Source organism: Cinclus cinclus, chromosome 15, assembly GCF_963662255.1.
Source record: "Cinclus cinclus chromosome 15, bCinCin1.1, whole genome shotgun sequence".
NCBI lineage: Eukaryota > Metazoa > Chordata > Aves > Passeriformes > Cinclidae > Cinclus > Cinclus cinclus.
The window spans coordinates 138,037-388,415 of NC_085060.1; the positions used below are offsets into that span (position 1 = coordinate 138,037).

General features: G+C 53.3%; 11 protein-coding genes and 1 pseudogene across 22 annotated transcripts; 4 read left to right on the forward strand and 8 right to left on the reverse strand.

Moving 5' to 3' along the window:
• Window positions 1–93,347: 93,347 nt before the first annotated feature.
• Window positions 93,348–96,978, forward strand: LOC134050216 (COMM domain-containing protein 4-like; annotated as a pseudogene).
• Window positions 96,979–98,383: 1,405 nt separating this feature from the next.
• Window positions 98,384–102,506, reverse strand: LOC134049925 (small ribosomal subunit protein eS4). The gene is made up of 7 exons (XM_062502687.1): window positions 102,374–102,506; window positions 102,081–102,158; window positions 101,427–101,607; window positions 100,905–101,002; window positions 99,707–99,878; window positions 99,128–99,285; window positions 98,384–98,545 (listed from the first exon to the last, which is right to left on the reverse strand). The coding sequence occupies exons 1-7, from the start codon at window positions 102,374–102,376 to the stop codon at window positions 98,444–98,446; spliced, it is 792 nt and encodes a 263-aa protein (XP_062358671.1). The 5' UTR covers window positions 102,377–102,506; the 3' UTR covers window positions 98,384–98,443.
• Window positions 102,507–104,900: 2,394 nt separating this feature from the next.
• On the reverse strand, window positions 104,901–124,440 carry HDAC8 (histone deacetylase 8). Of its 3 annotated transcripts, none has more exons than XM_062502683.1 (12): window positions 120,933–121,066; window positions 120,482–120,534; window positions 119,039–119,169; window positions 117,371–117,512; window positions 114,398–114,510; window positions 113,334–113,411; window positions 112,835–112,943; window positions 111,114–111,286; window positions 109,391–109,485; window positions 107,125–107,230; window positions 106,002–106,079; window positions 104,901–105,484 (listed from the first exon to the last, which is right to left on the reverse strand). In XM_062502683.1, the coding sequence occupies exons 1-11, from the start codon at window positions 121,014–121,016 to the stop codon at window positions 106,057–106,059; spliced, it is 1,107 nt and encodes a 368-aa protein (XP_062358667.1). In that variant the 5' UTR covers window positions 121,017–121,066; the 3' UTR covers window positions 104,901–105,484; window positions 106,002–106,056. The 3 variants fall into 3 exon arrangements, with proteins under 3 accessions (XP_062358667.1, XP_062358670.1, XP_062358669.1); XM_062502686.1 differs by having other exon boundaries at window positions 104,902–105,484; window positions 120,976–121,047; XM_062502685.1 differs by lacking the exon at window positions 120,933–121,066 and adding an exon at window positions 124,387–124,440 and having other exon boundaries at window positions 104,903–105,484.
• PHKA1 (phosphorylase kinase regulatory subunit alpha 1) lies at window positions 124,327–141,722 on the reverse strand. 2 transcript variants are annotated; one of them, XM_062502681.1, is made up of 33 exons: window positions 141,598–141,722; window positions 141,341–141,499; window positions 140,806–140,853; window positions 140,099–140,267; window positions 139,648–139,730; window positions 139,392–139,472; window positions 138,874–138,972; window positions 138,613–138,759; window positions 138,235–138,288; window positions 137,472–137,594; window positions 137,257–137,352; window positions 136,379–136,486; window positions 136,106–136,184; window positions 135,527–135,661; window positions 134,371–134,480; window positions 133,578–133,722; window positions 132,549–132,627; window positions 132,058–132,137; window positions 130,093–130,269; window positions 129,608–129,702; window positions 129,306–129,445; window positions 129,021–129,177; window positions 128,762–128,841; window positions 128,484–128,562; window positions 128,268–128,397; window positions 127,792–127,893; window positions 127,283–127,398; window positions 126,953–126,991; window positions 126,095–126,139; window positions 125,681–125,851; window positions 125,096–125,149; window positions 124,773–124,973; window positions 124,327–124,514 (listed from the first exon to the last, which is right to left on the reverse strand). In XM_062502681.1, exons 1-33 carry the CDS (start codon window positions 141,673–141,675, stop codon window positions 124,341–124,343), a joined length of 3,633 nt encoding a protein of 1,210 aa, XP_062358665.1. In that variant the 5' UTR covers window positions 141,676–141,722; the 3' UTR covers window positions 124,327–124,340. The 2 variants fall into 2 exon arrangements, with proteins under 2 accessions (XP_062358665.1, XP_062358666.1); XM_062502682.1 differs by lacking the exons at window positions 126,095–126,139; window positions 126,953–126,991; window positions 130,093–130,269 and having other exon boundaries at window positions 129,306–129,426; window positions 129,583–129,702; window positions 131,962–132,137.
• Window positions 141,723–146,691: 4,969 nt separating this feature from the next.
• On the reverse strand, window positions 146,692–148,269 carry BMP15 (bone morphogenetic protein 15). Its single transcript, XM_062503182.1, has 2 exons — window positions 147,957–148,269; window positions 146,692–147,467 (listed from the first exon to the last, which is right to left on the reverse strand). The coding sequence occupies exons 1-2, from the start codon at window positions 148,267–148,269 to the stop codon at window positions 146,692–146,694; spliced, it is 1,089 nt and encodes a 362-aa protein (XP_062359166.1).
• A 2,866-nt stretch (window positions 148,270–151,135) lies between these two features.
• SHROOM4 (shroom family member 4) lies at window positions 151,136–162,758 on the forward strand. Its single transcript, XM_062503048.1, has 11 exons — window positions 151,136–151,261; window positions 154,627–154,778; window positions 155,077–155,259; window positions 155,895–156,026; window positions 156,545–158,492; window positions 158,699–158,760; window positions 159,160–159,759; window positions 160,000–160,422; window positions 160,503–160,686; window positions 161,242–161,514; window positions 161,596–162,758. The coding sequence occupies exons 1-11, from the start codon at window positions 151,136–151,138 to the stop codon at window positions 161,863–161,865; spliced, it is 4,353 nt and encodes a 1,450-aa protein (XP_062359032.1). The 3' UTR covers window positions 161,866–162,758.
• A 5,069-nt stretch (window positions 162,759–167,827) lies between these two features.
• LOC134050167 (diacylglycerol kinase delta-like) lies at window positions 167,828–187,307 on the forward strand. The gene is made up of 29 exons (XM_062503051.1): window positions 167,828–168,022; window positions 176,799–176,909; window positions 177,024–177,104; window positions 177,332–177,436; window positions 177,635–177,767; window positions 177,955–178,061; window positions 178,478–178,603; window positions 178,749–178,851; window positions 180,206–180,368; window positions 180,464–180,572; window positions 180,740–180,879; window positions 181,014–181,095; window positions 181,566–181,657; window positions 181,910–182,009; window positions 182,230–182,461; window positions 182,688–182,786; window positions 182,898–182,997; window positions 183,414–183,521; window positions 183,949–184,045; window positions 184,123–184,230; window positions 184,377–184,490; window positions 184,620–184,754; window positions 184,838–185,004; window positions 185,125–185,242; window positions 185,329–185,415; window positions 185,507–185,623; window positions 185,710–185,821; window positions 186,294–186,463; window positions 186,872–187,307. Exons 1-29 carry the CDS (start codon window positions 167,828–167,830, stop codon window positions 186,944–186,946), a joined length of 3,486 nt encoding a protein of 1,161 aa, XP_062359035.1. The 3' UTR covers window positions 186,947–187,307.
• A 137-nt stretch (window positions 187,308–187,444) lies between these two features.
• CCNB3 (cyclin B3) lies at window positions 187,445–191,999 on the reverse strand. 3 transcript variants are annotated; one of them, XM_062503064.1, is made up of 12 exons: window positions 191,942–191,999; window positions 191,225–191,343; window positions 191,063–191,146; window positions 190,789–190,907; window positions 190,215–190,317; window positions 189,796–189,894; window positions 189,527–189,619; window positions 189,160–189,297; window positions 188,569–188,724; window positions 188,129–188,278; window positions 187,842–187,975; window positions 187,445–187,702 (listed from the first exon to the last, which is right to left on the reverse strand). In XM_062503064.1, exons 1-12 carry the CDS (start codon window positions 191,943–191,945, stop codon window positions 187,630–187,632), a joined length of 1,272 nt encoding a protein of 423 aa, XP_062359048.1. In that variant the 5' UTR covers window positions 191,946–191,999; the 3' UTR covers window positions 187,445–187,629. The 3 variants fall into 3 exon arrangements, with proteins under 3 accessions (XP_062359048.1, XP_062359046.1, XP_062359045.1); XM_062503062.1 differs by having other exon boundaries at window positions 187,842–187,972; window positions 189,796–189,897; XM_062503061.1 differs by having other exon boundaries at window positions 189,796–189,897.
• A 2,913-nt stretch (window positions 192,000–194,912) lies between these two features.
• Window positions 194,913–205,104, reverse strand: LOC134050174 (protein eva-1 homolog C-like). 3 transcript variants are annotated; one of them, XM_062503065.1, is made up of 8 exons: window positions 204,049–205,104; window positions 200,954–201,153; window positions 198,074–198,197; window positions 197,734–197,886; window positions 197,425–197,568; window positions 197,196–197,267; window positions 196,764–196,853; window positions 194,913–196,067 (listed from the first exon to the last, which is right to left on the reverse strand). In XM_062503065.1, exons 1-8 carry the CDS (start codon window positions 204,128–204,130, stop codon window positions 195,682–195,684), a joined length of 1,251 nt encoding a protein of 416 aa, XP_062359049.1. In that variant the 5' UTR covers window positions 204,131–205,104; the 3' UTR covers window positions 194,913–195,681. The 3 variants fall into 3 exon arrangements, with proteins under 3 accessions (XP_062359049.1, XP_062359050.1, XP_062359051.1); XM_062503066.1 differs by lacking the exon at window positions 196,764–196,853; XM_062503067.1 differs by lacking the exons at window positions 196,764–196,853; window positions 204,049–205,104 and adding an exon at window positions 202,307–202,490.
• Window positions 205,105–205,949: 845 nt separating this feature from the next.
• CLIC2 (chloride intracellular channel 2) lies at window positions 205,950–214,991 on the forward strand. Its single transcript, XM_062503068.1, has 6 exons — window positions 205,950–206,565; window positions 211,015–211,124; window positions 211,536–211,661; window positions 212,638–212,744; window positions 213,132–213,313; window positions 213,457–214,991. Exons 1-6 carry the CDS (start codon window positions 206,500–206,502, stop codon window positions 213,616–213,618), a joined length of 753 nt encoding a protein of 250 aa, XP_062359052.1. The 5' UTR covers window positions 205,950–206,499; the 3' UTR covers window positions 213,619–214,991.
• LOC134050170 (interleukin-22 receptor subunit alpha-2-like) lies at window positions 207,390–225,187 on the reverse strand. 4 transcript variants are annotated; one of them, XM_062503058.1, is made up of 8 exons: window positions 222,764–225,187; window positions 222,264–222,384; window positions 221,342–221,514; window positions 220,203–220,381; window positions 219,616–219,769; window positions 219,200–219,327; window positions 218,663–218,875; window positions 207,390–207,636 (listed from the first exon to the last, which is right to left on the reverse strand). In XM_062503058.1, the coding sequence occupies exons 1-8, from the start codon at window positions 222,831–222,833 to the stop codon at window positions 207,499–207,501; spliced, it is 1,176 nt and encodes a 391-aa protein (XP_062359042.1). In that variant the 5' UTR covers window positions 222,834–225,187; the 3' UTR covers window positions 207,390–207,498. The 4 variants fall into 4 exon arrangements, with proteins under 4 accessions (XP_062359042.1, XP_062359041.1, XP_062359040.1 ...); XM_062503057.1 differs by lacking the exon at window positions 207,390–207,636 and having other exon boundaries at window positions 217,661–218,875; window positions 222,764–222,930; window positions 224,455–225,187; XM_062503056.1 differs by lacking the exon at window positions 207,390–207,636 and having other exon boundaries at window positions 217,661–218,875; window positions 222,764–222,930; window positions 224,434–225,187.
• A 126-nt stretch (window positions 225,188–225,313) lies between these two features.
• Window positions 225,314–232,552, reverse strand: FAAH2 (fatty acid amide hydrolase 2). Of its 2 annotated transcripts, XM_062503059.1 has the most exons (11): window positions 232,335–232,552; window positions 232,136–232,218; window positions 231,701–231,834; window positions 231,218–231,427; window positions 230,699–230,818; window positions 230,080–230,215; window positions 229,187–229,304; window positions 228,722–228,841; window positions 227,731–227,842; window positions 226,907–227,101; window positions 225,314–226,245 (listed from the first exon to the last, which is right to left on the reverse strand). In XM_062503059.1, the coding sequence occupies exons 1-11, from the start codon at window positions 232,530–232,532 to the stop codon at window positions 226,070–226,072; spliced, it is 1,602 nt and encodes a 533-aa protein (XP_062359043.1). In that variant the 5' UTR covers window positions 232,533–232,552; the 3' UTR covers window positions 225,314–226,069. The 2 variants fall into 2 exon arrangements, with proteins under 2 accessions (XP_062359043.1, XP_062359044.1); XM_062503060.1 differs by lacking the exon at window positions 228,722–228,841.
• Window positions 232,553–250,379: the final 17,827 nt, after the last annotated feature.

Below are 250,379 nucleotides of genomic sequence, written 5' to 3' on the forward strand. Positions count from 1 at the left end.
CTGGCACCTCATTTGTATTTAACCTCCCCAGAAGTGACTTCATATCATGAGCAATGTGCAGTCCTGGCTTCTCCCCGCCCAGGATTTGGACAGGGGACCTGGGCACAGCACCCACTTGTGAGTCAGTGGAACACATCCCAGGTGACACTTCAAGGGTTCTCCTTCTGGCACTGCATGTTTGCAGATCTGGGCTGGCACGTTCAACTCCCCTCATGGCCACATGCAAGAACAACTGACCACATTTGGCAGAGAATTCCCAAGAAAACTCACGTGCCATCAGTGAGCAGAAAATCCTTTGGGGTTTAGTTCCATCTCTCACCTGTTCCCAGTGGAGGGAAGATGGGCTTTAGTCACACATCACAGCCGCAGTGATGGAGCGGGGCTTTTTTATTCTAAAATGTAATGAAAGGTAATAAAAATAAACCAGGTCTGATAGAAATGCCTTTTAAAGCCACTAAAGCTTTTTAAAGCCAAGGAGACCATCACCATGCCTGAGCTCAGTCTCCTATTCCTACTGGTTTTGGTATCAGCAAATCCATCAGGCTCTTTTCAGAACTAGTGCTTCATATCAACTAAACCTCTGGCTCCTCTTTATTTACACTTACAGCCCCTTGCAGGAAGCTCTGCAGCCTTTTTTCCCCATCCTGCATTGGAGAGAGGAGGGATATTAGTGACACATGCATGCACAAACAATCCTTCTGGCTCTTCAAAAAGTTCAAAACGCCTGTAATAAAATTGATATCAAGTAATATTGAGTCTCAGGCTGTTCAAGAAAAGGGAAAGTGGAGCTTTCATGTCCCACTGAGTGATGCTGAATAAAATCTTCCCCGTGAGCTTGCACACAGTAATAACATTTTTTGGACCAAACCAAAGTAAGAATTTTTTGACCAAACAACTTAGGTCTGTGTGAGCACACTTTTTCCTTTTATGCTGATGGGAACAGAGATCCTTTCTCTCATCTGAGTGCTGCTGAATAAAACGTACACCTAGGAAGAAAGCAGGTGGGGAGAGATGAAAGAGTCAACTTGCTCCGAAGTACATCTAGCAGCACATAGGACAGAAGCACACACTACTGAAACATTGTATCCAGAACCACAGGAACAGCGGGCTCGGAATTCTCAGCAGCTGCTCCCTTTGGCTACTTCAAGGGCTCTCCCAGCCAGGGAACCCAGCCGGGGCACCCGGCTGGAAGTGGCACCTTTGCAACAAAATGCCATGGAAGCTTGCTCCAAACCAGCGCTGCAGCTGCTGCCACACGCAGAGGACACCGGGCTGCTGCCAGCTGCAAGGGTGGGGAGCTGGAATTGTGCCTGGGAATTCTCCCGTGCCCGCTCTCCCACCCCGCCCCGTCCTTCCGCCCCTCTCACCTCTCCGGCAGAGAGAGCAGCTGCCTCCTCCTGCGGGCTGCTCCCGGCTGCGGGCAGGGCGATGGCTCCGGGAGCTGGGCGACCGTTCTTCCTTCGTCGATGCGTTCCCCGGGCGGGAGCGGACCCGGGGGGCGCGGAGACGGGGCGCGGCGGGACGGGAGTCGCTCTCCGCGACGGCGGCCGTGGAAGGACCCCGGCAGAGAGAGGGGCGGAGCCGCCGCTGCCTGTGGGCGCCCGCCGGGCTCCCGCGCGTCCGCGGCGCCGCTGAGCCCACAGCCCGTGTGGGCACGATGGGAAACGCCGCGCAAAATCGCGCCGGGGGGGGGGATCGGCGTCGGCGTCGCGGGCAGGCAATGCAGTAGACACCCCGTGAGGGGTCCTCTTTTTCCCCGCCCCTTTTTTGCCGCCCTATGTAGAAGGTCGGGCGAGTGACGGTTGAGTCGCCATCTTGGGAAGGTCGAGACGCAATTTCCGCCCTCCCCTGCAGCCATCTTTGGTACTGGCAGAAGCCATTTCCGGTGCCTCCGCCATCTTTGTTTCGGGAGGTGAAAAAGAAGGCCCCCTACATTGGCGACTATTGAACTCGCCTGCCTGAATCCGGCCCCGAAACCGATCCCGCGTTCTCGGCGCGATTTTCCGTCGCCTTTTACGCGGCGCGGACGGGCGCGGACTGGTCAGCGGTGCTGGAAATGGCTCGTGGGACAGGCGGCGGGAGAGCGCGCGATCGGCGTCGGGGGTCGGATTCAGGCAGGCGACTTCAATAGACACCATTATCTGGGGCTTTACAGTTACCACAGCAACGGTGGCAACGCCACCGGAAGTGGCTTCTGCCAGGACCAAAGATGGCGCCAGGTAGGGCGGAAATTGCAGCGTGCCACTCCCAAGATGGCGACCTGGCCATCACTCACCCGACCTTCTACATAGGACGGCAAAGAAAAGGGCGGGAAAAGAAGGACACACCCCCCCCCCCCCCCCCCACACACACACACCCCCCAGCGTATCTCTGCCGGGGCCCTATTGCGTCCGCCGTCCCGAGCGTCGCATCAGTTCCAGTGGAACGGCATCGTCACGTTGGGCCACCCGCCATCTTGAGAAGGTCACACGCCCCCACCGTCACGTTGGGCCACCCGCCATCTTGAGAAGGTCACACGCCCCCACCGCCCTCCCGCAGCAGCGCCGAGGAGGAGCCCGTCGCCGCTTCGGGGCACGGCTGCAGTACCGCGCTGTGTCCACAAGGCGGCAGCACCGCCCGGGCTCCGGCTCCGGGCACGGCTGCAGTACCGATCTCTTCCCACAAGGCGGCAGCACTGCGGCCGAGCTCAGCCCGGGGCTGCGGCTCTTTGGGGACACGGGGCACACAGACAGAGAGACAGACAGACACACACAGACAGAGAGACAGACAGACACACACAGACAGAGAGACAGACACACACACTGAGAGACAGACACACACACAGACACACACACACACACACACACACACACACACACACACACACACACAGAGACAAGGGGCCAAAAAACATCGAGGTCCCTCCCTTTAAAAAATCCTACTATAAACGAATGCCCCCCAAAAAACCCCGACCCAAACTAAAAAATCCCTGCCATGAACAAATTAAAAAAACCCCAAACCCATTAGATATATATATATATATATATGTGTATATATATATATATAGATATGTTTGTTAATAATTAATTTATATTCATAATCAATACCTATTTTTGGATATTGAATTTAATGTGTATTGGCATCAATTACAACATGGGTACAATATTATTTTTATTAAGAAATCTTTATATTACTAACATTTATATTTTATGTGTGTGTGTATATATGTATACACACACACACACACACACACACACGCACACGCACACACATTTATATATTCTATATCTTCACATTTTTATATCCTTTATGGAAAAGCCCGGCCTCTAACAAAACAGAAAATTAAAACCCCTTTATTTTAAAACTATATTTCAATTCATTTTTCTATTTATATTTGGCATACTTACGTGGAATTCATATATCCATATAGTCTACACATTATAAACCACTCAGTATACAATTTTATTTATATTAAATACTGCATCTACACTTCTATTTTTTTTCTATTTCATATTTAGATGTATACTTACACATATTCAAATTGGCATATTTCTATTTATAAATTGATGTCTGGATACATTTATATAGATTTACAAATAAATGTCATTATAAGATTAATTAGATGAAAATTACAATCTATCCATAGATTGATACTGTATCTTCATATTAGAATCTACTAGCAGTACAAATCTCTTTAGAAATCAATTTAAGAAATAGAAACATATAGAGGGTCTATTTGCATATTTATATTTTGGTTGATATTCTTTACAAAGAAACCCACCTCTAAGCAAATGAAACCATTGAAACATGGATTTTAAACTATGTTTTAATACTTTTATATTTCTGTTCTCCTATTTACAACTTGCGTTTACACATTATATATTTTCATTTTTTATATTATATACTGCATATTGGATAGAAATGTGTTAGTTACCCATCTCTGCAATTTATAGTCACACAAATATATTTATATTTTTTAATTGTTCTATACTTATATTTCTATTTCATATTTATATGTACACTTACACACATTGATATTTCCATAGTTACAAATCTATATGTCACTATATGATTAGTTCTAACAATATATTTTTAAAGAAATGTATTAATATTGGAATAGTCATTCTATTAGATTAAAATGGTAATGTAATCTATCAACATAATACATTGGTGTGTTATATCAATATTAAAGTTAGCATTTATTACTATTATTAATCCATTTATAGCTGTAATGAATACATAATTTCATGTATAAATAGATTATTATCTATTTCCATACTTATAGTTTTGTTCCTCTTATTTCTAAAAAACCCCCATCTCTAACCAAATAATACCAACGAAACATTGATTTTCACTCCATTTAAATACTTTTACATTTCTGTTCTCATATTTACAACTTACATTTCAACATGAGATGATATTTTCATTATCTATGTTATGTACTACAAAGGTACATTTTTTTGTTGTATTATTACAATATCTTTTCTATTTTATTTTTTTCTATTTATTTTTCTATCCTTTATGTTTCGTATTTCTATTAGCTATGTAAAACCCCAACTGCAGCCAAATACAAACCAATCCAACACTCCCTCTGAACCACACTCGGGTCCTTCCCCTGCTCCCCTTTCCCACGTCTTCTACGGCCACCCCTCCCTGGGAATGTCCTGGCACCCGTGGGTCCCTCTGGGGGAGGGCACCCAGCACGGCCCCCCCCCCCCCCCCCCCCCATTCCCCACTCCCCTGCTCCTGCGCCGCAGCGTGGCTCCCTCTGCCGGGGACCTCGGGCTGCCCCGAAACACATCGGAGCCCCCCGAGTCTCCACCCCGTCCCCCCCTCAGCCTTCTTTCCTCACCCCCAAAATGAAGGCACAGAACCGCTCCAGCTGCCCTGGACGGCAGCACGACCCTTGATGGGAACCCTTCCCACGGGTCCATGCCCCCAAAAAGGGACCCTGCTGGCACAAGGAAAGGGCGGGGGGGGGGCGGCAGCCCCCAGGAGGGCTCAAGTTCCTCCCCAGCCCCGCAGACACAGAGGACACGAGGCAGAGAGTGGCAGCAGAGAGGACACAGGAAAGAAAATGAAGATCGGGGTGCAGGATGAAATGGAGGGAAAAAAAATAGAAAATAAAACCACAAAAAAGGGATGCTAGATGGGCAGCACGAGAGAGGGATTAAAAAAGAACAGGAGCAGCGAAGGGGACACAAGGATCCCGGGGGAAACAATGGCACGGGGAGCACCACAGAGCCACAGGGAACAGAACGGGAACACGAGTGAGGCACGGAGAAGGACAGACAAAAAGACGGAGTCCCAAACACACAGCAAGGACGCAGGGACACAGAGACAAAAAGGGAAACCAGGACCGGGAGACAGGAATCGACCACGCCACGTGCTCGGGAGGGTAAAGACGGGCACGGAGCGGCACGGGGACAGAAAAGGCACGGCCAGCAGGACAGAGGCTCACCAAGAGAGCGTGCAGTCAGGGAGCAGCACTGGGCAGCAGTCCGACTGGGCAGGGCTCCTCTAGGACAAAAATATTTACAGTTAAAAGCCATTCCCTCCCTGGCACCTCATTTGTATTTAACCTCCCCAGAAGTGACTTCATATCACGAGCAATGTGCAGTCCTGGCTTCTCCCCGCCCAGGATTTGGACAGGGGACCTGGGCACAGCACCCACTTGTGAGTCAGTGGAACACATCCCAGGTGACACTTCAAGGGTTCTCCTTCTGGCACTGCATGTTTGCAGATCTGGGCTGGCACGTTCAACTCCCCTCATGGCCACATGCAAGAACAACTGACCACATTTGGCAGAGAATTCCCAAGAAAACTCACGTGCCATCAGTGAGCAGAAAATCCTTTGGGGTTTAGTTCCATCTCTCACCTGTTCCCAGTGGAGGGAAGATGGGCTTTAGTCACACATCACAGCCGCAGTGATGGAGCGGGGCTTTTTTATTCTAAAATGTAATGAAAGGTAATAAAAATAAACCAGGTCTGATAGAAATGCCTTTTAAAGCCATTAAAGCTTTTTAAAGCCAAGGAGACCATCACCATGCCTGAGCTCAGTCTCCTATTCCTACTGGTTTTGGTATCAGCAAATCCATCAGGCTCTTTTCAGAACTAGTGCTTCATATCAACTAAACCTCTGGCTCCTCTTTATTTACACTTACAGCCCCTTGCAGGAAGCTCTGCAGCCTTTTTTCCCCATCCTGCATTGGAGAGAGGAGGGATATTAGTGACACATGCATGCACAAACAATCCTTCTGGCTCTTCAAAAAGTTCAAAACGCCTGTAATAAAATTGATATCAAGTAATATTGAGTCTCAGGCTGTTCAAGAAAAGGGAAAGTGGAGCTTTCATGTCCCACTGAGTGATGCTGAATAAAATCTTCCCCGTGAGCTTGCACACAGTAATAACATTTTTTGGACCAAACCAAAGTAAGAATTTTTTGACCAAACAACTTAGGTCTGTGTGAGCACACTTTTTCCTTTTATGCTGATGGGAACAGAGATCCTTTCTCTCATCTGAGTGCTGCTGAATAAAACGTACACCTAGGAAGAAAGCAGGTGGGGAGAGATGAAAGAGTCAACTTGCTCCGAAGTACATCTAGCAGCACATAGGACAGAAGCACACACTACTGAAACATTGTATCCAGAACCACAGGAACAGCGGGCTCGGAATTCTCAGCAGCTGCTCCCTTTGGCTACTTCAAGGGCTCTCCCAGCCAGGGAACCCAGCCGGGGCACCCGGCTGGAAGGGGCACCTTTGCAACAAAATGCCATGGAAGCTTGCTCCAAACCAGCGCTGCAGCTGCTGGCACACGCAGAGGACACCGGGCTGCTGCCAGCTGCAAGGGTGGGGAGCTGGAATTGTGCCTGGGAATTCTCCCGTGCCCGCTCTCCCACCCCGCCCCGTCCTTCCGCCCCTCTCACCTCTCCGGCAGAGAGAGCAGCTGCCTCCTCCTGCGGGCTGCTCCCGGCTGCGGGCAGGGCGATGGCTCCGGGAGCTGGGCGACCGTTCTTCCTTCGTCGATGCGTTCCCCGGGCGGGAGCGGACCCGGGGGGCGCGGAGACGGGGCGCGGCGGGACGGGAGTCGCTCTCCGCGACGGCGGCCGTGGAAGGACCCCGGCAGAGAGAGGGGCGGAGCCGCCGCTGCCTGTGGGCGCCCGCCGGGCTCCCGCGCGTCCGCGGCGCCGCTGAGCCCACAGCCCGTGTGGGCACGATGGGAAACGCCGCGCAAAATCGCGCCGGGGGGGGGGATCGGCGTCGGCGTCGCGGGCAGGCAATGCAGTAGACACCCCGTGAGGGGTCCTCTTTTTCCCCGCCCCTTTTTTGCCGCCCTATGTAGAAGGTCGGGCGAGTGACGGTTGAGTCGCCATCTTGGGAAGGTCGAGACGCAATTTCCGCCCTCCCCTGCCGCCATCTTTGGTACTGGCAGAAGCCATTTCCGGTGCCTCCGCCATCTTTGTTTCGGGAGGTGAAAAAGAAGGCCCCCTACATTGGCGACTATTGAACTCGCCTGCCTGAATCCGGCCCCGAAACCGATCCCGCGTTCTCGGCGCGATTTTAAGTCGCCTTTTACGCGGCGCGGACGGGCGCGGACTGGTCAGCGGTGCTGGAAATGGCTCGTGGGACAGGCGGCGGGAGAGCGCGCGATCGGCGTCGGGGGTCGGATTCAGGCAGGCGACTTCAATAGACACCATTATCTGGGGCTTTACAGTTACCACAGCAACGGTGGCAACGCCACCGGAAGTGGCTTCTGCCAGGACCAAAGATGGCGCCAGGTAGGGCGGAAATTGCAGCGTGCCACTCCCAAGATGGCGACCTGGCCATCACTCACCCGACCTTCTACATAGGACGGCAAAGAAAAGGGCGGGAAAAGAAGGACACACCCCCCCCCCACACACACACACACACACCCCCCCCAGCGTATCTCTGCCGGGGCCCTATTGCGTCCGCCGTCCCGAGCGTCGCATCAGTTCCAGTGGAACGGCATCGTCACGTTGGGCCACCCGCCATCTTGAGAAGGTCACACGCCCCCACCGCCCTCCCGCAGCAGCGCCGAGGAGGAGCCCGTCGCCGCTTCGGGGCACGGCTGCAGTACCGCGCTGTGTCCACAAGGCGGCAGCACCGCCCGGGCTCCGGCTCCGGGCACGGCTGCAGTACCGATCTCTTCCCACAAGGCGGCAGCACTGCGGCCGAGCTCAGCCCGGGGCTGCGGCTCTTTGGGGACACGGGGCACACAGACAGAGAGACAGACAGACACACACAGACAGAGAGACAGACAGACACACACAGACAGAGAGACAGACACACACACTGAGAGACAGACACACACACAGACACACACACACACACACACACACACACACACACACACACACACACACAGAGACAAGGGGCCAAAAAACATCGAGGTCCCTCCCTTTAAAAAATCCTACTATAAACGAATGCCCCCCAAAAAACCCCGACCCAAACTAAAAAATCCCTGCCATGAACAAATTAAAAAAACCCCAAACCCATTAGATATATATATATATATATATGTGTATATATATATATATAGATATGTTTGTTAATAATTAATTTATATTCATAATCAATACCTATTTTTGGATATTGAATTTAATGTGTATTGGCATCAATTACAACATGGGTACAATATTATTTTTATTAAGAAATCTTTATATTACTAACATTTATATTTTATGTGTGTGTGTATATATGTATACACACACACACACACACACACACACGCACACGCACACACATTTATATATTCTATATCTTCACATTTTTATATCCTTTATGGAAAAGCCCGGCCTCTAACAAAACAGAAAATTAAAACCCCTTTATTTTAAAACTATATTTCAATTCATTTTTCTATTTATATTTGGCATACTTACGTGGAATTCATATATCCATATAGTCTACACATTATAAACCACTCAGTATACAATTTTATTTATATTAAATACTGCATCTACACTTCTATTTTTTTTCTATTTCATATTTAGATGTATACTTACACATATTCAAATTGGCATATTTCTATTTATAAATTGATGTCTGGATACATTTATATAGATTTACAAATAAATGTCATTATAAGATTAATTAGATGAAAATTACAATCTATCCATAGATTGATACTGTATCTTCATATTAGAATCTACTAGCAGTACAAATCTCTTTAGAAATCAATTTAAGAAATAGAAACATATAGAGGGTCTATTTGCATATTTATATTTTGGTTGATATTCTTTACAAAGAAACCCACCTCTAAGCAAATGAAACCATTGAAACATGGATTTTAAACTATGTTTTAATACTTTTATATTTCTGTTCTCCTATTTACAACTTGCGTTTACACATTATATATTTTCATTCTTTATATTATATACTGCATATTGGATAGAAATGTGTTACCCATCTCTGCAATTTATAGTCACACAAATATATTTATATTTTTTAATTGTTCTATACTTATATTTCTATTTCATATTTATATGTACACTTACACACATTGATATTTCCATAGTTACAAATCTATATGTCACTATATGATTAGTTCTAACAATATATTTTTAAAGAAATGTATTAATATTGGAATAGTCATTCTATTAGATTAAAATGGTAATGTAATCTATCAACATAATACATTGGTGTGTTATATCAATATTAAAGTTAGCATTTATTACTATTATTAATCCATTTATAGCTGTAATGAATACATAATTTCATGTATAAATAGATTATTATCTATTTCCATACTTATAGTTTTGTTCCTCTTATTTCTAAAAAACCCCCATCTCTAACCAAATAATACCAACGAAACATTGATTTTCACTCCATTTAAATACTTTTACATTTCTGTTCTCATATTTACAACTTACATTTCAACATGAGATGATATTTTCATTATCTATGTTATGTACTACAAAGGTACATTTTTTTGTTGTATTATTACAATATCTTTTCTATTTTATTTTTTTCTATTTATTTTTCTATCCTTTATGTTTCGTATTTCTATTAGCTATGTAAAACCCCAACTGCAGCCAAATACAAACCAATCCAACACTCCCTCTGAACCACACTCGGGTCCTTCCCCTGCTCCCCTTTCCCACGTGTTCTACGGCCACCCCTCCGTGGGAATGTCCTGGCACCCGTGGGTCCCTCTGGGGGAGGGCACCCAGCACGGCCCCCCCCCCCCCCCCCCCCATTCCCCACTCCCCTGCTCCTGCGCCGCAGCGTGGCTCCCTCTGCCGGGGACCTCGGGCTGCCCCGAAACACATCGGAGCCCCCCGAGTCTCCACCCCGTCCCCCCCTCAGCCTTCTTTCCTCACCCCCAAAATGAAGGCACAGAACCGCTCCAGCTGCCCTGGACGGCAGCACGACCCTTGATGGGAACCCTTCCCACGGGTCCATGCCCCCTAAAAGGGACCCTGCTGGCACAAGGAAAGGGCGGGGGGGGGGCGGCAGACCCCAGGAGGGCTCAAGTTCCTCCCCAGCCCCGCAGACACAGAGGACACGAGGCAGAGAGTGGCAGCAGAGAGGACACAGGAAAGAAAATGAAGATCGGGGTGCAGGATGAAATGGAGGGAAAAAAAATAGAAAATAAAACCACAAAAAAGGGATGCTAGATGGGCAGCACGAGAGAGGGATTAAAAAAGAACAGGAGCAGCGAAGGGGACACAAGGATCCCGGGGGAAACAATGGCACGGGGAGCACCACAGAGCCACAGGGAACAGAACGGGAACACGAGTGAGGCACGGAGAAGGACAGACAAAAAGACGGAGTCCCAAACACACAGCAAGGACGCAGGGACACAGAGACAAAAAGGGAAACCAGGACCGGGAGACAGGAATCGACCACGCCACGTGCTCGGGAGGGTAAAGACGGGCACGGAGCGGCACGGGGACAGAAAAGGCACGGCCAGCAGGACAGAGGCTCACCAAGAGAGCGTGCAGTCAGGGAGCAGCACTGGGCAGCAGTCCGACTGGGCAGGGCTCCTCTAGGACAAAAATATTTACAGTTAAAAGCCATTCCCTCCCTGGCACCTCATTTGTATTTAACCTCCCCAGAAGTGACTTCATATCACGAGCAATGTGCAGTCCTGGCTTCTCCCCGCCCAGGATTTGGACAGGGGACCTGGGCACAGCACCCACTTGTGAGTCAGTGGAACACATCCCAGGTGACACTTCAAGGGTTCTCCTTCTGGCACTGCATGTTTGCAGATCTGGGCTGGCACGTTCAACTCCCCTCATGGCCACATGCAAGAACGACTGACCACATTTGGCAGAGAATTCCCAAGAAAACTCACGTGCCATCAGTGAGCAGAAAATCCTTTGGGGTTTAGTTCCATCTCTCACCTGTTCCCAGTGGAGGGAAGATGGGCTTTAGTCACACATCACAGCCGCAGTGATGGAGCGGGGCTTTTTTATTCTAAAATGTAATGAAAGGTAATAAAAATAAACCAGGTCTGATAGAAATGCCTTTTAAAGCCATTAAAGCTTTTTAAAGCCAAGGAGACCATCACCATGCCTGAGCTCAGTCTCCTATTCCTACTGGTTTTGGTATCAGCAAATCCATCAGGCTCTTTTCAGAACTAGTGCTTCATATCAACTAAACCTCTGGCTCCTCTTTATTTACACTTACAGCCCCTTGCAGGAAGCTCTGCAGCCTTTTTTCCCCATCCTGCATTGGAGAGAGGAGGGATATTAGTGACACATGCATGCACAAACAATCCTTCTGGCTCTTCAAAAAGTTCAAAACGCCTGTAATAAAATTGATATCAAGTAATATTGAGTCTCAGGCTGTTCAAGAAAAGGGAAAGTGGAGCTTTCATGTCCCACTGAGTGATGCTGAATAAAATCTTCCCCGTGAGCTTGCACACAGTAATAACATTTTTTGGACCAAACCAAAGTAAGAATTTTTTGACCAAACAACTTAGGTCTGTGTGAGCACACTTTTTCCTTTTATGCTGATGGGAACAGAGATCCTTTCTCTCATCTGAGTGCTGCTGAATAAAACGTACACCTAGGAAGAAAGCAGGTGGGGAGAGATGAAAGAGTCAACTTGCTCCGAAGTACATCTAGCAGCACATAGGACAGAAGCACACACTACTGAAACATTGTATCCAGAACCACAGGAACAGCGGGCTCGGAATTCTCAGCAGCTGCTCCCTTTGGCTACTTCAAGGGCTCTCCCAGCCAGGGAACCCAGCCGGGGCACCCGGCTGGAAGGGGCACCTTTGCAACAAAATGCCATGGAAGCTTGCTCCAAACCAGCGCTGCAGCTGCTGGCACACGCAGAGGACACCGGGCTGCTGCCAGCTGCAAGGGTGGGGAGCTGGAATTGTGCCTGGGAATTCTCCCGTGCCCGCTCTCCCACCCCGCCCCGTCCTTCCGCCCCTCTCACCTCTCCGGCAGAGAGAGCAGCTGCCTCCTCCTGCGGGCTGCTCCCGGCTGCGGGCAGGGCGATGGCTCCGGGAGCTGGGCGACCGTTCTTCCTTCGTCGATGCGTTCCCCGGGCGGGAGCGGACCCGGGGGGCGCGGAGACGGGGCGCGGCGGGACGGGAGTCGCTCTCCGCGACGGCGGCCGTGGAAGGACCCCGGCAGAGAGAGGGGCGGAGCCGCCGCTGCCTGTGGGCGCCCGCCGGGCTCCCGCGCGTCCGCGGCGCCGCTGAGCCCACAGCCCGTGTGGGCACGATGGGAAACGCCGCGCAAAATCGCGCCGGGGGGGGGGATCGGCGTCGGCGTCGCGGGCAGGCAATGCAGTAGACACCCCGTGAGGGGTCCTCTTTTTCCCCGCCCCTTTTTTGCCGCCCTATGTAGAAGGTCGGGCGAGTGACGGTTGAGTCGCCATCTTGGGAAGGTCGAGACGCAATTTCCGCCCTCCCCTGCCGCCATCTTTGGTACTGGCAGAAGCCATTTCCGGTGCCTCCGCCATCTTTGTTTCGGGAGGTGAAAAAGAAGGCCCCCTACATTGGCGACTATTGAACTCGCCTGCCTGAATCCGGCCCCGAAACCGATCCCGCGTTCTCGGCGCGATTTTAAGTCGCCTTTTACGCGGCGCGGACGGGCGCGGACTGGTCAGCGGTGCTGGAAATGGCTCGTGGGACAGGCGGCGGGAGAGCGCGCGATCGGCGTCGGGGGTCGGATTCAGGCAGGCGACTTCAATAGACACCATTATCTGGGGCTTTACAGTTACCACAGCAACGGTGGCAACGCCACCGGAAGTGGCTTCTGCCAGGACCAAAGATGGCGCCAGGTAGGGCGGAAATTGCAGCGTGCCACTCCCAAGATGGCGACCTGGCCATCACTCACCCGACCTTCTACATAGGACGGCAAAGAAAAGGGCGGGAAAAGAAGGACACACCCCCCCCCCCCCCCCCACACACACACACACCCCCCAGCGTATCTCTGCCGGGGCCCTATTGCGTCCGCCGTCCCGAGCGTCGCATCAGTTCCAGTGGAACGGCATCGTCACGTTGGGCCACCCGCCATCTTGAGAAGGTCACACGCCCCCACCGCCCTCCCGCAGCAGCGCCGAGGAGGAGCCCGTCGCCGCTTCGGGGCACGGCTGCAGTACCGCGCTGTGTCCACAAGGCGGCAGCACCTCCCGGGCTCCGGCTCCGGGCACGGCTGCAGTACCGATCTCTTCCCACAAGGCGGCAGCACTGCGGCCGAGCTCAGCCCGGGGCTGCGGCTCTTTGGGGACACGGGGCACACAGACAGAGAGACAGACAGACACACACAGACAGAGAGACAGACAGACACACACAGACAGAGAGACAGACACACACACTGAGAGACAGACACACACACAGACACACACACACACACACACACACACACACACACACACACACACAGAGACAAGGGGCCAAAAAACATCGAGGTCCCTCCCTTTAAAAAATCCTACTATAAACGAATGCCCCCCAAAAAACCCCGACCCAAACTAAAAAATCCCTGCCATGAACAAATTAAAAAAACCCCAAACCCATTAGATATATATATATATATATATGTGTATATATATATATATAGATATGTTTGTTAATAATTAATTTATATTCATAATCAATACCTATTTTTGGATATTGAATTTAATGTGTATTGGCATCAATTACAACATGGGTACAATATTATTTTTATTAAGAAATCTTTATATTACTAACATTTATATTTTATGTGTGTGTGTATATATGTATACACACACACACACACACACACGCACACACATTTATATATTCTATATCTTCACATTTTTATATCCTTTATGGAAAAGCCCGGCCTCTAACAAAACAGAAAATTAAAACCCCTTTATTTTAAAACTATATTTCAATTCATTTTTCTATTTATATTTGGCATACTTACGTGGAATTCATATATCCATATAGTCTACACATTATAAACCACTCAGTATACAATTTTACTTATATTAAATACTGCATCTACACTTCTATTTTTTTTCTATTTCATATTTAGATGTATACTTACACATATTCAAATTGGCATATTTCTATTTATAAATTGATGTCTGGATACATTTATATAGATTTACAAATAAATGTCATTATAAGATTAATTAGATGAAAATTACAATCTATCCATAGATTGATACTGTATCTTCATATTAGAATCTACTAGCAGTACAAATCTCTTTAGAAATCAATTTAAGAAATAGAAACATATAGAGGGTCTATTTGCATATTTATATTTTGGTTGATATTCTTTACAAAGAAACCCACCTCTAAGCAAATGAAACCATTGAAACATGGATTTTAAACTATGTTTTAATACTTTTATATTTCTGTTCTCCTATTTACAACTTGCGTTTACACATTATATATTTTCATTCTTTATATTATATACTGCATATTGGATAGAAATGTGTTACCCATCTCTGCAATTTATAGTCACACAAATATATTTATATTTTTTAATTGTTCTATACTTATATTTCTATTTCATATTTATATGTACACTTACACACATTGATATTTCCATAGTTACAAATCTATATGTCACTATATGATTAGTTCTAACAATATATTTTTAAAGAAATGTATTAATATTGGAATAGTCATTCTATTAGATTAAAATGGTAATGTAATCTATCAACATAATACATTGGTGTGTTATATCAATATTAAAGTTAGCATTTATTACTATTATTAATCCATTTATAGCTGTAATGAATACATAATTTCATGTATAAATAGATTATTATCTATTTCCATACTTATAGTTTTGTTCCTCTTATTTCTAAAAAACCCCCATCTCTAACCAAATAATACCAACGAAACATTGATTTTCACTCCATTTAAATACTTTTACATTTCTGTTCTCATATTTACAACTTACATTTCAACATGAGATGATATTTTCATTATCTATGTTATGTACTACAAAGGTACATTTTTTTGTTGTATTATTACAATATCTTTTCTATTTTATTTTTTTCTATTTATTTTTCTATCCTTTATGTTTCGTATTTCTATTAGCTATGTAAAACCCCAACTGCAGCCAAATACAAACCAATCCAACACTCCCTCTGAACCACACTCGGGTCCTTCCCCTGCTCCCCTTTCCCACGTGTTCTACGGCCACCCCTCCGTGGGAATGTCCTGGCACCCGTGGGTCCCTCTGGGGGAGGGCACCCAGCACGGCCCCCCCCCCCCCCCCCCCCCATTCCCCACTCCCCTGCTCCTGCGCCGCAGCGTGGCTCCCTCTGCCGGGGACCTCGGGCTGCCCCGAAACACATCGGAGCCCCCCGAGTCTCCACCCCGTCCCCCCCTCAGCCTTCTTTCCTCACCCCCAAAATGAAGGCACAGAACCGCTCCAGCTGCCCTGGACGGCAGCACGACCCTTGATGGGAACCCTTCCCACGGGTCCATGCCCCCTAAAAGGGACCCTGCTGGCACAAGGAAAGGGCGGGGGGGGGGGCGGCAGCCCCCAGGAGGGCTCAAGTTCCTCCCCAGCCCCGCAGACACAGAGGACACGAGGCAGAGAGTGGCAGCAGAGAGGACACAGGAAAGAAAATGAAGATCGGGGTGCAGGATGAAATGGAGGGAAAAAAAATAGAAAATAAAACCACAAAAAAGGGATGCTAGATGGGCAGCACGAGAGAGGGATTAAAAAAGAACAGGAGCAGCGAAGGGGACACAAGGATCCCGGGGGAAACAATGGCACGGGGAGCACCACAGAGCCACAGGGAACAGAACGGGAACACGAGTGAGGCACGGAGAAGGACAGACAAAAAGACGGAGTCCCAAACACACAGCAAGGACGCAGGGACACAGAGACAAAAAGGGAAACCAGGACCGGGAGACAGGAATCGACCACGCCACGTGCTCGGGAGGGTAAAGACGGGCACGGAGCGGCACGGGGACAGAAAAGGCACGGCCAGCAGGACAGAGGCTCACCAAGAGAGCGTGCAGTCAGGGAGCAGCACTGGGCAGCAGTCCGACTGGGCAGGGCTCCTCTAGGACAAAAATATTTACAGTTAAAAGCCATTCCCTCCCTGGCACCTCATTTGTATTTAACCTCCCCAGAAGTGACTTCATATCACGAGCAATGTGCAGTCCTGGCTTCTCCCCGCCCAGGATTTGGACAGGGGACCTGGGCACAGCACCCACTTGTGAGTCAGTGGAACACATCCCAGGTGACACTTCAAGGGTTCTCCTTCTGGCACTGCATGTTTGCAGATCTGGGCTGGCACGTTCAACTCCCCTCATGGCCACATGCAAGAACAACTGACCACATTTGGCAGAGAATTCCCAAGAAAACTCACGTGCCATCAGTGAGCAGAAAATCCTTTGGGGTTTAGTTCCATCTCTCACCTGTTCCCAGTGGAGGGAAGATGGGCTTTAGTCACACATCACAGCCGCAGTGATGGAGCGGGGCTTTTTTATTCTAAAATGTAATGAAAGGTAATAAAAATAAACCAGGTCTGATAGAAATGCCTTTTAAAGCCATTAAAGCTTTTTAAAGCCAAGGAGACCATCACCATGCCTGAGCTCAGTCTCCTATTCCTACTGGTTTTGGTATCAGCAAATCCATCAGGCTCTTTTCAGAACTAGTGCTTCATATCAACTAAACCTCTGGCTCCTCTTTATTTACACTTACAGCCCCTTGCAGGAAGCTCTGCAGCCTTTTTTCCCCATCCTGCATTGGAGAGAGGAGGGATATTAGTGACACATGCATGCACAAACAATCCTTCTGGCTCTTCAAAAAGTTCAAAACGCCTGTAATAAAATTGATATCAAGTAATATTGAGTCTCAGGCTGTTCAAGAAAAGGGAAAGTGGAGCTTTCATGTCCCACTGAGTGATGCTGAATAAAATCTTCCCCGTGAGCTTGCACACAGTAATAACATTTTTTGGACCAAACCAAAGTAAGAATTTTTTGACCAAACAACTTAGGTCTGTGTGAGCACACTTTTTCCTTTTATGCTGATGGGAACAGAGATCCTTTCTCTCATCTGAGTGCTGCTGAATAAAACGTACACCTAGGAAGAAAGCAGGTGGGGAGAGATGAAAGAGTCAACTTGCTCCGAAGTACATCTAGCAGCACATAGGACAGAAGCACACACTACTGAAACATTGTATCCAGAACCACAGGAACAGCGGGCTCGGAATTCTCAGCAGCTGCTCCCTTTGGCTACTTCAAGGGCTCTCCCAGCCAGGGAACCCAGCCGGGGCACCCGGCTGGAAGGGGCACCTTTGCAACAAAATGCCATGGAAGCTTGCTCCAAACCAGCGCTGCAGCTGCTGGCACACGCAGAGGACACCGGGCTGCTGCCAGCTGCAAGGGTGGGGAGCTGGAATTGTGCCTGGGAATTCTCCCGTGCCCGCTCTCCCACCCCGCCCCGTCCTTCCGCCCCTCTCACCTCTCCGGCAGAGAGAGCAGCTGCCTCCTCCTGCGGGCTGCTCCCGGCTGCGGGCAGGGCGATGGCTCCGGGAGCTGGGCGACCGTTCTTCCTTCGTCGATGCGTTCCCCGGGCGGGAGCGGACCCGGGGGGCGCGGAGACGGGGCGCGGCGGGACGGGAGTCGCTCTCCGCGACGGCGGCCGTGGAAGGACCCCGGCAGAGAGAGGGGCGGAGCCGCCGCTGCCTGTGGGCGCCCGCCGGGCTCCCGCGCGTCCGCGGCGCCGCTGAGCCCACAGCCCGTGTGGGCACGATGGGAAACGCCGCGCAAAATCGCGCCGGGGGGGGGGATCGGCGTCGGCGTCGCGGGCAGGCAATGCAGTAGACACCCCGTGAGGGGTCCTCTTTTTCCCCGCCCCTTTTTTGCCGCCCTATGTAGAAGGTCGGGCGAGTGACGGTTGAGTCGCCATCTTGGGAAGGTCGAGACGCAATTTCCGCCCTCCCCTGCCGCCATCTTTGGTACTGGCAGAAGCCATTTCCGGTGCCTCCGCCATCTTTGTTTCGGGAGGTGAAAAAGAAGGCCCCCTACATTGGCGACTATTGAACTCGCCTGCCTGAATCCGGCCCCGAAACCGATCCCGCGTTCTCGGCGCGATTTTAAGTCGCCTTTTACGCGGCGCGGACGGGCGCGGACTGGTCAGCGGTGCTGGAAATGGCTCGTGGGACAGGCGGCGGGAGAGCGCGCGATCGGCGTCGGGGGTCGGATTCAGGCAGGCGACTTCAATAGACACCATTATCTGGGGCTTTACAGTTACCACAGCAACGGTGGCAACGCCACCGGAAGTGGCTTCTGCCAGGACCAAAGATGGCGCCAGGTAGGGCGGAAATTGCAGCGTGCCACTCCCAAGATGGCGACCTGGCCATCACTCACCCGACCTTCTACATAGGACGGCAAAGAAAAGGGCGGGAAAAGAAGGACACACCCCCCCCCCACACACACACACACACACCCCCCCCAGCGTATCTCTGCCGGGGCCCTATTGCGTCCGCCGTCCCGAGCGTCGCATCAGTTCCAGTGGAACGGCATCGTCACGTTGGGCCACCCGCCATCTTGAGAAGGTCACACGCCCCCACCGCCCTCCCGCAGCAGCGCCGAGGAGGAGCCCGTCGCCGCTTCGGGGCACGGCTGCAGTACCGCGCTGTGTCCACAAGGCGGCAGCACCGCCCGGGCTCCGGCTCCGGGCACGGCTGCAGTACCGATCTCTTCCCACAAGGCGGCAGCACTGCGGCCGAGCTCAGCCCGGGGCTGCGGCTCTTTGGGGACACGGGGCACACAGACAGAGAGACAGACAGACACACACAGACAGAGAGACAGACAGACACACACAGACAGAGAGACAGACACACACACTGAGAGACAGACACACACACAGACACACACACACACACACACACACACACACACACACACACACACAGAGACAAGGGGCCAAAAAACATCGAGGTCCCTCCCTTTAAAAAATCCTACTATAAACGAATGCCCCCCAAAAAACCCCGACCCAAACTAAAAAATCCCTGCCATGAACAAATTAAAAAAACCCCAAACCCATTAGATATATATATATATATATATGTGTATATATATATATATAGATATGTTTGTTAATAATTAATTTATATTCATAATCAATACCTATTTTTGGATATTGAATTTAATGTGTATTGGCATCAATTACAACATGGGTACAATATTATTTTTATTAAGAAATCTTTATATTACTAACATTTATATTTTATGTGTGTGTGTATATATGTATACACACACACACACACACACACACACACGCACACACATTTATATATTCTATATCTTCACATTTTTATATCCTTTATGGAAAAGCCCGGCCTCTAACAAAACAGAAAATTAAAACCCCTTTATTTTAAAACTATATTTCAATTCATTTTTCTATTTATATTTGGCATACTTACGTGGAATTCATATATCCATATAGTCTACACATTATAAACCACTCAGTATACAATTTTATTTATATTAAATACTGCATCTACACTTCTATTTTTTTTCTATTTCATATTTAGATGTATACTTACACATATTCAAATTGGCATATTTCTATTTATAAATTGATGTCTGGATACATTTATTTAGATTTACAAATAAATGTCATTATAAGATTAATTAGATGAAAATTACAATCTATCCATAGATTGATACTGTATCTTCATATTAGAATCTACTAGCAGTACAAATCTCTTTAGAAATCAATTTAAGAAATAGAAACATATAGAGGGTCTATTTGCATATTTATATTTTGGTTGATATTCTTTACAAAGAAACCCACCTCTAAGCAAATGAAACCATTGAAACATGGATTTTAAACTATGTTTTAATACTTTTATATTTCTGTTCTCCTATTTACAACTTGCGTTTACACATTATATATTTTCATTCTTTATATTATATACTGCATATTGGATAGAAATGTGTTACCCATCTCTGCAATTTATAGTCACACAAATATATTTATATTTTTTAATTGTTCTATACTTATATTTCTATTTCATATTTATATGTACACTTACACACATTGATATTTCCATAGTTACAAATCTATATGTCACTATATGATTAGTTCTAACAATATATTTTTAAAGAAATGTATTAATATTGGAATAGTCATTCTATTAGATTAAAATGGTAATGTAATCTATCAACATAATACATTGGTGTGTTATATCAATATTAAAGTTAGCATTTATTACTATTATTAATCCATTTATAGCTGTAATGAATACATAATTTCATGTATAAATAGATTATTATCTATTTCCATACTTATAGTTTTGTTCCTCTTATTTCTAAAAAACCCCCATCTCTAACCAAATAATACCAACGAAACATTGATTTTCACTCCATTTAAATACTTTTACATTTCTGTTCTCATATTTACAACTTACATTTCAACATGAGATGATATTTTCATTATCTATGTTATGTACTACAAAGGTACATTTTTTTGTTGTATTATTACAATATCTTTTCTATTTTATTTTTTTCTATTTATTTTTCTATCCTTTATGTTTCGTATTTCTATTAGCTATGTAAAACCCCAACTGCAGCCAAATACAAACCAATCCAACACTCCCTCTGAACCACACTCGGGTCCTTCCCCTGCTCCCCTTTCCCACGTGTTCTACGGCCACCCCTCCGTGGGAATGTCCTGGCACCCGTGGGTCCCTCTGGGGGAGGGCACCCAGCACGGCCCCCCCCCCCCCCCCCCCCATTCCCCACTCCCCTGCTCCTGCGCCGCAGCGTGGCTCCCTCTGCCGGGGACCTCGGGCTGCCCCGAAACACATCGGAGCCCCCCGAGTCTCCACCCCGTCCCCCCCTCAGCCTTCTTTCCTCACCCCCAAAATGAAGGCACAGAACCGCTCCAGCTGCCCTGGACGGCAGCACGACCCTTGATGGGAACCCTTCCCACGGGTCCATGCCCCCTAAAAGGGACCCTGCTGGCACAAGGAAAGGGCGGGGGGGGGGCGGCAGACCCCAGGAGGGCTCAAGTTCCTCCCCAGCCCCGCAGACACAGAGGACACGAGGCAGAGAGTGGCAGCAGAGAGGACACAGGAAAGAAAATGAAGATCGGGGTGCAGGATGAAATGGAGGGAAAAAAAATAGAAAATAAAACCACAAAAAAGGGATGCTAGATGGGCAGCACGAGAGAGGGATTAAAAAAGAACAGGAGCAGCGAAGGGGACACAAGGATCCCGGGGGAAACAATGGCACGGGGAGCACCACAGAGCCACAGGGAACAGAACGGGAACACGAGTGAGGCACGGAGAAGGACAGACAAAAAGACGGAGTCCCAAACACACAGCAAGGACGCAGGGACACAGAGACAAAAAGGGAAACCAGGACCGGGAGACAGGAATCGACCACGCCACGTGCTCGGGAGGGTAAAGACGGGCACGGAGCGGCACGGGGACAGAAAAGGCACGGCCAGCAGGACAGAGGCTCACCAAGAGAGCGTGCAGTCAGGGAGCAGCACTGGGCAGCAGTCCGACTGGGCAGGGCTCCTCTAGGACAAAAATATTTACAGTTAAAAGCCATTCCCTCCCTGGCACCTCATTTGTATTTAACCTCCCCAGAAGTGACTTCATATCACGAGCAATGTGCAGTCCTGGCTTCTCCCCGCCCAGGATTTGGACAGGGGACCTGGGCACAGCACCCACTTGTGAGTCAGTGGAACACATCCCAGGTGACACTTCAAGGGTTCTCCTTCTGGCACTGCATGTTTGCAGATCTGGGCTGGCACGTTCAACTCCCCTCATGGCCACATGCAAGAACGACTGACCACATTTGGCAGAGAATTCCCAAGAAAACTCACGTGCCATCAGTGAGCAGAAAATCCTTTGGGGTTTAGTTCCATCTCTCACCTGTTCCCAGTGGAGGGAAGATGGGCTTTAGTCACACATCACAGCCGCAGTGATGGAGCGGGGCTTTTTTATTCTAAAATGTAATGAAAGGTAATAAAAATAAACCAGGTCTGATAGAAATGCCTTTTAAAGCCATTAAAGCTTTTTAAAGCCAAGGAGACCATCACCATGCCTGAGCTCAGTCTCCTATTCCTACTGGTTTTGGTATCAGCAAATCCATCAGGCTCTTTTCAGAACTAGTGCTTCATATCAACTAAACCTCTGGCTCCTCTTTATTTACACTTACAGCCCCTTGCAGGAAGCTCTGCAGCCTTTTTTCCCCATCCTGCATTGGAGAGAGGAGGGATATTAGTGACACATGCATGCACAAACAATCCTTCTGGCTCTTCAAAAAGTTCAAAACGCCTGTAATAAAATTGATATCAAGTAATATTGAGTCTCAGGCTGTTCAAGAAAAGGGAAAGTGGAGCTTTCATGTCCCACTGAGTGATGCTGAATAAAATCTTCCCCGTGAGCTTGCACACAGTAATAACATTTTTTGGACCAAACCAAAGTAAGAATTTTTTGACCAAACAACTTAGGTCTGTGTGAGCACACTTTTTCCTTTTATGCTGATGGGAACAGAGATCCTTTCTCTCATCTGAGTGCTGCTGAATAAAACGTACACCTAGGAAGAAAGCAGGTGGGGAGAGATGAAAGAGTCAACTTGCTCCGAAGTACATCTAGCAGCACATAGGACAGAAGCACACACTACTGAAACATTGTATCCAGAACCACAGGAACAGCGGGCTCGGAATTCTCAGCAGCTGCTCCCTTTGGCTACTTCAAGGGCTCTCCCAGCCAGGGAACCCAGCCGGGGCACCCGGCTGGAAGGGGCACCTTTGCAACAAAATGCCATGGAAGCTTGCTCCAAACCAGCGCTGCAGCTGCTGCCACACGCAGAGGACACCGGGCTGCTGCCAGCTGCAAGGGTGGGGAGCTGGAATTGTGCCTGGGAATTCTCCCGTGCCCGCTCTCCCACCCCGCCCCGTCCTTCCGCCCCTCTCACCTCTCCGGCAGAGAGAGCAGCTGCCTCCTCCTGCGGGCTGCTCCCGGCTGCGGGCAGGGCGATGGCTCCGGGAGCTGGGCGACCGTTCTTCCTTCGTCGATGCGTTCCCCGGGCGGGAGCGGACCCGGGGGGCGCGGAGACGGGGCGCGGCGGGACGGGAGTCGCTCTCCGCGACGGCGGCCGTGGAAGGACCCCGGCAGAGAGAGGGGCGGAGCCGCCGCTGCCTGTGGGCGCCCGCCGGGCTCCCGCGCGTCCGCGGCGCCGCTGAGCCCACAGCCCGTGTGGGCACGATGGGAAACGCCGCGCAAAATCGCGCCGGGGGGGGGGATCGGCGTCGGCGTCGCGGGCAGGCAATGCAGTAGACACCCCGTGAGGGGTCCTCTTTTTCCCCGCCCCTTTTTTGCCGCCCTATGTAGAAGGTCGGGCGAGTGACGGTTGAGTCGCCATCTTGGGAAGGTCGAGACGCAATTTCCGCCCTCCCCTGCCGCCATCTTTGGTACTGGCAGAAGCCATTTCCGGTGCCTCCGCCATCTTTGTTTCGGGAGGTGAAAAAGAAGGCCCCCTACATTGGCGACTATTGAACTCGCCTGCCTGAATCCGGCCCCGAAACCGATCCCGCGTTCTCGGCGCGATTTTAAGTCGCCTTTTACGCGGCGCGGACGGGCGCGGACTGGTCAGCGGTGCTGGAAATGGCTCGTGGGACAGGCGGCGGGAGAGCGCGCGATCGGCGTCGGGGGTCGGATTCAGGCAGGCGACTTCAATAGACACCATTATCTGGGGCTTTACAGTTACCACAGCAACGGTGGCAACGCCACCGGAAGTGGCTTCTGCCAGGACCAAAGATGGCGCCAGGTAGGGCGGAAATTGCAGCGTGCCACTCCCAAGATGGCGACCTGGCCATCACTCACCCGACCTTCTACATAGGACGGCAAAGAAAAGGGCGGGAAAAGAAGGACACACCCCCCCCCCACACACACACACACACACCCCCCCCAGCGTATCTCTGCCGGGGCCCTATTGCGTCCGCCGTCCCGAGCGTCGCATCAGTTCCAGTGGAACGGCATCGTCACGTTGGGCCACCCGCCATCTTGAGAAGGTCACACGCCCCCACCGCCCTCCCGCAGCAGCGCCGAGGAGGAGCCCGTCGCCGCTTCGGGGCACGGCTGCAGTACCGCGCTGTGTCCACAAGGCGGCAGCACCGCCCGGGCTCCGGCTCCGGGCACGGCTGCAGTACCGATCTCTTCCCACAAGGCGGCAGCACTGCGGCCGAGCTCAGCCCGGGGCTGCGGCTCTTTGGGGACACGGGGCACACAGACAGAGAGACAGACAGACACACACAGACAGAGAGACAGACAGACACACACAGACAGAGAGACAGACACACACACTGAGAGACAGACACACACACAGACACACACACACACACACACACACACACACACACACACACACACAGAGACAAGGGGCCAAAAAACATCGAGGTCCCTCCCTTTAAAAAATCCTACTATAAACGAATGCCCCCCAAAAAACCCCGACCCAAACTAAAAAATCCCTGCCATGAACAAATTAAAAAAACCCCAAACCCATTAGATATATATATATATATATATGTGTATATATATATATATAGATATGTTTGTTAATAATTAATTTATATTCATAATCAATACCTATTTTTGGATATTGAATTTAATGTGTATTGGCATCAATTACAACATGGGTACAATATTATTTTTATTAAGAAATCTTTATATTACTAACATTTATATTTTATGTGTGTGTGTATATATGTATACACACACACACACACACACACACACACGCACACACATTTATATATTCTATATCTTCACATTTTTATATCCTTTATGGAAAAGCCCGGCCTCTAACAAAACAGAAAATTAAAACCCCTTTATTTTAAAACTATATTTCAATTCATTTTTCTATTTATATTTGGCATACTTACGTGGAATTCATATATCCATATAGTCTACACATTATAAACCACTCAGTATACAATTTTATTTATATTAAATACTGCATCTACACTTCTATTTTTTTTCTATTTCATATTTAGATGTATACTTACACATATTCAAATTGGCATATTTCTATTTATAAATTGATGTCTGGATACATTTATTTAGATTTACAAATAAATGTCATTATAAGATTAATTAGATGAAAATTACAATCTATCCATAGATTGATACTGTATCTTCATATTAGAATCTACTAGCAGTACAAATCTCTTTAGAAATCAATTTAAGAAATAGAAACATATAGAGGGTCTATTTGCATATTTATATTTTGGTTGATATTCTTTACAAAGAAACCCACCTCTAAGCAAATGAAACCATTGAAACATGGATTTTAAACTATGTTTTAATACTTTTATATTTCTGTTCTCCTATTTACAACTTGCGTTTACACATTATATATTTTCATTCTTTATATTATATACTGCATATTGGATAGAAATGTGTTACCCATCTCTGCAATTTATAGTCACACAAATATATTTATATTTTTTAATTGTTCTATACTTATATTTCTATTTCATATTTATATGTACACTTACACACATTGATATTTCCATAGTTACAAATCTATATGTCACTATATGATTAGTTCTAACAATATATTTTTAAAGAAATGTATTAATATTGGAATAGTCATTCTATTAGATTAAAATGGTAATGTAATCTATCAACATAATACATTGGTGTGTTATATCAATATTAAAGTTAGCATTTATTACTATTATTAATCCATTTATAGCTGTAATGAATACATAATTTCATGTATAAATAGATTATTATCTATTTCCATACTTATAGTTTTGTTCCTCTTATTTCTAAAAAACCCCCATCTCTAACCAAATAATACCAACGAAACATTGATTTTCACTCCATTTAAATACTTTTACATTTCTGTTCTCATATTTACAACTTACATTTCAACATGAGATGATATTTTCATTATCTATGTTATGTACTACAAAGGTACATTTTTTTGTTGTATTATTACAATATCTTTTCTATTTTATTTTTTTCTATTTATTTTTCTATCCTTTATGTTTCGTATTTCTATTAGCTATGTAAAACCCCAACTGCAGCCAAATACAAACCAATCCAACACTCCCTCTGAACCACACTCGGGTCCTTCCCCTGCTCCCCTTTCCCACGTGTTCTACGGCCACCCCTCCGTGGGAATGTCCTGGCACCCGTGGGTCCCTCTGGGGGAGGGCACCCAGCACGGCCCCCCCCCCCCCCCCCCCATTCCCCACTCCCCTGCTCCTGCGCCGCAGCGTGGCTCCCTCTGCCGGGGACCTCGGGCTGCCCCGAAACACATCGGAGCCCCCCGAGTCTCCACCCCGTCCCCCCCTCAGCCTTCTTTCCTCACCCCCAAAATGAAGGCACAGAACCGCTCCAGCTGCCCTGGACGGCAGCACGACCCTTGATGGGAACCCTTCCCACGGGTCCATGCCCCCTAAAAGGGACCCTGCTGGCACAAGGAAAGGGCGGGGGGGGGGCGGCAGACCCCAGGAGGGCTCAAGTTCCTCCCCAGCCCCGCAGACACAGAGGACACGAGGCAGAGAGTGGCAGCAGAGAGGACACAGGAAAGAAAATGAAGATCGGGGTGCAGGATGAAATGGAGGGAAAAAAAATAGAAAATAAAACCACAAAAAAGGGATGCTAGATGGGCAGCACGAGAGAGGGATTAAAAAAGAACAGGAGCAGCGAAGGGGACACAAGGATCCCGGGGGAAACAATGGCACGGGGAGCACCACAGAGCCACAGGGAACAGAACGGGAACACGAGTGAGGCACGGAGAAGGACAGACAAAAAGACGGAGTCCCAAACACACAGCAAGGACGCAGGGACACAGAGACAAAAAGGGAAACCAGGACCGGGAGACAGGAATCGACCACGCCACGTGCTCGGGAGGGTAAAGACGGGCACGGAGCGGCACGGGGACAGAAAAGGCACGGCCAGCAGGACAGAGGCTCACCAAGAGAGCGTGCAGTCAGGGAGCAGCACTGGGCAGCAGTCCGACTGGGCAGGGCTCCTCTAGGACAAAAATATTTACAGTTAAAAGCCATTCCCTCCCTGGCACCTCATTTGTATTTAACCTCCCCAGAAGTGACTTCATATCACGAGCAATGTGCAGTCCTGGCTTCTCCCCGCCCAGGATTTGGACAGGGGACCTGGGCACAGCACCCACTTGTGAGTCAGTGGAACACATCCCAGGTGACACTTCAAGGGTTCTCCTTCTGGCACTGCATGTTTGCAGATCTGGGCTGGCACGTTCAACTCCCCTCATGGCCACATGCAAGAACGACTGACCACATTTGGCAGAGAATTCCCAAGAAAACTCACGTGCCATCAGTGAGCAGAAAATCCTTTGGGGTTTAGTTCCATCTCTCACCTGTTCCCAGTGGAGGGAAGATGGGCTTTAGTCACACATCACAGCCGCAGTGATGGAGCGGGGCTTTTTTATTCTAAAATGTAATGAAAGGTAATAAAAATAAACCAGGTCTGATAGAAATGCCTTTTAAAGCCATTAAAGCTTTTTAAAGCCAAGGAGACCATCACCATGCCTGAGCTCAGTCTCCTATTCCTACTGGTTTTGGTATCAGCAAATCCATCAGGCTCTTTTCAGAACTAGTGCTTCATATCAACTAAACCTCTGGCTCCTCTTTATTTACACTTACAGCCCCTTGCAGGAAGCTCTGCAGCCTTTTTTCCCCATCCTGCATTGGAGAGAGGAGGGATATTAGTGACACATGCATGCACAAACAATCCTTCTGGCTCTTCAAAAAGTTCAAAACGCCTGTAATAAAATTGATATCAAGTAATATTGAGTCTCAGGCTGTTCAAGAAAAGGGAAAGTGGAGCTTTCATGTCCCACTGAGTGATGCTGAATAAAATCTTCCCCGTGAGCTTGCACACAGTAATAACATTTTTTGGACCAAACCAAAGTAAGAATTTTTTGACCAAACAACTTAGGTCTGTGTGAGCACACTTTTTCCTTTTATGCTGATGGGAACAGAGATCCTTTCTCTCATCTGAGTGCTGCTGAATAAAACGTACACCTAGGAAGAAAGCAGGTGGGGAGAGATGAAAGAGTCAACTTGCTCCGAAGTACATCTAGCAGCACATAGGACAGAAGCACACACTACTGAAACATTGTATCCAGAACCACAGGAACAGCGGGCTCGGAATTCTCAGCAGCTGCTCCCTTTGGCTACTTCAAGGGCTCTCCCAGCCAGGGAACCCAGCCGGGGCACCCGGCTGGAAGGGGCACCTTTGCAACAAAATGCCATGGAAGCTTGCTCCAAACCAGCGCTGCAGCTGCTGCCACACGCAGAGGACACCGGGCTGCTGCCAGCTGCAAGGGTGGGGAGCTGGAATTGTGCCTGGGAATTCTCCCGTGCCCGCTCTCCCACCCCGCCCCGTCCTTCCGCCCCTCTCACCTCTCCGGCAGAGAGAGCAGCTGCCTCCTCCTGCGGGCTGCTCCCGGCTGCGGGCAGGGCGATGGCTCCGGGAGCTGGGCGACCGTTCTTCCTTCGTCGATGCGTTCCCCGGGCGGGAGCGGACCCGGGGGGCGCGGAGACGGGGCGCGGCGGGACGGGAGTCGCTCTCCGCGACGGCGGCCGTGGAAGGACCCCGGCAGAGAGAGGGGCGGAGCCGCCGCTGCCTGTGGGCGCCCGCCGGGCTCCCGCGCGTCCGCGGCGCCGCTGAGCCCACAGCCCGTGTGGGCACGATGGGAAACGCCGCGCAAAATCGCGCCGGGGGGGGGGATCGGCGTCGGCGTCGCGGGCAGGCAATGCAGTAGACACCCCGTGAGGGGTCCTCTTTTTCCCCGCCCCTTTTTTGCCGCCCTATGTAGAAGGTCGGGCGAGTGACGGTTGAGTCGCCATCTTGGGAAGGTCGAGACGCAATTTCCGCCCTCCCCTGCCGCCATCTTTGGTACTGGCAGAAGCCATTTCCGGTGCCTCCGCCATCTTTGTTTCGGGAGGTGAAAAAGAAGGCCCCCTACATTGGCGACTATTGAACTCGCCTGCCTGAATCCGGCCCCGAAACCGATCCCGCGTTCTCGGCGCGATTTTAAGTCGCCTTTTACGCGGCGCGGACGGGCGCGGACTGGTCAGCGGTGCTGGAAATGGCTCGTGGGACAGGCGGCGGGAGAGCGCGCGATCGGCGTCGGGGGTCGGATTCAGGCAGGCGACTTCAATAGACACCATTATCTGGGGCTTTACAGTTACCACAGCAACGGTGGCAACGCCACCGGAAGTGGCTTCTGCCAGGACCAAAGATGGCGCCAGGTAGGGCGGAAATTGCAGCGTGCCACTCCCAAGATGGCGACCTGGCCATCACTCACCCGACCTTCTACATAGGACGGCAAAGAAAAGGGCGGGAAAAGAAGGACACACCCCCCCCCCCCCCCCCACACACACACACACCCCCCAGCGTATCTCTGCCGGGGCCCTATTGCGTCCGCCGTCCCGAGCGTCGCATCAGTTCCAGTGGAACGGCATCGTCACGTTGGGCCACCCGCCATCTTGAGAAGGTCACACGCCCCCACCGCCCTCCCGCAGCAGCGCCGAGGAGGAGCCCGTCGCCGCTTCGGGGCACGGCTGCAGTACCGCGCTGTGTCCACAAGGCGGCAGCACCTCCCGGGCTCCGGCTCCGGGCACGGCTGCAGTACCGATCTCTTCCCACAAGGCGGCAGCACTGCGGCCGAGCTCAGCCCGGGGCTGCGGCTCTTTGGGGACACGGGGCACACAGACAGAGAGACAGACAGACACACACAGACAGAGAGACAGACAGACACACACAGACAGAGAGACAGACACACACACTGAGAGACAGACACACACACAGACACACACACACACACACACACACACACACACACACACACACACAGAGACAAGGGGCCAAAAAACATCGAGGTCCCTCCCTTTAAAAAATCCTACTATAAACGAATGCCCCCCAAAAAACCCCGACCCAAACTAAAAAATCCCTGCCATGAACAAATTAAAAAAACCCCAAACCCATTAGATATATATATATATATATATGTGTATATATATATATATAGATATGTTTGTTAATAATTAATTTATATTCATAATCAATACCTATTTTTGGATATTGAATTTAATGTGTATTGGCATCAATTACAACATGGGTACAATATTATTTTTATTAAGAAATCTTTATATTACTAACATTTATATTTTATGTGTGTGTGTATATATGTATACACACACACACACACACACACGCACACACATTTATATATTCTATATCTTCACATTTTTATATCCTTTATGGAAAAGCCCGGCCTCTAACAAAACAGAAAATTAAAACCCCTTTATTTTAAAACTATATTTCAATTCATTTTTCTATTTATATTTGGCATACTTACGTGGAATTCATATATCCATATAGTCTACACATTATAAACCACTCAGTATACAATTTTACTTATATTAAATACTGCATCTACACTTCTATTTTTTTTCTATTTCATATTTAGATGTATACTTACACATATTCAAATTGGCATATTTCTATTTATAAATTGATGTCTGGATACATTTATATAGATTTACAAATAAATGTCATTATAAGATTAATTAGATGAAAATTACAATCTATCCATAGATTGATACTGTATCTTCATATTAGAATCTACTAGCAGTACAAATCTCTTTAGAAATCAATTTAAGAAATAGAAACATATAGAGGGTCTATTTGCATATTTATATTTTGGTTGATATTCTTTACAAAGAAACCCACCTCTAAGCAAATGAAACCATTGAAACATGGATTTTAAACTATGTTTTAATACTTTTATATTTCTGTTCTCCTATTTACAACTTGCGTTTACACATTATATATTTTCATTCTTTATATTATATACTGCATATTGGATAGAAATGTGTTACCCATCTCTGCAATTTATAGTCACACAAATATATTTATATTTTTTAATTGTTCTATACTTATATTTCTATTTCATATTTATATGTACACTTACACACATTGATATTTCCATAGTTACAAATCTATATGTCACTATATGATTAGTTCTAACAATATATTTTTAAAGAAATGTATTAATATTGGAATAGTCATTCTATTAGATTAAAATGGTAATGTAATCTATCAACATAATACATTGGTGTGTTATATCAATATTAAAGTTAGCATTTATTACTATTATTAATCCATTTATAGCTGTAATGAATACATAATTTCATGTATAAATAGATTATTATCTATTTCCATACTTATAGTTTTGTTCCTCTTATTTCTAAAAAACCCCCATCTCTAACCAAATAATACCAACGAAACATTGATTTTCACTCCATTTAAATACTTTTACATTTCTGTTCTCATATTTACAACTTACATTTCAACATGAGATGATATTTTCATTATCTATGTTATGTACTACAAAGGTACATTTTTTTGTTGTATTATTACAATATCTTTTCTATTTTATTTTTTTCTATTTATTTTTCTATCCTTTATGTTTCGTATTTCTATTAGCTATGTAAAACCCCAACTGCAGCCAAATACAAACCAATCCAACACTCCCTCTGAACCACACTCGGGTCCTTCCCCTGCTCCCCTTTCCCACGTGTTCTACGGCCACCCCTCCGTGGGAATGTCCTGGCACCCGTGGGTCCCTCTGGGGGAGGGCACCCAGCACGGCCCCCCCCCCCCCCCCCCCCCATTCCCCACTCCCCTGCTCCTGCGCCGCAGCGTGGCTCCCTCTGCCGGGGACCTCGGGCTGCCCCGAAACACATCGGAGCCCCCCGAGTCTCCACCCCGTCCCCCCCTCAGCCTTCTTTCCTCACCCCCAAAATGAAGGCACAGAACCGCTCCAGCTGCCCTGGACGGCAGCACGACCCTTGATGGGAACCCTTCCCACGGGTCCATGCCCCCTAAAAGGGACCCTGCTGGCACAAGGAAAGGGCGGGGGGGGGGGCGGCAGCCCCCAGGAGGGCTCAAGTTCCTCCCCAGCCCCGCAGACACAGAGGACACGAGGCAGAGAGTGGCAGCAGAGAGGACACAGGAAAGAAAATGAAGATCGGGGTGCAGGATGAAATGGAGGGAAAAAAAATAGAAAATAAAACCACAAAAAAGGGATGCTAGATGGGCAGCACGAGAGAGGGATTAAAAAAGAACAGGAGCAGCGAAGGGGACACAAGGATCCCGGGGGAAACAATGGCACGGGGAGCACCACAGAGCCACAGGGAACAGAACGGGAACACGAGTGAGGCACGGAGAAGGACAGACAAAAAGACGGAGTCCCAAACACACAGCAAGGACGCAGGGACACAGAGACAAAAAGGGAAACCAGGACCGGGAGACAGGAATCGACCACGCCACGTGCTCGGGAGGGTAAAGACGGGCACGGAGCGGCACGGGGACAGAAAAGGCACGGCCAGCAGGACAGAGGCTCACCAAGAGAGCGTGCAGTCAGGGAGCAGCACTGGGCAGCAGTCCGACTGGGCAGGGCTCCTCTAGGACAAAAATATTTACAGTTAAAAGCCATTCCCTCCCTGGCACCTCATTTGTATTTAACCTCCCCAGAAGTGACTTCATATCACGAGCAATGTGCAGTCCTGGCTTCTCCCCGCCCAGGATTTGGACAGGGGACCTGGGCACAGCACCCACTTGTGAGTCAGTGGAACACATCCCAGGTGACACTTCAAGGGTTCTCCTTCTGGCACTGCATGTTTGCAGATCTGGGCTGGCACGTTCAACTCCCCTCATGGCCACATGCAAGAACAACTGACCACATTTGGCAGAGAATTCCCAAGAAAACTCACGTGCCATCAGTGAGCAGAAAATCCTTTGGGGTTTAGTTCCATCTCTCACCTGTTCCCAGTGGAGGGAAGATGGGCTTTAGTCACACATCACAGCCGCAGTGATGGAGCGGGGCTTTTTTATTCTAAAATGTAATGAAAGGTAATAAAAATAAACCAGGTCTGATAGAAATGCCTTTTAAAGCCATTAAAGCTTTTTAAAGCCAAGGAGACCATCACCATGCCTGAGCTCAGTCTCCTATTCCTACTGGTTTTGGTATCAGCAAATCCATCAGGCTCTTTTCAGAACTAGTGCTTCATATCAACTAAACCTCTGGCTCCTCTTTATTTACACTTACAGCCCCTTGCAGGAAGCTCTGCAGCCTTTTTTCCCCATCCTGCATTGGAGAGAGGAGGGATATTAGTGACACATGCATGCACAAACAATCCTTCTGGCTCTTCAAAAAGTTCAAAACGCCTGTAATAAAATTGATATCAAGTAATATTGAGTCTCAGGCTGTTCAAGAAAAGGGAAAGTGGAGCTTTCATGTCCCACTGAGTGATGCTGAATAAAATCTTCCCCGTGAGCTTGCACACAGTAATAACATTTTTTGGACCAAACCAAAGTAAGAATTTTTTGACCAAACAACTTAGGTCTGTGTGAGCACACTTTTTCCTTTTATGCTGATGGGAACAGAGATCCTTTCTCTCATCTGAGTGCTGCTGAATAAAACGTACACCTAGGAAGAAAGCAGGTGGGGAGAGATGAAAGAGTCAACTTGCTCCGAAGTACATCTAGCAGCACATAGGACAGAAGCACACACTACTGAAACATTGTATCCAGAACCACAGGAACAGCGGGCTCGGAATTCTCAGCAGCTGCTCCCTTTGGCTACTTCAAGGGCTCTCCCAGCCAGGGAACCCAGCCGGGGCACCCGGCTGGAAGGGGCACCTTTGCAACAAAATGCCATGGAAGCTTGCTCCAAACCAGCGCTGCAGCTGCTGCCACACGCAGAGGACACCGGGCTGCTGCCAGCTGCAAGGGTGGGGAGCTGGAATTGTGCCTGGGAATTCTCCCGTGCCCGCTCTCCCACCCCGCCCCGTCCTTCCGCCCCTCTCACCTCTCCGGCAGAGAGAGCAGCTGCCTCCTCCTGCGGGCTGCTCCCGGCTGCGGGCAGGGCGATGGCTCCGGGAGCTGGGCGACCGTTCTTCCTTCGTCGATGCGTTCCCCGGGCGGGAGCGGACCCGGGGGGCGCGGAGACGGGGCGCGGCGGGACGGGAGTCGCTCTCCGCGACGGCGGCCGTGGAAGGACCCCGGCAGAGAGAGGGGCGGAGCCGCCGCTGCCTGTGGGCGCCCGCCGGGCTCCCGCGCGTCCGCGGCGCCGCTGAGCCCACAGCCCGTGTGGGCACGATGGGAAACGCCGCGCAAAATCGCGCCGGGGGGGGGGATCGGCGTCGGCGTCGCGGGCAGGCAATGCAGTAGACACCCCGTGAGGGGTCCTCTTTTTCCCCGCCCCTTTTTTGCCGCCCTATGTAGAAGGTCGGGCGAGTGACGGTTGAGTCGCCATCTTGGGAAGGTCGAGACGCAATTTCCGCCCTCCCCTGCAGCCATCTTTGGTACTGGCAGAAGCCATTTCCGGTGCCTCCGCCATCTTTGTTTCGGGAGGTGAAAAAGAAGGCCCCCTACATTGGCGACTATTGAACTCGCCTGCCTGAATCCGGCCCCGAAACCGATCCCGCGTTCTCGGCGCGATTTTCCGTCGCCTTTTACGCGGCGCGGACGGGCGCGGACTGGTCAGCGGTGCTGGAAATGGCTCGTGGGACAGGCGGCGGGAGAGCGCGCGATCGGCGTCGGGGGTCGGATTCAGGCAGGCGACTTCAATAGACACCATTATCTGGGGCTTTACAGTTACCACAGCAACGGTGGCAACGCCACCGGAAGTGGCTTCTGCCAGGACCAAAGATGGCGCCAGGTAGGGCGGAAATTGCAGCGTGCCACTCCCAAGATGGCGACCTGGCCATCACTCACCCGACCTTCTACATAGGACGGCAAAGAAAAGGGCGGGAAAAGAAGGACACACCCCCCCCCCCACTCACACACACACACCCCCCAGCGTATCTCTGCCGGGGCCCTATTGCGTCCGCCGTCCCGAGCGTCGCATCAGTTCCAGTGGAACGGCATCGTCACGTTGGGCCACCCGCCATCTTGAGAAGGTCACACGCCCCCACCGTCACGTTGGGCCACCCGCCATCTTGAGAAGGTCACACGCCCCCACCGCCCTCCCGCAGCAGCGCCGAGGAGGAGCCCGTCGCCGCTTCGGGGCACGGCTGCAGTACCGCGCTGTGTCCACAAGGCGGCAGCACCTCCCGGGCTCCGGCTCCGGGCACGGCTGCAGTACCGATCTCTTCCCACAAGGCGGCAGCACTGCGGCCGAGCTCAGCCCGGGGCTGCGGCTCTTTGGGGACACGGGGCACACAGACAGAGAGACAGACAGACACACACAGACAGAGAGACAGACAGACACACACAGACAGAGAGACAGACACACACACTGAGAGACAGACACACACACAGACACACAGACACACACACACACACACACACACACACACACACACACACACACACAGAGACAAGGGGCCAAAAAACATCGAGGTCCCTCCCTTTAAAAAATCCTACTATAAACGAATGCCCCCCAAAAAACCCCGACCCAAACTAAAAAATCCCTGCCATGAACAAATTAAAAAAACCCCAAACCCATTAGATATATATATATATATATATGTGTATATATATATATAGATATGTTTGTTAATAATTAATTTATATTCATAATCAATACCTATTTTTGGATATTGAATTTAATGTGTATTGGCATCAATTACAACATGGGTACAATATTATTTTTATTAAGAAATCTTTATATTACTAACATTTATATTTTATGTGTGTGTGTATATATGTATACACACACACACACACACACACACACACGCACACACATTTATATATTCTATATCTTCACATTTTTATATCCTTTATGGAAAAGCCCGGCCTCTAACAAAACAGAAAATTAAAACCCCTTTATTTTAAAACTATATTTCAATTCATTTTTCTATTTATATTTGGCATACTTACGTGGAATTCATATATCCATATAGTCTACACATTATAAACCACTCAGTATACAATTTTATTTATATTAAATACTGCATCTACACTTCTATTTTTTTTCTATTTCATATTTAGATGTATACTTACACATATTCAAATTGGCATATTTCTATTTATAAATTGATGTCTGGATACATTTATATAGATTTACAAATAAATGTCATTATAAGATTAATTAGATGAAAATTACAATCTATCCATAGATTGATACTGTATCTTCATATTAGAATCTACTAGCAGTACAAATCTCTTTAGAAATCAATTTAAGAAATAGAAACATATAGAGGGTCTATTTGCATATTTATATTTTGGTTGATATTCTTTACAAAGAAACCCACCTCTAAGCAAATGAAACCATTGAAACATGGATTTTAAACTATGTTTTAATACTTTTATATTTCTGTTCTCCTATTTACAACTTGCGTTTACACATTATATATTTTCATTCTTTATATTATATACTGCATATTGGATAGAAATGTGTTACCCATCTCTGCAATTTATAGTCACACAAATATATTTATATTTTTTAATTGTTCTATACTTATATTTCTATTTCATATTTATATGTACACTTACACACATTGATATTTCCATAGTTACAAATCTATATGTCACTATATGATTAGTTCTAACAATATATTTTTAAAGAAATGTATTAATATTGGAATAGTCATTCTATTAGATTAAAATGGTAATGTAATCTATCAACATAATACATTGGTGTGTTATATCAATATTAAAGTTAGCATTTATTACTATTATTAATCCATTTATAGCTGTAATGAATACATAATTTCATGTATAAATAGATTATTATCTATTTCCATACTTATAGTTTTGTTCCTCTTATTTCTAAAAAACCCCCATCTCTAACCAAATAATACCAACGAAACATTGATTTTCACTCCATTTAAATACTTTTACATTTCTGTTCTCATATTTACAACTTACATTTCAACATGAGATGATATTTTCATTATCTATGTTATGTACTACAAAGGTACATTTTTTTGTTGTATTATTACAATATCTTTTCTATTTTATTTTTTTCTATTTATTTTTCTATCCTTTATGTTTCGTATTTCTATTAGCTATGTAAAACCCCAACTGCAGCCAAATACAAACCAATCCAACACTCCCTCTGAACCACACTCGGGTCCTTCCCCTGCTCCCCTTTCCCACGTCTTCTACGGCCACCCCTCCGTGGGAATGTCCTGGCACCCGTGGGTCCCTCTGGGGGAGGGCACCCAGCACGGCCCCCCCCCCCCCCCCCCCCATTCCCCACTCCCCTGCTCCTGCGCCGCAGCGTGGCTCCCTCTGCCGGGGACCTCGGGCTGCCCCGAAACACATCGGAGCCCCCCGAGTCTCCACCCCGTCCCCCCCTCAGCCTTCTTTCCTCACCCCCAAAATGAAGGCACAGAACCGCTCCAGCTGCCCTGGACGGCAGCACGACCCTTGATGGGAACCCTTCCCACGGGTCCATGCCCCCTAAAAGGGACCCTGCTGGCACAAGGAAAGGGCGGGGGGGGGGGCGGCAGACCCCAGGAGGGCTCAAGTTCCTCCCCAGCCCCGCAGACACAGAGGACACGAGGCAGAGAGTGGCAGCAGAGAGGACACAGGAAAGAAAATGAAGATCGGGGTGCAGGATGAAATGGAGGGAAAAAAAATAGAAAATAAAACCACAAAAAAGGGATGCTAGATGGGCAGCACGAGAGAGGGATTAAAAAAGAACAGGAGCAGCGAAGGGGACACAAGGATCCCGGGGGAAACAATGGCACGGGGAGCACCACAGAGCCACAGGGAACAGAACGGGAACACGAGTGAGGCACGGAGAAGGACAGACAAAAAGACGGAGTCCCAAACACACAGCAAGGACGCAGGGACACAGAGACAAAAAGGGAAACCAGGACCGGGAGACAGGAATCGACCACGCCACGTGCTCGGGAGGGTAAAGACGGGCACGGAGCGGCACGGGGACAGAAAAGGCACGGCCAGCAGGACAGAGGCTCACCAAGAGAGCGTGCAGTCAGGGAGCAGCACTGGGCAGCAGTCCGACTGGGCAGGGCTCCTCTAGGACAAAAATATTTACAGTTAAAAGCCATTCCCTCCCTGGCACCTCATTTGTATTTAACCTCCCCAGAAGTGACTTCATATCACGAGCAATGTGCAGTCCTGGCTTCTCCCCGCCCAGGATTTGGACAGGGGACCTGGGCACAGCACCCACTTGTGAGTCAGTGGAACACATCCCAGGTGACACTTCAAGGGTTCTCCTTCTGGCACTGCATGTTTGCAGATCTGGGCTGGCACGTTCAACTCCCCTCATGGCCACATGCAAGAACGACTGACCACATTTGGCAGAGAATTCCCAAGAAAACTCACGTGCCATCAGTGAGCAGAAAATCCTTTGGGGTTTAGTTCCATCTCTCACCTGTTCCCAGTGGAGGGAAGATGGGCTTTAGTCACACATCACAGCCGCAGTGATGGAGCGGGGCTTTTTTATTCTAAAATGTAATGAAAGGTAATAAAAATAAACCAGGTCTGATAGAAATGCCTTTTAAAGCCATTAAAGCTTTTTAAAGCCAAGGAGACCATCACCATGCCTGAGCTCAGTCTCCTATTCCTACTGGTTTTGGTATCAGCAAATCCATCAGGCTCTTTTCAGAACTAGTGCTTCATATCAACTAAACCTCTGGCTCCTCTTTATTTACACTTACAGCCCCTTGCAGGAAGCTCTGCAGCCTTTTTTCCCCATCCTGCATTGGAGAGAGGAGGGATATTAGTGACACATGCATGCACAAACAATCCTTCTGGCTCTTCAAAAAGTTCAAAACGCCTGTAATAAAATTGATATCAAGTAATATTGAGTCTCAGGCTGTTCAAGAAAAGGGAAAGTGGAGCTTTCATGTCCCACTGAGTGATGCTGAATAAAATCTTCCCCGTGAGCTTGCACACAGTAATAACATTTTTTGGACCAAACCAAAGTAAGAATTTTTTGACCAAACAACTTAGGTCTGTGTGAGCACACTTTTTCCTTTTATGCTGATGGGAACAGAGATCCTTTCTCTCATCTGAGTGCTGCTGAATAAAACGTACACCTAGGAAGAAAGCAGGTGGGGAGAGATGAAAGAGTCAACTTGCTCCGAAGTACATCTAGCAGCACATAGGACAGAAGCACACACTACTGAAACATTGTATCCAGAACCACAGGAACAGCGGGCTCGGAATTCTCAGCAGCTGCTCCCTTTGGCTACTTCAAGGGCTCTCCCAGCCAGGGAACCCAGCCGGGGCACCCGGCTGGAAGGGGCACCTTTGCAACAAAATGCCATGGAAGCTTGCTCCAAACCAGCGCTGCAGCTGCTGCCACACGCAGAGGACACCGGGCTGCTGCCAGCTGCAAGGGTGGGGAGCTGGAATTGTGCCTGGGAATTCTCCCGTGCCCGCTCTCCCACCCCGCCCCGTCCTTCCGCCCCTCTCACCTCTCCGGCAGAGAGAGCAGCTGCCTCCTCCTGCGGGCTGCTCCCGGCTGCGGGCAGGGCGATGGCTCCGGGAGCTGGGCGACCGTTCTTCCTTCGTCGATGCGTTCCCCGGGCGGGAGCGGACCCGGGGGGCGCGGAGACGGGGCGCGGCGGGACGGGAGTCGCTCTCCGCGACGGCGGCCGTGGAAGGACCCCGGCAGAGAGAGGGGCGGAGCCGCCGCTGCCTGTGGGCGCCCGCCGGGCTCCCGCGCGTCCGCGGCGCCGCTGAGCCCACAGCCCGTGTGGGCACGATGGGAAACGCCGCGCAAAATCGCGCCGGGGGGGGGGATCGGCGTCGGCGTCGCGGGCAGGCAATGCAGTAGACACCCCGTGAGGGGTCCTCTTTTTCCCCGCCCCTTTTTTGCCGCCCTATGTAGAAGGTCGGGCGAGTGACGGTTGAGTCGCCATCTTGGGAAGGTCGAGACGCAATTTCCGCCCTCCCCTGCCGCCATCTTTGGTACTGGCAGAAGCCATTTCCGGTGCCTCCGCCATCTTTGTTTCGGGAGGTGAAAAAGAAGGCCCCCTACATTGGCGACTATTGAACTCGCCTGCCTGAATCCGGCCCCGAAACCGATCCCGCGTTCTCGGCGCGATTTTCCGTCGCCTTTTACGCGGCGCGGACGGGCGCGGACTGGTCAGCGGTGCTGGAAATGGCTCGTGGGACAGGCGGCGGGAGAGCGCGCGATCGGCGTCGGGGGTCGGATTCAGGCAGGCGACTTCAATAGACACCATTATCTGGGGCTTTACAGTTACCACAGCAACGGTGGCAACGCCACCGGAAGTGGCTTCTGCCAGGACCAAAGATGGCGCCAGGTAGGGCGGAAATTGCAGCGTGCCACTCCCAAGATGGCGACCTGGCCATCACTCACCCGACCTTCTACATAGGACGGCAAAGAAAAGGGCGGGAAAAGAAGGACACACCCCCCCCCCCCCCCACACACACACACACCCCCCAGCGTATCTCTGCCGGGGCCCTATTGCGTCCGCCGTCCCGAGCGTCGCATCAGTTCCAGTGGAACGGCATCGTCACGTTGGGCCACCCGCCATCTTGAGAAGGTCACACGCCCCCACCGCCCTCCCGCAGCAGCGCCGAGGAGGAGCCCGTCGCCGCTTCGGGGCACGGCTGCAGTACCGCGCTGTGTCCACAAGGCGGCAGCACCTCCCGGGCTCCGGCTCCGGGCACGGCTGCAGTACCGATCTCTTCCCACAAGGCGGCAGCACTGCGGCCGAGCTCAGCCCGGGGCTGCGGCTCTTTGGGGACACGGGGCACACAGACAGAGAGACAGACAGACACACACAGACAGAGAGACAGACAGACACACACAGACAGAGAGACAGACACACACACTGAGAGACAGACACACACACAGACACACACACACACACACACACACACACACACACACACACACACACACACACACACAGAGACAAGGGGCCAAAAAACATCGAGGTCCCTCCCTTTAAAAAATCCTACTATAAACGAATGCCCCCCAAAAAACCCCGACCCAAACTAAAAAATCCCTGCCATGAACAAATTAAAAAAACCCCAAACCCATTAGATATATATATATATATATATGTGTATATATATATATATAGATATGTTTGTTAATAATTAATTTATATTCATAATCAATACCTATTTTTGGATATTGAATTTAATGTGTATTGGCATCAATTACAACATGGGTACAATATTATTTTTATTAAGAAATCTTTATATTACTAACATTTATATTTTATGTGTGTGTGTATATATGTATACACACACACACACACACACACACACACGCACACACATTTATATATTCTATATCTTCACATTTTTATATCCTTTATGGAAAAGCCCGGCCTCTAACAAAACAGAAAATTAAAACCCCTTTATTTTAAAACTATATTTCAATTCATTTTTCTATTTATATTTGGCATACTTACGTGGAATTCATATATCCATATAGTCTACACATTATAAACCACTCAGTATACAATTTTATTTATATTAAATACTGCATCTACACTTCTATTTTTTTTCTATTTCATATTTAGATGTATACTTACACATATTCAAATTGGCATATTTCTATTTATAAATTGATGTCTGGATACATTTATATAGATTTACAAATAAATGTCATTATAAGATTAATTAGATGAAAATTACAATCTATCCATAGATTGATACTGTATCTTCATATTAGAATCTACTAGCAGTACAAATCTCTTTAGAAATCAATTTAAGAAATAGAAACATATAGAGGGTCTATTTGCATATTTATATTTTGGTTGATATTCTTTACAAAGAAACCCACCTCTAAGCAAATGAAACCATTGAAACATGGATTTTAAACTATGTTTTAATACTTTTATATTTCTGTTCTCCTATTTACAACTTGCGTTTACACATTATATATTTTCATTCTTTATATTATATACTGCATATTGGATAGAAATGTGTTACCCATCTCTGCAATTTATAGTCACACAAATATATTTATATTTTTTAATTGTTCTATACTTATATTTCTATTTCATATTTATATGTACACTTACACACATTGATATTTCCATAGTTACAAATCTATATGTCACTATATGATTAGTTCTAACAATATATTTTTAAAGAAATGTATTAATATTGGAATAGTCATTCTATTAGATTAAAATGGTAATGTAATCTATCAACATAATACATTGGTGTGTTATATCAATATTAAAGTTAGCATTTATTACTATTATTAATCCATTTATAGCTGTAATGAATACATAATTTCATGTATAAATAGATTATTATCTATTTCCATACTTATAGTTTTGTTCCTCTTATTTCTAAAAAACCCCCATCTCTAACCAAATAATACCAACGAAACATTGATTTTCACTCCATTTAAATACTTTTACATTTCTGTTCTCATATTTACAACTTACATTTCAACATGAGATGATATTTTCATTATCTATGTTATGTACTACAAAGGTACATTTTTTTGTTGTATTATTACAATATCTTTTCTATTTTATTTTTTTCTATTTATTTTTCTATCCTTTATGTTTCGTATTTCTATTAGCTATGTAAAACCCCAACTGCAGCCAAATACAAACCAATCCAACACTCCCTCTGAACCACACTCGGGTCCTTCCCCTGCTCCCCTTTCCCACGTCTTCTACGGCCACCCCTCCGTGGGAATGTCCTGGCACCCGTGGGTCCCTCTGGGGGAGGGCACCCAGCACGGCCCCCCCCCCCCCCCCCCCCATTCCCCACTCCCCTGCTCCTGCGCCGCAGCGTGGCTCCCTCTGCCGGGGACCTCGGGCTGCCCCGAAACACATCGGAGCCCCCCGAGTCTCCACCCCGTCCCCCCCTCAGCCTTCTTTCCTCACCCCCAAAATGAAGGCACAGAACCGCTCCAGCTGCCCTGGACGGCAGCACGACCCTTGATGGGAACCCTTCCCACGGGTCCATGCCCCCTAAAAGGGACCCTGCTGGCACAAGGAAAGGGCGGGGGGGGGGGCGGCAGACCCCAGGAGGGCTCAAGTTCCTCCCCAGCCCCGCAGACACAGAGGACACGAGGCAGAGAGTGGCAGCAGAGAGGACACAGGAAAGAAAATGAAGATCGGGGTGCAGGATGAAATGGAGGGAAAAAAAATAGAAAATAAAACCACAAAAAAGGGATGCTAGATGGGCAGCACGAGAGAGGGATTAAAAAAGAACAGGAGCAGCGAAGGGGACACAAGGATCCCGGGGGAAACAATGGCACGGGGAGCACCACAGAGCCACAGGGAACAGAACGGGAACACGAGTGAGGCACGGAGAAGGACAGACAAAAAGACGGAGTCCCAAACACACAGCAAGGACGCAGGGACACAGAGACAAAAAGGGAAACCAGGACCGGGAGACAGGAATCGACCACGCCACGTGCTCGGGAGGGTAAAGACGGGCACGGAGCGGCACGGGGACAGAAAAGGCACGGCCAGCAGGACAGAGGCTCACCAAGAGAGCGTGCAGTCAGGGAGCAGCACTGGGCAGCAGTCCGACTGGGCAGGGCTCCTCTAGGACAAAAATATTTACAGTTAAAAGCCATTCCCTCCCTGGCACCTCATTTGTATTTAACCTCCCCAGAAGTGACTTCATATCACGAGCAATGTGCAGTCCTGGCTTCTCCCCGCCCAGGATTTGGACAGGGGACCTGGGCACAGCACCCACTTGTGAGTCAGTGGAACACATCCCAGGTGACACTTCAAGGGTTCTCCTTCTGGCACTGCATGTTTGCAGATCTGGGCTGGCACGTTCAACTCCCCTCATGGCCACATGCAAGAACGACTGACCACATTTGGCAGAGAATTCCCAAGAAAACTCACGTGCCATCAGTGAGCAGAAAATCCTTTGGGGTTTAGTTCCATCTCTCACCTGTTCCCAGTGGAGGGAAGATGGGCTTTAGTCACACATCACAGCCGCAGTGATGGAGCGGGGCTTTTTTATTCTAAAATGTAATGAAAGGTAATAAAAATAAACCAGGTCTGATAGAAATGCCTTTTAAAGCCATTAAAGCTTTTTAAAGCCAAGGAGACCATCACCATGCCTGAGCTCAGTCTCCTATTCCTACTGGTTTTGGTATCAGCAAATCCATCAGGCTCTTTTCAGAACTAGTGCTTCATATCAACTAAACCTCTGGCTCCTCTTTATTTACACTTACAGCCCCTTGCAGGAAGCTCTGCAGCCTTTTTTCCCCATCCTGCATTGGAGAGAGGAGGGATATTAGTGACACATGCATGCACAAACAATCCTTCTGGCTCTTCAAAAAGTTCAAAACGCCTGTAATAAAATTGATATCAAGTAATATTGAGTCTCAGGCTGTTCAAGAAAAGGGAAAGTGGAGCTTTCATGTCCCACTGAGTGATGCTGAATAAAATCTTCCCCGTGAGCTTGCACACAGTAATAACATTTTTTGGACCAAACCAAAGTAAGAATTTTTTGACCAAACAACTTAGGTCTGTGTGAGCACACTTTTTCCTTTTATGCTGATGGGAACAGAGATCCTTTCTCTCATCTGAGTGCTGCTGAATAAAACGTACACCTAGGAAGAAAGCAGGTGGGGAGAGATGAAAGAGTCAACTTGCTCCGAAGTACATCTAGCAGCACATAGGACAGAAGCACACACTACTGAAACATTGTATCCAGAACCACAGGAACAGCGGGCTCGGAATTCTCAGCAGCTGCTCCCTTTGGCTACTTCAAGGGCTCTCCCAGCCAGGGAACCCAGCCGGGGCACCCGGCTGGAAGTGGCACCTTTGCAACAAAATGCCATGGAAGCTTGCTCCAAACCAGCGCTGCAGCTGCTGCCACACGCAGAGGACACCGGGCTGCTGCCAGCTGCAAGGGTGGGGAGCTGGAATTGTGCCTGGGAATTCTCCCGTGCCCGCTCTCCCACCCCGCCCCGTCCTTCCGCCCCTCTCACCTCTCCGGCAGAGAGAGCAGCTGCCTCCTCCTGCGGGCTGCTCCCGGCTGCGGGCAGGGCGATGGCTCCGGGAGCTGGGCGACCGTTCTTCCTTCGTCGATGCGTTCCCCGGGCGGGAGCGGACCCGGGGGGCGCGGAGACGGGGCGCGGCGGGACGGGAGTCGCTCTCCGCGACGGCGGCCGTGGAAGGACCCCGGCAGAGAGAGGGGCGGAGCCGCCGCTGCCTGTGGGCGCCCGCCGGGCTCCCGCGCGTCCGCGGCGCCGCTGAGCCCACAGCCCGTGTGGGCACGATGGGAAACGCCGCGCAAAATCGCGCCGGGGGGGGGGATCGGCGTCGGCGTCGCGGGCAGGCAATGCAGTAGACACCCCGTGAGGGGTCCTCTTTTTCCCCGCCCCTTTTTTGCCGCCCTATGTAGAAGGTCGGGCGAGTGACGGTTGAGTCGCCATCTTGGGAAGGTCGAGACGCAATTTCCGCCCTCCCCTGCCGCCATCTTTGGTACTGGCAGAAGCCATTTCCGGTGCCTCCGCCATCTTTGTTTCGGGAGGTGAAAAAGAAGGCCCCCTACATTGGCGACTATTGAACTCGCCTGCCTGAATCCGGCCCCGAAACCGATCCCGCGTTCTCGGCGCGATTTTCCGTCGCCTTTTACGCGGCGCGGACGGGCGCGGACTGGTCAGCGGTGCTGGAAATGGCTCGTGGGACAGGCGGCGGGAGAGCGCGCGATCGGCGTCGGGGGTCGGATTCAGGCAGGCGACTTCAATAGACACCATTATCTGGGGCTTTACAGTTACCACAGCAACGGTGGCAACGCCACCGGAAGTGGCTTCTGCCAGGACCAAAGATGGCGCCAGGTAGGGCGGAAATTGCAGCGTGCCACTCCCAAGATGGCGACCTGGCCATCACTCACCCGACCTTCTACATAGGACGGCAAAGAAAAGGGCGGGAAAAGAAGGACACACCCCCCCCCCCCCACACACACACACACACCCCCCAGCGTATCTCTGCCGGGGCCCTATTGCGTCCGCCGTCCCGAGCGTCGCATCAGTTCCAGTGGAACGGCATCGTCACGTTGGGCCACCCGCCATCTTGAGAAGGTCACACGCCCCCACCGCCCTCCCGCAGCAGCGCCGAGGAGGAGCCCGTCGCCGCTTCGGGGCACGGCTGCAGTACCGCGCTGTGTCCACAAGGCGGCAGCACCTCCCGGGCTCCGGCTCCGGGCACGGCTGCAGTACCGATCTCTTCCCACAAGGCGGCAGCACTGCGGCCGAGCTCAGCCCGGGGCTGCGGCTCTTTGGGGACACGGGGCACACAGACAGAGAGACAGACAGACACACACAGACAGAGAGACAGACAGACACACACAGACAGAGAGACAGACACACACACTGAGAGACAGACACACACACAGACACACACACACACACACACACACACACACACACACACAGAGACAAGGGGCCAAAAAACATCGAGGTCCCTCCCTTTAAAAAATCCTACTATAAACGAATGCCCCCCAAAAAACCCCGACCCAAACTAAAAAATCCCTGCCATGAACAAATTAAAAAAACCCCAAACCCATTAGATATATATATATATATATATGTGTATATATATATATAGATATGTTTGTTAATAATTAATTTATATTCATAATCAATACCTATTTTTGGATATTGAATTTAATGTGTATTGGCATCAATTACAACATGGGTACAATATTATTTTTATTAAGAAATCTTTATATTACTAACATTTATATTTTATGTGTGTGTGTATATATGTATACACACACACACACACACACACACACACGCACACACATTTATATATTCTATATCTTCACATTTTTATATCCTTTATGGAAAAGCCCGGCCTCTAACAAAACAGAAAATTAAAACCCCTTTATTTTAAAACTATATTTCAATTCATTTTTCTATTTATATTTGGCATACTTACGTGGAATTCATATATCCATATAGTCTACACATTATAAACCACTCAGTATACAATTTTATTTATATTAAATACTGCATCTACACTTCTATTTTTTTTCTATTTCATATTTAGATGTATACTTACACATATTCAAATTGGCATATTTCTATTTATAAATTGATGTCTGGATACATTTATATAGATTTACAAATAAATGTCATTATAAGATTAATTAGATGAAAATTACAATCTATCCATAGATTGATACTGTATCTTCATATTAGAATCTACTAGCAGTACAAATCTCTTTAGAAATCAATTTAAGAAATAGAAACATATAGAGGGTCTATTTGCATATTTATATTTTGGTTGATATTCTTTACAAAGAAACCCACCTCTAAGCAAATGAAACCATTGAAACATGGATTTTAAACTATGTTTTAATACTTTTATATTTCTGTTCTCCTATTTACAACTTGCGTTTACACATTATATATTTTCATTCTTTATATTATATACTGCATATTGGATAGAAATGTGTTACCCATCTCTGCAATTTATAGTCACACAAATATATTTATATTTTTTAATTGTTCTATACTTATATTTCTATTTCATATTTATATGTACACTTACACACATTGATATTTCCATAGTTACAAATCTATATGTCACTATATGATTAGTTCTAACAATATATTTTTAAAGAAATGTATTAATATTGGAATAGTCATTCTATTAGATTAAAATGGTAATGTAATCTATCAACATAATACATTGGTGTGTTATATCAATATTAAAGTTAGCATTTATTACTATTATTAATCCATTTATAGCTGTAATGAATACATAATTTCATGTATAAATAGATTATTATCTATTTCCATACTTATAGTTTTGTTCCTCTTATTTCTAAAAAACCCCCATCTCTAACCAAATAATACCAACGAAACATTGATTTTCACTCCATTTAAATACTTTTACATTTCTGTTCTCATATTTACAACTTACATTTCAACATGAGATGATATTTTCATTATCTATGTTATGTACTACAAAGGTACATTTTTTTGTTGTATTATTACAATATCTTTTCTATTTTATTTTTTTCTATTTATTTTTCTATCCTTTATGTTTCGTATTTCTATTAGCTATGTAAAACCCCAACTGCAGCCAAATACAAACCAATCCAACACTCCCTCTGAACCACACTCGGGTCCTTCCCCTGCTCCCCTTTCCCACGTCTTCTACGGCCACCCCTCCGTGGGAATGTCCTGGCACCCGTGGGTCCCTCTGGGGGAGGGCACCCAGCACGGCCCCCCCCCCCCCCCCCCCCATTCCCCACTCCCCTGCTCCTGCGCCGCAGCGTGGCTCCCTCTGCCGGGGACCTCGGGCTGCCCCGAAACACATCGGAGCCCCCCGAGTCTCCACCCCGTCCCCCCCTCAGCCTTCTTTCCTCACCCCCAAAATGAAGGCACAGAACCGCTCCAGCTGCCCTGGACGGCAGCACGACCCTTGATGGGAACCCTTCCCACGGGTCCATGCCCCCTAAAAGGGACCCTGCTGGCACAAGGAAAGGGCGGGGGGGGGGCGGCAGACCCCAGGAGGGCTCAAGTTCCTCCCCAGCCCCGCAGACACAGAGGACACGAGGCAGAGAGTGGCAGCAGAGAGGACACAGGAAAGAAAATGAAGATCGGGGTGCAGGATGAAATGGAGGGAAAAAAAATAGAAAATAAAACCACAAAAAAGGGATGCTAGATGGGCAGCACGAGAGAGGGATTAAAAAAGAACAGGAGCAGCGAAGGGGACACAAGGATCCCGGGGGAAACAATGGCACGGGGAGCACCACAGAGCCACAGGGAACAGAACGGGAACACGAGTGAGGCACGGAGAAGGACAGACAAAAAGACGGAGTCCCAAACACACAGCAAGGACGCAGGGACACAGAGACAAAAAGGGAAACCAGGACCGGGAGACAGGAATCGACCACGCCACGTGCTCGGGAGGGTAAAGACGGGCACGGAGCGGCACGGGGACAGAAAAGGCACGGCCAGCAGGACAGAGGCTCACCAAGAGAGCGTGCAGTCAGGGAGCAGCACTGGGCAGCAGTCCGACTGGGCAGGGCTCCTCTAGGACAAAAATATTTACAGTTAAAAGCCATTCCCTCCCTGGCACCTCATTTGTATTTAACCTCCCCAGAAGTGACTTCATATCACGAGCAATGTGCAGTCCTGGCTTCTCCCCGCCCAGGATTTGGACAGGGGACCTGGGCACAGCACCCACTTGTGAGTCAGTGGAACACATCCCAGGTGACACTTCAAGGGTTCTCCTTCTGGCACTGCATGTTTGCAGATCTGGGCTGGCACGTTCAACTCCCCTCATGGCCACATGCAAGAACGACTGACCACATTTGGCAGAGAATTCCCAAGAAAACTCACGTGCCATCAGTGAGCAGAAAATCCTTTGGGGTTTAGTTCCATCTCTCACCTGTTCCCAGTGGAGGGAAGATGGGCTTTAGTCACACATCACAGCCGCAGTGATGGAGCGGGGCTTTTTTATTCTAAAATGTAATGAAAGGTAATAAAAATAAACCAGGTCTGATAGAAATGCCTTTTAAAGCCATTAAAGCTTTTTAAAGCCAAGGAGACCATCACCATGCCTGAGCTCAGTCTCCTATTCCTACTGGTTTTGGTATCAGCAAATCCATCAGGCTCTTTTCAGAACTAGTGCTTCATATCAACTAAACCTCTGGCTCCTCTTTATTTACACTTACAGCCCCTTGCAGGAAGCTCTGCAGCCTTTTTTCCCCATCCTGCATTGGAGAGAGGAGGGATATTAGTGACACATGCATGCACAAACAATCCTTCTGGCTCTTCAAAAAGTTCAAAACGCCTGTAATAAAATTGATATCAAGTAATATTGAGTCTCAGGCTGTTCAAGAAAAGGGAAAGTGGAGCTTTCATGTCCCACTGAGTGATGCTGAATAAAATCTTCCCCGTGAGCTTGCACACAGTAATAACATTTTTTGGACCAAACCAAAGTAAGAATTTTTTGACCAAACAACTTAGGTCTGTGTGAGCACACTTTTTCCTTTTATGCTGATGGGAACAGAGATCCTTTCTCTCATCTGAGTGCTGCTGAATAAAACGTACACCTAGGAAGAAAGCAGGTGGGGAGAGATGAAAGAGTCAACTTGCTCCGAAGTACATCTAGCAGCACATAGGACAGAAGCACACACTACTGAAACATTGTATCCAGAACCACAGGAACAGCGGGCTCGGAATTCTCAGCAGCTGCTCCCTTTGGCTACTTCAAGGGCTCTCCCAGCCAGGGAACCCAGCCGGGGCACCCGGCTGGAAGGGGCACCTTTGCAACAAAATGCCATGGAAGCTTGCTCCAAACCAGCGCTGCAGCTGCTGGCACACGCAGAGGACACCGGGCTGCTGCCAGCTGCAAGGGTGGGGAGCTGGAATTGTGCCTGGGAATTCTCCCGTGCCCGCTCTCCCACCCCGCCCCGTCCTTCCGCCCCTCTCACCTCTCCGGCAGAGAGAGCAGCTGCCTCCTCCTGCGGGCTGCTCCCGGCTGCGGGCAGGGCGATGGCTCCGGGAGCTGGGCGACCGTTCTTCCTTCGTCGATGCGTTCCCCGGGCGGGAGCGGACCCGGGGGGCGCGGAGACGGGGCGCGGCGGGACGGGAGTCGCTCTCCGCGACGGCGGCCGTGGAAGGACCCCGGCAGAGAGAGGGGCGGAGCCGCCGCTGCCTGTGGGCGCCCGCCGGGCTCCCGCGCGTCCGCGGCGCCGCTGAGCCCACAGCCCGTGTGGGCACGATGGGAAACGCCGCGCAAAATCGCGCCGGGGGGGGGGATCGGCGTCGGCGTCGCGGGCAGGCAATGCAGTAGACACCCCGTGAGGGGTCCTCTTTTTCCCCGCCCCTTTTTTGCCGCCCTATGTAGAAGGTCGGGCGAGTGACGGTTGAGTCGCCATCTTGGGAAGGTCGAGACGCAATTTCCGCCCTCCCCTGCCGCCATCTTTGGTACTGGCAGAAGCCATTTCCGGTGCCTCCGCCATCTTTGTTTCGGGAGGTGAAAAAGAAGGCCCCCTACATTGGCGACTATTGAACTCGCCTGCCTGAATCCGGCCCCGAAACCGATCCCGCGTTCTCGGCGCGATTTTCCGTCGCCTTTTACGCGGCGCGGACGGGCGCGGACTGGTCAGCGGTGCTGGAAATGGCTCGTGGGACAGGCGGCGGGAGAGCGCGCGATCGGCGTCGGGGGTCGGATTCAGGCAGGCGACTTCAATAGACACCATTATCTGGGGCTTTACAGTTACCACAGCAACGGTGGCAACGCCACCGGAAGTGGCTTCTGCCAGGACCAAAGATGGCGCCAGGTAGGGCGGAAATTGCAGCGTGCCACTCCCAAGATGGCGACCTGGCCATCACTCACCCGACCTTCTACATAGGACGGCAAAGAAAAGGGCGGGAAAAGAAGGACACACCCCCCCCCCCCCACACACACACACACCCCCCAGCGTATCTCTGCCGGGGCCCTATTGCGTCCGCCGTCCCGAGCGTCGCATCAGTTCCAGTGGAACGGCATCGTCACGTTGGGCCACCCGCCATCTTGAGAAGGTCACACGCCCCCACCGCCCTCCCGCAGCAGCGCCGAGGAGGAGCCCGTCGCCGCTTCGGGGCACGGCTGCAGTACCGCGCTGTGTCCACAAGGCGGCAGCACCTCCCGGGCTCCGGCTCCGGGCACGGCTGCAGTACCGATCTCTTCCCACAAGGCGGCAGCACTGCGGCCGAGCTCAGCCCGGGGCTGCGGCTCTTTGGGGACACGGGGCACACAGACAGAGAGACAGACAGACACACACAGACAGAGAGACAGACAGACACACACAGACAGAGAGACAGACACACACACTGAGAGACAGACACACACACAGACACACACACACACACACACACACACACACACACACACAGAGACAAGGGGCCAAAAAACATCGAGGTCCCTCCCTTTAAAAAATCCTACTATAAACGAATGCCCCCCAAAAAACCCCGACCCAAACTAAAAAATCCCTGCCATGAACAAATTAAAAAAACCCCAAACCCATTAGATATATATATATATATATATATGTGTATATATATATATAGATATGTTTGTTAATAATTAATTTATATTCATAATCAATACCTATTTTTGGATATTGAATTTAATGTGTATTGGCATCAATTACAACATGGGTACAATATTATTTTTATTAAGAAATCTTTATATTACTAACATTTATATTTTATGTGTGTGTGTATATATGTATACACACACACACACACACACACACACACGCACACACATTTATATATTCTATATCTTCACATTTTTATATCCTTTATGGAAAAGCCCGGCCTCTAACAAAACAGAAAATTAAAACCCCTTTATTTTAAAACTATATTTCAATTCATTTTTCTATTTATATTTGGCATACTTACGTGGAATTCATATATCCATATAGTCTACACATTATAAACCACTCAGTATACAATTTTACTTATATTAAATACTGCATCTACACTTCTATTTTTTTTCTATTTCATATTTAGATGTATACTTACACATATTCAAATTGGCATATTTCTATTTATAAATTGATATCTGGATACATTTATTTAGATTTACAAATAAATGTCATTATAAGATTAATTAGATGAAAATTACAATCTATCCATAGATTGATACTGTATCTTCATATTAGAATCTACTAGCAGTACAAATCTCTTTAGAAATCAATTTAAGAAATAGAAACATATAGAGGGTCTATTTGCATATTTATATTTTGGTTGATATTCTTTACAAAGAAACCCACCTCTAAGCAAATGAAACCATTGAAACATGGATTTTAAACTATGTTTTAATACTTTTATATTTCTGTTCTCCTATTTACAACTTGCGTTTACACATTATATATTTTCATTTTTTATATTATATACTGCATATTGGATAGAAATGTGTTACCCATCTCTGCAATTTATAGTCACACAAATATATTTATATTTTTTAATTGTTCTATACTTATATTTCTATTTCATATTTATATGTACACTTACACACATTGATATTTCCATAGTTACAAATCTATATGTCACTATATGATTAGTTCTAACAATATATTTTTAAAGAAATGTATTAATATTGGAATAGTCATTCTATTAGATTAAAATGGTAATGTAATCTATCAACATAATACATTGGTGTGTTATATCAATATTAAAGTTAGCATTTATTACTATTATTAATCCATTTATAGCTGTAATGAATACATAATTTCATGTATAAATAGATTATTATCTATTTCCATACTTATAGTTTTGTTCCTCTTATTTCTAAAAAACCCCCATCTCTAACCAAATAATACCAACGAAACATTGATTTTCACTCCATTTAAATACTTTTACATTTCTGTTCTCATATTTACAACTTACATTTCAACATGAGATGATATTTTCATTATCTATGTTATGTACTACAAAGGTACATTTTTTTGTTGTATTATTACAATATCTTTTCTATTTTATTTTTTTCTATTTATTTTTCTATCCTTTATGTTTCGTATTTCTATTAGCTATGTAAAACCCCAACTGCAGCCAAATACAAACCAATCCAACACTCCCTCTGAACCACACTCGGGTCCTTCCCCTGCTCCCCTTTCCCACGTCTTCTACGGCCACCCCTCCCTGGGAATGTCCTGGCACCCGTGGGTCCCTCTGGGGGAGGGCACCCAGCACGGCCCCCCCCCCCCCCCCCCCATTCCCCACTCCCCTGCTCCTGCGCCGCAGCGTGGCTCCCTCTGCCGGGGACCTCGGGCTGCCCCGAAACACATCGGAGCCCCCCGAGTCTCCACCCCGTCCCCCCCTCAGCCTTCTTTCCTCACCCCCAAAATGAAGGCACAGAACCGCTCCAGCTGCCCTGGACGGCAGCACGACCCTTGATGGGAACCCTTCCCACGGGTCCATGCCCCCAAAAAGGGACCCTGCTGGCACAAGGAAAGGGCGGGGGGGGGGCGGCAGCCCCCAGGAGGGCTCAAGTTCCTCCCCAGCCCCGCAGACACAGAGGACACGAGGCAGAGAGTGGCAGCAGAGAGGACACAGGAAAGAAAATGAAGATCGGGGTGCAGGATGAAATGGAGGGAAAAAAAATAGAAAATAAAACCACAAAAAAGGGATGCTAGATGGGCAGCACGAGAGAGGGATTAAAAAAGAACAGGAGCAGCGAAGGGGACACAAGGATCCCGGGGGAAACAATGGCACGGGGAGCACCACAGAGCCACAGGGAACAGAACGGGAACACGAGTGAGGCACGGAGAAGGACAGACAAAAAGACGGAGTCCCAAACACACAGCAAGGACGCAGGGACACAGAGACAAAAAGGGAAACCAGGACCGGGAGACAGGAATCGACCACGCCACGTGCTCGGGAGGGTAAAGACGGGCACGGAGCGGCACGGGGACAGAAAAGGCACGGCCAGCAGGACAGAGGCTCACCAAGAGAGCGTGCAGTCAGGGAGCAGCACTGGGCAGCAGTCCGACTGGGCAGGGCTCCTCTAGGACAAAAATATTTACAGTTAGAAGCCATTCCCTCCCTGGCACCTCATTTGTATTTAACCTCCCCAGAAGTGACTTCATATCATGAGCAATGTGCAGTCCTGGCTTCTCCCCGCCCAGGATTTGGACAGGGGACCTGGGCACAGCACCCACTTGTGAGTCAGTGGAACACATCCCAGGTGACACTTCAAGGGTTCTCCTTCTGGCACTGCATGTTTGCAGATCTGGGCTGGCACGTTCAACTCCCCTCATGGCCACATGCAAGAACAACTGACCACATTTGGCAGAGAATTCCCAAGAAAACTCACGTGCCATCAGTGAGCAGAAAATCCTTTGGGGTTTAGTTCCATCTCTCACCTGTTCCCAGTGGAGGGAAGATGGGCTTTAGTCACACATCACAGCCGCAGTGATGGAGCGGGGCTTTTTTATTCTAAAATGTAATGAAAGGTAATAAAAATAAACCAGGTCTGATAGAAATGCCTTTTAAAGCCACTAAAGCTTTTTAAAGCCAAGGAGACCATCACCATGCCTGAGCTCAGTCTCCTATTCCTACTGGTTTTGGTATCAGCAAATCCATCAGGCTCTTTTCAGAACTAGTGCTTCATATCAACTAAACCTCTGGCTCCTCTTTATTTACACTTACAGCCCCTTGCAGGAAGCTCTGCAGCCTTTTTTCCCCATCCTGCATTGGAGAGAGGAGGGATATTAGTGACACATGCATGCACAAACAATCCTTCTGGCTCTTCAAAAAGTTCAAAACGCCTGTAATAAAATTGATATCAAGTAATATTGAGTCTCAGGCTGTTCAAGAAAAGGGAAAGTGGAGCTTTCATGTCCCACTGAGTGATGCTGAATAAAATCTTCCCCGTGAGCTTGCACACAGTAATAACATTTTTTGGACCAAACCAAAGTAAGAATTTTTTGACCAAACAACTTAGGTCTGTGTGAGCACACTTTTTCCTTTTATGCTGATGGGAACAGAGATCCTTTCTCTCATCTGAGTGCTGCTGAATAAAACGTACACCTAGGAAGAAAGCAGGTGGGGAGAGATGAAAGAGTCAACTTGCTCCGAAGTACATCTAGCAGCACATAGGACAGAAGCACACACTACTGAAACATTGTATCCAGAACCACAGGAACAGCGGGCTCGGAATTCTCAGCAGCTGCTCCCTTTGGCTACTTCAAGGGCTCTCCCAGCCAGGGAACCCAGCCGGGGCACCCGGCTGGAAGTGGCACCTTTGCAACAAAATGCCATGGAAGCTTGCTCCAAACCAGCGCTGCAGCTGCTGCCACACGCAGAGGACACCGGGCTGCTGCCAGCTGCAAGGGTGGGGAGCTGGAATTGTGCCTGGGAATTCTCCCGTGCCCGCTCTCCCACCCCGCCCCGTCCTTCCGCCCCTCTCACCTCTCCGGCAGAGAGAGCAGCTGCCTCCTCCTGCGGGCTGCTCCCGGCTGCGGGCAGGGCGATGGCTCCGGGAGCTGGGCGACCGTTCTTCCTTCGTCGATGCGTTCCCCGGGCGGGAGCGGACCCGGGGGGCGCGGAGACGGGGCGCGGCGGGACGGGAGTCGCTCTCCGCGACGGCGGCCGTGGAAGGACCCCGGCAGAGAGAGGGGCGGAGCCGCCGCTGCCTGTGGGCGCCCGCCGGGCTCCCGCGCGTCCGCGGCGCCGCTGAGCCCACAGCCCGTGTGGGCACGATGGGAAACGCCGCGCAAAATCGCGCCGGGGGGGGGGATCGGCGTCGGCGTCGCGGGCAGGCAATGCAGTAGACACCCCGTGAGGGGTCCTCTTTTTCCCCGCCCCTTTTTTGCCGCCCTATGTAGAAGGTCGGGCGAGTGACGGTTGAGTCGCCATCTTGGGAAGGTCGAGACGCAATTTCCGCCCTCCCCTGCCGCCATCTTTGGTACTGGCAGAAGCCATTTCCGGTGCCTCCGCCATCTTTGTTTCGGGAGGTGAAAAAGAAGGCCCCCTACATTGGCGACTATTGAACTCGCCTGCCTGAATCCGGCCCGAAACCGATCCCGCGTTCTCGGCGCGATTTTCCGTCGCCTTTTACGCGGCGCGGACGGGCGCGGACTGGTCAGCGGTGCTGGAAATGGCTCGTGGGACAGGCGGCGGGAGAGCGCGCGATCGGCGTCGGGGGTCGGATTCCAGGCAGGCGACTTCAATAGACACCATTATCTGGGGCTTTACAGTTACCACAGCAACGGTGGCAACGCCACCGGAAGTGGCTTCTGCCAGGACCAAAGATGGCGCCAGGTAGGGCGGAAATTGCAGCGTGCCACTCCCAAGATGGCGACCTGGCCATCACTCACCCGACCTTCTACATAGGACGGCAAAGAAAAGGGCGGGAAAAGAAGGACACACCCCCCCCCCCCCCCCCCCACACACACACACCCCCCAGCGTATCTCTGCCGGGGCCCTATTGCGTCCGCCGTCCCGAGCGTCGCATCAGTTCCAGTGGAACGGCATCGTCACGTTGGGCCACCCGCCATCTTGAGAAGGTCACACGCCCCCACCGTCACGTTGGGCCACCCGCCATCTTGAGAAGGTCACACGCCCCCACCGCCCTCCCGCAGCAGCGCCGAGGAGGAGCCCGTCGCCGCTTCGGGGCACGGCTGCAGTACCGCGCTGTGTCCACAAGGCGGCAGCACCGCCCGGGCTCCGGCTCCGGGCACGGCTGCAGTACCGATCTCTTCCCACAAGGCGGCAGCACTGCGGCCGAGCTCAGCCCGGGGCTGCGGCTCTTTGGGGACACGGGGCACACAGACAGAGAGACAGACAGACACACACAGACAGAGAGACAGACAGACACACACAGACAGAGAGACAGACACACACACTGAGAGACAGACACACACACAGACACACACACACACACACACACACACACACACACACACACACACACAGAGACAAGGGGCCAAAAAACATCGAGGTCCCTCCCTTTAAAAAATCCTACTATAAACGAATGCCCCCCAAAAAACCCCGACCCAAACTAAAAAATCCCTGCCATGAACAAATTAAAAAAACCCCAAACCCATTAGATATATATATATATATATATGTGTATATATATATATATAGATATGTTTGTTAATAATTAATTTATATTCATAATCAATACCTATTTTTGGATATTGAATTTAATGTGTATTGGCATCAATTACAACATGGGTACAATATTATTTTTATTAAGAAATCTTTATATTACTAACATTTATATTTTATGTGTGTGTGTATATATGTATACACACACACACACACACACACACACGCACACGCACACACATTTATATATTCTATATCTTCACATTTTTATATCCTTTATGGAAAAGCCCGGCCTCTAACAAAACAGAAAATTAAAACCCCTTTATTTTAAAACTATATTTCAATTCATTTTTCTATTTATATTTGGCATACTTACGTGGAATTCATATATCCATATAGTCTACACATTATAAACCACTCAGTATACAATTTTATTTATATTAAATACTGCATCTACACTTCTATTTTTTTTCTATTTCATATTTAGATGTATACTTACACATATTCAAATTGGCATATTTCTATTTATAAATTGATGTCTGGATACATTTATATAGATTTACAAATAAATGTCATTATAAGATTAATTAGATGAAAATTACAATCTATCCATAGATTGATACTGTATCTTCATATTAGAATCTACTAGCAGTACAAATCTCTTTAGAAATCAATTTAAGAAATAGAAACATATAGAGGGTCTATTTGCATATTTATATTTTGGTTGATATTCTTTACAAAGAAACCCACCTCTAAGCAAATGAAACCATTGAAACATGGATTTTAAACTATGTTTTAATACTTTTATATTTCTGTTCTCCTATTTACAACTTGCGTTTACACATTATATATTTTCATTTTTTATATTATATACTGCATATTGGATAGAAATGTGTTACCCATCTCTGCAATTTATAGTCACACAAATATATTTATATTTTTTAATTGTTCTATACTTATATTTCTATTTCATATTTATATGTACACTTACACACATTGATATTTCCATAGTTACAAATCTATATGTCACTATATGATTAGTTCTAACAATATATTTTTAAAGAAATGTATTAATATTGGAATAGTCATTCTATTAGATTAAAATGGTAATGTAATCTATCAACATAATACATTGGTGTGTTATATCAATATTAAAGTTAGCATTTATTACTATTATTAATCCATTTATAGCTGTAATGAATACATAATTTCATGTATAAATAGATTATTATCTATTTCCATACTTATAGTTTTGTTCCTCTTATTTCTAAAAAACCCCCATCTCTAACCAAATAATACCAACGAAACATTGATTTTCACTCCATTTAAATACTTTTACATTTCTGTTCTCATATTTACAACTTACATTTCAACATGAGATGATATTTTCATTATCTATGTTATGTACTACAAAGGTACATTTTTTTGTTGTATTATTACAATATCTTTTCTATTTTATTTTTTTCTATTTATTTTTCTATCCTTTATGTTTCGTATTTCTATTAGCTATGTAAAACCCCAACTGCAGCCAAATACAAACCAATCCAACACTCCCTCTGAACCACACTCGGGTCCTTCCCCTGCTCCCCTTTCCCACGTCTTCTACGGCCACCCCTCCCTGGGAATGTCCTGGCACCCGTGGGTCCCTCTGGGGGAGGGCACCCAGCACGGCCCCCCCCCCCCCCCCCCCCATTCCCCACTCCCCTGCTCCTGCGCCGCAGCGTGGCTCCCTCTGCCGGGGACCTCGGGCTGCCCCGAAACACATCGGAGCCCCCCGAGTCTCCACCCCGTCCCCCCCTCAGCCTTCTTTCCTCACCCCCAAAATGAAGGCACAGAACCGCTCCAGCTGCCCTGGACGGCAGCACGACCCTTGATGGGAACCCTTCCCACGGGTCCATGCCCCCAAAAAGGGACCCTGCTGGCACAAGGAAAGGGCGGGGGGGGGGCGGCAGCCCCCAGGAGGGCTCAAGTTCCTCCCCAGCCCCGCAGACACAGAGGACACGAGGCAGAGAGTGGCAGCAGAGAGGACACAGGAAAGAAAATGAAGATCGGGGTGCAGGATGAAATGGAGGGAAAAAAAATAGAAAATAAAACCACAAAAAAGGGATGCTAGATGGGCAGCACGAGAGAGGGATTAAAAAAGAACAGGAGCAGCGAAGGGGACACAAGGATCCCGGGGGAAACAATGGCACGGGGAGCACCACAGAGCCACAGGGAACAGAACGGGAACACGAGTGAGGCACGGAGAAGGACAGACAAAAAGACGGAGTCCCAAACACACAGCAAGGACGCAGGGACACAGAGACAAAAAGGGAAACCAGGACCGGGAGACAGGAATCGACCACGCCACGTGCTCGGGAGGGTAAAGACGGGCACGGAGCGGCACGGGGACAGAAAAGGCACGGCCAGCAGGACAGAGGCTCACCAAGAGAGCGTGCAGTCAGGGAGCAGCACTGGGCAGCAGTCCGACTGGGCAGGGCTCCTCTAGGACAAAAATATTTACAGTTAGAAGCCATTCCCTCCCTGGCACCTCATTTGTATTTAACCTCCCCAGAAGTGACTTCATATCACGAGCAATGTGCAGTCCTGGCTTCTCCCCGCCCAGGATTTGGACAGGGGACCTGGGCACAGCACCCACTTGTGAGTCAGTGGAACACATCCCAGGTGACACTTCAAGGGTTCTCCTTCTGGCACTGCATGTTTGCAGATCTGGGCTGGCACGTTCAACTCCCCTCATGGCCACATGCAAGAACAACTGACCACATTTGGCAGAGAATTCCCAAGAAAACTCACGTGCCATCAGTGAGCAGAAAATCCTTTGGGGTTTAGTTCCATCTCTCACCTGTTCCCAGTGGAGGGAAGATGGGCTTTAGTCACACATCACAGCCGCAGTGATGGAGCGGGGCTTTTTTATTCTAAAATGTAATGAAAGGTAATAAAAATAAACCAGGTCTGATAGAAATGCCTTTTAAAGCCATTAAAGCTTTTTAAAGCCAAGGAGACCATCACCATGCCTGAGCTCAGTCTCCTATTCCTACTGGTTTTGGTATCAGCAAATCCATCAGGCTCTTTTCAGAACTAGTGCTTCATATCAACTAAACCTCTGGCTCCTCTTTATTTACACTTACAGCCCCTTGCAGGAAGCTCTGCAGCCTTTTTTCCCCATCCTGCATTGGAGAGAGGAGGGATATTAGTGACACATGCATGCACAAACAATCCTTCTGGCTCTTCAAAAAGTTCAAAACGCCTGTAATAAAATTGATATCAAGTAATATTGAGTCTCAGGCTGTTCAAGAAAAGGGAAAGTGGAGCTTTCATGTCCCACTGAGTGATGCTGAATAAAATCTTCCCCGTGAGCTTGCACACAGTAATAACATTTTTTGGACCAAACCAAAGTAAGAATTTTTTGACCAAACAACTTAGGTCTGTGTGAGCACACTTTTTCCTTTTATGCTGATGGGAACAGAGATCCTTTCTCTCATCTGAGTGCTGCTGAATAAAACGTACACCTAGGAAGAAAGCAGGTGGGGAGAGATGAAAGAGTCAACTTGCTCCGAAGTACATCTAGCAGCACATAGGACAGAAGCACACACTACTGAAACATTGTATCCAGAACCACAGGAACAGCGGGCTCGGAATTCTCAGCAGCTGCTCCCTTTGGCTACTTCAAGGGCTCTCCCAGCCAGGGAACCCAGCCGGGGCACCCGGCTGGAAGTGGCACCTTTGCAACAAAATGCCATGGAAGCTTGCTCCAAACCAGCGCTGCAGCTGCTGCCACACGCAGAGGACACCGGGCTGCTGCCAGCTGCAAGGGTGGGGAGCTGGAATTGTGCCTGGGAATTCTCCCGTGCCCGCTCTCCCACCCCGCCCCGTCCTTCCGCCCCTCTCACCTCTCCGGCAGAGAGAGCAGCTGCCTCCTCCTGCGGGCTGCTCCCGGCTGCGGGCAGGGCGATGGCTCCGGGAGCTGGGCGACCGTTCTTCCTTCGTCGATGCGTTCCCCGGGCGGGAGCGGACCCGGGGGGCGCGGAGACGGGGCGCGGCGGGACGGGAGTCGCTCTCCGCGACGGCGGCCGTGGAAGGACCCCGGCAGAGAGAGGGGCGGAGCCGCCGCTGCCTGTGGGCGCCCGCCGGGCTCCCGCGCGTCCGCGGCGCCGCTGAGCCCACAGCCCGTGTGGGCACGATGGGAAACGCCGCGCAAAATCGCGCCGGGGGGGGGGATCGGCGTCGGCGTCGCGGGCAGGCAATGCAGTAGACACCCCGTGAGGGGTCCTCTTTTTCCCCGCCCCTTTTTTGCCGCCCTATGTAGAAGGTCGGGCGAGTGACGGTTGAGTCGCCATCTTGGGAAGGTCGAGACGCAATTTCCGCCCTCCCCTGCAGCCATCTTTGGTACTGGCAGAAGCCATTTCCGGTGCCTCCGCCATCTTTGTTTCGGGAGGTGAAAAAGAAGGCCCCCTACATTGGCGACTATTGAACTCGCCTGCCTGAATCCGGCCCCGAAACCGATCCCGCGTTCTCGGCGCGATTTTCCGTCGCCTTTTACGCGGCGCGGACGGGCGCGGACTGGTCAGCGGTGCTGGAAATGGCTCGTGGGACAGGCGGCGGGAGAGCGCGCGATCGGCGTCGGGGGTCGGATTCAGGCAGGCGACTTCAATAGACACCATTATCTGGGGCTTTACAGTTACCACAGCAACGGTGGCAACGCCACCGGAAGTGGCTTCTGCCAGGACCAAAGATGGCGCCAGGTAGGGCGGAAATTGCAGCGTGCCACTCCCAAGATGGCGACCTGGCCATCACTCACCCGACCTTCTACATAGGACGGCAAAGAAAAGGGCGGGAAAAGAAGGACACACCCCCCCCCCCCCCCCCCCACACACACACACACCCCCCAGCGTATCTCTGCCGGGGCCCTATTGCGTCCGCCGTCCCGAGCGTCGCATCAGTTCCAGTGGAACGGCATCGTCACGTTGGGCCACCCGCCATCTTGAGAAGGTCACACGCCCCCACCGTCACGTTGGGCCACCCGCCATCTTGAGAAGGTCACACGCCCCCACCGCCCTCCCGCAGCAGCGCCGAGGAGGAGCCCGTCGCCGCTTCGGGGCACGGCTGCAGTACCGCGCTGTGTCCACAAGGCGGCAGCACCGCCCGGGCTCCGGCTCCGGGCACGGCTGCAGTACCGATCTCTTCCCACAAGGCGGCAGCACTGCGGCCGAGCTCAGCCCGGGGCTGCGGCTCTTTGGGGACACGGGGCACACAGACAGAGAGACAGACAGACACACACAGACAGAGAGACAGACAGACACACACAGACAGAGAGACAGACACACACACTGAGAGACAGACACACACACAGACACACACACACACACACACACACACACACACACACACACACACACACACAGAGACAAGGGGCCAAAAAACATCGAGGTCCCTCCCTTTAAAAAATCCTACTATAAACGAATGCCCCCCAAAAAACCCCGACCCAAACTAAAAAATCCCTGCCATGAACAAATTAAAAAAACCCCAAACCCATTAGATATATATATATATATATATGTGTATATATATATATATAGATATGTTTGTTAATAATTAATTTATATTCATAATCAATACCTATTTTTGGATATTGAATTTAATGTGTATTGGCATCAATTACAACATGGGTACAATATTATTTTTATTAAGAAATCTTTATATTACTAACATTTATATTTTATGTGTGTGTGTATATATGTATACACACACACACACACACACACACACACGCACACGCACACACATTTATATATTCTATATCTTCACATTTTTATATCCTTTATGGAAAAGCCCGGCCTCTAACAAAACAGAAAATTAAAACCCCTTTATTTTAAAACTATATTTCAATTCATTTTTCTATTTATATTTGGCATACTTACGTGGAATTCATATATCCATATAGTCTACACATTATAAACCACTCAGTATACAATTTTATTTATATTAAATACTGCATCTACACTTCTATTTTTTTTCTATTTCATATTTAGATGTATACTTACACATATTCAAATTGGCATATTTCTATTTATAAATTGATGTCTGGATACATTTATATAGATTTACAAATAAATGTCATTATAAGATTAATTAGATGAAAATTACAATCTATCCATAGATTGATACTGTATCTTCATATTAGAATCTACTAGCAGTACAAATCTCTTTAGAAATCAATTTAAGAAATAGAAACATATAGAGGGTCTATTTGCATATTTATATTTTGGTTGATATTCTTTACAAAGAAACCCACCTCTAAGCAAATGAAACCATTGAAACATGGATTTTAAACTATGTTTTAATACTTTTATATTTCTGTTCTCCTATTTACAACTTGCGTTTACATTATATATTTTCATTTTTTATATTATATACTGCATATTGGATAGAAATGTGTTACCCATCTCTGCAATTTATAGTCACACAAATATATTTATATTTTTTAATTGTTCTATACTTATATTTCTATTTCATATTTATATGTACACTTACACACATTGATATTTCCATAGTTACAAATCTATATGTCACTATATGATTAGTTCTAACAATATATTTTTAAAGAAATGTATTAATATTGGAATAGTCATTCTATTAGATTAAAATGGTAATGTAATCTATCAACATAATACATTGGTGTGTTATATCAATATTAAAGTTAGCATTTATTACTATTATTAATCCATTTATAGCTGTAATGAATACATAATTTCATGTATAAATAGATTATTATCTATTTCCATACTTATAGTTTTGTTCCTCTTATTTCTAAAAAACCCCCATCTCTAACCAAATAATACCAACGAAACATTGATTTTCACTCCATTTAAATACTTTTACATTTCTGTTCTCATATTTACAACTTACATTTCAACATGAGATGATATTTTCATTATCTATGTTATGTACTACAAAGGTACATTTTTTTGTTGTATTATTACAATATCTTTTCTATTTTATTTTTTTCTATTTATTTTTCTATCCTTTATGTTTCGTATTTCTATTAGCTATGTAAAACCCCAACTGCAGCCAAATACAAACCAATCCAACACTCCCTCTGAACCACACTCGGGTCCTTCCCCTGCTCCCCTTTCCCACGTCTTCTACGGCCACCCCTCCCTGGGAATGTCCTGGCACCCGTGGGTCCCTCTGGGGGAGGGCACCCAGCACGGCCCCCCCCCCCCCCCCCCCCCATTCCCCACTCCCCTGCTCCTGCGCCGCAGCGTGGCTCCCTCTGCCGGGGACCTCGGGCTGCCCCGAAACACATCGGAGCCCCCCGAGTCTCCACCCCGTCCCCCCCTCAGCCTTCTTTCCTCACCCCCAAAATGAAGGCACAGAACCGCTCCAGCTGCCCTGGACGGCAGCACGACCCTTGATGGGAACCCTTCCCACGGGTCCATGCCCCCAAAAAGGGACCCTGCTGGCACAAGGAAAGGGCGGGGGGGGGGCGGCAGCCCCCAGGAGGGCTCAAGTTCCTCCCCAGCCCCGCAGACACAGAGGACACGAGGCAGAGAGTGGCAGCAGAGAGGACACAGGAAAGAAAATGAAGATCGGGGTGCAGGATGAAATGGAGGGAAAAAAAATAGAAAATAAAACCACAAAAAAGGGATGCTAGATGGGCAGCACGAGAGAGGGATTAAAAAAGAACAGGAGCAGCGAAGGGGACACAAGGATCCCGGGGGAAACAATGGCACGGGGAGCACCACAGAGCCACAGGGAACAGAACGGGAACACGAGTGAGGCACGGAGAAGGACAGACAAAAAGACGGAGTCCCAAACACACAGCAAGGACGCAGGGACACAGAGACAAAAAGGGAAACCAGGACCGGGAGACAGGAATCGACCACGCCACGTGCTCGGGAGGGTAAAGACGGGCACGGAGCGGCACGGGGACAGAAAAGGCACGGCCAGCAGGACAGAGGCTCACCAAGAGAGCGTGCAGTCAGGGAGCAGCACTGGGCAGCAGTCCGACTGGGCAGGGCTCCTCTAGGACAAAAATATTTACAGTTAAAAGCCATTCCCTCCCTGGCACCTCATTTGTATTTAACCTCCCCAGAAGTGACTTCATATCACGAGCAATGTGCAGTCCTGGCTTCTCCCCGCCCAGGATTTGGACAGGGGACCTGGGCACAGCACCCACTTGTGAGTCAGTGGAACACATCCCAGGTGACACTTCAAGGGTTCTCCTTCTGGCACTGCATGTTTGCAGATCTGGGCTGGCACGTTCAACTCCCCTCATGGCCACATGCAAGAACAACTGACCACATTTGGCAGAGAATTCCCAAGAAAACTCACGTGCCATCAGTGAGCAGAAAATCCTTTGGGGTTTAGTTCCATCTCTCACCTGTTCCCAGTGGAGGGAAGATGGGCTTTAGTCACACATCACAGCCGCAGTGATGGAGCGGGGCTTTTTTATTCTAAAATGTAATGAAAGGTAATAAAAATAAACCAGGTCTGATAGAAATGCCTTTTAAAGCCATTAAAGCTTTTTAAAGCCAAGGAGACCATCACCATGCCTGAGCTCAGTCTCCTATTCCTACTGGTTTTGGTATCAGCAAATCCATCAGGCTCTTTTCAGAACTAGTGCTTCATATCAACTAAACCTCTGGCTCCTCTTTATTTACACTTACAGCCCCTTGCAGGAAGCTCTGCAGCCTTTTTTCCCCATCCTGCATTGGAGAGAGGAGGGATATTAGTGACACATGCATGCACAAACAATCCTTCTGGCTCTTCAAAAAGTTCAAAACGCCTGTAATAAAATTGATATCAAGTAATATTGAGTCTCAGGCTGTTCAAGAAAAGGGAAAGTGGAGCTTTCATGTCCCACTGAGTGATGCTGAATAAAATCTTCCCCGTGAGCTTGCACACAGTAATAACATTTTTTGGACCAAACCAAAGTAAGAATTTTTTGACCAAACAACTTAGGTCTGTGTGAGCACACTTTTTCCTTTTATGCTGATGGGAACAGAGATCCTTTCTCTCATCTGAGTGCTGCTGAATAAAACGTACACCTAGGAAGAAAGCAGGTGGGGAGAGATGAAAGAGTCAACTTGCTCCGAAGTACATCTAGCAGCACATAGGACAGAAGCACACACTACTGAAACATTGTATCCAGAACCACAGGAACAGCGGGCTCGGAATTCTCAGCAGCTGCTCCCTTTGGCTACTTCAAGGGCTCTCCCAGCCAGGGAACCCAGCCGGGGCACCCGGCTGGAAGGGGCACCTTTGCAACAAAATGCCATGGAAGCTTGCTCCAAACCAGCGCTGCAGCTGCTGGCACACGCAGAGGACACCGGGCTGCTGCCAGCTGCAAGGGTGGGGAGCTGGAATTGTGCCTGGGAATTCTCCCGTGCCCGCTCTCCCACCCCGCCCCGTCCTTCCGCCCCTCTCACCTCTCCGGCAGAGAGAGCAGCTGCCTCCTCCTGCGGGCTGCTCCCGGCTGCGGGCAGGGCGATGGCTCCGGGAGCTGGGCGACCGTTCTTCCTTCGTCGATGCGTTCCCCGGGCGGGAGCGGACCCGGGGGGCGCGGAGACGGGGCGCGGCGGGACGGGAGTCGCTCTCCGCGACGGCGGCCGTGGAAGGACCCCGGCAGAGAGAGGGGCGGAGCCGCCGCTGCCTGTGGGCGCCCGCCGGGCTCCCGCGCGTCCGCGGCGCCGCTGAGCCCACAGCCCGTGTGGGCACGATGGGAAACGCCGCGCAAAATCGCGCCGGGGGGGGGGATCGGCGTCGGCGTCGCGGGCAGGCAATGCAGTAGACACCCCGTGAGGGGTCCTCTTTTTCCCCGCCCCTTTTTTGCCGCCCTATGTAGAAGGTCGGGCGAGTGACGGTTGAGTCGCCATCTTGGGAAGGTCGAGACGCAATTTCCGCCCTCCCCTGCCGCCATCTTTGGTACTGGCAGAAGCCATTTCCGGTGCCTCCGCCATCTTTGTTTCGGGAGGTGAAAAAGAAGGCCCCCTACATTGGCGACTATTGAACTCGCCTGCCTGAATCCGGCCCCGAAACCGATCCCGCGTTCTCGGCGCGATTTTAAGTCGCCTTTTACGCGGCGCGGACGGGCGCGGACTGGTCAGCGGTGCTGGAAATGGCTCGTGGGACAGGCGGCGGGAGAGCGCGCGATCGGCGTCGGGGGTCGGATTCAGGCAGGCGACTTCAATAGACACCATTATCTGGGGCTTTACAGTTACCACAGCAACGGTGGCAACGCCACCGGAAGTGGCTTCTGCCAGGACCAAAGATGGCGCCAGGTAGGGCGGAAATTGCAGCGTGCCACTCCCAAGATGGCGACCTGGCCATCACTCACCCGACCTTCTACATAGGACGGCAAAGAAAAGGGCGGGAAAAGAAGGACACACCCCCCCCCCACACACACACACACACACCCCCCCCAGCGTATCTCTGCCGGGGCCCTATTGCGTCCGCCGTCCCGAGCGTCGCATCAGTTCCAGTGGAACGGCATCGTCACGTTGGGCCACCCGCCATCTTGAGAAGGTCACACGCCCCCACCGCCCTCCCGCAGCAGCGCCGAGGAGGAGCCCGTCGCCGCTTCGGGGCACGGCTGCAGTACCGCGCTGTGTCCACAAGGCGGCAGCACCGCCCGGGCTCCGGCTCCGGGCACGGCTGCAGTACCGATCTCTTCCCACAAGGCGGCAGCACTGCGGCCGAGCTCAGCCCGGGGCTGCGGCTCTTTGGGGACACGGGGCACACAGACAGAGAGACAGACAGACACACACAGACAGAGAGACAGACAGACACACACAGACAGAGAGACAGACACACACACTGAGAGACAGACACACACACAGACACACACACACACACACACACACACACACACACACACACACACACACAGAGACAAGGGGCCAAAAAACATCGAGGTCCCTCCCTTTAAAAAATCCTACTATAAACGAATGCCCCCCAAAAAACCCCGACCCAAACTAAAAAATCCCTGCCATGAACAAATTAAAAAAACCCCAAACCCATTAGATATATATATATATATATATGTGTATATATATATATATAGATATGTTTGTTAATAATTAATTTATATTCATAATCAATACCTATTTTTGGATATTGAATTTAATGTGTATTGGCATCAATTACAACATGGGTACAATATTATTTTTATTAAGAAATCTTTATATTACTAACATTTATATTTTATGTGTGTGTGTATATATGTATACACACACACACACACACACACACACGCACACGCACACACATTTATATATTCTATATCTTCACATTTTTATATCCTTTATGGAAAAGCCCGGCCTCTAACAAAACAGAAAATTAAAACCCCTTTATTTTAAAACTATATTTCAATTCATTTTTCTATTTATATTTGGCATACTTACGTGGAATTCATATATCCATATAGTCTACACATTATAAACCACTCAGTATACAATTTTATTTATATTAAATACTGCATCTACACTTCTATTTTTTTTCTATTTCATATTTAGATGTATACTTACACATATTCAAATTGGCATATTTCTATTTATAAATTGATGTCTGGATACATTTATATAGATTTACAAATAAATGTCATTATAAGATTAATTAGATGAAAATTACAATCTATCCATAGATTGATACTGTATCTTCATATTAGAATCTACTAGCAGTACAAATCTCTTTAGAAATCAATTTAAGAAATAGAAACATATAGAGGGTCTATTTGCATATTTATATTTTGGTTGATATTCTTTACAAAGAAACCCACCTCTAAGCAAATGAAACCATTGAAACATGGATTTTAAACTATGTTTTAATACTTTTATATTTCTGTTCTCCTATTTACAACTTGCGTTTACACATTATATATTTTCATTCTTTATATTATATACTGCATATTGGATAGAAATGTGTTACCCATCTCTGCAATTTATAGTCACACAAATATATTTATATTTTTTAATTGTTCTATACTTATATTTCTATTTCATATTTATATGTACACTTACACACATTGATATTTCCATAGTTACAAATCTATATGTCACTATATGATTAGTTCTAACAATATATTTTTAAAGAAATGTATTAATATTGGAATAGTCATTCTATTAGATTAAAATGGTAATGTAATCTATCAACATAATACATTGGTGTGTTATATCAATATTAAAGTTAGCATTTATTACTATTATTAATCCATTTATAGCTGTAATGAATACATAATTTCATGTATAAATAGATTATTATCTATTTCCATACTTATAGTTTTGTTCCTCTTATTTCTAAAAAACCCCCATCTCTAACCAAATAATACCAACGAAACATTGATTTTCACTCCATTTAAATACTTTTACATTTCTGTTCTCATATTTACAACTTACATTTCAACATGAGATGATATTTTCATTATCTATGTTATGTACTACAAAGGTACATTTTTTTGTTGTATTATTACAATATCTTTTCTATTTTATTTTTTTCTATTTATTTTTCTATCCTTTATGTTTCGTATTTCTATTAGCTATGTAAAACCCCAACTGCAGCCAAATACAAACCAATCCAACACTCCCTCTGAACCACACTCGGGTCCTTCCCCTGCTCCCCTTTCCCACGTGTTCTACGGCCACCCCTCCGTGGGAATGTCCTGGCACCCGTGGGTCCCTCTGGGGGAGGGCACCCAGCACGGCCCCCCCCCCCCCCCCCCCCATTCCCCACTCCCCTGCTCCTGCGCCGCAGCGTGGCTCCCTCTGCCGGGGACCTCGGGCTGCCCCGAAACACATCGGAGCCCCCCGAGTCTCCACCCCGTCCCCCCCTCAGCCTTCTTTCCTCACCCCCAAAATGAAGGCACAGAACCGCTCCAGCTGCCCTGGACGGCAGCACGACCCTTGATGGGAACCCTTCCCACGGGTCCATGCCCCCTAAAAGGGACCCTGCTGGCACAAGGAAAGGGCGGGGGGGGGGCGGCAGACCCCAGGAGGGCTCAAGTTCCTCCCCAGCCCCGCAGACACAGAGGACACGAGGCAGAGAGTGGCAGCAGAGAGGACACAGGAAAGAAAATGAAGATCGGGGTGCAGGATGAAATGGAGGGAAAAAAAATAGAAAATAAAACCACAAAAAAGGGATGCTAGATGGGCAGCACGAGAGAGGGATTAAAAAAGAACAGGAGCAGCGAAGGGGACACAAGGATCCCGGGGGAAACAATGGCACGGGGAGCACCACAGAGCCACAGGGAACAGAACGGGAACACGAGTGAGGCACGGAGAAGGACAGACAAAAAGACGGAGTCCCAAACACACAGCAAGGACGCAGGGACACAGAGACAAAAAGGGAAACCAGGACCGGGAGACAGGAATCGACCACGCCACGTGCTCGGGAGGGTAAAGACGGGCACGGAGCGGCACGGGGACAGAAAAGGCACGGCCAGCAGGACAGAGGCTCACCAAGAGAGCGTGCAGTCAGGGAGCAGCACTGGGCAGCAGTCCGACTGGGCAGGGCTCCTCTAGGACAAAAATATTTACAGTTAAAAGCCATTCCCTCCCTGGCACCTCATTTGTATTTAACCTCCCCAGAAGTGACTTCATATCACGAGCAATGTGCAGTCCTGGCTTCTCCCCGCCCAGGATTTGGACAGGGGACCTGGGCACAGCACCCACTTGTGAGTCAGTGGAACACATCCCAGGTGACACTTCAAGGGTTCTCCTTCTGGCACTGCATGTTTGCAGATCTGGGCTGGCACGTTCAACTCCCCTCATGGCCACATGCAAGAACGACTGACCACATTTGGCAGAGAATTCCCAAGAAAACTCACGTGCCATCAGTGAGCAGAAAATCCTTTGGGGTTTAGTTCCATCTCTCACCTGTTCCCAGTGGAGGGAAGATGGGCTTTAGTCACACATCACAGCCGCAGTGATGGAGCGGGGCTTTTTTATTCTAAAATGTAATGAAAGGTAATAAAAATAAACCAGGTCTGATAGAAATGCCTTTTAAAGCCATTAAAGCTTTTTAAAGCCAAGGAGACCATCACCATGCCTGAGCTCAGTCTCCTATTCCTACTGGTTTTGGTATCAGCAAATCCATCAGGCTCTTTTCAGAACTAGTGCTTCATATCAACTAAACCTCTGGCTCCTCTTTATTTACACTTACAGCCCCTTGCAGGAAGCTCTGCAGCCTTTTTTCCCCATCCTGCATTGGAGAGAGGAGGGATATTAGTGACACATGCATGCACAAACAATCCTTCTGGCTCTTCAAAAAGTTCAAAACGCCTGTAATAAAATTGATATCAAGTAATATTGAGTCTCAGGCTGTTCAAGAAAAGGGAAAGTGGAGCTTTCATGTCCCACTGAGTGATGCTGAATAAAATCTTCCCCGTGAGCTTGCACACAGTAATAACATTTTTTGGACCAAACCAAAGTAAGAATTTTTTGACCAAACAACTTAGGTCTGTGTGAGCACACTTTTTCCTTTTATGCTGATGGGAACAGAGATCCTTTCTCTCATCTGAGTGCTGCTGAATAAAACGTACACCTAGGAAGAAAGCAGGTGGGGAGAGATGAAAGAGTCAACTTGCTCCGAAGTACATCTAGCAGCACATAGGACAGAAGCACACACTACTGAAACATTGTATCCAGAACCACAGGAACAGCGGGCTCGGAATTCTCAGCAGCTGCTCCCTTTGGCTACTTCAAGGGCTCTCCCAGCCAGGGAACCCAGCCGGGGCACCCGGCTGGAAGGGGCACCTTTGCAACAAAATGCCATGGAAGCTTGCTCCAAACCAGCGCTGCAGCTGCTGGCACACGCAGAGGACACCGGGCTGCTGCCAGCTGCAAGGGTGGGGAGCTGGAATTGTGCCTGGGAATTCTCCCGTGCCCGCTCTCCCACCCCGCCCCGTCCTTCCGCCCCTCTCACCTCTCCGGCAGAGAGAGCAGCTGCCTCCTCCTGCGGGCTGCTCCCGGCTGCGGGCAGGGCGATGGCTCCGGGAGCTGGGCGACCGTTCTTCCTTCGTCGATGCGTTCCCCGGGCGGGAGCGGACCCGGGGGGCGCGGAGACGGGGCGCGGCGGGACGGGAGTCGCTCTCCGCGACGGCGGCCGTGGAAGGACCCCGGCAGAGAGAGGGGCGGAGCCGCCGCTGCCTGTGGGCGCCCGCCGGGCTCCCGCGCGTCCGCGGCGCCGCTGAGCCCACAGCCCGTGTGGGCACGATGGGAAACGCCGCGCAAAATCGCGCCGGGGGGGGGGATCGGCGTCGGCGTCGCGGGCAGGCAATGCAGTAGACACCCCGTGAGGGGTCCTCTTTTTCCCCGCCCCTTTTTTGCCGCCCTATGTAGAAGGTCGGGCGAGTGACGGTTGAGTCGCCATCTTGGGAAGGTCGAGACGCAATTTCCGCCCTCCCCTGCCGCCATCTTTGGTACTGGCAGAAGCCATTTCCGGTGCCTCCGCCATCTTTGTTTCGGGAGGTGAAAAAGAAGGCCCCCTACATTGGCGACTATTGAACTCGCCTGCCTGAATCCGGCCCCGAAACCGATCCCGCGTTCTCGGCGCGATTTTAAGTCGCCTTTTACGCGGCGCGGACGGGCGCGGACTGGTCAGCGGTGCTGGAAATGGCTCGTGGGACAGGCGGCGGGAGAGCGCGCGATCGGCGTCGGGGGTCGGATTCAGGCAGGCGACTTCAATAGACACCATTATCTGGGGCTTTACAGTTACCACAGCAACGGTGGCAACGCCACCGGAAGTGGCTTCTGCCAGGACCAAAGATGGCGCCAGGTAGGGCGGAAATTGCAGCGTGCCACTCCCAAGATGGCGACCTGGCCATCACTCACCCGACCTTCTACATAGGACGGCAAAGAAAAGGGCGGGAAAAGAAGGACACACCCCCCCCCCCCCCCCCACACACACACACACCCCCCAGCGTATCTCTGCCGGGGCCCTATTGCGTCCGCCGTCCCGAGCGTCGCATCAGTTCCAGTGGAACGGCATCGTCACGTTGGGCCACCCGCCATCTTGAGAAGGTCACACGCCCCCACCGCCCTCCCGCAGCAGCGCCGAGGAGGAGCCCGTCGCCGCTTCGGGGCACGGCTGCAGTACCGCGCTGTGTCCACAAGGCGGCAGCACCTCCCGGGCTCCGGCTCCGGGCACGGCTGCAGTACCGATCTCTTCCCACAAGGCGGCAGCACTGCGGCCGAGCTCAGCCCGGGGCTGCGGCTCTTTGGGGACACGGGGCACACAGACAGAGAGACAGACAGACACACACAGACAGAGAGACAGACAGACACACACAGACAGAGAGACAGACACACACACTGAGAGACAGACACACACACAGACACACACACACACACACACACACACACACACACACACACACACAGAGACAAGGGGCCAAAAAACATCGAGGTCCCTCCCTTTAAAAAATCCTACTATAAACGAATGCCCCCCAAAAAACCCCGACCCAAACTAAAAAATCCCTGCCATGAACAAATTAAAAAAACCCCAAACCCATTAGATATATATATATATATATATGTGTATATATATATATATAGATATGTTTGTTAATAATTAATTTATATTCATAATCAATACCTATTTTTGGATATTGAATTTAATGTGTATTGGCATCAATTACAACATGGGTACAATATTATTTTTATTAAGAAATCTTTATATTACTAACATTTATATTTTATGTGTGTGTGTATATATGTATACACACACACACACACACACACGCACACACATTTATATATTCTATATCTTCACATTTTTATATCCTTTATGGAAAAGCCCGGCCTCTAACAAAACAGAAAATTAAAACCCCTTTATTTTAAAACTATATTTCAATTCATTTTTCTATTTATATTTGGCATACTTACGTGGAATTCATATATCCATATAGTCTACACATTATAAACCACTCAGTATACAATTTTACTTATATTAAATACTGCATCTACACTTCTATTTTTTTTCTATTTCATATTTAGATGTATACTTACACATATTCAAATTGGCATATTTCTATTTATAAATTGATGTCTGGATACATTTATATAGATTTACAAATAAATGTCATTATAAGATTAATTAGATGAAAATTACAATCTATCCATAGATTGATACTGTATCTTCATATTAGAATCTACTAGCAGTACAAATCTCTTTAGAAATCAATTTAAGAAATAGAAACATATAGAGGGTCTATTTGCATATTTATATTTTGGTTGATATTCTTTACAAAGAAACCCACCTCTAAGCAAATGAAACCATTGAAACATGGATTTTAAACTATGTTTTAATACTTTTATATTTCTGTTCTCCTATTTACAACTTGCGTTTACACATTATATATTTTCATTCTTTATATTATATACTGCATATTGGATAGAAATGTGTTACCCATCTCTGCAATTTATAGTCACACAAATATATTTATATTTTTTAATTGTTCTATACTTATATTTCTATTTCATATTTATATGTACACTTACACACATTGATATTTCCATAGTTACAAATCTATATGTCACTATATGATTAGTTCTAACAATATATTTTTAAAGAAATGTATTAATATTGGAATAGTCATTCTATTAGATTAAAATGGTAATGTAATCTATCAACATAATACATTGGTGTGTTATATCAATATTAAAGTTAGCATTTATTACTATTATTAATCCATTTATAGCTGTAATGAATACATAATTTCATGTATAAATAGATTATTATCTATTTCCATACTTATAGTTTTGTTCCTCTTATTTCTAAAAAACCCCCATCTCTAACCAAATAATACCAACGAAACATTGATTTTCACTCCATTTAAATACTTTTACATTTCTGTTCTCATATTTACAACTTACATTTCAACATGAGATGATATTTTCATTATCTATGTTATGTACTACAAAGGTACATTTTTTTGTTGTATTATTACAATATCTTTTCTATTTTATTTTTTTCTATTTATTTTTCTATCCTTTATGTTTCGTATTTCTATTAGCTATGTAAAACCCCAACTGCAGCCAAATACAAACCAATCCAACACTCCCTCTGAACCACACTCGGGTCCTTCCCCTGCTCCCCTTTCCCACGTGTTCTACGGCCACCCCTCCGTGGGAATGTCCTGGCACCCGTGGGTCCCTCTGGGGGAGGGCACCCAGCACGGCCCCCCCCCCCCCCCCCCCCCATTCCCCACTCCCCTGCTCCTGCGCCGCAGCGTGGCTCCCTCTGCCGGGGACCTCGGGCTGCCCCGAAACACATCGGAGCCCCCCGAGTCTCCACCCCGTCCCCCCCTCAGCCTTCTTTCCTCACCCCCAAAATGAAGGCACAGAACCGCTCCAGCTGCCCTGGACGGCAGCACGACCCTTGATGGGAACCCTTCCCACGGGTCCATGCCCCCTAAAAGGGACCCTGCTGGCACAAGGAAAGGGCGGGGGGGGGGGCGGCAGCCCCCAGGAGGGCTCAAGTTCCTCCCCAGCCCCGCAGACACAGAGGACACGAGGCAGAGAGTGGCAGCAGAGAGGACACAGGAAAGAAAATGAAGATCGGGGTGCAGGATGAAATGGAGGGAAAAAAAATAGAAAATAAAACCACAAAAAAGGGATGCTAGATGGGCAGCACGAGAGAGGGATTAAAAAAGAACAGGAGCAGCGAAGGGGACACAAGGATCCCGGGGGAAACAATGGCACGGGGAGCACCACAGAGCCACAGGGAACAGAACGGGAACACGAGTGAGGCACGGAGAAGGACAGACAAAAAGACGGAGTCCCAAACACACAGCAAGGACGCAGGGACACAGAGACAAAAAGGGAAACCAGGACCGGGAGACAGGAATCGACCACGCCACGTGCTCGGGAGGGTAAAGACGGGCACGGAGCGGCACGGGGACAGAAAAGGCACGGCCAGCAGGACAGAGGCTCACCAAGAGAGCGTGCAGTCAGGGAGCAGCACTGGGCAGCAGTCCGACTGGGCAGGGCTCCTCTAGGACAAAAATATTTACAGTTAAAAGCCATTCCCTCCCTGGCACCTCATTTGTATTTAACCTCCCCAGAAGTGACTTCATATCACGAGCAATGTGCAGTCCTGGCTTCTCCCCGCCCAGGATTTGGACAGGGGACCTGGGCACAGCACCCACTTGTGAGTCAGTGGAACACATCCCAGGTGACACTTCAAGGGTTCTCCTTCTGGCACTGCATGTTTGCAGATCTGGGCTGGCACGTTCAACTCCCCTCATGGCCACATGCAAGAACAACTGACCACATTTGGCAGAGAATTCCCAAGAAAACTCACGTGCCATCAGTGAGCAGAAAATCCTTTGGGGTTTAGTTCCATCTCTCACCTGTTCCCAGTGGAGGGAAGATGGGCTTTAGTCACACATCACAGCCGCAGTGATGGAGCGGGGCTTTTTTATTCTAAAATGTAATGAAAGGTAATAAAAATAAACCAGGTCTGATAGAAATGCCTTTTAAAGCCATTAAAGCTTTTTAAAGCCAAGGAGACCATCACCATGCCTGAGCTCAGTCTCCTATTCCTACTGGTTTTGGTATCAGCAAATCCATCAGGCTCTTTTCAGAACTAGTGCTTCATATCAACTAAACCTCTGGCTCCTCTTTATTTACACTTACAGCCCCTTGCAGGAAGCTCTGCAGCCTTTTTTCCCCATCCTGCATTGGAGAGAGGAGGGATATTAGTGACACATGCATGCACAAACAATCCTTCTGGCTCTTCAAAAAGTTCAAAACGCCTGTAATAAAATTGATATCAAGTAATATTGAGTCTCAGGCTGTTCAAGAAAAGGGAAAGTGGAGCTTTCATGTCCCACTGAGTGATGCTGAATAAAATCTTCCCCGTGAGCTTGCACACAGTAATAACATTTTTTGGACCAAACCAAAGTAAGAATTTTTTGACCAAACAACTTAGGTCTGTGTGAGCACACTTTTTCCTTTTATGCTGATGGGAACAGAGATCCTTTCTCTCATCTGAGTGCTGCTGAATAAAACGTACACCTAGGAAGAAAGCAGGTGGGGAGAGATGAAAGAGTCAACTTGCTCCGAAGTACATCTAGCAGCACATAGGACAGAAGCACACACTACTGAAACATTGTATCCAGAACCACAGGAACAGCGGGCTCGGAATTCTCAGCAGCTGCTCCCTTTGGCTACTTCAAGGGCTCTCCCAGCCAGGGAACCCAGCCGGGGCACCCGGCTGGAAGGGGCACCTTTGCAACAAAATGCCATGGAAGCTTGCTCCAAACCAGCGCTGCAGCTGCTGGCACACGCAGAGGACACCGGGCTGCTGCCAGCTGCAAGGGTGGGGAGCTGGAATTGTGCCTGGGAATTCTCCCGTGCCCGCTCTCCCACCCCGCCCCGTCCTTCCGCCCCTCTCACCTCTCCGGCAGAGAGAGCAGCTGCCTCCTCCTGCGGGCTGCTCCCGGCTGCGGGCAGGGCGATGGCTCCGGGAGCTGGGCGACCGTTCTTCCTTCGTCGATGCGTTCCCCGGGCGGGAGCGGACCCGGGGGGCGCGGAGACGGGGCGCGGCGGGACGGGAGTCGCTCTCCGCGACGGCGGCCGTGGAAGGACCCCGGCAGAGAGAGGGGCGGAGCCGCCGCTGCCTGTGGGCGCCCGCCGGGCTCCCGCGCGTCCGCGGCGCCGCTGAGCCCACAGCCCGTGTGGGCACGATGGGAAACGCCGCGCAAAATCGCGCCGGGGGGGGGGATCGGCGTCGGCGTCGCGGGCAGGCAATGCAGTAGACACCCCGTGAGGGGTCCTCTTTTTCCCCGCCCCTTTTTTGCCGCCCTATGTAGAAGGTCGGGCGAGTGACGGTTGAGTCGCCATCTTGGGAAGGTCGAGACGCAATTTCCGCCCTCCCCTGCCGCCATCTTTGGTACTGGCAGAAGCCATTTCCGGTGCCTCCGCCATCTTTGTTTCGGGAGGTGAAAAAGAAGGCCCCCTACATTGGCGACTATTGAACTCGCCTGCCTGAATCCGGCCCCGAAACCGATCCCGCGTTCTCGGCGCGATTTTAAGTCGCCTTTTACGCGGCGCGGACGGGCGCGGACTGGTCAGCGGTGCTGGAAATGGCTCGTGGGACAGGCGGCGGGAGAGCGCGCGATCGGCGTCGGGGGTCGGATTCAGGCAGGCGACTTCAATAGACACCATTATCTGGGGCTTTACAGTTACCACAGCAACGGTGGCAACGCCACCGGAAGTGGCTTCTGCCAGGACCAAAGATGGCGCCAGGTAGGGCGGAAATTGCAGCGTGCCACTCCCAAGATGGCGACCTGGCCATCACTCACCCGACCTTCTACATAGGACGGCAAAGAAAAGGGCGGGAAAAGAAGGACACACCCCCCCCCCACACACACACACACACACCCCCCCCAGCGTATCTCTGCCGGGGCCCTATTGCGTCCGCCGTCCCGAGCGTCGCATCAGTTCCAGTGGAACGGCATCGTCACGTTGGGCCACCCGCCATCTTGAGAAGGTCACACGCCCCCACCGCCCTCCCGCAGCAGCGCCGAGGAGGAGCCCGTCGCCGCTTCGGGGCACGGCTGCAGTACCGCGCTGTGTCCACAAGGCGGCAGCACCGCCCGGGCTCCGGCTCCGGGCACGGCTGCAGTACCGATCTCTTCCCACAAGGCGGCAGCACTGCGGCCGAGCTCAGCCCGGGGCTGCGGCTCTTTGGGGACACGGGGCACACAGACAGAGAGACAGACAGACACACACAGACAGAGAGACAGACAGACACACACAGACAGAGAGACAGACACACACACTGAGAGACAGACACACACACAGACACACACACACACACACACACACACACACACACACACACACACAGAGACAAGGGGCCAAAAAACATCGAGGTCCCTCCCTTTAAAAAATCCTACTATAAACGAATGCCCCCCAAAAAACCCCGACCCAAACTAAAAAATCCCTGCCATGAACAAATTAAAAAAACCCCAAACCCATTAGATATATATATATATATATATGTGTATATATATATATATAGATATGTTTGTTAATAATTAATTTATATTCATAATCAATACCTATTTTTGGATATTGAATTTAATGTGTATTGGCATCAATTACAACATGGGTACAATATTATTTTTATTAAGAAATCTTTATATTACTAACATTTATATTTTATGTGTGTGTGTATATATGTATACACACACACACACACACACACACACACGCACACACATTTATATATTCTATATCTTCACATTTTTATATCCTTTATGGAAAAGCCCGGCCTCTAACAAAACAGAAAATTAAAACCCCTTTATTTTAAAACTATATTTCAATTCATTTTTCTATTTATATTTGGCATACTTACGTGGAATTCATATATCCATATAGTCTACACATTATAAACCACTCAGTATACAATTTTATTTATATTAAATACTGCATCTACACTTCTATTTTTTTTCTATTTCATATTTAGATGTATACTTACACATATTCAAATTGGCATATTTCTATTTATAAATTGATGTCTGGATACATTTATTTAGATTTACAAATAAATGTCATTATAAGATTAATTAGATGAAAATTACAATCTATCCATAGATTGATACTGTATCTTCATATTAGAATCTACTAGCAGTACAAATCTCTTTAGAAATCAATTTAAGAAATAGAAACATATAGAGGGTCTATTTGCATATTTATATTTTGGTTGATATTCTTTACAAAGAAACCCACCTCTAAGCAAATGAAACCATTGAAACATGGATTTTAAACTATGTTTTAATACTTTTATATTTCTGTTCTCCTATTTACAACTTGCGTTTACACATTATATATTTTCATTCTTTATATTATATACTGCATATTGGATAGAAATGTGTTACCCATCTCTGCAATTTATAGTCACACAAATATATTTATATTTTTTAATTGTTCTATACTTATATTTCTATTTCATATTTATATGTACACTTACACACATTGATATTTCCATAGTTACAAATCTATATGTCACTATATGATTAGTTCTAACAATATATTTTTAAAGAAATGTATTAATATTGGAATAGTCATTCTATTAGATTAAAATGGTAATGTAATCTATCAACATAATACATTGGTGTGTTATATCAATATTAAAGTTAGCATTTATTACTATTATTAATCCATTTATAGCTGTAATGAATACATAATTTCATGTATAAATAGATTATTATCTATTTCCATACTTATAGTTTTGTTCCTCTTATTTCTAAAAAACCCCCATCTCTAACCAAATAATACCAACGAAACATTGATTTTCACTCCATTTAAATACTTTTACATTTCTGTTCTCATATTTACAACTTACATTTCAACATGAGATGATATTTTCATTATCTATGTTATGTACTACAAAGGTACATTTTTTTGTTGTATTATTACAATATCTTTTCTATTTTATTTTTTTCTATTTATTTTTCTATCCTTTATGTTTCGTATTTCTATTAGCTATGTAAAACCCCAACTGCAGCCAAATACAAACCAATCCAACACTCCCTCTGAACCACACTCGGGTCCTTCCCCTGCTCCCCTTTCCCACGTGTTCTACGGCCACCCCTCCGTGGGAATGTCCTGGCACCCGTGGGTCCCTCTGGGGGAGGGCACCCAGCACGGCCCCCCCCCCCCCCCCCCCCATTCCCCACTCCCCTGCTCCTGCGCCGCAGCGTGGCTCCCTCTGCCGGGGACCTCGGGCTGCCCCGAAACACATCGGAGCCCCCCGAGTCTCCACCCCGTCCCCCCCTCAGCCTTCTTTCCTCACCCCCAAAATGAAGGCACAGAACCGCTCCAGCTGCCCTGGACGGCAGCACGACCCTTGATGGGAACCCTTCCCACGGGTCCAATGCCCCCAAAAAGGGACCCTGCTGGCACAAGGAAAGGGCGGGGGGGGGGGGGCGGCAGCCCCCAGGAGGGCTCAAGTTCCTCCCCAGCCCCGCAGACACAGAGGACACGAGGCAGAGAGTGGCAGCAGAGAGGACACAGGAAAGAAAATGAAGATCGGGGTGCAGGATGAAATGGAGGGAAAAAAAATAGAAAATAAAACCACAAAAAAGGGATGCTAGATGGGCAGCACGAGAGAGGGATTAAAAAAGAACAGGAGCAGCGAAGGGGACACAAGGATCCCGGGGGAAACAATGGCACGGGGAGCACCACAGAGCCACAGGGAACAGAACGGGAACACGAGTGAGGCACGGAGAAGGACAGACAAAAAGACGGAGTCCCAAACACACAGCAAGGACGCAGGGACACAGAGACAAAAAGGGAAACCAGGACCGGGAGACAGGAATCGACCACGCCACGTGCTCGGGAGGGTAAAGACGGGCACGGAGCGGCACGGGGACAGAAAAGGCACGGCCAGCAGGACAGAGGCTCACCAAGAGAGCGTGCAGTCAGGGAGCAGCACTGGGCAGCAGTCCGACTGGGCAGGGCTCCTCTAGGACAAAAATATTTACAGTTAAAAGCCATTCCCTCCCTGGCACCTCATTTGTATTTAACCTCCCCAGAAGTGACTTCATATCACGAGCAATGTGCAGTCCTGGCTTCTCCCCGCCCAGGATTTGGACAGGGGACCTGGGCACAGCACCCACTTGTGAGTCAGTGGAACACATCCCAGGTGACACTTCAAGGGTTCTCCTTCTGGCACTGCATGTTTGCAGATCTGGGCTGGCACGTTCAACTCCCCTCATGGCCACATGCAAGAACAACTGACCACATTTGGCAGAGAATTCCCAAGAAAACTCACGTGCCATCAGTGAGCAGAAAATCCTTTGGGGTTTAGTTCCATCTCTCACCTGTTCCCAGTGGAGGGAAGATGGGCTTTAGTCACACATCACAGCCGCAGTGATGGAGCGGGGCTTTTTTATTCTAAAATGTAATGAAAGGTAATAAAAATAAACCAGGTCTGATAGAAATGCCTTTTAAAGCCACTAAAGCTTTTTAAAGCCAAGGAGACCATCACCATGCCTGAGCTCAGTCTCCTATTCCTACTGGTTTTGGTATCAGCAAATCCATCAGGCTCTTTTCAGAACTAGTGCTTCATATCAACTAAACCTCTGGCTCCTCTTTATTTACACTTACAGCCCCTTGCAGGAAGCTCTGCAGCCTTTTTTCCCCATCCTGCATTGGAGAGAGGAGGGATATTAGTGACACATGCATGCACAAACAATCCTTCTGGCTCTTCAAAAAGTTCAAAACGCCTGTAATAAAATTGATATCAAGTAATATTGAGTCTCAGGCTGTTCAAGAAAAGGGAAAGTGGAGCTTTCATGTCCCACTGAGTGATGCTGAATAAAATCTTCCCCGTGAGCTTGCACACAGTAATAACATTTTTTGGACCAAACCAAAGTAAGAATTTTTTGTCCAAACAACTTAGGTCTGTGTGAGCACACTTTTTCCTTTTATGCTGATGGGAACAGAGATCCTTTCTCTCATCTGAGTGCTGCTGAATAAAACGTACACCTAGGAAGAAAGCAGGTGGGGAGAGATGAAAGAGTCAACTTGCTCCGAAGTACATCTAGCAGCACATAGGACAGAAGCACACACTACTGAAACATTGTATCCAGAACCACAGGAACAGCGGGCTCGGAATTCTCAGCAGCTGCTCCCTTTGGCTACTTCAAGGGCTCTCCCAGCCAGGGAACCCAGCCGGGGCACCCGGCTGGAAGGGGCACCTTTGCAACAAAATGCCATGGAAGCTTGCTCCAAACCAGCGCTGCAGCTGCTGCCACACGCAGAGGACACCGGGTTGCTGCCAGCTGCAAGGGTGGGGAGCTGGAATTGTGCCTGGGAATTCTCCCGTGCCCGCTCTCCCACCCCGCCCCGTCCTTCCGCCCCTCTCACCTCTCCGGCAGAGAGAGCAGCTGCCTCCTCCTGCGGGCTGCTCCCGGCTGCGGGTAGGGCGATGGCTCCGGGAGCTGGGCGACCGTTCTTCCTTCGTCGATGCGTTCCCCGGGCGGGAGCGGACCCGGGGGGCGCGGAGACGGGGCGCGGCGGGACGGGAGTCGCTCTCCGCGACGGCGGCCGTGGAAGGACCCCGGCAGAGAGAGGGGCGGACCCGCCGCTGCCTGTGGGCGCCCGCCGGGCTCCCGCGCGTCCGCGGCGCCGCTGAGCCCACAGCCCGTGTGGGCACGATGGGAAACGCCGCGCAAAATCGCGCCGGGGGGGGTGATCGGCGTCGGCGTCGCGGGCAGGCAATGCAGTAGACACCCCGTGAGGGGTCCTCTTTTTCCCCGCCCCTTTTTTGCCGCCCTATGTAGAAGGTCGGGCGAGTGACGGTTGAGTCGCCATCTTGGGAAGGTCGAGACGCAATTTCCGCCCTCCCCTGCCGCCATCTTTGATACTGGCAGAAGCCATTTCCGGTGCCTCCGCCATCTTTGTTTCGGGAGGCAAAAAAGAAGGCCCCCTACATTGGCGACTATTGAACTCGCCTGCCTGAATCCGGCCCCGAAACCGATCCCGCGTTCTCGGCGCGATTTTCCGTCGCCTTTTACGCGGCGCGGACGGGCGCGGACTGGTCAGCGGTGCTGGAAATGGCTCGTGGGACAGGCGGCGGGAGAGCGCGCGATCGGCGTCGGGGGTCGGATTCAGGCAGGCGACTTCAATAGACACCATTATCTGGGGCTTTACAGTTACCACAGCAACGGTGGCAACGCCACCGGAAGTGGCTTCTGCCAGGATCAAATATGGCGCCAGGAAGGGCGGAAATTGCAGCGTGCCACTCCCAAGATGGCGACCTGGCCATCACTCACCCGACCTTCTACATAGGACGGCAAAGAAAAGGGCGGGAAAAGAAGGACACACACACCCCCCACACACACACACCCCCCCCAGCGTATCTCTGCCGGGGCCCTATTGCGTCCGCCGTCCCGAGCGTCGCATCAGTTCCAGTGGAACGGCATCGTCACCTTGGCCATCCGCCATCTTGAGAAGGTCACACGCCCCCACCGCCCTCCCGCAGCAGCGCCGAGGAGGAGCCCGTCGCCGCTTCGGGGCACGGCTGCAGTACCGCGCTGTGTCCACAAGGCGGCAGCACTGCCCGGGCTCCGGCTCCGGGCACGGCTGCAGTACCGATCTCTTCCCACAAGGCGGCAGCACTGCGGCCGAGCTCAGCCCGGGGCTGCGGCTCTTTGAGGTCACGGGGGACACACACAGAGAGACAGACAGACAGAGAGACACACAGACAGAGAGACAGACACACACAGACAGAGAGACAGACACACACACACACACACACACACACACACACACACACACACACACACACAGACAAGGGGCCAAAAAACATCGAGGTCCCTCCCTTTAAAAAATCCTACTAAACGAATGCCCCCAAAAAAACCCCGACCCAAACTAAAAAATCCCTGCCATGAACAAATTAAAAAAAACCCCAAACCCATTAGATATATATATATATATATATATGTGTATATATATATATATAGATATGTTTGTTAATAATTAATTTATATTCATAATCAATACCTATTTTTGGATATTGAATTTAATGTATATTGGCATCAATTACAACATGGGTACCATATTATTTTTATTAAGAAACCTTTATATTACTAACATTTGTATTTTATGTGTGTGTATATATATGTATATACACACACATACACACATTTATATATTCTATATCTTCACATTTTTATATCCTTTATGGAAAAGCCCGGCCTCTAACAAAACAGAAAATTAAAACCCCTTTATTTTAAAACTATATTTCAATTCATTTTTCTATTTATATTTGGCATACTTACGTGGAATTCATATATCCATACAGTCTACACATTATAAACCAGACACAGAGGACACGAGGCAGAAAGGGAGAGTGGCAGCAGAGACGACACGGGAAGAAAATGAAGATCGGGGTGCAGGATGAAATAAAAAAAAAAAAACAAACAAACAAACAAACAAAAAAAACAAAACCAGAAAACAAAAACACGGCCAGCGGGACAGAGGCTCACCAAGAGAGGGTACAGTCAGGGAGCAGCACTGGGCAGCAGTCAGACTGGGCAGGGCTCCTTTTGGGCAAATATATTTACACGTAGGAGCCATTCCCTCCCTGGCACCTCATTTGTATTTAACCCCCACCCCGACCCCCCCAGAAAAACCTGAATTCCTATCACAAGGAATGTGCAGTCCTGGCTTCTCCCCGCCCAGGATTTGGACAGGGGACCTGGGCACAGCACACACACCTGTGAGTCAGGTGAATAAATCCCGGTTTACATTTCAAGGCTTCTCCTTCTGGCACTGCATGTTTGCAGATCTGGACGGGCATGTTCAACTCCCCTCATGGCCACATTCAAAAACAATTCACCAGATTTGGCAGAGAATTCCCAAGAAAACTCACGTGCCATCAGTGAGCAGAAAATCCTTTGGGGTTTAGTTCCATCTCTCACCTGTTCCCAGTGGAGGGAAGATGGGCTTTTGTCACACATCACAGCAGCAGTGATGGAGCGGGGCTTTTTTTCTTTTAATTAAATGAAGGGGTAACACATTCAAACCAGGTCTGATGGAAATACCTTTAACAATTGGCCTGGCACGCCAACATAAACATAAGGAATCATCAACCCCCAAAGAAAGCAGAGGCAGAAGTATCCAGCTCCAGGCCAGCAGGCACCTGTAACTTTGAACACCACAACACCACGCTCACTGGAAACAAACTGGGGCTTCAGTAACCTCCCCCTCACTGCAGTTCACTCTCGGCTCTGCTCCCCACCAAGATTCACACGAGTGAACGACATGGAGTTATTCCCTTTTGAGCTTTCTTAGACACCTGTTAACCCACAGACTGGTACGGCACGCAAGGTCTGATGGAAAAACAATCCTGCTTTTACACAGAACAGTCACTAGGACTGTAAGTCGCTGAACACTTTTTCCTTTGACGCTGATGTGAAGAGAGTTCCTCTCTCTCTCTCTCTCTCTCTCTCTCTCTCTCATCCGAGTCCTGCTGAATAAAAAGTACACTTAGGAAGAATGCAGGTGGGGAGAGATGAAAGATTAAACACTTTTTTCCAAGTACCTCTGCGTCAACTAAGACCAGTTACAGACATCACACCTACATGCTGCATGCTGCAGACAAACGATTGATTTTCCAAGGTGTACTTTGAAACCTACTGTATCCTGCTTTGGAATCTCTACCAAAACTCAGAGTAGCTGTTCTGGATCCGGGAATTTTGAGGTAACTGCAAAAAAAAAAAAAAAAAAAAAAAGCAGACACAAGAGAAATGAAACTATTTTCCCTCTGGGAATGACATTTCTTTTATACTTTTTGTTCCACTTCAGTCCTTGAAAGGCAGCTTCTGGGCGAATATCATGCAGAGGCCCAGTGTAGGAATCGGACTGACTGACATGCCAAGCCAGACCAGTGTTTTGGGTGAGGAGTTGGCCCATGGCCCCAGACCTTGGAGGGCATTTGTTTAAGTTTAGAATAGCTCCTAAGAAGGTTGTCAAAGGTTTTAAAAATTCTTTATGGCAAAGCTTTAAGGTAAAGCTTTATAATCCTCATTTCCCATTGGTTGCCTCTATTCTCAGTTATGTCATCCCTCGTCTCCTCCCAGCTCTGGAAAGTTCTTGTATCCTTGTACCCCCCCCCCCCACTGGTTTATGTTCACTGCACTGTTCCACCCATCCTACCTTATCGGCCCCTGCCCTGTATTACTCCTCCCTTACACCACTTTTCCCTTTACCCACTGGATTCTCACCCTGGGCCCACCTCTCATCATCCCTTACAAATACCCTGGATTTTCCCTCAGCCTTGTCTTCGACCCTGAACTCTTCCAGTGTATGCTCTCGCTGCAGGGGACTGTCAGGCCTGAATGGCTGGGAGTTCGTCCTCTTCTCCCTGGGCAAGCAGAAACTGGCATTCATTACACCACAGAAATGCTTTCTGAAACCTTTCCCCTCCCCTGCCCTTGGCTGCTACATCTTCTCTCTCTGCCTCGGAACTGACAGCTGTATCCCTGATGTCATTTCCCCTGCCTGACTTCTGCGCAGCTCCAAGCTGGGACAAACTGGGATAACTTAGGGGGGACAGAGGGGAGACTTTTATTTAGCAGGATTTTTCTCCCACTTCTAATTACAGCCAAAACCTTCTCCAATCCCCCACTGAGAAGAGCACAAACTCACAGCCATTCCGGGCTGAGGGAAATGTGACACAGTATCAATAAATAAGTAACCTTTCCTGGGAGCAGCCATCACCCCAGTCCTCCAGCCTCGGCGAGCTGCTGCAGTCAATGGACCCAACTTCCAAGGCTTAACCTACATTTCTGTCAGCTCTCGTTCGAAAGCTCCCGGACAGTAAATCACACGACAGAATTTTAAAATGGCACCAAGAATAACAGAGCCCAGGCCAAACCCAACCACCCCCATCGCTGCTCCACCCCGCTCTTGGCAGAAACAGTCGTATCCTTTAGAAATCCTCTCCTTTCCCTGCTACTCAGTCCTTCGCTGCCCATCCCCACAGAGGATTTACTCCACCTTTGGCTCCCCACAGCACCTCTCTCCCCAGCACAAATCCCACTTGGCACAGACACAGACGGAGCAGACCTAAGGCAATGGATCCAGCAGCAGCTGCGATTCCGAGCTCCCCGTTCCCCGCACAGCTCATCCATCCAAGCACTCCTGGCAATCTCACCTCAGCCCGGACTCTCTGTTCCTCAGAGGCAAACACGGCCTGATGGGGCACGGCTCTGGCACCCCATTTCCTCCGGCTCCTGCCGACCTGGAAAGCCACAGGGAAACGCAGTTTCCCGGAACCTCACGTCCCTGGATACCAGCAGAGCCGCAGTTTCACCCAGATCCCAGATTCCATAGACACTTCATCCCAGCGGGGAGGAAAAGGGGAACCCTGCGCGGTCAGGACCGGGAGCCCTCCAGTGCAGAGCCCTGGTGCTGAAGGCACCTTGGCTCTGGCTCCTCAAACACCACAGCTTTTGGCAAAGATGGGAGGAGTGGAACCGTTTCTCCGGTCCTGGAAGAGAAGAAGAGGAAAAGAAAATGAAGTCCCCCTGCAGAAGTCAAAGGATCCCAGCTTTCACACTTCTGCTCCGGACTGCTCGCTGTGGGGCTGCATCCCAGACAGGCGACGGCTGCAGTACCGCGCTGTGCCCACAAGGCGGCAGCACTGCCGCCGAGCTCAGCCCGGGGCTGCGGCGCTTTGGGGACGGACAGACAGACAGACAGACAGACAGACAAGGGATTGGGGGGGGGGGGGGGATGAAACAACGAGATCCATCCCTTCAGGAAATCCCCCTAAATGAATGCACCAAAATAAACCCCAGCCGAAACTAAAGAATGCCTTCCTCTAATGAAATGAAAACAAACAAAACCCTTTAGATATATATATATTGAGATATATATATACATGTATCTATTTGCTATTATTTCTTTTATATATCTATTCATAGTCTACACATATCTTTATATATTCAATTTAATTTATATTCTAATATGGTGCAAAATATAGACAAGACTTTGTTTTTACTTTTTATATCTTTCTACTACTACTATTTATTTTATGTATATCTATATCTTGATATTTAACATATTTGTATGCTTTTATTTTTAATATCATTCATTAAAAAGCTGTGCTTCTAACCATATGGAAACCAACAAACCACTTTGTTTTATACTATATTCAAATATATTTTTCTACTTGCATTTTTCATATTTATATCTGTAATTTGTACATTTATATTACGTATATATTATACTATAAGAATAGATTCAATATTAATTGTATTAAATACTACATAAATACTACATAAATACTTTTCTGATTCTATATAGATTTATACTTACATATATTTATAGATGCATTTCTAATTTCATGTCTGTATTTTATTGTACATTTGTAGATTTATCTATGGCTTATACCATTTGTCCTTATTTTATTTGGATATTTATCTGTTGCTTATATTATTTCTTCAACACCCTGCCCCTAACCAATTAAAAACCAATAAAACATTTATTTTAAACCATAGTTAAATCTTTTTATATTTCTAGTTTCATCTTTTACAACTTATATTTAGACATTATGTATTTTGATAATATTTGCTTTATTTATATTATATACTCTGTATTTTATAGAGATGTGTAACTTCTGTGTTTATATTTTATATTTATACAAATGCTTTTAAAATTTATTTTTCTATTGCATTCCGTATATTTTAGACTTATATAACCTATATAAAACCCCTGGCTCTAACCAAATAAAAACCAATCAAATACTTCTTTTCAACGAGATTTAGGTGTTTTTTTTATATTGCTATTTTTCATGTATTCTACGGCCACCCCTCCCTGGGAATGTCCTGGCACCCGTGGGTCCCTCTGGGGGAGGGCACCCAGCACGGCCCCCCCCCCCCCCCCCATTCCCCACTCCCCTGCTCCTGCGCCGCAGCGTGGCTCCCTCTGCCGGGGACCTCGGGCTGCCCCGAAACACATCGGAGCCCCCCGAGTCTCCACCCCGTCCCCCCCTCAGCCTTCTTTCCTCACCCCGAAAATGAAGGCACAGAACCGCTCCAGCTGCCCTGGACGGCAGCACGGCCCTTGATGGGAACCCTTCCCACGGGTCCATGCCCCCAAAAAGGGACCCTGCTGGCACAAGGAAAGGGCGGGGGGGGGGGGGGGGGGCAGCCCCCAGGAGGGCTGAAGTTCCTCCCCAGCCCCGCAGACACAGAGGACACGAGGCAGAGAGTGGCAGCAGAGAGGACACAGGAAAGAAAATGAAGATCGAGGTGCAGGATGAAAGGGAGAAAAAAAAAATAAAAAACAAAACCACAAAAAAGGGATGCTAGATGGGCAGCACGAGAGAGAGGGATTAAAAAAGAACAGGGGCAGCAAAGGGGACACAAGGATCCCGGGGGAAACAATGGCACGGGGAGCACCACAGAGCCACAGGGAACAGAACGGGAACACGAGTGAGGCACGGAGAAGGACAGACAAAAAGACGGAGTCCCAAACACACAGCAAGGACGCAGGGACACAGAGACAAAAAGGGAAACCAGGACCGGGAGACAGGAATCGACCACGCCACGTGCTCGGGAGGGTAAAGACGGGCACGGAGCGGCACGGGGACAGAAAAGGTACGGCCAGCAGGACAGAGGCTCACCAAGAGAGCGTGCAGTCAGGGAGCAGCACTGGGCAGCAGTCCGACTGGGCAGGGCTCCTCTAGGACAAAAATATTTACAGTTAAAAGCCATTCCCTCCCTGGCACCTCATTTGTATTTAACCTCCCCAAAACTGAATTCATATCACGAGCAATGTGCAGTCCTGGCTTCTGCCCGCCCAGGATTTGGACAGGGGACCTGGGCACAGCACCCACTTGTGAGTCAGTGGAACACATCCCAGGTGACACTTCAAGGGTTCTCCTTCTGGCACTGCATGTTTGCAGATCTGGGCTGGCACACTCGACTCCCCTCATGGCTGCATTCAAGAACAACTGACCACATTTGGCAGAGAATTCCCAAGAAAACTCACGTGCCATCAGTGAGCAGAAAATCCTTTGGGGTTTAGTTCCATCTCTCACCTGTTCCCAGTGGAGGGAAGATGGGCTTTTGTCACACATCACAGCAGCAGTGATGGAGCGGGGCTTTTTTATTCTAAAATTTAATGAGAGGTAATAAAAATAAACCAGGTCTGATAGAAATGCCTTTTAAAGCCATTAAAGCTTTTTAAAGCCAAGGAGACCATCACCATGCCCGAGTTCAGTCTCCTATTCCTACTGGTTTTGGTATCAGCAAATCCATCAGGCTCTTTTCAGAAACAGTGATTCATATCAACTAAACCTCTGGCTCCTCTTTATTTGCACTTACAGCCCCTTGCAGGAAGCTCTGCAGCCTTTTTCCCCCATCCTGCATTGGAGGGAGGAGGGATATTAGTGACACATGCATGCACAAACAATCCTTCTGGCTCTTCAAAAAGTTCAAAACGCCTGTAATAAAATTGATATCAAGTAATATTGAGTCTCAGGCTGTTCAAGAAAAGGGAAAGTGGAGCTTTCATGTCCCACTGAGTGATGCTGAATAAAATCCTCCCCGTGAGCTTGCACACAGCAATAACATTTTTTGGACCAAACCAAAGTAAGAATTTTTTGACCAAACAACTTAGGTCTCTGTGAGCACACTTTCTCCTTTTATGCTGATGGGAACAGAGCTCCTCTCTCTCATCTGAGTGCTGCTGAATAAAACGTACGCTTAGGAAGAATGCAGGTGGGGAGGGATGAAAGGGTCAACTTGTTCCAAAGTACATCTAGCAGCACATAGGACAGAAGCACACACTACTGAAACACTGTATCCAGAACCACAGGAACAGCGGGATCGGAATTCTCAGCAGCTGCTCTCCTTGGCTACGTCAGGGACTATCCCAGCCCCAGTGACTTCAACCTCAGCCATTTCGGAGTCCCCTTTTTCCCCGCCCCAGTGACTTCAGCCTCAGCCCTTTCAGTGTCCCTTTTTCCCAGCCCCAGTGATATCTGCCTCAGCCATTTCAGTGTCCCTTTTTCCCAGCCCCAGTGATTTCAGCTCTTTGTCAACCCACAAGCTTTATTGCACTGCCAGCTCTTCTGTTCCAGCTCCAGCCACAGCTTGCCACATCTCTGCCAGCAGAATCTTCTGCAGCTTCCAAGGGCACCCTCCCCGTCTTGGCTCCAGCTCTAGAGCACCTTAGCTCCCGCCCTAGGGCCCCCAAGCCCACCCCACCATCCGTATCCCAACCCCAGAATGATTTCACCTCCAGTGCTACAGACCCATCCCAGGTCCAGAACTACTATGCCAGCCCCACGGTGCTTTCTGCTTCCATCGCACAGTCCCTTACTGAGCTGCACACTTTTTATGCCATTCCCACTGACAATCCCTGGCCCACTTAGCATTTCCCAGACATACACACACACACACACACACACACACACACACACGCTGGCTTCCCGCTCCAGCCCTACGGTGGCCCTCGCACCTCATGGCAATATGCCGGCACGGCGGAGAGTTCAGGCAGAAGCAGTCCTAAAAGGCCCCTTTCAGCCCTACATGGCCCATCCCATACTCACACACAGTAGCCAGCCCCACCCTCAGTAGTCCAGGCCTCCAGTGAATTCTGCAAAAGAATCCCACATTCTCAATGTCCGACACGCACTCTCTCCCCTGCTTGCTCCTCCAATTCCAAGCCCCAGTGATTTCAGCCTCAGCCATTTCGGAGTCCCCTTTTTCCCAGCCGCAGTGATTTCAGCTCTTTGTCAACCCACAAGCTTTATTGCACTGCCAGCTCTTCTGTTCCAGCTCCAGCCACGGCTTGCCGCATCTCTGCCAGCAGAATCTTCTGCAGCTTTCAAGGGCACCCTCCCCATCTTGGCCCTAGGGCCCCCAAGCCCACCCCACCATCCATACCCCAACCCCAGAATGAATTCACCACCAGCCCTGCAGCCCCCACCCCAGGTCCAGAACTACTATGCCAGCCCCACGGTGCTTTCTGCTTCCGTCGCACAGGCCCTTACTGAGCTGCACACTTTTTATGCCATTCCCACTGACAATCCCTGGCCCACTTAGCATTTCCCAGACACCCACACACACACTGGCTTCCAGCTCCAGCCCTACGGTGGCCCTTGCACCCCATGGCAACATGCCAGCACGGAGGAGACTTCAGGCGCAAGCAGTCCTAAAAGGCCCCTTTCAGCCCTACACGGCCCGTGCCATGCCCAGACGCAGTAGCCAGCCCCACCCTCAGTAGGCCAGGCCCCCAGTGAATTCAGCACCCCAATCCTGCAGTCTCAATGTCTGACCCGCACAGTCTCCCCTGCTTGCTCCTCCAATTCCAAGCCCCAGTGATTCCTGCCTCAGCCATTGACATCTTGGCTCCATATTCCCTATTCCAGCCCCAAAGACTCTTGTCCTCAAATCCTACCGTATTTCTGTCTCCTCCAGTTCTGCTTGCTCAGCTCCTGCTCCTCAGCTTCTCACTGCCAGCAGCTAAAAGCCGCTGCTGCTTCTCACTGCAGCCCGGGGCTGTTAATAAGGCCACAAATCAATTACTTTGATCACTTCAGCATCTCTTGGAGTTGTCCCACTCCTCCTAGAAGGTATCCCAACTCTGGGGACACTTGAGGCCTGATGCCCAACATGTACCTCCCCTCCCCCCCGCCTTGACCTCCCAACCCTCTCCCAAAGGCCCCCTCACTCACTTCCCCCAGGCAGCCCATGTTTCAGCCTGAGCTCTACAACCCTTATTGAGTCAACATTAGATATATAGTAAAAACAACTTACTAGAAATTTGCAATAAAAGAGCAGAATAATGAAGTAGTTTAATAAAGGAAGCTGTGATTACTGCAAATTAAAGCAAAATAAAATTTAAAAAATGGGGAAAAAAACAGCTTTATTCCCAGCATTTCACAGTTCTCTAAATGCAGAAAACCACAAAACAGGTGCTCCCCGGCCGCCACTACCACCAGCAGCTATTCGCCCTTAGACGCTCCAGGTCCCCCAGCGGCCGCCAGAGCCGCGCAGGGCGCGACGTAAAGAACTGGGCACCGCCGCCCCCCCCCCCCCCCCCCCCGCAGACGCTAGAGCCGCGTCCGTGCTCACCGGCGCTCCCCGGACCGAAATCTGCGCGGGTTCCGTCCCGGAGCTGCGGCGCTCCTCAGGTCGTGCACCTGCAGCTCCCGCCGCCGCCGCCGCCACCGCACTAACGCCCGCGTCCCCACCGCACGCTATTCATAGGCGATAGCCGGCCAGCCCAGCTAATCACAACCTGAGGCAGCGCCGGCCCCGCCAATCCCAACCCGCCCCTGCCCGCCGCGCTCTGTTCCGCGACCTCCCGCAGTCCCCTCACGGCCCGCTCCCGCGATTCCGCCCGCTGCCCGCCGTCTCCCCGTTTCCTTGGCAGAACTCCCCCCGCCCTTTCCAAGCCTCAGCATCACCTGACGAGGCTCCGCCGGCTCCCAAAGCAGCGGCGGCGGGAGCAGAGCCCCAGGCGAACGATCGCCCAGGGCCACGCCCGGATTGATAGGGCGGTTGTGATTGGACAGGTCAGAGAAAGGCGGGCCGGGATTGGCGGGGCTCGGAAGCTGCGCGGCTGCAGCTCATGCTGCTCCAAGGGTCCGCGGTCGCGCTGGGTCCCGCTCCCGAGACTCCCCTCCCCTTCTCCGACCTCTCGTGCCCAGGTCCCGGCTAAAAGGGATGCCCGGGAGTGGTTGCGGGTGGCAAAGGCGGGCTCTGCGTTCGCATCCCGGACCAGGGAGCGGCGCTGACTTCGTGGGGAGAGGGTCGGCGGCAGGGAGGCGGCGGAGGAGCGGGGAGGGCGTGCAGAGTCCGCTGCGGGTTCCGGGCGCCTCTTTCCCGGCAGCGGTTCCCCTTCTGCGGGGACTTGGACTGCCCCGACTGCGTGCTGGCCGAGATCGGCGCTCTGGCCAAAATACTGACGTGCCAGCCCCCCGCCTGCTGCGGGCCTGCTGCCCCCCCTCCTTCTCCACCGCAGTCCTCGGTGAAGCCGGAGCTGATCTGCACCCCGGTGCTGCGGGACCTGCTGGGGGAGGCTATCGAGGTAAGTGTGGGGCTACTGCACTGGAGGCCAAGTGTTTCAACACTACAGTGGCATAATCAACAGCATTAATTAATCTCGTGTTCTTCATGTTCCTCGGTGTTGAGAATGCTACCAGCCTCTACTAGTAGAAATAACATACGTAGTAAGTGTTATTGGTATTAATATTCAGGTAAGAATTGTTAGTATTAACACTGGTAGAGTCTTAGCTGGTGTTTACCATGATGCTCTGCTTCCCCACAGTATGACAAGATCCTGAAGCTGACCTCAGATGCAAAGTTAATTGAGCACTGCTGGCCTTACCACCATCCCCCGATGGAGCCGTGCTCCAGGGATGGGCAGCAATGCAGTTGGGAATACCTTGCCAGAGTGACAGAGCTCACCCTCCCTCCCATCTGCAGAGTCAAGGGTGTGAAGGTGATCATCGCTCTTGGTTTTATCCTTGGATTTATCCTCTCCAGTGTAGCCAAGTATGATGTAGACAGCCAGTCTCTGCCAAGTGAGCTGCAGCAGCTGGGACTGCCCAAAGGTAAGGGAAACCTTTGGGGTGGCACTGTGAACCAGAGCTGGTGGGATGTTGCTGATGGTTCCCAGCCCTGCCTCCTTCACACCCAGCTGGGGGGGGCAGGCTGGCTGCCGTGCTGTTCTCCATCACCTCCCTTCTGTGCCATCAGTCCCTGGGGGCTCCTCTGGTGCTTTGGTGGGGTTTGGCCTCCGCAGGTCTGGTGTGAGCAGATGTGTTCTCTTGTCTCCCCTCAAGAGCAGAGCATGCCAGCGGGTTGTGCCTTCCTATGAGAAGCAGAGCCCTCTCGAGGACAGGCTGTGGGCCTGCAGCCTGCGATGTGAGAGGGGGTTGAGTCTTAATAGGGGCGTGGGGGTCAGTGTCAGTCACCATGCTGGAGTGAGCTGGGATGCTGACACCATCCCACTACACAGCCTAGTGAGCCAGCTTGGCTCAGTGGGATTACATCCTCAGCTCCAGCGAGCTGCAGGAGGTCAATGAACCTGTGGTGCACCTGACCTTCAACATGCGGGACAGAGAGTGGGAGAAGATGATAGCTGTCCCTGCGATGCTCTTCGGCCAAGAAAGTTCCAGGTGCTGCTGGCAGGTGAGGTGCCAGGAGGGGTGGCAGCAGGGACCTCCGTGGGAGATTCTGTTGGGTGAGATGCTGTGGGATGCACGCTGGGAAGGAGATGCTGGAAGGGATATTGCTGCAATATCAGCAGCTCCCCCACATCTCCATCCTCTCTCTGCAGAGTTGAAGCAGGCCCAGACCTTGACTGCTTCTCGGAGGAGACAGAAAAGGGCCACGGCAGGAGGCTGCGACACTGCGTTGGGGGCTGAGACTGATGCTCTCGGCTGGGGAGGAGGACGTTGCCTGCTAGTTTTCCGGGTGCCCTCGGGGCAGTTCCAGTAAAGTCGTGGTGACAAAGCTGAGCCGCGTTCCGCTGTGTCCCCGTGTTGTGCGACGTCCCGCAGCGGCCGGACTGCCTCGGCAAGACACCAGCCCCCGGTATCACCGTGCAGCCAATGGGGGCGGGCCGTGCCTAGCGGCGGTGGCGGCGGGCTCGGGCTGCGCTGTGCGGTCGCAGCCGTGCCCAAGTGCCCGGAGCTGCCCCTGGCCGGGCGCTTCATCCGGAGCGTGCGGAGCGCCCAAGTTCGCGGGTGGCGTGGAACGCGCGGCGGCGGGCCGCGGCCGGGCAGTGCCCTTCTGCACCGTGGCCTGCAGAATCTCGGCCGGTGCCCAGAGCAAGGAGCTGCGGCTGACGCTGAGCGCGCTCCCCCAGCGCAGGACCTCGTGCTCCGCCTTGGCACGTCGGGGTCGTTCCGGCCGTGCCCCGCCGGTGAGCTGCCCCGCCATGCCCACCTGTGCTTCCTCACCCGTGAGAGCCCCCGTGTGCCTTCTCCATCGGGGACTGCCGGCGCTTCGGGTCCTGGCGCCAGGGAGGAGGAGAACCTTTGAAATGTATCACACCTGATGAAGCCAAGAAAAGATACTAGTTTTCAATTCGTGCAGGTCTGTGCCCCATCCATCTTGGAAGACAGGTGCTTGCAAGGCAAGCAGTGGAAAGCAGGCAGGCAGTGGGAGAGTCCTCAAGGCTCCTTTTCCCCAGGCCAAGCAGAGCAGAGGTTGCACCCTCAGCCTCTTCTACACCTCCATCACTCCAGCTTCTCCACTGGCAGTGTTCCAGTGCCCATACCTGCCTGGACCTGGTGGCCCCAGCCTGCACACCTTCCTACCATGCCCAGGCACAACCTCCCCTTCCCTACAGTGCCTCCTGCATCCTTGCTGGCACAGCTCAGTTGTGTGGTTGCCCTTGCACACTGCCCACACCTGCCCACCTTGTCCTCCAGGGCCATTCCCAAAGCGACAGCTGGTTCCCAGCATCCAGGTTCCTGCAGGGCATCAGCTGACTGCCAGGCTGGTGCTTAGTGTCCCCAGTAGCCCATTCCCTTCCCACTTAGTCTAAGCTGTCAGTGTGATCACTTGCACCCTCCATCTCCATAGAAAAGACAGAGGAGCATCCCTCGGGATCTTCCCAGTGCATGGCCACCAGCCAGGCTTGGACACTGAGCACCAACACCCTTGAAGCAAACATATCTGGGGTAACCCCTAAAGCTGACCTGGCACCACTGGCTACAGGAGAGCCCACCTAGCTTTCCCCAGATCCCTACTTCTGCACATCCAAGAGGGCTTGTGCCAACACCTTCCCAGGGACAGACAGAGCAGTCTGAAGGCTCTCCCACCCTTCCTACTTGCCTTTCTGGAATATGGCTGTAGTAGTTGCTCAGATTGATAGCAGTCTCCCCAGAGAAGCAGGACCTTCTGAAGACCAGGGCCTGGCACTGGCAGCATGACTCCCCACCCTAGCCCCAAGACACTCCCCAGCCAGTCAGAGCCATAATAGTAAATGGTTTAATTAACACACTGACAGCACCAGAGCCAGCCTGAGCTGGACTTTATCCGCTGCTCTGCTTGGCTGCCAGTCTCTTGTCTCTCTCTTCAGCAATGGTCAGGCGGATGCCCTTTCCACGGGGCAAGGAGATCCATGGCTTGTTACCCTGCAGTAAGGGAGAAGAAACCACATCAGGAAATCCAGAGAGCACCACAGCTCTTCCTCTAAGGGGGAAAGCAGCAGAAGCCCACCCCTGCTCATGCTGACTCAGGTGCACATGGGGGTAGAACTGGTGCAGCAGAGGCCGCTAAGGAAGTTGCCAAGGATGCACAGGTCTACAGCTGCCTGTCAACCACATCTGTGAAGAATGTACTTCACCCAAACTGAAACACCACCCCCCCGCAACCTGAACAAAGAGCCTGTCAGGGATGGCAAAGCAGCAGAGGCTTTATGGGAGGCACTGAGTCACAGCACCTGCCCAGATCACACCAAAGTCTGAGCACTGCTCAGCCCCCAGCTCTCATGTTTCAGGGCTGCTTCTTGAAACCATGCTCATTCCTAAAGTTGCAAATGCTTCTTCCCCTTCACAGAGTAGGGAGAAATACAGGGAGCCGAGTAAGAACAGAGGCCAGCAGTGAAGCTTCACTGTGTGGGAAGACAGCTGCCTAAGAAAACACCAAGGCTCTTTGCCTCAGCCAGCAGCCCCTCACAAGAGAGATGTCCCCACCTGGTGTCCCCACAGCCTTACTTTGCCAATAACGAAGATGTTGGAGAGCCTGGTAGCAAAGCTGTTGCCATTGGCGTCCTTCACATGGACAACGTCAAACGACCCGGGGTGCCTCTCCCGGTTGGTGATCACCCCAATACGGCCCAAGTTGGCACCACCAGTCACCATGCACAGGTTACCTGAGTAAGGGAATATGGGTGTGACAAGAGCTGGCACCAGGTGGTGTGAAGTCCTTCCACTTGGGCTCTCTGCCCATACCAAACACTCCCATCCCACCTGTGCTAGCACTGCTCACAGCTTTCTGTGACTGAAACTGCCTCTCACCATGAAGAGACATGCTGAAGCACCTCCCCACCAGCCTGCTGCTTCTACCTGCTGTCTCAGAACTGCCAAGCCCCTGCCAAATGCTTCCCACTGCCAGGACACAGGAAGAATCCCCTGCTCCTGCTCCAGGTGGACATGCTCCTGGGAAAAAAAACCCCTTCCAAAAGCTGACATCATTGCCTCTCTATTTCAGTGCAAATATGTCTAGCATTTAACTTCCACACTGCTCTCCACAGCAGGGAACCATATAGTACTTTAATGGGATGCAAGACCTACCTGTGTCAAACTTTATGAAGTCTGTGATCTTGCCTGTCTCCAGGTCAATCTGGACTGTATCATTCACCTTGATGAGGGGGTCTGGATAGCGGATAGTGCGGGCATCATGAGTGACCAAGTGAGGGATTCCTTTGGTGCCCACAAATATCTTCCTCACCTTGCACAGCTTGTACTGCAAACAAAATCCAATACCTCTTAGCTGAGGCAGCAAGCAATGCCATGGACTACGGAACCAAAGAGCCATTAGCCAGCAAAACACCCAGACACTCAGGGTGCACAACATGAACCCAAGGAGTGACTTGTCCAGCTCCCCGCCTCAGTAACAACTTTTGAACAGCTGCCACGCAGCTCTGCAACAGCCCCACCCAAAAACACCTTTGCTGTTGGGAGCAGCAGCCCACCTTGGCCTTCAGCCTCCCCACAAACACTACTACATTTTCACAGAAAAGTCTTTCCCAGGGCAATTCCTTTATTTTTCCCTGAAGCCTGTGGGCACACAACAGAGACAAAGGCTGCATTTCTCCAGGACCCAAGAAAGACACTCCAGGGCACTGATTTCCCTCCTGCCTGTCACCCTAATTCCCTCACAGCCTCTCTGTACTTCATATATCAACAGAGTAGTAGCCAGAGAAGCACATGACAAGGAGAACCACACCACAGCTGGTTCCAGTACAGCCAGCTCTGCTATCCACACAGCTGTGTGCCTGTACAGCCTGCTTAATGGAAGGAGACATAAAGCAGAGCTTGGCCTTGCAGCTCAGGCACACCATGCCTGGGTTAAGGAAAATGCATGAGGAAGCTGCTCCCCAGCATCCAGATTGAGTAGGCAGTTTTGTTATCCTGGGAAGAAGTTCAAGGCTTTTACACCACAGGCAGTTCCATGTTTCTGGTCACTGTTAGCTGGCAAAACCAAGACTCTCCTCCACCTTAAAACCCTCTGATCCAGCACATGCCCACAACATCGTCTCCAGCACCAGACAATGCACCTACACCCATCTGTGAACTACTTTCATGTAACCCAGAGATCGCCCCCGACCCAGGCTTCACCACAACATTGAGTGCCCCAATCTCAAGTGCAGCATGGCCTCAACTGTCAAGGAAGAGAGACATCAGCTCTCATTCAGGAGATGACAAAAAGGAAGCACTGCCCCAACCAAACCCAATGGACCCACACTTACACCACATCGAAGCTCCTCACCTTGGCCTCCTCAGGTGTGATGCGGTGAACAGCAAACCGGCCCTTGGTATCATACACCAGGCGGAAATGCTCACCTGTCTTCTCAATGCTGATGACATCTGATTGCAGACAGAGAAATACAGCAGCAGCTGTTACCAGCTCATTGCCCGAGTCCCTCACTTGGGATCAAGCTCATGTTTAAAAATAAACAGAGACTGCTGAATAATTAGGGTGCGATTGATGAGGCTGGGATCTACCCTTGACGACAGGCTCACATCTTTTCTATGACAGAGTGCAAATTAGCAAAAACTGCTGAAGGGTGGAATCTGAACAGCAACTTACCCAAGTCAAGCAGGCACTTACAGGTATCTGACTATGGTATTCACTGCAGTACACAATTCCAGACTAAGTAACAACTGCTTATACATATCTGTTCGTTAACTCCAGCATGGAAACCTTACCCCTCAAATAATGCCACCCCCACAAAACACTCCCCCACCAGTGCAAGAGAACTGCCTAAGGAATTGCCCCAACCTTACTCACCCATGAAGCCCGCAGGGTAGGTGATGTCGGTGCGGACTTTGCCATCTATTTTGATGAACCTCTGCATGCAAATCTTCTTGACCTCATCTCCTGTCAGAGCATACTTCAGCCGGTTGCGCAGGAAGATGATGAGGGGAAGGCACTCCCTCAGCTTGTGAGGGCCTGTTGATGGGCGGGGTGCCTGCGGACAGAAGCTTTCTGCTGGAGGCTCAAGCAGCATCAACCACCCCAGAGGAGGAAACCATGGCACCAACAGCTCCCTCAAGAGCACAGAAGGGCAGCAGCACAAAGTGCAGCTGCCACACATGTAGCAACTGTCTGAAGCTCCCTGTTCTTGTTATTCACAGCAGTTCCCCCTATGTCTTGCCAGCCTCACAAAACTGCCCCCAACAGCGCACAAGCATCCATTTCAAAAGAACAGCCAACGACCCCATCATATCCTCTGCACACGGGGGGAACACGAACGCTATTCAAAGACCCTAACGTTAAACCAACACCTCCTGCCCTGTCTAACTGCCGCTGTTTACGACTCGCCCCCGCGCAGCACCCCTGATGCGACTGCGCCTGCCACGACCAGCCCCGGCCCCGGCCCCACCTCCGGCCTCGGACCCAAGCCCGACCGGAGCTTCAATGCCAAACCAGGCCCGCACTCACGAAGACGCCCGTCAGCTTGTCCAGCATCCAGTGCTTGGGTGCAGCAACGCGCTTCAGATGCTTCTTGGGGCCACGGGCCTACAGGATGGGACGCATTAAAGAGTGTGTTGCGGGCCGCCGCCAGGCACGGCCCCCACCCAGCCATCCCCCCGCGGCCCCCTCGGACCCCCGCCCCTCGGACCCAAGCGCCGGGCTCCCTCCCGCGCTTGTCGCCCCGCGGGGGGCGGCCACAGCCCGCGGTAGCGGCGGATGGCGGCGGATAGCGGCGAGGAGCGGCGCCACCGTGATCTCACCATGGCTGCGCTCTGCCGAGAAAGGACGGCTTCTTCCGGCCCGCCGCGGAAGGACAAAGCATGGCGGCAGCGGCGTGCGTCTCCCCCTGGCGGCTCGGAGGTCGAGGGCCGCTCGCGAGATGACGGGGAGATCGGGAGGGCTTGTCCTGGGGGCCCCGACGGGGACACCCTGCGGCGGGACTCCCTGCTCCTAGCCGAGGACTGTGTCCGTGTTCATCGCTGATGGCATGGGACAGCCCGCCACATTCTGGCCCTGCGGTTTGGAGAGTGTGTGAGTATCGGGAGCCGAACCGGGGGTAACCCCTGTGCCGGGACCTCTCCTTGCCCACATCTGCCCTTCCACACCTATGCCTTCCCCCTGCCACGGCCCCTCCCGGGGTAGAGCAGCCCCCAAACCTGATGCCGGGTCTTAGCGCCCACTTATGAAGGCAGTTCGGGGATCAAGTTGTCCCAGCTGCCCTCCCCAGGGGAGGCCGACGTGTCCCCACGGTGCTCCGGAGCTGGCGGGACAGTCCCAGGCCCCCGCATCCTGCCAGGCAGCCCATTGAGTGCAACACCTAAGCACGTCCCCACAGCAGCGCTCCCGTAAGCAGGTTGTGGCTGGGACAGAGGTCCCATTCCCCAGGGTACTGTCACCGAAAACGTCGGGTTAAATGAAACTCCATGTTTAGATTAGAGAGCAGCATTACTTCATTCACAGTGCTGGGTACATAGGGGGAGCTTCACTTATGATACATGCACACTTTCAAAACTTTTCACTATTTATACACTTCAGCAAAGAAATTAATGTTCTTTGGCTATAAAATACACAGTTATCTTCATTAAATAGTATTTTATATTCTACTGGTCGTAGATTTCTTGCCTCTCATGCTAATTAATGTCCATTTTCAGTCTTGTTACTGTCTTGTTATCTTTTTCCCAGGTAAGACAATTGCTGAATTGTCTTAGTTTCTTTTATCTCTGGGTTCTGCAAAATGTCCGTGTAGTCTATAAATTCTGTATTCTGTATGTCCAGTTTCCGCAATATATCTCTCCCATGCTTAGTCCAATGAAGCATATAGAGCAAAATTTAAAAGTTATAGTAATGTTCCCGACTTGTGTTCCCACAATAGCAGCTTATGACAAACCTTTCTAAGTGCTTGGCTACGGTGGAAGATTACACTGTTCATGATTGATTAAAACAATTAATTATAAATTTTAACTAGAAAAGTTACTAAGAAAGCTGTATAATTTTCAACAACAGGGCGGGAATATCATAAGCCGAGAAGACGCACTGGAGCTGTGGGGTACCCACCCTCCTTCAACCAAGGGCTGCTTCACACAAAGCTCTTCGCCGAAATGGACGGGAGCCACAGCCGACGGAACAACGATCCTCCCAGATTTTATTACACGGCAGCTTGAGACCCTTGCCTGCGCATTTTGGGACAGGCGGCGCGGCCCAAGCTCCACCTCCCGCCTCCTTCCCGCACTTGGCCGGGTTCCGAGCATTTGCTGCGCCCGCAGCGCCGGTACCTGGGGCAGCTGGGACGCTGCTCACCGGTGGGGTGAAGTAGAAGCCCCCCGCCCCAGTCGCGCTCCAGCCTCAGTAGCCGGCCGGCAGGTCCGACGGGGAGTCGAGCTCGCGCTGACCGAGCCAGAGCTCCGGCAGTTCGTCTACCCTGTTGAGATCAAGCTCCACCACCAGCGTCCCGAGAACCTGGTCCACCGGGTCCGAGTCCATGAAGGCGGGGCCAGCGGTCTGGAGGCGGTGGCTCCCCGCGCCCCGGGGCCGCGTCCCCAAGCCCCAGGGGAGCGGCGAGCCGGGCTCCGTGGGGCGCCGGACTCTCCCCGAGGCGCGGTTCTGGATGTGGAGCTTCTGCAGGCGTAGGCTGGCCAGGAAGTGGAACCTACCTGAGGGGGGCCGCAGAGGCGGCGGAGCAGGCCCCACCGCCGGCACCTCCTCGGCCCCAAAGGGGTAGTAGCGCCGGATCGCCACCACCGTGCCCCGGAGGGGGAGGGGGGGGGATTGCAAACAACTCAACTCCGGCGTTTAATCGGACACGGCAGCGCTCAGAGGGGCGCGGGTGGGTGGGGGTCCCCCGACGTATCCAGGCAGGAAGGGAATTGGAGGCGCCCCGGCTATACCCCCGTGCTTGCATGGGCAGCAAGGCAGGCATATCCCATTCTGGATGGGGGATGTAGGGATTTCCACCTCACCTAAAGCCAGAACACCTGACATTTGTGTCATTTCCTATTGTTTATTTTCCCAGCTGTGTACCTGAAACAGCTCCCACAGCTCAGAGGGCAGTCTGCCTGCTGTGGGGACAGAGCACATGGGGCCGTGACATGGGTCAGAGGCAGCAGCTGGCCAGCTTCTCTACTCTCTCATTCCTCACCTTTTTCTCTGGATGGGCACTCCCCAAGCCTGACATCTTCCCCCAGGCACAGGGATCCTTTGCTGGGGCAGTGGCAGCACCAGCCTCCTTCCAGCTGTTACCACACAAGACTGGTCACACCACACCACACCACACCACACCACACCACACCACACCACACCACACCACACCACACCACACCACACCACACCTGGTGTCAGGGATACACAGAAGTAGGCAACGGCTCAGGAGTCACAGAAGCCACATCCTGCTCGCCTATCTCCACAGATTTCCTGTTATTTCAATCTGCAGTGAAAAACAACAGAGCAAAACACAGAGCCACGGCCAGGCTCGGAGCCCCTTTGTCTTGCTGTTTCTTCCAGCTTAATCTAATTAAAGCCACAGGAAATATGCTTTCCCACAGTGACTGGAGATCTTTAAAAAACCCAGCACAATAAAAAGTCCATGGGCCAGGAGAATGAGGGGACAAGGGCAGCAGAGGTCAAGCTCCATGGCCCCTGGCACTGGGAAAGATCTACCCCAGATACCTGTACACCTGTACCCTTGGTGAGACATCTCGTGGCAGCTCTCATGGGGCACCAGAGCATCTGGAAGTTCATCCAAGATCTCCCAGGACAGGAGCTGTTACAATGCCCTGCATCTACCTCGACATTCTTGAGAGGCTCTCCAGGTTCTGGCCCCTCTGTGCAGAATTTCAGGAGCTCACAAATGGCTCTGCAGTGGGGAGCGGGAGGTGCTGTGGAAAATAGCAGTGGCAAGGCAGAGTGGGTTGAAGAAGAAAGGAAGGGGCTGGAGGAGTATGTCAAGTATTTTATTTTTTTCAATTCTCAGTTAAAAACACAATGGCTGTGCCTTTCTGTGGGTAAGAGACACAACCTGTGGTGCCCCAGGGTAGCCCTCAAGCTGTACATCATGAGTGGGCAGCTCTGAGGCTGTGGCCCTGCCAGGTACGTAGCACAGCACTGGGCTCCAGCTGAGGAGGGCTCACAGCTCTGAGCAGCCCCTCTCTCAAAATACATTTAAAAGCAGTTGTGAGAACAAACTGTGGTGTTAAAAAAAGGAAAGAGAAAGGAGCAGCGGAGGCTCTGCCAGCACTGGAAGGCTATGGCTGGAGAGCCCACACTCCTGCCGGGGGAGAGCCATGGTGCTCGTGGCATGCAGCAGCCTTTCTTTAAAGAGGAAAAAATATTAACCAACCAACAGTACTTTCTTCGAAAGTTTCCCTGTATCCACAAATTTCACCAGTTGCTCACACAAATATGCTGTCTTCTCCACAGGAAATCTTCTTGCCTGAGCCTTCATTTTCTGCTAAACAACGTGCTTCAGATTCCCTGTGGATAAAAGGAAGCAGAAAAGGGTATTTCCACTGATATTTTAGCATGGTGGAGTGACCTGGCAAGGGGTGCTACTCCCATGCCTAATAGACTAGGCCATGATATGGGAATTCCAGCCTCTGCACAGATCTCAGTTCCTGCTGACCTTTGCAGAGGCTGCTGCCCTTATTCGAGCCAGGCTTTGGAAATTACCACAGGGGATCCTGCTTCTGCTTTCACAATGCTGAATGCTGTTTTGGGATTTGTGGACCAGCATCCAAAAGGCATTTGCTCACTCCCTGTTGCCTCATCCTTCTATCAGGCTGGACTCACACACAGGAGTGCACAGCCCTCCCTTCCAGCTTTGGAGTAATGCTGTTCCTCCTACCCTCTTGGACAGGTTGCCAAGGAGAGGATGTTCTCTCCCTAGGATTGACCTGTTCTTAGGAATGGGCACCCAGAGGCATCCATGGCCATTGCACTTCCTACCCTACTTCTAACACCAGCACACTGCAACACAGTGCTCTCTCTTCACAAGGAGCCACATGGAGAGGACAAGGGACAACAGGTGTGACTTGCATCAGGACAGGTTTCACCTTAAGCATTTTTTTTTACAGTGAGAACAATCAATCACTGGAGGAAAACTCCCCAGGGATGTGGTAGAGGCTCCACTGTCAGAAGTTTTCAGGATGTGACTGGACAGGTTGGTAGATAATCTTGTCTATGCTCCCTTTCCTATGAAAGTTTGGACCAGATGATATTTTAAGTCCCTTAGAACCTGGGCTATTCTATGAGTCCAACAACGACAAGGCCCCATGCTCCCCTGCCCAGCCACAGCAAAGGCAATGACAACTTTTGCTACAGGGACCCATAACTCTGTTCCCATCAACCCTGAAAATCCCAAGGGATGTGGGAAGCAAATGACACTGTGCACTAATGAGCAGCCAAGTGAATGTGGTTCATCTTTTCAGTCAGTGAGAAAGATTCCAATGAGCTCTTCTGAAGCCCCCTCTAAAAAAAACTGTGAGCCTGAAGCAGGAGTGTTGGTTTGGACAACACTCACCTTTGATAGAGTCCAGAATTTCTTTAATTCTCTGTGTCTCATTGCGGTCTGGTCTGCAGCTTGGTGTGATCTCCAGCACATAATCAGGACCATACTCTGTGAAGAACTGCAGAAAAGAGGAGAGGACAGTCAGCAGAGAGGTCTCTGAAAGTTGAGGCTAGAGGGAGGGCTCCCCATGGCTACCTGTTTGTAAAAAGACAAAAAAACATTTCTCCACCTAAGGGCCACATGTAGCTTCACTACATCAAGGTGGTAATTCAGCAGCATCTGTGTCCACCTGGCATTTTCAACCACTTCCCAATTCAAGGGATGAGAAGCAGAGCCCAGTGTGGCAGTCAAAAGCAGTCAAATGTCTATCCCAATACTTTATTTGGGAAAGCTGTTGGTACTCATTTTACACAGTTACCTGCAAATGGGATTTTTTTATTATTAAATTTCAAGTGCTGTAATCACATATCCTACTGCTCACATCCCACCTTGCTGAACACTGCATTGACATGACTGTTAAACACCTGGGAAAGGAGAAATCAGTGTGCTGCAAGGATACTGTCTCTCTCCTGGCTAAGTGCTCAGACAGCATGTAGGACACCTGCAGCACATGGGGTTGATGCGCTAACGCAGAGTCACAGGTTACTGACAGTTGTGTCATGTTGTGTCATGTGTCATGAATCTGACCAAGACAGGGTCAGTTTTTGCAGTAGCTGGGAGGAAGCATGGCCAGGACACAGAGGTTATTCTACACCACCTCATGTCATTGCTGAGGGCAGGGGAAAGGGACACTTCCAGACAGAAGGGATTTCTTCCAGCTGAAATTATGTGGCAGAGGGAGCTGTGCAATATTGTCAATTGTCAGGGGGGCAGGGGTGTTTCTGTGTGAACTGTTTCTTTTCTTGTTCCCTCTGTCATTAGTATTGCTGCCGTTACTGTTCAGTAAATTGTTCTTATTTCAGCTGTGATCTCTACCCTTTGTGCCTCCAATTAGAGGGGGTGAGGGGAACAGTGCATGCTCTTAGCAGAAGCACTAAATTGGAGAGCACCATTCCTAAGACAACTTTAGCTGGTGCCCAGTCTGGGGCACAAAGGGTTGAGATAACTACAGTTCTGCCCAGAGTGGGTTGGAAACAAATTTAATTCTAAGCATTTGTTCATATTAGCTACAGAGCTACTGGTCACAGTGTTGTTTGGTCTGTTCATGTAGGTGTGGTACATATGTGTGAGCATATATGTTCTTTGTGATGACAGTTTTCAGAGCAGGGAGAGGGATCAGGATTGCTTTGTAGCTGTACTGTGTGGTATCAATTTTTGAAATGATAACAAGGGCAATGAAGGTCATTTGGGATGTGTATTCAGTGTTCCTCTCCTATCCTTACCTCGAGCTTATTACCTTTGGTAGTCCATTAATAATAGTACTCAGCCTGAAAGGGAAATAGGAGAGGATGATTTTCCGCAGCTTGTCACCCTCTCTTCCTCCTTCAGGCCTATTACTACACCTTTTGAGAATTTTGAATTCTCTTTGGATTTACAGAAAGCATGTTCTTGTTGTTATGTCTCTTATGTGTGTGTCCTCAGTACAGTTTGTAACATGCTTAGAATCAGCGGAGTCCATACCATGCTTACAGTCAGGACAGAGATTTCTAGGAAGGTCATTCATAGATCTGCCCCAAGGGTGGATAGTCATATGTGGCATAGAATGTGGGAGAAAATGGGCCAATTTCTGGGGTAAATCCTCTGCTCCATTGCTCTGGAAGTTCACTCCTGTACAACTACAGGACCCTGATAGAGAGACAGAGAATTTGCAAGGTAAGAGCTGTGTCAGCTCCAGAGAGGAGCAACTTATTGGAGCATGCTGGGCCCTGGCCACTCTTTACCGGACACTGCTGGTCACCAGACAGAACCCTCAGGGGGAAGAGGAGGAAAGCAGAGCAACAGGAACTGTGGCCACTCAAACTGCAGCTGAAAAAAAAAAATTAAAGCCCTGAGAAAGGCAAAAGGCACATCCTAAAGAGCTCTTTGAGCAAACCAGGGAATCCTTCTGCCCATCCTCTCTGTAACTATCTGAGATTGGAGTTTATTGGCACGAGACCCCTTGCAGAAAGCTGCAGACAGCCTCTGTTTTTGGGCATAAGCACCCATCATACTGCTAGGTCAGGACAGTATTGTTACATTAAGTATCTTCACAAAACAGGCCTGAGCGGCAAGGATGGTGTGTCCATTAGGCAGAACAACTGGCTCTTCTGCAAGAAGGGAGAGTTTTTCAAAGTGTTACCTCATGATCAGGGATCTCAGAGGACAGTGTTCTCCCAAGGATGACCCCAGTCAAGTATGTCCAGCACCGGGCTGTGTTGGCAAGGTTGTAACCTCCTGTTTCCAGCGAGATTTGGAATTTTGAGGAGGAAGAGTGGGGAAAGGGAAAAAAGAGGTTTAAGTGGAAGGAACAAATAATGAAACTACTGTGCGTGGGTTACATGAATTCAGCTTATTTCATCCCCTCAAGCCGTGCTCAAAATCTGCCTTTTTCACCTGCTGGCTACACAAGGCCAGGTCTGAATGACAGTGTATGCAAGAGCTGACCGCTCAAACTGAACCCCGGTTACATCCAGTGTGGCAGAGGCTGGTCCTTCAGCCACCACCTCAGACCCAGGATGAGCTCCCAGCCCCATGCACTGGACTCTCTACTGGCAAAAAGGAGAGCCATTCACAAGAAGCAGGCCCCAGCAGAAATGGGGGCTTCCTGCTTTTTAATACCAGCCTTTGACCTATAAAGCAAAATACATATGTCCAGCCACACACTGGTGAGCGCTTCAGCACCGTCACATTTCAGAGGACAAATGTTAAACTCACCACTACAACTTGCAACTTCTTTACATGAAAATGAGATTGTACAGTGAGTAGGAAATGGTTACCTACATAGTAATGAACATGAGCCCCCATGGAGAAAAACTAGCTGAAAGAAATCCTGCAAAAACCTCAGGTAAGTTTTTTTTTCCAGAAAAGATGACTATAATAGTAAAGGGAGAAAAGTGCTTTGACAAGGGAGACCATATCTTTCAATAGTCCCTTCTGTTTGCGTTGGTTGTTGTGGGGCTTTTTCCTTGCTTTTTTTACTTCACCACCAGTTTCCACTTCAAATGCTTCCATATGCTGCAGTGGTGGGACACTCCTCTGGTATTTTCACAAGTGACACATAATTGATCCTCATTTAAAAGAAGTTTTGGGTTTTGTCTGAAAGGTGACATCTCTAGCACACTCACAGACAAGCTACAGCGGGACTGAACATTCATAACCTTTCCAAAACAAAGGGCATCAGGCACATACAATTTTAGCCTTAATATGCTGTACCAGATTTCCCCCATCTCAAAAAAGACAACACCTAGCGCTGATGCAGCTCCAACCATGGGAGCTCAGGGGCTTTCCCTGGCACACAGTGGTTTTTGTTGTTCTGAAATGCTCTGTTAAGATAAAGCCTGTCCTGTGCTCTCCCCACTGGACAAGCAGCTAGTTAGGCAGCACAGCAGAGATAAGTCCAGCTTAGCTTTCACTGGGTATCAGGGCCCTTCTGTACCCTGCAGGCTGTCAGGCTTTGTCCCAAGCCCCTGCTTGAACCTCTATGAAACCATTCATCACCAGGTGCCCAAGATAGGTTTAGGAACATAGTGCTCACTTTTAAAGAGAAGCACCGAAGGGCTGATCAGCAGAGATGGGAATCAGAGGTGTCACTGAGAAGTCAGGGTCAGTTTGTTGGCCTCTCCTCCAGAGGAGCCATGCAGCTTTTAACTCAAGATCTGAGTCAGGACTGAGACTTGCACTTGTCATTATCAAGGATTTCAAGTGTGAGAAAACAGTAGTGTGCCACAGCGTGTGTTCCTGACACTGCCCAGCAGTCACCTTGCTAAACCCTTGCCAGTGCTGAGCCCAAGGGCAGGCAGGCACTGGAGGCAGGGTCACAGGTGGACAAACATGTTTCTCTCAGAACAGCATGATGCACTCACCTCCTCCCAGGACAAGAGTTGCCAGCTGCCACTGCAGGACATACTTGAGGCACTTGCCCACTCCCTCAGGTGTCATGTTGAAAGAGCACATGGGGTCTCCAGCAATGGTGTCTGCCCCCAGCTGCAGCACAACTGCATCGGGGTTGAAGGCAGCATACACCTCCTCCAGAACTCTGGGGAGAGGAGCAGTCCAGTTAATGCCAGAGGCTCAGAGGAATGCTGGTGGCATGGCCCTGGTCCCCCAGATCCACCAGTGCCTCTCAGGGTTTCTGCATTCTCTGCTTCCATCCAACTTGTACCAGTTACACTACCTCTGTTCCCAGTTAGCCTTCTACCTCCACAGCAAATTTAGCTCTCAGAGCACTTATTGAAAGGCTGATGAACACAAAAGCACCACTGATAACATGGCAGAGGGGGATCTAGTCCTCACCAGTATAGTGGTAGCATCAAACTCCACATTTACACTGTCTGCCTTTTGGCTGCAGGACAATCCAGGGGCTTTTCTGCCCTGTGAAAGTCATGGTAGAAATCCGGGTCTGGCAAAACAACAATCCTGAACTCTAAGGCACCTCTCACCAGGACAGGGCAGGAGAGGACAGGAGAAAAAGAGGAAGGCTCTGGCTAGGATCTTACTCTCCTCTGTTGTATTGGCTCTTGAGGCAAAACTATGAGGAAAAGCTCTGTGTGGGGTGTAGTCAGCCTGCAAAAACCTGCACTGAACAGAGCTTCATGCTTCAAGCCCATTGTGGTTTTGGGAAGTACAGGCAATCACCCTCAAACAGCAGCTGGATGAGACATCCACAGTCATGCCTGTGACTGCCTCCCAGCCTGGATAGAACTCAAAGAGATCTCTAAATCTCTCTGCAGAAGCTTTAAGCTATACACAGCTTGAAACCTATGGTAGTTTATGATGTCCTTCAGCTGTGAATGCAGGCACCAGGCTCCTCCTGAGTGGGTTCTGGACCTATCTGAGCCCCTAGAACTGCCTTTTGGAAGCATGTTCTCCGGCACAAAGAGGGCTGCTCTGCCCCAGCAATGGCAAGCATCAATAAGGCAGAAGGACCACATGACTGCCCTACAAGTTTAGAGAGGTTTCAGCCCTCAAATGTTAGAGGTGGACATGCTACCACGTCCTGCAGCCCTGCACTGAGAATCCTCTCCCCTGGAAAAGAACAAGCTCCACAGCTCAGTTATGACATGGACAGCAGCTTGTGAGGTCCACCGTCAGCCAAGGGACAGAGGGGACTGCCAGGAGGCAGCTCTGTCACTATCAGATACTTAGCCTTCAACCTTTCATTCTTCCAGCACAGACAGAAAGTGCTAGGAAAACACTTTTAGTTAAGCCTCATGCATATGTTCCACAGTCAGAACTCAGAGCACTTACTTGAAGAAAAAGAATCTAGCCCTAAGTCCACGGCTAAAAAATACTTGCCCCTTCTCAGTCTCTCCTTAGATAAACTGTGGAGGGTGTATCTAAGGAGATAGGCTGACCTGTGGCAGAGACCCCTCCAGCCACCCACAGCATCACTGTATATTCAGTTTGCTTAAGGATTCAGACAAGACCTATGAGAACTTACAGTCCATGTTCCTTGTAATCAAAGGCTGCAACAGGGGAAGGGACAAGCCTTAAGAAAGGACTGTAATTTAAAATACTAAGCTAGGTAGTATCTTATTCTCAAAGACCCCATCCAAATCAGCTGTATCGGAGCAAGACAGCTTACGATTCACAGATCTGGTAATATTTTTCATCCCGAATTCCATCTTGAATGGGCACATTCACGCTGTAATAGCGACCTTTTCCCAGGCCAACATCTGTCACATCACCAGTACCTGCACAAGAGAAACACCCCAATTAGGAGGGAAAGCAGAGCAGCAGCAAGAGACATGTGGGGTGTCTCAAAGGCAAGTCTAGAACCAGGACATGTGGCATGCTTATGGAGAAGTCCACTTGCCACCACTACGAAAGGCAGGGTGGAGGGACCCAGTTCTCTCCTTCACCCAATTCTGCCACGCAGCATCAAAGGGGCTCTGCCTAGAGCTCAGCTAAACCAGAAAGGGGGAAATGCCAAACATGTAGCTCCCCCTCTTTTCCTTCTCCTGGGTCGAGAGAAGAGACAGCAAGACATGTCGGCTGGACAGCAGGAATAAGATTTGCCTTTACGGAGGCTTCACCAATGACGTGTGAACCAAATGAGCACAAACCTCACAAGTTCAACTTGCCTGGGAAAAATCCTGGTGAAAATTTGTGCAGAGAAACAGTCATGACTTTCGAGGTGAAACTAAAGGCATCCTCAACTCCTGTTTGGAAAGGGAAAAAAACTTTCATGCATTATTTATATAAATGACCAAGTCTGCACACACAGAGTTGCTGGATACACACAGGGCAGCAAGCAGAGAAGGAGCATCATGAGCAAAGCAGAAATGCGGATGTGGTTCAATAAATACATCCTCAACCCACAGAGACTAGAGTCCAACTGCAGCAAAGAACATAACTGCTATGAACCTGGCAGGTCTCATGCTAATTAGTACTGAATGGATCTCAGTATCTCACGTCACTACCCATGGTAGCAGCACTTGCCTGTGCTGCTAGGCCTGCGAAGCTGGGACAGGGATCCAAGCAGGGCTGCCTTGGCCAGAGCTTGGCTCTGATTAGAACCAGTGCTACTGGGCTCTCTTGCTTTTTCTCCATGCTGCTGTGGTTCAACATGCCTTTTCCTTAAAGACACATTAAAATAGTGGGCGTGGAGAGGAAAAAAAGAAGTAATAGGAAACTTAACAGAAACCAAATGCAGGGAGAAAACAGAACAAAATGAAACACATCATTAAATTTAGATGAGCAGGAAATGTTAAATGGTGTAGAAATAATGCCCCTGAAGGAAGGTGCAGTTTTGACAAGGCCAGCTCTGGCTCTAGATTTATAGCATCAAGCCTTCTTTTAAAAGCACAGTTTACTACTGGCTGCTTCTCCCTTGCAATGGACCCTTAAACAATTAAAACCTGTCAGCAACTGCTCTGCCAGGATGGGAGACTGGGAAATACTATCTGTTGCTTTAGGTCTAAGACTTCTGCCCAGACCCTCAAGAGAGGTCTGAAGAGCAGCTTAGGGCAAGTCGGTAAAGCAGGACAAGGCAGAAACGGATTGAGGGAACTCAACTGCACCAAAAGGAGCCAAAGTCACAGCTGTTGCAGCAAGTAAAGCCCTGCTGTGCAGACAGGCCTTGACTTCTCCCATCCCTCCCTGAGTCTGTGCAGCTGTGCTGTTTGCAGCCTTTGCTAGGTCTTACCATCCCCATGATGCAAATCCAAATCAATGTAAAGGACACGGTCAAACTTCTGGCGCAGCCGCAGGATCCCCAAGACAGCGTCATTCAGGTAACAGAAGCCAGAAGCTTCATCCCTGTGAGAACAGTATCTGTGACACTGAATATTGCCAATGCAATCACCACGGATCCCAGCAGTCTCACTTTGACTTTGCAAGTGTCCACCTCACAGGGACACAGAGGAGTATGAAAACTCAGCCAAGGCCCAGCAGTGACCAAGAGCTGGGTCAGGAGCAACTCAAAGCATGACTGGGAAGCACAGAAAACAGGACTGCTTGTGCCAACTGCTTCTCAACTCTGCGCTCTGCTGCAGAGAGACCCTGGTCTGTGGGGGATACCTCTGACCATTGCACTGTTGAACACATAAAATGCTACTTTCTGCACCTGAGACATTTTAAAGAAGTTCAGAACCAACTAGACTCAAACCCACTCTCTCTCTGAGGCAAGAGGACAGACCCCTTGGCCATTTTCCTGTGAGTTCTGGACAGGCATAGACAGGCAGTCATTTCAACCTTGCTGTCTGGGTCATAGCTCCTGGGAAGGTCCTGACAGTGAAAGGCAGGTCCAACGCAGTCACAGGATTCCCCTACTGTTCTAAAGTCTCAGGCTATAAGGGTTAAGCCTTTTCCCAAAGCAACTCCATCCTTTCTCTTCCCAGGAAAATGCAAATGGCATACCCCACATGCAGACCCTCACGATACAGCTCCTGGGCTCAGCCAGGAGAGAGTCCAAGCACCTAAAGAGAGGACAGGTATACCAAGGGAAGTTTTATCACTGACATTCATCAGGGACAGTTTACTTGCTGGCATCAAAGGAACAAGAAACTTTCCTGACCCCTACTCCTGCCTCACTCCAAAGTCAAGTCCCCATCACCACTTAGCACCAGATCACATGCATTCTTAAATCTGCCCTGGACAGCTATTTTAAAGCAAAGCATTATACTTTGCAACAGGAGCACCCAAATCCCTTCTCCACAAAGTGTATCAGGATACAAGATGCGCCTCTGGGAAATTCCCCTTGACTTCCACTTACAGCACTCAGCTCATTTTCCCTGACATTTCCTGCTCAGCAACAGCTGGGAACGGTGAAAAGCAAGTCAGGGGTGGCAGAACCGCACTTGCATTCAGTCTCTGCAAGTGCCATGGAGCACAGGTGTTTCCCAGTAACTCTGTTCATTTACAGTAATGCTGAAAATGGAGGTGTTAACAAGTATATTACCTGAATATCTGACTCAACTATTATGTACTTTTCCCTTCCCTCACAGCCCACAGGGAAGCAAAGTGAACTATTCCATGGCTTGGGGCACTCTCTCCATGTTATAATACACACCTCTGAAATGCAAGGTGAAACAGGACAACAGTTCAGTCAAAAGCAGAGCAGTGTCGGAGCTGCAGCTCAGCACTTGGGATCCTCTGTGCTGCCCTAAACCCACCCAGTAAAGCTCTGAGTGTCACTGTCCGAAGGCAGGGTGAGGCTGGCTTGGGAAAAGGTCCTTACTCAGCATCTTACCCTCAACCCCAAAGGCATCCTCTGAACCAAGAGCTTCCAAAGCCCTAGGTCACTCCTACCTTTAGGACCCCGGAAAGCAACTAAACCACCAGAGAGCAGGTGTTTTCTGACAAAAGGAATGTATTTTGCTAGGACACGGGTCCTAGAACCAAGCACCTGCAGGTCGGTGTCAGTCTGGCTGGACCTTCACATCAGGCTGGCATCTACCCTGAAGCATCACACACCAACTTACTGGGATAACTGGGAAGACTCCTTTGGGATCAGTGAGTATTAAACACCTTTTTTGTTTTAAACAGACTCTTTGCTTCCCAGAACAGTGCTAATAGCTCAGCAGCAGCAACACTGCTTAAGACTTTTTTCATTACAGGCACTTTTTAAGCCATGCAATTCAGACAGAAGATAACGGGAGATTTCCCAAAAGCCATTGGTTCTGCAAAGAGTGAGAGCTCGGCTCTGCCAAGTGCAAGTCTCCTTTCACAGCAAGCTGCAGCTGAAGCCATTTTCAGCCAAGTGCCCACCAGAAAACGGGGTGAGATGGTGGTAAGACTGGCACTTCCACACTACTGTTAGATCTCCAGAGTTCCTCAGCCAGGTGAGAAAAGTCACCAGAGCAAGATATCTGCACATGCGTGTACAAGCTGCCAGGGTTAGACACAGGGCCCATGAGAACTCCTGAGGCTCCCCAGGGACACAGAACAGCACTGCAAACACCGGTTGGCTGTGAACAAGAAAGGGTGGTGTCTTGTCCACACTGCAAAGAGGCCCCGTGTTTTGGCAGATGGGGAGGATAAGTTAAATAAAACATACTTCCATGGAAAATGTGATAGAAACAAATTGTTTTACCACTACAGAACCACAGGATTTAGGAACAGAATTTTTATTTCCTCTCCTGTTGTTCTGGAAGATCATTACTGATGTTAGAGCTCACAGGAAACAGCCCCCCATGGAACATGGGGAAACGCAAGGTCAGTCATGCACTTCTTCAAACCTCTCATTAAGAAACCCAAAAGCCATACAAAACAATTCAGATGTGTCATCGCACTTCCACTCTGTTCAAAACTGGCAGTGACATCAACTGTTTGTCTCTCCACTGTGCTTCTCCATGGACCTCACAAAATACATCGTCACTTGAGCTTCCTGTGATAATGATGTATTGAGGAATCACAGGATGCAGGCAGGTGTGAGTACACCTGCCCCAGACCTGCTCTGCAGCACATGACAGTGACAGCACCAGCACTAGGCAGTGACCTGCCTCCTCTCAGGTCTCTGCCTCTGTTTCTTTCCTCTCTATCTCCTGCCTTCCCTCACACCGTGCTTTCTCTTTCAACTGGATCATTGCACCCTGAGGATTCACAGGAAATCTGGGAGCTAGGAAGCAGAGTTCAGACATCAGATGAGAAAACACAAGGGAAGAGATTGTTTTCTTACTTCTTTGCATGATGCCACCCTCCAGGCCAGTTAATTGCTACCTTGCACTTGCCGTCCAGCAGGCACTGGGCTGCAGTGATGGTGGCTCCTCCCACAGCTGCTGCATACTCAAAGATCCCTTCAGTGGCTGGACAGTCGTAACCTGCAGGTAAGAGTCCAGGTAAGAGTCCACCTGTCAGACACAACAGGTCTTTTCCTCCAGGGGAAGCACACTCCTTTTGTTTGAGGCTTCAAGACTGACCCAGCCTGGAGCAGCCTGTTCCTGAAGAACTTATCCCACAGAGGATCCATACTGAACAAATCCTTGAAAAACAGCTACCCATAGGAAAGACGCACACTGGAAAAGTTCATGGAAGACAGCGTCCTGTAGGAGGGACCCCACACACACACAGGGCAAAAATGAGGAGGAAGGAGCAGCAGAGACATATGAACTGACCACAACCCCCATTCCCTGTCCCCTTACACTGCTTGAGGGAAAAGTAGAAGAGGTGAGTGAAGCTGAGTCTGGGAAGCTAGGTGGATGAGTGGGATGGTGATTTCAGTTTAATTTTGAATTCTCACTATCCTACTCCATTATTAATTGGCAATAAAACTAATTAATTTCCCTATGTAGAGTCTCTTTTGCATCTCAACACAATCTTTCCCATTGTATTTTCTCTCCCCTGTTGAGGGGGAGAGAGAATGCATCTTGGTGGACATCTGGCAAAAACATCCCACCCACACCACAAAAAGCAACAGCACAAATGTTTTCTTGCACTCAGTTCATTAAAAAAAGTGTCCTGAACCAACTTCTGAGTTGTGTGCCTGGCTTGCTGAACCAACTGGTCCCTCACATCAATCTCACAAAAAACTACTTTCAGGTCTCTGGCTACTTGACCAGAAAAGCCCTGGCATGGTCATTGACATACCTCTTCCCAACAAACAAGTCAAGCCTAAGGAAGCCGTAGATCTATATCTATAATATGATCTTCACTTACTCCTACAGCAGCCTCCCTGCAGCTGTTGCCCACAAAGCATGATACCAGGGCTGCTTGTCATCCTTCAGGAAGCAAAGTCAGAAGCAGAGCAGCTTCAGGAATGGAAAGTCTAAGGGACACTCATCAGCACAGAATCTGCCCCTCTGCCTCAGTTCTGGATCACTCCTCCCATTCCTGAGACCGAGACAGTGCCCATAGCCATATCACCTGCTTTGCCTGCTGCATTGCTCAAGCTGTCTCAGGTCCAGGAGGGCAAGAGCTCTCTGCTCCAGATGCAAGTCACCAGAGAGACAGCAGCTGCTCTGGTCACTATACAGCTCCAGGCCACTGTTCACACATGCCCTCCCCATAGCAGACTTGCAGCAGCCAGTCACAGCTCCATCCCGAAGGCAGTGAGGTCTTTTATCCTGTTCCAGAGCCTCAGAACAGCAGCAAAGGGCACCAGCCCTACTCAGCAAGAGACAGGCCAAGCTGCAGAGCAGCAAAATGAGGCTAGCTGCACCCTCTGCACAAGGGAAGGTGCCAGCCTGTCAGATGACTGCTGAGGTTCAGCAACACCCTGTCAAAGAGTGCTTCCTTCCAAAACCAAGCCTAGCATCCCCCTGAGCTCACCCCTCTAACTGCAGCTCCAGTAAAAAGCATCCTAGCCCTGGCACTCAACTAATCTCTGGCTGAAGATGCATATCCTTACCCAGTCCATACTCCACAGACTCCGGGTGGTCATCATCCCCCTCCTCACTGACCTTCTGCAGGTGCTGCAGATAAGCATCTGTGTGGAAACTCGCCATTTCCTCCATGGAGGCCACTTTTGGCTTGACTATCCTAGGCAGAGAAGAAGAAGGGAGCTTATCAGGGCAAGAGGCTTCAGGTTCAGCCAGAATGTCCAGCTTTAGCCTTTACCCTAGGAGCCTTCTTTTGGCTGTTACTGTTGTAAAAGCAAATGAAACTCCCTCTTCCTCTTGCACTGGAATGTCACTCCAGTGAGAAAGCCACCCAGCTGAGTTGGAGCAGGCCTTGCCCCTGGCTTGGCACTGCCTGCATTGACTGCCTCCCTTTGCTTCAAGTTTCTTCCCTTTTCTGCATGTTCTCTCAGTTTGTGCAATCTCCAGCATATCAAACATTCAAGTTACACAAAGGAACTAACAGAGGGAAATGCCCAGGCCCAGCACAGTGCTGTGGCAGGACCTCAGCCTGGCTCTCACATGCTGTAACCTGCACCAAAACAGAGACAGTCACTGTTCCCAGCAACTTGCACAGCAACTTCCTGGGTCTGGGTGCTTTGCAGTGTGCCTAAACAAATCCTGCAACACACTGAACTTGCCCCAAAACTTGGACACTGTGAGCACACACAGGCAGTGCAGCACAGCTCCATTGCTACAGGAAGAACACAGGAAGCTCCCAGCTCCAGGCTGGCCCTGATGCTTCCCACCCCATGCAAGGCAAACAGTCCTTCAGGTCTGATCTGTAACAATACCTGCAGCCATTTCCCAAACACACTCTGCCAGAAAAAACAAAAAATAAATTAAAAAAGAAGTCTCAGAAGGACCTTCTGGCTGTGCTGAACTGAAGCACATTTTAAAAAAGATTTTATGAGATGCTTCTCAGGACAGGCTGAGCTATGTCTTTTTTTTTTTCCCTTCACATGCCCCAGCGTCAAGAGCCGAATGAGGCAGGAGGTCTCTCACTTTTCTGCTCCAGATCTCATTCAGTCTTCTCTCCTGAACAGCATGCAGACCTCACAAAAAGTCTCCCAGTCAATGACAACACAGCAACACAACATGGTCCCTCTCTGCATCAGCACTGACTGATCAGTGGATCTGGAGAAGCACCAAGGCTGTCACCCTACTCAGAGCCCCAAGCATGGGGCTGACACACACTCTTACTGTAGAGAAGGCACAAGGCTGTAAGTGCTCCACCAGACCAGAAGGGTAACAATGAATTACATCTGCCACAGTTACTGGAATCGTGCCCATGTAACAAATCAAACGGTTTTCTTTAATCGTGGAAATACACACTATGGGGGCTCTTATAATCATGCCGCCAGCAGGGACAGTATGAAACATGAAGTTACTCAGCACCTTCCAAACCTTAGTGGAGAATAAAACATCCCTTTACAGAAAACGGGAGAACTTACTTCATCTGGTCAAGTAAGCAATACGCTTCAATCAGCGAATGCACCATGCTGGCCTAAAGAGAAGAATAAGACTGTGAGAGTAGGAGACAGCCAGCAACCGGGGGCCTGAGGACTCGCGTACGACGCGTGGCTCAGACTCCTCCCAGTAGCGGCTTTCTCTGCCTGGGTCCCATCTCCGGCCCGTGCCCATGCTGTGTAAAAGGGCCTTCCTTTGCGGTGTCCCGGGCAGAAGCACAGCCGCGCACGGCTTCCCGGGGCAGGAAGCGTTGCTTCAGTGTCCGAGCCCGCGCTGCCCGGGGAGATGTGAACGTACAGACGGCCCCCCCCAGCTCTAACCCCACACTCCTCCCATCGGGGCGGCTCGTTTCCCCGGCTTCCTCCTTTCCTACCACCGCGCCCGGGCCTCACCGCTGTGCTCCCCGCGCCCCCTCGCCCCCACCGCGGCGCTGACCCGCTTGGGCACTTTGCAGAGGGAGTCGCAGAGGGCCACATACTCCGGGCTGTATACGTAGACCGGCGGCGGCACCGCCGCCATCGGGGCCGGCACAGCCGGGACCAGCACCCGCAACGTCGCTGGTCGGGGCGCGCCAGGACCGGCAGTTCCGGCCCCGCGGCGTGCCGGGAGCTGTAGGCCCGTCCTGCCACTATCCTTCCCGCAGCCCGGCCGCGTAAGAACAGGCAGCCAACTAGTGCTAGAAGCATTTTTATTGGGGCCCCCACGCAGCTCGGGGTGGCGTTTATTCTCCAAGAATATAGTTTTAAAAGGCCCGTGGCCTGCCCGTAGTTCCCCACGCGGCGCCCGCCCTGCTTAAGGAGCTGCACCTCAGGAGGTGCCCGGGCTCCCCCGAACCCCCGCAGCTCCCACCGAGTCCCTCGGGTCAGAGCGGCCTCGGGCCCTTCAAGGCTCCCCTGACGGGAGCAGGTGTCACACAGGGAGGCATTAGCCATTACAGGAAGGACATGTGTTAATGTTTTTACAAACAATTCCATGGGTGAGGGTATGCGTGTTAACGTCTTAAAAATGGATCTTAATGTTTCTAGCCACTTCAAGCCACAGAAGCCAGACAGTTTGACTCGAAACAGACAAGCCGGCCCACGCAAGCCTGAGTTTCTGAACTTTGTGGGGAAAATGACAGGCTCCAGGGGAGAATATGTGGTAGGCGGTTCGGGAAGGCTGTACCTTCCTAGTATCTCAGCCAATGGGGTAAGGAAGAGGGCAGCATGTGGCCGAGAGTTTAGGATGAAAGGAGGCTGCACTGTCTGAAACCGAGAGAGATAGACTATCCCGCGGGGTGAGGTCCCCGTGGACTCTCTCCCTTTATTTGGATAAAGTTACAGGACTCCTCTGTCTCCTTTATGGACAGTGGCTTTTCATAGCATGATCTTCCATACAGCCAGATGTACAGAAGAGCTGCTGCCCCAAAAGACCACCTGGCTTTGAGGCCAAACTAACTTGGACATCAGAAAACAGTGGCACACATGGAGGAGAACATCTGGCTCTGGAGCCAGCCCTATCCACAGTGGAGGGGCCACCCCTGCACTCACGCACACCTAGCTCAGGGTGCACCACAGGCTGCATGGGCAGAACAGAGTGTTGGCACATAGCATAGGCATTGTCACCCTGCCAGCTCAAGAAACAAGTTCAGCTGCTCAGAAGGAGCAGCTCCTTCACCCTCTCTGAAGGAGCTCAGGCTGTGACATCCACCTGGCAGAAACCACATCTTCTGTGCTTCCTAGAGTGGATGTGGGCCCTCAGACAGAGCTCCCATGAAAACACACAGCCGTCTAGGCCTCCGGGTGCAGGAAGTGCCAGATCTTTTCACTGGGAAGGATGGCAGTAGTGAGAATGGCTGTGTTCTGTGTGGCCAAGATCTGCCTGCCCTCAGCTATGAGAGGACACAGAAAGATTAAGCAGCATAAGGGAGTCTGAGAAAGACTGGTTGAACCAGCCTCTGCCCGCCCTGACAGGAACAGCCACCCCAAAATACACAGGTTCAAGGGGATCTTGTATCCTCCCTTGCCAGGTGAAGGCAGTAACTTAAAGGAAAGAAGTGGGTAGAGGCAAACCCCCTCCTTGCCCACTTTGCCTCCCCACCTGCCTCCATACAGCAGGTATGAAGCTCTCACGTGGCAATGGATGATGTGGATGTTAGTCCATCTACACCAGAGGTGTTGCCCCAGACCATGTCCACCTCCATGAGAAAGATGGGTTAGAGTTGTAAGCGACTCCTTTCTGAAGGTCCAGTATGCCACACAGTCCTTTTAGGGAAGTCTGCTGCCTCCCTGGGGCCCAGATTAAGCACAGCACTACGAAACTTCTCAGCCGGCTTCAGCTTCAGACTATTATCCACTGCTGCTCTTCCAAGCGGGTGGCAATGAAACTGCAACTCCTAGCCCAAGGGCAATCAAAGGACAGGGCCTGGGGATGGCTGGTAAGGGATTCTGGAACACAGGTTCTTTCATCTGTGCTTCCAGTTGTAGGCAGTGACATTGAAAGAGATGAACTCAGTCTGTTGCATATATGGCCTAGTGGCTGATGTCACTGCCACAATTTCAGGTTTTTTAATACTTTTTAAAGTATCTTAGATGGGATCAACCTTTCCCAAAGGAGAAGGGAGTCTTTGCTCAGAGTTGTGTTCATTCACATCTGTAAACCAGTCTTGGAGGGGGACACAGATGATACCAGGCTGGCCTGTGACAAGCTGTGAGACATCACAAGGTCAGAGGTTACGAGTGATGGTTCTCAGCCTGTTGCGCAATGTGCTAAGTGTACTGGAGCACACCTGAAGTCTTAGGGAGGTGAACCAGAGGCAAAAAGGGAACCCCACTTCCTCCACCACTTTGTGGCATGTGTGCCTGACCCTCATCAGTCCAACCACACGACCCTGAGTGGGGGCTGACCTGCAGGATAGATTAGAGCAGGGATCCACTGTGTCCCCAGCCCTCTCTGTGCCAGGTGTGGGAGATGGGGCAGAAGCAGAGATGAGCATTAAAAGCATGGTTTTGATTGCACAGGTAACACCAAGTAGCCACCTCAGAGCTGCTTCACAGGGCATGAGAACTCAGGAACCTGTGACTTGGCCACTAGCACCACTGCCAGGGATAGAGTAGATGGCACAGAGGGGCTGTCACTGGCTGTCACGGCCTGTCCCAGCCAGCCAGAAGCCCTGTACTAGCAGATTGGAGGTAAAAGGGATCCTGGCTACCACAACCTCACCAGCTCTGCACACAGGACACCCAGCATGGGATGATGAGCTGCCTTCTTCCAAGCAACATAGCTGCAGCTGCACTGGACCATATTGATTTTGGATGTGCTGGGAGAAAGGCTCAGGCACCATCCCCTATTCTTCTCTCAAAACTTTTCCATCAGCAGCAGGAAGAGCAAGAACCTCAGCCTACACTAACATAAATCCTGCCAGATTTAGAATAAAAAGCAGCACAGAAGAAGTTAAAAACTGCAACCTGCTGGAGGCAGGGAGTGTGTGAGCTGGTCAGAGAGCACTGTAATGCTGAGCACACAGGTCTGGTCAGAGGAGCCCTTTCCAACTCCCTCAAGTAGAGGTCTTTCCAGGGGTAATGGTTCAGGAGGAGTCATGCAGACAGAACCTTCTAACACAAGCATGTGTCAAAGCTCAGCCTTTCCATTGCTCCGCAGGCCACACAGGCACAGCTCAGTTTAGGACATATGCACATGCCCCCTGTGGAGCTCCTCAGAGGGCTGTTTACCTACCAAGAGGCAAGGGCTGGGAGGAGAGATGGCCATGCAGGTTGCCTTGCAAACTAACCTAGTGTTCATCTTTACAAGCTGTATGAAACAACCATCCCAGAGCATGTACAATCCAGTGAGGAACTGCAAGAGCTACTGCATGGAGCAGCCATCTGTGGGCAGAAAGTCATACACGTACAAGGCCACCGACTTGGACAGGTAGGTCATGGTGCCAAACCGGCCGCTCGGTGCACTATCATACAGCAGGCTGCAGATGCCTGTTGAAGGATCCCTCTCCAGCATGTGCTCATCAGCGCCCAGGGCTTTCTGGATTTTGGACAGGGAAGCAGAAAGGCATCATTAGGAATAAAGGTAATCCACTTATCAGCTTCCATCCCAAGCATCCTCTGTTGCACTCAGTGTGACAATGAGTGCATTCATTGATGAGCAGTGGGAGGAAGACACTACAGCTTTGCTGTGCCCCATGAACACAATGGGGACAACAGACAGGGCTCTACAAGTGGGTGAGCCCCGTGCAGCTCTGGGGAATGTTGCCAGCAGCCCTGGGTGAGGCCTGGCCCCTACCTGCTCCTCATAGAAGAGGTCATTGGCTATGTGCAAGATCTTTTCCACAGCTATGATGCCACCAATGGTGTGCACCTCCACATCCACAAGCATGGTGAGCACTAAGATAGTTTCCACCAGCAACTGCCTGTACTCTGGCTGGGGCACACGGTTGAGGACGGACTCCACATGCACAGCAAACTTCATTTCCCCTGGGGTCATCTGTGAGGGGGCAAAAAGAAGTAGCTAGAGCACTGTATCAGCTCAATTCCTGAGCTATGCTGGGCAATTGCCCAGGGTAACCAGCACACAACCCATGTGCCCCATTCACATGAACCTCCTACCTCTCTGGTTGTCGAGGAGGGAAGAACAAAGCCCTCCACAGAGAGACCATGGCACTGCAGAACAAGGAGGAGAGATCATGGTTATGGCTTGGAGAAGCACCATGCTACAATACATAAGTCCAGCCCACAAACTTGCTCCTACTTGAGCACTAGTGCATGCTGCCCATACACCCCAGCTTCACCTCCTGACTCCATATAGCATCACTCCTTTCCCATCAGTTCAGTGTCAGCCAGAATCCCCCTGAATGGGGCTCTGCTCCCTGGCTCACCATGCTGAGTATGGGCTGTGCTCAGAGCACCGTCAGCTGTGGATCCAGCCATGCCCTTGTCTGCCTGCTGCACGAAGCACCTAAGCAGACCCCAGCTCCCCTCTGCAAGGTGCAGTCTGAGGTAGGTCCTACAAGACTAAAAAGCGAGTGCACATCTTCCACAGCTTTTCAAGGTCAGCTGCAGGCCTGCATGTCTATGAAGCATATATCTACACAGATTCTCAGGGCTGGTCCCTGATGCTAAGTCCCCCTGGCAAGACTGGTGCCTGGGACCAGAGATTGACATGCATGGAGAGGCACCAGCTGTCTAACTCACCTTCTGCAGGACCTTCCAGACCTTCTGGTAGAAGCCTACAGGGACACGGTTAAGGGCCCCATCCAGCCGGCGCCTCCGCTGCCACTGGCCCTGCCGACTGTCCTTACTGCCCTGGTCTTCTAGCATGCTTGAAAAGGAGTCCTTGCCCACCAGCTCTGTGTGCCCAGCAGACTGGGCAGACAAAACAAGAACCACAGAGACTGCTGCAAAGTTAAATATCCCACAGGAACCCAGCCTGCTGCTCAAGAGTTTGTGGTTCTCCAGCCTCATTCCCAAGATGGACCTGCCACCCCCTGCCCCCAGCAAAGCCAGTCTTACAGCCCTAGCTGCTCCCTGTAGCACACCCCAGAGCACAGCTCCTTCCTGCAACCACGAAAAGGACAGACCCCATGCATGCAGCCAAAAAACAGTTACCAGAAAGGACTTGAGGTCAGTATCCCTGGACTGCAAACTGAGCGGCTGAAGGAGAAAGGGAGAGATGGAAATAAGACCATGCCAGAGCAGGGCAGCGGTCACAGCAAACAGAGCAGCAGCAGTACAGATCAGGATCAGGTCACAGTGCAGTCATCCTAGGGGCAGGGTTGGCTGGAGACAGGGAGTTTAGAAAGGAAAGCTGCAGAGGGCTGCACATGCCAGGGCTGCAGCAGCAGTGAGTTTGTGCTGACCTGCACACAGGAATAGGACTGCTACTGCTCTGCTGGTTACTGGTATGGGTAGTGATTTAATCTCAAGCAGACAGGAGGACCAGTAGGAAGGTCACTGCCCCCAGACGACTGTCTGTGATGTCAGGTTTCACACTACAGCAAGTTGGGCCTAACTCTACTGCATCACCCTGACCCAGGAAGCTCTGTCTCTCTGATGACAAGACACCTAGAGGTCCAGACTCCTCCTGGATACAGGCATAAGAGGAGGTCTGTGGCATTTGTAACTGACCAGATGTTTCTTTCCCCAGAGAAGAAATGGTGGGGAGGCTGCAAGCAGGATTCATGAACTGTCCCACAGAGTCACCACTGGTCATGGCACTGGCAGCATCCTACCATCCTGCTAAGCAGATTTTGTGGGGATAATGGAATGCTAAGCAGATTTTGTGGGGATAATGGAATGCATTTGAGCACAGCTCCCAGCTGGCTGTAACGGCAGTCACTTAGAGGGGAAGCCAACTCATTGCTGCAGCAGCTGAGGGAAGCTCATTGACTTGTGCATGCAGGGGAGCTGCCCTGGTACATGGCATGAGGGGCAAAAGCTGAGACTTCAGGACCAGGGAAGCTTCACCTTACTCCCAGGCAGAGACTGCCTACGTTTATCCAACTGCTGCAAGAGAAGAAGGAAATTAAGGTTCTGCTGTTGTAAGATGGCCACCAAGTCAACAGCCACACCTGGGACACCACATGGTCCTCCCCACCCCTGTGCTCCCCCTGAACTGCCAGAGCAACCCCTACCCACTACCAGATTCACCCTAACTCTCCTCCCAGGGCAGGAGTGGAGACAAAATTGACTCCTGGAAGCATCTGTGTCTCCCACTCCTCCACCAGCTCTGCCTGGTTTGTAGCTGGTTTTCACCCACAAGACCTGTCTTGAGTGGCATGCACGACCTGCCCTCACCTGTTTGATTTCACTTTTCAGCCTGACAAGCCCAGTGCGCTCAGGCCTGGTGGCCCCGACAGCTTCCATGTCACAGATGGAGACAGCAGTGGTGAGCGACGAGTCCACTGAACGCACTGGTGGAGAAGAGAGGTCTAGAGTGGGTAACATCACTCAAGGCATGGCCATACCTCATCACTGCCTGGGCACTGGTGCCTCTGGATGACCTTGCCCCCAACATGACAGCATCAGAGATCCATGACTGCAGTACAGAACTGCTTCAGTTCAGACCCAACCAGATCAAGTGCCAAACTAAGCAAAGCTCAAATAGCCATGAGATTTGGGCTTGATCCCAGAAATCACTCAGCACCATCCTTATGAAAAGCAGAGCTTCCTGCTGGACCCCCAGTACTGAAGCATCTGTGCTGAACATGGGAGAGAACAGGGACATCCCTCACAAGTAGGAACATGTAGATCTGGCCATGCTCTGCACTCAGCTTTGCCACGAGATGCTCTCTGCTGGGACTCACCACTCCTTTCCACCCCAAACTCCTTGCCAGAGAGAATGTGGTAGAGGAGGCTCTTCATGTCTGATGGGCTGAGATTCATCAGGTTCTCTGTGGCTTCTCCAGCTGGAGAGAAGAGAACTATGATTTTGTAGCCTGCCTCACAGTCCTCCTAGGACATTTCTACCCCGCATGCCATTCTGTGAGCAGGGGGAGCACTGGTACAGGAGTGCATCTGGCAAGGACATACACTAGCTCCAGGTGTTGCCTATAACATGGAGTCTTCCCATGCCAGCCCGACACATGCTAGGATGGAGACTGCAGTGCAGCCACTTGTTTGTGCTACTCAAGAACGTGTCCAGCTGCAGACACTGGCACTTCCATGCAGGGTCTTGTCCTAGCCTGAGCTGCCCACTTTTAACAGCACTCTTTTCTGACTGACAGAGTCCCAAGCATAACAGCACCTACCCCAGCTAGGGTGCTGTCCCTGCCACATGTACCTGAACAATGCAGGGAGTGTGCCAGCTCTGTTGCCATCACCTGGATGATGAGCCCAATGCGGATGCGGAACATCTCGGCAAACAGTGCAGGCTGTGTGCGTATGTACATGGCCAAGTACACCATGATCTCCTGGAGGGGCAAAGGCACATCACCTCACTGCTGCTCACCAGGGCAGACACCCAGCTGTAGGGACTTCTGATACACCGGCCCCTCACCTGGGTGAGGACGGACACACTGAGGTTCTTCTCACTGGCTTCATCAATAAGGCGAACAAGTTCCTCATAGGGGATTGGGCTGGGGTGTGGACAAACAGCAGAGCAGGTGAGAGGCAGCAGAGCAAACCCTGCATACCCCCAGTCTATACAGCCTCAAGAGGAGAGACATAGGCTGAGGACAGCCACTCAGGGCAACTCCTGCCCATGGACCCCAGAGCAGCAGGTTCACATCCAGACCCAGCCCAGCATGCTTGGGGAGAGAGAGGTGCCACACTCACGTGGAGATTGTCTTCTCACGTGGCTCTGGGGGCAGCCCCACCGTCAAGTGTTTCTGGTGAGACAGGAGGTCAGTACAGGCCTGGGGACAGAAAGGCAGCCGCTGTCAACAGCTGAGGGTTTGGAGGCTCAGCACAAGGTAGAGGAAGACAGAGCTGATGCAGCCATGGTTCACCAGCTGATGCAGCCATGGTTCACCTGCTCACTCTGTTGCCTCCACCCTGACCTCAGCCTGCTAGAGGCTAGCTGTACAGCTGTTACCTCATCCAGAGCTTCAACCTTCTTCTTGAGGATGCCAGAAATGTAGCGGATCAGGGCCCACTGGCGTGTCTCCCCCACCCGCACATACAGCTCAGTGAGGAGCTCCTTGACAGTGGGGCCAGGCTCACTATCAAGCCCCGTGTGCCACTCGGGTCCCCTGTGAAGGTGAAGGAGGTGCTGTGTTATATCCAGCAATTTGCCTGTTGCAGCTCCCTGGCAGGCCCCCTGGGCTGTGCCAAACCTCTCTATGCACAGTGAGGCCTCAAGACACAGAGATCATCCTACTTGAGGATGTGGAGCATGTAAAGGATGTCTGCTTGCTCCTGCAGTGTGGGGCAGATGCGCAGCTGGTCCACCAGTGCCTTGCAGTCCACGCTGCCATCTTCATCATGTGGCAAGTTCATCTCTGCAAAGAGTGCATGGCTCTGGGGGAAGGAGACCCATGCTGCTGATTAGCACCACCAGCACCCTGCACCAAATGGACCCATGCATATTTCCCCTCATCAAACAAGATTTCCCCTTGCAATCCTGCAAGGACACTGGATATAGCTGAAAGGATAGCTCAGTCTGGGAAAGACAGAGCTCACCTTGCCATCCAAGTCATGCTGGTGGGGTGAACTCAGCAGCTTGACTGACTGCTGCGATGCCTGGAAGATCCTGCTGGGGACATACATCCCAACATCTAAAAAAAACCCACAGGTTGGAGGAGACACATCCAGCCCCAATCACCACTACTGTGCCCCAAACTACCTCAGACACTCTGACACTGCTCCCCCAGCAGTCCTTGCAGAGAAGTTGTCAATGGGAGAAGCAGCCCCTGTCCACCCAGAGGGACACTGCAGGGAGCTGCCATTCTTTATTGAGTTTCCATGGTGCTGCACAGGCACCAACTCCAAGATACTCCATGGCCATCATGCACATGATGTACATAAAGTGCCTTTGCCCAGGTAAAGGCTTAGTTCCTCTGCAACCCATGGGAACCCTAGCATCGTATGAGTGTGAAAGCTCCCAAAGCACTTCAACCTCACCCCTGGGCTCAAGGGAAGGTGTGGAGGGTGTTGGAGTTACTCACTCTGGACATGCAGGTCCTTGGCCTTGGATGCCAAGGAAATGAGATCACGGGTGGTATGGACAGCAGCCCTGAAGCGGCTCAGCCCTCCCCGCTGAGTGGTGGGAGGCAGGTTTGACTGGGGAGTTGTGCGCTGCAGCAAGTGATCCAGATACTGAGCAACCTCATCGTCAGTGTCCTCTGGAAGGGAAAGCACAAAAGCAGGGGTTCAGCCACTTTAGAGTTGTGGCACCCAAAGGCCCAGAGAGTTCCCAGCTATGCCTCAGCAGGGACAAAACTTTGCTGGCTGCACAAAGTGACAATGTAGGGCCAGTGCTGGCAGCCAGCTGGACTAATGGATAATGCCAGCAGCCGGACACAGAAAGCATGCCTGTTCCTACATGACTCCTGCCTGGGACACTGCCTGCCCCAAACTGGGGCTCCCTCTGTGTCCTACCTTGATAAAGAAAGCAATGGGGCTGCAGCATGTCTCTGATCCAAGTCTGTGCAAGGACAGGAGTGTCCGCTCAAACCCTGATGGGAAAACCCTGACACTCCTCTCCAGGGAAGAAGTGGGGAGGTAGAGCCAGAGGCAGCTTGTCCAAGCAGAGACCACTTACAAGCACCCCAGCACAGCAAGGGCATCTTCCAAGCAGGACTCCAGCAAGGGAGCAAGACAATGTGGGTTTTGCAACAGTTATTTATAAGCTGCATTTACAGGAGAGTTACAGTTCCTGCCTTGCTCTTTGCCCAGCTTCAAGCAGCTCCCAACACCACATCAGGAGCACCAGAGACACCATGCAATAACAGCATCATAGAAGAGGGTGCTCAGAGGCCAGGTCTCTGCTCTGTCAGGAGGTAAAAGTGAAGGGCTGCTTCAGATAAAACACAGAGATGCCAATGCACTTACAGTGGGCCAGGGCAAAGCTATGCAGCTCTCCAGCTGGCAAACTCAGAGGTGTGTTGGCCCCAGGAAATGAGCTGCTGACTGCATCTGAAGCAGCATGGCACCCCTTTCCCATCTCTCAACGGAATGCCTCATGACAGTGCCTGAGGGCAAGGCTGGAAAAATCCTCTAAGTGCCACCCTTGAGAACATTCACCTGCCTGGCTGCAGCATCTGACCACAGGAAAACCTCAAAATTTAACATCTTTGAGATGCTGTTGAAAGGCCAGGCAGATCCTCTCACTGGAGCTGGGAGGCAAGGCAGACACCTTGGACAAAAATCCTGATGCAGCCTGTAAGGAGGCCGCAGGTGAAGTGAGAGAAGGGCAAGAAAAATGAGCATTCAGAATCCCAGCAGTGCGTTCACTGGCTGCAGGAGCTGCAGAGGTAAAACAGATAGTGGAAAGGCTGATGATGACGACCAGTGCTAGGTCACACAGGACATGTCCCCAGGCCTGCTTGCAAGGGGAACAGCAAAACTTGCACCCTGCCATGGTCCCAGCACAAGGGCGGGGGGGTCCCTCATGCTGTGATGGCCAAGGCATTCTCAGGTACTCTCTACATAGCAGTAAGGCTTCAATTTAGCACTCACTGGAGCAGCTCTGCCCAGGGGAGGGACAAAGGCTTTGGCAAAAAACACAGATTAATTAGGGACATGGTGGCTCTTCCCCACCACCTTGCTTACTGTGGTATCACCTTCTGCACTGCCATTTATGCATCAAAGACTCTCAGCCACATCTCCCAAGCCGAGGCAGACTGACAACCCTTTATCTCTTCCACACAGCAACTCATGAAGGTCAGAGCCACTCATTCCAGACAAGGTCAACAAAGAAAAACCAAAGCACAAGAAGAACACAGAAGTGTATGCTGGCAGGGAGGTTGGGTGTTATGGTTGTAAGAGTTAGGCATTTGCCACCCCACTGCAATGACCGGCCTGTTCTCCCTTACCATCCTCTGCTACCTGCAAGCCACACAGCCACTCCTTAGCACCTAGCTTTTTAAAGCTGTCACTGCTGAGCCTGTAACTCTTGGCAAACACCTTACCCTCTGGCCCAGGGTCCATAAAGCTGAGGTGCGTTCGGCATGACGTTGTCAGGAACTCCGACAATTTACCAGTCTGAATTCTGGGCAAGAGATAGGAAGGTCACATGGAGAGGAAAGGGGATACCCTTGGCTTTACTTCCCAACTCCAGGGCAGGCCCTGAGCGATATGCTCATCAAGAGCAGACATACAGAGGTGTCTACTTCAGCTGCCTGCAACTCTTCCAGCCATGGGTGGGCATGGAAGGGCAGCCCAAAAGTTATTAGAGGAATCCTGCAGCCATGGATTTGATGACATGAAGAGCTATGCCCTCTCTTTCATCTCCTCTGTTGGGATTGTAGCCCCAGAGTATGCTGACAGCCTAGCACACCCCAGTGTATCCTCCCCAGCTTGCTCCCCCACAGCCTATGCTCTGCCCAGCAGGTATCCTCATAACCAGGCTCCTGGAGGTCATCAGCCCTCTCTCTCCTGCACTGCAGGAAGCTGCACTCACCTTGCACCACCGAAATACCCATCCTGCAGCTTCTGCAGCATCGCCAGCACCGTGGGATGCACACTGCTGCTGCTTTCATCTGTGTGGAAGATGCACAGCCAGTCAGCCTCTCATGCTCAAACTCGCTCCCAGAAAGTAACCCAGGACCAGATGGACATTCAGACACCCAAAGCACCTTGGCCAGAACCCTTACTCTGGAGTATGTGGTCAGGCTGTGGTACCAAAAGCACCACCCAGAAAGGGGAATTCTGGACTGTCCAGGCTGGATTCAAGAAAAGCCATGCCAGGATGCACTCCAAGTTCATCAGATTTCACCTTGGGCTAAAGCAGACAGCACCAGATAGTAGCACCTAACAACTCTCTGCTCTTTCTCTGCCTTTCACATGAGGAGACAAGAGGAGTGGGCTGCTGTTGAGGGCAGGAGGCATCACAGCAAAATGCATGCTTGAGAAATTAAGGAGATTTCAAGTACACAAAGAGAGACAGAAAGCAGATCAAAAAGATTAAAAGTAGAACAAGTCACCTTCCTGCACCAGGCTCACAGGGAAGCTGTGAGCTGCTGCAGGCAAGCCAGTTCTACTTCTGTACCTTTGTTCCTTCTGGTTTACTGTTTTACCCTCTCTGTTCACTAGGAGAGCCTTTAGCAGCTGCTCAGTCTTTGGGAAGAGTCAAGATGCAGAAAGAGCACCAAGAACACTTCTATAGAGAAACTGCTTTCTGGTCTTGCTCCCAAAAGGCCTTCCTACAAGCCTATTTGCCTGGAGTTTGAATACATCTGTGCCAGCAAACAGCCCTTGAGCTGCAGGCACTAGAGCCTGACAGGCAACCCTGTTACCTGCCAGGCCAGCTGCCTACTCAGCATGGCTCCTCTGAGCAGTAAGCTCTCCACAGGACACTAATGGCTACTTCAGCCTCACCATGTTCCTGTTACTGAGATAGTCACATATCTGCCCCCCGCCACTTCCTCCTGCAGAGCTATTTCCTGGGGCTGCTCTAGCCAAATGCCTTGTGAGGCTGGAGTATCTATACCAAGCATGGTGTGGGAGATGGGGAAGGTGATGGTTGGTCGCCCAGTCATCCTCCAGCGGCTGCAGAGGTAGGAGAGGTCTGTCCTCAGCATCTCCACAATCATCTTGTTGTCAAGAGCCAGGTAGAACTGCTGCTGGTCTATGAACTGTGAGGACAGCAAGAGACATGACTGGCCCTTCATGCAGTCACTGGGTCCTTATGGCACCACCCATGTCTTCCCACAGGAACACAGTCAAGCTGTCCATGCTGTGCACCCAGAGGGCACCCAGTTTGCACTGACAGCTCATCCTACCTTACTTAGCAGGTGTGCTAGTACAGCCTAGCAAGTGACCCTCAACCACCATGGCAGCTATCGGCCACTAACAACTACGAGGACATAACTAACACCACAGCTCAGCAGCAGCAGCATCCAGCCCCACACAGCCAGTCCATGCTGTGCCTGTTCCAAGAGAATATACACTCCCCATAGTGCTAGGCTTCCAACACTGCTTGTCCCCCGGACACACGTCCCTGGCCTGCCATCAGCCTCCTATTGGTGTCCTTGTCAGGGTGAGCAGAGATTTCCATCCAATACTGATCATTAAAAGGCTCAAACTGTCCCAGCATTCATGCAGCCAGGACCACCAACTGCGTTGCCTCATGCCACAGAGTTGGACTACTCCACACTCCCAGGCTGTTCAGAGAGTGCTGGGTCACACCTTAGAATAACTTGAGTACCCAGATATTGAAGAAACTTCCTGCCCAATTTCCTACCACAGAATAGCTAGGAATGAGCCCATGCAATGTCACTCACCTGTGGGGTAAAGGTAAAGATGCTCTTCCTGATTTTGTAGAGTTTGGAGGTCCCAAGGACACCCATATGCCGGTAGGGCCGTCCAGTAAGGCACATCTGCTTGCTGCGGCCTGGGACGGCAGGAAGAGCAGTTTTTAGTACAAGCCTCCTTATGAAAGGGGCTGCAGCAGCAAATAGTGCCAACCTTCTTCTTATCAGCCAGCAGAGAAATGCTGGTTTGTAGTTGGGATAACCCAGAACCCTGTGTCAAGCTGGTACAGCTCTAAGGGACAGTAATTCTCTGTCCCCAGACCTGCCCAGAAGGGTAGAGACATGCTGAAACAGCGATACACAGCCTGTCCTGACTTCTGCAGTGTCACATCTTCTGGTCTTTGGGTACATCAGAAGCTAGAGCAGGGCTAGGGGTGCCCCTCTGCCTGGAGCTGGCCCCCTAAGTTGACAGCTCTATCAGCATTCCAATTGCTCCTGGATTACTCCCAAAGCCAAGGATGGTGCAGCAAGAGCAATATCCCTTGCTTGTCAGCTCTGGCAGCTGCCAGGCTGCTCCCCCTGCCCATGACACATTTGGCCTTTTGGTGGCCTAAATTAGCTGCCAAATTAAATCACAGCAGATCAGGTGTCTCTTTTGGCCCAGGCTAAATCTCGGGCTCCTGCAAAACAAAGCCCATGCCTGAGGGGTTGCAGCATCAAGGAGCAAGCATGCAGGGGTGAGCATATCTTCCCTTCACACTTAGCCCTGCCCACCCACCAGCAACTGTCAGCCATACTGTCTGAGCTCTGGGCTCTCTTTGCCAGAGATGGCCAGAGGACCCCTCCTTGGGTCTCACTAGCCTCCCCCATCCAGATCTGAGTACATGAATGGAAGACAACTCCTGCCCACACCAGGTGCAACCTACAGGAATCAGAGTCTTTGTTTCTGGGGTGACTGCACAATTGCAAGCCAAAGCTCTACCCCTGTCAGAATCACACTGAACAGCACCATCTGCCACCTTGCTCTCCTTGGGCATCAGTGGCTTTATCAGGCCTAGAAACAGGCAGCAGAATCTTCATCAGCCAAGCAGAGACCAGGACATGAGTGTCTATGAGCAGAAGTACCAGGGGTGGGACAGACCCCCTCTGCACCCCCTTTGCGGCAGGAGGAAGGAGTTCAGCTCACCCAGCCTGGCATAGATGTGGCTGAGGATGCGAGCAGGCTGCACTCTGATGGGGTAGACGTCTGCCACAGTCTCCACGTCAATGCCCTCCTTCTGCAGGATTGCCTTGATCCCCTCTGTTTCAGCCAGGATACACACTGTGGATGGAAGACAGTCCCAGTGCAACAGAGACACAAGGGTGTGACAGCATTGCCCCATGCCTTTAGGGACATATACAAGGCACCACACCACAGAGAGGAAGCTGTCTGGGGTCTCTTCAGAGCCAATCCCCACAGCAGAAGTCTGCTTTGCCCTTCCTAACACACTATACACACACAAGTCCTCCCCATCAAGTGGCAGGAAGACAGTTTTCAACCTCTCTGCAGAGAAGGCTCCAGCAGATGATGGTTTTGTGGGTCAACACAGGATGAAATGGAAGGACTTGCACCCCATCATCCACCCACCTTGCCAAGGCTGAGACTGGGCTTTATTGGCAGCAACCCAGTAGCAGAGCCACCCCAGAGCCACCTCTGAATTTCGCACAGCCAGGGTCACCCCCACCTGCCAGGCTCAGAGGTTGTGGACTGACTCCTTTCCCTCACCTTGGACCACCACATCAGGTTTAGGGACAGTCGCAAAACGGCGGTTGAGGGGATCTATTTCACCAGGAGCTAGAAACCCCTGTGGGAAAAAAGGTATAAAGAGATTAACATTTTATGGGCAGAGTAGAATGGGTGATGTCTATGGAAAACCCACCTTTAAGAGATCCTGGAGGATGGAGGTGACAACTTCCCCATGACGGGCAGCAGCATTTGTGCCTTCAGAGCTCAAGAGTCTGGTCCCACAGCCCTCCCCAGCATGCAGGGTGACCTTACCTCAGCCATCAGACAACCCAGGATGTAGAGGGACTGTCCCCACATGTGTGGCAGCTTGCCCATGGGTATCCTGTCCACAGTGTGTGGATTCCTGTATTCTTCATCCACCTGGAAGACAAGCCAAGAGGTCAAGAAGGGATCCAGAGACACAGGATGCTGAAGGAAGCATCTTGAAGCATCCTCACTGCATCTTGAAGTCCAGCAAGGACTTCAACAAAACAAGGCCCAACAACAGCATTTGTCACAGGGGATTCAGAAGAGCCTGGTTACATTCTTCCTCTCTTCTTATGACTGCCCCAGGAATCTGTATCAGTCAACAGTGCAGCTGCTCAGACCATGTTTGGTTTCTCAGCTCGGGCCATCCCACTAGAAGGACTGATATGCCACAGGAGCACACAGAGATGCTTTCTGATACTGCTGAGGAGCACATCTCTCCTGGATGACCTGGGCATCAGGAGGCCACTGCTCTTTGCCCAGGCCCACACAAACCCCCTCACCACTGAACTGTAGCTCAGCACCACCTACTCAGGCCAGGTGTGCTTGTCTTGAGCTCTGGAAGCACTCAGTCTCTGAGCAAACAGACTCTCAGCAAAGAACTCTTGTGTGTGGGAGCAAGAAATGCTTTGGGAGAAAAGACCCAATTTTTATTCAACACAGTTTTGTAACAGCTCCAAGCCAACCTTTTTATACATGAGGTTTCCATGCACTACATGTGCCCCTTCACTAACAATTTGGCTTAATAAGCACTTAAAACCTAATTATCTAGTAATGAGTCCAGGAGTTTCAGCAGTTGGACTTTCATGATCCTTGAGGGTCCCAGAATATCCTGTGATTCTGTAAGACACTCCTTCTTCCCATCATAGCTCAGGCTCACTCACCTTATCCGGTGGGACACTGTACAGCTCTGGCAGCAGGCGTACCCCATTCTTCCCCTTGATGAGAACCCCCTCAAGGGCTTCCCGGTACTCCTGCACCTGAGGAGATAGGAGGAGAGGGAATCTACTGCCAGTCATGGCTCCCTGCATCCTTCCTCTGCACACTTCTCCTGCCAGGGACTTTTTTCCACTAGCCCAGCAGGGGTTGCCTCTCTTACCTGCTCCATGTTTCCACTGAAAATCCCGTCAATCATCAAGTATGCCCAGAAGAGAGGCCACTCACACTCAATATTCTCAAACAGCTTCAGCTCAGCAGGTTCATAGTAGAGGCGTTTGGGGTCCTGTTAGTGACATCAAGGCAGGTGGTATGCAACAGGATCCCCTCAAACTGACAGGGCTTCTCCTCCTCCTGAGACCCAGGACACAAACGTCCTCCTAGCCCTCCTAGTTCAGTGGTTAACAAATGAGAGTGTTGCTTATAAAATTTTCCTGTTTTCTCTCTCCAAAGCCGCAAACTCTCCACTCGCTCCCAGGGCCATTCTGTCAGTACCCAAGCTGACTGCTGGTCTAGGAAAGACAGAAGCAGCTTTGTGACCTCCAGAGCTACCATAGATGAGGCCATTGAGTAGCAGCTCTGTAGTGACTTCTCCATGCCTCCAGCCCTTACTCAGGGCTGGTGTAGCCCTGGGAGAGCCCACCTCAGCAGGGCTCCCATGCTGGGCACCCGCCTTCTCCCTGCCTAAGAAAGACACAAAACCGGGTCCCAGGATGTAGGCAGAGGCAGCCTCTGGCCATCTGTTATGGGTGTGGGTGGGACGTACCACCTCTCCAATGAGCTCTGGCATTTTGGGGAGGTTTGCCCAGACCCATGACACTACCTGGGGCTACTCAGGGCTCCCCAACACAACCTATGTGCTGCATCCAGGTGGGCTGCTGCTTGGCAGTCAAGTTCTGCCGAGCAGCATGGCTGAGGACACTCACCTCTTTGGGAGTCCTGTATCCATCCCGGAGGAACCGGCAGCAGCCATACCGCCCCTGGAAGGGAGGGAAGGATTTGCTGAGCAGGAGACAAAGCGTGAGATATCTTCTACCTCCAGCGTAGAAGCAAGGGCGGTGTGTTTCCTTCAGCCAAACACCCCTTCCCTCTCTCACCCAGCACTCAGGTGCCACAATCACAACCCAGGGCCACAGCACACAGGGCTGCTTCTTTGCACACCCCTGCCACAGGTCATGGAGACTGGGAGAAGACATGCCCCAGCAACCCCCACAGAAAATGTTTTTGGGAAAAAAAAAAGGGCTACAGCAGTTTGGTCTGCAGCTGTCTCCTGGGAACAGTGAGACAAGGGCAGAGATGCTCACCTGCAGCTTGGTGATAATCTCCTGCTTGGTGATTTCCACCAGCTCGCTATCCTCCACAGCAAATGCTGGGTAGGAGATGACAGAGAGCACACTGGCATCCACCTCCTTGGATGTGGAGGCCCTGGGCAGCATTGAATGGAGGATGGACTAGGGAAAGGAGAAGGAAAGGTGGTTAGGCTGTCAGGCCAGGCATCATTCACACAGCAAACCCAGCATATCACAGTCCCTCTTGCAACAGTGAAATGCCTGAGTGGGTCTCACCTGGCAGTGCTGCACCTCATCTGACAGCACCCGTATCACTGATTGTGGGCCTCCCTTGGCTCCAAAGAGATCCAGCTCATCCAGTGCCTCCAGGGCAGCCTGCAAGCAGGGTGGGACTCAAAGAGGCATGTCTTTCACCATGCTGCTCATCCGTAAGAGCTCTCACTCCATGCTAGTCCCTGTGTATAAAGCACTGCCCAAATCTGAAAGAATTTGAACCCTGCTGTGGGTGCAGAACATCTCTGGTCAAAATGGGACCACATCTCCAGATGTAAAAAGGACCTGGGACATTTCTGCCACACACCTCTAATTAACTTTTTGCCACCAGCTCAGGCAAAATTCAGGCTAGAAGGGCAGTTTAATCCCAGTGCACAAGAAGAGTCTTGCTCCCCAGGAACCTATCACTGCATGGGGCACTGAGCCTCAGCAGTTCAACATGCCCAGCATGCCCTGTCAAAAAGCAGCTCAGGGCCACTGGTGCTCCTCATCCCACCAGCCAGCATTTCTTCCCAGCTCACCTTGGCCATGCCGACAGAACTGGCATTCAACTCGGTGATGCCCTGGTTTGTCTTGTCCCCACGCTCCCATATGCCAAAGTCCTGTGAACCAGGCACTGTTTCAGAACACACCCAGAAAATCTTTGAATCCCACATATCCATGGCACTTCCAGAAGGTGATGGTGTGCCTCAGGGGGAACCCACAGCTGCTCTTAGACATCAGTCCAGTATCTCCACCACTGAAGCACACCCCCCTTCCTCAGCACATGCTACCCACCGCAGTTTTGTAGGCAGCTTCAATGTAGAATACAAGGTTCTGGATAAAGTTGACTTCATCCAAGCTGTGAATTATGTGGAGGCCTAAAGGAGAGGGAAGAATTCACATTAGCCTCTCCAAGCCCACAAGCATACTCAGGATGGGGCTGCAGTAATTCAGGGACGATTCCTCCCCACTGCATGGCTGCCCAATGGAAGCTATGTCCTAGCTTACTCCATCTCCACTCCCACTCCTTACAGCAGTACTGGGGCTTCAAACAAACAGGGGCTTTTGGAGAGACCAACATCAAGGGGCCCAAATCCACCTCAAGTACTGTGAGCATAAGAAAACACTGGGGGGTCACAGAAGCCATTGCAACACCTTGGCACCCAGGAAGCTGCACCCAAACTAAGACTCTGGTGAACCAGAAGACCAGCACACTCAAACCTGCAACAGCAGCCCCCAGCATTACCTGAGGCCGTCATTTGTGCAAGCATGAGGAGGTAGAGGGAGGTAGCATCCATCTGTAGGTGACCCCATTCATGGTCTCCTACCACAGTGGCACAGGTGTGGGTGTTATACTTGGCATGCAGACAGTCTCTGGTGCTCTGACTGTACTTGAAGGCCTCTACCTTGTCCACCTTGAGAAGGACAAAGAGATGCAGGCATTCATTAAACCCAGTCTCCCAAGAGATCCAACAGCTCCTGAACCAAGGGATGCCCCATGCATGGAGTCATGCCTGGCAGGGCAGAAATTCCACAACCCCTAGGCTGAGCCTCACTGTGCACCAAGACAGTGAGTGCAGGCTCACATGCTGCTGCGGCAGAGGACTGTAGCAGGAGAGGACCCACTGCCTCAGCTGCACCATGCAGAGAGAAAAGGGTTACCCCAAACGCCCTCGGGGAGGAGAGCTGTAGAATCCTAGCACCTGCCAGGCCACGAGACAGGGAGCAGCTGGCAATGGCTCCACTGGCCACCAGCCCACAGCTCTGGAACTTCAATCACACCCAGGACAGATGCTCACTCAGAACTTATTTCAAGACTTGCTGGAAGGGGGCCTTCCCTCTGCTCATCAGGGAAGGCTGGGGAGGGCTGGTACAGCTAGAACGATAGTCTCTGTGGCATAGCTGGGCTTTAAAGAGACCACTTGACACTCAGAGGTACACCCCAGCCCCTACCTGTCTTATCATGCACTGGAGCAGCCCCCGCATCAGCTTCACCACACTCTGCAGGAACAAGGAAAACAGGTTTGTTAACCTCCAAGAGAAGCCCTGACTCGGGATCAGCTGGCTGCTGACCTCTGTGGGGGTCAGCGTTTGTAATCAGAGCCCCTGCTCACATTTTCACAGCCCCTGGGTGACAGCAGAGGGAAGACTTCTTGGTCTGGTAGCAAGGCCAGATAGCTATGCTATGCAGCATGACAGAGGGCATGGCTGCAGGACATGACTCCCCAGACTTTGACAAAAGGGCTTTGGCCCCCAGTCACCCCAGAACCAGAGGTCTAGACCCTCTGGTTGGGCTCCAGTGCGGTCTGGGAAGAGCAGGCTCTGACATGCATTCTTACTGCCTTCCGCGACGGGGGACAGCCGTGTCCTCAACCTCACTGCACCGCCTTTGGGCCCCTGACCCAGCGGTGCCGAAAGCTGACCAGACCGGGGTGACGACCGCCCTCGGGTGACGCTAGCCCCGCCCCCGGCTCCTGCTCCCTCCTACCTGCTCCAGCTCGTAGGCCTTGGCCTTGTCCTCGTCGCGGTCGGCATTCTTGCGGTAGGCCAGGCCAAGACCCCACACCGCCAGGATGCTGTACACGTTGTCCCGGACCCAGGCGTCCTGGTAGTCGGCGCTGGCGGGGAGCAGCCCCGTCACCGCGTCCTGTGGAGGGGACACACCGTTCACACGGAACTCCCTGGCCCAGCGGGGCGTGCCGGGGCCCCCCGGGCCTGTTCCCCATTCCCGGGCAGGGTTCGCACCTGGTGGCGGAGGATAGTCTGCTGCACCAGGCGCCCGTAGCCGTCCAGACGCACGCCCGAGTTGCTCCGGCTCCTCATGACGGCGGCAGCTGGACCAGAACCAGCACTGGCACTAGCGAGAGCAGCACGGTTCTCTCCAGAATCCCCGCCCCGCTCCTCCCCTCCCGGACCGCCCCTCCCGGACCCGCTCCTCCCCTCCCCGCTCCGCCTGCTGTCTGCCGCCAACGGCGCTCCCCGGGCGGTTCTGCAGCCCCTTAGCGACCGCCCTACCCCTACCCGCGCTGACCTGCGCTCCTCGCCGGCGGCGGCCTCGGCCCTCGGAACGCTCACCACGGAGTGGCCGGACCTGCCACCATGGAGGCGCTGAGGGCGGGGGGGCCCTGCCGGGCGAAGGCCGAGCAACGCTGAATATGGATACGCGGCTGCAAGGACAGTCACACGGACGGGCACACAGCCATTCACACGGATACACGGATAGACACGCAGACACGCGGACACGCGGATACCTGTGCCGGTGTGGAACGGCCACATGGACTGGTGTGTGGTGTGGGACCACAGGGACGTACGGAGGGGTCCCATACCAGCTGTGAGACTGTACAGACGGACACACAGATGGGTATACATACCACTGTGGGTTTGTATGGACACACACGTATATGGTTAGGTGAACGGGCAGACACGCATGTGGACAGAGGCATGGACACGTCCTTAGGTGTGCACGTGCACATAGAGGCATAGGCACGTGCACATGCGCGCACACACACACACACACGCACATAGAGGTGTGCACACACCTACTCGTACCCCCACCAGAAAGTGTCCGCAGGCAGACTTGTGTGCACACATACCTCTATACACACACGTGTGCACAGCTGTGCTTTGCATTTCCATGTGTCCGTGGCACACAGAACTACACACACACATGCACACCTGTGTACATCCACAGGTGTGCAAACCTGTGGATACTCACAGGAACACTCACCTATAAGTACACACACACATAAGCACACAGACACGCTTCCCATGCACATTCCCAATCATAATACAGGCGTGCATACACAGAGGCATACACCGTATACACCTGCGTGCACAGGTGCGGGCAGACATGTGCATCATACAGATGTGCACCCACACAGGTTCACCAGCAGCATTTGGGCACAGTGGGCTCCTGGAGACTGCAGCACGCCTCATCCTGGGGATCCCTTTGGGCAGGTAGCAGCCAAGTGGGTGTTGTGTCAGATTCTGCAGCTGTTGGGTGAGAGACAGGAGCCTGCAGGAGCCATGTGCCATCCTGAGACACGCATGACCCTGTCACCAATGCAACCTGCCTTTGCACAACTGGGTAGGGGCAGGAAGGTGCTGAGTGTGAGTAGGGTGCATTTGGTTTATTTTCTGTGCACAGCATTGCCCCAGGGAGCTCAGCAATCTCTCCCTGGCCCAGCCCACAGGGCATATGGCTCCTGGAGTGTACTGTCCCAGCAGTGAGTGCACACTGTCCCTTGGTCTCTGGGGGGTCCCAGTGCATGGTGGACATTCCTGGGGACACCAGTGCCTCTCAGCACTCATACTGTGGTGGGGCACACACACAGCCCTGGGGGCAGAGCAGCCAAGAGCACTATGCCAGGGTGTCCAGAGGGGGAGCTGGGGGCACCTAGATGGGGTGCCCAGCCAAAGCTGGGCTCTGCTGAGGGGCTGCTTAGGCTGGAGTCACTGGAACTGGAGGACACCACTGTGGTGTGCACAGGAGGACCCTGGAGTGTGGGCAGTGGGGAATGGTGTAGGGGTGAGGGTACCAGGGTCAAGAACTCCCAGAGTTGGTGGGGTTTGGGTACTTGTGAGGCCCCATGGCTGGGGACATCAGGTTACATGAAGTGGGTCACAGGGCTTGTAGGGATGAGAGACATGATGAGTCCCAGGGATGTAGGCAGGGGGTGATGCAGGGGATGAGCAGGGGTCCCCAGTCACTGCAGGCCCTGATGACACACTCAGTGTTGTGCTAGCAGTGGGCACCCAGGAGTCTGTTGACCTCCATCCTCTAGAATGACGTTGTGTGGGGCATGTGCCCCCCCCCCCCCCCCCCCAGCCCCTGGGGCTCCTGGAGCACCCAAAGTGGCATATAGGGTAGGGAGGGGTGTCCTGAGTCTCCTAGCACCTGCCCCTCCTGTCCAGACCCACCTGGAGGGAACTGGAAAGAAGCAAGAGAAGGGAGAGGAGTAGTGCCAGGCTGATGTTGATTGTAGTGGGGCCTGCACTGGCCCTGTCAGCCATTCTGAGTGCTGAGGCTTCCAAAGTGCTGCAAACTCCATCTGTCAGGTGCCTCCACCAGGCACTGCTCCTCCCAGGTCCTGCACAAATAGTGGACCTGGGCAGAGAAATAACTCCTTGTTACCCCCCTACCCCAGCTGCAGGGCATCCGTGAGGCATCTGGATCCTGGCCATCACCGTTCGCATCCAGCTATAGTCCCTGGCAGGGTTCCTGGGGAGTAGCTGCTCTCCACAGATGGGTGACCTCCATCCTGGTGCCCCCATCCTGTGCCCAGCCCAGATTTGCCCCAGCACTGCAAGGGCACATGGGACACGTCCCCTCTCTGCCCAGTGCCAGCCTAGAGGATGTGGAATGCTCACTTAGGAGGGGCAGCAGAAGGGATAGTGAATGGGCACCCTGTGGAAGCAAAGCAAAGGCTCAGTGTGGGATTTGGGGCAGGAGAAAGAGCTGGGAACAAGGCAGAAGGGAACAGGGATGCATTAGCTGGCCTGGGGGAAAGAGAGGGGCCAGTTAAGCTCCACAGACAAGAACCCTGCCTGAGGGCGGGTTGGGTGTATGTCCCCAAAGCCAGGACTCCTGGTGTCCCCCAGTAGGATGCCAGGCTGTCTCCAAGGGGCTCACAGAGCTGCAGGATCTGCAGGACCATTCTCCCTGCAAGGTGGACCCAGACAGCAGGCTGGGATCACTGCACCCTACACCTGGCAGTCACAGCGCCAAGGTCATCCAGGGACAGTGAATCTTTCCCTGAATCACTGCTCCTCCATCTCTGTGGTAGCACCTGTCCCACAACCAGCACAGAGGAGATCCTGCTTCTGGAGCAGCCCCTGGGCCCTCATAGGTACTCAGGGAAGGGGCCCATCCCAAGAGATACAAGAGCCTGTTGGCGCAGTGCATACGAGGACACAGGGCTGGGGCCACAGTCTCCAGTGCTCACTCCTCTCCAGGTGCACAGCTAGTTCAAGGGGTGCTGGCAACAGGTTAGAGTTAAGGGGGGGAGGGGGGGTGGCACTGCATCCAGGGCTGGGAGCATGCCACTCTCTGTGTCTTTTATCATCACTTGCCTGAATGAGTCAACACCACATGCTTAATGATTGCTTGGGCTCAGACCTGTGAGCTTCCAAAAAAAAAAAGCCAAAGACATTCTCCACTCATGACCAAGATGTGGCTAACTGGGGACAAAGGGCAGGAGAGGAGCCTGGGGTTCTGTGGTTTCTCACTCTTTCGGGATGGGAAAGAAACTTGGAGACTGGCAGGAAAGGGAGGGATTGGAGTTGACAGCACCCCATCCAACAGCAAACACTCATGGGAAAAATTAAAGTGCTGAAACATCCCAGTAGAGTTGGGTCAGCAATAACAGATGGGGCTGGATCCCAAGCAAGAGGAGACCCTGGCAAGAGCCATGAGCTGTGGAGAAACAGCACCCAGGTGACAGGGCCCCCAGGTTCCAGTGCCAAGGATGATGACTGCCACCTATGCCTTGCTGCTCAAAGAATGGAAATTTTGCTCCAGCAGTGCAAACAGGGCACCATATCCAGCAAGGCAGGTTTGCTCGCAAACACCTACCCAGGACAGCTCAGGCAGAGAAATGCCTTGGCCATGGCAACAGATAGCCCCAGGAGACCTGGCTCATTGCCCCTCCATTGTCCCTTAGGACTTTCCCCCTACAGAGGGGTGTAGGGCCTCTCTTGTTCCCAGTCCCATGGAGGCAGCTGCCTGCAGCCACATCTGGTCTCCTCTGCACTAGGGCAGGTCAATGCTCCAGGGGAGGCACTTCTCATAGGCCCTGCTTGAACCAGCTGGGATTTACCCCTGCACCCACCCCCTCCAGTGAAAGCACAAGGGCAGTTGCACAGGGATACAACCTATGGGACTATCCCAGTGGGCACCTGCTGCAAGTGCAAGAACAGGCCAAGATAGTCTTTAGCAAAATCAAACAGTTTATTTATTCACAGTCAAGCAATAAATAGAGGAAAGTCAGGCAGCAAGGGTGCTGAGAGCAGGACTGACCCTTCTGGGAACAGGGACATGCCAGGAGCACAGCAGAGCCCAAGGCCTGTGTGACTGCAAGAGTGCAAGAAGGTAGAGAGACATCTGCAACAGGAGTCTCTGGGATAGAATGAGACCTGAGCCCTGCCAGAGGGCAAACTTGGAGCTGAAGAACAAGTGTGTCAGAGGAAACAGCAGGCAGAGCCCAGCACAGGCAGCTGCCTTGGCCTCTAACATTGGAAGCAGAAATAACAGCTCAGGTCCTTCCAGTTTTTCATAGCCCTTCCAGAGCAGAACCACTCAGAGAAGCTTCCTCCCTCCAGCCCAAATTCTCAGCCTGGCGAGATGCCTCTGCAGTTGAGGCTAGGTAGGGATGGGGTGCATGTGAGTTGGGAAGGAATGCCACAGGCAGGGTCACATCAGATCCTGACACCACCAATGTGTCAAATGCAAAGCACAGAGACACCTGGGCTTCTTACCCTTCCTGCCCTGGCTCCACCAGGAGACTCCCAACCACCTCCTAAGAGCTTCATACTCCAGTTTAGGGACACAGCTCATCTCTGAGAACATCAGGCCAAGCCCCCCTGCCCACCAAAACCAGGCAGCAGCCATGGGGGCTGCAGGAAGGACAGATGCCATGGGGCAACCACCCCAGCACAGGTTCCTGCCTTTAAAAATCCACAATTTACATAAAATTGCCATTGTAAAACTTCCCCACTGAGCAGCACAGCATGGGGAGGGGACATGAGCCGAGTGAGCCCCAGGCAGAGCAAGAAAAACCCTAAAGTCCAGATCTGCAGGAAGAGGCAGAGCCCAGGGGTGATGTGCTGGGGCAGTGGAAATTACCGGCAAGTGCATGACTCTGCAATCATATTCTCGTACTCCTTGTACAGTATGCCTCCATTACGCTCAATCATGAGGACACTGATGGGGCTGTAGCGGTAGGGCACACAGGAGGGCCGGGGCACATTGGCATCCACAAGCTCATGAACGAAGCTCTGCACCACAGCATGATTGGGTGCGTGGTAGTCATAGCGGAGCAGGTGGGGACAGGTGCCCTTGCAGTAGCGTGGGTTGTAGCGGTGCGGAGCAATGATCCAGTGGTCCCAGCCCAGCTGTGCAAAACTGACAGGGAAGGGGCGGAGGGAACAGTCGCTCTTCTCCCCTCCCTGCTCCCGCAGGTAGTGGGGCAGGTCATGAGCCAATGTCCCTGTATCACGTCGGTGTCGATGAGGCTCTGCTGCCGGAGGTGCCAACCCTGCCTGGGTATCATTAAGGTAGAGAAGAAGGAAAGGATGGCCAGGGGCCACTGGGACATTGTGGCCTCCTGCTCGGCCTGCATGCACGCAGACATGCCGCAATGCCAGGCTCCCCATGCTGCTGTTCCCCAGCACCAGGTAAGGGGTGACGTCAACTTCAGCCCAGCCACGGTGGGTACGGGCAGGAGGGCTGAGCAGCAACCTGGGTGCCTCACTGGCCACTACCAGCTCCAGAGCACAGAGAAGGCGACCATGGGCCAGTGACAGACTTGGCAGGTAGACCACAGTGGCTCTGAGGAGGTGCTCGGCCTCTGGCTGGCCCTCCAGGTGGTAGGTGAGGGCCTGCAAGTACCACCGACCTGCAGAGAAGCAGTGACCAGTACTCCCTTAGCATAGTGCAGGAGGCACTGTGCAGCACCCCTTTTTCTCATGGTGCTGCCACAGCCCCACACAGCACAGCAGAGCCTGTGACAACCACCTACCCAAGCACAACACAGAAGTTGCAGCAAACAGAAACCATGAGCCAAGGCTTGCTGGTGGCATGAAGGGCAAAGAGAATCTGTAACATTTCCCATCCTCTGCACCCGCACCACAAGCTTGGCACAGCATCAGGCAGGGTGGGAAAGAGAAAAGGGCGTGCAAGGGTCAGCAATGCATTTGTCCATCTCACCTCTGAGGCAAAGCCTTAACTCCTGCCAAGTGGAACCCCGTGGCCAAGAGCAACCCCAGCCAGGACAATATAAAGAGGGGGAAGGAAGCAGGCAAGAGATCTTGCATTCCGAGCTCAAGCCTACCCTGCTAGCTCTGCTAAGGCCCCATACAATCCTTAGTGCCCACCGGTTCCTTACCTGCCCAGGGCTGACCTCCATGGGAACTGGCCTGGACCAGGCGGATGGTGTTGGTGCCCAGGCTCCGGCGGGGCCGGCCTTCACGGTCAGCAGCACGCCGGTACAGATTCAGCATGTAGCGCAGGGGCTGCCCACTGGCTGGCCCCATTTTCCAGCCTGGGCTGCCTGGAGCCCGTGTTTGCAGGGCCTGCAGGAGGGGCAGGGTGGGGACAGCAGGCAGAGAGCCAAGGGGCAGTGGGGACTGTTTTGCAGCCTGGGAAAGGGGCACAACAAGGAGGAGGAGGAGGCTGGTGAAAGGGTAGGGCATAGCCATGATAGGTGAATGTGTGTTTGGGGAAGGAGCAGGTAACTAGGACAAGCTGGGGCTGTCCAGCAGAAGAATTAGAGAGAACCTGCAGTCATGCTTCTCCCCACTTGAGAGGCAGAGCTGACTGTGGGCACCAGCAAAAGGATCCCAGGATGTTTCCAGCTCCTATCAAAACAGGACAACCATACCAGCTGCTTCAGCTTGGCACAAGAACAAAAAGGTGGGGTGATTATATAGCCAAAAAAGGGTACAAATTCCAGACTAAAACCCAGACCAGGAATAAAGCTAGCCTGGCAGAGCCTTGCTGTGAAGGGGCTGGGGTAAGGGAGTGAGACAGGAGAACCAGCTCACTCAGCCCACCTGCTCCTGGCTTAGCCTCCACCTACAGGGTAGGAGGTTCCTGCCCTGGCCCATTTTAAATGCATGGACTCAATCAGGTTTTAAAGAGGCAGGAGCTCCCTGGGTTCCAGGGGAATGGGGCCAGACAGAGCTTGTGAGGGTGCTTTAATGCAGTGAGAATTCCTCCAGCTCCCTCCACTCTGTACTGACTCTCCAGCAGTGGCTCGGCACCTTTGTGCCTGTTGCTGCAAGCTGGTCTTCACTGTCCCAAGCAGGCACAGAACCTAGGGTTCTGTTCTCCAACAGCCATGCAGCACAGCCAGGCTTCCCAGTGCCTCACTCTGCCCAGCCGGCACTAAGGCACATGGGTGAGCAGAATGACCCTGAGCCCAGCATATTTATTTAGCAGTGCTAAATATGTCTGGGCAGGCCAGCAGTATCCCACTGTAGGCATCACCCTGCTATCACCATCAGAATGCCCACTTTTACAGAGTGTGGTGTGGGCAGCTGCAGCCAGTGCCACCTCCAGAGCCCCTGGTGTTGTGCCCATACCCACACTACACTGCTGCTCTCCTGCTGAGATAGAAACAGCCAGGGGGTGAGCACGCTGGCTGGGAATCACTGGTACAGACATAGGGACATGGCAAGAGCTGGGGAGGTTGTGCTGGTGTCTGCTGTGTACCCTTCCTGGTCCCACCTGGGCAGAGTGCTAAGGGCTGGGAGGGCTGTGTGGAGATGTATATGGTGCTAAACGGGCTGTGGGGCTATGTGATGAGCCAGGGCACAGGAGCCCTCTCACCTGGTTAGGCAGCCCCGGTTACTCATTTGGGAAAGTGCACAAGGGGCAGTGAAAGTTGGCAGAAGTTCAGGCATGGCAGCAGCCAGTCATGAGTGGGGGGGCCTGACAAGGCAGCTGGGAAGATCATAGGGGAGAGCAGATTTGGGTCGGGGGTGTAGACATGTCAAGGCTGTATGGGGAGGGGAACATGCATCTCTCCTGGGTGGGCTCCAGCACTACAAATAGCCCAGGTACCTACCACTCCACCCTGTGGCACTCTGGCTGTACTGGGGTGCCTGCAGCTGGGCTGCACAGGGAGCAGGCAGAGTTCAAGGCAGGCGTTTGTGGACAGGGGCTACCAAGAAAAGCTTGAGACCCTTCCAGCACTGGGAATGAACAAGCCTAGGGTGGCTCACCAGCCTGGCACTGCAAGCCAAACCCTCCAGGGGCCGTGGCAGGCAACCAGGGGCAGCAGGCACTGCTTGCAGAATAGAGCTTTCTAGGTGGGCTGCTGTGTTGTCTGGGTAGGAGATGAGTAAGAGTCGTGGCCCCAGGCGGGAAGGGGAGGAGCAGGACTCTGGGGCTCCCCCGAGAATCCGTACAGATCCATTCCCACCATTCCCGGCTGCCATCCGCCATCTCCTCCCCCTGCCTCAATTTCCCCCAAGCATCACAGCTTGCCTCTCCTGGATCTGGCAGGTAAAAGACAACGGTGAAGAACGGCCAAACTGCGATGCACACCCTAAGGTGCCCAGCAGGGTATGGACAGGATGGGGGCTGACATGGGTAGGTCAGACAGGAGCCAGCAGCATGTGCTGGCCTGCAGGCAGTGGAGCTTGGGGCGCCAGTGTGACTGCACGGTGGGGAGCTGGAGGAGGCTGCATCACCCTACTGCTATCCCCTCATGCCTTCTTAAGTGCTGTCAAACTTCCACCATGCCAGGCTAAGCTGTGCTGTGCAGGCCCTATTGGTGAGGGTTTCCCATATTGTGCTGAACCAAACTGGGTCATTTTGAGCTGAACTCTGCATGGTCAAGCTAAGTCAAGCCAGGCCAGGCTCTGCTGCTGTGCTGAACTGTGCCAGCCCTGCTTGTCCAAGTCAACCAAGCTGAACTGCACTGAACAAAACTGGGCCAGGCCAAGTGGAGCTAAGCCAGATGAGGCCCCTAGTTGTTCTGCGCTGTACCAAACTTAACTTTGCCAGCCCTGTGTCATGTTGAGCTGAGCTGAGCCAAGCCAGAATGTGCCAACCCATCTGAGCTGCACGGAGGCACACCAGGCTGAGCCATGCTGGGCCAGTTAACCCATGTTGGGCCCCCTACCATCTCACGCTGAGCTGTGCTGTGTCGTGCTGCACTGAGGTCTGCCAGCCTTCCATATCATGCCATGCTGGGCTGAGCTGGACTGAATTGAAATACGCTGGCTGGGCTGTACCAAGCTGAGCCGAGCAGCTCACTTTAGGTCCCTGGGATAAAGGATGGCATGCCAAGCTACTGAGTAGAAAACTGCTGTGCTGTGCCATTGTGTGCAGAGCCATGCCATGAGCTGTGCCCTGCCGTGCCGTGCCGTGCCGTGCCGAGCTGAGCCGGCCGCCGCCGTCCCCCCACGCCTCATTGGCGGCGGAGGAGCAGTCCCGGTGCGGGCCGGCCCCGCCCCGCCCCGCACTCGCCCCGCGCCGCTCAGCCCGGGCGGGCGGGGGTGTCATTTCCTCCACAGCTCGGGGCCGGGCCGCGATGGGTCTGTAGCTGTAGCCGCCATGGAGCGCGCCGAGGGCCGGCCCGGCGCCCCCCAGTACGTGCATGTGCAGCTGCAGGGGGGCGCGCCCTGGGGCTTCACGCTGCGCGGCGGGCTAGAGCACGGCGAGCCCCTCATCGTCTCTAAGGTAGGCACCGCTGGCACAGTCCCGCGTGGGTTTCGCGGCATTCCCCCATGAGGGGCCTCCCGCCCGTGATGGGGGCGCGGGAGATGGGAGAACACCCGGGGCGCGGCGGCGTCGGGGGTGCGGGGAGCCCCGGTCGCGGGATCTCGTGTCCTGGCGCGGCGGGACGGGGGCGGCCACTCGCACACACGATCTCCGCCACCCTCCACTTAGAGCAGCGAGGAAGAGAGCGAGAGGGGCGGAGGGACAGCTCGGGCCCGGCGGCAGGAAGAAATTCCTCTGGCACATCCGTTGGGCTGGCGTCGGGGACGGCCCCCACATTCCCCTTCACGTCTTTCCCTGTCCCGTCCCGCGGGCCGTAGCCGGGAGAGGTCAGTTCCCTGTGTGCCCATCCGTCGGTGCCGCGCCCATGAGCGCCCCAGGCACCAGGCTCTGCGGGGACGTTTAGGGCCACGGCGGAGGAGCCAGAGTCCGTCCCGTCATGGCCCGGCACCCCTGGAACGCAGGGCAGGACCGTGCGCGGGACGGAGTTGGCGCCGGGCTGCCATGTCCAGTGGAGCTCGGCCTCAGCCGTGAGCAAATGCGGAGGGTGACCCCTGCGGTCTCACCACACAGAGGGTCACCGATTCCCGCGGCCCCCGCCAGTGCATCGCCCTGCAGGGAGACTCGTGGAGAGACCCGCAGGGAGCCGGGCAGCGGCCAGGCGAACTCCAGTCACCACCCCTCCACGGAGCCCGGACTAGGCTCTGTCGCCGGACGATTTGGCCGCCTGCCCGCCCGGTGTCACCGTCCTGCTGAGCCGGGGTGCGGCGGGCCAGGCTCAGGGCCCCGGGGCTGCTCGCTGCCTCGAGCCGGGCTGACTGCAGCCCCGGGCCGTTCCACGCCCTCGGCGGGACGCGGGCAGCGCGGTCTGGCTGGGGGAGCTGGAAAAGTGGCTCCGGTCCCAGTCCTGCGCCCTGAGGTGGCACCGCCGGCGGGTGGGAAGCCGGGCGGGAACCGAGGGAGTTACTGCCCGCGTCCCCACTCGCTGCCGGCCTTCGGAGTGGTGGGGTTCCCGTGGGTTGCCGCCGGTTGCCGGGGGAGGGGATGGGAGGTCCCGGCGATGTTCCTCACCACTTTTGAGAAGGGGGTTGGCTTGCGGGCCCCCCCCCCCCCGGCTTCCACGGACACGCCGCCACCGCGTGTGCTCGGCAGACAAAAGGGGCTTGTTCCAGCGCTCTGTGCATTCAGGGGAGGGTCCCCCGGGACCACCACTCCGCCGCTGCGGCCGGCCGAGATGTGTGCGGAGCGGAGCCGGCCCCTGACTGTGGCTCGGCGGACGCGGGCCGGAAAAGGGAAGGGCGTCCCCGCACTCGGTGACAGAGTTTGGCCTCTGAGCCCACTCCGGGCAGGATCCCTTCCCGTGGCAGAGTCCCACGGCGCTGCTCACACACGCTCTTAAGCGTTCCATGGGTCTTCGAATGCCCTCCGGCACAGGCTTTCCCGAGCACGTCGGGGGCAAGGAGGGAGGTTGGTGTGGGACAGGGTGGGTGCAACTCTGGCACCGTTCTGCTTGTAACTCCTGAGCCAAGTTTCTCCTGAGACAGACAGGGACATTCCAGTGAGCCATCTGGTGTCCACCATTAGGGCACAGAGTGAACTCCAGGGATGGTGTAAGGGAAGTGTCCTGGGCTGGCTTAGCCAGGCGGGGCAGCAGGCAGTGGGGTTTGGCTGCCAGTGCTGAGTTCACTGGCAGCAAAGGCAGAACAAGGGGCTGTTTGTGCCAAATTTAGCTCCTGGTGAATGATGCCAGGACTGAGCCTGTCCATTCTGATGCATGTGATGGCCCAGACATGGGTGCAGACCTGGTGGTGTCCTGCAGCAGTGGGGACACCTTTCACCACTTATTCACCCCTATAAGTGAGTAGCAGGAAGGATTGGGTGGGCACGTGGCTGGACAGAGGACTGAGGTGCAGGTGCAGCCCGTCTTGCATGCTCTGCTGGTGCCCAGTCGTGGGCAGCAGCATGGCAGAGGGTAAACCCAGGTGCTCCACTGACTGCATGGTAGCACTGGGAGCCCTCACAGACAGTCAGGGTCCCCTGCCAGGAAGGCAGCCCCATGGCTGACATCTGGGTAGGAGGATAGCCTGCCTGTACAGGTAGGCACATTGGGCCATGCCCAGCCTGGACATGGCATTGCAGTACTAAGATACGTGAAAAATGGGAGAGGTGTCAGTTCTGGGCACAGCTGTGCCAGACAGGGCCATGGGGCAGTGCTGCACTGGGCAGGAGGCTTGGCTGCCCCTGCCTTCCGCTCTCCTAAGGTGATATTTTGTCCAGGGATAGTGGAATGCCCCCTGAGCCCTGTCCAGCATGAGGGCTGGAAAGTGGTGCCCAGATGTACATGCACAGTGACTGACCTGCTAGGAAGCCATGTGTGCTCCCTGGCACTGGGGCCTGGCTGCTGCCCTGGCTGGCCCTGCAGGTGCTGTGAGCAGAGCTTACTCCTTGGCCACGCTGGGAGCAACTGGGCAGAGTGAAGAGCCTATGGGCAGGGTGGGTGCAGGAGCCCCAGCATGGGGCCAGGTAGTTCTGCCCTGTGGGTGGCTATAGGGTCTTGCCACATCCACACTAGGCATGGGGCACCCCAGGTCCTGCCCCATGCACCTGCATACCCTGTGCTATTGCCACCTTACAGCAGCAGCTCCAGTTGCTTGCCAGCCCTGCGGTGTGGACTTGGCAAGCTCTGGCCATTGCAGTGGTAGGATGGGCAGAGATCACTGTCGGCAATGGGCACTCTGCCTAGCACACCTGGGCACTGCTTGTCCCAGGGCTGCCAGAACTGCACCTACCAGCAAGAAAAGAGAGCATGGGCCAGGGTCTCGTGCTGGCAGCACCACGGCCCTACTTCCTCTAAGCACAGCAGTATAGGGTGCCAGGTTCATTTTGGCCATGGGTGTCAGGGAGGGTAGGCATGTGCCAGGACTCAGCACTTCCCCTACTGTTGTTTCCTATGGGCACATAGGGTGGGATGGCATCCTTTGGGTATCAAAAACACCACGGGTGCCCAGACAAGCTCAATGTGGGGTTGGAACCAGCAGCAGACGGTTGGCATCCACATGGGACAAAGGGCCCTTGTGCTGCCTGTGCCTGCAGGGGAATCTGCTGGGATGGGACATTTTTCTTTCTTCCCCCTCCCGATTCCCTTGCTCAGAAATTCATGTGACCAGAAAAGGGGGAGAGCCTGGCCCCGCACATCCCTCTGTGGTGCTTGGGGCTCAGGCACCTTCTCCGAAGCCTCTTTCTCCCCTGATACACAGTGGCTGTAGAACATCCCCTGGGATATTCTTTGGGCCGTGCCCCCCTTGACACCCCTCTCTGTCACCCAGGTGGAGGATGGGGGCAAGGCTGCGCTGTCCCGCCGGCTGCAGCCAGGTGACGAGCTGGTGAACATCAGCGGAACGCCGCTGTACGGATCGCGCCAGGAGGCCCTGATCCTCATCAAGGGCTCCTACCGCACTCTGAAGATGGTCGTTCGCAGGTTGGCAGCACTGTGGAGGGGACACAGGGAGGGCTAGTGGGGCTTTACCTGCTTGGGGGACTGGTAGGAACCTGGAGTGCCTTTGTCTCCAGCTTGGAAGTGCACCTTTCTGGGACAGGGTGGGGAGCAGCCCCTTTGCTTCTGTCAGTGCCCTCCCACTGATTGGGGGTTCCCCAGCCTGCAGAGCCAGGGCAGTGCATCGGGCTCGCCACCCCCTCGCTGGGCGGTATCCTTGAGTGTGGCCGCTCCTCTCCCTTCCTGCCTGCCTGCCTCCTGCCTGCCTGCTTGCCTGGGAAAGGAAGAAGAGGCAGGGCTGGGCCTTGCAGTCCCTTCCCCCCCAACCCCTCCAACTGCATCCATTCCCTGGCTGCATCCTGACTGACTCCAGCTCCAGCGGCATTCGGAGACAGGGACGGCACAGGGGCATTGCCCAAGGGGCAGGGGTCCCACGGGACTGTGCTGGGGCTCAGCATCATCCCTGGTGAGTTTGGGGGTTCTGGGAAGTCCCTGTGCTGACCTCACAGCTTGCCACTCTTGTCCAGTCAGTAGATGCTGTGGCAGCACTGGGCAGCTGGGAGATACAGGAGGTGGCTTCTGACCACGTTGGTGCAGTGGCATGTGCTGGGGGAACTGGAGACTCCTATGGATGCTGTGAGGGGTGGGACAGGGATCAGCACAGGACTCTTCCCAGAGACACGATGTGGCCGGTGCTTGCTGCAGATGCTGAAGAACAAAGGAACAAGGGGGAAGGTCAGGCTTGCAGTGGAGACAGACGTGGCCCCAGTGTCCCTTGGTGGAGCCAGTCTAGTCCCAGCAGGGACACTTGCCCTGCTTAGGCCATTGCCTGTGGGCTGTGCAGGGGCCATGTCCTTGGTCCCTTGTTGACGCGGCAACAGGGATGCTGCAGTCTGGGGAGCTCTGGCTAGCTGGGTGAGCTGTGGGATCCCCTTGCCCAGAGCTGGGTGCTTGCAAGGCTGGACCCTCCTTGCTGCCATCCCCTTTGGGCGGGCGCTGGCCTGAGGGGGACAGGAAGCCCCATAGGAAGTGACTTCAGCCCCGGTTCCTTGGCCTGGCTTCCTCCCCATTCTTGTCCTTTCCCGCTGTTGCTCTTGGCAGGAGGAGTGTGCCCGTCCTCCGGCCCCATTCCTGGCATGTGACCAAACTTGCCGAAAGCCGCCCAGACGTCCCCACCATGCACTGCCCGGCTGATGCCTTCAGCCTCTCCTGGCCCTCAGGGTGTGATGTCAGGTGAGACACTGTGGGTATTTAGGAGACTGTGCAAGGGGAGGGGGCAGACGGGACACCCTCTTGGGTTGCGGCAGTGGGGGTGGCATAGGTGCTGGCATACACTACGGTTGGGCATCCCTCCTCATCCTGCATTACCCTTTCCCCTGGCTGTTTACTCCTGGCTCCCGGCAGGAAGGGGTGGTGGCTCTGCTGGAGACAGACAGGAGCTGCTTAGTCCCACTGCCCCCGCTGCCAGAGCTGGGAGATCTCAAGTGGCTGGAGTCACACAACACCCTGTGTTGCCTTTGCCTGCTCCACTTGCGAGTGCCAGGCAACCTTGGTGGTGGCCCCAACCTAGGGGTGAAGGGCAGGTTTGGGGCAGTGCTTCCTTGTGCTCCGTTGTCCCAGGGAGAGTGTATGTGTGGGGGTGGGCTCCTCTGTGGAGCTGGATGGGGAGCAGCAGATGCCTGTAACGCTGGCGTGGGGCCAGGCAGCAGCAAGCTGTCCCTGCAGTGGAACCCACTGTCCTGGCACTGCAGCACTGACCGGAGCAGCTCCATCGGGAGCATGGAGAGCCTGGACCATCCCAGCCAGGCCTGCTATGAAGGAGACCCCTCACCCGTTGACCAGGGCATGTACCACAGCAAGCGGGACTCGGCCTACAGCTCATTCTCTGCCAGCTCCATCGCCTCTGACTGCGCCCTCTCTCTCCGTCCTGAAGAAGCCATGTCCATCGACTCCAGCCTCCAAGGCCCCTGCAAAGCCCCTGACAGGCGCTACCTGACCACAGGGGCTGAGCCATCTCCCAGCTGGCACCCTGAGGCCTGGCGGGCACCTGTGCCTCCCCAGCCCCCTGTCAGGCGGGACAGCCTGCGGGCAGCCCCAGCTAGCAGAGGGGACAGGCACCAGGCATCGGTGTCAGCGGACATGCTGCATGCCAAGGGCCGGTGGATTTCTGACACCCTCCTCTGCCAGCGGGATGGGGAGGCAGAAGTAGTGGGCAGGAGGACACTGGCACCATACCCCACAAAGAGCCGTCTCTCTGCTGACCAGTATTACATGCTGAGCTCCCACCCAGACCAATGCCCAGCTGAGCCACTCCTGCGGAAGAGCATGGAGTCTGACAACCAGCCATACCTGGATGACAGCATGTACCAAGTGCCTGATGCCATGACAACAGGCGGCAACCCACTGCTGTCCCCTGTCAAGGGCCACATATCGCACCGTCACAGTGCTCCTGAGCAACTGCTCGCCTCCCAGCTCTGCTCCCTCCAGCTGGGCACCAACAGTGAGCGAGCCTCACCAGCCCCTAGTGGGCAACGCTGGACCTTGTCCCCGCTGCATCCTGAGGGCAGCCAGGGGGGAACCACAGGGGCTGCCCAGGACCCCCCGCACTGCTCAGAGCCTTGCTGCCGCCCACCACCCTGCCGCTGCTTCCCTGAGCTGCAGCAAGCCTGTGGGCAGGATGGCCAGGGGGCCAGCCCATCAGTCGGCACTGAGGGGCCAGTGGAGGAGGAGAGCCGGGGAGGGGCCCGGCGGGCTGGGGGTCCTCCCCACCGCTCTGCTCAGATGCGCCGCTGCAGCGACCGCTTCGCCACCAGCCTGCGCAATGAGATCCAGCGGCGCAAGGCCCAGCTGCAGAAGAGCCGGAATCCTGGTGCACCTTCACCTGGTGAGAAGCCAGTGGAGGAGACTGAGGAACCCCCCGAGGGCAGTGTACTGGCAGAGCAATCCCCTGCCCTGCCTGAGTGTCTCAGCCCCACACCAAGTGAGGACAGCAGGAACACTGGCCGCTCTGCAGACCGGGGTATCCCCACTCCTGACACAGTGCCAACTTCCAAAGGGCCCCCATCCCCTGGGCAGGTCGTGCCAACAGCCAGGGGCCGCTGGCGCTGGTCCCCGGAGAACAAGCTGCAGCCACAACACTCGCCCAGCCCCAGTGAACTGGAGGGCTACAGCCAAGGCCCGGTGGCCTGCAGCTCCCCACCACGGGGCAGCGACGAAGCGGTCCTGCTGCCCTTTGCCGACCGCCGACGGTTCTTTGAGGAGAGCAGCCAACCGGCACCACCCAGGCACACCAAGCCGCCAGCAGGTGATCCCGGCACCTTCCAGCCCCCTGGCCCTGAGCACCGAGATGTCCGCCGCCTCTCTGTGGACCAGCCCTACAACCCCCCCTCACCCAGCCGCCCTGGCTCTGCTGGCCCCTATGCTGAGTGCTGCCGGGAGCAGCCCCACTGTTACAAGCCACTGGGGAGGCCAGGGGAGCTGGATTACCTGCGGGGCTTCTCCTACCCCTATGGGGTTCCCCTGCGCCCTGAGCCCTGCCACTACTGTAGAGGGGACCCGTGCCCACCGCCACTGCCCCGTGGCCACACCTGCCGCTGTCATCCTGTGCCCTGGGTGCGCTGCCGTGACTTCTGCTGCCTGGCCCCCCATCCTGGGCAAGAGGACAGTGATGCCTGGCCCCCCCGGAGAGCTTTTGTCCCGGTGAGTAACACCCTGTGACCCTGCTAGACTGTGCAGGGGTGCAGCACTGGCATTCCCTTTCAACCCCTGGACCATGACCTCAGCTGGAGTGCAGGGTACTGTGCCCCCATAGGCCCTGCAGACCTCCTGCATGTCTTCTGTGCCTGCATGGGGATGGGACGGAGGTGCTGGGGCAGGGATTTCACACTGCTTTTCCCCACACACAGGAATTTCCTCAGGATGAGTGGGAACCACCTGGAATAACCAGGAAAGTCAGCCAGTCCATCAGGTGAGCCCATGCCAGATGCCATGGTGCTGGGATGTGTGTGCCATTCAATGGAGACCTCTGCCAGGGGGATGTGGGGACTGCTATGATTTTGACTGGGGATGTACAAAGTGCCTCCCGTACTGCCTTGGCCATCCTTGGCATGGCGCCCTTCGAGGCAGGAGAGGGGCACGCAGGACAAAGGGGTGTGAGAAAAGGTGGTCCCTCCTTACCCTTCCTCAGGGGTGTGGGGCCATCTCCAGGGGGCCAGTGCCCAGTGGATGAGCCTGGGCTTCTCCCACCACTGGATGACTAGCTGGGGTAAATGAGGGCCTGAACTGCCATGTACATGAACATATAATAGGCCTGAACTGCCAGATGGTGACTGTGTGCGGGAGAACGGGTACCTCCTTCTCTTCCTAGTGAGCTCTCCCTCTACCCACTGGGTTTCCCAAGGTTTCGCCCATTCCACACCTCCCTTGAGAGCACCGAGCCAGAGTGGCCACCCTGCTACCGGGCCACATCCACGCATGACCTTCTGTGGGATAGTGACCACCTGGCCCACACGCCTGAGAGACCCCTGGATCTGCTGCACCGCCCACTACGGGGCAGAGCCTTCTCTGAGAGCCACCTCAACCTGGAACCTGCCAGCCCCTGGGGCCATGACCAGAAGGACTTTTTCCATGCCAAGCTGGACCCTCCCAGCATTCCCAAAAAGAAGGGCCCCCCACCTCCCCGCCCACCTCCGCCCAACTGGGAGAAGTACAGGCAGCGCCGGGCATCTAAACACCCACCAGATGGTGCTGGGCATGGCTCTGCCTCCTCTGCTGCCCCAGTGCCAGTCTGCAGCATTGCTGAGGCAGTGAGGGAGAGGTCACAGAGCCTCACCGGGGAGCAGAAAGGCCCGTCCTGGGGGCATGCTGCTCGCCCCCCGGCTCCACCAGGTGCCTGGTCCCGACCCAAGCCCCCCAGATCACTCCGCAGGACTCCTGGGCCCGATGCTGCCAACGCTGAGATTTGCAGGCAAGTGGTGCCGTGGCATGGGTGTGGGAGTGAGAAAGCAGGCACAGCTGGGACGCATGAAGGGGCTTTTGTGGGCCCTTGTAACCTTGTATCAGAGCATCCTAATCCACCCCTTGGAGCACCCTGTAGGGGTTTTTTTGCACTGTGGGGTGTCCCTGACCTCTTTCCCTGGCATGGCCCTGACTGCCTGTCCCCACATCTGGGCGGGGAAGCTGACGTGCCCTGGGTTGGTGTTGGCAGGGTGTCAGGAGCTGGGGAGAAGCAGACAAAGATGAAGCAGTCCTGGGAGATGGAGGAGCAGCCCCAAAGGCTCATCCAGAACCAGGAGCAGGGATGTGCCAGTCCCCATGGGGTGGGTGAGTGTTCCCTGTCCCTGCATTGTGGCTCTGGTCCTGCCCTGCAGGAGGCACTCAAGCCCGGTTCTGGGGCAGTGGAGGGGGTGAGCTGCCAGGGCAGCTGGCCCCAGCCCCGCTGCCTGGACTCCGAGGAACGGCTGTGGGACGTGGCTGTCAGGGACCATTCCCTGGCAAATGTCCTGGCCCCCTTGGCTTCCCCTGGCACCGCCACTGAGGTGATGGGTGAGCTGCTGGTGGCAGGGGAGCGACAGGCCTGGCAGAAGTGTCTCCAGCAGGACTGGCACCTGGAGGCTCTGGCACAGGACAGGTAGGGCTGGCACAGCACCGGGCCCCATACCAAGGGCAGGCTGACATCCCCAGTGCTTATTGCTGTATCTCTCTCCCCAGGAAAGGTTTTGAGCCCATCTCACCGCCTCCCAGGAGTGCTGCCATCTCCAGTTCCTTCCCAGTGCACTATGGTGTTGCAGTGGGCAGAGCTGAGCCACTCAACAAGGTTAAGGCACTTCCAGAGGTAGTGGAGGGGAGCTCAGAGGATGAGGAGGAGGTGGACCATGAGCTGGTGGAAAAGAAGGTACAGACAGTGGTGGGGACAAGTCCCTTGTGGTTCCCCACTGCCCTGGCCAGGTACTCATGGAGACTGGGGGCATTTTTGGATGCTCACAGGGACTCAGGCATCATTGGTTGCTCCTGGGAGGACATCACCAGTCACTCAAGGGCATAGGGGTCATTGCTGGATGTTTGCAGGAACTGGGAACATTGACACAGGGCTGGGACATTGCCAGATGTCTGCAAGGAACAGGGGCATTGTCAGGTGCTTGCAGGACCTGGGAGTCTCACCAGATGCTTGTGGAGACCAGCGGCATCTCCAAATGCTTGATGCTTGGCAGGGACTGGGATGTTCCCAGATGCCCACAGGGACCAGGGGTATCCATTAGGTGCACATGGAGTCTGAGACATTGATCTATTCTTGTGGGGACTGGGAATTGCCAGTAGCTCATGAGAACCAGGGTTACCGCAAGGTTCTTGTGTACTGTGGGTCCCAGCACAGCACCCCTACACCTGTGTGCTAGTCCCCTGATTCCATGGGGAGTGGTCCCAGCTAGCCCTGACCCCTTTGCTCTGGCAGCTCCAGCTGATCGAGAGCCTGAGCCGCAAGCTGGTGGTGCTGCAGGAGGCACAACGGGGGCTGCAGGAGGACATCAGTGCCAATGGAGCACTGGGTGAGGATGTGGCTGCCCGTCTGCAAGCCCTCTGCACCCCAGGGGAGTTCGACAAGTACCGCCTCTTCGTGGGTGACCTGGACAAGGTGGTCAACCTCCTGCTCTCCCTCTCGGGGCGCCTGGCCCGGGTAGAAACTGCCCTGGGCAGCCTGGGGCCGCACGCCCCTGCTGAGGACAAGGTAGGCATGGGAGAGGGGACCCTCACGCATGAGGTTTTGGGCTGCAGGATGCCCTGCCAATGCCAGCTGTCTTTTCCACAGCTGGCTCTGCGGGAGAAGCAGCGGCTGCTGGTGGCACAGCTGGAGGATGCCAAAGAGCTGAAGGAGCACGTGGGGCGGCGGGAGGAGGCAGTGGGTGCCATGGTGGCACGGTACCTGCCTGCTGAGCACCTCCAGGACTACCAGCACTTCGTCAAGATGAAGTCGGCCCTAATTGCTGAGCAGCGGGAGCTGGAAGAGAAGATCAAGCTGGGCCAGGAGCAGCTCAGGTGCCTGCGCGAGAGCCTTGGCCAGGCCTCCAAGGACTGCTAGCCCCCTACCCAGCCTCCCTTCAGGATCCTGGCTGTGATACCAGCTTGCTGCCAAAGCAGATCCAGCCCCTAGTGGCTCCCCCTGTGTCTGTCCATCTGTCCAGCCCCTGCCTTTTATTTATTTTCCTGATTAATCGAGCAGGGGAGGAGTTGCCAGTCCAGGTGCTGACAGGGGCTGTTGTGTCACAGAGCTGTCATGGGCTCTAGCCACTCAGCAGCCTGTGGCCCAACAAGACCAGATGCTACCACCACTCAGGGGTCTTTCTGTGCCCGCAGGATCCCTCCAACTTTTCCTGGACACCAGTGCCTGTCTCGTATCTGGTGCTGCACCACATGCCTTAAACACCCCCCAGCTACTATTCATGCAGCACCTGAAAGGGTTAAATATGTTCACCCTCTGTCATGTCTGTTTGTCCAGCTACGTCCATCTGTCCAGTGGGAGCTGAAGGAATTTCAGCCCCAGCATCCTCTTCCTCCCCATTGTGTAAGAAACAATGGCCCCAGCCAGCGGGTTCTTAACTCACTCCCTGCTGGCTGAGGGACCACAGGGTGCTGAGATGAGTACTAGTAGGTGCTGTGTACCTGTGTCTTGGGATGGTACCCTGCCAGGGCATGGGATTCTGGGACCAGTACACTGAGGCCTGCAGCTACTCTCTGTCACCAATGCTGTGGGCATGGAGACAACTGAGCCTCATCCAGCCCTCACTTGTAGCTTCTAGCTCAACACCAGGAGTGATTAATAGAGGAAAAACCACATTAAGGGCAAAATGGGGTACCTGACCCCTCTGTGCTGCAAACAGGCACAAATAGCACTTAGGTATCACCCTCGCCACTGTCCATCTGTCTCCATGGCATGAGCAGGTGCCTTCATACTGATTTTGCACAGGGGTTTAATGCAACCAGCAGGAGCTTGGGGCAGGGGGGTGAACGTTTTTGGGGAGGGAGGTGGGCTGAAGCAGTTTGGGGTGGCCCCATAGCTGGACTACCCAGCCCAGGGTTCAGGCAGCATCCATGCCTGCCTGTGTACTCCAGCAGTAACCCCCCTCTATTGCTACCCCTGCTCTGGGCTACCCTTAGCCTGTTAAATAAACACTACACTGCGCACCTGCCTGGCTGTACAGTGGGATGGTGCCTGGCAGGAGTGGGGTACTCAACATTCCCTCCATCTCGATCACTGCCAGGATCATTGCTAGGACCAAAGACTGCACCCCCTGGGGGCCATACTGCTCTCATGATGGGGTTCAGCAGCCCTGCACAGGGCCCTGTGCTGGAGGAGCTGCCAGCACCTGCATATTGCTGCCTGCCATTGTATCTCGCACAGTGAAGCAGCAGCAGGAGCTGCACATCTGTCCCAGCTGTGTCTTGTATGGTTTGTCCCTGTGCCCCAGTAAGTGGCACTGGAGTGGGGAGGGCGTAATTGGTCCAGCTGGGATGAACCAAGGCTTGGCAAGCTCTTCGGACCTGAATGCCCCCGTGGCACAGGGGGCACCTGAAGTACAGCTGTGGGCAGGGTGTCTTCTGCACCCAGTGCTCCTAGGCTGAGGTGGGGCACAGGTCAGTGCTTGGACCCTTCCCCCGGGATGCATGTAGGGGTCACAGCACTTGGGTAGTGGATATAGTGTTTTCCCTGGCAATCTGCCGGGGCGTAACTGCCAGAGCTTTTGGGGCAGCCCCGGCGAGGGAGTGGCCGTGCCCAGGGGGATGTCTCCGGGCTACTATTGCTGCTGAGCGTATTCCGGGGTGCTCCGGTTCACCGCGGCACGGTAGGGTGGTGACCAGTGGTGGGTGCCCCGTACCTTCCTCCGCTCGCCGCCCGCAGGGAGTGCGGGGGCGGCGGCGGCCGCTGGGCGGCGCCAGTGCCGGGACGAAGGGCGCGCGTGCAGGTGGGTGCGGGAGCGCAGGTGCGCGCGAATGCGCGTGCGAGGGGTGGGCGGGGGCGCGCGGCGGCGTGCGCATGCACGGGTGTCGGGACGGGACGCTGGGGATGCTCCGGTGTGAGTGCGCGCGTTTGAGCGCGGGTGCACGGGGCGGGTAGGAGTGCAGGCGAGCGCACGATGGGATACACGCGTGCACGCGCATGAGAGCGCGTCGGCGAGTGGCCGCAAGCACGTGGAGTGCGAGTGTATGGTTGCGCCGGGAATACAGGCATATGCCCACCAGTGCACACGAGTGGACGGACACATGTACGCACGGGTGGATGTGTGCACGTGCATGTGAGTGCACACAGCTGAACTCTTACATAGGTCAGCGCACGCACATGCCTGTGAGCACACATGTTACATAGTTCAAAAAGTGCCATGTGTGTGAGTGCATGTGTGCAGGGCACAGCTCCATGCTGTTGCTCACAAGCGCTGGTGGTGAGTGACTGCACATGCAGGTGAGCACACACATGGGGGAACTTGTCCTACCTCTGATGTACATGTGTGAATGCATGCATGTGTGTGTGCAAATGCAAGGGAGCCAATGCACGCATGGGTGAATGCATGCACACGTGTGTAAGTGTGAGTTCATAGGGCTACTTGTGCAAGCCCTTCCATATGGATAACTGCAGGCACAGGGAAACTGTGCCCCATGACCCAGTCAAAACCCCATTGCCCCTCTATGCAGTTCCAGCTGCTGCCAGTTAGGACCATGGCCCAAGGCATGGCGGCATGGCCAGGTTGCTGGCTACAGGGACCCTCAGTGCTGGATGTTGCCATGACATGGGGTGTCCTGGGTGTTCATCCCTTTATGACACCCCAGAGGAGATGCCAGCCCATCATAGTATTCATGGTCCTAAGTCTCCCAGAGTGGCAAACAGAACCCACAAAGGTGGGGGAGCCCCCAGCCCTGGTGTCTGTCCCCCATTGCAATGATCTCTTCATTTTACAGATCCCAGATCTGTCTCACAATATCCCATATACCTGAGCTGGGGAAGGATGAGGACATGGTAGGTAGTAATGCTTTAATGTGAGACCCCTTCCACATATGGGAGATGGGGAATCCTGGAGCATAAAAGTCCAAACCCCATAGTGAGCCGCCCCTCACTTCCACAGTCCAAAAGGGAAAGCCGTGCATTGGGAAGTGACGAGAGAGTCCTCCCTGTCCCTGGGCTGGGACAGCATGGCCCCAGCAGGAAGGAAGGGATATGGGGCTCTGCTAGCATGGAGAGCCTAGAGGAGCAGTAGGTGAGAGATGAGCGTAGGGGCCCATGGAACACTGTGGGATGGAAAGTGAGGCCAGACCCTCTTTCCCAAGATGTGGGCTGTTTGGTGGCATAACCCCCTGTGTGTGTGTGCATGTGTGTGTGCTCCAACACTCTAGAGTATGTTCCATACAATCACAGCTCTGTGGGGGTATCTGCATGCATGCACACCACAGAATCACAGAAGGGTTTGGGTTGGGAGAGATCTTTGAAGGACATTCTGTCCAACCCCCCCTGCCATGGCCAGGGACATCTTCCAGGGATGCCAAGTTGCTCCACGCCCTATCCAGCCTGGCATAGAACAGCTCCAGAGACGGGCCATCCACAGCTTCTCTGGACAACCTGTGCCAATGCCTCACCATTGCCATGAAAAAGGATTTCCTCTTTCTGTCTAAGCCAAACACCATAGGTCACTTTAAAACTGTTGCCCCTTGTCCTGTCTCGGACAGTTGCCCCTGTGAAAAACCCTCCTTTTGAAACCCCCTTGGTATATGGAAATGCTACTTTAAGGTGTCCCTAGAGCCTTGTCTGCCCCAGACTGAAAAACCCCACATCTCACAGCCTGTCTCCAGAGTAGATGTTTTTCAGTCCTCGGAGCATCTCTGTGGTCTCCTCTTGACCTGCTCTAACAGCACCACATCCTACTTGAGCTGGAGACCCCAGAGCTGGAGCCAGCAGACCTTGGCATCTTACCAGAGCAGAGCAGAGTAGATGGGGAGAAGCTCTCTTCCTCATCCTGCTGCCCAGCCTGCAGGGGATGCACTCAGGACATTAGTGACTTTCTGGTTTGCCAGCATGTTTGTGTACACGTGGAAGTGTGTGTAAAGTAAGTGTGTGTGGAGGCATCTGTGTGTGTGCTCGGCCATACCTCCATGTGTCACCATATGCCCATATGGCATGGCAATGGTACACATGCTCACCTGTGCCTGGGGTGTGCATGGGGGTATGTGCACAAAAATATGTGTGGCCATGATGTGAATGCTCACCCAGGCCAGGCATGTGCCCGCCCCTGTCCATGTGGGCAATGCACAAATATGTGCACAGTGGCAGTGCATGTGCTCACCCATGCCCACACGCATCTATGTGCATGCACATGATGCTTTCCCATGCCTGGGGTGTGCAGGCTTGTGCGTGTGGTCCATGACCACAGATACGGGCGTGGAAACGGTGCGTATGCCTGCTCGTGCATATGCCCGTGTGGATGGTGCACACAAACATGTGTGGTTGTGATGCCTGTGCATATGCTGGCCCTGCTCACATTGGTGGTGCACACACAGGTGCACTGCAGTGGTGCATGTGCTCTCCCATGCCCGTGCATGTCCCTGTGTGAGGGGAGCATCGGAGAATCCTTTCGTGCATGTGCGCGCCCACGCCCCGGCTGTGCGTGCCGGGGAGCGTGCGGAACTGTGAACACGTCTGTGCTCGGTGGTGATGCGTGAGCACACCCCCGCCGGGTGTGCCCGCCGTGCCCGCGCGGGCGGGCAGCGCACACGGTGTGCACGTGCTCTCCCGTGCCCGCGCGGGTGCCGCACTCGGATGCGCGCGGCGGCGCGCGGGTGCCCGCTGTGCCCGCATGCTCGGGGCCGTGCGTGGGCCGCCCGCGCCGCGCAGCAGCGCCCGCCGCGCCGAGCAGGCCGGGGCTTGCGGCAGGGGCAGGGCCGGGCCCGCTTGCGGAGGCACGTCCCGGCGGGGCCGGGGGGGCTACGGACGGCGGGCCGGGGCCGGTGAAAGAGCGACCTTCCACCAGCGGCGGCGGCGGCGGCGGCTCGGGTCGTGCGAGGTGTGTGCGGAGCGGGGGGCGCTCCGCCTTGCCCCGCCCGGGCGTGCTGCGGGATGCTCGGGGGGGATCCGGCACCCGGCAGCCCTGGGGCTGGAGGAGCCAGTGCATCCGGGGGGTCAGCGGCGTTGTCCTCACTCCTCCCGTCTCCTCTCTCCCCGCAACGCTTGTTGCTGCGCCGAGAGACGGCCACCGCAGCTGCCGGCAGACGCGGGGAAGGGGGAGGGCGCGGCGAAGCCGGCCCGCGGTAGGTGCGTGGGGCCCGGCACCGCGCCGTGGGGTGACCCCCGCCACCCCCGGCCCGGGCACGGCAGTCCTGCTGCCGTCCACACTCGCTCGTCGAGGTAGGTGCCCCCCCAGTCCGTCCTCAGCCCTCGGGGCCGGCCGAGGTGCCGTGGGGAGATGGCTTCCCCCGCATGCGGAAACCCCGCGCTCCCCTCTCCATCCCAGCCCACCCGCAGTCACCTGCTCGGGGCTGGCGACCCAGGGAGCGGGAGGTTCACCCATCCCTTCCCAGCTGCCGGAGCCAGACGGATGGCGGGGTCCAGCTGCTGCTTTTCATGGAGATCCCTGCGCTGTCCCCGGCTATGCAGGGCATCCCAGCACCTCGGCGGTGGGCAACAAGGGGAAATAGCACAGGCTGCGGGAAGCGGTCCCACCCCTCTATGCACCAACGTACCAATGCCCAAGCATGGGGCAGCCACAGTCTCCTGTGCCCAAGCCAGGGACAACGTTGGGATGCCAGGTAGGATGAGGAATAGTTGGGACACTGAAAAAAGGAAGGAGAACTTTGCCTGCAAGGATGTCACCCTGAGTGTCGTTCCTGGGTAAGGAAGTGCCATCTCCTTTGATTTCCAGGATTGCATCTCCCACCTGGCAGAGCCCTAGAGTATGAGGGTCCATGCATGCCCCTTCAGGGCTCTTCCTCCATTCCTATGTGTCCTTGTCCTCTCAGGACTGCCATAGGAGGCTGCAAAGCTCTGAGCCAAGCCAGGTTGTAAGATGGCTGAGAAGCTGGTGTCTGGGGACCTGTTCTCGAGGAAGACCCGGGAATCAGTGTCATCCCTGGACTCAGACAAGCTGGCACCCATCTCACCCGAGATGGGTGGTGAGGAATCGTCCGACAGCGAGGGCGAGCAGGACAGCTCTCACAAGCTCATCCGGAAGGTTTCCACCTCGGGGCAGATGAGAAGCAAGGTCAGAGGTGGGGAATGCCATGGGTGAGGGGGGTGGCTGGGTGTGGGGTCGCTGCTGAGAACAGGGCAGGGGAGCTTACCTTCTAGAGGGTGTAAATCTCTAGAACCTGTACATATCAGGTTCTTGCTTCTGCCAGCCAGAGCTAGGAAGGTTCTGGTCCCCTGTACCTCGTGGGAGGGCACATAGAAACATGCAAACCCCATAGTTGTAGTGTCAGCATTGGTCCCATAAAGCTGTGAAGCATGGATTTTATCCCATTGTTCAGGAACAGGATTTCTCCCATGCCCAAACAGCCCCTTCCATATTGCCTTCATGCTGCATTTGTATACCCTGGGCTCCCATTATTTGTCCCTGGAAGAAGAGGACTCTTGTTGGGAGGCTCTGCTCCATGGATGCTCTGGGACTTTATTTAGGGTCATGACAGTTCTGTAGGCTCCTGGGATCCCACCCTGCTGCAGGCACTGCATGTGCAGGGCTTAGTGGGTGGCAAAATGGAACCTGCATCTTTCCTAGTGCTCCAGATTAATTTGGCTGTGCCAGTTCCCCTGCGGGCCCCATTCCCACAGATCCAGCCCCCAGTGGTGGTTTGTTGGACAGATGGGAACACCTTTGAGGCTAGACATGACACTCACATTTTGCAGCCACTGGCATGAGAGCAGCTGGGGTGTGTGTGTGAGTGTGTGTGTGTGTGTGTGTGTGTGTGTGCGCATGTATGACAAAATGGCTAGAAAATGCTATTTTGATCATACCTACAAAATACGGAGTGTGATGCCTTTAGCCAAATAGGAGTGCATGGTCAAAGGTGTCCAAGGTCAGGACAGTGAAATGCAGTGCAGGGGGGGAAATAACCAAAAATAACCTGGGCCGAATGGCCAGGTGGGATGTGGGGAGAGAAGGAGGTATGGAGGGGACATTTTGGGGAGGGAGGATGCAGACACGGTGCCAGGAGGATGCTTGGGATGACATGCTGGGCCAGCAGTTTCTTTGCATCCACCTTTCAGCTGCAGGAAGGAGGTGGCAGAGTGAGTCAAGGCAGTGCCTGCTGTGTTGGGCTGCGCATGGGGGCTGCTGGAAACCTCCTCACAGCCAGATTCGGTGCCAGCCACCCCTCAGTGGGGATTTGGTGGCTGTGCTGCTCCAGGGAGAGGGGAGAGCTCTGAAAACACAGCATAGGAATGCAGTTGTGGAGCAGGGGGGTATCACTAGACTCTAGTGTTGGGTGCTGAGGGCATGAAGGAAGAGGAATGAGGCAGTGTACTGGTCTGCTGGCAGCTGTGGGTATGCTTGGGGCTGGGGCAGGCTCCCCTCCTGCTGGCCCTGGCTTGGCTGTTGTGCCAAGCCTGGTGCACTGGCCTGAGGTGGGCAGAGGATGCCTGCCCAGGGGTATGGAAATTGCATGCTTCCAATCTAGCACTGTGGGGTTTTCCCACTTGGCAGAAGAAATCTCTGGGGCATTGAGGGGGCTCTTACTGGGTCCTTCTGGCTGCTCAAGGATCATGCCTCAATTTCCCCTTCTTTGAAGCAGTCTGGCACCAGCTCTGCCCTCTCCAAGTTGGCTGCCAGGTGTGTGTAGAGGGCTATGGTGGGTGCACAGTGTTTGGGGGGGCAGGGCATGGTGGGAAGCCAGGGCAGCGGGCAGGATCATGGGGATGCTTAGTTCCGTGGGTGAGCCCTCAGCACCCTTCCAGAAGGGCATCAGTAGCCACTGGAGCTTTCCATGCAGCACTTGCCATGCTGTGGGGCACAGGGACATCACAGGGAGCCATCAGTGCCAGGAAGTCTGAGGGGAAGAGGCAGATGGCTGGGCTATGCCATGTCCTACAGCAGCAGCACAGGAACACGAGCATGCTCTGAGCCCCAGCTCAATCACCAAAGCCCCCCATTCCAGCAGCAGGTTCTGGCCTCGCCACTGACAGGCTGCACGTGGGGAAAAGCTGTCTCCCTGCCTGCCGTGGCCATTGCCCACATCCTGCCTGGCATCAGCAATTAGCAGCCATGCAGGAGGTGATGCCATGCAGCATGCCAGGGGAGGCAGGTGGTGTGATGGATAGGCAGATGGAAATTTGTTAGCAGCCCATGGAGCTGGGGGAGAGAGCTGGCAGGGCTGGAGCTGGAGGGGTGTGAGAGTGGGCTGTGTATGCCTCCCCTGCTACCTCTGTGTTTTCAGTGTTGGGGTTCAGTGTTTCTCCCAAGGATGCCTTTGCCCTGATCCAGATGACCACACTTGCCAGCCTGGCCTCTGGTTGGATGGACTCCTTCCTTCCCTATGGAGATGAGGGCTTTTGGATGAGATTGCTGCCGCCACCCAGGTTGGACTCACAGCCCTGACATGACCCATGTGCTGCCTGTCACTCCAGACACAGCCACAGGGTGCTTGTCATGGCAGGCACCTTCCTGAGTGACACTCCTGCCTTGACATCCTTGTCACCCAGGTGGGGCTGGGGTGTGGGGAGGGAATCATTGCCTGCACTCTAGGGGCAGGTACCTAAAGGTACCACAGTTAGCAAGGGAGAGCTCAGTGCCAGGGTGTCAGCTCGCAAGACTACAGGTGGGGGGAATTCAGGGCACACTATCCTATTTTGGGTCATATGTGGTGGGTGGGTTGCTGGAGAGGGTCTGCAGGAGCCTGCCATGCTGGGGGGACTGGGAAAGGTCAGGATCACCACCCCACTGCCCATCCACACTGATGGGGGAGACCTTGGTTTTTTTGCAATGGAAGCAGGAAGCTTCTCCCATTCCAAGCTCTTGTCCAGCCCCTGGGACAGGAGTAGGTGAGGATCATTTTGGCATCTGCTGAATCCTTCTGATTGCTTCTCCCCAGTCCCAGTGCTTCTGCACTCTGAATGCCATTGGCCCCACATCTCCGCACTCCACACCTCCAGGCTGGAGCTGTGGACACGCTGTGGGGTACATTGGCATGGAGGCGGCAAGGTCATTGTGCTCAGTGACAAAAACAGCTGTCAGATGCAGGTGTCCCTGCTGGACTGAAAGGCTCCGGGATGGATGGGGTCTTGCTGACACCTCCCTACCCCCCTCCAATGCATCTGGTGGCTGCTAGTTGTCTGTACCATGTTTTAGATGTGCAAGGGCAGAGTGGGGATGTGATGCTGCTTCCCAGCACTGGTCCCCTTAGGGCTGGGCATGGAGAGAAGGTGAAGGGGAGAGAGAGGCACTGGTTCTGGGGTGCACCAACACATTTGAGTTGCTGGGGGTGGTGGGTCACATCCTGCCCGTGTGGCTGCGGCGTTCATTTCCCAGCACTGCCTCAGCACAGGCTCTCCCAGCAGCTGAGTGGAGGCAGAGTGTGATCCAGCTGTGTTGTTTGGTTCAGTGAGCAACAGGTCCTGGGGTGATTGCACCACAGCTGGGAGGTGGAGGCATCAAGGGGGGGCACAATGGGGTGCATGCCAGGGATCCAGGATTGCCCATGGCATGGGCACAATGTGCATGGCCATGGTGGGCAGTGGCCACCATGGCTGGTCTGCTGTTTGGAAAGGGGGATAATGTTCCTGAATTCCTGATATTGAGATACATCACAGCTGCTTGGTGGGGCTGAGGGACCCTCCAGAACCCTCCCATGGGGCTTGGGGAGGTCAGGGGGGTTATCAGTAGCCTGGGAAATGAGGGCTCCTCATCCTGGCTGCAGGCACTGAGCATCCTGCAGGCTCAGGGTGCCTCAGGAATGGGTCAAGCTGTACCTGTGCATATTGGGGTATTGGGCAGCTTTAGGGAGCCTGGTGTGGCAGTGCTGTAGAGCCAGGCTGTGGGGAAGGCTGCCCACTGATTGCTAAATCCTGGTCAAAAGATGAAGACAGCAAGGTAGAGCTGGCTGGGGCTAGGCCTGGAAATATTTCTTCTGCAGCAGGAGGGTGAACCGTGGCTCCTGGGCAGTGCATCCTCCAGACTTGATACTGGTGGGACGCTGGAGCATCTCATAAAGAGAGAGCCTGGGAGACCTGGGACTATTCAGCCTGGAGGAGAGATTGTAACCAAGGGGTCCCCAGTTTTTGAAAGGGAGGGTACAGCAAAGAGGGAACCAGGCTCTTCTCAGTGGTGTCCGCCAATGGACAGAGATGAAAAGATAGGAAATTGCACCTCAACACAAGAAAACACTCTCTTGAGACCAGGGAGGCTGGGCTTGCTCTCATTAATCAGGGCTTGCCAACTGGTGCATGGGGTGTGAAGATAGCCCCACTGTCACTAGCTGGATGTTTGTGAGGTTTCTCAAGCACTTTGCCCTCTCCCCGTTCACTTTTTCTGTTATGTGAATGTTGCTCTTGCCCATCAGCTCTTGCCCATCCCTGCTGGGCAGAGTGGGAGAGCTGTGCCCACCAGCATCGGGGCACAAGGGGAAGGGGGAGCTAGCACAGGTCGGGCTGATGTGGGATGTCTGCCAGGAGAATGCCTGGGGACTGATACAGCTGTAGATAGGGAAGCATGACCTCATTTCTAAAAAAGCAGCTGCTGGATGATGTGCTGTAGGGGGGACTGCCTTTCTTCTTCCTTTCCTAATTCCTTTCCTCCTGTTAATTCTCTGTCCCTTTTCAATGGCCTCGGGAGCATGATGTGATAGCTTGTCAGGACTGGTGCTGGAATCTCCTTTCAAGGATCCACCCAGCATAGGAAAAGGATATTGTGGTTGGTCCTGCAATGGCAGAAAGCTCCATCCTCTGGGAGCAGCTGAGCCTGGGGGCCATAGCACCCGTCAGGCACCGAGCCCCCTGACTCCCCAGTCCCGGAAGAGCTCTGCTGTGTCACAAAGCCTGATAAGGCTTCCAACTGACTCCAGCCCATAGAGTGCCTAGCAGCTGGTGGAAGTCCTGCAGCTGGGCTGTTTGAGGTCTGCCAGCTTTCCTCCTCTGTCCTGGTGCCTGCTGGCTCAGCTGGAGGATGAGCTCTGATGCAACTGGATCCCGGCTTGTGCTCAGTGGGCTGCTGCACTTGGAGCAGGAGGGTGGCTGCCTGGAATGATGCTGGTGCAACGCAGGTTGGTGTGTTGACAGGTTCTCCTCTTTCCCTTCTCCTCCTACTGGGTGAGGCATCGTGTGGTCACAGGGACAAGTATATCCCTTCAGGAGTGATATAGGGTGGTCAGGTGTGTGGGTAGACAGTGTGGTGCTCACCAGCTATATGTGACAGTATCCCTCAGTAACAACCTTCCTGGCTCTTCTCCAGGTGCTCCTTCACTGTCCAAGCTGATCCCATCAGGAAAACCCTCCTGCCCCAGCTGTGGTCAATGCACAATGGGCTCCTCCCAGGAATGGTGGTAGCAGAGCTGGGAGGGTGGGGTGACAGAACAAAGCAGCATCCTGGGACTCTGCTTTAGGGCTGAAGGCAGGGCTGGCATTTTGGGTTGTAGCCTGACCTAGAAGAATCCCTGCTGGAGGGTGTTGAGCTCCCCTGGGCTGTGGTTCAAGCCCCCTGCTTGTGCTGAGCACACAGCCAGCCTGTGGCATGATGGCCTCTGGGGACCAGCCTAGTCCTGGCAGGGCCCAGATCCTCCCAGGGCCATTTTTACCTGTGTGCCCTCTGAGGTTTTGCTGCTGCTGCCAATTCAGCTGCATCTGAGCTGGAGGTGGTCATATGTCTGCAGAAACTGTATGGTTTCATTCTTGCCTTTGCCTTGCCACCCTGTGCCTCTGGGATCCCCCCAGTGCTGGTGCTGAGTCCCCTGGGCTGGAGAGAGCAGGGAGGGACCTTGGGATGGGGCAGTGGAGTACTGGGGCAGAGGCCTACAGGGGAGCTCTGGCTGATTGCTGGATGGGTTGTATGTGGCTCTGGGTGTACCGCCTTGGCTGCTGAGATGGGACCAGCACTGGCTTTGCTGAGGCTCCCTGCAGTGCTGCCTGGGGGTCTCCAGACAGAAAAGCTGCAGTTGGGGTGAGTGGCGCTTGGGTTTGTTTTGGGGTGTGGGTGGCACGCTGTGCTTACAGCTGTGCAGTGACCAGTGCAGAGCTCCCAGCCCAGTGGCCAGGGGCTGCCGGTGTCCCTAGAAGTCTCCAGGAAGAAGAGGCAGTCCCTGTGCTGCAGGTGCTCAGCTCTAGCTCTTTCGAGCTCTAGGGTACCTAATAGCCACTTACTGTATTATTGTGGTGACACTGGTTCTCTGGACAGGACTTCAGGGAGCTAGCACAGCAAGGGTGATGCCACCCTGTCATGGCCTGTCTGCCCTTGCCATCCCCACCCTTTTCCTCTTTGCAAAGAGGAAACACTGGGCTCATCCAGCGATGGTGCTGCAGCATGGCTTCCCATTGTGTGGCTGGGCCTGCTGCTGGCCTTGGCCATCAGGTGCCTCTCAGGTGTCTCAGGTGTCTCCTCCTGTTCCTTTCAAAAGCAGGGTGTGAAACCATGGAGCCATTTGGGAGCTGCTCCCTGCCCCAGCAGCTGGAGCAAGTGCTCCTGGCTGAGACACATGGTCAAAAAATGAGGTAGGTGGGTGGCTTACCACAGTGAGATCCCAGAACAGCCCTCTGGCACCCCAGACTTGTGTGCCTACCCAGGCAGCATGGGACAGCTTATTTTGGAAAGGGGACCTGCCTTATTTTTTCCCAGGAGGGGTTGTCTGGCCCCATGCTGGCATCAATGGAACCTGTACCACATGGCATCACACACCAGGGATGATGGAGCCTGGATGGGCAGCTGCTGACATGAGGAGCTGTGCAGCAAAATGCTATGCATGGCAACACAGAGGGTTTGGCTTTGATGCCCAAAGCAGCCCCCAAGGGTGGTGTGGGGAGAGGTACCTCCTGAGCTTCTCTGCACCAATTTTGCCGCACCATGTTGGGATGGCTAGGGACTAGTCTGCACTGATGGGAAATTGAGGTACACTCCCCCCAGCCATGGTATTGGAAGTATTGTAAAGCTCTGTTGGGTGTTGTGGTGAGTGTGAGGGGCTCTGCCTTTCAGGGCAGCTACATCCTGTCCCTGGGATGGATAGGACTGTGACATCTTGGGTCTGGCTGATGACTTTGCTGCTGTCAAGAGCTGTTGTTGGGGGTGTTCTGGCACTGACCCTCCTTTGCAGGAGTGGGTACCACCCTCCCAGGGAGCCAGTCCTTGCTGTATCCTGCCACCCACGTGACCCTGGAGCCAGGCAGAGTGCCCATGCCCAGCTGGCTCCATCCCCTGCTGTGACAGCCCTGAGGCGCCATCATGGTCTCGCCTCTTCTTCCTTCTCCTTGTCATCCTTTTCTAATGCTGTCCCCCCTTCCCCCACCATCACAACTCCTCACACCACTCCTTGCTGTCACACACTGCCTGTCCTTTGCAGCAACAGCAATGACTGCAGCAAACATGGCACCTGTGCCTGACGAGTGCAGCCAGGTGTGGAGGATGTGGTGTTTGGGGCTGGATCCCACCTGACTATGGCAGGACCCTGGCTTGTCCCCTCCTAGTGTGGAACAAGGACTGCTAGGGTGCCTGGTTTGTGCGTGGATCTGGGGGTCACAGCAGGACCCCACTGGAAAGACCCCTCTGTGCTCTCACAGCTGAGAGGCCAAGGCAAGGACAGACTGTGTCCCGGGGTGCTGGCACTGGGGACAGCTGGGCTGTTTGTGCCGACATTCGTAGGCATCATGGTGATTGACCACAGCCAAACTCTGACCAGTCCTGAGGAGTGGTAAAGGCATAAAATGTCCCTCTTCAAACTCCAAGCTGGAAGAGAGCAGGGAACAACATGGTGGGTGCCCCAGGGAGGTCTGGGAGGGTTGGGCATCTGGGGAGTTGCACACCCCAGGTGGGGTTTTAGCTTAGTTGTGACTTTGAAGGCTCCTGCTGTTCCTGGTGCTTTGGCCATCTGGTTCAGACCCATGGGCCAGTAGATTAAGGCTGAGACCTGGGGCTGGTGTGTTTGCAGGCTGGCGGGTGCCTGGGTGCCACTTCTTGCATCACATGGGCTGGCACAGGAGTGCAGAATCCTAGGGCCATGGTTCCCTCACTGTACCCTTGTGCCCAGTGCTAATTTGCCACAAAATGTGGCTTGTCATCATGTGCTTGGATTGGATACAACCACTGTGGCAGCTAATTGCAGAGTAGCAGCTGAATGGAGCTGCTGGTGGTGTTTAAAGACACAATCAAAGATGAGACAGTGCCAGAGCATCTCTGCCACCCCGCTCAGGCTCATAGCCATGTTGCAAACATTAATTAATTGAGTCTTGTAAACACCACTGCAAGAAGGGTAAATACTGGCAGGTTCTGTGTTACAGGGAGGGCAGAGGACAGGCAGCTAGGTTGCAGTGATGCACTATTGCTGCAGGGCATGCTCTGCCTGCTGTGGGCTACCCTCAGGTTGTCCCCTCGAGGGGCTGTGGGGTAAGACAGAACTGCTGCACTTGCTCTCCAAACCAGCTGAGGCCACAGTGCCCAGATAATGGTGCTTCCAAGTGCAGTCCTGGTGTATCTGGGGCACTACTGTCCCCTAAAAGGAAGTTTTCCTGCCCTCCCTTGGCTTCTAAGTAGCTGCAGCAGCAGGATGAGCATCTCCAGGCACTGCCCTGGGGATGGAGTGGAAGCCTCAACAGTGAAGGCTCTGCACTGCTGGAGGCCTACATCTTCTGCCCTGCCATGCCCAGCAGCATCCTTCAGATCACAGGGAGTGCCCAGTGCCCAGGTGATGGTGGGCAGGGAACATAATTTGCCCTGCTACATGCAGCAGAGAGTGAGCACCAGAATGTCCAGTCTGTGCTCCTGGGGACCCAGGGACTAGTGTCATAGGGGAAAATGGTGGCTTTGGTGACCCTGAGGGGCTGTGGGAGCTCAGGACATGTGGTCTCTGCAGAAGAGCGTAAAGGAGGGGCTGTTGCTGAAGCAGACGAGCTCCTTCCAGAGGTGGAAGAGACGGTACTTCAAGCTTCGAGGCAGGACACTCTATTATGCTAAGGATGCCAAGGTAGGCTGAGGGGCACTTGCAGCATGCTCAGTCAGGGGGAACCTGAGTCTGCCAGCCCAGGAGGGGACAGAGATCCCTGCCTGGTGGACTGGGGCTCTGGTTCCTCCCTTGCAGTCCCTGATCTTTGATGAGGTGGACCTGTCTGATGCCAGTGTGGCCGAGACCAGCACCAAGAACATCAACAACAGTTTCACGGTGAGGGGGTGTGGGGCTACCAAATGCACCCTGTGGAGACCTTGGCACCTTGTGGGGAGGCACTACAGACCTCCCTCATCCCCCCCAGAGCCATGGGGCACTCCATAGCATGGCCTCCTGCTGCCAGAGGTGGCACTGATGTGCCAGAGATTGCTGGGGCCTGTGCTGGGTCTTGGCTGGCCTGGCGATAGCCTTGGCACAGAACATGGGGATGGTGGCTGTTGCAGGTGATCACACCATTCCGGAAACTCATCTTATGTGCGGAGAGCCGGAAGGAGATGGAGGACTGGATCACTGCCCTGAAATCTGTCCAGAAGTGGGAGATCCATGAGGTGATGTGTGCAGGGTGCTGAGTGGATCTGTATTTCCATGTGGAATGTGTTTCCCTCTGTGTGCCTTTGACCGCCAGACAAGAGCTGTTACCCTTGGCATAGCCCTGCAAAGAGGACAGGAGTTGGGGTGGAGGGACACGGGGGCCAGGAGGGAGGGAGGGAGTCCCAGGCACTGATGGGGCAGGGCTGTGCCTCCAGGCCACACAGTTCAACATGGAGCACTTCTCGGGCATGCACAACTGGTACGCCTGCTCGCACGCTCGCCCCACCTTCTGCAATGTGTGCCGCGAAGCTCTTCCAGGGGTCACCTCCCATGGCCTCTCCTGTGAAGGTCAGTGCTGGGGTCCGGCTGGGAGGTGGGCAGGGGTTGGGATCAAGGCAGGGCAGCCTCTCAAGTCTGGGCAAGAGCAGGATTGGTGTGGGGTGATGCCCACTGCTCAAGATGTGGAGGGGTTTGGGACCAGGGATTTGCATGCTGTGGGGACCTTCCCTGCTCCTCACTGCTGCCCCCCATGCAGTCTGCAAGTTCAAGGCCCACAAGCGCTGTGCTGTCAGAGCCACAAACAACTGCAAGTGGACGACTCTGGCCTCCATCGGCATTGAAATCATCGAGGATGAGGATGGGGTAAGCAGGGGAATCCCTGTCAGGGATCCTGGCAGGACAGATCCTCCAGCAGAACTGGCCTCACTGTGCCCAAATCAGGAAGCAGGAAGAAACTGTAGCTGTCCCCTGCACTGTGTGGGGCTTGGCTCTGCAGGGACATAGCTTGGGGACACCTCCTCTGGCACCCTATATCAGGATCCCTTTCTGCTGTCCAAGTGCGGCCAGCTCCAGACATTTTCTGGGGACGTGTCTGCCCATGCTCACATGCTGATGGCTTCTAGGGGCCAGGCAGGCAGGGATGACAGGACATGGGAGAGGTCCCAGACCTGCCTTGCCCTGCTGCATGACACCACCTCCAAGGTGCTTGGGCAAAGAGGTAGCCTATGACCTTTCCCTCAAGTGTGTAGGGTGTCATTGGTAGCTGCTCTTCTCTGCAGGTGGCCATGCCCCATCAGTGGCTGGAGGGGAACTTGCCCGTCAGCGCACGCTGCGCTGTCTGTGACCGGACCTGTGGCAGCGTCCGGAGGCTGCAGGACTGGCGGTGTCTCTGGTGCAAGGCCATTGTAAGGATGTACCCATCCCTGTCCCCACCCTCTCCCAGCACAGACGGCACTGCCCCTTCTGTGTGCATCTCTGGGAAAGCTGATGCTGGGGACTTTGGTTCTGTGTTGCCCAGCTTTGCTTATGTAGGTGTTGCTGTGTTCCCAGGTTCACAGTGCCTGCAAGGAGCTCCTTGGCAAAAGGTGCCCCCTGGGCCAGTACAAAGTGTCCATCATCCCGCCAACTGCCTTGAACAGCATTGATTCCGATGGTGAGTCATGGAGGGCACAGGGCTGGTGGGGGGACAGACTGTTTGGGATAGGGCTCTGAGTTCTCTGAGGTCCTCTGGAAGCTATGACTTGTGGCACTGTGCCTGTTTTGTGCGGCAGCAGGAACACCACCTTCAGTAGGCTCCAGAGTCTACACCCTCCCTTGGCTGAAGGCTACTTGTTGCCTTGCACTCTGCTTCAGGGTCTGGTGGTATTCTGTGAGATCAGAGGTGCCAGCCCTAAACCCCTGAGGTGGGCAGTCCTCTCTTGGCACCTCAATGGTTCAGCATCTCTCAGGACAGTATAAAGCTCTTGCTTGGGTTGTTTCTCAGTGTCTGAAGTTCAGCTGCTTTTTTGGTAGTGCAGAGCACAGCTTTGCCCTGGCACTGGACACTTCAGGAAGCCATGTGGCACGTGGGGGGACACCCCCCGGCTGCCTCCTTCTCCTGAGGGGCCCAGCTGGCCTCTGCTGAGCAAAATCTCTTCTTCTCCTCCAGATACTTCTTTCTTCATTCTTTAATGCTTTTCACCACTCAGCTTAGTTGGTGGTTCATTTGCCTCTTGTTACTCATCAGGATGCTGTCAGGGTAACCATCACGCGGCTGTTGCTCAGCTCCAGACCCTCAGCTGCTGGTGGCTGATCCCTGGCAGCATCTCTGCCATGTTCCTCTCCAGCAGCCCAGCCATCCGTGGCTGTAACTGCTGCCCACCCGACTGGGGACAGCTTAGCAAGGCCTCAGTCCCTCCTTGTCTTGCCATGCTGTCTTGCTGGCAACACACTTTTCCGCTGCAGCCCACGTTCTGACTCAGCAGCTCCCGGTGCTTTGAATTACTGATCTGCTCTGCTCAGCTGGGCTGGGAGTAGAGACAGAGTGGTAGCCAGGCAAGGAGGGGGTGGGCTCTGGGGATGTTGCCCCCATGCTCCTGCTGTGCTGGGAGTGCTGGGGTTCCAAGTTGCAGCCCACGAAGCTCTGAGGGCAGTGGCTGTGGGGCTGGTGCCAGTGCCAGTGACGGCTGATGCGGTCCCTGCTGCAACACTGCTGGGTCTGCCAAGGGAAGGAGCCTGCAGATACCAGCCAGGGGACTGGGATGGCCAAGATGTGCCTGAGGCGGGTGCAGGCTCTGGGCCAGCTGTCAATCCTGCTCTGCCTTGGGCACATTTCTTTCACATTCTCATTTCTTTAAAAGCACAGTACTTCCTCTTCCCACTGCCCCCTCACCATTCCCCGGGCATCTCCATCACTGCCCTTCCTGCCCCAGCACCCCACAGCTTGGGCTCAGCACAGATGGAGTGTCTGCACCCAAACTGTGTGTGGGGAGTGAGAGCCAGGGCTCATGTGTTTGGGTTTACTGCAGGTTTCTGGAAAGCCACCTGCCCCTCGACCTGCTCCAGCCCTCTCCTGGCCTTTGTCAACTCCAAGAGTGGGGACAACCAGGGTGTCAAGTTTCTGCGCAAGTTCAAGCAGTTCCTCAACCCAGCCCAAGTCTTTGACCTCATGAATGGGGGCCCACACTTGGGGTAAGTGCCAGTCTGAGCACCCTGGAGGTGCCTTGGTGGAATCCTGGTGAGCACCTGGCACAGCACCCAGTTCCTCTCTCCTTGCCCGCACCCAGGCTGCGCCTCTTCCAGAAGTTCTCCACCTTCAGAATCCTGGTGTGCGGTGGGGATGGCAGTGTGGGTTGGGTGCTTTCTGAGATCGATGCCCTTGGCCTCCACAAGCAGGTGAGTGGGAGTGCCTGGCATTGCCAATGCAGGCTGGCACCATCCCCAGCACTGGCACACTCTGTGTGCCCCAGGTGCTGGCAAGCAATGGGCACAGCAGGGTTGGGGGTGTCACAGGTGCCCTTGGGGGCTGCTTTGAGCCCCCCGCCTCTGTCTCTCTCCTACAGTGTCAGCTGGGTGTCCTGCCACTGGGGACTGGTAATGACCTGGCACGGGTCCTGGGCTGGGGCAGCCTGTGTGACGATGACACTCAGCTGCTGCAGATCCTGGAGAAGCTGGAAAGGGCCACCACCAAGATGCTGGACCGGTAAGCAGGGCACAGAATACATGCCTCTCTGTCCCCCCTACCTTGACATCTCTTGGGCAGCCTGTCCCAGTTCCTTGCCCGTCCCTGTGTTAGGGGCCAGGAGATGGCAAGCAGCCATGGTCTCTGCTTGACAGATGGAGTGTGCTGACCTATGAGGCCCCCAAGCAGTCCCCCTCAGCCCTGAAGGAGGAAGATAACGGGGACTCCAACATCCAGGTGGGAACTGTTGGCATTTCAGGCCCTGAGGCTGGAGGGAAGGTTCTTGTTCAACCCAATTCAAGGACACACAGGGAGAGATGGCATGGGAAGAGGTTATGCTGGGGGTCCCTGGGGACTGGGGCTACGAGGGGTCTGGCAGTCAGCTGCATGCAGTGAAATGAGCCTGGCAGGTCTCAGCCTGGTCTGTGCAGTTGAGAGCAGGCAGAAGGTGAGGTAGAGCTAGCCTGCCACCAGCCAGCTGCTTTGGACTCTTCTGTGTGCTCCAGCCCCTTGTCTCAATTTCCCTCCTGATGTGACTGACCTTCCCTCTGCCTAGCAGCATGGGCATGGCTGCCCTCATTGGTGGGAAGTGGGCTGAATGAGGACTGGTCATCCCCAATTTAGGGCTGGCTGGGCAAACTCCATCCCTGAGCAGGGAACATGGCAGTGTAGCAGGGCTCCAGCTGTCTCCACCTGTGCCCCCCCAGGTCCAGATCTACCATTATGCTGACTCTGTTGCCTTCCACCTGGCCAAGATCCTGGAGTCAGACAAGCACTCAGTGGTGATCTCCTCTGCAAAGTAAGGAGGGGGCTGTTGATGGGGGTGCCAGAACCCCTTTGCTGGGCTGGGGCATGTCCCCAGGACCATTGCACACCCCTTGGCCAAGCTGTCCTAGCTGGCCACCAGCAGCTGCCAGCTGTGCTGGTGCCTGGCAGATAATCCTGGCGCTGCCCCTCAGGGGCAGTAGATGTTATCCAGCAGCCCCTCTGGCATCTCTGCCTTGCTGGCCATACTGTGCCCCTCTTGACTTCCAGCCACTTCCCTTGGCAGGTTCCTCTGTGGCACTGTCAATGACTTTGTGACTGAAGTTGGGCGGGCTTACAAGAGGGCAACAGAGAACAAGCAGGAAGCTGAGCTGATGGCACGGAAGGTGCGTTGCAGGGGAGCTGGAGGGCTGGGTCAAGCCACCAAACAGAGTAGGGTCTGCTCCATGGGCCTATGCCCTTGTTTTGCATGCAGTGGTATATGCCACACTAGGGGTGTCCAGGTGCTTGGGGGTATCCAGGCACTCACAGTGCCCAGGGAAGTACCCAGAACTTGTGGGGAGCAGCAGCTTGTGCCAGGTGCTGAGTGGGGTGGGTGTCCCACAGTGCGCCATGCTGAATGAAAAGCTGGACTCGCTGGTGCGGGAGCTGAATGAGGAGGCTCAGGCCATCATGGTCCCTGAAGAAATGGCACAGGCTGATGTCAAGGACCAGGAGAAAGCTGGCAGCTTCAACCCCAGCCACATGCCTCGCATTTTCAAATCCAAGGAGCAACTCATGCTGCGGGCAAACAGCCTGAAGAAAGCTTTGCGGCAAATCATTGAGCAGACAGAGAAAGGTGAGGGAGTGGTGGCAGCTGGCAGCTTCCCTGATGCTGCAGCCTGGCAGGGACTGTGAAGCCACAGTGGGTTGGTGCTGGACCCCTGCCTTCGTTCTTCCTTGGGATCCTTGGGATGGCAGCAGTGGCCCCACCCTGTGCCCTTCCTGGCATGAGCCCCCAGGGCTGGCATGAGGGAGGGGCCCCAGGACTGCAGACTCCCTGTGATACCCCTCTTTGGATCCAGCTGTGGATGAGCAGAACAAGCAGACCCAAGCCTACCAGGGCAGTGTGGGCCTCAGCAAGGACAGCTCGGAGGAGCTCAACAAGGAAGAGGAGAAGCTCAGTAAGATGCCAGCAGAGCACATGGCATTTTGTGGGGGCATAGGGGTGAGATGTGGGATGGGCTCCAGCTGAGAACCCATGTGGCAGCTTCCTCCCTGTCCACCCTGGCCAGGCTCCCGGCGGGAGATGGTGACCTCTGCATCTTCCTCCATCATCCTGGACCGGCCAGACACCTTTGGCAGCTTGCAGTTCCCTGAAGACCCCAGCACCCTGTAAGTCAGGTGTTCTGCCTGCCCTGGGGACCCTGGCCCATACTTGCAGAGCTGGTATCATGCTGCCCCTTTGAGGAGGCTGCTGCATCAGCCTCTGTCCACCAGTGTAGCATCCCTGGTACCAGGCCCTCCCTGGCCAAGCAGTGCCTATGCTGGGGGAGCCTGCCTGTGCAGTGTGGGATCTCTGGCTGACGCCTGGGGCTTGGTGCTCCCACCTGCAGGCAGGTCCTGGCTGTGTCATGGGTGTCCCACCATGGTGACTGAGGGAAATGCAGCCACCCGTGCTAGTTTTGGTCAGACTTCCCAGTACCAGCCACTCTGCTCCAGTGGGTGTTACACTGCATCCTCTGGTGCCAACCCAGAGTCACCCATGTGCAGCTGCTGCTCTACCTGCTTTCCCTGTTTGCTCATTTCAGCCACTTCTCGGAGAAATGCGTCATGAATAACTACTTTGGCATCGGCCTGGATGCAAAGATCTCCCTGGAGTTCAACAACAAACGTGATGAGCACCCCAAGAAATGCAGGTTGGCTGGAACCCCCAGAAAAAGCATGTAACCCTGGCTCTCCAGTGCCTGCATCAGGAGGGACAGTGAAGATGGTGGAAATCATGGGGGTGACTTGGTACAGCTGTGCTGGGGAATCCTTCCTGCAGCAGATTTTGTACCTGCACCCATTGTTGGGATGAGCTTGGTGGCAGGCTGCAAACACCCCAGAAAGGGTGAAGACACGAGGCTTGGTGCTATTTACTTGCTCTGTGCCTGGAGAGAGGGACAGTGCCATGCTGGTATGGAAGGGTTGAAAGCTGGGTGCAACATGCTGTACCTTGGCTTTCCTGGCAGGTAGCAGGAATTGAGGAACCTAAGGTCGGGCCAGCAGTCGGGGAAGGGTGTGGAGCCCGTGACAGGCAATGGGGAGCCCACATCCCCTCATTTGTTCTACTTTGCCCCACAGCAGCCGCACCAAGAACATGATGTGGTATGGGGTGCTTGGCACGAAGGAGCTCCTGCAGCGCACCTACAAGAATCTGGAGCAGCGGGTACAGCTGGAGGTACAGGACTGGGAGAACAGGGACAGGATGGGAGGGGCAGCATTACAGTGGCCCCCAGGCTCACCCCTCTCTTGCAGTGTGACGGGGTGCCCATCTCGCTGCCCAGCCTGCAGGGCATTGCTGTCCTCAACATCCCCAGCTATGCCGGCGGCATCAACTTCTGGGGAGGCACCAAGGAGGACAACGTGAGTGCCAGTATTGTGAGATGAGTTAGGCGGCGTGATGTTCTTTCCACAATCCTAAGAAAGCCTAAGGCTGCAGTCTCTTTGCCTTGGGCATGCATGGGGGAAAAGCCCATTGTGGAAGTCTCATGTGTAGTGGTCCTCTACAGAACTTTGGGGCTCCATCCTTTGATGACAAGAAGCTGGAGGTGGTGGCAGTCTTTGGCAGCATCCAGATGGCCGTGTCACGGGTCATCAACCTCCAGCACCACCGCATTGCACAGGTAGTGGCAAGGCACCCTGCACGACAAGTGGTGCCAGAAAGCTTTTGAGGCAGCAGTGCAGCCTGAGGCAGCATGGCTCTGCTCAGGGTGGCAGCTCTTGATGCCACCCCTGGGCTGTCTGCCCCACAGTGCCGTGTGGTAAAGATCACCATCCGGGGGGACGAGGGCGTCCCTGTGCAGGTGGATGGAGAGGCCTGGATCCAGCCCCCTGGCATCATCAAAATCCAGCACAAGAACAGAGCCCAGATGCTGACAAGAGACCGGGTGAGACTGGGGTGCTCAGCAAGACCATGCTGGACCAAGGGGAGGTATGACCATCTCAGAGGGGCCATGTCTGTCCCCTGCAGGCATTTGAAAGCACCCTCAAGTCTTGGGAGGACAAGCAGAAAGGGGAGAGCTACCGCGCAGCCACACGGCCACGGCTCAGCTCCCAGCAGTCCATGGAGTACCTGACTGAGGAGGAGAGCAGCCTCCTGCAGCAGGTCTCACGGGTCGCCGAGACCCTCATTGCCAGGTGAGACTGCAGGAAGGGGAATGTGGTGGGCACAGGGAAGGGGGAGCTGTGCTGTGGCTGTGCAAAGGTGCCTGCCCAGCCCCTGGGAGCCCTGGCAGCTCCAGCCTCTGTCACCCGTAGGATCCATGAAGCAGCCAAGGCTCACAAAGCTGTGGAGCAGGAGCTGGCGCATGCAGTCAATGCCAGCTCCCTGGTACTGAGAGAAGCCCTCTCCCACAAAGCTGCTGGCAGCTCAGAGGTGAGTAGGGACTGTGAGTATAAGGCAGCCTTCACCCATAGCCCATAGGGCCCTTCCACTCAAGGGATTACCCCTCTGTGCCCCAGTTTCTCACCAGGAATGTGGCTGTGGAGGTGGTGCTGAGCATCAAGGAGCTGTGGGCTGAGACCAGGGCATTCCTGGAAGGGAAGGCGGTGAGTAAGGGGCTAGAGAGCACCCAAAGCCCCCCAAGGCTGGTACGGCTGGGGGGGGCAGGAAGGTTGGGTATGGTCCCTGTCCCCACAGCTGGACTCACCTCAGGAGGAGGAGGCACTGCACAGCCCCCTGAGTGTGCTAGGCCAGGAGCTGCAGCGGCTGCTGGACATCCACTGGCTGGGCCCTATTGCCCACCCTGCTGAGGAGGTGGGTGCACAGGGACTGGGGTCTGGCACAGCCCACAGGCTGGCCTCAGGGAGCTGTAGCATCCCACCAAGCCTGGCTTTCCACAGGAAGGTGCCAGCAGTACCAACAAGGGCAGCTTTAAGCTTCGCCTCAACATCCCCAAGCCCAGGAAGGAGAAGGACAAGCTGCAGAAGCAGAAGGCCAACAGTGCGCTCCCAGGTAAAGAGACAGCTGGTACAGTCTGTGCTATAACGGACACCCCTGTGCTGATCTATCCCTCAGTCTCCTGTCCTGGGCACGCTGGGACAGAATCCTCAGGAAGGGGGAACGGGGCATTGTCTGGCTGCTAGGGGGTATCACCTTTGTCACCAAGATCCTCTTACAGCTTTTTCTGATATCACACATGCAGAGCACCCCAGCCCCATCCCATAACTCCTCAGCTAGGGGAAGAAGGGGGCTCTGGTACAGCTCAGACCTTTGGTAAGTCGCTGGTCCATGGCTGGGGGTCTTGGTTGAGGGAGAGCAGCTCAGGTGCTCCATAAGTGAGCCAAGGAAAGGAGAGACCTCTGCAGCCTGAGCAGGCTGTGGCCTCTGGCCCTGCTGGAGCCAGGGTGGGGAGGGGGTATGCTGGCTGCTGACCACAGACTGCCATCACTGCTGCCTGCCCTGCTGCATCCCACTGCCTCCACAGGCCCCAGCAGGCCACCACTGTTGTTTTCCTCCCTCCTAGCAGACAAGTGGAGCGCAGAGGAGGTGGCAGCTTGGCTGGAAGCACTTGGTTTAGGGGAATACAGAGACATTTTTGTCCGGCATGACATCCAGGGCTCAGAGTTGATTCTGCTGGAGAGGAGAGACCTTAAGGTACAGCCCCCTTGTGCCTCCTGAGGAACCCCCACCTGTGGGGAATCCCTGTGTCCTCCATCCCTCCTCTCCCTATCCCTCCTGGTGGCAGGTTGGCCCTACATCTGGGTCTGCAGATTTGAGCTTGTGCCCAGGGGCAGGGAAGCAGAGGAGGGGGGGTGGCCTCAGTCCTCCAGCTTGCAAGGCTCCATACAGCTGTCCAAAGCAGTATCAACAGCACCCTACCCTACCTGCATTCAGGTATGGGGATATGCTTTCAAGAGGACAGAGGGCTTCAAGCAAGCACTATGCTCCAGCAAGTGAGAGCATGGGGAGCTGGGCTGTGCCTCATCCTCCGACCTGTGGCTTGTCTACTAGCAAGAGCCAAGAGCTGCCCCCTGCAAATGCATCACCTGCTCTTTCCTGCAGGACCTGGGGATCACCAAAGTGGGCCATATGAAGAGGATCCTTCAGGCCATTAAGGAGCTCAGCAACCTGCCCTAGGGCTGACAGCAGGGCAGCAGCCAGCTCAGGTGCTGGGTGGGTGCTGCCCACAGGGAACAGGAGTTGGGTAGGGGAACAGGTCCCTGCCCCAAATATATGGAGCCCCCTCTGCTTGCCTTGCTTTAACTGTCTGTCACCAGTGTCCCTGGAGCCACTGCTTCTCCCCCAGCCATGGGGCTGGAGAGGCTGAAGCAGAGGTCTAACCTGATAGGTAATGTGGTCTGACCACAGGTCCAGCCCTATCAGGGTCTCTGTAGGAGTTGGGGTGACCCTCTGTGTGCTCAAGCTGGAGCCAAAGCAAAGTTTTCCCTTCCCCACCTGGGTATTTATGCTGTGTAAATATTTGGAGAGAAGATACTCATTGCTGTTGCTTGCATAGTGTCATTATTAAGGGGAATTTGAGGGGTGGGGAGAACTGAGAATACCTTTCCAGTCTTCACCCCTGAGCTTTGTGCTCCCCATTCATCACCTTGCTCTCACCCACTGTCCCATCACAACAAGGGGAAGTACAGTGCTGGGGCTCAGTCTCCAGTGCCAGCATGTACAACAAACAGATTTTATTAATACATTACTTTTTTTTCCCCCCCAACCTCTTCCTCAGCTAAAATTACTATTACTTATTTACATGGTACCACCCTGCTTGAGGGTACCTCATTATTTACAAGCTTATTCACAGAGTAGGGCTAGGAGCTAGTGAGTGTCTCCTCGAGCTTGAGCATATCCATGGGGGTGACTTTGGCAACCTCAAAGAAGACCCTGGAAAGAACACGTTGTCTTAGACCTCAACCACAGCCCTCACACCCACCCAGCAGTGGTCCCAGATCCCTAGAGAACCCGGGGGTCCATGCTGGTGGTGTCACCCCATGCAGCAGGGACAGAGCCCCATGACTCTCACCTGTGTGAGTACTTGCTGCGCACAGCGTTCAGCTTGCCACGGGGCTGGTACGTGAGCAGGAAATTCAGTCTCTTCACCAGGGGGTGCAGGTCCTGGGCACTGTACCCACTGTAGTACTCCAGTGTAGGGGTCTGCTAGGGGACAGCAGGGCTAAGCTGTGTCCTCTCAATGACAAGACAGCCATCATCTTCCCTGTCCAGCATCCACATCTGATCATAGCACTCATGCATCACCCAATTTACTGGTCCAGTGCCTCCCAGGGTGCCTCAGCACAGACAGGTACTCACCCAGCCCCCAAGGTTCTTCATGGTAAGTGCCAGCAGCAGGCAGCTGGCAGCCAGCTTCGAGGGGCTCTCGCGAGCATAGTCGTACTCCTGCAGGGTCATCTCGCAGAGGAAGCGGGCCAGCGTCAGTGTCTCCATGGTGGCACGGGCACACTACAGCCGGTGGGCAGGGAAAGGCACAGTCTTTTGAGCTAAGCTGCTCCCCTTCCCAGCCTTTTTCAGGATCTAGAATGCTGCTTCTGGGGCACAGGACAGGGATCCTACACACCCAGCTTATCAAAGACCACCATCCTCATACCCCTCAACCCTCTTGAGGGGACCTGGACAAAGTTTCCTTGCTGCCAACTGGGAGCCTGAAACCCCATTTGATGCAAGACACTGTCCCATGGAGCCAGCAGAAGGGGTGCCTGGGGGTCCCCAGCCCACCCCCCAAATTCTCTTACCTTGGCAAAGCGCCTTAGGAAGCGGTAGGGGATGGGGATGTTGATGTCGAACTTGAGGGTGCTGAGGATGCTCATCTCCATAGCAATCAGCTCCTCCCGCTTGTAGGCATCATCACAGATATAGAGGAAGTCATCCACGCATGGTGGGCACCGCTCCTGTAGGGGCACAACCGCTCAGCACCCAGTGGGGGCTCATCCTGGCCTCATCCAGGAGATCCTAGCCATCCCACAAGGCCCTCTAAGTGTTCACATGCTGCTGGACTCAGCAAGGATTGTTAACACCCTGCAGGACTTCTGTGATGTCCATACTCCTCCAGCCCTTGGCTTGAGGTCCATGCCTGTATTAGGCAAACTAAGGTATCCTGATGGTCTGTGCAGAGCAGAGAAGCTGGTTTTCCAGTGACACCAGGACACAGGTTTCAGCCCATCATGACTGTGTTCACAGCCCTTGGGATGGGAAGGAGGAACATGACAGACATGCCACCCTGGCAGCTCTCAGGCCAATGGCCTGGCCTTCCCCAAAACCCCACAGGGACCACAGAGGCACAGCCCCTCTGCCCCTGCATCCCAGGACAGCACACAAAGAGTCACCTCAAATTTGGAGGCAATGAGTATGGCAGTGGAGCCGATGAGCTGCAGCTTCTCTCTCATGCTCACCACCTCCACTAGGTAGTGGTCCACCAGCTTCACAGCCAGGTACAATGTCTCATGGTTCAGCTCAAAGTTCTCCTGCAAGAATGACAGCAGGGGTCAGACCACAGTGTCAGACAGAAGTCTGGCCTGCCCAGCCCCACCCAGCTCTCACAGAGTCTGGGGTGCTCATGGGTCAGGCCCAGAAGGAAGGATGTAGGCTGATTCCTAGCCCACACAGGGGGAGGATCAGCTGTGCACTGGCTGTGCTCACAGGAGCCTCTGCCAGTGCACTGAGGTCACATGTGCCAAAGCTGTGCCCTCTCACCTGCACCTCCACCATCCAGTCCACAAGGATGGCACGCATGTCCCCATTGATGTCTGTCTGCTTCTCCATGTAGTCAGGAAGCAAAAATTTTTCCTGCCAAAGAGCCAGCTGTCAGGGACAGGACAGACATCCCCACCCTCAAACAAGCCCCTTCTCACCCTGTGCAGGCCCCTGCCAGGTGGTCAGAGCCTCTGGGCAGTCCATGGCCCTGCCTACAGCCACTCCTTCCCCAAGACAGGGCTGTCACCCCCTGGACAGGCATCACCCACCTCTCTTTCCCGCATGTATTCAAAGATCTCCTTGGCATACTCTGCACTGGCATAGGGGTCACCCAGCTGCTCTTTGTCAATGTCCTCCACTGTTGGTACCTGCTGGTATGGAAGAGGCAGCATAAGGAGGAGGCCCTGTGTGTGCCAGTCACCCTGTCAGAGCAAGGCTGCTTGCTCCTTCTGCACCCCCCTTTTCCTACCTGCCCTCATCACCCTGCAGTCCCCACCCCACTCTTTCCCAGGGGAGGATTCTTGAAGGAAGATGGTGATGCACTTTGCACCCCTCCCCAGCTTTCCATCACCCTGGCTGGAGCCTCTCCACAGCCCAGAGCACTACCTGGTGCCCCAGTACCACCACTGGCAGCCACAGACCAATGCTGTGATAGGCCTGAGGCAATGCTCCAGCCCAGGATCCCTACCCTCTCCTCAGGGGGCTTCAGTTCCTGCACAGACATTGGCTTCTCTGGCACAGGATTCACTTTGGGCTCTGCAGGAGCTGTTGGGGGAGTTTTCTTCATGGGCCTGGGAAGGACAAGATCATAAATCATTGCTAGGAGAAGACCAAATTTCTTGGCTGAAAGGGGCCTTCCAGGAAAAGGCAAAATCACCCCTAAAATATCCCCATAGACTCTTAGAACCACTTAGGTTGGAAAAGATCTCTAAAGATATTGAGGACAACAGCTCCCCCAGCACTGCCATGCCCACCACTAACTCACGACCCCGAGAGCCACATCTACATGACTTAAATCATTCCATAGAAGGTGACTCTACAACTGTCCTGGGCAGCCTGTGCCAGGGCTAGAGAGCCCTTTTGGGGAAGAATTTTTTTCCTAACACCCAACCTAACCCTCCCCTGCCACAACCTGATGCCATTTATAGTAGATATACTAGTTCCCTCCTGCATCTGGCTCAGCCTCCATTATCCAAGGGAAGCTCCTACTACTTGTCCCCATGGGACAAGTTTGCAGCAAACCCCTGCCCCCAGCTACTCACTTTTTTAAGTTGATCTCATTGTTCTTGGTTACCCCCAAGGCATTATGTGCCTTCTGTGCCTTGAGTGGAGCAACTTTCACAGCCTCCTTCTTCCCTGCCACCACCTGGTTCTTGTGAGCCTGTTTGGATAAGGGCATAGAGGGGCTGCACAGTGGAAGGCAAGATACACTTTGCAGGGAGACCTCGCCTCTTCCTGATTGGCATGGGGCAAGCCCCGCCACCATGGGGGGCTTGCAGGGGGCACCAGAGCCCCCACCCTCACAGAAGCACTCACATTAGTGATGTCTCCAAATGCTGATCTCTTCTTGGGCCCACCCTGGGGTGATGACGAAGACCTCTTAGCATGACAGCTCTCCTCCTGCAATAGAGGCTGTTAAAAGAGGTGGTCCTGCCCCACAGGAGCCTCCCCACAACCCTTTCCTATGTCAGTGCTCACCTTCTCAGGGTCAACATTCTCTGTAGCAGGGCCCACCTTGCCTGCTCGGGGCTGCTTAGTGGTCAGCATCTTGGCATGGCGCGGCAGCGGCATTCTCTCCCGTGGTCTCTGTGAGCAAGCTGGGGGCAAAGCATGATGTGATAGAGGCTGCTACCTGCATTCCTCCAGAGACACCCTGCTAGACTGGGGGCGAGCAGGGGGACCTTTGTCCCTCCTGGGCGTTAGCACAGCAGGACTGACCCCTGCCCTGAGCATGGTAGTGCCCCAAGACAAGGGACAAATCTGGCTAGGTGTGCTCCCAGGGAGGAAGGGACACAGACGCCAAAGATCACCACCAAAAGCACCCTGCTAGGCGAGGTGGGAGAGGGGACAGGCAATTCCCAGATTCCTGCATCCCAGAGAAGGATGCAAGGGCTTGCACTTCCTCGGAGAGTCAGAGGTCTTGGAGATCCCCCCTCCCCTACAACCCCCAGGGTCCCCTGGAGGAGTCAGGAGTCCCAAATCTCCCCCCTCCCCTGCATCCCCCGGAGTTCCCAGGGGAGCCGGGGATCTTGGAGGCCCTTACTCCCTTGCACTCCCCAGGGTCCCCACGCCTACCACCAACTAGGAGTCCCAGAGCTACCCATTCCGCCGCAGCCCTCGGAGACCCCACTCCCCCGGGCCCGGGGTGTCCTCTCCCTCGGGGTGCCCTCTCCCCCGGGGTGTCCCCCCACTCACCCATAGCCCGATGCGCTGTGCCCGCACCGCCGGCCCCGGCGCTTTTGAAAGTAGCAGTTCGGTAGCGGCCGGCCAGCACTGGCCGAGCCTTGCCCAATCAGAGTGCGAGGCGGTGCCAGGCAGCGGCCAATCGCCGAGCGCAGAGGGATGCAGTTGCTAAGGGGCAGGGCGGCAGGGTTTAAAATTCAAGGCCGGCGGCCAATGGAAGGGCGAGCATGCGGCAGGGGCGGGGCGAGGGCGGCGCCGGGCGGGCGGTGATTGGTGGGAGAGGGCGCCGTTTAAATCCGTTCTGCGGGGGTGGCAGCGCGGCCATGGCGGCTGGGTCGTCGAGCGGGCAGTGCCGTGCCGGCTGCTCTGGCCGTGCCGGCTGCTCTGGCCGTGCCGTGCTCCCAGGTGGGCGGAGCGGCCACTGGCTCCACTGCCTCCGTCCGCACCCGCGGCTGTGGGTCCCAGACCTCGGAGCTGCCCTTTCCTACCGGGCTGGGGAACTCTGGTTTGGGGGCAGGGTGTGCTGGCCGTGCACCCAGTGTCGGGAACAGAGGGTTCGGATCGCTTGGAGAATCACGGAACGGTTTGAGGGGGAAGAGACCTTAAGCTCGTTGCGTTCCACCCCCTGCCGTGGGCAGAAAACACCCCCCACTGTCTCAGGCTGCTCCAAGCCCCAGTGTCCAGCCTGGCCTTGGGCACTGCCAGGGATCCAGGGGCAGCCACAGCTGCTCTGGGTACCCTGTGCCAGGGCCTGCCCACCCTGCCAGGGAAGATCTTTTTGTCGTATCTAGCCTAACCCTACTTTCACTGTCTGAGGTACCACAGAACAGTGTTCATGGGGTGTTGTACAGACATGACTGACTAAGTTCAGGATGAGTTCACAGGACTGCCCCATTGCCCACAGTGACCAGGACAGAGTCAAAGTTGCCAAGGCACACATCACAGGCGCTGTACTATGGGGTTGTATGAGATACTGGCTGCTTATCAAACATCTGCTGAGGGTAAGAGCGCTCTGCGTGTATCAAGGACCAGCCTTGTGAGCGTTGGAGTTCTTGGGGAGACCCCTGCCCTGCTGCCAGGCAGAGAAAGCTCAGAGAAAGCTCGCTCAGGCTGTCAGTTGGCTTGAATTTCCATGTGTCAGGGAAGGAATGTATCAGAATCTTCACACCCACTGCTTGCTTAGTTCCTTGATAAAGTAGTCTTGGAAAAGCCGCCCACTTTTCATGTGTCAGACACATGATCCATGTTCATATACTTGATGCTCACTGTATCACTCTGCTCCTTTGTGGGTTTCCAGCAGTTCTTTGCTCTCATGCCACCACTATACACTGGTCCTGTGCCCTCAGCAGCCCTTGGGGGCTTTAGCACTGGACTGAGCTCTGCTGCAAGTGAAGCCCCTGCTGAGGTGAGCTCAGCACTGCGGCAGAGGAGAGCTTCCCCCAGATTCCCAGAAACCCTTTCAAATTCCTAAATTTAACCCAAGAAAATCCTTCCAGATAATCATGCACCCGTGTGCTGCTGTTGTGGGTGGAGCTGATGAACCCCTGGCTAGGGAAACAACAGTGCCAGCATCTGGCACAGGGGATTTAAACCTGCTGCCCAAGGGCCATGTGGGCAGGATCAGGTACATGGCTTGGGTTGCATGTGGGCAGCTCTGCCCCATCTCCAGCAGGAAGACCCAGACTGTGGACAACCAGAAGCAGAATTCTCCTCGCAGGTTCAGTGGAGCTTCAAACCTGGGTCCCACAGATCTCAGGTCCCTTCAGTCCCCAAAACTGGTCAGAGCTGCTGTAGCTCCAGCCCACCTTGTTCCCTCCTTGGTCACTTGTTCTCTCCAGCCCCAGCTCTCCTGGTGTCACTGCTTCTGTCCTTGGCCTGGGGGCTCTCTGAGGCTTGCTTGCTGTTGGTTTGGGACCCTGTGGGATCCAGGTGCCTGCCTTTCCCTGTGCGTGTTAAGGCAGTGCATAGCCCAGCCAAAAATACATTTGTTTTTCAGGCAGAGCCAGGACACATCCCAGTGCTAATGGAAATGTGGTTATCCTGTGTGATAAGATCCTCAGCCAAAACTCCCATCCAAGTTGGCCCACAGCTCTGTGGAGGCTGGGATGAGCTGCCTGCTTTGGGACAGGTTCATGTCTGCCTGTCCTGCCCAGGCTTGACATTGGGAAGCTGGCTTTTCCAGTCTCCAGAGCACTGCCATGCTGGTGCTCCTGGTGAGGCTCTTGGGAATCCCAGCCTTGCTGCAAGGGTGTGACTCACACCATGCAAGTTGAAATTGCCCCTGGACATGGGGTGTGTGGGAGAAGAGTGAGGAGAGCAAGAAGTGCAAGGTGAGGCCATGGGTGTGCAGGAGGACCTGTGTCAGCTGTCCAAGCATTGAGACAAGGCTGTGGTCTCGATCCTGTCCACAATCTAAGGATGCTGGGAGCCAGCTGGAGGTGAGGGCTCCACAAGTCCTCCTTGGGCTCAGACATTCCCTCAGCAAACCCCCAAATCAGGTCCTTGGCTCCTCCTCCTAGACTCTGCTATGTGCTGGCTCAAGAGCATTTGTTCCTGGCATGTCCCTTTCATGAGGAGAGCTGGGTTGCTGCTCCCATCTAGCCTATTCCCACAGTGCTAAAAAAGCCTGTGCTGCCTTTTTGAGTTGGAGCAGACCCCAGACCCCAGGCTGGCGTCCTGGCACTGCAGGACTGCCAAGAAGCTGCTCAGTATCTGGGGGCCTTTGCCTCAGGATTGCTTACCGGATGGGAAGCCCCAGGCTCAAGAAGAGCAGCAAGGACAGGAGAGCATCATTCTTGGGAGCCAGATGGACTGCTTTTTCCCCTTATCCTTTCCTGTGGTGAAACAGGCCCAACTTGTTGCTTCCCATGGCCCAGTGCCAGAAGCACTGATGGAAAGCAAGGTACTTCTCTGACAGGGAGGGCTGAACGTTGCCTCTTCCTTTATCCTCTTTTCTTTACTAATGACCGAGGTCAGGGGGAGATATTGTGCCTAAGAGCTATTGCATTTATTCATTGTAAAAAAACACAGTAAGTTAAAACTTGGGGCTCTCCTGCCCCTGGGGAAAGTAGAGAGGAAAGCACAGAGCAATGCGTGCTGGGATGACACAGCTCCTGAATGCCTGCAGGGAGGTGAGAGCCAGTGTTGTACCAAGGTGCCAGTGGCCCCAGCCTGGGGAGTAGCCTCCTTGGAACAGCAGGGCTGCATGACATGCACCGTGGTGGGGATGTGCTGTTGATGCCTGCTGTGCTTGCACACCCCCTCTACCTGCCTCTCCCTGTGTCCTGGCCATTCCTGCCTATCCGCCACTGGCACAGTTCCCCAGTGCAGGATGTGTTTGCAGCACCAGGAGTGGAAGCCGGTACCCAAAGAGAAATAGGAGCAAACAGCCTTGAAGGGATCAGGGTGGGCTTGGCACAGCTGAGCAGGATTAAACTCTAGAGCCAGATGATGCAAGCTGAAAACAGGGAGGTTAGGTTAGGGTTAGTGGTGTCTATGGCAAAGGAGCCCATGGCCCACAGAACCATTCCACAGCCCCTCATCATACTGAGGGACTGCACGTCACCCCTGGGTTAGAGGTTTCCATGCTGGTGGAGCAGTGTGTGGCTGGACACACTGGAGAGCTGCCATGACCCTGCTTCTGCTCAGGGTGTGCAGTCACCCAGGGATCCCAAACTCTTATGGTCTCTCTGATGTCAGATCCCACTGAGCCCTCACCCCTCTGCTGCGCTCCTGCCATTTTCTTTCAGTTCTTATTTGGTGGCTGATTTGATCTTGTGTATGACATATGGGCTTGACTCCTTGGGCATCCAGATCTCATCCCCACTGTGGCCCTGGTGCTCCATGGCTCCCTCCATGGCTGCGGTCAGCTCAGGGCCGAAGATGCTGTCAGTGGCACGGTAGGTGCGGGTGAGGCGGCGGAAGGAGGAGTCTGAGGAGCTGTCATCAGCAATGTCCTCATCCTGCTCATCCCGCAGCTTGGTTCTGCTCAGCTCTGAGCTGCTCCCCAGCTCTGGATCTTTGAGAGCCTCTCCCATTTCCTGGAAGAAGGTTGTTTTGGGGCTAATGATGCACAGCAGCAGCATGAGGCCTCCTGAGACTCCACAAAGAAAGTAGAGGGCAACTTTCTCTGGAACACCTGAGGGAAAAAAGGAAAGAAAGACACCAGGGTACAAACTGCTTTGCAGTCTGTGGGGTATCAGTGCCTGCAAAGGCCCTCTGCCAGGCATACGGGAGTAAGAGGAGGGGAGCAGGGATACCCTCACCACCCAGGCTGCAGAGGCAGGACAGACCTTGCCCCAGTGATCATGGAAGTGTCACCTAGAGCCTCATCAGCACCCACCAGTCCTGAAATGTGCCTTTCCCCAAAGGAAACCTCCACTGGGATGTTGGGTAGGCAGAGGAGGGGAAAGAATAATCCCTTGGGGGATTAAATGAGTAATTTCCCCTGGCAAGGGAAATTTTTTGCTTGCAGAGAGGTGATCTCCATTAGTGCCTGCAGACAGGGCAGGAAGGAAAAGACCCAGTGGGTAATCTGGCCTGTTGGAAAAGGAGGATCCACAGGCAGGACTGTAGCCACACCGTGATTCTTGCTGCTGTGGGACTTGGGGCTTGTTCAACCTCTGAGCTACTGCCCTACCTGCCCACCCCCAAACCCAGCATGGGTCCTTGGTGCCCTGCACCTTTGTGTGCCTGTTGGCCCTGCTGTAGAGGTTTGGGGTCTGGCTGCCTCTGAAATGAACCCTGGGTTGAGCTGGGACCATCTGGGATGTCAGCCACACCCAGCTTGTCCTGTTTCTCTGGGTGCTGCGTGAGACCTAGGGAGGGCACGTACCCCAAAGGTGGGCAAAAGCTGCCAGAGAGCTAGTAAAAATCATGCGGTCTTCCTGGAGCCTGGAGAACCTGGGCCCTTTGTACCAGCCACCTGCAGTAACAAGGGGGTGCAGGCTGAGACACGAGGTGCTCTCAGTGCCCCGGCTCCCTGCTCCTGCCTGTCCTTCCCTACAACACACTTCATCCTTTCTGCACAAGTGCTCTGCTGTCTGCAGGGATGACCCTGTGTGTCTTCCTCTCCCCTGCTCCCAGCAGATGCCACCTCCATCCCGTCAGAATAGGCACTGACCACGGGATGGCTTCCACAACGGGACAGAGATGCTAGGCTGGAGCTGGTACAAGGGATGCAGACAAACCATAGAAGGGCTGGCTCGCCCAAGCACAGGCACGGTGCCACACTGCTTGTGGTGGAACCTTCCTCCCCCCACATTACCGTGCATGTAGTCCGAGAGCAGGAAGGGGTCCGAGGTGTCAGGGCCCACCTCCTCCAGCAGCTGCTTGGACACTGCAAGGAGAGCACACACCAAGCATCATAACCCTGCTCCTCCCTTGCAGCCCCTGCCTCCCCGGGGAGCCCCACACCCCCTCCCCTGGCATGGGGTGGGCACAGCACACACTGCACCAGTGGCCCGTGTGCCCCTGGCTCCGCAGGGAGCTCTCACCACAGGTGTAAGAGACTCGCAGCTGCTTCTTCATGCCAGGGAGGCATGGGTCCCCGAAGGTGGCCTTGTCAGCAGCCACGGTGCAGTTCCCCTTGCGGTGGCACTTCTTGGAGACCCTGTGCAGAGCATCTGGAGCCACACACTCTGCAGAGACATGAGGCATGGACCCATGGCCAGAGATGCCTGCCCCTCCTTGCTGGGCATCAGCCAGCAGAGGCCAAGGGACACAGGTACAGCCCAGTGGTGGACTTGTGCCATGCTCTCTGTGTGGCTCCTGCCGCATTTCTGTCTCAAACCATTCTGGCATACCTATATGGGGTCCTCCAGTGTTCAAGGCATCACATTCTGGTTTGCCCCGCTGGAACCGTCCATAACTTGCAGAATAAATGGCCAGGATGGATTTTGGTCGACACTGCAGCCTGAGTTTGTCATTCTCACACACGGTCTTGACCCGATGGTTCCCTAGGAAGTGACATGCCTGAATGCCCCAATGCATCTTGAATCACCTGCAGCCCCTTTCAGGCCAAGGGGAGGGTTGAAAGAGGGCTGTGAGATACAGGAGCAGCCATGCTCTCCTTCCTGCCCCTTTCTGAGCAGCTGAGGTCAGGGAGAGCCCATGCAGTGTTGCCCGGACCATGCTCCACCTCACCTGGCCGGCACTTGTAGGAAGCGATGAGATACTTGTGTGTCCCAGGGCACGGGTCTGGCCCAAAGACCTGGCTGTGCACTGAGAACTGGCACCACTGCTGGTCCTGGCACTCAGCCAGCAGCTTCTGGAGAGCAGAGTGGAACAGGTGTGAGCTGGATGAGAAGTCCTGAGGCTGTTCTCACCTCCTGTGCATCAGTGCTATCACCAGGCTTAGGGAAGTGGCCTCTCATAAGTGTCCCATAGATGCTCCTGCCCACCCCTGGCGCAGACATCAAAATTCCAGTGCCTGTTCCTCAGCCAGCTCCGCCCCAGCACCCACAGTGAGCTGTGTGCCAGCACAGGTGTACTACTACCTGTACTGGCATCCCAGTACCACAGCACTCCACGCATGCCTGACACCTGTACAGGTGCGCACTGACGCTACCCCGCATCCCCGCGGTCCCCGCAATGTCTCCAAGGACCCCGCAATATCCCCGCAATGTCCCCGCAATGTCCCCGCGGTCCCCCCAATGTCCCCACAGTCCCCGCAATGTCCCCGCGGTCTCCGCAATGTCCCCAAGGTCCCTGCAATGTCCCCGCCGGCCACAAGGTGGGGGCGAGAATTCAGCCAGGGCCTCTCGGGCCCCGCCGGTAACCCAGGTGACCCAGGTGGCCCGGGTGGCCGCAGCCTCTCTCCCCTGAGTGGCCGCGCTGGCCCTCGGCTCCGGCAGGAGTCTCTGGTAGCCCGGCCCTGGGTGGCTGTGGGACTCCCTGTCCCTGTGTCCCCCTCTTTGACCCTGCAAGTCCCACAGCAGTACCTCCGCAGCAGAGCAGAAGCTGCCCCAGCAGGGAGTGGTTTATTCCCCTTGTCATGTCCCCTTCCCCTCCTCTGTCTCTGTCCCTCCTGCCCAGCTCAGGACTGAACCTCTGCTGGTCTTCACTGGCTGCCAGAAAGGAGATTCCCTAAGGAAACACAAGCAATCTCTCTTCCCAGTTGCTGCCTGAACAGAGCTGAGCCTTGGCAGCAGCTCTGCTCTCTGCCCTTCAGACATCCCTGCTCCTTAAGCAGCAGTGTGTATCCTAACCCTGTGCCAGCATGGCCACCCCACTGTTCACCCAGTATGGACCTGAGCTCCACAGACCAGCTGCTCTCAACCTGCCCTTCAGTTCCCAAGCACCTGTGCCAAGCTGTACTCTCCATCCTGCACAGAGGGGGATCCTGACCTGTGTTTGCAGGGTAACTCATGGGGTCAGCCTGGCGCCATGCCAGCGTGGTCTGCCTTGGTGCTTGCAGAGCTCCTGGGACATGCAGAATCCCAGGAGGGGATGTATGGCTGGAGCTGGACCAGGCAGGAAAGCCCTGAGAGCTCCTAAGCAGGGCACTGGATCCTCAGCTCTTTTTCATCTTCGCCAGCTCATTCCCTTTCCTGTAGGCAGCTGCAGTCACTGGCTTTGCTGCAGGTCTGCCCCAGCCCTAGCAAGGAGCTGGAACAGGATCTTAGAAAAGCAGCATATGAAATTATGCCCCCATCAAGGGACCCAGGCATCAGCTTTGAGGAGGTTTCATCCCTTTTCTTCTGCCAACCTCTGCATTTCTGCCCTTTCTCTACACCTATTGCTGCCATCAAACAGGCACACATTCGGTCTGCTTCATTAACCCAACCCTGGGACCTGCCAGCACGGATGGGTGCTGCTTCTGGTGGGGGAACAGCCACGCTCTGGTGCTAACCCCATGGGATGCAGCCAAGGGCTGAGTGCAGCATCTCATGGGGTCCTGTCTCACTTCATGAGCCCAACAGCCTGGCCATGGCACTGCCCCTCTCCCAGAAGCCAGCCCCAGATGCCAGGGCCTTCTGTGAGCCTGGTGCTTCCTGTGGGATTGCTCCAAAAGCCAGCTCAGGACAGAGCAGTGCCTCCTGCCAGGCTCTACTCTTGGATGCATGGCAGAACATCTCTTCCACCCTTACCTTCCAAAAACAGTCTAGGAAAAGGGTCCCACAGTGAATCACAGATGATACAAAACTGTGAGGAACTGTTCACTCCCTTGAAGACAGGGAGGCCCCACAGAGAGCCCTTGGCAAGTTAGAGGACTATGCAATCACCAACCATAGGAAGTTCAACAAGGGGAAGTGCTGGATTCTGCACCTGGGATGGGGCAACCCTGGGTGTTTGGACAAATTGGGGTATTTGATGTTGGAAAGTGGTGCCGCAGCAAGGGACCTGGGGGTCCTGGTCAACAAAAACCTGAATATGAGTCAGCAGTGCCCTGGCAGCCAGGAGGGCCAACCATGTCCTGAGGGGCATCAGGCTCAGCCAGGCCAGGGAGGGGATTGTACAGGTCTGCTCTGCATGGGGCAGCCTCACTGAATATTGTCTGCAGCTTTGGCCACTGCAATATAAGAAAGATACTAAACTATTAGAGAGCATCCAAAGGAGGGCAACAAATACTGTGAAGGGCCTTGAGAGGAAGCCTTATGAGGACTGGCTGAGGACACTTCAGCCTGGAGGAGTCTGAGGGGGACCTCATTTCAGTCTACAAGTTCCTCGTGAAGGGAAGGGGCAAGCACTGATCTCTCCTCTGTGGTGACCAGTGACAGGACCTGAGGGAATGGGCTGAAGTTGTGTCAGGGCAGGTTTAGGCTGGATATTAGAAAAAGGTTCCTCTCACAGAGGGTGGTTGGGAACAGGCTCCCCAGAGAAGTGGTCTCAGCACCAAGCCTAACGGAGTTCAAGAAGTGTTTGTGATTCTTTGATTCTGTGATTCTGTAATCCTGATGCTGATGAAAACCCCCTCTGGACATGGAGAAGCTGCACTGCCTGCAGCCCCCCAGCCCAAACAGGCAGCTCAGGGATGTGGAGCCAGAGGGCTGTGCGGCCTGGCCCCTGTGATCCCTCCCTTACCAGGTGGGCAGTTGCAGACATGCACTCGGTGCTCTCCTGGGTGGCATTGTCAGGGCTGGGGCAGAGGTTGGTGCTGGGCACTCGGCGCCCATAGAAGGCCCCGAGGATACTGATGGTGGTTTTGCGAGGGCAGATGATGAGGAGCTGCTCTCCATCACAGGTGTGGGCAGTGTGGTTCCTCAGCACCTTGCGCAGGTACCCTGGAAGGGGAAAGCAGGGGTGGCATTGTCCAGAGGAGACACCAGGGCCATGGCAGTAGGGGCACTTGGGCACTCAAGTGCTGGTGGCAGTGGGGATATCTTGAGATGAGGCACTTAGAGGCTGAACAGGATCAGAGCAGGACAGCAGCAGAGAAGACAGGCTTATAGCAAACCTTGCATACAACATTGCTGCCAGGAGCCTGGAAAGCAGCATGGAATAGCTGAGCTGGTTAGCAACAGGAAAGGAAAGCTGGAGGCAGTACAGCAGGTCATAGAAGATTGGGAAATCCCATAAGGAGTTGTCCAGTGTTTAGAGAAATCCAGGCTTGTTACAGGGCCATGGTGGGGTGAGAACAAGAGTAAGCCTGAGATGATCCCCCAGTGATGATCCCTGGAGTCAGGGTGAGGAGGAAGTTCTCTTTCTCAAGTCTGTCACAAGCTGAGCCATGAGCTAGAGGAGAGAAGGGCCCAGGGGCTGCTGCAAGCTCCCACAACTGGCTGGTCCAGTATGGATGAGTGTGAGCCACCAAGTCATCACTTGAGCCCAGCTGACCTCAGGTCTCTGCTGAAGAATCCCAGTGTATTGATGCGAACTATTCCTGGCCCACAACCCTTTCAGTGGGCACTGGCCCTTCCATCCTTGAATTCCTATCACAGAATGCTTCTTTCTTTCAATCCTACCTAGACTGTGTCCTAAACTACTGCCCCCATTGTTTTCCCTACAGGGGACAATAAAGTGGGACTGTCCTGCCCAGCCTCTCCAAGGCCTTAACATGTAACACAAAATGTGATGTGTAGGCCCTGAACAAAGTACTATGCATCTTCAAATAAAACAAAAACAAAGGGGAAGCATCATTATGAGGCTTGGGACATAGGAACAGGGCAACATGGGGCTTCTGAGCAGATCACAGACCCCAAACCCCAGCTGTGGGGTCTTTGGAGGAACTTGCACCTCAGGTCACTGCTGGGGCCCAGGGCAGGACATGCACCCTGTTCTTCCCCAAATCCCAATGTGTCAAACTCCCACAAACCAAGACAAGAAGGTGGGAACACTAGCTCCACACCCCCCTCCCCCCCCCCCCCCCCCCCCCCCGCCGCAAACTGGTGCCAGGCTCAGCAGCACAAAGAGACCCTTTCACCTTCAGTCACTAACCCTTCGGCATCTGCAGTCAGCATCCCTCCCTGGATGTCAGCGGGTGCAGCTGGGAGCTGCCTCCAGCCCACAGTTTATCTCTCCCTTGGCATTATCCCTCACAAGCTGGGATGGGCAAGTGGGTGGCCACTGCATCCCAGAAGCAAGCCTTCGATTGCTTCCCTGCATGCTGGAGGAGAGAGGAAAGGAGAGGTACAGGAGGGCAGATGGCAGCAGACAAAGTGTTCTAGCCAGGTAAAATTTCCAGTGCAATGCAAAGATGCTCTTTGAATGGCACAGAGCTGGATCAGACCCTTGGGGTGCAGTGCTCATGAAAAGGGGGCAGGACAAGCCCTGTCCTGTCTCCCTCCTCTGGTTGCCCCATGTCACTGGAGGCTGAGAGCTGTGAGAGGCACAGGACCCTGCTCAGGCTGCCAGCCCTCATCCCCTTCCTCTGCATCCCCTGCAGCAGTCCCACACCTGCAGCACCAGCCACACACCTGGCAGCAGTCAGGCTCTCCTGAAGGTTTCAGAGCCACCCTAGCCTTGGCCTCTGCCTAGCCCTGGCTCCAAACCCACTGGCTCCAAACCCTGCCCATACCTGACACTGATGGAGGTAGGCCTGCCTAAACCCCCTGCTGCTGTGCAGCCTTGCATGCAGAGGGCTCAGCCAAATTCCAGGCATGACAGGAAACTCAGGGGAGAAATATGAGAAGAATTTGGTTTCCCCAAATCCAGCCTTGAGGCAGATCCTGTTCTGCTGTCAAGCCGGCTGAAGGCATCAGTGGTCTCTGTTTTGAAACTGAGGCTCAAACACCACCATAGGGGCAGAGGTTTCTCCATCACACTATTTTGGGCCAGTGAGCAGTTGTGAAGATGTTTTTTGGGTGGAGCCATGTCAAGGAGGCTGCAGGCAGACTTGGTGAGTAATTTGTGCCACTGCAGCTGACTCAGTCTCCGGTGCTGTGGTTGTGCCGTTAGCTCTGCCCAGATGAAATCACATCCTTCTCACCACAGCCCACCCTGTAGCATCAGGCTGTCACCATCTGGGCCTGGCTGAGCTGATGGAAGGTGTGCATGGCTGCTTCCAGATGATCCCTGGGGAATGCATCGTGCCCAGCCTGCCTGTTCCTGTCCTGGATGTTCAAAGAGCTGGGGTAGAAGGGGTCCAAGATTTCTGCCTTTTCTACATCTATAAGGCTCTCTGACATGGCCCTGGGGAGAGCTTCTGGCCCGTGCTGTGTCTCATGGCATGGCACCCTGCAGCACCCCCATTCATAAGTGGCTCTAGCTGGAGCACAGTCACCAGCTCCATCTAAGGACCAGGTACAGCTTCAACCCAACTCTTCCCTTCTTAGAGCCGGGAAGGTTGGCAGGGCAGCCCTGGGTGCTCCTTCAGGTCTACACACCTCCCAGCACCGAGGACATGAGCATCGTGGCTGAGGGGATGCTCAGCAAAGCTCAGGGACTGGCTTGGTGTTTGCTTCTTTGTATTTCTGCCTACAAACTATCCAAGGGAGCACAGCAGAGCTGGGGAGCCACTCTTATGCACACCAGGGCTGTGGGATGTGTGCAGTGTGTTTTCAGAGAACAGCCCTGTGCAGCGATAAAGAAATTCCAGCATTTTGAGGAAACTCAGTCTGGACCCTCCATGGTTTATACCTCACTTGTCCCTACCCCACCAACCTGCTATCCCTTTGAACTCCCATCACACCAGCGCAGGGCTCAGCATCCCCCTCCTCCCCACCTTCACCCTGACTCACCAGACAGCTCCGGGCTGGCCTCCAGATGTGCAGCAAAGCAGAGGAGGACCACGATCACTGCTGGCTGGACCAGTCCGGCCATGGCACAGACGCTGTGTCCCACCCGCAGCCTGTACCAGCCGTGGACTCTGTGCGGGGACAATGGCTCGCTTCTCTGCCCTGCTGGAGTCCCGAGGCTGGGCGGGCACAAGTACACTCACTCTTAGCCTGCTGCCCAGGGCCAGAGGCTGCTCCGGACAGCTGCATCGCTCTCAGCACAGGAACACTTGCCCCAGGGCACCCTGCTGTGGGTGAGCTGTGCCTTGGCATCCCATTGCTGGCAGGGAAACTGTCAGCCCCTTCTCTCCCACCTCTGTTCCCCCTGGGCAGAGGAACAGGGCTTGGCAGGGTTTCCAAAGTGCCCCCTGCTTTCTCCCAGGCACAGTGAGTGGGACAGAAATCCAGATACATGTGAGCTGTAATCTCAATCTCGGTAAATGTCTGGCCATTTACTCTGTGGGGAGGAAGGGAAAGGCTCCCCGAGCTGCGTCCCAGGCGGCTGTTCCTGCAGAAAAGACAAACACCCTTCCTGCACCCAAAAATGTGGGAAGGGACCTCTTTGCTGCCACGTTTCTGTCCCACAGCCTCTGTGGGGGCAGGTACTGGGCATTCCAGCACCCCATGAGGAGGGCACCATGTCATACTGTGCCTCCCACCGGCAGGACTTAAATCCTTGCCTGCTGCTTCAGCTGGAGGGAAATGCCATAGACTGGAGCTGCTGGCTCTGCACCCGGCTGAGATCAGCAGAGACAGAAGCATTTGGCAGTGCCAGGAGTCATCACAGCTCCCAGAAGCTTAGCATTGCCCAGGCAGGGGCATCTGGGAGGCTGTGGCAGCAGCCATCAGGGACTGGAACACATCACCTGGAGTCCACAGTGGGAGCTGGGTGGTCGGTGTCGAGCTTGTGATGAGGGTAATGCCATGGCCCTGGGAGGTACTCACAGTGCCATCAATACATACTTCTCAATACACACCTCTTGAGTGTGAGTCAGAGTGTCTTGTTCCATTGAGTAGGGTTCCAAGTTCTCCCGGAGTTCTGATGGGACAGAAAAAAAATGCCCCCCCCATGTCCCCACCCCTGCAAATCCCAGTGTTAGCACCACTCTGGGCTGTGCAGCAGGACCAGGGGAAACAACTTCATTGGGGAACCTCCTCCAGGGGTCTGCAAAATCATTTTCCATCCTAATTGTCTTGAGGTATACCGTGGTCTGATCAGGGTTTGATTATTTGGGGAAAGTTGGAGCTTATCCAAGCTGGGGGGGGGGGGGGGGGTGGGGGGGGTTGCAAGCTGAGTCAAGCATTGAGGGTCCCCATTTTGTGCAATGGTACCAGCTATGTGGTCTGGGGGTGTGAGACAGGTCTTGTCTAAGAGTTAAGCCTGTGTGTGCTGGGAAGCTGTCTCTGTTGTCTCTGCTGCCAGAGTGATCTGACAGCAAACAGTTCCCTCCCATCCTGGGGAGGAAAGCAAGCTGTTCATCCTTCCTGCAAAACAGCCCAGTTCCAGGAATGGGGCTCTGCTGAAGGTCAGCCCTGAAGACATCCCATCCCGTCCTATCCTGTCCCGTCCCGTCCCGTCCCACCATCCTGCCAAGCACCATGCAGCTGGATGGCTGCCAGGGGCACTCTGGGGATCCCTACTGCTCCCCAGCATGCTTCAGCATCTTTTATCTCCTGCCTAAGCTGTTTTGCAATCCTTCCTACCCAAGGGCTGTGCCCCAGCTTAAAAAAATCAGTGGCAGGTGCCCAGGCTGCTCCCCTCAGCTTCCCTGAGCACTTGCCCTGCGCAGCTCAGCTCTTTGCAGCGAGGGGTGCTCGGATGTGCCCACACAGGGATCCCCGAGGGTGGTGGGCTGGGAGAGGAGCTGTGCCCTCCCTCCAGCTTCCTGTCATAATGCAGCTGCAGGAGGCAGCAAAAAGGTCAGCCAGGGTCACCCTAAATTGATAAAGAAGCCCTGGGGCACCAAACACCAGCATGAGGGTGGGAGAGTGGCAAAGGGCCAAGACTGGAGCAGCAGGAGGAGCAACAGGCAAGAGGCTTCCTCTATAAACCCCTGCTCCCAGCTGGGAAGAGATAGCAGCAGTGCTCTGGGCACCAGAGGTGCTGGGGATGCCAGCCCACAGCTCAAAGGCACTGGAGGAGCACCTGGGTGGGTTTGATAGACTCTGGATGTGACCAGATAGACCCATGCTGAGTCACGTCTGAGAGGCCCTGCCGCTTCCTCTCCTCGCTGGCAGGTCCTGGCGCACACCCCATTGCTCCTCCCTTCTTCAAAAGGAAGGAAAGTGTGAGCTCCAGCCCTCTGTGGAGTAAGAGCAGCCAAGAGGCCCAAGCCACTAGCCCTCTGAAAGCCTTTCCCCATCAGAGCTCTGCAGCGGACAGACACACTCACCACTACAGTGCTCCCTCCCCACATGGCTGGGATGGAGAGTCGGCAGCACAGCACCACCAAGGAGCCTGAGATCGAGCTGTTTGTGAAGGTGGGTCTTGGGGTGGGGGCAGTGACTCTTGGGCTCACCCTCACCAAGATCCAGCTGGGTCCAGCTGGGTGCAGTGGGACACCCACTTCATGGGTGTCTTCATGTTCTGTGAGGCTGGAGAGGGGTACAAATTTCAGTGCCACTCACCACAAAGGCTGGCTGAATGGTTGCCCAGATGTGGGGACTGCACGGAGGTGTGGGGACTGTGGGGTGTCACACCCAGCAGTCTGAAAGATGCCCTGGTCTTGTGATGGTTGTGCACCCTGGAGAACTGGCACTGCTGGCAGCAGCATGATGAAGGAGGAGCACACATGCCTCTCAAAACCGAGATAAGAGAAGCCCAGCCTGGGAACAGCAAGCAGGAGGGCTGGGAGCAGCCACTTCAGCTTCTCCTGAGAGCAGGGTTGTGAAATGAGCACGGGTGGCTTGGGGAACTGCTGCAGGAGTCCATGTGTGGGCAAGATGGAGCAGCATCACAGAGGGGCATTCACTGGAAATGGTTTCTGTTTTTTTCCCTGTTAAGCAATTTTTCCTTTCCTTGGAATATTTGAACACTCAAGTTCAAAATATCTGCAGCAGCCGTGGGCAGTGCAAATAGAGAGGAGCCAAAGCTGGTGGCTGGTAAATGTGTCTGCCCACAGCAATGCCAGGGAGCCTCAGGACATGTTGTCCAGTGACAGTGACTAGAGGGCAGTGCCTCTCTGTGCCACCTCATTGAGCTTTAAAGGGTAGTTTCTCTGTAGCCACTCAGGTCTGTGGGATTGATTGCTCTCCTCCTGGGGGAATTCAGTGTCCAAAAGGACTGGTCAAAGGCACTGGTTTCCCTGGCACAGGCACTCAGCAGTTCTAGGCACTGAATGGTGTCTTCCTTGGGTAGTAGTTAGACATACTTGCTAGAAAGGACTATTTGAGCCTTCCCAGGAGAAATCTCTCTCATCCCCTTGCCAAAATTGCAGCCACAGCACTTCTTGCTGGACACTGAGCTTGACTGAGCTGAATCTGGACAAGTGTATTCTTGGCAAAAGTAGCCTGAGTCTTGAATTCTCTGCTTAACACTTCTCCCTGGGATGGCTGGAAAAGCAAACAATACATGAGGTGACTGCAATGGCAGCAGCACATTCTAGGGGGTTTTCAGAGGGAAGTGAAACAGAAAACCAGCAGCATTGTCAGGACTTCCCCTGTGCTGTAATTTAGCATTAAAAAAAAAAAAAAAGTCCTGGCTTGTCTATTCTCAGAAAACTTGATGTTGTGCCTCCCCTTCCCAGCACTCAGGACCCAGCTTTACCAAAGACACAGTGGCTCTAGCTGCTGACAGGTACCTTCCTGTGCCATCAGCACCTCCCTGAGCTGGGGATGCTCCAGACAGGGCTGTTGCTGTGACCAGTGACAGCTGTAAATCATGGGGGAAGCTGATGGTCCCACAAGTGCCTACTGGCATGGCATGGCATGGCATGGCACGGCATAGCACCCTGCCTTTCACTCTGGCAGATGCTGGAGTTACCATGGTAAGGATGGACAGGGTGCAGAGCAGCTCCTGCTTTACCCTGAGGGTGGGGTGGGTGGCTCCCAAGGGTCTGGCAGGTTCTCACCCTGCCACATCCTTGGCAAGGGCATCGTCTTTCGGGCTGGGAGGCTCTCCCTGCCTGGGAGGAGGCTCTGCTCTGCAGCTCCACCAGGCATTTAGCTGCTTCCTGGCTGTCAGGTGGCTGTAGGAGCTGCGGCAGGTCCCATGGGGGCTGAATATTTAGCAGCGCCCCAAGCAAGCAAAGCTGTTCCTCCTCCTACTGCATTTAAGGTTGTTTCACCGCGGGGAAACCACAGGAACTGCCAAGTCGCTTTGGGGTTTCAATACCTTGTGCAGCCTGGTGATGCCTCAGAAAGCTGGGGCTAAAAGGCTGCAACCCGCCTAGAGATTCTGTGCTAGTTCACACTGTGTCTATCTGTCATCTGAGGGCAAAAGTGATGAATGTCAGTGTGTGCCCCCAGCCCAGCTCCTGCGGCAGCAGGAGGAGCAGCAGAGGTACTTTGAGGAAGGAAGTGAAGGGCAATGACTCCCCCCTCTCCCTGCTGCTCTGCCTTTGCCAGGGAGGGAGGGCATATGGCTGTGAGTTTCCCCTGAGGGTTCCTGGTTCCCTGAGGCTCCCCGCATGGCCAGTGGTTGCCAACAAGTCCCTTTCAAAGCCAAATGCTCCCCAGCAGTGCCTGGGCACTGGTGCAGCTCCCCTCCCAATTTCTCCAGATAAAGGTTTTGGCTCTCAGCACCCTGGTATGAGCCTGAGTCTTTCTCCCTGCAGAGGCCATCCTGATTTTCTTTTCAGTCTAGTCCAAAATTCCCCACCTCTCTATTTTTAAAAGATAATTGGGAAGACCAGCTTGAACAGCTCAAGGACTGAAGCTACCAGACAAGCATGGAAAAACCTGAAGCAGGCAATCAGAGTCTGCGCCCAGAGCAGCCCGAGCGAGGGGCACCCCTCCCCTCAGTGACCCCCACCCCAACACCAGAATGCTGCCATGGCTCAGCACGACAGTTCCAGGGTGGACAACAGCACAAACTAAGCCCTGTCATTCCCAGCCTTGTGATAGGGAAGTCAAAGAGTATGCAGCTGGCAGGGAGAGCAGGGAGGAAAGCATTGATCCTCACAAGAGGCAGCCACAAAAGCCACAAAAGCTCAGCCACTTGCTGAGCTTTTGATTCTGGAGATGCTCCAAAGAATGGCAGTAGTTTGAGGTCGCGGGTGGCAGGGGTGCTGGAGAGGGGGGAGCACAGATGCCCTGAACTCTTGCCCATGGGCAGCCCTCGAGGCTGCTCTCTGACTCTCCCCTCTATCTCCTTCAAAAAAAATCTGAGACCCAGTTTCACCCCTTTCCAAAGAAGCTATTAATGACACAGGATGTTCCTGAGCTGTAGCCCCTCTGGGAGTATTTGCTATTAATAGACACTGACCAGCCTCATGTGTAGATTCAGCTTCACTGTTGGGCACATCCTAGGGAATCAACGTTTCTCAGTTCCCATTTCCTTCCTCAGATTTCATTACATAATTTTATGACAGCTGAGCATAAAAAATACTTGTTAGAAGTAATTTGCTTTCCTCTGGAAGGACTAAAAGGTCTTGGCATGATGGAAAAACAGACCCCCCTGCTCCAGCTTACTACCTGGAGTATTGGGGGGTTGTTTTGATTCTTTTACAGTCCCCCTTAAGGTGAGTTTGATGTCAGTGTTCTCTTCCTGGAGAAGCTGAGCACTCCAGACTCCACAGGTTCTTGGGTGTCTGTGGTGACTTGTAGCACATATCTCCAGCCCAGGAGAACCAGGCACAGGTCTCTGCCTCCTTAGCCATCCTGTCTTTGGGTCCCAGAAGAGGTGTGAGCTCTGGAGCCATGTCCAGCTGCCCACCCTGGAGGATTTTGCTGCTACTTGACTGCCAGATCTTCTTAAATCTCATCATCCTCCTGCTTAGCCTCAGGACTTCAGCTCACTATCAGATATCAAGGCTTAGTGCAAAGCTGTCCCACCAAGGCTCATGTCTCACCACACACTACTCCATGAAGCAGCATCCCTCTGTCACAGGGCTGGCATGAGCTGTGCTGCTCCTCTCTGCCAGGGCAGGGTGTCCACACGAGCTGGAGCAGCATGATTCATGTGCAGTTTAGGAACCTGGTAATTCTCTTTAAGAAGTTGAGTTTCCTGTGAGCCATTTTACCTCTTACCACAACACAACTTCCTTCTCACTGCAGCATCTCAGCCAGTTTTTGTGAACAGGGGAACCTGCCATATCCTTTTGCCAAACTCCTCATAAGGTGTCTTAGTTGTTTTAACAAAGGATATTTCCAGCTGCTACATAAAAGGAAATGTGCTTCACTCTGCCTGTGGCTGTGCTCATGCAGAGGGGCTGAAAGGGGTTCCTTTAGCAGTTGACAGTCATTTCTGTTTCATCCCATTGCTCTGTGGGATGCCAGCACAAATCCTCTTCTCTCCTGCACCAGCCTGGGGCAGGCTCTTGGCGTGGGGACATCATGCCTGGGTTTGTTAAACATACACGAGACTGGAGGCAGACATGAACAGCACATGAAAACAAACTGCTCTTTTCCTGGCAAACATGAGCTCATTTCCCTTCTCCCACCCTCTCCAGCCGGGCCTCCTGGCCAAGCGGATCCTCCCTTCCTCCCCATCCATTAGCAATCACCCTCCACCTTCTCCCCCTGCCTCCTTCTCCACTTCCTCCTGGTTTTATCTCACATTTCTGGGAAGGATTCGACCTCTGGCATCCTGAGTATGCTCTTATGTTCTTTCCAGTGGCCCTCAGGGCCATGGCTGAGGGTGGGTCCTACAGCTGAGTTCCCCCAGAGTGGGGAGGGGCTCCCTGCAGCATGCTGTGCCCAGTGGCTTTTCAGATCCGGGCATCTTGTCTGTGGAAGGGTTAAATCCTCATTTTTCTGCTTTCCCGACAGGCTGGTCTGGATGGAGAAAACATCGGAAACTGCCCATTCTGCCAGCGCCTCTTCATGGTGCTCTGGCTCAAAGGGGTCAAGTTCAATGTCACCACGGTGGACATGACCAGGTGAGGAGGCACTGAAGCCCCGGGCCAGCAGAGGGGTGAGACATGCCCTGCTCATCTCCCTCATCAGCCTGCTCTGCAGCCAGTGTGTCACTGCTCAGGGACAATTGCTGCCCATGTACTGCCCACCTCACCTCCAGTGCAAGTGTGGGCCAGCACGGACTTGGGCCACCTGCCAATATACATGGCTCAGGGGCTCCCTGTCCTGCTGGATGTGAGGATGACTTGAAGGCACCACGGGGCAGATCCAGAGGCTGGGGAGCATTTGTCAGCTCCCCAAAGCCAGCAGAGCTGGGCATGTTCCTGGTCCCTTGCCCCCGCCTAGCCCCCCCCTCTGCCATGGCCACTTTTCTTGGGGGTTGTTGGAGGCAGATGTGTTACAGGCTCTGAGCCAGCTTGTTTTCTCTGCTCCAGGAAACCTGAAGAATTGAAAGATTTAGCACCAGGCACCAACCCACCCTTCTTGCTGTTCAACAAGGAGCTGAAAACAGACTTCATCAAGATTGAGGAGTTCCTGGAGCAGACCCTGGGTCCACCCACGTAACTGCAAACTCACTCCTTCCCCATTTCAGGACCTGTCACAGTGTTGTCCAGGGCTTGGCAAATTGGGAAACCGAGGCAGGGTGCCAGGAGGTGCCCCAGGGCAGTCCAGGAAGGCGGGTGCCCCTCCCAGCCCCTGAGCCTGCTCTGCAGGTCAGGCTGGGTCCACCAGGGAGGGCATGGGAATGACAGGAATGGAAAACAATGGGTGGAAATGCACCAGTTATTGCCCCCCACTCTGAGGCCGAACATGGGGAGGCCGCTGCAGGGACCTTGGCACTGGTGGGTTTACCACTGGCACTGGTGGGTTTGCCACTGGCTGCGGCAGCTGGTGTTGAGGTAGAGGGGAATGCGAGACCCCTTTTCTTGTTTATACTCAGTGCACTCAGCTGAGTGAAAGCAGATGCCCTTGCTTGACAGCAGCAATGCAAACGACCTCTAGGGCGGTTGTGGGGGTGGTCTTCACTGGGGAGCCCCCCCAACCAGCCTCCTCCATGCCCTGGGTGCCTCCCCACTGCTGCACAAGAGGAAGCTTGAATGCATTTGTCACCTGCCTCCTTTAATGTCTGCCCTTGCAGCACACCCTGGGACATGTCAGCAAACAGAATACAGTTCCTGAGGAAGTCATGGGAGCTTCTGGCTTCCTGAGAACCCTTCTGTGCCAATATGCATCCTCTGGGCTGGGCCAGAACTCCCTGCAGGCAGAGCACTGCTCTGGGGCTCCACTCTGGGACTCCCCAGTGTCCCCAAACTGTGGAATATCTGCCCTGAGATTATCTCCTGGCAAACACCCAGGACAGAAGACACAGCTCACAGGGTGGCAGCTGCAGTGATTCACATCATCATGATTCTCTCACAGCCAGCTGAACATCCCCTGCATCCTCCAGTAACAACCCTGGGCTCTATGGCCCAGGAGCTGACACTGCTGCACCCCTGTTCCATCCCTGTCTGCACTGACATAAGTGTCTTTTTCAAGGTATCCACACCTGAGCCCCAAGTACAAGGAGTCCTTTGATGTGGGGAGTGACATCTTTGCCAAGTTCTCAGCATACATCAAGAACCCACGCAAAGAAGCAAATATCAGTAAGGATTGTGGGTTGCTGGGCTCTAGTCAACCAATCTGCAGCAGGAGAAATGCTTTTGTCTGATGGCAAATCCTGCCATCAGGTTAAGGTTCCTGCTTCCTGCCTCACCAAAGCTTCCTTGGGAAGTGGAGGTAGGCAGAGGGGAAGGATAAAGGCAGTTCTTTGTTCCTTCCACAGGGACAACAGTAGAGTATGGGGTGATGCTGCTGTGGTTCCCTGGGAACAGACACTGGCCAGGGTCAATGTTGTGTCCTGATGGTGTAGCCCTGAGGGCTTTTTCCCTCTGCGCAAAACCTGTGGGAGGCTCAGCCAGCCCAGCACAACCTAAAGCTTGCCTGGGAGCCCAGGGCACACACTCACTACTCTCGGTTTCCTGCTCTCCCAGATTTTGAGAAGGCCCTGCTGCGAGAGTTCCATCGCCTGGATGTCTACCTGAACACTCCTCTCCCAGAGGAGATTGACCAGGACAGTGTGGAGGATGTCACCATTTCCAAGAGGAAATTCCTGGATGGAGACCATCTGACTCTGGCTGACTGCAACCTGCTGCCCAAATTACATATCATCAAGGTAATAGCACTGGTCTCCAGGGCCAGGGTAGGGGGGCACCAACTCCAAGAAGAGTGGACAGGGAGTCCCCCTGCCAAAGCCACAAAGTGAATCTCCCTCAGGTGTTGGGAGTTTCAGCCTCCTCCTCCTTCACTCTCCTCTAGATTGCAGCCAAAAAGTACCGTGACTTCGAGATCCCAGAGCACATGACGGGTGTCTGGCGCTACCTCAACAACGCCTATGCCTGTGATGAGTTCAATCACACCTGTCCTGCAGATGAGGAGATCGAGCACACATATGCCAGTGTTGCCAGGAAGATGACCTAACCATAGGGTGGGCTGGGCTGGCAGCATTGCCCTGGCTGAGCCCTCCAACTCTGAAGCCCTGACACAACCAAAACCAGCTGATGGAGAGACTGGAGAGGGTTTACAGCATTGCTAGCTCCTGCCTTTCAGAAACAGCACCTTGCTTCACAGCCCCTGCCACTGCCTCCTCCTTCTGTGCTGCTGGCTGCAACCCCTGGGCACCAGCAGTGCTGACCACATATACACACTGCTCCCATCTGGATGTAGATGCATCCCTACTCCCTGAAAACATTTCTCACAGCCTGTGATGATGTGTCATGGAAAAAGCTGAGCACTTGCCTCCTGCAGTGCTACTTTCGTGGAACAGATGAGACACCCAGCTAGGCCAGCCCAGCCTCCCCATCCCCATCTGTCAACCCTGTGTGGTCCTAGCCATCCTGCGCTTGCTGTGGGATCCCAGGGCTGGAGCTGTTTGCTTCCTCCTGTTACCAACCTGCTCAGCACCTGGAGCTGGCATTTAGGCAGCCCTCTCTTCCAAGACAGCAGCTCCCTCTGAAGATATGGAAAGGCTCTGCTCTGGCAGCTCATCGCAGTGGAAATTGTGCTTACTGTTGAAAGCTGTGACATGGGTCTGACTCCCCATGGATGTGGGGCAGGTGGGTGCTGGGGGTGATGCCTGGTGCAACAGTGCCAGGACCAGGTACAGGAACGGACCTGCAGAGGGTCTGAGGGTGAGGGGCTAAGGATCAGAGCATCCCTCCCACCATTACCAGTGCCCAGGGCCACGTGCTGCTGGCTGCAAGGTTCTGCTTGGCTTCTCCCATCTCAGAAGCCCCTGTGCCTTGCAGAACCCTGCGGAGGGTGCAGCCATGCTCTAGCTCCATACTCTCCTAGTTCCTACCAACACTTCTGGAACCTGAGGCTGGGAGCAGCCACAGGTTAGGGCACACATTTAATTTCCACACTGGAAATCCCAGGAGAACAGAGAGCAGCTGTTTGGCAAAGCGCTGTCTGTGGGAAGGTGTTGGCAGTGCCCCTTGGCTCAGCATGCCTTCATGTCCTGTGTCAAAGCTGCTCTGCACAGCCATGATGTCCTCTGCTCCCCCTCTGACACCTCCAGCTCCCCCAGGACTCCCACCAGAGCTTGAGCCCTCCCTAAGCAGCCCCAGGGCAAATGGATACTGTACAGTGGGCACGGTGGGTTCTGGGGGAACTGAAGTGAGCAGAGCCCCCTCAGCCCTCACTGCCACTTTCCTCTTTGCACTAAAGGAGTGTCCTTGCAAGCCTGCCTCAGATAGTGCTCGGTTTGGGGACTGGGTGGGTTTGTTACTAATGGGTTTTGGTTTGTTGTTTTTTATAAACTAAGAACAGCAATAAATTGTGTTTTAATATGCTTTTCTGGTGTGCTGTCAGCCAGGTGCCAAGGCTGCTGGCATGGAGGGTGCTGTGGGGTGGAGGGGGCTTTCCTGCAGTGGAAACTCCTCTGAGATTTGGGAGAAGTGAAGCTTCCATTCCTGTAGGCTACAGGACCAGAAATCCCCTGAGGAGCATCTGTAGGATGAGAAGCACAAGAACTGTATGCCACAGAGCCTGGGAAGAGCAGTGGGGAGTGGTAAGGACAACCCAGGGGAGGTTGTCCTGTGGAGTAAGGGGAGCTGGTGACCAAGCTGGGTGGTATGTGACTCTGTCAGGGTGCCCATGGCACCTTCTGAGCGCAGACACTTGCCACGAATCCCCAGGTGAGGGCACTCCCACACCAGCACATGAAGTAGGACCAGTTCTGCTCCACAGTCCCCTGGGATGACCTGAACGTCCCAGTCGCCCTGCTTGGGTCCCGATCCACTGAATTGCAGGAAAGCTCCTGCCTGGAGAGAAACCACACAGGCCTGAGCCAACAAATTCCCTTCTCTGCAGCCTGTCAGCTCTGCAGGCCTCTTCCTGCACATCCTCCAAACATACCACACTCGGGCTCCAGCTTATGGGGCTCTCACAGTCCCCACCCACATCCTGGTGGGCTTCCCAACCAAGCCAAGCAGCTAAGACCACTGGGAGGGAGGTGCAGCAGGAGTCAGTGGCCTGGATGTTGCAGCAAAGACCCACAAAGTCTTTTTGGGCTGAAGGATGGGGTCCAGCAGGACAAGACATCTCTGATGCTGCTGCTCTGTGCTGCTTCAGGGACCTACCTGGAGCTACAGACTGATCACAAAGGCAGCTTACACAGTGAGGCTGAGGGACAGAGCCTCAGTGAGGTCCCAGTTTTTTGCCATATACACAGATGTGCTGGACAGCACTTGACATGGCTGTGAGGATTTGGGGTGGCTCTGGGCTGTCCCAGAAAGGTGGCAAGGCAGCTGCAGTGACAGGCAGGAGAGAGAGCAGACAGAGCAGGGTGGGCACAGGGTCAGAGCAGACCCTGCTGTTTGCAGCTCTGCCTCCCATGGCTTTCGAAGGCAAATGGGGATGGTCCTGGGTACTGGCAGCCTGCAAAATATAAGAGCTTGATTTCCCCTCATCATTTCAGGGGCCACCACATCTCTCATGGTTGTCAGGCACAGTGGTTCTCACCCAGTGACTGTGAAAGCCCCATTAGCCCCCAAAGAGCAATTTTCCACTGTGCACCACTTTCACAGGCTGGCAGCTCCGCTCTCTGAAAATTAGTAATAAGAAATACGCTCTTGCATAGTCCTAAGCCCACTGTTTCTAATAAAGAGCTGTTTTCAGCAGCATTCCCTCTTGTTTCTTTGATCTGGCACCAGAGGAATCTGAAAACACCACAGAGAGAAGGCAGGAACAGCCTCTGATAGATGGTGGTGAGTCAGAGTTTCCACCAGCCCCCGCACCAGTACCTGCAGGCACAGCGCTGTGCTGTGGGCCCAAGCCAGCACCAGAGATGGCATCTGACCTCCAAGATGGTGGTGCTGTGGGGTGGGCTGGGTGCCTAGGGCCCAGTTGCTGGCTCAGCCCTTTCCAGGCTGTGGAGGGAGCAGGGAATGCTGAGGGAGAACCCTGCTGTATGCATATGGCTGAGGCTGCAGTGTGATGGAGGGACTGGTCTGTTGTCCTGTGCAGAACTGCCTGGGGCTGGGGGCTTGCGCCTGACCCAGGTCCATCCTCCAGCACAGTCCAGTCCTGTTCAGCACATATGAACCTGCCAAAGTGGGTCTAATTCAGACACTCCACCCAGGCCCCGTGGTGCACACAGTGGTGGTAGGTCTCTCTGGGGCCATGGTGGGACCTCACCCTGCAGCGAATGTTGCACTTTCTCTCTGTGGCTCTGCAGAAACCTACATGCAGCTCACACCTCCAAGGCAAAGCAGAAACCCCCTCTTGCATCCACTTGGAAATTTCAGCTGCTGAGTGGCACCTTGAGATGTCACAGGTCTGGTGTCTTTTTCCACTCCCCATGAACAACTCTTTCATGTGAGTGAGAACGTTCCATCTGTTCAACCACCCCTGGGCTGGGGCAAGCCCCTGCTGCTAGCGAGTGTCTGCCTGAGTCACCCATGGGGACCCCAGCACCCTTGTCCTGCCACAGACTCAGCCTGCAGGATGAGGCAGGGATGGAACAGAGCTGGGGTGTCAGGGCTGACTCACAGGGTTGGAACATGGCCCTGCACAGCCCCAAAGGTGCCCCAAGACTGGTAGCACTGTACCTCCACCAGCTGCCTAGACACTAGACATCAGTTCCTCACCTGATCCTAGATCCAGAGGAATTTTTGTGAGTCCAAGAGCCTGGTTTTGTCACCACATTTTGACTCCACTGATCCCAGTCTGAGACACAGCACAAGGAGGTTTCCCCTCACCTCTGTGGCTTCAGGCACTGCCTCAAAACACATCTCGATGGACAACCACAGGGCAGGGTTTCTCAGGCATAAATCATCCCAGTGCTGGCAGCAGGAATAACAAGTGTATCCCACGGTGCTAAAAACTAGTCTTTTCACACAGGAGAGCAAAATAGAGATTAGGGGCACAATTTTATGCCAGGAAAACCCCAAGTTTATCCAGCACCTTTCCAGAAAGATTGCTGCACAGGGAAGGGCTGTGCTGGGGACTAGAGCACAGAAACAATGAATAGAGAAGCCACTTTTTTTATAATAGTGATATTTAAAACCAACTCCAGCACATGATCAGCATTTCCTCAGAAGTAAAAACCCTAACATTTTTTTCATTAAAGAGCTTTATAAATAAGTATGTATATAGTATAGATAGTGTACCACACATGCACACAGACCGATAAATAGGTAAGAGTTTTGGGGGTTCAGCTTTGGTCCATGCTCCTTATGCTGTGTCTCAAGAGCACCAAACCACCAGAGGAAAGCTCTGCGTCCTGCCTATCCCTGGCTGTGCCTGGAATTTGCCTCTGCCCGCCCGTGGGAGCCTGCCTTGGTCCCATCCCCAGCCTGGCACCCCCAGGCTGGGACAGGGAACACTCATGGCCAGGGAGCTCTGGAAAGTGTCCTGGGCTGTGCTGGGAGCTGGGGGCTGCCAAGGTGCCCCACTCGCCATGGCTCGCTGCCACAGGGGCCCGTGGCTCATAGCCGGAGAAGGCAAGTGGCCGCAGGGTGCTGTGGGGTGAGAGGGGCAGCGGGCAGGGCACACACGGCTCTGCCTGCCTTGAGCAGCCTCGCTGAACGCTGCTGTCCCCTGGCTCAGTCCCCCCGCCAAGCAGGGCTTGGGGAGCACAGGGGAGCTGTCCTCCTTCCTCCTCCGCACTGGTCAGGAGCTTCACAGAGCTGAGCTGGATCCAGTGCCCAGCCATGCCCAGACTCCCCTGCAGGTACTCCTGGCTGCAGCTTCTGCTTGGCACGGGCAGAGGAAGGTGGCTGCCTGCTCCCAGGACTGGGCACTGGCATTTAGAATAAAGCTGGAGGTGCAGGGGGAGCCATATCTCAGGTATCTGGCTGTCCCTGTCACTGATGTAGCTGTTTCCAGTCAGTTCCACTAGAACCAGCTGCTCTGGCAAATCATTCCCATCACCTGTCTTCCTATCCTTCTCCAGCTGTGAGGGGACCTGGGAATCCAAGGTGTGCCTCAGCAGGCTGTGGGCGCAGGATGGGTCCCTTACCTCGAGGCAGTCTGGACCAAACCCATTGGCACAGTAGCCACCCACATCCCGGGCAAGGCCTTGGAGGAGCTGTGGTACCATGGCTGATGCCTGCCCAGCTGTGGATGGCCCATGGGAGGGGAGCACAGTCTGCAGGAGCAGGGCCAGTGAGTCCTCCTCAAGCTGGAGGGGAGGCACCTGCATGGCCATGCTCAGCTCGCTGTTCTGGAGAGCCTGCAAGGACACAAGCAGTGACATGGTCAGCCTCAGCCAGCCAAAGCCCTGCCAGCCTGGGGTGACAAACTGTGCTGAACACCAAGGGCTGCACTGCCTGAGACCCCACCCTCTGCTGTGACCTATGGCTGGCTGATGCCCTCCACCGGTACCTTCCTCTTGGGGGACAGTGGTTCAGACAGCAGGGGAGGCACCTGGTACCAAAATGGACTTGATGATGTGAGAGTCGGAGGAAAGGAGGTGCTGAGCCCCTGCAAATGCAGGGAACCCTGACTCAGCTATGACTACACACAAAGTACAAGCTGGAGGAGGATCGTCACCCACCAGTGCTTTTGGGAGGCGTGTCTCCGGAGGACTGGGAAAGATGTGCAGCTGCATGAAGCACAGCCCGGCCTCACTCAGTAGCAGCAGCAGGAAGAAGGCACTCAGCATGGCAACGACCCATGGAAAGCCTGCCAGGAGAGCACAGCAGGCTGAGGGGTCACTCAAGCACATCCTTTCACACCCCCCCCCCCCCCAATCAGTGTTTCCCATCCATGTCAGGCTGGGATGTTCCAGGAGGCAAGCCCAAGGCAGATGACAAGAAAGCACCGCTGTGAGAGGTCCCCACTGGGCAGCACTGGGCCAAAACCCTGACCACAGTGGCTGCGGGTGAGGGACCCACACCTCCACACGAGTTTGTGCTGTGAGAAGGACCTGAGATGCAGCCATGCCAGTTGAGCTGGTGAGAGTGCTCCCACCTGCAGGGCCTGCCGGGGTCACCAGGCACTGCTCAGCCTCCTGGCTCCGCTCCCTGGCAATGCCTGCAGCCACCGTCCGGACGCAGTACTGAGTGCTGGGCTTCAGGCGCCCCAAGGTGCAAGGCACTTCCTCGCTGCTCTGTTCACAGGGCACCTGAAAGCACATGGGACAGGTGGCCACAGCGGCTGGATGTGGGGTTTATGCATGGCTCCACTGCTCTGTGCAGCCTTAACACCCCACTTGCACCATGGTCCCTCCCCTCAGACACATCCAACACTCAGTTCCTTTGCCCCAGGAGGTGTTCCGGTCCCAGAGCATCTCCTGAAACACCTGCGGCATCACCTTTCATCTGAATGGAACCAGTCCAGTTCTTGTTACCCAGAGGAGGGAAGGGGTCTCCTGCCTCACTGAGGTGGGAGCCCCAGATTGGGGGTGCAGAGCATCTCACACCTGCATGCACAGCCAGGTGTGGGCAGGACTGCAGCACAGGCACCCCCCACCCCACTGCAACCTGAGACGGTGACTGCTGCAGCAGGAAAGCTTCTGCAAGCCCTGCACCTCTGGGTCCTGCCCAGCTACCACACACCTGCTGGACAAGCAACTCTCCCTCGTACAGGTGCAGCCAGTACCACAGCTTCAGCAGCACTCGGTGTACTGGCTTGTAGGAGCCAGTTCTTCTCTGGTAGGGAGTGAGTGGAGTGATGATGTTTACGCTGAGGATTTGGTCCCGGAGCAGCCAGGACAGCTTGGGGGGGCCAACAATTGCTGTAGGGAAGGGGAAAACGGTAGAAAATTAAGGCCTTCGAAGGAAGGCGGACATCTTGTTTCTCTAGAAATTATATTTTTCTGCCTGACATTCCCCTCCCAGAGCACAGAAGCTCCTTGGGTCTTGCCTGATAGTACTTTGTGCTCTGAAACCAGCTCTAGGAATGGCAGACACCATGTCTTCATGACAGCTAGCACTGCTTCTGCTTCCTCCTCACACTGACAGATCTGTGGCACCACCAGCTCCCGCTGCTGAGACCTTCACCCCTGAGCCATCCACCAGGGCCTGGAGACCCACTGCCAAGGCCAGCAATCACCTTCTAACTGAATGCACCCATTTCCATGCCAGCTGGATGCAGAGGGAATGAACAAGGGAACACAAAATGCCAGTGTAGAGCCCATTTAACTGCTCACACATTCACTTTGTTGTGACAACCCCTGTTATGGAGGTCAGAGGAGGCTCCTGAAAATTTTCTGGCTCCAAGAGACTGCCAGGTTTCTTGGACAGAACAGCCAGTCTGTGACTGAGAAGAGACATTCCCACACATTCAAACAGAATAATGGATCACCAGAGGGTCTGCCCCTGCCTGCACCAGCTTCATCTTGCTGGGGCAAAAACTCCCACACCATGACAGGGGAGGAAGGTGAGCCTTTCAAAAGCCAAGCCCAGAGGCCTATCCTCTTTCCTGCCCCATCTCATTGCACTCCCCAGAGACCCAAACTCTCATGATGCCTTGCTGGCCTGGGGCCTCCTATCCATCACCTCTCTGTGTGTTCTCTGTCCTTTTGCTCTTCACCTAGCTCTCCTCCAGCAGCTCTGCCTCATCCCTTTCACTGGTTAGGGCTCTTTTCCCTCCAGTATCCTAATAATCTTTCCCACTGTATCCCATCAGATCTCTCCAAGGACCTCCCCCCCGGCCCCCAGGAAGAGCCCAGCTGGAAGAGCTCCCCAGTCCTTACTGTCTCTGTACAGCTGCAGCTCGCTGGAACTGGCCCACTCGGACTGCTCACCTCCGGCCACCACTCTCACCCGTGCCCAGTAGATATCATGAATCCTGTCAAAATACAGCTCACACACCCAGGAGCTGCTGCTGTTCTCCCCGCAGGCACCAGCCTTGGTCCAGCTCGAGGCTCTGCCCAGGGAGAAAGCACAAGGATTGCTTCATTTCACATCTTTCCAGGCAAAGGGAGGGCTGCCCAGCCACTGCCATCCTGCCCAGATAGGAAAGCCCAGGTATCAGCCAACAGTGTCCCAGGATGCATGAGGAGGGGATCAGCAGCCCCCTCCTGGGGACAGATGGCACTAGCACTGCTCCCAGGCCTCTGATCTCCACAACGAGAAAACACAGAGCCATGGCAGGGAGAACCCAGCAAGGAGTTGAGGCTGTATGGTATGAGGGAACCTGAGTGAGTGGTGACAGCTTGAGCCTCAGAGAAAGGTGACTTTGGGTGGGGGGGGTCACATCAACACGAGAAGAAGATAGAGCCTTCCTCTCAGTGGTGCCTGGTGAAAGGACATGAGGCAGCGGGCACAGGTTGAAATACAGGAAATCCCTGTATTTCATTTAGCATAGTGGAAAAAATACCAAATGCAAAACCCTAGTACAAAATTAACCCCTTAGTTTGTTACTGGGAATGTGACCAGGAAAGGGACCAGGCTGTCCAGGAAGGTTGTCCTGTAGTTGTTCAAAACTACCAGGACACAGTCCTGAGCTGACCTTGCATGTGCAGGGGTAGAACAAGCCAATCCCTGCCAATTCCACTGCTCTGTTCTCTGTGACATTTACTGACAGACAACAGTCCTCTGGCTGCCAGGGGTCCTCAACAGCCTCTGCCAGGGTGTAAGAGGGCCATACCCCTTCAACCCCTCCTCCCCACCTACCTGTTCCTCCACTCCACCTCATAGGTGGCATAGCTGGGGGAGCTGGGGTTTGGCTCCCAGTGCAGCCGGACGTGGAAGTTCTGTGCCTCCAGCCTAACGTGCTGTGGCCTCAGTAGCATCCCTGGGGAGGGACCAGAGGGGTATGAGGCAGCATCCTGCAGGGTCCCCTTGTGGCCCCAGTGCACAGGCTCCCCAGTTTCAGCCTGGCATGGGCAAACACTGACTTCAAAGCAGGTGCTCAGCCCCTGTGTCCCCCTGGCCCGTGGGACAGTGAGAACACTCTCTCCATGCTTCTGCCAAAACAGAGACAGCTGACAAAACCCTGACACAGCTGCTGCTGCTGACCTTGGGGTTTTTTTTTCTCCTCCCACCTTGACGGCCTCTGGGGCCCCTCCTCTTCACAGGTACCTTCAGTAGGTCTGAGAGGTGTCCCTGTGTCTCCTCCTGCCCTGCAGCTGGGTCCCCCCCCGACTGTGGTGACGGCTTCAGCACTGGCTTACCCTGGAGCAGGGAGCAGCTGGTGAGGGACAGCAGCAGGAGCAGGGCAGGGCTCATCCTACCACAGCCCATCCATCTCCCACACTACACTGCCACGCCAGGGGCCATGGGATGGGATGGGTGTGCTGGAGCTGTTCCACTACCCACAGAAATGACGGGCTGCTGGGACCTGGGATTAAAAACAGGGGTTTTATTATTATTTTTTATTATTTATTTATTATTTTTATTATTTATTTATTATTCCCAGAAGCTTCAGTCAGTGACACTGCCCCATGGAGCCCTGAGGGTGCAGCAGGGCAGGTACCTTCAGGGCTGTGGTGGCAAGTGGACCCACGGAAACAGTGGGCAGCTGCCACACTGCTATGACACTGTGCACATGCTGCAGCAATTTTCTGTTGCACTCATCTCTGGCACCTTGTGATGAGAAGCCATGCTGCCTTCATCACCAGGATGTGGGTCTGAGAAAGTTCTTCACCTAATGTGCACAACACTGGGGAGGTGACTCAGCGCAGCTCTGGGCATGACTCACACTGACACAACCTCTGACACCACTGCCAGGACACCCGCAGCCAACCCACAGCCTCCCCAGGACGTGTGTGACAGCACCCACAAGGCAAAATGGGGCACAAGGAGGGTCCCTCTGGGCTGTAAGCAGAGACCTCAGGCTGTGAACCACAGCAGAGGCTGGTCCTGCTGGGCACCTGGCACCTGGCCAGTGCCTTCTGACCTTGGCCTTGCACCACTGTTCAGCCACCAGGAACCTTTCCCTGCTCTTGCTGGTCACAGAGGAAATGCAGGCAGACATTTGAGGCCACCAACACCAACCTTCTGACTGGGGAAACATTCCCCCGTGAACGTGGGGAGCCCAGCGCCACCTCCAGAGGCAGAGGGGTGGGAGCAGCTCTGGTCAGACAGGACACCCGTGGGGCTGGCTCACCACTGCCACTGCTTCTTGCTTTTCCCATTTCACACTGACTCTGCACTGCTGCAAGCACAACCACCTTGGGTACAAAACGTTTTCCTCATGTTTCCTCTGTCCCTTGCAGCATTAAGAGCTTGAAACAAGGAGGAACAGTCAACAAGTAGGGATGTGCAGCTGCAAACTGTGAGTGAGGGCTGAGGTGAGACCTCGAACACCAGACCCAAACCACAGGCAGGTCTAGGGATCCCCCCACCCCAAGACCAGCAAGAGCCCTCCTGGCTTTGCAACAGAGCCCATTGAAGGAGGCAGCATTTCTGCCTGGAGGGAGAAAGAGCCTCCAGGATTGTTTCTGGGGCTTGTGGAGGCACAGAGCTGGGGAACAGATGGAGATCCTAGGAACGGCTCCCTGTGCAGGCAGGGACATGTCTGCTCCCGCTGCAGAAGGGCAGCCCAAGGGGGTCAATGACTCCCTGAAGCAGTGAGGGTGATTGCAGGCCAGTTCTTGCCAGCCCCCCTCTGAACCCCAGCACATCCACAGATTTCCCCTTCTGCCGTGGCCAGTGGAAAAATCCTAGCAATTCTCTCCGTGTTGTGGCAATAAGTGAGATTGTGGGGATTAACCCCCTCTGCTCTGCACATCTCTTCTTTGTCTGCATCCCCATCACACCACCCTGAAGCACCAGCACCCCCCCCCCACCTTGATCCAGCATTTCCTCTCTGCCCCTCGGCTGTATCAGGAACCCATCTCACCACTACAGTTAAACGCAACACCTTCAGCTCAGCAGCTTCACGTCTGGCTCCAACTGCTCACAGGAAGCGTTGCCACGGTCTACTCATCTGCCAGGTTTCCTCCAGATGGGGGGCAGTCCGTGTTGTCTGTGCCACACGCTGGGAGACGTTATTTAACTTAGGTTGTTTGTACTTCCTTTGCTGAACCAGGGTGTTTTTTCCTTCCTTGCTTCCTTGTTAGCAACGTCCCAGCTGGGCATGGGCGCTCAGCAGTGCCCTCTGCACACCCGAGCTGAGGCACAGCCTGTCCCAGCACGCCAGCCCAACATCCTGCACCACCCCTGCACAGACCATCAGAGGCGTGGGGACAGAGAAGCCAGAGAGTGCTCAGGCCAGGGGTGACACATAGCAGGGTGGACACAGGCCAGGACATCCCAGCAAAACCAGTAGCAGGTTTTATCCTTGCCAAGACCAATGCTGCAGGCTGGGCAAAAAGGGCTGGGGCTCCTCATTTTGCCCTGGAGACCACAAGGGACCTGCATGTGGCTCTGCCTCACCTCAAGAGCTCCAGGCCTCTGGCAGCCTACTGGGACAAAAGACAGCTGGACTTGTGCTTCCCAAGAACTCTGCAACCATTACAAGACTAACAGCCACTGAGGGGAGCTTGTAGGGCTCATAAGCACCCTTCAGCTCTGCCCAGAGCCCAGCAGTCACTGTCAGACTGGGCATTTCAAGAGTGCCCCCACCCCAGGGGCCACTGTCAGCATCTCCACTGTTGTCCCTCACTCCAGTGGCCAGCAGTGCTGGGCAGCCCTGACACATCCCTGGTAGAGATGGGGCTGGGGCCTGGCAGGAGCTGCAAGGGAGACAGGCATGAGGAAAAGAACACACAGCAACAGTACACTGGACAGGCTCTTTAATACCTCCCTCGCTTGCTGCCGGCTCAAACCCCTCACATTGCTGCCCACATCTGCTCCTGGGGTGGTGGCCAGGCAGTGCAGCAGGGGACACTGGTCAGGCAGGATGATCCCTCCAGAGAAGAGGAAGACATAAGCAGGAGATGCTTTAACCAGTGCTGAAATGCTCTCAGTTGTGCCCAACAGCTGCACATACTGCAGAGCCCAGCACGCACCACCACAATGTGCTGCTAAGGCAGGCCTACGGCTCCTCCAGCCCCCTCAACCCCTCGCCCTTTTTGGTCAGAGGGTGAGGGGAAGCCTGCAGGAGCTTGGGAGGACTATGGGGGCTGGCAAGCCTGGGTGCAGCAGGCACGGTCCAGCCCTGTGGGTAGGGTCATGCAGCCCCGAGGCTGCCCCCAGCAGTCTGGAAGCATGTCCCCAGCTCTGTGTTTTGAAAGCAAAAGGTTTACAGAGCTGACCAACTCCACGGTCTGGAAAAGGTGGGTGGGCGCCCACTGCAGGCAGGACATCCTCACATTGCAGCACTGGGGCTCCTGAGGGGTTTGAGAAAGGCAGGTCTCTCCCTGACAGAAGGGGCCACAGGGATGAGAACTCCAGTGGCAATGGCCCAGCTGTTCCTGGGCTGGAGACACCACCAGCCACTCCCAGCAGGGCAGGGGGATACACAGGGAGCAGGCAGTGCCAAGATGGGATCAAGCATCAGCACTTGTCACTGCCTCTGTCGCTGCCTCCCGAGGTTAAACTTTCCCTGGTAAAACCCATCCTCCAAAGGCTTTTTCCAGGTACTGGGCCACTGCTAGTGTCAAGTGGTCATTGTAGGCAGCTGCCACCAGCTGGATGCCCAGGGGCAGCCCCTCGCTGCCCAGCCCCAGCGGGCACTGTGTCACCGGCAGGCCCAGGACATTGAAGATGGCTGCAAGAGAGAAGGTTGGATGGATCAGAGCGAGCACAACGACTGGGATACATCACTGCCTGGCTCCCCCACCCTGAACACAGCTCTGCCATACACAGCACAAGGATCCTGGGAGCTGGTGCTTCATACAGCAGTACAAACATGGCAACAAGGGACATCACTGGCCAGAGATTCCCACAGCCTGCATCATGTGTATAAACAGCACCCATGAGGGATGGCACACACTGTGGCATGCCAAATTTGGGACATTCCTGCCCCAGGCAGTAGCCCTCCATCACTCCAAAGCTGGGAAGCACTGACACTGGCACCGAGGTGTTCAGACCACATGGGAACCATACAGGGAGCCCCAGGCTGTACCTCAAGAGATGGCAGGTCTCAGGTTCCTGCTAAACTGCAGCAGCAGCTGTAATCCCTCTGGGGCATGAAGGTCCCCAGTATCACACACACAGTCACACCTGCCCTGCTGTGGACAGCACCTTTGGTAAAAGGTGCCACACAGTATGGAGCATGACAATCCTTGCCCCACTCTCTGGAGCAGCCAGATGCCTCTCTTTGCTGCACAGCCCATGTCAGCAATGCAAGCACCCTGGGTACAGCACCCTGGCAGGCAGACCATCTCAGCAGCCCAACCTGCAACCACACAGGAGCCAGGGCTGCTCACCTGTGTAGGCAAAATTGAAGGGCATGCAGATGGGGGAGTGGTGCTTGGGGGCGATGGTGGGGTGTGAGGGGTAGAGGAGCACCCCGTCTGGCCCCAGCAGTGCCTCCATCTCCTCCTGTAGGCTCTTCCCCATGCTCACCAGCTTGGCCTTCCCACTAAGGTTGAGGTTCACCAGCTTCTCAGTCAGTCCCAGGGCTGCAGCAAAAAGCAGAAATGGGGACAAGAGCACGTGAGAGGACTGTGAGCTATGTGGGGCAGAAACACATTGCCCAGCCACATGCAACATTCCTAGCTTCTGGGGTGGTCCCCCAGGTACCCTTTCCTGGCAGCAGATTGCCCCTAGCACAGCTTTGTGAGCATCCTCCTCCCAGCTCTGCCAAGGGAAAAGCATTCAGCCTGCCCCTTCCTTCCAGCTTTTCCAGCCAGTCATGTTAAGCAGAGCTGACAGAACGACCCCAGCACTCATTAGACAGTAGCATGACTGTGCTAATTAGGGTTCTCTAGTACCTGCTGCTATGAAACAAGATCAGTGCAGACCTTGCCTCCGAGTCCCCAGCAGTTCTGGCAGGACTCACAGCAGGAGTGAACCCTGCCTCAGCTCCATCATCCTCACTTCTTCCCCCAAGATACCCACTCCCATTTATCAAAGATCCACTCTCTCAAGCTTGCATGCAACTCAAAGTCACAAAGCAGCATTACAAAGCTAGGCTGAAGCTGCTCAAGGCAAACCCCTAGCTCCTTCACTGGAAGGGTAATACCTGCATTTAACAACTTGCCTACCGCACCACTCCCTCTGCACTCTCCGGGGCCCCTGGCAGCATTACCAATAGCTGGGAGAGTGTGAGAAGACATCCCCACGAGCCACTTCATCAGCTCCCACAGCGGCCACACTGGCTTCCCGTGGTCACCCAGCAGGTCTGTGAATCTTTGTGCCTCCTGTAACACAGCATTCCCCCTGTCAGCACAGCCAACATGCAGCAGGAAGGCACAGGCTGGCAAGGAACAGTGAAATTCCAGTTGTCCCATTATCCCAATGTGAGGCATTCCTGCTTTCACAAAGGAGACGCCTATCAGGAGTGCATCACAGCTCTGACACTGACCCAGGGCAGCAGCAGGACTATCTTTCCCTGCCAGAGACAGCAAGGAGAAGGTAGAGCCCCCAAAGCAGCACCCAAACTGACATGATGCAAGGGATGATGTCCCAGAGGCATTTTCTCCTGTGATACGACCACGAGACCTGGCAGAAGGAGACACAGGAGCCAGACAAGCCCTCCTTAGTGTGGAGGGGCTGGGCTGTTTCATCACTGCCTCTGTGCCAGGGATGCACACATGACATCCCAGAAATTTATTTTATTACAAAATACTTTCTTACATGCACAGAGCATAGCACAGCAGCTGCAATTCCAAGGAAAAATAACAAAAGCAGGCCTCCTGCTGGAAAGCTGCTAGTCCCCTGTCTGCCCTGACATTCCAAAGGGTGTTAATCCCAGCCCACAAGTCAGAAGACACAGTATGGGGCAAAGAGCAAGGCAGGATGGCTGACTTCCCAACCTGCATGGAAAAGGTCAATGTGCCAAAACAACCTCTCCTTCCCTATTACCACACTGCTCCTCTGCTGAGAGCCATGGCCTTAACCCATAGGACAGCAAGGGAGAAAGGAAGGAAGAGATGAAAGGAGGACCGAGGGGGCAAATGGAGCAGGGAAAGCCCCCAGGTAGATCTGAGAAGCCTACAGCTCTCTACAGCTGGCTCCAAACAGCTGGTTCTTCTCTGATGCCTCCAAAGTTGTGCCTCTGTCAACTCACTCTGACACACCTGCCCCTCGCTGTCCTTGGATGACATCATGGCTGACCAGATCTGGAAAGAATACTTCATTTTGTGGATTGCCACATGCTGAACCTGGACCCCAAGGTCACTTTCAAGGTGCTCCACCACCTGAAGGGAAGAGCAAGGACAGGTTTGTTTCCACAAAGATGTGATGCACTGCCATCAGCCTGTGGAAACTACAGAGAAGAGGGTAACTTCAGAGACATACTCGCAAGATCTCCCTCTTGTGTCTTCTTGTGCCCTGAAGAAAAGGAAGTTCTTTCCACTTTTTAACCCCTGAAAGCACAGGACTGGGAAACAAGGCTACCCCCTCCCAGACCTTCATCCCACCAGCTCCTGCAGGAGCCACACAAAAAGCAGCTTTTTCGCCTCCCCAGGCTCCTTTGACTGGTCTCCCCAGGCTCTATTTTCAGGCTCACCCCATGGTGAGTACCATCCTCTGCTGCTTCCTACCTTCTTTTGGGCCTGCAAGATCTCCTTGTCTACAGGTGATACAAAAATGGACCCGCCATCATGATCCATGCAGAGGAATTTGATTTTCTCCAGCAACACTTTCTCATTCAGTTTCAGCCTAGGAAAGGAATGATGCTTCATCATAAATCCATCCCCAGCTCCTCTGCAGCTGCTAAAGGTTCTCACACACTTGTGTGTCCTCAGAAGACCCTGGTCTGTCCCCCCAAGTGGCAAGGTGAGACCCTGAAGACACACAGATACTTACTTCCCCCAACACTGCTCACCTGCCCCCTCAGTCCCAGCAAATTTCTGTTGGGAAAGTTCTCATCTCTCCACAAGCACCTTGTGATTACAAATCCTGGCTGCAGCCAAGGCTGCAATTGCACAAGAGCCAGGGAAAAAGCAAGGTGGTAATGAAGAAAGCAACTGTGTGCAAGCTGCGGCAAAAAGGAGGGCTGCCCCGTGTGCCCCATCTCTGCTCTGCTCACTGGAACACAGCATGGTTGCACAGATAAAGAACTGAAAGAACTGAACTGGCCATGGTGTGGGATGGAAAATTCCTCATTCAACAACAGGAAAAAGACCCTGTAATACCCAGGAGCAAGGCCAGCCCTGGGAGGGGAGGGGTGTGTGGGACAGAGCTGGGAAGCAGCTCACTGATGGAGGAGGATCTATCAGTCTGCCAGGACTGCCAGTTCCCAGGAGCACATAGGTGGTGGGAAGGGCAGTCCTGGCAGCCAAGGTCCTGCTGAAACCAGCAGCAGAGGAAGAAAATCACTAACAAGGATACTGGGTGGGCTGCAGACCTGTCTCGTACAAAGAACTGGTATACTGTGAGGACCAGAAAGCTGCTGACTCCAGCTCAGCAGCTGGGAGCAGTGGAAACAACTCACTTGCTGACCCCAGGACCAGCCATGACTCTCAGCACAGGCTCCAGGTCCTCTGCGTAGCGGCACATGGGCCCCGTGCACAGGTAGCTGCTCCGCACCCCGACAGCGTTGGGAAACTGGCCGTCATTGGGCACCACCCCTGAGAGCACAGATGTCACACACCACCCCCAGTATCGCCTCCTGATGGGCACAGCCCTGCTGAGGGTCTTTGGGTTCAGGGGGATATGGTTCCCTAGGGATTAGGGAGCCCCACAAGTGCTGATGGCAAGGTGCATGGGGTGGGGAAGGGAGGAAAAGCACCCAGTCAGGACACTGAAAGGCAGAGAAACATCTCAGCAGGTCCCAACTTTGTGAAAACATCACACGCTGAGGATGCAATACTTGGGTAAGACACCCGCCTCCCATGTGCCTGGTGTTCTGCCACCAAAAGCTTCCCAACTGCCAGCCCCAGCTGTGCTTCCTCAACAGGCTTGTCCCACCAACGGGTTACCTGACTCCTTACAGCAATCCCACCAGTGACCAGCACAGGAGTGTCCTGAAGGGGTTCATCCCACAGCCCCCATTCCACCTTGTGGCATTTCTGCTGGCAGGGAAGAGGAGGTAACCCCAACACCCACCTTACCTGTCGTGGGTTTGTGGCCAAAGACTCCATTGAAGAAGGCAGGCATCCGGATGCTGCCACCAATGTCAGAGCCCACACCTATGATTGAGCAGGCAGCTGCCAGGACACTGCCCTCCCCACCTGCACAGGAGAAAACATGGCAAAACCTCACAAGTTTATGGTGCAAATCATCCAGCAAAGCAGGAGCACCTCACAGTGAGGGTGGGGGCTTAAAAAGCAAGAGGGTGGGGGGCATCTTGGCTTTAGTGATGGCTGGGGGACAGCTGGGTAATGTGGGCCAAGGGGATTTTCCTGCCAAAGTACAACAGAGTGAAGTGAAGCAATGCCAGATGAAATACCCAGAAGAGGCAAAGCAGCTGGACCTCCCAATAGCCTAGAGCAGTGGCCAGCAAAGAGGCCTGTAACCTCTGCAAGACCTCAGGGGCACAGTAACAGCTGTGTGCAAAGACTTGGAACTCTTCCCTTGTTGCATTTTAACCTGCTACTTGTGCAGGACCATGCCAAGGTGTTGGGGTTCACCTGAGCTGCCGCCCACAATCCTCTGCAGGTCATAAGGGTTGTTGGTCCGCCCGTAGACCCTGTTGCTGGACTCATACCACATGCAGAGCTCGCTGCAGTTGGTGACACCCAGTGGGATGGCACCTGCCTGCTTCAGCCGTGACACCACTGCAGCATCCGAGGTGGCGATCACGTTGCGGCGGTTGACCAAGCCAGAGGTGTTGGGCATCCCTGTGGTGCCAAGGTCAACAGGAGGGAGGCATCAGGGCCAGTGCCCTGAGATGACCCAGGGCTGCATGAAGCAGGTTCCCAGCGTGGGCTGCTCCTCTGAGGCACCCCAAGCTCTGCAGCACCTGTGTGCTACAAACAAACACAAACGCAGAAGCCCAGGCAGGGCTTGGTGCAAACCAGGCAAAGGGAGACTACTTCCCTCCAAAGCCCCTGCCACAGCCACCCGTTCTGGGGAGCACATCAAGACCTGGAGAGGCACGAAGATAAACCCACCGTAGAGAGAAAAGGCCTCCTTAACGGTGATGGGAACCCCCAACAAGGGGAATTTCTCCTCCAGGCAGTCATCGCCAGGACCCTCCGAAAGCAGCTTATCCACCTGCTGGGCTTCCTGCAGGGCCTCCTCAAACCTGCAGCAAAGCACCCGGTGATGCTCTGGCGCTGGACCAGAGAGGAGCGGGGTGCCCACAGGGCAGGCGGACCCCAAGTGCGGCAGGAGCTTGTGAGGGGAACTGAGACAGCCTGGTCCCTGCCGGAGCCGGGAGCGGCATCCCGGCCGAGCCGCCGCCGGGCGCTCCGCACTGTGACGCTGCGGTGGTGGCGCGGGGACCCGCGTGTCCCCGGCGTGGGGCAGCGGCCTTGCCCAGGGCCCGAAGGGAGGCCGGCGGGGAGCCCCTGTGCCCTCGAGCGAGCCCTCTGCCCCCAGCTCACCTGTCCTTCACCACGGCATTGATGAGGGGGTTCACCTCCTTGATCCTCTCCACGTACGCCTCCACCACCTCGATGCACGTCACCTGGGCAGGGGCACAGCGGGACCCTCCGTCAGCCGCGGGCTGCCCCCGCTCCCCCTGCCCTGGGCGCGGATAGTACCTGCCGCGCGGCTCCCCCCTGCCCGGGCCGCGCGTGGTACCTGCCGCGCGCGGAGCAGCTCCGCGAGGCGCCGCGCGGACAGCAGCAGGAGCGCGCGCCGCGGCGGCGGGACGGCGCGCGGAGCGGCGCGCGCGGGGCCGGCACGCGGTTGCGGCAGCAGCGCGAGCAGCGCGAGGCAGGCGCGCGACAGCAGCCGCAGCAGCAGCGCGACACAGCGCTCTGCGCGCGACAGCGCCATGGCGGCACTGCGCGCGGCGTCCCGCCCTCCAGCGGAAGTGACGTCAGGGAGACGCGCGGCCGGCGTCACCCCCGCGACCGTCCCTCCGCGGCTCGTGCCGGGGCTGGTCCCGGTGCCGCCCGCCCGGCGGCCGCATCGGCCCGGACCTCTCCGGAACGCAGTTGTGCCCGTGAGGCGGTGAAAGGGCGGCCTCGCCCACCTCCTCTCTCGCTGCGTGGCGCTCGGGCCCGCTCTGCCCGACCCGGGCCGACCCGCTCCGCTGCTCCGGGACAAAGGCAGCAGGTCCAGGGAGCACCCGGCAGACGAGCTGTGCTGGCGTGAGGTGACAGCGGCGCTCCCGACGTGCGGGATAGCGGAACGCGCTCCAGGCAGCCGAATGAAGCTTTGTTTCCATGAGAAATGGAAAAAAATGGGAGGCAAACTGCTCTAGAAACAAAGCAGTAAAGTCTAGAAACCTAAGGTTGGAGTGATGTGGACTGTTTTTCAGTTACCATAACCAGCCAACCAAGCAAACACCACCCTGGATGCACACTAAGAAGCCAGTTAATTCCAGTCTGATTGCCAAGAGCATGGGGGCTCGATGAAGCTCACTCATTCAGACCTGTCCCACCAAGGGACACCAGCTGCTTACAAATAAAACATGTTTCCAGGTCTTGCACTCCATGACTTTATACTTGTCATTGTCCTCAGCCATTTCATTACTACAAAGGCTTAAGGTTACCAAGGACACGTGGAAAGCTGGAGCGGTTCTGCCAGCTGTGTGGATGTGTGGTGTAACCACTAATTGCCCGGGGAGAAAGAACAGCTTGGCAGTCAAGCTGAGGCTGGCGGGAAGAAGAGGCATGTGCTGATTGGCAGTGCCACAGTCTGGGCTGCCTTCACAGCCTTCTCCAAAACTCTTCTCGAACTAGTCCCCAATGCACAAAAAATACCTTTTTGGAAATTAAGAAAACCTTATAGCACAATTCTTTAAAATAGTGCTTCCAAAGAAACTTGGGGTCTATGCAGCACAGTGCTGGGGTTGGTGGGAGTGGGAAGGGATGTTTAAAGGCTCAGGTTTAAACACAACAATTCAGATGCTTAGTTCCTAGCTGATACCCCCAAAAAAACCCCAAAGAACAAAAAACAAAGCAAACCCAAAAAACCCCCCCACAAAACCAAAAAACACCTGAATTTGATGGCAGTTCCTCCAAGCCTGCCCTTAGCCAGATCCACCATGGAGGGATTCTGTCCTCCATGTTTCCATCAGCTGTCTTCTTGTGTGCTGGCCTGGGGTCCACCAGCAGGTGTTGGGTGCCTGTGCTTCTCACTCGGGGCTTGCAGGCGAAACGCTCTGACCTCACCTCGCTCTCACTGAGCAGGGGCCTGGTGGGGCACAAGAGGTACCCAGCCCCAAACCTCATTCCTGGAAGGGCAGGAGGGGATCCCATCCTGCCTGTGTGAGAACACAGCAGCTGGCACTGCCAAGGCCTTGGGCTTTCTTGATACAACACCGCCATGGGGTCACCAGCCACAGACCCATAGGCAGGGCAGCTCAGGGTTCTCCCAGCTCAGAGCCCTCAGTTCCGGCACGGCTGCAGCGGGACCCGGCCGAACAAAGCCTTGCACCGCACAGCTGCCAGAGCAGGGTGCTGGGACGGGGAGCACAGTGTCACAGGGCAGAATTCCTGCTGCGGCATTGCTGAGCAGCCCGGGCCGGGACCGTGCCACCTGAGGTCGCTCTGCCACCGCCCGTCAGTGTCCCTGGCCCTGCCCCGCAGCTGTTCCCTCTGCGCGGAGCCAGGGTACACTGTGTTCACTCCAAGTCCTTGATTAAACAAATTGTTTATGCGTGCCTCTGCGCCAGCAAACATCTTGTCGGCTGCACGAAGCCTGTTTGCTGCTGCCACTCCAGCTGCACTGCAATTGGGGCAGGGTCTGTGGGATGCTTCAGGAGCCAGCTGGCCTTGCTGGGATGGTCCCCACTCCGGGAACACCCCTGTCTGCCTCCGGTCACTGCACCCCCAGTTCCATTGGAGAGATTTTGTCTGCTGGGGAAAGCTGTGCCCTGCATCCCCCTGGTGCCAAGAAGAGCTGCTGCCCCTTTGGAAAGGCTGGGCGGGGGCATGCTTTACTTCTTTACCCACCCCACAAACCCACCACCCATTTCCCACTTAAACGGGGCTTTGAGTGGCATCTGGAAATTTCAAGAGCAGCTAAGACATTTCTTGGGCTCCACAGTGCTTCCAGCAGAGCAGAACACTGGCACTGCTTTCTTGACATCGGGCTGCGGCACCCACTGATGATGGTCATGGACAGCACCATGGTTTTGGGTGGGCATAGCCAGCCCTGGCCAGGGCAACTGCAGGGCTCGGACTAGCTCCCAGGGCCTGACTGCAACTCCACGTCCTCTGCCTGTCCAGCCAGTGTTGTCCAGGATGTTCTTGCTTTCTTCCCTGCCTGAGGGGGTTGTGTGGCTGTGCACATCTGGAGTTAACTGCGGACAGGCTGGCCCTGCTGTGTCATCTCTCAGGCATCATGCAGCCATTGGTCTATGCCTGCAGGGCAGCCCTCAGCCAGATGTGCTGTCACCACAGTTATGCTGTTGCTCCAGCTGATACCTCCAAAGCCCTTGGAGGGAGTGGGGTAGCTCCCTCTCCAAGCCATATACCCCCTGAGGATGGAGCAGCGTGCCCTGGGTGAGTGGGGAACCAGCATATTCAGGTCATTTACAACCCTGCCAGGTGAGAGCAAGGGAAGGATTCTGCAGGACTCAGAGAGGGCCAAGACCAAAGCTCACAGCTCTGTCCTTGATCTCAGGAGGCCAGAAAGGAGAAGGTGCTGATGGCCACAGAGATGGCATCAATCAACACTGGACTCTCAGCCTGGAGTGTTTCCCAAGAGCATGGGCTTTCAGCAGAGCTGTTGCCCAAGCAGCTTGCGTGCCCCTGCCAGGCTGTGTGCCATGGCTCTTGCGAAATGGTGTTGATAAACACTCCAGGGCATGCCAAGTCCTGCAGAATGACAGCTGATGTGCCTGGGATGTAGGGAGTGCCTGCACAGTAAGAGGAATTTTCCACTCCTCTGTGGCAAATGTGCCTGACCCTGCTGGGGGACTGTCCCCAGCAAGGCAGAGGTTATTTGCTGGTGTCCCAGCTGGCTTGTCAGGCCCAATAAACCCCTCATGCAAGGGCTGTCCTTAGGCACATAGCAAAGCAAGGGGTGGTTGGGTTGCCTGGGGCATGGTGCCACCCTACAGGGCTGGCTTAGGGTCCCACCACCCCCAAGGAGACCCCACCACCCCTATTTCACCATGGGGCTATTCTTGTGTCCTGGCAATGGATTGCCCCTTAGCTTCCCCTTTCCAACTTCACGGGCCAAGTTGGGGTGAGCCATGTGCTTCTCCATTCCCTGTCCCAAGGACTTGCCTTCCTGTGATTCTGGTCCTCTTTCCATATGCCCTGAGAGCAGTGGGTGACACTTGACAGGGCCCTCCAGGCTGCCTGGGTCAGTTCTGCCCACCAAGTTGGAGATGCCTCAAAGACCAGCGTGTTTGTGGTATGAAGATGTGCTCAGTCCTGTGCTGGCCGATGTTTGGTAATTAGCATGTGAAAACCCAGTTTGATGTTACGTGTGTCCTGGAGCTGGCTGCAGTTCCTTTTATCCACCCTACCATCCCAATGTGCTCTCAACAGAAGCATGAAAAGCTTGTGCCAGGCAGCAGAGACCTGGACAATGCAACTGTGCACAGTGCCACATATGCTCCTGTCCCCCAGGGCAGCCTAGCACATGCTATGCCATCAGTGGCAAAGTAGCTAAACATCAGACAACATCTGGAGAGAATGGGGGATATCCTGTGAGGATGGTACATTGGGAATGAGAGCTCTGGGAGGATCCTTCCTTCCTTCCTTCCTTCCTTCCTTCCTTCCTTCCTTCCTTCCTTCCTTCCTTCCTTCCTTCCTTCCTTCCTTCCTTCCTTCCTTCCTTCCTTCCCTCCTTCCCTCCTTCCTTCCTTCCTTCCTTCCTTCCTTCCTTCCTTCCTTCCTTCCTTCCTTCCTTCCTTCCTTCCTTCCTTCCTTCCTTCCTTCCTTCCTTCCTTCCTTCCTTCCCTCCTTCCCTCCTTCCCTCCTTCCCTCCTTCCTTCCTTCCTTCCTTCCTTCCTTCCTTCCTTCCTTCCTTCCTTCCTTCCTTCCTGTTTCTCTTTCCTCCCTTTCTTCTCTTTTGCTGCCACCTGGACATGCTCCTGCTGCTAGCCTGGTGCTCCCTTGCTCATCCTTCTGGTATCTGGGCTAGCAGCAGCAGCAGAGATGCTCGCAGCCCAGGGTTGCTCATACCATTTCACACCTGGCTGATGCCCTGTGCTAGGTGTGCTGGCTGTTCCAGCCCAGCTGGGCTGTGATGGAGTACCACCAACTTCTCTCACTGATCAGGGTCCCCTGTCCCTTCTCATGTCCCTGCAGCACCCAGGTCAGTGGGTGCTGGACCAGGCACTGTGGGAGCTGAGACAGTGACAGTGATGGGATGAACTTGCTGAGGGTCCTGCTGGGAGCATATCCTGGGAATGGATATGCACATGCAGGGCTCTGTTGCTGTGTTGCTTCAGATGGAGACAGTGGGAAGAGGAAGAAGGACTTGGGAACACTGCTGTCTCTTGGCCCCAGCTTGTGGCACTGTGGCTTGTGTGCGTAGGCAGAGGTGACAACGGCAGCAGTTTTTGATGCCTGCACCTCTCCACTGGGGAGAGACAGAGCTTCAGCAAAAGGCAGTGGCAGCAAGCCCCATCCTGCCCTCGGGTGTTTGGGACACGCTGTTCTCTCAAGCAGTGATAAGGACAATCAATAATAAAAGCAGGCAGATGGAACGCGAGCCCAGCCTCCAGCCAGCGACCTTCAGGAGCTGGGTCACTGGAGCAGGCGCAGGCGTTTTGGCAGTGCCCAGAGCAGCGTTGGGAGCCCGTGTGGGGTAAACACAGTGGGGTAAACATGGCAGGAAGAACACGGCGGGGTAAACACGGCAGGGGGAACATGGCAGGGGGAACATGGCTCAGCACCAGCCCCTGGCACGCAGCCTGGCAGCACCGAGCATTGCGGCTGCTCGGGCACACACTGTGCACTTCGTACCGAGCTGGGACAATGGCAGTGACAGTGGCAGTGGAAATAGTAGTGGAAATGGCAGTGGCAGTGACAGTGACAGTGACAGTGACAGTTGCGGTGACGGTGGTGGTGGCAGTGGCAGTGAGAGAGCTGCACCAAGCACAGGGCTGCCTGTGCTGCTGTCCCCATCACTGCAGCCACCCACAGGCGCTGGGCAGGCACAGCCACAGCTCCAGAGTAACCCTGAGCACTTACATAACCATCATCCTGCACAAACCACTGCACAAACATGACCCATTCACCGCCGATCTCAGCACGATCCTGATAAAGCAGAAAAACAGCAACCCCAGCGCAGTGCCTGGACACAGCTGGCCCGGGCTGCTTAGGGCTGTGACGTGGGAGGGTCAGCAATGTCCTTGCCAAGCAGCTGCGGGGCTGTGTAACAGCCTGGAAGGTTCGAGCTGGCCCAGCGCCGAGGTGGGTGTCTGCCTTCCAGCAGGTTCTGTCTCTGAGCTGCTTGGAGCTGCAGCAAAGCTCAGGGTTTTGCAATTTTCTAGGAGACAAAAAGGGCTGTGGGGCCACATAAAGTAACACCCTCTGCCCCAGGTGGAGAACATTTTTGCCCTCAGGGACAAAACAGCCTTGGGGGGGGTTGGGGGGAGGCACAGGTTCCCAGTCTTAGACTGGAATGTCCCTGCCTGCTGCAAACACAGGCTGTTCATTTCTTTGCTGCCCAAAGAGTACTTCCTTCTCCTGAACATTGGCATGACAAGGAGTTCGAGATGTGCCATGTCATGTCCGTTGTTTTGGGGACAGGGCAGCATCACTCCCATCAGTACTCTCAGTGGGGGGATTCTGGCCATGGCACAGGTACTCCACAGTGCTGGCAGGCACTGTGTCCCTCACACTCTTCTCTCTCCCTCATGGGGCCTGGTCTCTATCCCAAGCCTGAACGTAGCACTGGCTGACTTCAGCTCTGTCGGCTCCATCTGGCAATTCCAGCACTGCTACAGCCATGTGTGACCCTCTTTGGGGTCAACCTAAGCCCACAGCCTGTCCCATCAACTTCCCTTCCACAGAAATCCCTCCCTATTCCTCTGCACCTCACCTTGCCCAGGGCTGAAGCTGGACCAGCACAGACACCTCCCCGCTGGCACCACATGGAGGAGCTGCCTTGGTTGGGCTCTGGAGAGGTGAAGGCTGCTGCTGGCACGGTTGGGAAGATGTGGAAGGCCAAGTGTTGCACAGCTGGGTGGGAGAAGAGGAGCTTGCTCCTGTGTGCAGCACGGAGCAGCGGGTGCTCCAAGGCATGTGCTTCTCCATCTGGATTGGGAAGCCCTTACTGGCATCTCCTGCCCTGCACATATCTCCCCGTCCTCCGGGCATGTGAAGCAGGACAACTTCTCCAGCCCTTTGAGTGTCTGTGGCAAAGACCCACTGAGAAAAGCCTAAAAATAACCTAGAAATAGTGGAGGAGGAAAAAAAAACAGGGCTCTTTATTGCTTAGCCAACAGCAGAACCACTCACTGCCTGGCAAAAATGAGAGAGGAACTAGGAGTTAAAATAACATCCGTTTGCAGGGAGCCAGCCCGGGCAGCCGTGTCCCCAGGTTTCCTGCAGGCAGGAGCAATGTGCTTCTGCCTGCGAGGGCTGAACGCATGGGAACTGTGTTCCCGAGCCACATCCAAGGACTGGGCTCCTCCAAGCTCCCAGTGGGGATGCAGGGACCCCTCCCTACATCAGCAGGATGCTTTCCACCACTGCCTGTGATGGACAGCTAGCTGCCTGTGGCCCCAGGAATCATTCCCCTGCAGAGAACAGCAGGATGGGGTTTCTCCTGATACACTGAGTATAGCTGCTGCCACTGACTGGGGTTTGGGCTGCTGGGCTTCCAGCAGCTGCTGGTATGGGGAGCAGGGATGTGGCTGGGGAAGCTTGGGAGAAACAGCCAGAGTGAGGGAAGCCAGGCTGTGTGTGGCCCTCCCTGGGCCTGTGCCAGCTGTGGGATATCTGGCATGCTCCTTGTGTGGCAGTAATGGGAACAGCCTGCTCACTGTGCCAGTACCCTGAGTCTGACCTGAAAGCATCACTGCTGCCTCACCAGGTTTTGCTGCAGGAATGGGCAGCTTTTCACAGCAAGTGGGGAACCAGCCCCTTCATCCCTTCATAGCAACCAGGCATGCAGACTATGGATGCCTGTGGCTTTCACTTGGAAGGTGCTGGAAGCAATCAGAAAACAGAGTTATATAAAAAGTCATTTACGGAGTCTATTCAAATGGATCTGGCACAAGCCCAGCACATCCCGTCCCTCCTGTGGCATGCAAGGCCAGTTCTCTGGGGCAGGAGCAGCTTGCTTAGGATATCCAACAGCTTTGCTTCCCCCCCCATCATGGATAGCAGCCAAGCCAAATGCTCTCCATGTCAGGAGTCTCTGTTCTGCTCGACCTCAAGCACACCTGCAGGCCTGGAGTAGCAGAGGTGTCTCTGATGAGCCCAGCTGCAGCAGCGATAGCTTATCTCTCACTCTGGTCCATTGGTCTGGTCCTCCATGGAGCAATGTGATTGCAAAGTGATAAATAAAACACTCCGGGCTCTGCTCCTCCTCAGCACAGAACAACCACATCCCTCAGGGGTACCTCTGTTGTGATGTGCACACCGGCCAGGTCCTGCCTTTGTGAGGCTGCTCCTGAGCCCACGGGGAGCAGCCTCGGGGGCTCTGCCAGGACAGCCCAGAGCACTGAGCATCTTCACTGCTTTGGGGCACCAGTTGGTGCTGGGAGCTGAGCCCGGGCTGTGGCCAGGAGATGGCAGCAGCCCCTTGCCCTGTGCCAGTCCAGGGCTGTGGGGCTGAGCCCCCTCCAGGGAAGTGTTCCCACTGCTCTGGTTCCTCCTCCGGCAGCGTGAGAGGCAGAGCTCGGCCATAGGCTGGAGGACAGCCGGGCTGGAGGGGCTCCAGGGACACGCTGGGGTGAGGATGAGGGGACAGGGCGGCTCCGAGCGGCACAGCAGGGCTCTGGTTTAAGCCCGGCAAAGCACTGCGCTTTGAGGCAGCAGCGTGTGGAAGTCGGAAAGAACAAACTGTTCACCCGCCAGGCCTTCCAGCTTCTGCTTTCGAAGTTATCTAACAGCCCAAACAAACACTAAAGTGCTGGCTCAGCCACAGCTGGCTGGCCTGGCCCGTTCGTGCGGGACACAGCCCATCCCGTTCCTAATCCTGCAGCCCAGCCCTGCTGGGTCATTGCTTCTCCAAGGGTTGGGAGGGGGCTCTGCTCCTCCGTTCCTCAGCACGGCTATGCAGCCCCTTCAGTGCCACCACTGCTGCCTCCTGGGCAGCTCCAGTGATGGCTGGCGGTCACTTGTCCCTGCAGAGAGGACAACTCCTGGGCTCAGAAGCTCCTTTGCACCCTGCCAGGTCCTGCTCAGACCCAACAAGCAGCACGGAATTGCCGTGGAGGGAGGATGGACACAGAGATGCCACGGCTGATCTGTGTGGAGAGCAGAGCACTGACCCACCATCACAGCTCTGGAGATGGGCACAGGCTGCAGGACCCACATGGTTCAGCCATGCATGGGGACAGGGACAAGCCTTCATGTCCTCAGTCAGGCTGGGGGATCCACAAGCTGCTGGGTTGAAGGATCCAGGAGGAGGTTGCAAATTGTGTAGCGGGGGGACCGAGTGCCTGGAGAGGTCAGAACAGAGAGCCCTTGGGTGACAGAAAGGGGAAGCTGGGAGCTGTGACCAGCTCTGACGAACAACGCTGGGCTGTGGTGTCTCCTCACACACGCCAAATTCACACGGGGGGAGGGAGGGGGGGTGTGAAGATGGGAGGGGGAGCGGGGAAGGGGTGGAGAGCTCTGTTACGTAGCGCATCCTTCAGCCTTCCTTCCTGTGGCCACGGGCTGAGGGTATATAAACAGCAGAGCTATAATTATCTGGGGTGGTGAGCAGCGCACCCAGATGCTGGCTGCCATAGGCACAGCTGGACACAGCAGTGCAGAGCTCCCGGGGCTGACACCCAGCTCCACTGCTGCCCATCACAGCTCCCCCGGGAGATTTGTGTCACAGGGTAACTGCTCTCCATCGTGTGAAGGTGATCCAGGATGCTCAGTGTTTCAATGGGTAAAATGGACACCTGAGAGTTTCACTGACCTTGTCTTTAGGAAATTTGGGCCAGAGGCACTCCAGGATGCCCTCAGAAGGCACCAATGCCTGTATGAGTGCTCTGCATCTCTGGGTGCAGGCAGATGGTTCCCCTGAGCATACCATTGCATGTTGACCTTGCTAGTCACCCTGGGAAGCCCAAAATATGCCAAACTGAGGGAGAGGTTTTGGGGTATTTTAGGGCACTTCGAAGCAGGCCATCAGCTCCTGAAGAGCTCAGCACTGGTGGACACGGGGTGGGAAGTATCAGGCAGTAGCTCCAGTGTCAGCAGTGACTTGTCACAAAGAAGCAGGCTGGGTCAAGCATGGCACATCTCCTCCCATCGAGGGTGGGCTCCATGCCACAGACTGGGGTGATTTGGGCTGGCTATACCACCTTTGAATCACATCCTCTGTCCTGTGGCTGTGGATTCCTGTCTCTAGTGCTGGCTTAAGCCATTCACATCTCCTGGGGATCTCAGCCCCAGCACAGCACAGTGCACAGGAGCTCCTGCATGAGTCTCAGGAGCTGGGACTTGGGAGGGCTGGCAGGTCTCATCTCCTGCTCACCCCATTTCTCACCCTGCCGAGCACTGGCTGAGAACAGCCTTCAGCCAGGGACAGGCTGGAGATCCAGAGTGCTTCATCACAGACTGTGACAGCAGGGACATGCCCAGTGACAGGACACCAGCAGTCTGGCAGAGACCATGTTCCCTTGCAAGGGAGAAGGGGACAAAGGATCTTGTGCAGACTCCAGCAGCGATGGCTGCAGGCACAGCCAGGGTCCTGTGGAAGGTCTGCAGCAGAGTCTGGATGAGGAGGAGACCCTGGTCCATGCAGTGGCCACGCTGGGAGGGCAGCCCATGATCCTGCCAAGCAGCTCGGGAAGGCAGCCAGCACCTGCAGCCCCATCTCACCTGCCCTGCTCCTCCTGGGATTAGCTGTTCCTAGCACATTCCAGATACTTACCTCCCAGGATTCCCACTCTGAAGGACTTTGTTGATGAGAGACACAAACCTGGAACAGACTGTTTGGCTGATGAAAGATGTGGTGGAAGTTGCCAGCAGAGCAAATTCCCTGTGTGCTTGCATCAGGCTCCCAGGTTTCACTGGGGTGAGGCACAGCCAGCACCCTGTGCCTGCCTATGCTCCTGTTTGTCTCATGGACCTCCTGTCCCAAAAAAGGATGAGGAAGCAGCTGCTGTCATTTTGTCCTCTGGGGAGACTGGCAGGGGAGCTGGAGAGTACAGCTACATTCCATGGGGACCCTGAGAACAGTTTGTTCCCCTCAGCTGCCCTGGAGACAGTGGGAGCAAAGAGGGGGTTTGGCCCTGAGCTGTGCAGGGTGAGGTTCGAGGAGGTTCTGAAGCTGGGCTGGGAACTGATGTGGCTGAGGGTGCTGTGCTGCAGGCACAGGCATCATCTGCAGCACCAGCACTAATTCACCTGTCCAGGTGGACACCTACCCACACAGGCTGACCAAGGACTCCTCCATGAGCACAGAGGCTGAACCTCTCCCACTGCAGTGATGCAATGCTGGAATCACCCCTGAAGGTGCTCATCCAGACTCCACTTTCTGAGCTGACTCACAGTCTGCTTTCATCCTGGAACATTCCATGCCTGCAGGGTACCTTTCTCAAGCTGTGGGGGTGAGCATTTCTTGGGGCCTGCAGGGTGTGTATGAGCAGCTGGGGCACACTGGGGTGTAGGATGGGCTCCTCAGCAAAACATTTGTCCTTTCCCTGCTGTGTGGAGAGGATGGGTCCCCAGGGCAGAAGTAACCTCTAGCTTGTGGGAGCAGCATGCCACTAGGGATGGGGTCTCCTAGGTGGTCTCGGCAGAGGGGATGCCAGCAGGTGTTTCACAATCCTCATTTGACAGCCTCAGACTTGGCTTAGAGGTGGATTGTCTCCAACCCAGCGAGAAGAGCTTCCCTGGTGAGATACCTCGTTGGTAGGAGATTTAAACTTTGAAAATCATTGTGGGTCCCTTCCAGCTCAGGGTATTCTATACTTCTACTCCTTAAGAGCTTCTCTGTCCTCAAGGGCTTGCCCCTATCACTCCTAGCTGAAGCTGGTCCCAGAGGGTGGTGTGGAATGAGCCCCATCTCCATGCCTCTCTGGCACTCCTGGGTTGTTTTTCCCCAGCACAAGTACTTCTGGGCTGGCTCATGGGCTCTGTTTTCTTCCCTGGGCAGAGTTGTGCCAACAAAGCAAAGTTTCTTCCTTAGCCCTCCCCTTTCTAATTGTTTACATACGTATCCAATTTCACCATGCCCCGGAGCAGCTTGGGTTCCCTGCTTACATGAAGCTGAAAACAAGGGCTGAGGCACTCGCTGTTGGCAGCAGAGTGTGTCCTCCCTGCTTTGTCCTTGGAGCACAGTACGGCTTCTAGGCTTGGATCTGCCAGGTGCCTGAGACCTGGGGCTGTTCCCCAGGCAATGACAGACGTAGGAACACCCAGGTTGGTGCAGCAGGGCCTCAGGCAGGGCTGTGAAGCCATGGTTGGGCCCTATGATGCGTCCTGGTCTCATTAACTGGGCACCACACCCCTGGCACTCCTCCCACCCCCTTTTGCACCCTGTGTACCTTTTCCTGGGACAGCTCCTGCTTGGAGTTCCTGTGGTGCCCGTGTTCCCATTGCAAGCCCTGGCTCTGCCCTAGCACAGAGCTCAGATGGGGTAGCCATGCAATGGCCCTGGCAGCTTGCCACATCCCAGAGGAGGAACAACAACTCTTTGTAAAAGGCTTGAGGCTTTTTGTGTCTGGTTCCTTTTCTGTCTCAGCCTCCTCTTGGCACATGCTGGGAGGCCCTGGAGTGAGTCCTTGCAGAGGAGCAGCATCACCTGGATGGGGGAACACAAACACACATAGCAGGTCAGGGGTTAGGGGGTGCAGCAGCCCTTGACTGTGCATCCCAGTCTGGCACTGTCAGTGGCAAAGATGGTCCCCACCAGCCATGGGCACACCCTGATGCCCACCCTGTTGTTGGAAGGAGCCAGCTGAGATGTGCTGATGGTAAGGACAGGCTCTGGAAAGTGGCATGTCACGTGCCATGGCTTCACTGGTGTCAGTGATGCTGCTGCCCAAGCTTGCCCAGCATGACCATGGAGAGATTGTCATTCATCAGGTCATGGTCTAGCAGCATCTGCTTGTGTTCGCTTGTGTTTAGGGGAGCACTGTGGTGTTCCCTAAATGCTGTCTCCAGAGAGGGAGATTGCTGCACCAGCCTTTTGCTTCCTGGCTCTGGATGCACAGCAAGAGCAAGCTGCTATCTCACCTTGTTGGTGGCCTCCTGGCCTGTTTGGCCAGTTCTGATATGACTGACACTGGAAGGGTGATGCTGGGTAGGTGGCACTCCATATGGCATCTCCCAGCAGCAGAGGGTCCCCAGGATGCTCTGTGCCAGGGAGCCCAGCAGGTCTGAGCGCTGTAGGCTGGATCTGGGGGTGCTGCTGTGACTCAGTGGGTGCTGCCTCTCCTTGCAGCACTCAGAGGCACCATGATGGCTGTGGGGTGCCGAGGCTCTTCTCATGTGTAGCTTGAGGGGCCCCATGGCATAAGTCACATCAAAGGGAGACAGGACAGAGAAGGGCTTTGGGGATGGAGCAGGGATTTGGTGATCTGGCAGAGCTGCAGAAAGCAGCCAACTCCTGTCTCCCTGACTGCCTGGGTGTCATCCAGCTCTACAGAGCTCAGCCAGTGCTCCCAGCACATCCCACACACTCTGCCATCACACAGACTGTGTCTGGGGTGGCTCTGGCACGACCTGGCTCCAGGGAAGCCCAGCCCTATGCCTTGGGCTGTGCTCGGGCACCAATGGTGACTGCAGAGCTGGGGATGCTCCTGGCTCACAAAGGCCTTTCTGTCTGAGGAGGGCTCACACCGTGACTGCCCCTGTCCCAGATTCAGTGCCACTGCACACACTGCTCATCTTTCCAGGGCAGTGAAGGGGCCTTTGTGTGCCAGCACAGTGGCTCTGTCCCCATGCATGGTCTTCCCCTCACTCCTTGGATCATGCTGCTTTGTTTGCTCTGGGTTTGACCAGACCATGAAGTCTCTTCCCATGTTCATCTCTGCTCCTGGCAGAGCTGTCTAGCCTGGCACTGCCAGGCATGGAGAGACACTGTCTGGCTGTCACCTCTGCTGGCAGGGCTTCTGTGTACATTCCTGCAGAGGTGTGTCCCCTCTGTCCCCACAGCCTCATGGGGCAGTGCCTCTGCCTGTGTCCATGCAGTGCTTGGGGCACGGTGGCTGTGCTGCCCAGGGGTGCAGACCTGGGGAGGGGTGATGTTCTGGCAGCAGGACTGTCCCCTAAGGACTGTGGCAGGGTAGGAAGGGCAGTGTGAGCCTTCAGGCTCTTAGGCTTCTTGAGCATGGAGCGGTGCTGGGAGGACTGTGCGTCTCAACTTAGGAAAGCTTCATCAGCCCAGAGCTGGGGGCAGGGGCCATGGGTGATGGTGGCTGTCTCAGACCCCAGCTGCCCAGAAACCATCTGTGGGATGTCCCTGAGGAGCCCAGAGAGTGCCAGCCCTGGGTATCTTTGAAGCCAGACCTTGGTTTTCTCAAGGGAGGATTTGCCCTGAGCCAGGAGCTGCAGAATCACCCACCCCAGCAGCATCATGGGGTTGATTATCCCCAGTGTGTCTGTAGGGTACATGGAAAAGCCAGGAAGTTGCAGCAGATGCAGTCAGAGATGATGGCAAGGGAGGGCTGGAGCACGAGGCACAACAGGAGAGCAGGCTTGGGAGAAGGCTGAGGCACAGGTTTGTGCTGGTAGCAGAGGGTTTGAGCAAGGAAATCCCCTTTTATTGCCTAGTTTGTTCTGGCTGGGCTCAAGGACAGGGATCTGAAGGTTTTCCTTGTGCACCCCAGGCCATGGTGTCCCCCTGGGGCAGAGCCCTGTGGGGCTGTGGTGGGCACAGAGCTGTGTCTGGACACCCCGAGCCCACCCAGACATGCTGCCTGTAGCTGGATGCCAGGATCACACAGCCCTGTGAGGGTGTGCATGTGCACGTGTGTGCACACATGCCTTGTGCACGTAGCTGGATCCCACAGGATGGGAATGCCAGCATGAAGTGGGTGTGGGTGTTTGTGCAATCACACTTCTGTGCTCCCTTCTGCTCAAACCCCAGCATTTAATAATTTCACACCCTGGGAACATCACTGCTTTTTCCTGGCGGCTGCACTGGTGCTGTGTGTGGGACGGGGGATGTGTGGAGCTGCAGGTAAGTAGTCACAGTGTTGTCCCCTCAGCGTGTCCCCAATGCATTCTGTGTCTGAGGCAATGTGACACGATGTCTTGCTTTTGAAATGTCCGCCTGGTGAAGCTAGGTGCCAAGACTTGGGCCAGGGGACACTGTGTTGTGGTCAGCATGGCTTTGCTGTGTCTGGGGCTGGAGCCACGGCCCCGAGTGCAACACCCCTGCCCAGTGTCAGATGGGCAGGGCACGAGCAAGGAGCTGGGATACCAACCCTCTTTTGGACACACCAAGCAGGAGAAAATTCTCTTTCCCAGTATCAGCCACATGCTGCTGTTTTCTAGTGGGAGAGAGAACACATATGTGCACCAGCCCAGGACTCAGCCCAGCTCATTCTCTGACCCCATGGCCCCAGGCTACAATAGCACTGTCCTTGCAGGTCACCTCAGCCATCAGAATGTGTCCAGCTGCAGCTCTGTGGCTGATGGGGCACAGACAGGAACCCTGCTCACCCCCCCATCTCTGGAGGCCTCCTTCCACCTGCACCTGTTTACTCCCACCCCCCCTCTTTTTTCACCCTTATTTCAACAGGCAAATGCAACCACCTACCCTGCACCTCCCCTCCCTCTCTGAATCCCAGCTATTATTCCTTTTGTTTTCAGCCAGCTACTATCCTGGAGTTAAAAATAACGAGGAATTTACAGCCCTCGACCTTGAACTTGGCCAAGCGTTTCCAGAGTGGAGTGTTTCCACTTTTCCACTTTGTGCAGTGTCAGCAGAGCCCCTTATGGCTCATCCTGGATTTTCCTCCATCTCCACGAGTCTTTTCCCCAGGGCACAGCACTGGGATGCTGTCCGGACTGGCACCAGCTGAGGAGGATGCTGTGAGCTGGTCACGTAAGAGAGGTGGGGCTTGCCACAGGCACGGGGGCCGGGCGGGGTGCGATTCTGGGACTTCAAGTCCTCAAGGTGTCATGGGATTTGGGGCTTTTGTCACAACTTTTTACATTCTGCCTAACGACATTTCCATTGCTGATGTTATTAGCATGGATTTAGAAAGGTTCCCAGATTTTCTTCTCCATAACTGGGAATGCAGGAAACTCAAAGGAAACTCGTTTCAGTGTCATTGTCTTTAAAAGGAAAACTGGGATTGTCACCTGATGCTGGGACTAACGCTGGGACTCCCGCAGCCACAGCCCTTGACATGAACCCCCAGCCCATGTTTGCTGGCCATTGCTATTTCAGGGACATGACGAGTGTCCACTTCCCTTTCTGTGCCTCTTGCGTGGGACAGAGCCGCTCTGGCACGGGCAGGATGCTGTCACAAGGGGGGTCTGATGGAAACAGGGAGATGCTACAGCTCCAGCACACCAGTGGAGCACAGGTGCACCTGCTAATGCACCAGGTGGTGTGAGACATCCAGACCCCTTACTCTGCCCTTTCTCCCCCAAAAAGAGGCTGCAGACCATGGGCTGTGTGCTCACCCAGGAGGGGATGGAGAGGGCACCCACATCAGCAGGGACCTGAGCAGGCAGCAGGGCTGCTGCATGGAGGGAGCAGTCTCTGGGAGCACCAGCGTCTTGCCAGTGGCAGGGCAGGGACCACGGCCTGCAGGGGAACATCCTGCACTGCTCCCAGGGCTCCTGACACCAGTGCCAGCTGTGGCATTAAACATGGGGTATGTTCACCCATCTGGATGGATATAGTGGAGTGTGACCCAGCCTTCTGCTTCCCATGGCAACCCCAGCCTGGAAAATCGGTTCTGCCAGGTCCCCCAGGATCCTGTCCCAGCTGTAGGGTAGGACTGATTCCTACTGTACAAGGGAAATCATGTGAGGCTGTGCCGTCCCCTCCCTGCCCCAAATTAGCACACATCCCACTTGACTGCTTCCTTGTGGGATGAGTTTGGAGAGTGTCGATCATTTGAAGAAGTAACACAGTGATGTTCCTGCAGGCCATGGCACAATCCTTGCTGTGGCAGAGAAGTCCAGAGGCCCTTGGCAGCTTGGTGTGGTCTGGACCAGCACACCCTGCTGTGCTCTGCCTGGAGATGGGAACACAAAGCTGCTGCCTGCAGGTGCTGCTCCTGGTCGCCCTGCTGTTCCCTGTTTGGCTGCCAGTGTCCCAGCTGCTCGTGCTGGTGTCAGCCATGTGCTGAGCCCATCCCTGGCCTTGGGTGCCAGGGAGCTGGGCCTGCTCTCACCTGGTTTAAGCCAACAGCAGCTGGAATCCCAAGGGGTGGCTGCTCAATTGTCCCTGCATTTTTCAGTTGTGGCTGCTTCCAGTGCCTGCTGTCTCCTTCCCCACTTGGCCTGGGGAGGCCAGGACAGGGGAGCTGGAGCTGTCTGGCTGCTCTGGATGTGTCATGCCATGCCATGGAGTCTGGGGATGTGGCACCAAGGTGCTGAGCAGCTCCCAGCATCCTGCAGGAAGGCCAGGTGTGCTGGGCAGGGCAGAGGGCTTAGAGCAGGCAGTGCTGCTGCTGTTGCTCAGGGGACACTGCCTGGGTACAGTTCGACTGTGTTGTTTCCCAGAGCAAGGTTTGGCTCACGAGAAGGGAGTCCACAGGGAGTGGGAATGATTCGTCAACTGAATTAAGCAGATTTATGAGGTTATTTCTCAAATGTATGTGTCATACCATCCTGGTTTGGCTGCACCACAGCACTGCTGCCAGGGCAGAGCTGCCAGACCACAGCCCTTCTAGCAAAACAACTCTAGTGGGCAGTAAAACTGGGATGAACACAGCAGCACTTGCTTGGTCTGCAGAGCAGGCCACACATCCACACTTCCCAGGGCCAGGCTGCTGCTCACAGTCACTGAGGAGCCCTGGGCAGGGGGAGGGAGCAGGGACACACCAGGGCTCGAGGAGTTTGAGCTGTGGTTGGGGATTTCAAGCTGGAGAGTAACTTGTGGGGAAAAAGGTGCAATTTCTCCTTGTTCCCTTGTCTTGCAACATCTGAGTTGCCCTACCAGGAGCTGGAGGCCACTGTTCTGCAGAACAGATGTCTCACTGGACACTGGATGCCACTGGGGCCACAGATCATCCAGGAAGGATGCACCCCTAGAGCTGTGTTGTCTGCAAGAGGTTCGAGTCTGACTGTGGGATCCATGGGCCCAACAGGGACAGTGGGAAGAACTCAGGAGGTGCAGTGCCAGTGCCCAGAACAGGGCTAGAGTTAGGGGACCCACAGCTGGGATTGTGCTTGGGTTATTCCAAGGAGACTGTTTGAGGATGGTCCAAAGGAGACCCCAGGCAATGTTTCTCAGGTTCAGTTTTCTACCAGCACTACCTCATAGTTGTGAGGGTTAAGGTCACAGGTGCAGCCTGACTCTCTTTGCAGACTGAACAAGGTGCTGAGACTTTCCCATCACCAATGAGCTCCCCAAGAAGACATCACCCCTCCACTTGGATGGAACTTTAGCATCCTCCCTGTG

Excerpts from the sequence above, each read along its gene's own strand:
- LOC134049925 (XM_062502687.1), bottom strand. Across the intron at positions 101,608-102,080 it reads ACAAGCTGACGGGCGTCTTC|GCACCCCGCCCATCAACAGG; the intron begins GTGAGTGCGGGC and ends TTCTGTCCGCAG. Across the intron at positions 101,003-101,426 it reads CTACCCTGCGGGCTTCATGG|ATGTCATCAGCATTGAGAAG; the intron begins GTGAGTAAGGTT and ends GTCTGCAATCAG.
- HDAC8 (XM_062502683.1), bottom strand. The coding sequence starts at position 121,016 with ATGGCGGCGGTGCCGCCGCCGGTCTACGTATACAGCCCGGAGTATGTG. Across the intron at positions 113,412-114,397 it reads GGATTTGCATCATGGGGATG|GAGTTGAGGATGCCTTTAGT; the intron begins GTAAGACCTAGC and ends CTTTCCAAACAG. Across the intron at positions 111,287-112,834 it reads TATTACCAGATCTGTGAATC|AGTTCTGGAGGAGGTGTATG; the intron begins GTAAGCTGTCTT and ends TCCTCTCCCCAG.
- PHKA1 (XM_062502681.1), bottom strand. The coding sequence starts at position 141,675 with ATGAGGAGCCGGAGCAACTCGGGCGTGCGTCTGGACGGCTACGGGCGC. Across the intron at positions 129,446-129,607 it reads AGCATGACTTGGATGGCAAG|AGCCATGCACTCTTTGCAGA; the intron begins GTGAGCTCTGTC and ends TCCTTCCCCCAG. Across the intron at positions 124,974-125,095 it reads CCTCCTCGACAACCAGAGAG|ATGACCCCAGGGGAAATGAA; the intron begins GTAGGAGGTTCA and ends GCCCCCTCACAG.
- BMP15 (XM_062503182.1), bottom strand. The coding sequence starts at position 148,269 with ATGGCTATGCCCTACCCTTTCACCAGCCTCCTCCTCCTCCTTGTTGTG. Across the intron at positions 147,468-147,956 it reads TGGAGGTCAGCCCTGGGCAG|GTCGGTGGTACTTGCAGGCC; the intron begins GTAAGGAACCGG and ends GCTTCTCTGCAG.
- SHROOM4 (XM_062503048.1), top strand. The coding sequence starts at position 151,136 with ATGGAGCGCGCCGAGGGCCGGCCCGGCGCCCCCCAGTACGTGCATGTG. Across the intron at positions 159,760-159,999 it reads GCCAACGCTGAGATTTGCAG|GGTGTCAGGAGCTGGGGAGA; the intron begins GCAAGTGGTGCC and ends TGGTGTTGGCAG. Across the intron at positions 161,515-161,595 it reads ACGCCCCTGCTGAGGACAAG|CTGGCTCTGCGGGAGAAGCA; the intron begins GTAGGCATGGGA and ends TCTTTTCCACAG.
- LOC134050167 (XM_062503051.1), top strand. The coding sequence starts at position 167,828 with ATGGCTGAGAAGCTGGTGTCTGGGGACCTGTTCTCGAGGAAGACCCGG. Across the intron at positions 178,852-180,205 it reads GAACAGCATTGATTCCGATG|GTTTCTGGAAAGCCACCTGC; the intron begins GTGAGTCATGGA and ends GGTTTACTGCAG. Across the intron at positions 186,464-186,871 it reads TGGAGAGGAGAGACCTTAAG|GACCTGGGGATCACCAAAGT; the intron begins GTACAGCCCCCT and ends TCTTTCCTGCAG.
- CCNB3 (XM_062503061.1), bottom strand. Across the intron at positions 190,318-190,788 it reads AATGAGATCAACTTAAAAAA|GCCCATGAAGAAAACTCCCC; the intron begins GTGAGTAGCTGG and ends TGTCCTTCCCAG. Across the intron at positions 189,298-189,526 it reads ACTGGATGGTGGAGGTGCAG|GAGAACTTTGAGCTGAACCA; the intron begins GTGAGAGGGCAC and ends TCATTCTTGCAG.
- LOC134050174 (XM_062503065.1), bottom strand. The coding sequence starts at position 204,130 with ATGGCCGGACTGGTCCAGCCAGCAGTGATCGTGGTCCTCCTCTGCTTT. Across the intron at positions 197,569-197,733 it reads CACTGGAGGACCCCATATAG|AGTGTGTGGCTCCAGATGCT; the intron begins GTATGCCAGAAT and ends ATGTCTCTGCAG. Across the intron at positions 196,854-197,195 it reads GCTCTCGGACTACATGCACG|GTGGCTGGTACAAAGGGCCC; the intron begins GTAATGTGGGGG and ends TTGTTACTGCAG.
- CLIC2 (XM_062503068.1), top strand. The coding sequence starts at position 206,500 with ATGGCTGGGATGGAGAGTCGGCAGCACAGCACCACCAAGGAGCCTGAG. Across the intron at positions 206,566-211,014 it reads AGATCGAGCTGTTTGTGAAG|GCTGGTCTGGATGGAGAAAA; the intron begins GTGGGTCTTGGG and ends CTTTCCCGACAG. Across the intron at positions 211,662-212,637 it reads CAGACCCTGGGTCCACCCAC|GTATCCACACCTGAGCCCCA; the intron begins GTAACTGCAAAC and ends GTCTTTTTCAAG.
- LOC134050170 (XM_062503057.1), bottom strand. The coding sequence starts at position 222,833 with ATGGGCTGTGGTAGGATGAGCCCTGCCCTGCTCCTGCTGCTGTCCCTC. Across the intron at positions 222,385-222,763 it reads CAGCTGCTCCCTGCTCCAGG|GGATGCTACTGAGGCCACAG; the intron begins GTAAGCCAGTGC and ends GTCCCTCCCCAG. Across the intron at positions 220,382-221,341 it reads GCTGCAGCTGTACAGAGACA|CAATTGTTGGCCCCCCCAAG; the intron begins GTAAGGACTGGG and ends CCTTCCCTACAG.
- FAAH2 (XM_062503059.1), bottom strand. The coding sequence starts at position 232,532 with ATGGCGCTGTCGCGCGCAGAGCGCTGTGTCGCGCTGCTGCTGCGGCTG. Across the intron at positions 230,216-230,698 it reads TGGCCACAAACCCACGACAG|GGGTGGTGCCCAATGACGGC; the intron begins GTAAGGTGGGTG and ends CTGTGCTCTCAG. Across the intron at positions 227,102-227,730 it reads TCACACTCTCCCAGCTATTG|CCCTGGGACTGACTGAGAAG; the intron begins GTAATGCTGCCA and ends TTTTTGCTGCAG.